The sequence below is a fragment of the Eupeodes corollae genome, chromosome 1, assembly GCF_945859685.1.
Source record: "Eupeodes corollae chromosome 1, idEupCoro1.1, whole genome shotgun sequence".
In the NCBI taxonomy this organism is placed as follows: Eukaryota; Metazoa; Arthropoda; class Insecta; order Diptera; family Syrphidae; genus Eupeodes; species Eupeodes corollae.
This window is the reverse complement of record NC_079147.1, coordinates 228,541,480-228,829,837: the sequence shown is the minus strand read 5'-3', so window position 1 is coordinate 228,829,837 and position 288,358 is coordinate 228,541,480. Positions and strand designations below refer to the sequence as shown.

General features: G+C 34.1%; 3 protein-coding genes across 4 annotated transcripts; all 3 read left to right on the top strand.

Moving 5' to 3' along the window:
* The first annotated feature begins 88,227 nt into the window (after positions 1 to 88,227).
* On the top strand, positions 88,228 to 190,873 carry LOC129942259 (homeobox protein cut). 2 transcript variants are annotated; one of them, XM_056051117.1, is made up of 7 exons: positions 88,228 to 89,765; positions 132,537 to 133,376; positions 169,394 to 169,719; positions 169,807 to 169,976; positions 170,501 to 171,799; positions 185,060 to 185,492; positions 185,551 to 190,873. In XM_056051117.1, exons 1-7 carry the CDS (start codon positions 89,646 to 89,648, stop codon positions 188,249 to 188,251), a joined length of 5,889 nt encoding a protein of 1,962 aa, XP_055907092.1. In that variant the 5' UTR covers positions 88,228 to 89,645; the 3' UTR covers positions 188,252 to 190,873. The 2 variants fall into 2 exon arrangements, with proteins under 2 accessions (XP_055907092.1, XP_055907093.1); XM_056051118.1 differs by having other exon boundaries at positions 88,243 to 89,765; positions 171,074 to 171,799.
* Positions 190,874 to 191,623: 750 nt separating this feature from the next.
* LOC129949074 (uncharacterized) lies at positions 191,624 to 261,916 on the top strand. Its single transcript, XM_056060305.1, has 6 exons — positions 191,624 to 191,999; positions 192,053 to 192,318; positions 209,926 to 210,151; positions 223,543 to 223,797; positions 257,733 to 261,580; positions 261,650 to 261,916. Exons 1-6 carry the CDS (start codon positions 191,624 to 191,626, stop codon positions 261,914 to 261,916), a joined length of 5,238 nt encoding a protein of 1,745 aa, XP_055916280.1.
* Positions 261,917 to 273,906: 11,990 nt separating this feature from the next.
* On the top strand, positions 273,907 to 278,169 carry LOC129949066 (uncharacterized). The gene is made up of 2 exons (XM_056060292.1): positions 273,907 to 276,807; positions 277,471 to 278,169. The coding sequence occupies exons 1-2, from the start codon at positions 273,907 to 273,909 to the stop codon at positions 278,167 to 278,169; spliced, it is 3,600 nt and encodes a 1,199-aa protein (XP_055916267.1).
* Positions 278,170 to 288,358: the final 10,189 nt, after the last annotated feature.

Sequence of the window (288,358 nt, the reverse complement as noted above, 5' to 3'; positions counted from 1 at the left end):
CTCTGTACTTAACTGCATCGAATAACGATACTTTCTTGTGAATTGGAACTTCAAGACAATTAACTTATCCGGGCTTATCAGTATGTATTTAAATATTATAGTTTTTTAAAGAGATTAGAAAAAAAATTAAATAATTATCACAATACATAAAAGTCTAACGGCCATATATTTGCGTCTTACGGAAAAACTAGTTTTAAAGTGTTCTCGAGATGTATGTTTATTACGAGTTTGATTTAGTTGTCAATGTTTTATTAAAATAAATAGAATTTTACTGATTTTTACAAAATTTAAATTTGTGAAAAACCAAAAGCTTGAAACCCTGTTAAAACTAATTTTGCTGTAAAACTGGAAAGTCTTCAAAGAAATTCCGAAAATAAGAAAATTCAAATCTTACTTCTTACACCGATTTTCAACGTTTTTTTGACATAAGAGATATCGATTCGTGGTTGTAAATTTTTTTTATAATTGATTGTAAGACTAAATAAAAATATAATTGCCTTTTTTAAGCTTACTCGACTAAGTTTAACAATACGGAAACAGACATATCTGAGAGTCGTAATATTTATTTGTTGTTTTCCAAAAAGTTGAAATGAAAATTGATAACGTATACTCAGTACTTGAATTTGGTGACACCAATGACATAAATAACTATTGTCCTATACATATATCAATTTTGATAGTGATGTCTAATATTCTTCAAAGTTTGTAAACGAACAGACCACATAATACAAAAATGAATTCGAAATACAATATGGATTTGCAAAAAATTGGGCATTCGCACCAATTCGACATAAACTGATTTTCTATGTCCTTATCGACGAAGAAAAAGATCTTGGTAATACCGTTGGTTTGGTTTGTATCGATCTTTCTAAACCATTTGACACGGTTCATAATACAACACTTCTAAGAATACTCGCATCTAGAACATCAATCGAGTGGATTTAATCGTTTCTGAGACAATGAAAACAAGTAATTAAATTAGATAAAATATAGAGTACGCATCGTGATATACAATTTGGAGAAACGTAAGGCAGTGTACTTGGTCCAACATTATTTTGCTCATACGTAAACGATGTAAGAAGTCTAAAAGGATTCTCAGAACTCCAAATACGACAGTTTTGCTGAGTCAGAAGTGTGCTTCATCGCTGAAGAAAATTGTATTCGAAAAATCGCCGTCCACTTGTTCAAGCACCTTTTCGACGTACCTAAAACTATCTCAGTGGTCATCTGGTTGTTGTTAAGCGAGCTGGAGTTTATCTGGAAGTAGATGTAGGTCCAAATGCAAAATACAGCATAATGTGCCGTAAGACAGTCCTAATTCCTGAAAACGACGAGGAACCGTAACATTCGGGTCTTCTGCAACACTTTCACTTATAGCAGTGATATTTTCGAGCGAAACGATGCTGCACAGGCCTTACAATTTCTGTAACCAATCTTAAAATTTCTTCACAATTTTGCCAATTGCTTGCGTAGTTGGAAGAATATATAAACAATAATCTCATCTTAAAGCACGATATAAGGCTTCGGCAGAGTCACCATTTTTGTGGTAGGCTTTAACAATTTGTATGCGTTGTGCGATAGTTAAGCGGTCCATTTTCGTACATTTCAGACTTTCAACCGAAAAAAAAATTGGTTTAACAGCTTAGTTTGACAGATGTCGAATTCCAGCCCTTAGCTTTTGAAACCTCAAAATGGATAACCCAATACTTTGAAAAACTTGATTTGCTTAACCACTCTCGAAGCAAAATTTTCACTGGCCTCTTAATTTCTATGGTTTCATGGAGACAAAAAGCAAACATAGAGGTCCAACTCGGTTAGGTTAAGCGTGATTCAAGTAGAATGTATAAAAATGTTTATTATTAGATATTAAGATTAGCTGGAAAATGCTACCTTAGTTGTTTTAAATTTTTGAGAAAGAGTATTATTTTAGTTGATTCCCACTGTATTCTATATTTTTCAGAATACTTATACGAACATGAATCCACGCCCGACATTTCTGCCGAAATTACAAATGAAAACGTCATTTCACCTTTTCCTAACTTATAGCTGGATAAAACCAAGTTAATGTTGCTAAGTATCCTTTTGACATCAAATTGTTCCTTTTGTATTTGAAAATGATCATTTATCATTAAGATCAGTGAGTTAACCTTTTCATATAAGATGGTATCAAAAGAAAGATGGTTTTGAGCTGAATTATAACCAAAGTCAGCACGATTTAAGCTTCCTACGTTTCCTAGATGTTTTCTAACTTCTATTTCTAAATTCTTAAAACTACAATTTATAACACACCATACCCAATACATATTCTTCTTAGTCAATCTATTGAACGTGTTTATATGTATCTATAAAGGTACTAGGAGCCTTTTTTTTTTAAATAATCTTCATGTTGATTCGAGCGTATCTCCCAACTTACTCACCCAGCCGCAATAAAAAAGAAAACCAAATTGAACACTAACCTCTATATCTTCACATTATATATAAATATCGCTTTAAGATCTTTCGTTCAGCTCAAACTACTTTGGAGTCTTATACAGGTACGATTTGGAGCACCCGCGTATTTATTTAATTTTATATTTAATTCAACGCCCCCACTGTCTAATTAACTCAGGTGCCGAGTGCTAAAGCCACAGCCACAGCCGCAGTCACAGCCACAGCTAGAGCTTCCCCCTGAATTTTCCTTGCAAGACGTTATGATGACAATAGGGAAATAAGTCAGCGGGCACATTGGGCCCTTAGCATTCAGGCGTTAAGAACGTGCATGATGTGTATAGCATAAGAATATACGTCTAAAGATCTTATACATAGGTACTATTTGAATTTATAGCGAATATCTATTGTTTCTTGGTCGACGCCTAGATGATGTTTTTCTTCACACATTCAACGCGCGACTTGAACTACTGATTTTAAATTCAAGATAGATACTCGCTCCTACAAAACCCAAAGGCAGGTATTCTATAAATACAAGACAAGACGTTTCACTTCGTTGACTTTTCGCACATATATAACTACTTAACTTATAGTCTTTATATACCTCCTCCAGAAGTTCAATGTTTTGTAGGTATTGCCCTGATTGGCGTTGATCATTTTGTGTCTATTTTGTCTTTTTTTTAATTCAGCTTCTGGAACTTTGTATGATAGATAGATAGAGATATATTCCTTGTAGCTCCATGTAAGCATGACCTCTAAACCAAATTTTGGTTACCATGAACCCAAAAAAGCTTATGTCACACACAATTGCTAGAAGAAGAGATATATAATTGCTATGCGTCTTTATAATTCTTTTAAAGCTAAAACCTTACCATGACCGAGATGGTCTTTGATTTTCTTTATCGAAATAAGATCGAGGTAATTTTACTCTAGTTTAATATACGTATCTATGTATATGTAAAACGATAGATAATAACATTTTTAATATTCAAAAACAACAAAGCCGATAACTTTTTTCAAATCTATTTTTTTACTTTTTTGTTTCAGTGAACGGTTTTTGAGTAAATTATCTGTAAAATAGCTTTAAAAAGTAGATATTTATTTTAATCGAATGATTTTCTTTCTGTCTTTAATTTAACGAAGTAAGGAACTATAGAAACGCCCAAATGTATGAAACAGAAATTGTTGAATGAGCATGATCAGCTTAAAACTGTTCATTAGAGGATAACCAAGAAGCTTATAAACAGAAAACCGCGAAGAATCAAATTTGACTTCTGCTAACTGTCCTAAGCCCATATTATTGATGATCTTCAACCAAATTTGCGAGTAACAATTTAATACCTCGTCATTGACAATATTCCATGACAGCTTGAAAACAAGTTCAAAAAGGATCACAAAATATTTTAATACTCAAACGACGACTCGACGTTTTATCCGATTTAGTAGCCCGAGGCTTCTATAAGATATGAATTCTTTAACGCCCTGCAAGATTACCAGATGTACATATGCACAGTTTTTTTTCTAATGTTTTTAACTGTTTTGAAATTAAAAAGTGTTGAAATTAATCAAAAATTTACAATTTAAATGTATTTGGCGAGTTCGACTTTGAAATATTAACTTCCCATAGGAAGTTATTGTATTCGGTCAGATTTATCGAATTGAAAGTTTTGACATCCACAGCTCAAGAACTAGTAGAGATATCGACTTCAAATACATTTTGTTATACAGATTATAATGCAGAAAGATGCAGCAACGACTCTCAAAAAAATTAAGTGGTTTTTTTTACTACAGCAAATATGGTCACAAATCTGGATATTTTTTAGGAATGAGAAATTTTATTCCAATTAGGCTGAAATCTATCAAACCCAAAGAGAGCTCATGGTTTGATTAGAGCTTTAAAGTGGTTATTAGGTCCAGAGATGTAAGTTTCCGCTATTATAAGGACTGAGGAAAACCGGACAAAAAGTTCATATCAAAATTTTGCATGATCAGAAATTAAGGCAAAAAATGCTACAATGTCCCAAAGGTAGTAAACATTTCTGGTCATTTGTCAAAAAACGTATGAAACACCACATCATCCTCGGTTTCAACGCTCGACCACGATGGCACTCCCTATGTAAGCTCGATTGATTAAGCCAATTTGCTTTCAACAAAGTTTGCTGTTAATTCGATGCTACCGGAAAGTGTCATGAGTCCTTCCTTCTGTTCTTTTGAGCGTAAACAATTTTATGGGACGAATCTTCTTTCGCATTCATGCAATTGCAAAAGTACTAAAAGACCGTGACATACACAAATCCACTGGTCTGGATAGTATCTCCCCAATTGCTCTGAAGAAGTGTTCTCAAACGCTGGCAAAATCACTGTGTAAGCTTTTCCATCCTCCTCTACCTTTACTTTCGTCCAATAGGACTCACGTCCTTTCTTTCCAAGATCACGGAAACGCTGATTAATTATCAGCTCAAGAAATACCTTGAAGAACAGAAACTTCTTAATGACCGGCAGTATGGCTTGCGTAGCAATAGGTCCACTGGTGATCTCATGGTTTATCTCATCGAGCAGTGTAACAAGTCTTTATATCGTTTTAGAAAAAGTAAGATTATTTCACTTGGTATTTAAAAAGCATTTTGGTATTGATGAATATCTTCTTCGTTGGATTAGAAATTAGCTTTCTAACCGTTCAATACAAGTTGTATCAGATGTTTCAAGTCTGACATTCATAAAATAAATGCTGGTGTCCCTAAGTGCTCTGTGTCTCCGAGTCTCTTCCTTTTATTCATTAATGATCTTATGTCTGCCACTTCTAATCTATCAAACTGTTAGCCGACGACAGTACCCTCAGCTTCTCATACTCGTTTCTAGATTCACATCCTTGTACTTCGGATTTGGAACTTAAAGGGCAGCGTAGCTAAGCTCATTAAATTCTGATCTTGACAGCATTGTCCAATGGGGAGTTAGAAACCGTGTAGAATTTAATGCTTTGAATATTCAATACTGTCTCTTGTCGTTAAAGCGTAACACCCCCCCGATGCCGCTATCTATGAGTGGGACTTGCTTCCAGGAAACTAATCACCTGTCAGTACTCGGCATGTGTATCACATGTGTATGGAAACATTTACATCGCTAGAACACCGCCGCAATGTTTTATGCTTTTCGTTGTTTTATCGACATTTTTACAAACAATGTTCTGTCGAATAAGCCAGTTGAATTCAACCCCTTAAACTATTCAGCCGTAATACTCGCAGTTTCAGGAATGCTCATCAGTTTACCCTTGAGCTCCATTTCGGCCGTAATGTCAAGTATATAGATTCTTTCTTAAATCGCACATCGAGAATGTAAAATGCTTTGGCCAACTCTGTTTTTCCCTCTCATTTTGATGATCAGAACGTTAAGACGAATATGTCACCGGTATCTCTTGTTAAATCTTTCCCTTTTTTCCTAATGCTCGCAAAATCTCCAAAATAATTTTGTCCAACGAAGGGTAACGTTTTTGACGTCTGGTACAATTTTGAGAAATATCGAATTGACAGTTTAAAAAAAAAAAACATTACTAAAAGTTGGTACAAATTGATTTTCGACTCAAATATCTTTACAAAACTTTGACATATTGGCTTTAAACTTATTTTACCTTTTAAAAAATATTGTTGCCAACATTTACAAAAAATGAAAACCTATAAGAAACTTATTACAAAAAGTGGGTAGCAATAGATTTTCGACTCAAATTTCTATTCAAAAATTTGATATTATGGCTTTAAACTTATTTTTTCTTATAAGAAATATGAAGTATGGTTTTCAAGATTGAATAAAATTCTGAGAAAAATCGTACTGACAGTTTTTTACAAAAAAATTAAAAATTTAAATTGGTAAAAATTGGTTTTCGCCTAAAAATCTCATTAGCAAAAATGGATTTTGAAATTAAACTATTTGCATATGATGCAAAATATTGTTGATATTTTAAAAATTTTTAAGAATATACGAAAACCTACAAACTTTTAGCAAGTCAAATCGATAGACGGGATGGGAAGTTATCAGTGTGGGTCGCATCCCAAGGCTTTTTTTCGGTTTTTGAACAATTTTTAATAAAATTTCGAGTTATAAGTTTCTGTTAAAAAAAATTTTGACATTTTTAAAAATCTTCAAACTTAAAATCAGTTTTAAAGTAGTATCTTGCCATAAAACTAGTTTTTCAGAAACTAAACAATATGGCTCTTAACGAATAACTAATAGTAAATTTGCCTGGATTAACCACTTCCAGCTACATTTTTGAACACATTCAATTTCTAAAAGCGTTTTTAACACAAGTAAATTAAGTTAGTAGTATCCCTGGCGTGATGGTTAGTGCGTTGGTCTGTCCCAAACGACTTGGAAGTTAGGACACTAAATGAGTCGTGAATAAAAAATGTCAATCTGTTGATTAAGGAGAACTACAGCTTATCAATAATTAACTAGTACTGGGACCGCAAGATCCGGTCAGTTGATTCCAGTGCCTTGGTATGTTCCCTAAAATCAAGACATTACAAAAAAAAACGATAATGACCTTCCGTGTCTGAAACTCCAAAGAACTGAAAAGAACAGAGACGTACTCAGGGCAACGTAAATACTAGTAGATCCAGAAGAAACCATCTTTCACGATAACTTTTACATAATTGAAGATCCGAAGGAAAAAGTGGAGCTGCTGTACAAGTTGAATGTTAGCATTCGCCCCAAGCACGACCTGAAAAACAGAGCCCTACTTAATCACTTTTACTTTCGAAATGAAATGACACAATGGCGATCTGAGAACCGCGGGGTCTTGAGATTCAGTGGCGGTTTCTGGAAAATGCCATTATCGCCGAGCAAACGCGACCAAGTCCCTTGTTAGTGACAAAGGTTGAGCTTCAGCTCATCTTCAATTCAATACAAAATAAAAAGTCAGAAGGTGTCGATGGTATATCCAACCTTGCACTAAGACATTTACCGATGGAGGCAATCGACATTTACACCACACTTTTCAATAATAAACTGAATAATGCATATTATCCAGTGCATTGGAAGACCGCTGTGGTTCATCCTCTCCCGAAAAAGGGAAAGGACAACTCCAACTCGCCAAATCTTCGGTCGATAAGTCTTCTTCCGAGCATCAGCAAAGTTTTCGAAAAAATCATTCATAGGGCTCTGACTTAGTGGGCTGCGGACAACGGAATAATTCCGGATAAACAGTTCGGGTTCAAGGCGGGTCATGACACAATTCATGCTGCGTCTAAACTCGTTTCTGATATCTAATGGAATAAATCAAAACAACAATGCACAGGTGCTGTTCTGGTCAATTTGGAAAAGGGCTTTGACACCATATGGTTAGGGGGTCGTTACGTTGTTGTATGTACTTTATGATATGCTTAACAGTAGAAAGTTTGTTGTCAAAAGTGGCAATGTAACTTCTACCACAATATTCCTAATTAAAAATGGTCTTAAACAGGGAGCGGTGAATTCGCCGATTTTCTTCAGCATTTACACCAGCGATCTGAAAGGTAGTCTTACAAAGGCAATCGCGTACGTACGATCTAATTGCGTACAGTAAGGCCTGAAAGGTTGAAGTTATTAGAATTATCTTGCAGCGTGATTTCTACAAGATTCAGCGATATTGCGACGACTGGAAACTGAAAATAAATGTCCAGAATTTGGAGACAATTGTGTTCCGGACTCCGTTGACAAGGGCAACGAGGGATAGGTGCAAAAATTGGCGCAATATGGTCATCGTTGACCTTCACTGGCACTAATTAGTGAGCAAAAGTGTAGTGACGTATTTCGGTATCTGGTAAGATCAGTATTTATATTTCGACAGACTTATAAATGCTGCTCTTACCAGGGCTAGAGAAGCCTTAGCTCTGACAAAACGGCTGTTTTACAGCTGTCGGCTTGAACCCCGAGTGAAGGTAATTTGCTACATTGCCCGCATACAACCGAAGATCGTTTATGGTTGTCCTGTGTGGTTCAACGTTGACCCTCCCAGATGAAGAAGTTTCGGGTGTTCGAGCGGCAGTATTTACGACGCTGTACCGGCTTATATCAAACAGCCAAAACTTCTTACGTGCATTACTATTCCAAAGAGGTCCTATAAACGGGGCTCACATCAACAGAATTGACAATTTCCTGATAAAACTCGTTCGAGGTCACCAACAAATTAATTTTTGAGTCGTTCTATCCGAAAGACGAGTATTTGATAGTGCACGCTTGTGAGGATTCATTCCACATAAGCGGAGCAGAGCTCCGCTAAGTTCAGTAGGACTGTGTCCGAACGGGACCGAACTGATAAAGTGAAGGAGGAGAACCAGTTTTGGTGGCTTCAATCAGCACTTGATAGCGGGTAGTCGGGAATGGGTACTTAGCCTTGGCCGGCTTACATACTTGTTTTATAGTTTTAGTTTTATGATTTTTTTTCTAGCTTTAAGACAGTTTTACGAAATAATATATAAAAATGAATTTATAAACAAAAAAAAGTTTGTTGTGCCACAGATCTTGGGTTCGATCCCTGCCTATGCCATTTTAATCTTTTTTTCACGTGTACTGCCGGGAATTGACGAATCCTCCAAGAGTAATTCTTGTCATGAAAAGTGCTTTCTCAAATCATTCGTTCGGATTCGGCTTAAAATTATATAGGTCCCCTCCATCCCTGCCAACATTACTCGCACACAGGTATGGTTGAGAGTTGTAAGTCAATAGGCCTTAGTTCTCAATCGAGTTTTGTGCCGCCTTATTTATTTTATTTTTATTTAAGTTATTTAAGAGTCGAAACGAATATAATCGTCACATTTTGAGAATCTTATTTGACTATTCTCGAAAGGTAACTCATCTTCTATTGTTTAAAATTTTAAAATCTGCAATTTTCCTCATACTAATTTACGAGTAAGATCATACTATCGAGAAATTGTTAGTAGCGCATAAGCATTTCTCCACTCCACACTACATTTGTTCATAGACTATTGACTTTTACATTATACACCAGGAACTTGACAATAATTCTAGTACCTACATTATTAACTTCCCCAGACCTCGTGAGATTAATTCGAGCCGATAGTCTTCCATTCCATATCAATACTCACGTTGTTGGCTTGATAATGATTATGATCCAACAGGCTACCGCACCACCTATACGTAGAATTTATGAATTCCGTGTTTTCTTTTCTCGAAGAAGAACCTACTTTATTAATACCTAGTCCTACCTACCTATCAATTGATAGCATGTGAAGATATAAGGCCCAGTCTTGGGCTCACCGTCACCACTTACCAAAGACAAAACCAAAACCAACAGGTAAAACAACAAGAACAAAATAAAAATAAAAACAACAACAAAAACAAAAACAAAAACAACGAAGACACCGAAACATTGTTTGCCAAAAGCAATAGAATTCTTTTCTGACTCGGTAATTATTAATAATTCCTTAATGAAGTCACGGCTCGATAAGCCCAAACAACCAATTGTCTTTTTGCATTTCGGATTTTGTACCAAGCTGAAGCCCAAGACCAAGACCAAGACCAACTATACCATATACCTGGTGTGGTGTGTGTTTTGACTGGCTTGTGGGAGTGAGCTGCAGATGTGTCTACAGTCGTCTACACGCTCTCAACTATAAAGAAAAATAGTGAAGATTGAAGACTGAGGAAGATTATGTGAAGAACCGAAAACGACTTAGAGTTCGAACCCGAATGCCGAATCCGCCGAAGAAGTGTAATGAATGCGTGTGAATGGTTAGGTGAGCTCTTCTCCTCCTGTTTTATGCTTCATATAGAAAAGATACGATTATGACAATAAAATTTATGATGATGATGGCTGAGTGGATTGGTTCGTTGGTTTGGCAATAAAATCTATAGCAGCCGCCCTATTCTTCTATAAATAATCCATGCCGGAGGTATCCATGTGACAATGGAAGGGAGGGAATATCAGGGGCAGAGTTCTCTATACTCTCGGACTCTATACTCTATACTCGTATGTACATTTAGATACTTAAACCTTCATAAAAACTGGTCAAAATGTTTGCAGCCTGACTGAATGCCTGATGGTTGGTTGGTTGCGTGTGAGACAGGTGATATCGGCGCGGTGTAGTGGCGGCGGCAGCGGTAGCGGTGGACGTTGTGTTCTTTTCATACATGTGTTTTTTGTGTGTTACTTTTGTATTACTTGCGAGCGCAGCGCAGGGAAAATTCAATTCATTAATATTTATAAGTTAATATAATAGTTAATAATACCAATAATAACGATCGTAAAAAGGTACTTAGAGGACCGTTGGGCTTTTTCGATGGAATTTCTACTACCGCTTATTGCTATAGTCGGAGTTGGATGCCAGGGCCAGCGAAAATAAAGGCGTTGATGTTCAATTGGAATTATTCGATGCGTGGAATTAATGAAACTATTCTTCAAAAAATTCATGAAGGACAAAAGCTGTAAATTCTTCGTTAGAGCACACGCGATAAAGGCACCTGTATAAATTATAAGAAATTTGTAGATATCCTTTATTGTATTTATGAATATACGAACGCCTATAAATAAATACATACTTTCATATATCTTTCTAAAATATTGAGGTCTTTTTTCAAATACATTATAATGCTATGAAATTATTATGCATATATTAATTAATCATATATCTTGCGTATGTATGCATAAAAATTACCTTTTGAATATAATCTACACATGTTTAAAAAAGGATAATTTATGGAGGTATTAAATGCATTTTAGGGCATTAGATTGTAATTGCAGTAAGATTGATTTTTATTTTAATTTTTACTCATAGTAACGTAGCCAAGAGCGGATCCAGACTTTTAATCAGGGACACTAGTTTTTACTTACCGCCTAAAAGTGTTCCTTAACCATTTACACATTTCAAAGGCTCAAGTAACAATTTTAAATATAAAATTATCTTAGAGCACTGTTGTCAAGGTATATAGGCGAACGAAGTTTTGGACGACTCCCTACAAATAAAAGCATTGCAAGATTTCAACAGTTTGCTAACATGCTATGTTTAAGAGCGTAAACAAAATAGTTTAGAGGGTTTTTGGTTCACTTCACGCAAAAATGTAAGAAATTGTTTTGAAACGTAGTTTTTTTTTCAAAAATAATATATACTTTCCTTGTTTCCATTTCTATTTATGCGAAGAACGCTAACAAAATTCAAAAACTAAGAAGATAAGAGAGGTAGTTTTTTTCAAACTCAATTTTCGGGAGTCTATTATTTTATTACCATCACTATCAGTCTTCTTACTCGTAGTCTACGAGTCGTAGACGCTAGAGGATATTTTGATCTTAAAGGAGTCAGAAAAACTTAAAAAATTGTAGAGAGAAAAATGTTTCGTTCTTGAATTTAAGGATACAGGTGCTCTTAATTACATTATTTCACTTAAAATTAAATAAAACCAAATTTAGGTAAACAAATAAGTTGGGAAGAAACTTTTATGTGGCACTCACAAATTGCACGTTTCAGAATCTCTTTTCACTTCAAATCTCAAGAGATTCAAAGTCTTTATATGAATACATATGAAACGCTCATTATGTTTTTCAATTAGCCATTAGTTTAACTAAAGTGTCAATTTTGCTGTTTTTGGGACATTAATATTCTTGAAATTTTGAAATTCTTGTTCTTGAGCAATTAAAGCAAATTCACTTCAAAAAGTAGATTTATTTAAAAAATTAAGATCTTAAAAGTTATTGCTTTCTAGAACTTGCTAATGTTTTACAAAAAGCTTGTTTAAAAATGTATCTGCAAAATAAGTTGTTCTCAAAATGTATATGCCATTTTATTTCTCAAAAAAAACATTGATTCAATTAATTTTTTTTGGAAAATTAAGAGATGTTTTTTTTACCAACAATATTTTTCATATACAGAAATATTTCAGATAGTTTTGTTAAATAGATTTTTAGTCGAAAACAAATTTCTACCAATTTTAGTAGCATTTCTTAAATTTTTACAAGTTGGATTGAAATTATTTTGAGAGATATCAAGAACCGAACATCAATTTTTACCAAAATTGCGTACTATTTTTTGTAGATTTTAGTTTTTATGAAAAAACGGACTGTTGGATTTTTATAAAAAAAAACAAATGAATATCAAAAAAAATATTTTCTCCGAAATAAAAAAAGTTTGAAAACAATGGCGCAAAATTTTAGACGATTTAGTACGATGTTAAATCATTTTTAGTATGATACTAGGTTAAAAAAAGGATTTTGATAATTTTAAACGAGTTTAGTATCGTACTATCTTCTTAACATTTTACTAAAGTTAAAATCACCAAATGGCTACTTTATCTTTTTAGTATCGTATTAAATCTATGTCATACAGATTTTTCTTGTCATTTTTCTCAAATGTGACAGTGTTTTAAAATTGATAAATTGTGAAATAAAATTTATTTATACATATCATAAAAAGTAAATTAATTTAAAATGTTTTCAGAAGAAGAAGATTTTGAAATGTTTAAGGATTCAGTGTTGTGTAGGAAAGTTAAAAGTTTTAAAACTCGAGCAAATCCTCTTGAAGAGCTGGACGATGGTGAATTTTACTCCAGGTATAGATTTGATAAAACAACTGTTTGGTTCTTGGTTGAAAATCTTGACATCCAAGACCCTATTACAAACCGTGGGCCTATTTCTCCAGATTTGCAAGTTCTAGTTACGTTACACTTTTTTGGAAGAAATGTCCATCAATCTGATGTTGGTAAATAAACTTTTCTATTACTAGTCAACAAACGTGTAAACATGCACAACTTTTCGAATACTTTAGGAGCATTACATGGAATGGTGCAGTCCACAGTGGGAAAAATAATTAAAAACATCGCAAAAAGAATTGCTTCACTACTTCCACACTTTATACAGTTCCCATCTTCCCCTGCGGAGTTGAATGACATCAAATCCGGATTTTACAATATCGCCAGGTTCCCAAAAGTCATAGGTGCAATCGATTGCACTCATGTGCAAATCAAGCGACCAGTTAGGATTGTGGGACCTATTATGGCATTCCTAACTAAAAAAAATCGATAGTCAAACAATCATTTGGTCCATGTACAAAACACTATTAATTTCTTAAAGGTTATTATTCATTAAATGTCCAAATTGTAACGTATCATAAATGCAGAATTATAGATATCGTTGCAAGATCTCGTGGGTCTCTTCATGACTCCAACATTTGGAACAATTGTCGCCTTAAATCCCGAGAGAATTCACGGACAAATTGTTTCTTCACAAAGCCAGCATTGTTTTGAAGTTCGGATTTAATTTGTTGTGTAAGCCTCAAAGGCACAGTTAATGCCAATCGCAACATCTTGTTATTTTATTTCAATCTTTTATAAATTGCAAGTTAATTCCGAAAAACGAAAAAATATAAATAAATAAATAAACCACGGCGAGCTATGAAAACAAAATGAAAAAATAAAATAAAAATTCAATGTTGTCACTTTGACATTTGCAAAAATATTAAGGTATGTTTGTTTTGTTTGCTCCACAATCTGTCATTATTTAGATGTGTTCATGTTTTTTTTTTTAATAAAATGGTTTTAGCATGATACTAGTTAGCAAAACAATAAAAAGTGTTTAAAATTAGTGAAAAGTTAGTAGATTACTATTTATATAGTAAATTGTTAACTAGTATCGTGCTAAGGCCTTAATAATAGGTTGTTTAAAATTTTGCGCCAATATTTTTAATTTTTGAAAATCAGTTTGAGTCGAAAGTAAATTTTTTTACCAAGATTTAGTATTTTTTTAGTTTTTCCTCAAAGTTTTACTTAATGTTGACAACAATATTTTTAAAAGATGAAAGCAGTAAAAAGCCAATATCTCAAAGTTGTGAAAAATATATGAGTGGAAAATCAATTTTTTCCAACTTTAATTAATTTTTTTGTTTAGGTTTTTATTTTTTGTAAGAAAACTCTCTGTTCGGTCTTACTCAAAATTTGTCCGAATGCTCAAAGCAATATTTCTTATAAGAAAATCAATTTTTACCAACTTTTGTTAAATTTTCTTTTAAGTTTTTATTTTTTTATAAGAAAAACTGTCAATTCAATTTTTATAATGAGACACTAATGAGAAACTAATTGAAGCCATAATCTTAAGTTTTTGAAATAATATTTAAGCCGAAATTCAATTTTTACCAGTTTTGAATAATGTTTTTTTTAGGTTTTTATTTTTTGTAAACAAAAACTGTCAATTAGATTTTTCTCAAAAGTTTACCGGATGTTAAAAACGTTTTCGTTGCACTAAATTGCCTTGGAAATGAAATCGTTTTTTTGGTCATAGAATTTTCAAAGTGACAATTTTTTTTTCCAGTTTTTCTAATTTATAAAAAAACCTATAATTTTATTTTTTTCCAAAAATATATTGGTTTGGTATCACGTTACAATATATAATATAAAATTGTATTCAAGTCTTTACCGTCATTGGTTCGTGAGATATTTAGGGCTAGCCAAAATGTTCACCTTTTTTTTAAACTGCTATAGCCGGCCAAAAACCACATACGTAAAATTTTCTTGAGAGCCCTTTCTGCATCTTTCTGCATTATTATCTGTATGATATCTCCTCTGGTTCTTGAGCTATGGACAACGAAAAAAACGTCTCGATGGTACGGACGCACGCGCAGACATCTTTCAAAAAATCTTTATTTCAACTCTAGGGACTTTGAAACGTCGAGAAATGGCAAAATTTTCAATTTGACAAATCGAACCCATTACAATTACTTTCTATGGAAAGTTAAAAATAGAAAGTTTTAAAAAATGTATCCTTTAATTTATGAAAAAATTCGAATTTTCGATTTTGTATTAATAAACTTGTTTGCTGCTATTTTTCGTATTAAAAAAATTGGAAAAAATCCTTAAAACCTTAATTTGCAATTTGAACTCAAGGCTTTGAGATGTAGGGGCCAAGACAGGCAGACGAAATCGGAGGACCCGCATTTTTCTACTTTTCTACCATCGCAATGTCATTGTCATTGATTAAAAGCTCGAGTTCGAAATTTTGTAAGAATTAAAAATTTTTTAGTCGTAATTAAAGGCGAGTTTTAGTTATTTAAAGGCAACTTAGTATCAATTAACCGATGTCTTATTCAAGGTTTCTTTTTAAAAACCTTAAAACTTGCTCTTTTTCTTAGAAGCAAATTTTATGAAAACAATGCAAAGAGTTACTAAAGTTTTTCCAAATTCTTTAAATTGCGATAAATAAAAATGTTAGTTATTTTTGACAGCAAACCACTTTTTGGAAAATGTCGTTTAATTACTAACAAATCTTTAGATGAAATCTTTAATTCTACAACTTAACTGTATAAGCTTTATGGCACATTTGAACCCCACCCCCTCGATCGTTCACTTTTTAAAAGCCAGTGCTGAATTTCCGATTCAGATTATGTTCTTGGTCTAGTCTTCAGTTTAAAGAAGTACTTTAAGCAAACAATGTTTGAGGAAGAAAAATTCAAATTTTGTTTTCATTAATAAAAAATAAATTAAAAACATTATAATACAGTGCCGTTAATTAAGAGTTCCTCAATACCAGATTCCTTAAATCATGGAAGGAATTCATGCGACACATGATGCAAATTATTAGAAATAGGTGAAGTTAGATGATAAGACTTATTGAAGTGTAAATCACCAAATCGTCTTTTATGCTGCTTTCCAAAACAGTCAAAGTCTGGGAGCATTTAGGATCCTGAAATACAGGTTCCGGACTAGAGCAGATCATACAATTACTCTCCGGTTTAAACTGTTCTGAAGAGAAGGAGGAAGGCTTTTAGGATACAAGGTTCAGTGCTGCTTATGATAGCGCACCATTAGGAGATATTTTTGTGGTGATAGGCACAACAAGTGTCATGGAAAAGCATAGTATTTTCAACCAAATTGACTATCCGCTATCTGTCTACGATTTAGATCCAACCTTCAGGGCGACCGTAATGTTTTTTGCAGATACACTTAAAGATACTGCTTTCAGGCAACAACATGGGTACCACTTTTCACAAGGCTTGAAATCAATAAAAAAAAATGTGCTATGTTCAGCGCTCGGTCTAGTGCAAGTGCAAAGAAGAAATAGTGCTTTGATTTTCCTTCCAAAGAACCTAAGACCTACCCCACTAGGGAGAAACGAGCTAGAGTCTAGGTATCGCATGAAGATTAGGGAAGTTCGTCGTAACGTGTAGCGTGATAAATGTAATTACCCCAACGTAGTGGCCACCAAAGCAAACGAAGGTGTGAAGGGAACCGTCCCAAGAACTATTAAAAAACTCACCGTTTTCTAGAGCTCTTCACAACACCTTCTAAAAGACACAAACTAATCCGTTATTAGAGAGCAACAAAGTGGTGCACATACGAGCAGACCCAACAACTTCGAACGAGCTACTGCACCCACTTATTAAATTAGCTTGGGAAGCAGAGAACTTTCCTAAAAAAGGAGATCTCAAGATCTTAAGCAAAAACTAGTTGTTCCTGCAGTAGTCAAAAAAATAGGAACAATATTACTGGTGGGAATAAAGGACCACCTACGCTGAAAAAGTTGGAATGCGAACTGGATTTTCCTGTGTACTATTTCACCTGTTTCAAAAAGCAACACCTGTAGCATTCGACAACAAAGAAGGTATAGAGTAAAGCAGAAATCGTGGGGCTAAGGATCAACTTGGGAGGAAAACTAAAAAGATGAAACCTTAAAACTTCTTCATCTATCCAAGGTAATATTTCTGATGTTAGAAGATTTCTAATAAATAAATAAATTGGGTGGCGCAACAGTCCGTTGAGAACTTGGGCCTAGTGACTTACAATTCTCAACCATTCCTGTGTGCGAGTACTGTTGTCAATGGTGGAGGGGACCTACAGTTTAAAGCCGAATCCGAACGGTAAATTTGAGAAAGCACTTTTTGTGACAAGAATTACATTCGGACAATTTTGTCAATTCCTTGCAAGAGTCAGTGCCCGTGAAAAAACTTAAGATGACATAGGCATCTTGGGATTATGGTGTCTAATTGTGAGGAACTGGACACAGTAGGACAGACAGTCGTAATTGGCCTGGGGACCTAAGTAAGTATGTTGCAATATGTATACGAACCTACACAACTTGAATCAAGCCTATTAATAGTAGAATACAAACTCTTACACTTTGATTTAATGTGAAAATAATATTTTGAGTTTGTTACCAAATTGAACAGAAAATTATTCCGAAAAAAACTTGAGTTTCGTCATTGTCAAATCAAATATTTAAGTACCTACTTTGGGTCTTGTTTTAGCTTACGCAACCCATTATACATTTGTCCAAAGCTATCTTTAGCAATTATTGTCCATAAACACATTCATTTCTTTGAGTTTTTAATTGAAAAAAATGTCACAGATACCTGTATTAAAGTCAAATTCATCCGAGCATGAAGACGAAAACGCACTGCACGCTTAAGACGAAGACCTAAAAGTAAAGTGATTATGAATTCAACGACCTGCTTGCCTTTGATTTAAAAGTTTTTATTTTGCTTCAGTGCCTATGTATGTATGTATGTACATATCTTAAAATACATATACATTATGTACCTGTATGTATGTATAAATAAAACATTTTTTTTATTTTGGGTTGAATGTCTTGAAAATTAATATTAAATGACACACGAAGACGAAGGGTGTCAGAGATTTTCTATTGTGCTATCAACTTATTTACTATTTGACATAACCAATACTATTTTTGTCATTAAATTCAAATTGCTTATAATGATGATGACGATAAGACCCTCTGGCTTCATTGTCTTCCTCTTGACGAATTATTTTTGATTAAGAATGTTGTCAAGCTATACTCTCGTGTGGAAGAGTTTGTTTTGTAATTCCATTTCCTGTGTTACTATTGCAACACATTTTTTGGGAAATTGAAAATAAAAAGGCGAAAGATTTAACTTTCCAAATAAGCAGCTATAACCCTGCCGAAAAATTAATTGTACATAAAATATATACTCTGCAGCTTTATGTACATACCTCTTTTTAGGTACTGTTAAAGTAGTGTAGAAGTAACTTTTGTCTACCTAATTAAAAACGATTGTTTTATGACCTCTTCCGGCCATCTTGTGAGCCACCAGCCACCGCAGAAGAAAAAGTGTTGATGCCTACAGTGCCAAAGTATACCTACCTGCATATTTATACCTTAATAGTGTTTTATTCGGTGAATTTAATTGCTGAATGATTTTCACTTTTCTCCAAACTTCCGTGTGGGAACTTTATGCTGTTCTATTTTGTGTCGTTTGTATATATGTATGTGAAGACGTATTGCAGTTGCCTTGCCGTACTTAAATCTTTAGTGAGCCAGAGCGGCACTAAGGTACATGCATGACTTCTAATCAATCCATCAATCAATCACAGTCATTCGCTCACTCAGTGAAACGATCAAATCAATCAACGGTGCTTTATGTCACGAAACATAGAAAAATAATCCACCAGTTCTTTAGGGTGGGGAGGGGGACTCTTCCTCCTGTTTGCCACCATCTCGTCGTCGCAGTGAAATAGTTTGCCATCGGTTGCAAGAGAAATGGAAAAAAGATTTTCCTTTTGAATTTGTTTCATGTTTTTTCTTTTTATTTAATTTGTATTTTTTCCTCGACAGGAAAAGGTAATTTTCTTATTCTTCGACTGTCAAAAACGTCTTGATAGGGAGAGACACGAAATGGCATTGTGTTGCGTGTCTCAATTTGACTATTTATGTTGTAGTTGTTTTCTATTGTTGATTTGAAATACAAAAAATCGTATTGGAAATTTTTGTTTGATAAACTCAATATTAGGTATCAGTCTGCGTATTTCCATCGTAGGAATACATAACGTGTTGAAATGATAAGTGATGACTCAATTTGATTTTTCTTTTTTAACAGAAAACTTTTTTGAATTTAAATGTTAGAGCTGAACATTTCAAAATAGCCCTGTTAGAAGAATTATCAAAATAGGCTTATTTTCTATCGACTCTAATAAATTCAATGTTGAACTTGTTTATTCTTTTGAAACACAAGTATTTTCGAGACTGAATACAATAAATAAATGCTCTTAGATGGACCAAAAGAAGTCTAGTTAAAGAGGAAAAATTTTAATTTTTGAAATATTTGAATTTTATTTAATTTTTTTATAATTTTCCTATTTGTAGCGTTTTATTAGATTTTTTTTCGAAAATATAACTTTTGAGGAATAAAATATTTGAAACTAGCTGACTCGGCGAACTCTGTTTCGTTGGGATCATCGGGATCTTCACCTTTGAATTTTCATTTCATTATCCTCACGTAAATTACATTGTTCATCAGTTTTCTAATGACCAAACGCGTATCGTTGCACATTTTTGGTTGGTTTAGGTTTTGAACCATAATTCCGAGATCCTTTAGGTAAATTGTGCGGTGGTAATCCAGGCCCATCCAAGGAGTTTAAAAATTTAATTGGATTGTTGGTGACTTCATCTTTATTTATGACGCAATCAACAGATTTGAAAGAATGCATTGTTCCAATGATCTTATTTTGAATTATATAGTGCTCGCTTACTAAACCATTCATTATTTTTGTAGTTAGAAATAATATTGATAAGTTCGTCTTTTGATGAAGCAAATTTACAGAAATTATTTGGAAATGATATCAATCCGCTCAATTCATCGACAGGTACTTGACCATTACCGAGAGTCAGCAATTGCTCAGAGAAATATTCAGCAGATGTATCATTAAGCAATGTAACTCTCATGTTTGTTGTAAATTGCAGTTTCTTCACATAGAGTCATAGATTTGATGATTTGAGGCAAGCGTTTTTTTCTACGGCAGCCGTAGATCTTAGAATTACTGGCAGTGTTTGGCGGAAATCGCCAGATAGTAAAAGCATTGCTCCTCTAAAACATCTGGAGTCATTGCGTAAATCTTTTAATGTTCAGTTAAGTGCTTCTAATGAACGTTTCATTTGTTTCACCACAAAGCAATGAATACAATGGCTCAGGTGGTGGAGTCAACAATGGCTATATGACTTTACCACTAAGGCAGCTCTTGTGATCGAGAAGCACGGCGCTCGGATAAAATTACTTAGCTGTTCGAGATACGCGTTTTGTTATTCTAAGCCTGATGCGTTTTTGGTTTACCACCTTTTATAGTTCAATTCACTTTTCTGTCATTTGCGTTTTGTTATTCAAAGTCTGATTCTCTTTTGTTATACCAAGTTTTATAGTCAAGTCACACGGGTACGCTATCGAACGGAATAAAATGTATCCTATGTCCGTCTCCTGGCTCTAAGCTACCTACCTACCCACCAATTTTCAGCCATATCGGTACAGCCTTGAATTATAAATAGTGTTACAAACACGACTTTAAGATGTTTATAAGCATCTTTTTAAATGTTTATATTTATAAGCCTAAAGTTAGAAAAGTTTGTGCTGATGTGAAACAGGCTGCTGAAGAAATTATTTTAACTATATCTAACTTGAGAAAAACAGAAATTAGATGATAAGCTACTCTTTGCATTTTTAAACCAACTAAAAAACAAAAAAAATCAGTAAGATCAAAAATAATTCACTAAGTACGAGTAGGTTTCTGAAAAACCCTGACGACAGATGCTTCAACCAAATACTCTTTATGGAAAGCAGCCAGACCCTAGACACAAAAGCCGCCAAAAAATCACAAAGTGGTTAATAGATCAGAAACAGGAAAAAAAGCTGATCGTTTTACTGAACATCTCGCGAATGATCTTAAACCATTCCTAGCAAACACTGCTACAGATTCCTTACAGTTTGTTGTAGGTAACAAGAAAAGAGGAATGAGAAATTCTTTTCATCACTTTCATAAAAGTAGGAAGCATTTGTCAACATTAGTTATCCAAAAAAAAAACACCAAGGTACGATCTTTGCACTGTTCAAGTTTAAAAAAAAAATTCCCTCAATAGCTGAACTAGAAGCAACATTATCAGTTGAAATTTTGAAATATAAATTTCAGGATAGACCAAGTTCATCGAATTAAGGATGTGGTGGAAAAGGCACTTGAAGAAAGGCAAGTACGACAAGGCTTGGCACTTAAAACTTGAGAATAAGCCCCATAGGGACCTTTCCAGGCAGTACTACAAAATACTGAAATCTTGAGTTACGATTCAACTCTTTGCATTACGGGGACGGCCAAAACTACTCGGAACATAAGAAAATAGAATCCGCTATAATGGACACCCATGCTGATGGTACTACAATATTGGCGCCAGATATAGCCGTTGCAAAGTCTTCACAAAACTTACAAAATGCATTCGAAACAAAATCGACATATATACATTTTACAAATAAGAACATAAATAATGTTAAAACTTCTATAAACAGGGCAGAAGTACCTTACTCCAATACTGCCAAATCCCTTAAAATGACCTTGGATGCAAAGCTTATTTGGAAAGAACACATTGAAAAGAAAAGAGTACAGTAGAATGTACTAGTTAAATATACGAGGAGGTTATAAAAAGAACATTGAATATAAGATCCTTTCTGTGGTTCGTCAACAACCTGATACCCTCGTAAGTCCTTATCAGTATGGCGTCAGACCAGGAAATACCACATTGACCAAATATTCACATTACAGCAGATCTTGGAGAAAGCGCAGGAACTTCAAATCGATAAAGAGATGGTCGGTATCGACGGCGTATGACAGCATTTATAGGGAAGTGCTTTACAGAGCAATGTATAGTTTTGGCATCCCTGTCAAATTCATCCACTTAAGCAGAATGACGATGGAGAATTCACGCTGCTCTATCAAGGTGGGAAAAGATCTCATTTGATGCCAAACTAGGCGATTCACTGTCATGCGACTTTTTCAACATCGTTCAGGAAAGAATTGTCCACACTATCAACACTAGAGGCACAATCTTTCAAAATTCTATCCAATTAGTCGGATACGTAGATGATATTGACATAAATGGAAGATATTAGAAGAGGGTTTTGAGTATTTAGAGGGTTTAGTGGTCAATGAGGGCAAGACTAAGTATATGCTATCATCAAAAATGGACATTGAACAACGACGTCTTGGACAAAACGTCACCATAGAAAGCTATAACTAAGAAGTAGTCGAGGACTTTGTCTAGCTAGGCAGTAGGCACAGCTAAAAATTCAGACAACGACACCAGCGCTTAAATAAAACGAAGTCCTCTCTGGAGTATCTAAAATCAATATCCATAAGACACTCATCATCCCGGTTCTCATTTATGGCGCAGAGGCCTTGACCCTTTCAAAAAAAGATGGAAGCGTCTTTAAATGCTTCAAGATAAAAATTTTTCGGGAGATGTTTGGTCCCTTCTGCATAAATGGAGAATGGAGGAGAAGAAAAAACGACGATGCCTGGGTCATGTAGAGCGAATTTGCATCAACGCTCTAGACCATAAGGCCTCCGGTTCCAGTAATGAGGGGCGATGCTGTAAAGGAAGACCGCGACTCAGGTGGCGTACCTCAACAAACTTGGCGCGCGAAACAGCGAGCTAGGGACCGAGCCGGCTGAAAATGCATGTTGGTTGAGGTCCAGGTCCAACCCGGACAGTAGTGCCACCTTAAGTAAGTAAGTAAGGTTAAGAAGAACCAAGCTTCATGGTCTAAAAGCTAAAGGGTGTCCCAAAATTAACGCAAGATTTGAATTTGCCGCCATTTGTGCAGAGAAGTGTTGGCAACCCTGAAAAAAATAGCAATTTGACAGCTAACAGTATAGGGTTATTAAAAATGGAGCGTTACACGATAGAACAACGTGTCTTCATTATTAAAGAATCAGCCCTATCATGAATTCCATCGTAATCGGAAATTTTTACAAATCCCGAAAAACTGTATCATGAAATCCGTTCGTAATGCAAAAGTGTATGAGAATTTCCACTACGAACGGATTTCATGACAGATTTTCGGGATTCGTAAAAATTTGCGATTACGATGGAATTCATGATAGGGCTGAATATTTCAAAATAGTGAAAGCTTGGCGGCTGCAGTTCGAAAATTTCATACAAAATATGGTCGGAATAGTGTTTTAACTTCGTCAACTGTGAAGAGATTAATTGAAAAATTCATGGAGACTGGATTTCCGCATTTGGGGTTCGGAGAACCCACATGTGATTGTCAAAAAACAAATGCATCCACAACGTGTGACTGTATGGTGTGGATTTTGGGCTGGAGGCATAATTGGGCCATATGTTTTTGAAAATGAAGCTGGTCAAGCAGTGACTGTTACTGGTGCTCGATATCGCGACATGATTACACAGTTCTTTCTGCCAAAATTGGATGATATTGATGTATCCAATATGTGGTTTCAGCAAGACGGTGCCACATGTCATACAGCCCGTGAAACAATTCAATTACTGCATGAGACATTTCCAGGTCGTGTACTCTCTCGTTTTCGTGATCAAAATTGGCCTCCTAGATCGTGTGATTTAACACCATTAGACTTTTTTTTATGGGGTTATTTGAAATCACAAGTCTATGTCAACAAGCCCACAACCACCCGTGCATTAAAGGAGAAGATTTAACGCTGCATCAACGAAATTCAGCCACATTTATGCAGAATGGTCATGGAAGATTTCAACAAAAGAGTGCGCATGTGAATGCAAAGCCGTAGAGGCCCTTTGTCCGATGTGTTATTCCATACATAACCCTATCCTATGTACTTTACGAGTCAATAAAAATATAACTATCAAAAAACAAAAAACGGCGTTTTCTATTTAATTCAAATCTTGCGTTAATTTTGGGACACCCTTATAAAGTATTGCAACTATAAACTTTCCCAAAAGTGAATTCAAAATTAAGAAATACAAATCTTTTCTTGACCTTTCATAGATTGGCCCTAATTAACCTTCTATATAATTGTTGTTTTAGAGTAAATGCCGGTCAGACTTTTAAAATGAGGATTAAGTAGTTATTTCAAAATATTTCAATACAAATGAATTCAGACTATAAATTGAGATAAAAACATTGGCGAACAATTTTAAACAATTAAGTAAAATGTAAAAGACATTTTTATAAATTAAAAAGCCTAAAAAGATGAATTGCCCAATTTTATATGAATTTAACATATTCACTTTCTCTTAACATTTTGCTAAAGTTAAGAGGAACATCAGCTTTAACTTTAATATAAAGAAAAACAATGTTTTAAGTCCCGATGGAGAAGTTTATTCTAGGTATAGGTTTGACAAGTTATTAGTTTGGGTCTTGGTTGAAAACCTGAACACCTAGAAGACCGATTTATAGTACCCGTGGCCTGATGGATAATGCGTTGGACCCTATGTACAATTAATCTTATATGACTATTGGATAAAATAGTACAGTCCACAGTTCTGCAAATCAAATCAATAGACTTGACATATTTTTACGAAGTATCTCAGTTTAGATATGTTCGGGTGGCTATTTTTATATAAAAGTCAATTACCTATTTCCTAGTTGGCAAAACCCAAAAAAAGATTAATAATTTTGAAGTCACTGGTAAATTGCGAAATTTTCAGAAAATTACTACTAAGTAAAATAAATAGTAAGCCCATAACAACAGTTTTTTATCAAAGCATTAACCATTTCCATATTTGTTTACTTTTTTTTGATCATTATTTTAACCAATCGAACCAATCTTCGTTGCTAGAAAGTTGGAAATTATACATAGTTCGGAGACCGCTGTTCTTTTACTGTTCATCTCTTCTTTATGCTACTACAATTTTAAATATTCATTGCAACAATAAAAATAAAGTCAAAACACCGAAAGTTTAAATCTTTTATTTTGTATTTTAACCTAAACCAAAAGAACTCAAAACGAACAACAAACATTTTCGAATCACTTCAGCTAAGTATACGTATGCAGATTTATGTAGGTATATTTATATATGTATGCTATTAATTTTCCTTATTTAAAGTTTCAATCTACAAACCTTTGTTCGTTTTGCTGCTAAATTTTTCAGACTATACTAGCACCAATATAATATAAACAATACCATCAAATGATAACTTACATAATATTTGAAAAGGACCGCCGCGCCGTTGAAACTTCTCTGCCTTACTAACTACCGCATAACTAATAAATTCCATTGGCATGAATGTATGATCTTCCAGTCATAAATTGAAAAACATATGTACGTAGGTAGGAATGAGTATAAATCTTTTCTCTTAGAGCAAATACCTACCAAAAGAAAAGCCATTTTCCAAGTATCTTTAGGTACAAAAGTACACTTTCAAACTAAGTTTATTAAGTTTACATTGTCTTATCACGCGAATCTGTGGTGGATTCTTCGATTGCCTTCGTTTCTTGCTATTTTCCAATTTTCAGGTATTTATCAGGAAAAGTCAGAACGAAGTTTTTCTTCTGTTTCTGGATTTTCTCACAAACTTAGTCAGCAAACCAGCACTAGCAGCACCCAGTTAACCATCATGCGGCAATAATACAGTAAAGGGTCTTCATATCTTTGTATATCTAGATACCTTTTCCCTAACGCTGGCTCTGGTTGGAATACCTGTATGTTCATAGAATCAGAGGAAGAGTTGATGTTTGGAGTTGAAGCTATAGCTGGAGCAGCAGTGCAGTTTGTTAGCTCCTTTTCTACCTCGCAATTATCGTTTATTATTAATTATTGTCGACTTTTTGTGAATTTTTAATGAAGCTGGTAGTGAATCATTGTTGCACGTGTGTATCTGTATGTATATATTGTATAAGTATGTTGTTTTGTTGATATTGGTATATGGGAAAACTGAAGGTTAGATAATTATTATATACGGCCGAGCCACTCAACCGTACAGACACTGGGACCGGGATATGCTAAGAGGACTCTTTTGGAGGAGACATAGATACCTTTAGTTTTGCTATGCTATAATTCAGTTGAGTCTTGATTTTGTTTTAGCGATGAAAAAATTCGATGGCCAAAGGCGTAACGAAGGGGGGGTTTGGTGTGGAGTTTGTATTACTAATGTAATTCTAAATTTAATAGTCAGTTTGGAGAATTATTTGTCTAACTTCGACGACCCAGTCGTTGTATTTTCGGCTTTTTCAAAAACACTAATCACAAAATATTCAAGACTGCATAAAGAAGATATTTTAATTAAAAAAAAATCTAAAATTACACTAAAGAAACGTAAGAGCAAGTAGTTAAACAATTGCATATTCCGCACCAATTAAAAACAAAAAGATTAACATAAGGATCATTGAATTCCTTAGCCCAGCGATTTATAAACCAAGAACAGAACTTGCTTTATTAACATTATAATTAATGTGATGTGTAAGTTATAAGTTGGAAGAGAAATGAACACCTAAATCTTCGAATGTGGAGACACGACTGGCATTTTAAAGGGTTGAGGGCAAGGCTATTTTTCCAACACCAATATGTAAAACTATCAATGTAGGCTTGTTAAAGGATACGATCAAGAGTGGACCTTATTTTCTTAAAAGTATTCATGTCATCAGCAAAATTAAAAACTTCACTTTAGCGTAGACATGACAATGAGTTGTTAATAGACAGGATAAATAAAAAAGGGCCAAGATGGCTTCCCTGGGGAACACCACAATTTTTAAATTTCATAAGATCTGTTTTCACGGTATGATTTCATCCAACGTAAGAAAAATGGTAGAAAACTAAGAGCTTTAAGTTTAAATAAAATAATTTGGTGGCTAAGTTGGTCAAAAGCTTTAGAAACTTCAGTTTATACACAGTCAACTTCATAACCTTTTTCTAAAGCTTTTGAACATAATATTTCTGAGAATGTGAGGAAATTTGTAATAGTTGATCTTTTTTTCACAAAACCATGTTGCTGTTCTCAAATGAGATTTTTACTAAAAAATGCGACACTTTCACAAACAACTTGTTCAAACAATTTAGGAATGCAAGAAATGGGCTGTAGTGTGTTATATCCTACCTTTCTTGAAAATTGGTGTTAGGAATGACTTCTTCCATATAATGGAAAATTTGCCTGTTTGAAGAGCAAGTTTGAATACGAACGTAGGGGGTTCAACTAAAGCTTTACTTTTACTACTTTCGGGACTGGCTGAGCAGTCACCTCACCATTCAACACGGATAAAATATCAATGACCGTACTCGGTAGCACAAGGATGTGACTACAGCTAGTTTGCAAAAAAGTGTGAAGATTATGAAAATATACTTCATCAACTCTTCAGGGCTATTAATAAATGATTACGGAAATTTGTTGTGAAAGCGTTACAGATATCAACAGTTTTATCTAATGAAAGGGTCTTGTAAGTGAAGTTAAATGGAGACCCATCTGATTTTTCTTTAAGTTTAGAAGCTTCAAAGATTTTGTAGGAATCTTTTTCAAAGAGGTGCCCATATCAGTTACATAACTAGCATGAACAAAAATTAGAAAGAAACTTTAATTCGCTAAAGAGTTCAACGGTAGACATGTGCATTCAAGAGGACACAAGCGTCCACAAGTTTTTCTCAAAACCCACCTCTGTCTATCAACTCCAACTCTCACCTCCTCATGGTGAACATCGGGTGCCTAGTACCTCAAGTGGAAAGTTGTTGGGGGCAAAAAAACGAGAGAGGGGGAGAGGTGTTCCCACTACTGCACCTCTCCTTATCCAGAACGAATTCTTGAGATGGAATAAACGGTGGCGTCTAAAGTTTCAGTAAGGTTGAACTACTTAGTGAACACCTTATAGGGCTTCTTCGACATATTCGGAGCCCAGGACTGTAAGGAGCGGTTTATCCGGTTCCCCGTCCTTGGTGTTTTACTAAGGAGCCCTCCAGGTTGGGGGTTGTGACGTTGGGGTGACTTCCTGGCCACGTAAGAGCCTCATAGTTGCGGAGCACCAACAAGCCTCGGATACGGACGGATTCACTGTTGACAACCCACGCAAACGAAATAAGGACAACGAACTTCGGATCTGAACGTGGAATATTAGGTCCCTTAACAGACCACGTGCCGCTGAAGAATTAGCGGAGACCCGGGACTGCTATAAAGCAGACACCACCGCCATCTAGGAAATACGATGGGATAAGCCGGGAAAAAAGATGATAAAACTCTGCGATATTTACTATGGTGACTGCTACCACGAAAACCAACAACGCTTATTTGGATGCGGTTTCGTCATTGGAGCCAGACTTAGGCAAAAATTCTTGAGCTATAGTTGCATCAATGAGCGCCTCATGACCATACGTCTCAAGGCTAAATTCAGCAACATTAGCCTAATATCCGCACAAGGTGATGCGCTGTCATGTGATTTTTTTAACATCGTGCTTGAAAGAATAGAGCCCAAACGTCATCGCTACAGGCACTATCTTTCAAAAGTCTGTCCAATTACTGGCATATGCTGATGACATTGACACAATCGGAAGAATTCAGCATGGTGTCAATGGGGCTTTTGTGAGTATTGAGGCAGAGGCGGCAAAAATGGGTTTAACGGTTAATGAGGGTAAAACATAGTACATGCTGTCGTCAAGAAAGAACATACAACACCGACTTCTTGGTCAAAACGTCACCATCGACAGACCTAACTTTGAGTTAGTCAAGTACTTCGTCTACCTGTTAACGCAGAAAACAACACCAGCGCTGAGCTGAGTTCAAACGCAGAATAACTCTTGCTAACCGCTGTTTCTTTGGAGAGGTAAAGTCCTCTCTCGAGGGACCAAAGTATTGCTATATAAGACCCTTATCATCCCCGTTCTGCTATACAGTGCAGAAGCATTGACTATGACAAAAGCGGATGAAAGCACCTTGGTTCGAGAGAAAAGTTCTTCGTGTGAATTACGGTTCCGTATGCATCGAAGGAGAGTGGATGAGAAGATGGAACGACGAGCTGTACGGGCTGTACAGCGACGAAGACTTAGCCAGAAGGGTAAACGTCCAACGACTAAGATGGCTCACTTAGAGCGCATGGAAACCAATGCTCCGGCCCGGAAAGTCCAGAAAGAAAAGAGGAAGACCACTGGTCAGGTGTCGCGCACAAGTGGAAAGTGACCTCACGCAACTTGGACGTAATGCTAATGTATTTGCAATTCCAGAAATAGTTAAATCTTCAGACAACAATGAGGAATTTTGTCTTCTGAAATCAAAATTCATATTTAAAGAATTACAGTGCAACTACTTTAATTTAATTATATCGATGGAAAGATATCTTCACCTTCTATTTAGAAGTAAAGGATTTTACTCCACAACAAATATTTCAGAGGCTAACGTTAGAAGAGACTTTTGCTTATAACGAAAACTTTTCCTTTGGTGAAAAATTATCAAATTTAAATATTATCAATTACAAGCTTCTATAGCAGTTTGCCCTTGACAGAGCTCTTCTTAAAAAATAGTCAAGAAAAGTAATTTTTGTTTTCAAAAAGATTCAACTAGAATTGCTTTTTACCATAGGGAGCATTTGCCAAAAGTTTGAACAATTAAGTGTGCTAAAATTAAAAATGACGTTGAAGTCTTCGAAAAGGGCATTTTAAAGCCTTCAACACCTACTCACGGTACAAAAAAAAAACACAGCTATCAAAACAAAACAATTTAAAAAGCCTTTTTCTATGATTTGCGACTCAACGCATAATGTATTGACATGTGCACCCAACTAAAACGCTTAATTGAATGTGAATTTCTTTGCTTCCGTCGTCGTTTCTAGTACACATACAGTTTCCCTATATTTGATCACTTAACCATTTAGGTGTGAAATTTCACACCAAACTCAATTCCAATTGTAAAATATTGGCCGGAAATTGAACACAATATAAAACAATAACATTCAGAATGAAATAAAAACATCAACATTGCTGTTGCGCGGGATGCTTTGTGGTGTTCCGTCTTGTTAATGGTGTCACTGAACATTCTCTTCCACACATGTTCGGTTTGGCCAAATCAATAGACGGTCGGCGGTGACGATCGTTGGACCGATGAATTCAATTGAATATCAGAAAATACAAAAAAGGGAGACAATGTGGACCCCCGTTTCGGAACTGAGTCGGAACAGATAATACAGACCACTACTTTACAACCACCAATACCAAATGAAAATGGAAATTCGACGGGCGACTGAGCACCTGCGCACGCACCGCTTCACTGCTGAATTGAATGGCTCATTTCATTGCACTTTTTATACTGATGAATTGAACCGAACTGAACCTAAGAGTTCTGTGTGAGGACTTCTTTAAAGTAGAATTGAATTTGAAAACACCAAAATAAAGCATGTTTTATTTCAATTACACTCGACCCCCATAAATATCGAAAGATGACTGTTTGGTGTCCCTTTAATTTATGCCAATTAAATTACTGTTTCTTACCGATCATACCAATGTTCATCAAATTTAGTTCGTTACGAAATTTGTGTTTCGGAGTTCGACTTAAGGGAATCCTTCGATCCCTTCGTTTGGCATTATCAGTGCATACAATCAGATTCATGCGGCAACCAAGCGTAACGCTGCTTTAGCGTCCTCAACGTCAGCGTCAGCGTCAGTTACCCCTATACGACTATAAGTTTGCTTTGCTGTAATGCGGTGGAATTCTAATTGACCAGCAGAGGAGAGATAGAAAAACTCCAATTAACTCAGAAAATGACTCGTCCTCTAAGTGCTGCTGGTCTGGTCTGGTCGTGGTCTGGCCTGGTCAGGTTTTGGTGGCTGGTGGCTGGTGGATGGTTGATGGTGGATGGCGGTATGTAGTGTCAAATGAAGCGTGGCAATCAACAACAACCTACTCGTGGTGCTCAAAACATAAACAACGGAAACCGAGCCGCAGGCGCAGGTTCAACAGGTGAGACTTAAACTTCTTAATTACATGGCAGCTAGAACCCCAGCCAAGTTGACTTTCAATTATTGTTTGAGTGAATGATGATGATGTGTATTGTGGATAGAGAAAAAGGTCACAAATCGATAACTTGTTCAAAATATGTATATAATGATGTAGGTAAAGGTAATTTTTCCTCTTATCTAGTTCAGCGTGTTGGAAATCCACCTGCTCGGGAAATGCATCTTTCGTGCCCTAACCGAATTTCTTTAATATAAACTAAACACATTTCTTGGGTAAGAATGTGTTGCTCAAATTATTGATTTTCGCGCCAAGTCACATTATTATATAGAGAGAGAAAAACGGGAGTCTTACATCTGCTAAACGACGCGACGTACCTACATTTGAACATATATATATTTTTGTCAAATTTTCTTTTAAATTGTTTGCACTCATTTTACTTGCCCCAAATTAGGAAAAAAATACAATGAAATTTAATTTAAAAGGATCACAAATGTCACCGAAAGTTTTCATCATTTTGCTTCAATCAAACAGAGTCGCAACCCTGTACTAATATCAAAGCTATGTACAGAGAAACACAACATATGTATGAACATGGTTTACTATACAGTGGTGGTCAAAGAATAAGCAACGTTGCGAATTAAGAACAAAAGAACCTTTTGATTTAACTTAAATAAATAAATAAATTGGGTGGCGCAACAGTCCGTTGAGAACTAGTGACTGACAACTCTCAACCATTCTTGTGTGCAAGTACTTTTGTCAGGGATGGAGGGGACCTATAATTTTAAGCTTAATCTGAACCGCAAATTTGAGAAAGCACTTTTCATGACAAGAATTACTCTTGGAGAATTTGTCAATTCCTCGCAAGAGGCAGTACCCGTGAAAAAAGCTTTAGATGGCATGGACAGGGATTGAACCCAAGACCTCTGGCATGACAATCCAAGGCACTAATCATCATGTTACGGGTACATATTAAAATAAAAATTATACTTTATTAAAATTATTCGTTACAATATCAGAGGGGCAGTGGTTAAACTTAATTGAATACTTTCAACCAAGGCGCGAAATGTTGATTGAGAGTTTCCGATGGATTCAACTCCATAATCTGCAGACGACTTCTGTAAATTTTACCATCTGGCCAAATTAGTTGAATTGAGATTTATAACTCCTTAGCATCTAATTTTCGGGTTCTTTTCAAAAATGTGTGTTTTTTGAGGACCTTGAATTCGACGCCTAACAGTCCTAGCTAATACTTCTCTGCTCAGTTAGAGCCTATTTTAGGTAAATTGGCATAATGATTTCAGGTTTTGGTTCCGTAAGTCTGCTAGTTCTTTTTAACTTTCTCTTGAACCACACCAAATAACATCATTTTCGAACATTTATGATATTCATGAACTCGTTTTAATTTTGAGAGCACTGCACTAGGAAATATTGTAGTTCTGAGGTGCAAAACACCTGACGGCCGTTTAAAACTAATGGTACTTTCTAAACAAAGTAACGCTTAGAAAAAATTATAAAAATGATTAAATAGATTTCAAATTGTTGTTCCTAAGTTTTTAGCCACCACTGTACATGTATACATTTTAAGCTGGGGAGTGATTTGGTAAAATATATATTTTTATTACTTTTTTTTTCCTCATTTTTTATTAAATTTTATCTGACCTCGAAATCTCTTATTAGAAATATATTTTAATGGATTTTTTGGAGTTTAAGTTTGTGTGTTGAGTTTGGCATTTAAAATTTACGTCTTTTGACCGTGGTTGTTTTTTTTTTTAAATGTTTCATAGGTATATAATGTTGTTAATTACAAACAGTAAGGAAGGAAGGTGTATGTCTGTTTCACTTTGGGTATTAAAGTACAATTTTTAGATCTTCCAAGTTAGACAAAAAAAAAACGTATTTTGTTTATTATTTTAAGATAATGTAACTTAAGATTATCTGAACTTATTGAGTATTCGTTTAAAATTAAACTTTTGGACTGATTTAAGTAAAGTTTAATCATGTTTTCACAATTATAGCCCCTAGCAAAAATTTAGGATAATTGTATTCTGTTTTCAGATAGTTGAATATCCTCCGCATCGGAATTCTTTCAACTGACCTCAGGAAATTGTTAAGGCTAGTGAGATAGTGCTTTGAAAAATGGAAAAGTGAGATTCAGCCAAGCTTTTGACATAATTGCTTCGTTCAGTAAGGGTATGGAATTTAAAAAAACTTTGTAAAAGATATAGTTCTGAGTATGTACCTTCAGTGGGCTTTTCTGCTGATGAAGCATTAGCTAGTTTGTCGAAACATCAATATGATGTTATTCGGCAAAAAGTCAACGCAAAATGCATAGATCTTTTTCCCTGATAAAGCTAAGAAAGTCTGTTAACCAGCTGAGTTAACAATCACTAAGGTATATGCAAAAAGTTCACTGCAGTCATTAGCAAATCATACTATTGAGAGGCTTTGCTTGGCTCAACAAGAGGTTTAACTTGGAATAGACGAATTGAAAACTGGCGAAAATCGTATTAATATTTTGATAAAGTGGGGGTGCGATGGGTCTCAGGAAAAGCAGCATAAACAGACATTTGGATGAAAGCTTATTTAGTGTTTCAATAGCGCCTATTCAAATGATTTTTAGTTCTTCAAAAGGAAGAAGTTCTGGCAAAATCCAGCTCCAGCAAGCAATAAGAGATTTGTCTCCAATTCTTATCCGAAATGGCAAAGAAAATTTTCTTGTCGACTCTACGTTTATGCTTACAATGATAGATGGTAAAAGAGGAGAGAGGAACGCCGACTTCTCAAAAGGATAAAGAGAGGGCATGTGAAGACGTTGAGAGGTTTAAAAGCAGGAATAAAGTTCGAAAGTTTTATGAACAGGTGAAACGAAATTCACAGGTACATAAACCTAGAACTGAAGGCTGCAAAGAACGAAAGTGAAAACATCATAGTGGAACCGCAGTCACTGCTGAGGAGATGGAAGGACCACTTCTGCAGACTGTATAACGGCGATAAGAACTGAATTCCGCTGTTAGGCAGGATGATCCATTCAACATAAATGACGAAAGCCAACAATCCCGTCCTCCCGACTTAGACGAAGTAAGGATTGCCATATCCAAGCTGAAGTCTAATAAAGCCGCTGGAGCGAATGGCTTGAATGCCGAGCTCTTTAAAGCAGCTGGAGACAAGTTGGTTAGGAGCATGCACCAACTTATCTGTAAGATATGGTGGGAAGAAAGCATGACCGATAAATGGAACCTCACTATTGTTTGCCCGATCCTGAAAAATGGAGACCCTCTAAACTGCACCAACTGTAGAGAATCAGTCTACTTAACATCGCCTATAAAATCTTCTCTGCCGTAATATGTGAACGTCTAAAGCCCATCGTCAACAACCTGATAGGTCATTATCAGTGTGGTTTTAGACCAGGACAGTAAACAGTTGATCAAATATTCACATTACGGCAGATCCTGGAAAAAACCCAAGAACACCAAATCGATACCCACCATCTTATCATCGACTTCAAGGCCGCATATGACAGCATCTACAGGGACGAGCTGTAAAGAGTCATGTCTAGTTTTGGCATTCCTGCCAAACTCGTCCGGTTGTGCAGGGTGACCATGGAGAATTCACGCTGCGCTGTGATTTTTTTAACATCTTTCAAAGGTCTGTCCAATTACTGGCAAATACTGCTGACATTGACATAATCGGAAGAACTCAGCGTGATGTCAATGGGGCTTTTGTGAGTATTGAGGCAGAGGCGGCAAAAATGGGTTGAACGGTTAATGAGGGCAAAACAAAGTACATGCTGTCGTCAAGAAAGGACATACAACACCGACGTCTAGGTCAAAACGTCATCAACGATAGACGTAACTTTGAGGTAGTGAAGGACTTCGCCTACCTAGGCTCCGCTGTAAACGCAGAAAACAACACCAGCGCTGAGATCAAACGCAGAATAACTCTTGCTAACCGCTGTTTCTTTGGTCTAAGAAACTAATCAAGTAGCAAAGCCCTCTGTTGAGGGACCAAAGTGTCGCTATTTAAGACCATCATCATCCCCGTCCTGCACTACAGTGCGGAACCATGGACTATGACAAAAACGGATGAAAGCACCTTGGGTCGTTTCGAGAGAAAAGTCGTTCGTGTGAACTACGGTCCCATATGCATAGGAGGGGAGTGGAGGAGAAGATGGAACGACGAGCTGTACGAGCTGTACAGCGACGTAGACTTAGCCAAAAGGGTAAAAGTCCAACGTCTAAGATGGCTGGGTCACGTAGAGCGCATTGAAACCTATGCTCCGGCCCGGAAAGTCTTCGAATCCACACCAACAGGACAGCGCAGTAGAGGAAGACCGCGGATTAGGTGGCGCGCAAAAGTGGCAGGTTACCTCACCCAACTTGGAGCGCGAAACTGGAGACATCTAACTAGGGACCGAGCTGGATAGAGAAGTTTGTTGGGTGAGGCCCTTGTTCACACAGGACTATAGCGCCACCTTAAGTAAGTAAGTAAGATATTAAAAAAAACTTTCGTCGATCAAAGATCTCTGACCTTTGGAATGCATCCGCTACATTCATGGATCCGTTTTATGGAGGCCTGGCAAGCTCGAGGACCGGAAAATAAAGCCAAAGTGGCTGAATTAAAAAAAAGGATAAAGGAAAAGAGTTTTAGAAGTGAGATGGCGTTGCTTGTAGACATGCCAACGAAACAAGCAGGTAATACGAATGATGGTAATACTGCTAGACGGTTCTTCGAATAGCTGAAAAGAGTTCACATTATTTTGGAAGCTTTGGGAAGTAGTTTTCCAATAAGCGAAGATGGTTTTGAAGGTTTCATTATTGCAACAAGAACCTTATACATATTTAAATGAACACCCTTTGTATATTTTCGTAATGCCAATTAGCGTCCACAAAATTCTTTTTCATGGAAAAGATATAGTAAGGTTTTGCATTCTTGCATATAGAACAGCTGTCAGAAGAGGCTCAAGAAGACAGAAATAAGGACACGAGGAAATTAAAAGAGCTATTTACTAGAAAAACGTCGAGAGTAGATACAAATACAGATCTTTTCAATCGTCTTTTAATTTCATCTGATCAATTTATTGCAAGCTTACTTCGCAATCCTGTTCCAGTTCAAGGTATAATAACAAAAGAAGTTCTTTCACTATTAACTGTTGATGCTCTTGAGAAGAAAGAACCTTTTCACGACAGATATGAAAGTGAATGACAAAGTCTAGAAGTGTATTTATGTATTATTATTAATATAATAAAGTAAAAACACTTATTATGCAATTTTTATTGGAGGCTCTACTGTAACAATAGATGAATTTCATTTTTTGCAACTTCTGATTCCCATTTTGGGCTAGGGTCGAATTTTTGAAATAACTACGGACTTTTTATTGAGCCACGCACACGGTTTCGATATTCTTCACATCACTAACTTGTTCTTTAAGCTAAAATTTTCTCACCAGTTTTACTGTAGAGGACTTGCACCACAACGACCCAAAAGTAGACTCATCAACAATTAAAAAAATTTTCATTTGAGTTGTAAACTTTTTTAAAACTGTCAAGAATTTCTGACAACGGTAATGATGGTGAATCAATGGCAGCCAAATTTTGGGATCGTTGTCTTTGCATTATATCAACAACGTTCTCGTAAGAATACTTCAACGAAGGGTCTTTTACATAAAACATATGTAGTTATGAAAATTATCATTTTGTTCCAAACTAGATTATGCTGAATAACCATAAAATATTAACAAATTAAATAAATATACAAATGTTACACCAAACACAAATTTATTTAAATTAAATTCAAACGAAAAAAAGAGCACAAGTTGCTTAAAACACAAATGAGTTTATTTCAAACATGACCGATTCTAAATTGAAATAAAACATTGTACATTCAAATTCAAATCAATTTGCCTCACGGTTCTTGGCGACATCAACATCTTCGTTTAGATTCTCATTTCTTATCAATTTAATGTACAAAAACAAGAGCTTCTGAGCGTGTAATTTAGTTTGTACTGTCGCAAAGTTAAATATTTTTCAATTAGTAAGAGGTATTTTGGTTAAGTCTTTATTGGATTATTTACCGCAAAAATGAATTGCAATATGGATTTTGTTTAATTGATTTTAGTGCAATTTACTCTAGGAGTGAAATTTACTGTACACGGTCTATGATAATGGTAAAAAATAATACATTTTTGCAACTTAGAAAGTATCTTAAAAACAACCTAACCAATATTTTCCAACCCAAAACAAAATACTTAAATTGCAGTGTTTTCAGATATCTTTCTTTAAACGATGCAATTAGGGGCCAAATATAGCTATCATTGGTTTTCATCATCGAAACCAATCATTGGATTCAATAATGCTAAAAGTATTAACTATATTATTATGAACCGTTTATTTAGTTTGAGCTACAAGATTTTTATTTCAATTGGGCTATTATTTAGGATACTTTCCCGGCTTCTATTTCACGCTGCAAATATTTTTCAATTTTCCGAGGATTGTTCTTATAAAGAAAAACAGGTTATCAATTTTGCGGTTTCAAAAGTAAACTGAAGCCAGATGACCATTCACGATGTTCTTAGATACGTCTCTAATGGACACTGATGTAGGGGCAGGCTTCTATTCTGAAGCTCTCAAGTTAACCGCATCGCTTAGACTTCCAAACTACAGTATCGTCATCCAAGCGGAGGTCCTGGCAGTGACAACAGCTGCTAAAAAGGTATCAATGATGGCGATACCACGAGCTGATACCACCTTTTACATTGATAGCCAAGCGGCAATAAAAGCGATTACTGCAACTGAGGTAAAATCAAAGCTTGTTTCATGCTGCCGCGAAGAGTTTAAGATTCTTGGCACACAGCACAACATTAGACTCTGCTAGGTCCAAGGCCACAGCAATATACTAGGCAACGAGAAAGCCGATGAACTAGCAAGATTAGGGTCAATGCTTGACGTAAGCCAAGCTCAGCTAGTTAGCGCCCCTACCTGTTATTTAAAACAGGAAATCTCAAAAAACACCTGCTGCACTACAAAAAAGATCTGGCCCTGTTTTAAAAAATTAAGAACGGAAAGAATTATGCAACTACACAAGGGATCACTTCCTTCTCTTGTGAGCATAATCACCAGACATAATCTGTTAGGTTATCATATGATAAAGATGAGAATCAGTTCAGATGATCTATGCAGAGGATGCGATGACGAGAAGGTGCATGAAGACACTCCGCACTTTCTGTGTCACTGTCCCGCACTCTCCCATTAATGGAAGAAAGTGCTTGGCACCTATTTCTTCGGGGATTTAGAATAACTCTCAAGTTAGCCAGGTACGAACATTCTGAACATCGTCAAAGCCTCTAAATGGCTTGACTAACTGAAACCTAAGTTTTTCTTATTAGCTTGAGTAGCAATACTCACGGGTATCACAATGGATCTGTATTGATCTTAGTGTGACACCAAAGACATCAACTTTCAGCCCCTCAACCTAACCTAACCTAGGTACGTGGGATAGGTGCTTGAACAACAGGCGGTGGACGGCGATTTCCAACAAAATTTTCTTTAGCGACGAAGCACATTTCTCACTCGGTGGGAATGTTGGGGTTCTGAGAATCCTCAAGACATTGAAGAGAGGCCATCCACATCCACAAACAGTCACTGTTTTGTGCGCTCTTATCCGGAGGTATGATTGCAACTTACTTCTTCGAAATCGACGAAGGAACGACTGTCACCGTCAATTCGGAGCGCTATGTACTAATGAAACCGACTTTTTTAACTGCTATTGAAGAATATGACTTGGAGAATATTTGGTTTCTTCAAGACGATACCACATGCCAAACAACTCGAGCCAATTTTGTTTTATTGCAAGAGACATTTTCTGGCGCGTAATTTCTGGTCGTGGTGATATTAACTGGCCACCAATATCATGCGATTTGGCACCGCAGGACTTTTTTTGTGGGGCTACTCGAAAGACCGTGTTTATGCAGATAAACTTTTAACTCTTTGGCATTTAAAAACCAACATTTGTCAAGTTATCGCTGAGATACCGCTCAATATGTGTCGAAAAGTGGTCGAAAACTGCCTCAAAAGAATCAATGCTTGCAACGGTAGTCATTTAAATTAATGATGTAATGTTTCACACATAATGTCAACGTTCAAACTTTACAATAAAAAAGAAATATCATGAAAAAAAATATGTTTCATGTGTTTTATTGACGTTTACTTTTGAAACCTCTACATTTTAACAAAATTACATATTATGGAGGAAATAGTTGCAAATCAATTTGTAGCGCAAACAAATCCCTTATGTCGGGCCTCTAAAGGCTCTTAAGATTAACATGAACTACAATGTGTACTTTCAACTTTATTATTATTTTCGAATGAAAGAAAGACGTGTCTTATTATTCATTCAAAAATAGTTATTAATTAATAAAACATTAAGAACATTTTGAACTTAAAATAAAAAAAGAATAAGTTTATAAAATTATTGAAATCCCTCCTTAAGCCTAGAATCATACAAAAACACTAGACTATACATTAGTTTATTTTATTTTTTAATGTTTTAATATCAACCGAACGTACTTAATCGAATAAAATTTTGAGCCTTTGTATTTATTTCTAGTAAAAGAGTCAGAGTCAGAGTCAAAGCAATCCAAGGCCCAATTAAAAGTTGTGTGTGCATTGGACAGAGTAATGCTACCACAATGTAAGTTTATGTTGTGATACTATAACCACTTCCATGGAAGGCTGGAACCCTCAAAATAAATACACATACACCGCTCCACCACCTCGCTGATAGGAATAGCCATAAAATTAAGAAGGCAAAACAAAAAACAGACAGATTGTAAATTTAATGTGAATTCTGCGTACGTGATCACCCATTCTGGTGTAATATTTAACTTTGAGTCGAGATCAAAAGATGCTGATCGGTGTGTGGAACAGCAACAGATACATAAGAAGCACCACAATCACATGTGAAGCCACCATTTTTAATGAAACGCCAAATGCACAAAGTAGACCACTATTCTCGGGCGGACATAACTTTCCTTGTCATATTTTTATTATTATTTGTTTTGTCTTCATTTTCACCGACCGACATTAAGATTTACACTATCAAGATATAAAGACGAACGCGCGATGATAGACCAAAGATTTGTATGATAGGTAACCTGAGTTTGGAATTTAAAGCTTATATATTGTGAATATTAAAAGCCGACGAAAACATGAAACGCATCAAAATTGTTGGGATATACTATAGTACGATGTTTAAACTACCCTGGTTTTTAGGAATAGCAATGTTAACTACTTTTTTTACATACGATCCTTAAAATATTGAGTAAATAAATTACATTTATTTGCATTAAAGAGATTATTCTTAAACAGTAATTTTTAAAATTAAATGTTTCAAAATCTTACAAAATTTTCTTCATCATGATTTTTATAGCACAAAAGGAGAGAAGAGATGAAAATATTAAATAGTGTAGAAAATGTTCAAAATAGGAAAATATTAAATATAAGACTGTTTTGGTTTTGAAGACCCCACTCAATTTAAAAAACAAATTATGTGCTGCCTTGTAAGATGGTTGGATGTGTTTTTCTTAAAACTAATCTTCCTGCTTTTTGTTCGATTTAATTTTTGTTTATGTTTAATATTTTATAGCCAGCGAATATGTATACCTACCTACTCATCAATTATTTCAAAAATGCTTGATTGAAGAATTAAAAATACGAAAAGGGAGTTACAATAATTTTCTAAATTAACTTTCGAAGAATCAAGTTGACATTACATGTTTTTAATACCGAAACAAATTATGCAACACAACGTTCATTCGAATGCAATACCACATCAAAATTTAATTAATTCAAGTACTTATACGTTATATAGGTAGGTTAGGTACCTAATGAAGAATTTGATCATCGTAATCGCAATACCTTATTAATATAAATGAAATTCAAAGCGAAAATTCGTCACGAAATTATAAAGTTCATCAGCACAAACATATTCCTGATGATTTTCATTAGTTCAACACCATACCTTATATAATATATCCATTATATCCATGTCCTTCCTTGTCTCATGGGATATTACAAGTTAAACCCATCAAATATATAAAAATTACTTAAGGTCTCTCTGTCAAGCATAACAAATTAATATTCAAATCGATAACAAACAAACATACGAATATATGGGTATACCTTTGCTATAAAAACCCAAATGACCACAAAATAAAATTTTCAATTAACATATATGTAATGTACATGTGTATATATGTATAAACAACCTTACCTAAACCTATCAAGGTGTACATGTAGATATATACTCGGATAATGGATCATAACTATTCGCCGTATATTACCTAAGTGGGCACCGAAATGAAAACAACAAAACATTAAAAAGTCACGTTAAAGTCATTTAATTTGGACTTTTCGTTATTCATCGGCAGGATAATTTTTGACGAGTCCACGACGACGAAAGGGTGGTGTAAGTGTGATTGCTCCGTGTGTATCCGACCGATATAACTAGTGGTGGTGTTGGTGGTGCTACCTGTTAACTAAGTAATTATTTACATGTATAAAAATTATTTTACTGGCCTACAACGTCACACTTAAACTTCATTTAGAATACGAATAAGGAAATAGAATAATTTCGTAATTGGAAAGGAGCTTTTGAGATTTGGGCTTATACATATACATATTTATGGACTTACGTATATGCCAAATATTTTTATTATCGTAAATAAATGTTGGAGATTTAAGGGCTTTTAATTTTGAAATAGGCATTCCAAATTTCAATTAAATCTAAAAGTAATATAAAATCATAAATTTCACCGCTGAAATACCATAATGTATGGTTTTGGTTACAAGTCTCGCATCACATAATTGCGTGTAACGAAATGCAGCCGTTTTGCTAATTTTTCAGAGCTAATCGAAGTTCATAGCTCTGATGTACTGATTTTTTAAAAATTGTATTAGAAATTCTCTTCGATGAGAATCAACAAGAACGAATGTCAATATTTTTTGAATATTTTAATTGGATTTCAGAACAAAGCTGTCGGACTAGGGAAAAATCCTACTTTGCATCTAAGAAACATACAATCTTTTTTGGAAGTTAACCTTTTAAACAGCCCTTAGCTTAGATCTGTTTAAAGGTTGGCAGAGTCGCAAAGAGTATATTGCTGATGGTAAGTTAAAGTTGGAACTTGGTATTTGGAAGCTGCGCTAATTGTAGTGTCGTGATGGTTCGAGCATAGGACTTATCTTAAGAGAGTTTATATGAGTCCTATAGTTTTGTGTTAAGTCATGATTAATTAGGCTAGTTTCATGAATTTTTGTCTATCTTTAAGATGGTTTTAATAATAAAAATTAAATTTTTTATTTATTTATTCATTAATTGTGGGATGAGAAATGTAAACATTTCTGTTATGCTTATTGGTTAAGGTTGTTGGTGCCTCTATCAATTGGCTGAATTTAAACTTAATTTCTTACGTATCAAAAAAGCTTACGCAATACCGTTTCTGCGTTTAACACATGTAAAATCTCAAGGCAGACGAAACAACTTTTGTAGTCGCTGGCTTTGGGTAAGTAATGAAAAAAAAAATTAGGTGGCGCAACAGTCTGTAGAGAACCAGGGCATAGTGACTTACTCTCAACTATTCCTGTGTGCGAGTAATTACAGGGATGGAGAGGACCTACAATTTTCGAGTTGAAATAATCTACTGAGTAAATCCAACAAGTATCCAATTTAATAACCTGTTAGTATCGTACAGAATATAGACTTTTGGTTGGCTCATACAAGTCAACATTTCTAACACAACAGTTCGCCAAATTTACATAACCATTACTCGAAAACGTTTGTATATACATACCTAAGAGCTAATAACAAACTATAACCACTATCATGGTCATCGTTGACCACGACGACCGACCGCCACTTGATTTGCATGTGATGTAAGTGAAAATCGAAACTATTTACTAACCCACCCTCTATAGGTATAATGACGGTAGAGGCAGACCATATGAAAGTCATGGCCCAATGCTGCCACTCCGTTCAATCCACCAAGGATCTTTTAAAATATTCTCGAGTACATGCTAACAAAAAGCAACCGCAGCAATATACAATTCCATCGGGTATAATTTCCCGTTTGAAAAAAAATACAATATCGACTTCTTGTACACCAAACACCAGCTCTCCAGCGGCCGCCGGTCTTCAGGTGCCCAACAACGACGACTACGACGACGGGTAGTTAATGTTGGCTATAGGTAATATGTATTGTACATAGGGTATAGACTCAATTGTCGTGGTGGTATTGGTGTTCAAGGTGCGCACAATATTATTGAAATTAATTTGAATATTAGGTATTCCACCACAAAGTCACTCATCGACTTCGTCTGCCTATAACTACATTATGCTGCGGGTCGTTATCATTTTAGGATTTTTTATCGACTCCAAGGATCTCCCACTCGTATAGGTGTATATTTGAGGGCAGATATATAACTTGGCAGGACAGCACAGGAACACAGCCATGACATATGTCCTAATGTCCCAATGGCCTTTCTTTAATATAAAACGAATTCAAATGAAAAGCGGTTAACCAAAGCTAGCTGGTCAAACAACTAACCAACCCCCTGATTGACCTCCATTTGTATCCTACCATGGAGATGATTGTTTTGTGGCCATGTAAACGAGTCAATGAAAGAAAGAAAAAAAGAACTTTAATCGAAAAGTAAGGAGTACAAAACAAAAATATAAAAATCACAAGGGGTCGCTTTTACTTTATACCTACATACTCGTCTCGTATACTCTCTGCTCTCCACTGGACAGTGACGATGAATGGACTTTGGTTCGAAGGGTGAAACAATGACGATGACTATATATGAGGGGTTGGTATTTAAAGAACATTTATCAATGCCTCCCTATAGGTTAACAGCGGTTACACATAAAAAAAGCTCGATTTAACCTTTTGCCACCTCTACCTCGATATCTCATTCCTTCAATCCTTGTTAAGCATGTGTGAGGCGAAAAAACGACAAACGAAAAACAAGAAGGAGTCATCAGGTTCAAAACCAGAAACAAAGACCATATTTTTTATATTATTACGTAGAATCAACCTCCCCCATGAGACTTTGGGAGTGAGGAATGAGAATGTGAATTGTACTTATATTTGTTGCATGTGTGTGTGATCGATGATTATTGCGGTTGACCTCCTTTCAGTTGCTTCATTTACTTTGGGGCCACCAAAAATAATACTTTTCCTTACTGGTTGAATATTTTGTACAATGGAAGGACCACAAGAAACGCGCTGTCTCATTGCAGTGGCGATACGATGCCGTTGGCAGTAACCACTGGACGTTTAGTAAGAATAGCTAATTGACATCTACGTTGAGTTCTATAGTTGATGAATTAAGGTCTCTTCCCCAACCAAAATATGCTATTGTCTTCTTCTGGTTTCTTTTGCAATCTTTTGCACTTCGCAAAAGGTATTGATTGCTAAATTTAGTCATTTGGCATTTGAATGTTTCGTAATTTCAAATGTATGTATTCCTTTACTGATATGCAAAGGATAATGCCTAATTTTTGAACTTTGAGATGGTACCAAATAAAAGCTTTGAGAACAAATCTATGCCAATAATTTTCAAAATAGGTTAGTACACCAAAAATCAAATTAATATAATTGCGTAGTTTTTACTTGTCAAAAGTTGACATCTTTAAAAATGCCTTAATTTTGGACCAATTAAGTACACACTGCATTAGTGGCGTTTTTTTGGGATTCCGTATATTGTACAGTGACAAAATGCCAAAAAACGATCCGCTGTAGTCCATTTTGTGAATTGAAGCTGAATAAAATAAGAACTAAAGATAAGGGGGTTTGTTCGTACATAATGGCCTAAGTTTGTGTAGATCTTCGCGTACAACAGATGGCGCTATATTTTTCGACACTTAGTCTCTGCAAAATAACAAACAAATATTATTTTCATTTAGTCTTACAGTTGGTTGCTTATCTTAATCTTATCCAGATGCAGTTAAGGTTTTATTCTAAAAGGTTGCCGTACTTAAATTGATACGAAATCGCCCCAGAATTTTCTAGTCCTATACAATAATTGCAAACATGCATTTCCAAAAAATATTATAGCAAAAAAATGCATTTGACAATTTTTTAAATTAGGTTTCTAATTAGAGAGTTTTCTTTCGATACACATTTTTTGCAAACTTTTGTTGTCTCTTGATGCACGGCTTGGGATGAGAAATGTTTTGAAGAATTAACATTTTTTTAACATGCATTATAACACAATTACCCCATACGGGCGATCCATATAACAGTATTGCTTGAAAAACGACTTTATAAATAATAAGTTTATTATGTTTGCTAAGTAACGACCTTCGGTTAATAAGCGGATATAGCATTTTTATACCAACATTTATTTTATTTGCTGTCATTTTTTTGTGTTCTTTGAAGGTCAACTTCTTATCTAAGTACATACCTAAATACTTGACAATCCGGGTAAAAAACAACCCTTTCTTTTTCTAGTGAAAAAGATGGCTTGACTTTTCTCAGTATTAATTTTAATTTTCCAGTTTTATAATACTCGAAAATAACTTCTAAGTCAGTTTAAATGTTGTTTATTATATTGTCAGGGTCTTCATCAAATGAAAATATCGCAATATCAACACTGGAAAACCGTAGACAAAAATATTGAACAAAGTAGGAGATAACACTGATCCTTGAGGAACGCCAGCAGGAATATTTTTCGAGACTGAGTTTTTTCCATTAAGTGAAACTATACATTTTCTATCACTTAAGAAACTTTGAATAAGTTTAATTAATAAGTTTGTGTATGAGTGCATTGTGGCAAGCAATGTCAAAAGCTTTTTCAACATCTTTCTTTTCTTTTATGTGTCTAAAGATTCTTAAAACCTGATGTGAGGAGTTATGCTCTTTCCGGAAACCAAATTGCCGTATTGGTATTTATTAAAAATCTTACTAAAACTACTCAGTAGGCTTATTGGCCTAGAACTTAGTGGATCATTTCGGTTTTCGGGTTTCCCAGATTTTAATATTGGAACTACTTTTGCCATCTTAAATTTTAGAGGAAAATATTTACTTTTGAAACAGACATTTTTAAAAGAATTTGAATAAACAAAAGTATTAACAAATTGAAAAGAGATTCTGTAGAAATGTCAGGGCTAATGAGTTTTGAAATTACTTCATAGTGTTTTGTTTGTTAGCAACCACTAAAAGAACTTCTATCTAGCCTTAATTAGGTTTCAAGCGTCCTTAAGTGATTTCCGTATAGTCAAATCTTTGCCGGCAGCATAATTTTAAAAATATAAAATAAATTAGGTGGCATAGCAGTCTTTAGAGATCTAAGTGTTCTAGTGACTTAAGACTCTCAACCATTTTTGTGTGCGTGTAATGTTGCGTTAAGATGACACTGGCAAGGATTGAACCTTATGGTATGATAGCTCTACTCACTAATTATAAAGCCACAGGTACTTCAAAAAAAGCTTTTGATTTTCTTTTCTCCATTATCATTTGATGAGTTTTTGGCCTCAAAGAAAATGGTAATATTTTAATTCATCCACTTAAATATAAACTTCCTTAACATTAAACATAAGTTCTCCCCGAACTAATAAATCCCTTACTCTTAGCATCTTTTCAGCAATCAAACTATTATTAAATGACTATATTTGAAAAAAAAATTCAATGTAATACTGCTATACGGCTTAGACATAGCTGCCAAAAAATAAACTCCAAAAATCAGAGGAAACATTCATAATTTACCAAGTTATTATAATTTATTTCCTTTGTACTACTGTCTGTCTAATTCTCCGTAAGCCCATTAAATATTTTTAATTATTGAATGTTCGAAATTAATATTGCATATATGCGTTGTTTCTAAAAAGACTCTAAACTTAGAATTGTGTCTTTAGAAAATCGCTATTATGTAGGTACTTAGTTCAAACAAGGAGAGCTATATAATATACTAAATCCAGTAGCAATCAAATTTTAACTACTTTTAATTATTTCGGAATAAACCTTTTAAAAAACGTAGAAAATCATTGAAACCACACACATATTCTGGTAAATTATGAACATTCTTTTGTTGTATACCTGTTTTACCGGTCATTAAATAATTTTAATTACACGACAACTTTGATTTAAGAAGAAAAAAAAACAAAGAAACCAAAAAACTAAAAAACGAAAAGAGAACACATAAAAACTTTGAGAAAATTTACAAATAAAAAAAAAACATTTTGCTGCCAAAAATTGCTAAAATAAGTCGTACGTCGAAGTTGCACATAACTACTGGTTATTAATTTTCAAAGCACCTTTTGAACTGTGTCGGTAAAACTGAAACTGATGACAGGTTTACCTACTTTTATTGTCCAAGGATTTTCGAATTTTATTTAAGAAAAACTATTAACATGTATATTGTACATACGTTTGTCTTATGATGTCTCCAATTTTGTTTGTCCAAGGATGTCCTTTGAGACTCATTGCTTTCGAACTATTCGTTCATTACATAATAAAGTGTACTTAACTTTCGATTGCCAAGTTCTAATATGAATTGAAAACGTGGTCTGATAATTATCAGTTCATCTTTGAAATTTTAGGTTCAAAAATATATAAACTAAAGTATTTATTTACTTTCTATAATTCCCGTAGAACTCGGTGTGAATTAATTATTGACTTTTGAGGACTTATAGATCTCGGTTAAGTAAATGAAAGTTTTAAAGAATATTTCACTACTTTCATAGCACCCCGTACGATTTTCTGGCATATGTACATTTCTGGCATTCTATTAATTAAAAATATTAAGTGTTTGCCGGTTTTGAATTATTGTTAAACAATTGTGTCATTGATTTCAGTTTATCAAATAAATTATCGATTTAAATTAATTTTGACATTTCTTTTTCTTGAAACCAATATTGTTGAAATCTTTTTTCTATTGTATTTTCTAGGGTTAGGTACCCTGACCCCAAAGTAAAAATTCTCAACACGAAATCCCCAAAACAAAATCCCCAAAACCAAAATCCTCAAATTCAGAATCTACAAAATCAAAATACTTAAGTACAGATCCACCATCTTTTGAGTATACATAATTTCTTATACCCTTATTAGGAGAAGTGAATCGAACGTTTTACTGAAAGTGAACGTTTTTGAAATAACTCATTTCATAAATACAATTTTAATATTAACTTCAAAAGCCAACTTTTTTGGAAACAGAGATGTTAACCCATTTAAGTGTCGAAATTCTTAATTTTGCTCGCTTTATGTCGAACGTTCAATTTGCTTCTCGTAATAAGGGTATTAGCTATACTCGATGTATGGTGAATCCGTGCTTGAGGACTTGTGATGAAGAGTGATGAATAGGATTAGGAAAAAGAACGAAGCCGATCGAAAATTTCCGATGTAGGTATTTATATATTTAGAAATTAAAGAAAAAAAAGATTGTATACAAAAATATTTCGTATAATTTAAAATTAGTTTTTTAAAAAGAGTCAATCACTGCTCAAATATTTGATTGAAAAGTAAAATTGAAATTGTTTTTAAGAAAATGAGCCACATAACTAGTACCAAGCCCTATACTCAAATGATGAAAACAAACAGTCATTAACGGCATTTGAACATTTAATATTTGGTGATTACGTTTGTGGATTATGTGCATGGGGCTTTAGATCCTGAGTATTCTGTTTTTGGAGATTTTCTTCTTGGGGATAAGGAATTTGTGGATTTTTTAAAGTGTGGAGATTATGTATTTGGAAATTTTAAACTTTTACCGAAAACTTTCGTAGTGGAAAATATCTTAAATTTTTTTTTTATTACGAACAGCATGATACAGTTTTTTGGGAGTCGTAAAAGTTTCTATTTACGATGGAATCCGTAATAGACCTGAATATCTCCGGTTAGAATATCAATAGACCTTAAGGTTGGCCAAATTGACTAAGGGTCTTTGGATCTTATGTCTTCTTTTGAATGTATATAGACTCGAAATCATCGTGGCAAGTGTAAAATGATTGCGTCCTTAGGTGAAAAGACATTAGGTGTGGGGAGAATAACACGGATTTTACTCCGTATTATAATAATGTTCATTGCAACTTGTACACTTACCGTTTTTATAACGCAAAATTTAGATTTGAGAAAATGAAAATGATGGCGGTTTAAGATGTGACGATATTTCTAGGCTTATTGTCCATGGATGTTCTTTTATGAACTTTAAGGCTGTTCAGAAAACCTATACAAACTTGTTTAATCTGAAAGTTGTTACCAGCTGGACTTGTCCGAATCCATTTCTGTATTTGGAACATTAAAAAATCTGGTGTTTTCAAATTAAATTCAAATATTATTATGTGATCATTAAATCATTTAAGGAATTAAAAACAGTGTTTGGTCACATTCTTATATCCGAGACCCCAAATTTTAGGGTCTTATAAATCGAAGTTTTATCTCAGGCTGAGATCTGAATCAAAATTCTAACGTTTGAGAACTAAATGAAGAAATGAATTAGAACTTAATCGAGTTCAAATTCTTCAATAAACCAGGTTTAAGAGACTAAAAGTTTGTCAAGAAATTGGCCGTCACTGAATTATAACTAAATATGTCACTGAAAATGTGTTGTCAAGCCATAGAGGTTTGCAAAAGTAAACGTAATTAAAACAAATAATTTATATCTGTATTCATGATATTTCTTTTTTGTTATAAAGTTTGAACTATGACATTATGTAACACTACATCATTTAAATAACACCTATGCGAATTATTGTTAGCATCGATTCTATTGAGCCAGTTTTTGATCAGTTTTTGACATATTTTGAGCGGTATCTCAGCCATAAATTGACGAAAGTTGGTTTTTAAGTTCTTTAAAGTTAAAGGTTTATCTGCATAGATACGGTCTTTCCCACGAAAAAATTCCAGTCCGGTGTCAAATCGGATAATCTTGGTGGCCAGTTGACCGCCATGACGAGAAATTACGCGGCCAGGAAATGTCTCTTGCAATAAAGCCATATTTGCTCGAGTTGTGTAGCACGTGGAACTGTCTTGTTGAAACCACATATTCTCCAAGTCGAATTATTAAATAGCAGGAACAAAAAAATCGGTTATCGTATGACTTTAACGCTCTGAATTGACGGTGACAATCGTTCCATTGTCGTTTCCGAAGAAGTAAGGTCCAATCACACGTCCGGAACATAGAACGCACCAAACAGTGACTTTTTGTGGATGTAATAACATCTCTTCAATTACTTTAGGATTCTCAGAACCCCACATGCGACGATTTTGTTTATTAACACACCCACCGAGCCAGAAATGTGCTTCGTCACTGAAGAAAATTTTGTTCGAAAAATCATTGTTCAAGCACCCATTTGACGTACCCTTACGAGCGTTGTGAATGGTCAGCTGGCTTCTGTTGTTGCAGCGTATGGTTGCCGTTGAAGTTTCACATCCGAAGGACAAGGATGTGAATCTAGAAACGAATATGAAAAGTTGAGAGTACTGTCGTTAGCAAAAAATTTTAATGGATAATAAGTGACAAGTAAGGAAGAGAGTTGGATACAAAACGGATCCCTGGGGTATACCAGCATTTATTTTATGAATTTTAGACTTAAAACCATCTAATACAACTTCTATTGAACGGTTAGAAAGGTAATTTCTAATCCAACGAAGAAGAAATTCATCAATACTAAAAGCACGCATTTTTAATAAGAAAGCTTGGTGCCAAACTCTATCAAATGCCTTTGAAGTATCAGGTGCAATAATCCTACTTCCTCCTAAACGACGTAAAGATTTGTTCTACTGTTCGGTGAGATAAAATATGAGATCACCAGTGGACCTATTGCTACGAAAGCCATACTGCCGGTCATTAAGAAGCTTCCGTCCTTCAAGGAAGTTCTTAAGCTGATAATTAATCAGCGTTTCCATGACCTGGGAAAGAAGCGACGTGAGTGCTATTGGACGATAGTAAGAGGGGAAGGAGAATTCGCCGTTTTTAGGGATAGGCTGTACAAATGCTGTTTTCCTTCTCCTCGGAGAAAGACCTGTAGAGTAAGAAAGATGGACAAACTTCCGCAGTGGTTTTGCAAGCGTTGAAAAACACCTCTTCAGAACAATAGGGGAATACTATCCGGGCCAGCGGATTTGTGTATGTCAAGGTCTTTCAGTACTCTTGCAACTGTACGAGTGCGAAAGAAGATTTGTCCCATAAAACCGTTCACGTTCTCAAGAGCGGGAGGGTTCATGACACTCTTAGGTAGCATCGAATTAACATCAAACTGTGCTGCAAGCAAATTGGTTTGTCAATCGAGCTTACATAGGGAGTGTCATTGTAGGCGAGCGTTGGAACCGAGGATGACGTGGTGTTTCATACGTTCGTACTACCTTTAGAACATTGTAGTATTTTTTTCCTAAATTTCTGGCCATGCAAAAATTGTGTTCGTCGAATATGAGCGTTACAGGTCTTTCTAGGTTGTTTGAACTTATTCCGGTTCTCCTCAGTGGGGTTGGCTTTATAAATCCGGAAGCCTACAACCCCTTTCGGATCAAACCATGAGTTCTCTTTAGGTTTGATAAATTGTACCCTTTTCGGGATAAAATGATTAATTCCACAAAGAATTAAGTCCATATCTGCAGTTCTCAGAGTTGCACACAGTTGCAAGATTGATATCCCTTTTCTCTGTTCATTGCATACTTTCTTACAATAAAATAAACTCGTTTTTAATATCAAATTGAAAGCTCTTCTAGCAAAACCCTGTACTGTACATGTGATTCAAAATACTTTAATTTCAATTTAATATTTAATAAGGTAACTATTAAAGCTACAAAAATGAGAAGCTAGCATTTCAAAACTAGTTGAAACCCTTACAAATTGCCGGCCAAACTCGTAAATGTAAGATTCTATATTCGCCAATTTAAGCTATATTCAGACTTATTTAAGCTAAAAATTCAATCGCTTGTTATCGCGACCTACAATTTTTTAGAATGAACATCAAATTTTCATTTATTTAGTTATAATTTCTAAAAAGTTTTTATCCTGCAACAAAGGTAAAACTTTTCATAACTCATATTTCATTTAATTTTAAATACGTACTAATAATTTTATTGGTTGAGGGTTTCCCTTTAATAATCAAGTAAAAAGACAACAAATGATTACTACGTGCTATTTCTCTTCATTCAACAAGCTATTGTCAAAATTTAACCATGATAGAATAATTAACCAATCTTTTAGGGCAACTGACATCTTATAATGCTTGAAACCAATACTTGCCTTAAAATAAATAATTTAAACAAGTGAATATGGTATGAATTATACTCATGTCAATATGAAACAGCTTTATTTCCAGTTTGTTATCATTAATCAGACTTATTTTTGATACAAAATGAGTTTTTATTTTCTTCAAAAAATGAATAGCGCACATGAGAGTGCGAGAGTCTGAGTAGGTCTAAAGGTATAGATACCTATAAACCTCAGTGAAATCATTTGATCATTTATTTTTTATCTTTGGCATCCTGTGGGAAAATCGAAAGTAAATCTTAATACCTGAAACCATCAAATGCACTGTATTTATATGCAAAACAGGCAAATTAGCATAATTCCCATAGGTAAAGGTCCATTGAGTGGTAATAGATTGAAAGAATTCAATCAAGGTGCAGAAGATCCTATACATATTTCACAATAGAAAGAATATCAATATCAAACAAGAGAGAGAGAATATAGAAAAGAAAAAAAAGTAAATAAGTCCTGATAACTGTGGGTAATAGTATCGGAAACTCGTTGTTCAACTATCCTCGCCCCTTTTTATAAATGTCGAGTTAGTATTTTGCATAATAAAAAGGAAGGACCTTATACAATATAATCGCGGATCGTGATCCGATCAATGACATATGGGATTCGATGATTTTGAATAATTTTAATTTCGATTTTATTCATTTTATGCCTACTTTCAATTTTTAAATGTCTATAAATCTTATGCTACGAGTAAATTCAAAACAGATGCATCGGTTCTTGGGTACCTATTCCAAAATCATGGGTATAAAATCAAAGAGTTCAGACTCATCCAACCGTAGATTAGGTAGGGAAGTATTGAAATTAATTGAAAGCTTGCAAACCTCTTCAAGCATTTGCACTTTCTTGATCACCATCGAATAGTTATTACAGTGTGCGGCCTACTGAGCAAACGCAATAATCAGGTGCATAGGAGTACATATACACTTCCCACATTAACCACACCGCCGATGCCGCTACCGCTGCGCTCCCATGGCGGAAAACTTAAAACTTATATGGCTAAAGTTGAGCCAATCTCTGTATCTCATAGATCGACCAAACTTATCAGCAAAAGAAAATCTTTGGAATTGCATAGTATTCCAAACGAAAAAAAAAAAAACAAAAATCATACAAATTTCTCTGACTTGAAGTTAGAGTTGGGAGTTCTCTTGAATTACCGCTTTTAGAGCTGCTGGCTGATGGGGCTGTGTACGCTTATTGTTTTCCGCTGAGCGAGTGAAATCAAATGAAACTACGCAATAATGAATAATGGAGTGGTTAGTAAGTCTTAGTATCCAATCCATCCAACTGGTGGATAGGAAGAAATCAAACTCAAGAATGAGATCGTGGGAATATTTGTGAGTAGTTGATTCACCTTCTGAAGATTTAATGACATATAACTAGTATAAGGTAAAGTAGAAGACAAGAAATCACTTTATAGCCTAAGCTAACGGCTGCTATAGCTAGCTTTTTTTAGGTAGAGAAATACACTGTTAAAAATACACAATAGCCAGAGTGGAAATGGGAAACGAAACGATATTTTGAACTTATTTGAATTTGAAGCCAGTTTTCATTTCTAATGTTTGGAAGACAGAAAACAAACACAATTTGTATCTACTCCTGTATAATATTATTATTTATTTATTTACACTTAATACAAGCTATTAACAAACAAGGACTTAAAGTAAGACTTAAGCTTGGCCACGAAGGCCCACACATTAGTTTCTTAGGAAGGAAGGACTGATAGGGAAATCAAACAAGGTATGAACGATTTAATAGCTAAGGGCAGAGATTTTGTGAAAGGTTCAAAAAGGCCACAATTTGTATGGTGATGAGGATTAGTTGGTAACTTGGATTAGTATAAATAGGAATCTTTTATAGAAGAATTGGTGAGTCTATTATACCTGGTTTAGAAAGAGAATATCAGCGACTTTGGGGCGTTTTTAGAAGGTTTACAGATTAATAAGCTATCTTCATAAGGTGGTAACAATAGATTATCACCCTAAGGAAGACCCGGAGTTCAAATTGAAGAATTGTGTTGTACAGATTCGATTCTTTGAAGGTAAAAGTTCTGATGGGAAGACTTGACTAGCGTATTTATGTAGAGATCTAACAAAGGTGGTGTGTATGGATTTAATGACATAGGGTTTCGAGAATTTTTTGGCCCAATGTTTGACGAAGCCAAGGGATGAGTTGTTAATAATATAATTAAAATGGACTTGAAAACATAGTGTCGCAAATAACTCTAAGGTCACGAATAGAACGGACGGATTTAATGGTAACATGGTGCAGACTGTAAGTTCGGTAGGGAATATTTGAATTCTTGCGGGTGATTGTTATGAATTGACATTTAGTTGCATTGACTTTTAAGAAAATTTGGTCACACCAAGTCAAAAATGAGTCATGATCATTTTGGAGTAAGACCGAATCAAATGCAGCAGAAATAACCTTTGTTATTTTTATGTCATCAGCGTTAATATAGAGACAATTGAATTTTCAATGACATTAATAACGTCGTTGATAGTTAAAACAAATAACAAAGGACCAAGGTGGATCCCTTGTGGGACTCCTGAGTTTGCATAAATGGGATCGGAGATTGTGAACCTGAAAACAACTCTGGTACGATCGGAGCCATGCAATAAAAAAGGAAAGGAAGTCAAGGGCTTTAAAAGCTTGAGATAAATAACTTGGCGACAGATTTTATCAAGGTTTGTAGTGATAACGTCCACTTGATTCCCTTTCTCTAATTTTTTTAGTTTAAAAACCAATGTTAAGCCCGTAGTAAATATAATGGTAAAACAAATTTAAACAATTGAGTAAAGTTTTGAAGCCATTTCTGTGGTAACTAAGTTAAGAAACCAATTTGTTAACATTAAATGGCTAAGCATCTTTTTATACTAAAAAACTTAAATCATAAAATGAATATTTTAACTTCTTGTAAAGGTTTTTTTCGACTAATGTTTTTTTTTCAATCAATTTTTGACATTGGTAAGATACAAACTAGCCCACTACTAAAAATTGAACCATTTTTAAAGATTAAAGAACTTTTGAGTCGTCAAAAAGTACCTTCTATGTACACAATAATTAACCTGGTGAAAACATTTGAATATGAGGAAAAGTGAGTTAAGTGAAGTATCGAAACTAAGTGTGTCGTTTAAGAAAGACTGAAAATAATTCTGCTGTAGCCCATATTTGTTGACGAAAGCACACTTTTCTTATTTCCCTGTTGAACTTTAGAATTAGGCATTCCAGAAATTGTATTGCACTATATTTCACAAAAGGATTTGGGCTTTTAAAGTTCAGTTAAAATAAGAGCTCGTCGATAACCTGTAATGTCGTACCTTCGCTGATTGAATCTGAAATGTCGAAAAAAGTTGTGAGTAATTTTAACTTTAGAGGCTTCATTAACAAGCGAAATTGTCGCTTTTGGGTCTCGTAAAATCAAAAAATTACTGAACAGCTTTTCCCTCCTCATATAACCGTTTGGTTTGGTTTTTACTTGAATTGAGGAGAAAAATGAAACTAGTGAAACTATAAAAGTGAATGGATTAGGTTATCGAGCAATTGATTGAAGATGGAATTTGTGAAGTTATCGAATTCGAATAAATACAGTCGCAAATGTGCGCATTGGAAAGTTATATGATGCTGCAACTGAAACCAAGACAGCTGATATAATTTTGCATTGTTAATGGCAAAAAAAAATAACTTTGATACCAAAATGAAATTTTTTCTGAAAAACACAAAAAACAATGACTTCTAAGTCATACTCTACTTTTGTTTAGTTATTTAATAAACTCTCACTGTCTAGACTCATTTTTTTTTTAATTTGGGAATTGTAAAATGTTAAAACCTTAACAATAAGTTTCTTAAAATTTCGTGCCAATAACACTTAAAACTATAATTTAACCAAACATATTTTTAACAGTGTCCCTATAGCAGTCTCTATATTCATTTCACTGCTATTTACCATGGATATTCATCTGTTTCTATGAGAGAATAACTTTATCACGCATGCAACTCCAATATGCGATTTATGTATACAATAGGTTGAAATTTAAAAGGGGAGCAAGCCAAAAAACCACCGGTTGATCTAATACTATTGTTCGCAATGTCGTAAGTGCTGTCTCTTTGGGCGCTTGGAACTTTTTTTCAAAAAACCACAACTTCACACAACTTGGGATTAGATATATGTATATCTACCTATGTTAAGTTTTATAGTTCTGGTCTATTAACGAAGTTGAAGAGAGTCAATCAAAGTAGTATATAGTATCTAACGATGCCGGATTGTATCTTATTGTTATTCTTATATTAGAGATATAATTTGGTCAGATAGTTTGTGATGCTTTGTTTATTTTTATTTTTATTTTCCAGCCTAATATTTAGTGGGGAATTGATTTTAGGTCACAAGTGGGAACTTTTCATTGTTTGAAAATTGCTTGAATTTAAGTTATGATAGGCTAAGTATGGGTTTCCCGTGAGTAAAAAAGTTGAGGGTGTATTTGTATTGTATTAGATTAGATAATGACAACAACAACGATTCAAAAGCGTGGGATTCATGCACACACAAAAAAAAGACACTAAACATTAAAATTAAAAAACCATTCGTGATGGCTTAACGTTATGTATAATTAAAAACAATCGACCCCAAGTCAAAAAATATGGTCTTGCAAGTCTGTTCCGTTTGAACGAATAAGTATTTATTTTCCTTAAACTTGGTAAATAATCACTTAACTTTTTCTTGTCATTCCCCTTAATTTTATTTGAATCTTTATTATAGACCAAATATATACAGATACTTGTCTCACTCGATTTGTAAAAAAAGAAACACATCTTATGTTTTTTTTGTAAATATTAAAATTTGACTTAATGCTTTAAACATTACAATGATAAATTAATTATTTTCTCGGAATGTGTATCTATCCCAGCTTAGATTGAGTTCCCATACCATTTGAATTCTCATTGATTTCAAAAAACATTTTGTTAAACCAGGTGAACAACATATATGTATTAAGATTTCATCAATCATATTACCAATTCCTCATACTTTCCATCCAACCAAAAGAGTTTCACTTGTTTTCTACACGAATTCGCGTTCTCTTATTCAAGGATCACCATCTACCTAATGTCACAAAAACACTCGAATATTTATAATAAAACGCAACTATCATTAATAAAACCCTTTTTTGGGATATTACAAAAACCATTAAGGATTACTCTCACAATCTATCCTTTTGAATTGAAACCCTCTAATGTCAAATCTGTCCAAAAACAACATAGCTATACAAAAAACAAAAAAATATAAGGAAACACATTCCAAGACACACATTATAGATACACATTTCATATTACGTATATACAGACAAACATAAATACATCCTTCTTATCGCAAGAACAAAAATAATTCCTCGTTCCATTTGCTTAGGGATCATTACGTCAAAAAATTCCATATCCGAATTGAAAACTGTCAACCTCAATCGTATTATACCTACCTACTGAAACATTTATTAAAATGTCCTTTTTTGGCACACACATCAGGACACACCGACGACCTTCTGATATGGAATTAATGCAAATTAATGATACGCATGTTTACAAAAATACAAAAACAACAAGTACCTTACTACAAGCCAAACACCATACATACTCGTATATCCTTTTGAAAACATCCCAGACAAATAGTGCAGTACTGATAATAGCGAATACAATATTAGCAAATCAAAAGAAAATATATCCCTTTCTCTTGATGCTATTACGGGACTGCAAAATACGTGAATACAATAACATGCCTAACGTGCATTGTACATGTATACAGGACTCGAGCACGGCAGCACCCCTGCATAAATATTTTGCAATAGTTGCACGCAAATCCCAATTGCCTGAAATTGATATCCTTTTGTATTTTCCTGCATTTGAGTGTTTGCTGAAGTAGTTTTGTGGGTATATAATCCTCGTTTTGGGCTTGCAACTGTTGAATGCGAATACTGAAATCTGTTTGTATACTTTTTCTGTGCTCTTTAATGCTTCCTTTTATAACTTCCTACGGTGTTGATAAGTGAAGTCCTCCCTTGCAGTTTTATACTGAGTAATGGCTATACGGAGTTACGAATAATTTTTGCCACTTACCGAGAATGGATAAGTGCACAGTCTTTTTGATACTTGATATTTAATTGGGTAAAGTACTAGGTATGTAAGATTTTTGCTTCATACTTTATATCTTGTATTGAAAAATATTGTAACAAGGACACACATTTAACGGGTCAAGGACCAACAACGTACAATCGATCAATAACTAGTAAAAAAAAAGATTTTAGAATAAATAAATATTGAAATGTTCTTTAGCAACAGGTTCATCGGATTTGAATGCCCTGTTTTAACCGTCCAGCTCAAGCAACTCGCCAAGGGGTAAAATTTTGTGAAATGCAATCCAGACTAATTCTAACTGAATAAATTGGTCAACTTTAAAAAGGATATGTTAAGAAAATATCAGGAGTTATTTTATTTAATTTGGTTTCATATTTTTCATATTGTAAATTGTAGCTGTAAGAAAGGGATTCGTTCGTCGATTATGGGGTAACTAGAAATATTACAGCGTATGTCTATATCCTTATAATTAGACAACTTAGCGGCGTCAGATTACAAAAAAAATAATTAATTTGTATTAAGTGTTACAATTGATCATGAAAAAGATTACAACGACACGCAGAGAACTGAAAAATCGATTTTATGCTAAGCAACGTTGAAAATATTGAAAACGAAAGTTTTATGGCACACATTTTTTTTATTTAATATTGACCCAAAAGCATATAAGTTTTGCGAACACTGACTGAGAAGTGCATATACTCCTAAATTCAAGGGGAGAAGTCCAATTTTCGGACACATTTTGATATACTTTGGGCTGTATGTCTGAAAAAAGAGACCCTTTAAACTGCAACTATAGAGGCAACACTTAACATCGCTTACAATATCTTTTCTGTCGTAATATGTGAACGTCTAAAGCCTATCGTCAACAACCTGATACGTCCTTATCAGTGTGGTTTTAGACCAGGAAAGTCCGTTCACATTACGGCAGATCGTGGAAAAAATCCTAGAACATCAAATGGTTAGGTTAGGTTAAAGTGGCTCCGGATTCAGAATACACAGACTTAGGCCAAAAGAAAAGGCAAATTGTGATACCACATGAATCTAGAGAATTAATTCTTACTAGTCGAACCATTTTGAGCTTTTTATAAAGCGAAGAAGATATTTGATATCACTGGGATTATCAAAAGAGTAGTCTAGCAGATGAAGTTTGCTTCTTAGTGAAAGAGCAGGGCAAGTGCAGAGAAGGTGAGAGATTGTTTCCTCTGCTTCCTCGTCCATAAAGCTCTAGCAGAAGTCATTTGAGGCTACACCAAGTCGTATTGCGTGTCTGCCTATAAGACAGTGTCATGTAAGGACACCTATTAGAGAGCAAATATGAAGTCTGCTTTGAGATAACAAGTCTTTAGAGCGCTTTAGGTCCAGTGAAGGCCATATGAGTTTTGTGGCTGCGCATGTTGGTAAATTGTGCCACCTAGTGTTTGTTATCGCAAAAGCTGTTTCTTTTAGCATAAGTTTACATGTAGCTATCGGTATACCTATCTTCTCCCTTTTAGGTGAAATAGGTATGACGGTTCCACATTTAGCGAGTTCATCGGCTCTACAATTTCCTGTGATGTCTCTGTGGCCCGGCACTCAAAAGAGGTGAATGTTAAATTGCTGCGCCATTTCCGTAAGAGACGACCGACAATCGAGGGCCGTTTGAGAATCGGGTGAGACACCGTCAAGAGATTTAATAGCGGCCTGATTTTTAGAGAAGATGCGGATATCAGAAGTTAATATCACATTTTCTCTTAGCCAGGAGTGAACCTCTTTGATCGCTGAAATTTCCGCTTGGAAGACGCTACAATCATTAGGGAGACGGAATGAGATGCTTAGATTAAGCTTTTCTGAGTACACACCACTACCAACTCTCCACAACTACCCAATTTGTCTTCCATCTGTATAAAAATTGATGCATTTGTCATCCAGGATTTTTTTGTCTTCCCATTCATCTCTGGATAGAGTGGATACCTGGAAGTTTTTTCCAAATTTGGGGTTTTGGAATAGTGTAGTCTGTGTACTTTGGTATAGAACCAAAGAGGTTCAAAATGATGGAGTGCCCCACATTGTTGTTGGTTCATTGAGATTAGGCATTGAGTCTTATAGCTTTAACTCGCTGCCACTTGATATGGAAGAGTGACGTCTAACGCTGCTGAGGGTGTGGTTCTTAATGACCTGCTTATGCAGAGACATGCAGTGTGTTGGACTCTGCTCCAAATTGACATTCAGCATTTTTTTATCGATTTTAAGGAAGCATCTACAGGGACAAGCTGTAAAGAGCCATGTCTAATTTTGGCATTACTGTTAAACTCGTCCGTTTTGTGCAGTATGACCATGGAAAATTCGCGCTTCTTCGTAAAGGTTGAAAATAACTTAACAGAACCTTTCGATGTCTTTAGAAAAGGTGATACGCTGTCATGCGATTTTTTAACTCGTGTTTGAAAGAAAAGTGCAGAGCTCACACGACAACACTAGAGGCACTTTCTTTCAAAAGTCTGTTCAATTACTATGCTGATGGCATTGACGTAATCGGAAAAAACTTATTGTGACGTAAATGGGGCTTTTGTGAGCATTGATGCAGAGGCGGTAAAAATGGGTGTTAACGATTAATGAGGGCATAACAAAGTATGCTGTCGTCAAGAAAGGACTCACAACACCGACGTTTTTGTTAAACTCTCACCATGACGTAACTTTGTGATAGTTAAGGTCTTCGACTGTAGTAACAAGAAATAGTTTAGTGGTTTAAAATAGCATAATATGGGAGACCAAGCTATAGGCCCCCGAAGCGAGAAAATGCGCTCACCTAAAGTTTCCTTTGATAAATTGATGTTATGCGGCGTTTTCGTGAAGCAATCCGAAAAAAACGCTCATAGATTTATGAAAAATCAATTCATAGCTTTTGCACCACGATAACGCACCTGCTCACTCGTCGTTGCTTGTTCGTAATTTTTTTGGCCAAAAACAATACCGTAGTTATGCCCCAACCCAACAAACCCTAGCAGTTTGTTTTTGAGATCGCATGGTCAATGTGATTTGAAACATTTATTTTAGAATCGAAGATTACGCCTAGATCCTTATGGCTATCAAGTCTTGGTAAAATGTCGATTTCAAGTTTATAATTATAATATAATGGACTGTGATTTCTAGAAAATGTCATAACGCTAAATTTCTTGTTGTTAAAATACAGTATTTTCAAACCGTCAGCAAATAGAAGACATTTAGAAAAAGTAAGATGTAAGATGTAAGTCGATAATATAAATGATAAAAAGAAGTGGTCCAAGGTGACTACCTTGAGGAACACCCGAAAATTTATAATTTCTTTAGATAAGGCATTATTAATTTTTACTACCTACTAAATAGCTCTTTATCCACATAAGGAGCTGAGAGTGAAATCCACATATTTCTAGTTTTTTTTAAGAGAACACTATGTTGAACGCGGTCGAAAGACTTTGAAAAATCAGTATAAATAGTGTCAACTTGAGAACGCTTTTCCATCTGTGATAGACAAAAATTTGAAAAATATTGATATAATCGAATAAATAAATATTTTTTGAAAAAACGAAAATTACGAGTACTTTTTGAACACACCACTCCTTACCCGAATTTAAACATTTATGAGCGTGGTTATCTTAAAAGATTTAGTAAAAGTTAAAACCATGTTCATATGTTAATAACAATGTTGGCATCTTACTAACTCTTAACATTTTACTGAACTAAAAATCACAATAGTTTTACTTTAAGTAAATAGTTTGCTTAATTAATATGAGTTCATAGATTCTGAAATTTCCAATAAATATAAATCCGAATTCGTTCTCCAGATTTAGGTTAGTTTACTTTGTCTTTTTTCCGAACTCTATCAGTTAACAAAGGATAACAAGTTTGGAATAAAAAGTACATAGGTAAATTGAAATTTGCTCAGTAGACATTTTCCAAGCCCTTCACAGAATGTTTACAATTTTGCACCAACTTCGCTTCTTCACAAAAATGAAAACAAAATTAGGATTATATCTTCTAAAATTTAAAAATAAAGAAGCAAATTTGGTCAAGACACCATCATAATCGAATAATATTTCAAGAATATGAAACGGCTTCGTTGTATAAATGTTTCTAAAGCTCTCATGTTAGAATAAGAGCAAATCATTTTAATCAAATTTCAAGTTCCATTGAAATTTGACATGTTTAACAAGTGATCATATGTACTCAAATATATTCGCTCGGTAATTAGATGTCTATTCAACTATTATTAGGTACATTATCGATTCAGATGAAACCAACATCCGAAAAAGAAACTCGAATAGCATCAGTTTCTGAGAACTCGAAAATTCATCGTCAATTCAATACTCTTGTTGCCTCCTCCCACGTTGTGCATATCGTTTCAATTGATGGCTACATATACATACTCGTAGTATCTAGGTACCAAATATATATACAAATAATAAATTATTACAAAACGACATTGCACGCTGAGAAAACACAGTGTACGAAACGAATATGTACATTTAATACCCTAGCTTGAAGATCTCATTTCGAGAGCGACCCTCTTTTCTTATAAGCCATGCGAAAACTAATTCCGAATGCCGAATGCAAATACAGGCAAAAACAAAAAAAAAGTCTCCACAAATATTTAGATTATGACGAGTATCTATTGCAATAATTAAAGTATCTATAAGTGGATATGTGCTACTGCTGTTTGGCAATACTCCTCCTCATATATGTATAGCAATTATATCTACTCGTACCTATGAATCTAACAAAACGGACCATTTTTCTTCTTGTTTGCATTTATAGAATTGTAATAAAAATAATCATAAATGCTTTGGATAGATTTTGTTTCATAGTTGTTGCATCGCCTTATAGCACATAGCAAATAGCACCCGATACTCAACTGCTTCCATTTAGATACGAATATATCTATAACGAACACTGCCTGAATCTGAATGTGCGATATGATTTGTTAAGCCTCTAGATTGGGGGTTTTGAGTGAAAAGAGTATAGTCAAAGTCTATAGTTTAGCTCCAAGGAACGACCGCATGATCTGACCGGGATTAGTTTACACCTCGGAAAAGCGAGCACCAAGCAAATATCTTATATATCTACGTACATATAGTTAAGTCGAAGGTAGTTTCTCTGTTATATTGTTGGTTTGTTCGACCGTTCTATACTCTATTATTGAATTCTGATGAATGCATACAAAAGATTTACAAAAGTATCTACATCAATATTTGTATGGTTTCCATCTAAACCTAGCTTACAACAGCACCCAGAACAACAAGAGGGGTATAGGTAGGTGGTACATCACCGTGTCTTATGCATTGCTTCGTGCCAAAGACAGATATGTTACCATTTAGTATCTATAGAGCTTTATAGCTGATGCTCCAATGCTGCTGAAGTATGAAGTTTGACTGCAGAAGTGGAGACCAGCAGCTCAATTTCATTCCCATTTTGTACATTATTATTGTTGTGTGCACCATTTGTGCATCAGGGACGACTTAACGTTTTACTTATTGTTGGTTATGAACACAACACTGCGTATATAACAAGCAATATAATATTTATACCTCTATAAAAGGTATTCCTATCCTATACTTAAATTCACAATAACAACAACAAATAACAGGAAATGGGCGCCCTTTTGCCCAGTGAGCCTATAGTGAGACCATAGTGAGCCCACGGCCCACCACAACGATATACCAACCTATTCAATTCATAGTTAGTTTCAGTATCTTTAAGGTATTAAGTAGGCTTTGTATCCGTATCTATAGATCAGCATCGGTTTCAGTTTTTTTTTTTTGGATTTTAGATTCTTATCAGAGTAACGAGTTGTTGGTTTAATATTTGTTGAAATTGTTAAAGTTTAAATTGCGATAGCAAAGGTAAGTTATCTATCTCTATTCAAATGCACATTTATGGTGTTGGACGTGAGGCTTCTGATGCTGATTTAGAGGCGCCATGTGTTTCGCCCAACAACAAAATAAAAAATTTAAATAAAAATCAAATTTAAATTTAAACAGTCCAAAGATTTCCTGTGATTTATTGACATTGCATCTGGTTCTGGAAGTGATCACAAACCTACAAAATTGTTAGGTTATATGATTTAAGTGCATATTGATGGCAATTAACGAGGCATCCTTGTTGAATAAGGATAAAGTGGTTGATCAACTCAATCGCCTTCATCATCAAACGAGATACAAACTCGTATGTCGTATATCTACCTACAAACAAAAAGTGCGCATATGGAAATAATCGCGGTCCCCTTTTTTTTAGTATTGTACTTAATCATCATCATCACCTATTCAAGGACAATAAATCGGTTACATTGAAGCACATGGTAATAGCTGCGCGGCACTCAATGCGAATCCTGTTGGAAAAAAGGACGAGCATGAATGCAATTCATATAGATCCTATAGCAATACCGTCCGTCTTGATATGCAAATTTTTTACTCAATCTGAATCGACTGATTGCGTTTAGAGATATCGCTCACCATTATAAAAATGAAATAATATTCGAAAATGAAAAATCCTTTTCAGCTGTTTGATGCATAGGTAAGGTACATAGGTATAAATTTGAGTGTAGGGAGGAATATGGAACCGCCAGTTGTTTTATTAGTATTTTTTTATTTTGTAGGACGCCTTGTCTTGCAGATGTTCTTAAAGACATCAAGCACCTTTGGCCTGAAGAATTTATCCTTTTTTTTCTTCATTTATTCGTCTTGAAGGATTGCTCAAGATTCAATATAGGTTCACATATGCAAATTTATGGAAAATAATCACAGTTCATGTTTCTTCAATCCTTTATGGAAGGTATAGCAATAATAATTGTTGTTGTTATCAAGAAATGTGCAATAAACAAGAAACATTGCAAAGGTTTCGATCGCACATATACCTACCTGTGCGATGTGGTATAAGAAAGGGTATGGGTACATATTTTAATCATCAATTTGATTGTTTTGTTTTCATATGCAAATCAATTGCTCATACATGCGTTCGTGTACCTATAATAGAACCGAGAATAATAGATTTACGTGAACTTCAATTCAAATAACAGTGGTCTTTTTGTTGATTTCAATAAAGGAAATTAATTTCGAAGATAAGAAAAAAAAAAACTACTCTTGCATTAATTACCTATAGGACCTAGGTTTACAGCCATCAGAGAGAATGACAAATAAGATAAAGTTAAAGAAGGACAAGGCTTTCTATAAAAAGGTTGCAGGATCAATGATTTATTGGGCTGAGAAAAAAGTTTGAGAAATGTTATAAGGTAGGTGAGACTTTTAGACTTTTTTATGTTTCAAGAGTAAAGGAGTATACATATAAGCAATAAGGAGGTTTATATACTGAAAGACATTTCACAGGTATACTTTTAGTTTTGTATCCTTTTCCCAGAAGTTCCTTATAAAGTATTTGGTTCTAAAAGTCATTCTTACTCGAAACTGATTCAATTTATTCTCGTCAAGATTTTGAAATTAAAAATAATAAATCGAAAACTATTGAATATTCTGTCTTGGAAATAAGAAGTTATAAATACAGGTACTGGGTCACCTACAGTTGTTTTCTTTAGTTTAGTTTAGTTTATTTCATCAATCAGATAACAATCTTATAGACTAGATACTAATACAAAATATAATATAATTTACAATTAATTACAAGTCAATGATAAAAAAAAGATTAAGTTTGAAAATATTTTAGGAGGTTACAGTTTAAATATTTAAAATATATTTTTTAAATGATTCTCTCGAAACATCAACATTAAAATCAATCCTATTGCAATTTAATTCACTTCTCTTCTGCAACGCGTAATGGGTTTATTCCTGCCATAATTTGTACGTGTAGTTCTAGAGAGTGCATTTGCACAATTAACTAGTCTTCGTAGACAAGGGCATTTGATATGAAATTTTACGATGTCCCTTGTAAGCATTACTGAAAAATAAGAGATTGCATAACAAATAATAAACATCGAGTATGATAAGAAGGCCTTACAATCCTCCAGTTTAGCTTATAAAATGCACACCTTGTAAAATGTTTTTGAACTTTTTAATTTTGTCTCTTGAATTATTGTAATAAGGGTTCCAAATAATGTTACAGTATTCAAGAACTGATCTTATATAAATCTGAGAATTCCTTGGTGTTTCTTTTTAAAAAAACAGGCATTTCATTTTCTGTGTTTATGATATAATCAAAGTGCGGTAAGAAGGACAGTTTTATATCTAAGATTACTCCTAGCTCCTTCTTTCTTGTTACAAGTTCTAAATTTGCATGATTGATAGCATAATCAAACACTATGGGATTAGAATTTCGGAAACACGACAAGACTTGACATTTAGAAGCATTTAACAGTAGGTGATTTGGCTTGGCAAGAAATCTTACGGTAAAGTTTGAGATCATCCGCGAAAAGAAGGCAGTTTGAATTATGAAAAATATCGGGTATATCATTTACTAACAACAGGAAATAATAATGGAACCCAATGGCTTCCTTGTGGAACACCAGATGGGACCGATATATATTTTGAGAGCGAGCTATCAACTTTTACTATTTGAATTCTACCAGCTAAATATGATTCGAGCCACTTTAGTAAGGAAGAGTGAATACCTAGAGAAGTTAGTTTGTTTATTAAGATTTGATGATTAACTCTGTCAAATTCCTTTGAAAAAGTCTGTAAGAATAACATCTGTTTGCAATCCTTTTTCCATATTTGTAATAATGTCATTGCATATTAATGCCATGTTTGTTGCGGTTGATTTTCCTGCTACAAACCCATCTTGAGAAACCGAAATATGGTTCTGAAATAGCACAATTAACCTGTTAAATTCCATATAGTTATAGTACAATACAGTGAGAAACCCCTAAGAAAACAATCCGCAGTGGTCCCCTTTTTATAGTTATAACAAAATTGTTTAAAATTTTGCCAAAATAAAATCACAGTAGTACCCGTGGCATGATAGTTAGTGCGATGGACTGTTTGACATTAGTTTTTTTAATTTTCTTATGAATACAAAAATAAATAAAATTGAATTGAAGTTAAAATAGATCTTAGGGCCGAAAGGCATTAGTAGTTAGTGTTATAGTTTCACTTAGAGTGTCCGTATGGGACCATTAAGTTAGTTGTAAGTTATGATAATTAGGCTAGTTTTATGAATTTTTGCCTAGCTTTAAGATAGGTTGGATGGACTGCCATGCGAGAGGTCTTGGTTTCGATCCCTGCCTATTCCACCTAAAGTTTTTTTTTTCACTGGTACTGACTCTTGCGAGGTATCGACAAATTCTCCAAGAGTAGTTCTTGTTCAAGAATTTTCAAATTTGCCGTTCGGATTCGGCTTAGAACTGTAGGTCCTTTCCATCCCTGACAACAGTACTCGCACACAGGAATGGTTGAGAGTTGTCAGTCACCAGGCCCTAATTCTCAACGGACTGTAGCGCCACCAAATTTATTTATTTATTTAAAACCATTACAAACTTTAAATAAGTAAAGTGGCAATTTTAAAGAGGATATGTTAAGAAAACATCAAAAATAATTTATTAAATTCCCATAGGAAATTATTGTAATCGGTCCGATTTGTCGAATTATAAATGTTGACATTTCTCGACGTTTCAACGTTCCTTGAGTCGAAATAAAAGATTTTTAGAGAGATGTGTGTGCATGCGTATGTACGACCGTCCATAGCTCAAGAACCAGTAGAGATATCGACTTCAAATAAATTTCGTTATACAGATAATAGTGCAGAAAGATGCAGAAAGGACTCTTAAAAAAATTTAATTGGTGGTTTTTTGAACATAGCAACTTAGAAAAAAGGTAAACATTTTGGTTAACCCAAAATATCTCACGAACTGATATTGCTAGACTTTAATTTAATTATAAATTATACGTATTGTAACGTAATACTAAATAAGTATATTTAGTATTGATTTTTGAAAAAAAAAATCAATTAACGGTTTTTTTTGAAAATCAAAAAAAAAACTGAATAAAAATATTTGAATATTCGAATATTTTACGAACGAAAAATAATTTTAAAATAATTTCTTGCAACGAAACGAAGAATACGAAAGTTATTTCTTGCAACGAAAGAAAATGTTTTTGACATATTGTAAAATTTTGCGAACAATCGAATTTCCAGTTTTTTTTTATAAAAACATAAAACAAAACATTACTAAAAGTTGGTAAAAATTGATTTTCGATTCAAATATCTTTTCAAAAATTTGAAATTATCATTTCACACTAATTTTCTCTTATAAAAGATATTGTTTACAACATTCGGTACAATTTTGAGAAAAATCGAATTGACAGTTTTTTTATAAGAAATAAAAAATACTAAAAGTTGATTCAAAACCTAAAAAAAAACAATACTAAAACTTAGTTAAAATTTACTTTCGGCTCAAATATCTTTTCAACAATTAAAAATATTGGCTTCAAACTAATTTTATCTCACAGAAAATATAAGAAATTAAAATCTACAAAAAACAGTACGCAACATTGTGTGAAATTGATGTTCGGTTCTTGATATCACGTGAGCAATAGAAGATATTGACTTCAAATTACTTTCATTCATCCAATTTGTATTTGTTGTTTAAGAAATGCTACTGAAATTAGTAAAAATAGGATTTGGACTAAAAATCTAGTTAACAAAAATAGACTTTAAAATCAAACTATTTCATAATAATGCAAAAAATTGTTGGTAATGTTAACATTTTTTTAAAAATAATTCAACTGACAACTTTTTTTAACAAAAAACGAAAACCTACAAACCTACTTTTAAGCAAGAGAAACGACAAGCTAGGCAGCCTCTGTTTTTATTTAGTTTCACATTAAATTGTAAAAAAGATCGATTTTATGCTAATCAAAGTTGTAAACTAGGAAAATAAGAAGATAAGGATTCTCTCATCCTTATATATTTTTAAAAACATGAAAAGGTACTTTTTAAGGTTTTACTCTGAAAGGTAGTCATACTACAGCTGATACGGAGTCGCTCCAAAATTTGGTAGGAATATACAAATATTGAAAACATGCTAAAAATATTAAATAAAATTTAAGTCGTCAGCTCATGGAACAAACACACAAGTAATTAAATTTGCAAAAATAAAAAATGCGTTAGAAAGGAATTCTGTTGAAATATCAGTGTTCATCATGAGTCTTAAAATGACGCCATAAGTGGACACTATACTCTACGAACAAATCAATCGAGCTTGAAGGAGTAATCAAACGTACTAACGAAGTCCAAAATAGAAAAATTCTAAAATTTATTTCAATACTCAAATAAAAGTCAAATCTCTATCTGCGGATGTTGTATTCGATATTCATAAGAATTTCGACTTTTTCACGAATATGGGTTTTCCAAAAAAAAACACTCCTATACCATATTACTTTGACACTTACAAATGTTTCCCGCTTGAAGTCTTGACAGAAAGTTGTTATTATAAACCAACATTCCTATGTCGTACAAAATGAGTTAGTTTACAGTTGAACGACGTTGAAAAATACTGAAAACCTTTTGGTTTTTGCGTGAGTTCTTTTTATTAAAAAGAAGTTTGGACTGTCTATGCATACAGTTCTTGAAACTAGTAGACAACTTTCAAATATTTCTGATTGTTCGCTAGCAATGTCTAATTCTTAGTTGGGTCTTAAAGAAGCTACAATTGGACAACAATTGTCGTCGAAGTATTATCTTCTCTAACAAGACTCATTGATCCTTAACTCCTTTGATTTCCTGTAGCCAATTTTTATCAACCCAAAAAAGATGTCATTAGACATTCTTACAAATGCAAATTTTTGTATAAAATGAAACCAAATCCATAAATGTACCTCTATATCAGCTTTACCTTCTCATCTTTTCGAAATGTCGAAGGAGATGCGACGACGACGCAATTCCTTGCACAGCATTAAAAATTAACACCTTTATATATGCATACCCAATATTTTAGGTATACAACCCTTTATTTCACAGATCATATTTCATACATTACTTGTACTTCCAACAAAAGAAAGAAGACCAATGTACAAAGCAAAGGACATCCGGTTCTTCGTTCTTCATTCGATCAATTTAAATAAATATTTTTCGTGTCAATGAATGCAGATCCTGGCATTACTGATGGGGTTCAATTCAGAGTTACTTTACTGAATTATTACGATTATTCGCCCGCCCATTAGAAAAACTTCTATACCATTCGTATCCTGTTTCTTTGTATATATTTTATTCTGTTTCCAGTGTATTTGGTTGTGTTTCTTTATCTGAATATTATCATCATCATAGTTCTTGTTGGACGCGGCGCGATAATAAATACGTATAGATACTTTACTGATTTTATAAAGGAGGTTACAACGGGTCCATTTTCAGGAAATCAACCCCTTCGATTGGATTCAAACAAGAATGTTTGTGACAAATTCAAATCCGATGAATGCAATAGTAGCTAGATACTTTTTTATGCAAATGAACCTAACTTTTCTGTGATAGGATATTTTGTATAGTTTCGTCGCACTTTCCTGAATCAAGGTGTTATTGTTTGAATATATGATTGCATTGTCCGGTTTTGTTTCTTAAAAGAAATAACCTTTAGATACATTTTGTGGTGCCAATTTTCCAGACCGAATGTGATAAGTTATCTATTTTTTAAATACATTTTTGCAAAGATGTGCAGAATATAACTCAGACACTTGGTCATATTTGTTTTTATAGTCTGAAATAATTGATGAGTTTCTGGATGCGCCTATATCCCAAAGTGAGGTAAAAATAGTTATTGAAAAGGCAAACAAAGATAAAGCATCAGAGGAAGATAGAATACTGTATGAATATTTTAAAAATATTACACCAGATTTATTACGGCTTCTACTCAACAAGTAGCTCGAATCTAAGCAAATTTTCGAGCAGCCTTCGATTCAATTCCCCGGGAAGCACTTTTTTACAAGCGTTATAAAATATGGAATCTCAACTAAACTTATGTTTGTCATTAGAGTTTGGGATGGAAATTCTTTTTCAGATGAGTTTGGTGCGTCAATGGTCGTTAAGCAAGGATACGTTTTAAGTAGGTACTCTTCTCTTTATCTAATACATAAATGACATAACTGATTCGGTGAATTGATGTAAGAGGAAAGAATATTCTAGGACTGATGTCCTGATAAATGCTAATGATAAATAGGCTTCAACTTTATTGCAAAACACGGAATCTGGAAGTAAATCTCTCTAAATCAAAAATTATGATATTCAGAAACGGTGGTGGGAGATATTCCAGGAGGGAGAAGTGGATGTTTGACGAGGAACCGATAGACATTTACAATCCAAAGTAAAGCGTGCTATGTGTTCTGTGTGAAGAAGTTGTATTCTAAGAAATCGCGTTTCGCCGATAGCTAAACACAAAGTATTTCGAGCTACCGCAATTTCAATACTGTTTTATGGAGTTCAAGTATGGGGGTATCGATTGTTTGTTCCTCCTCCTCCGTTTATTTTTTATTAAAAGTACTTTTAAGTTGCCAAGTACGACGCCCAACTATATGCTAAATCTTGAAATAGGAATAAGACCCTTCTTTTTAAACACACTTAAATTACATTTCAACTACGTGTCAAGAGTTTTGACGATGGGTGACAAAAGAATTCCGCCAATAATACTCACACAAGCTATCAATTCTGAAGTTTTGTGTGTTAAAGAAGAGTGGAAGAAACCGAAAATTGAATGCTCAACTACTTTTTCAATATCAGCAGGCGAAAGTATCGGGGTGCTTAAGTTGAATTTTGATGACTTGCTGGAAAAAGTCGGCAAACATGATGTACGATAGGAGTGAAGCTGAAGCATCTATTTATAGATGTTACTAAAGTAAAGTTAACTATTTCTTGAACTACAACATCTACTTGTTGACCAAAACTAGTACACAAAAAATCAGCTTGTTATTTAAAGTAAGAGCTGAACTCATCAATTTGAACTACATTCCTCACCGTCTAGAATTGCCAATATTCTGCGATTTTTGCAATTTAATTTCCGAAAGCCCTATTTTGGGATAGATATACTCGGTTTAGAAGAAACGATCAACATCTTGAATGGAGAACTAGGATGGGACCTTCTGTAAGAATACTCATTGAACGCTCTTCGCTATAGAACCAGAATAGTTGAGGAAATTTTTTAAGGTTTTAAAGTTTGGAAATTATAAAGATTATTTTATTGAATTGTATCTAATTAGCTTTTTTTCGTATGTATAAAAATAAATATAAAAAAACTGTCAGTCTGGTAGATGGCCTTCCGCCAAAATATTTAAAGACTTGTGTAGTCTTACAATTGAGAATATAGTGTTTTGTTCTTGTACCTTTTGAAGTCAATAAAACTAAAAACAAACTAACTAACTATCCAACTTGTTCATTGAATAAGACATTTTTCTTAAAAGTTAGAAGAATTCTTTGAAATTTCCTATTTTCAAAAAGTGATATTCAAAATTATCGTCCAATTTGTAAAATATCAGCCATCCCAAAACTATTTAAAAAGTTGATTTATAAGAAACTTATACTTTTATTAAAAGAAGTGATCTCTTCAATGAAACATGGTTTAGTAAGTGGTAGATCTAATGACACAAACCTTAATTTATTTCTAATTTTGTGGTTACAACAATGGAGAAAGGTTACCTGTGCGATGTCATCTATATACTGATTTTGCCAAAGCATTCGATTGAGTTGTTCATCATTAGTTTTCACTCTAATCTATTGAAATGGTTTGAGTCGTTCGTATTAGCAATATGCTTTCTGATGCTATTATGGTTACAACCGGTGTCCCTCAAGGATGTCATCTGGGCCCTTTGTTGTTTTTTCTATTTGCCAACAATATTCGAAATGTTCTTATTCATTCACAATATGTTGTTTGCTGACGATTTGAAAATGTATTGCATTGTAGAAAATGTATCAGACTGTTTAAAGTTGCAAACAGACTTATTCAATTTTTATGAATGGTGTGTAAACAATAAGATATTTTTAAATGTCAGAGTCTAACATTCTGTCGTCGTTCATCAACAAAGCCGATGAGAATCACCACTTTAATTGTTCTCAAATCAAACATAAACATTAACTTGGTCAAAATTATAAATAATTGTCGTTCATCACCTTTATGTTTTGAATATTCGACTCTTGATAAAATCAAAGAAAAGAAGGATCTAGGTGTAATATTTGACAATAAGTTCAGTTTTATTTTAGTCACATAGACTATCTTCTAATTCTATATGTTAGGATTTATCAGAAGAAATTCGAAGGAATTTAAGGATTCCTTCACTCTTAAGAGTGAGTGTGTTTCTCATACGTGAGTTTTATTTTGGAATATGGTTGTATAGTATGGAATCCTTTTTATTTCATTCACTCAAATAAACTAAAAAGAAGTCAAAACTGCTTTTTTTTTAGATACCTACATGTTTTATCTATTACGTTGGAATAATCCTCGACCTTCATAATATGATGCCTGATATTTGCTTCTTGAAATTCAACAGAAATATTTTGAGGTAATGTTTATTAGAGACATTATACATTCTAAATTGTTTGTCAATTTTTGCTAAGTAAGGTTTGTTTTAATTGTCCGGGTTATATTTTAAAAGTGTTTGATACCTTCCGTGTTCCTCAACACAGAGTAAATTATGACTTGAATTAGCCAATTTCCCGTTGTTAAAGACAGCCAAATTCAGTGTGTAAAAATAAAAATTAAGATTTTGTCCAATATTGTAGTAGAGATATTTTTAAGTCACATTTAATGTTTTTTCGAGCTATGGAGTTTAATAAATTTTAATTAGTAGTCTATAAGAGCTGTGTACTCTCTACTTGATGTAATATATATGTAAATAAATGCATTTTGTTTAATAATAAAACAATTATTTTTTAAAAGAACTTTGATGGAAGTGTTTTAATAATAAAATATTTCATTGAGAACTAGGAGCTAGTGACTTACAACTCTCAACCATTCCTGTGTGCGTGTACTGTTGTCAGATGGAGGGGACCTACAGTTTTAAGCCGATTCCGAACGGCAAATTTGAGAAAGCACTTTTGACAAGAATTACTCTTGGAAAATTTGTCAATTCCTCGTAAGACGCAGTACCCGTGAAAAGAAAAAAAAACCAGCGTGACCTTGTTAAACATTAAAACGTATCCATTCGATTTCACGTTAGTTGATTTCGGGAGAGGTTTTTAATATTAAAATAACTACGTTATCTGAATAGTGAATGAATCTAATCTTTCATGTTTTAAAGAACATTCGCAATCAATGTTTTTATTACTTATTTATTTAATTAAGTCCATATGCATAAAAATGTCGTACAAAGAACGCTTAAAATAACACAGTCGATATGAAAATTCAATAAGTGTACCGCAGTTTTTCCACTACAAAAATATTTAGAAAACTATCCTTAGCGTGGTGCTTTACTTTGTGCACTGTACATGCATATCGTTGAACATAGTTTTGAATTTGTTAATATTAAAATGGGAGGGAAGAAGAGAATAAGCTAACACATTCGTATTGTGTGGCTTAAGAAAGAATCTTTGTAATTAAATTTATAATTCGAAGGTAGATTTGTGAGGTAAACTGATTATAAATTGTTTTTTGAGCTTGAACAATGTTTATTAAAATAGCATTAAGATAATGCGTGACAAAAAAAACATTACGGTCATGACTTTGAGATGCAGGAATTTGTTTTTTTTTTCTGAAATATTGTAGCCTTTAACTATACATAGTAACATTCATCAAGTTCCAAGTATGACTACACTTTTCTCGAATCTTCATAATTAATGTTTTAGTCGAAATATGATTGTTGTCTTTTGCAAAATATTAAAAATATTTCAAAAATAAGGTGTTATGCCAAAATTAATAACAAACCGTTTTTGTATAATAAAAAAAATAATCATTGAGAATGCAAAGTTGTAAGTGACTATTTAAAACTATTGCTGAAATCAATCCGAAAAAATGTTTTATTGGATATTTCACTGTGATTTCTAGAAATGCAAATTATACGAAGAAATTGATTGTTTTTAAGATCAAAATTTTTACTTTAAGTTTAAATTGTACTTTTCTACTTTTCCTATGGAAACTAATTTTATTAGATCGACTAATTTGTGTTTCAGCTTTCTATCAGGAAATGTATTATTCGACTGGATTTCAATGGGAAAAATGTATTCAATACCCGTGTTTTGTTGGAAAATCTATCAACAGTATTGTAGGATTTTACACGAATAACAAAAACAATATCCGCAGTATTAATACTACCGATAAAAGTTACGGATGGGTTCTTGACATTTATACGAGTCTCGAATGGATCTTATGTGATTTCGTTCTATCACAGCCATCAAATCTCGATGGCTGTGTTAATTGAATAGTTGTGCATTTGGAATCATGTGTTTTCCGTTGGGGAAAAAATCAATCTGTCATTATTTAGTTTTGTTAATGAAAATGGACTAACTGGGCTCATTTTGCAAGAGAAAACAATAGAAAAGATAATTAAGTTTTGCTATGTTTCCACTAAAGGTTTTATATCAGTTTAGTTTCAATAAAGAAAGAAGATTTAAAAATGATTAAGTTTGACAGCACTTTCTAAAATGCAAATGGTGTTTCGATGTTTCTATTGAAGTACAAGTGAGTCAGTTTGATTCGTGTTAAACAATGAAGAAGTGAATAGTTCAGCACCATATAAGAATATTCTAATTGCTCCAATTTGATTAAAACAAAAGTATATTTTTTGTACACAAACATGCAAATAAACAGGCCATATTGCGTTATATGTGAAACTCACTCCTCAATACAGGTTGTTCTTTACAAATTTTGACTCGACTCTGATCACCGACCGGAATCGAGTCGAATCAAACTCATTTCAAATCGATTCAAGTGTATAAAGAATTAAGGTGAGCTTCAAGCGTCCTTCAACACTGCATGTTATTGTAGTAGTCTACGAACAAACCCCTTACCTTCTTAAAGCAATTGTTAAATGGCCTTTTTTTTATAGAATCTCAATTTCCAGATATTTTCTTAACATTTTTTGTTGAAAATTGTCCATTTTACTATTTTTAGTTAGTTTGTTTTTTGTTGAAGTTAATTTTAACTTTTGATTTTCACAAAACTTTCTTTTATTTGTGTTTTTTTTTTTTTTATTATTATTCTTCTTTTTTCACTTGTACCAATTTTTAAATCCAAAAATCTGGCTACTGCCGATGAGTTTTCTTGGGAATTTTCTTCTATACTAATAATAGAAATTTCCAATGATCTATAAATAACCTGTCAAGAAAAGATTCCAATGATTGGTTTCAATGATGATAACCAACTAAAGCCTTAAATGTGTCCTAATTAGACATATAAAGGTAGGTATCTATTGCATTCATTAAAATATGGTATAAGTTAGTGTTTTGACAGTTAGATATAGGTATATAAACTTTGGTGTTGAATTTAAGTTTTAAAAATGTCAAAAATTAAAATACCCAAATATTAATTTTGTCTGGAAATGTTTTGAAAATTACATATTTACAATTAAGAGAAAACACTAACGCCAATATTATAGAGTTTCTTCAAAATTAAATTTTTATAGTTTGAAAATGGTTTCGAGCTTAACGTTTTTCAGAGAAGTTTGATTAATAGTAAATTAAATTCTTGTTTCGCCAATTTATATTTCTAAGATTTTTAGAAATGTTCTTAGACGGATTGACGACAGAGCAAGAAAATAAAATATAAAGACAATTGCACTATTCTTTCTCACCTAGTAATCAAATTAGTTTTGCATTTGTTTTCTTCCCTTTTGAACTGTGCGATAGAAAATTCTTGAGAATTTGAATCAACTCTCAGATTTCTGACAACAAAATTGAGAAGTTTGTGTTTTTTGATTTTTAAACATACAGACATTTCTGGAGATCTTTAAATTTAAAATGGCCAATTATTCAACACTACTTTTTTCGATTAACATCTTAGCCTAATATTTTCAAAAACTTCCAACTAAAAACTTCTTTAAATGTAGGTTAAATGTAGTTTAAGGAAACTGAACTTACTTTTTGGTACAAATCAGATGTAAATCTTAGATCCTGAAAACTTCTTCTCAACAAAAAGTGACCAATTTTAATATTCTTAACACGAATTCAAGGTTCTTCAAACAATGATGCATTTTATAAGTTTGATTATAAGTTTGATTTTGAAGTATTGGTGTTTTTTTCAAAATTGATTCAATTTAAAACTTTTACACTTACATACACTAAGCAAATCAACTTTTAAGATTTTGTTTTTTGTGGAAAAGTTTAATAATAGTTAAAATTTGAAGCCGAATTTAAATGAAGCTAAAACTTCCAGAAAAACATGCATTGTCAAAAATATGTCATGGATGATCAAAATATGTGTCCTATATTTCCAATATTTGGCTTTGGTTAACATTCAGCCCTATCATGAATTCCATCGTAATCGGAAATTTTTACGAATCCCGAAAAACTGTATCATGAAATCCGTTCGTAGTGGAAAATCTCATACATTTTTTATTACGAACGGATTTCTTGATACAGTTTTTCGGGATTCGTAAAAATTTCCGATTACGATGGAATTCATGATAGAGCTGATTAGAAATTCGCTGTTGTCATTTTTAGCGACTGAGTTGAACACCAAATTTGTTGCTTTAATTTTAAAGTCCCCCGCTATGCTTTTGGTCACATACCAATTTTTTAATTAATTTATAATTTTTCTCGTCATCTCAATTATATTTATTAAAATTGCTTCTTTTTGATCAAATAAGTTCAATAGTTTAGCAGGATCACATAAAAAAATGTTTTTTTCTTTTAACTAAGGTTAAAACATAACTTTAAACCTTAATAGACTACAAATGGGTTTATAAGCATTTTTAAATAGCAAATATCAAATCAAAACAAATAGGTGGTCTAGAAGGGGGAGGGAGGGGAGGCCAATGTCAAGAACTCTCTTCCTTAATGATTTAGACACTAACATTAATTTTGAGTTGTAAGTTTCAATTTATTCATCTGACCTTTATTCGAGTTACCTTAAAAACATTCGTCCTCAACTTCTACTTCTTTCTTAAGTAGCTTCCTATTTACATGGGCATTAAAATCAAACTTCCTTCGATTTTACGTGAAGATATTTTAACACATCCTCCGTATTTGTTCCTAGTTTTCTTAAACTCATTTGGTAGTTGTATTATGACTTCTCGCAGTCATATCTACCCTTGAACAATCTGATAAGGTATTTATTAAAGTTATCTATGAGTAACTTAAAAACTGTGTTGACAATGACAAATCTACAACCCGGTAAGTAGGTACCTAAGCTTTCAATAAAATGAATCAGCAGGATAGTTACCTAACGAGCTATATACTATCCCTAAATATCTATCTGCATCAATTCTTAAAGACACCAAAAGTACCTACCCAACTTAAAAAATACCTGGAGGTTCATATATAATGTTGTTAGTAAGTACCTAAGTAGGTACCTTCCTCTAGGTACCTTACCAACCTAAAAATTAAAATAAAGAAACATCAACAATCGAGATATTTAGTACAAAAATAACTCAAAACAAATAATCTTGAGTTCAAAAACTAGTGGCAATTGCGCTGAGACTGTGAGTTGCGAGTGCCACCGACTGATGATAGCAGCAGCCAGCAAAACTACCAGGATAACGGCAGCAGCGGCGGCGGCAGTGGGCTGCCTGCCACGGCCACCTGCAAGCTGCGAGCTGCGAAAGCAGAAACAAGAACCGGCTTCTGAAAAGAACATAGGCAAGGCACTATAGGCAACTTAAACCTTATAAACACCCCAAAAACCCACACTCAAAACGACTCAACCCTAAAACCAAAATCCAACGATGTATGCGTGTGTGAGCGAAGCAATCAAAGGGGCGTGGTATACAAAAAATTGACAAACACACAATAGAGCCGGACCTAAATTGGAGAAACGAGAAATGAATCGGAAAAGAGAATTCGAAAAATTGCTAAAACCATCATCTCATCTTATAAATCCAACTCCAACACACAAATCCCTGATATAGCGAAGCGATACAGAAACACAAGTTGAGTGGTAAGTGGTAACGTAACGGTGCGGTGTATGAAAGCGCCTTGTTATTATATTTGGGTTTACAATTCACAAATAGCCCATCATTGATTCTCTTTTACCTCACAAACTCTCTCTCTCTCTCTCTCTGTCGATGAGTTTTGGTTCTCATTTTCGGATTCGATTTCGAAATTCATGATGAATTTCATTATGACTCGATAAATTGTTAGATTTCTCCTTATGGTGAGTTTGAAGTTAATTCTTATTTTTCTTTTTTTTACTTACCACACTAAATATTTATCGTTATCGTGCCTTTCAACTTTGAACATTATTTTAAATTCAATTTTGATACTGAATGTTGGTGAGAAATCGTTAGGCGGTTATAATAGGTTTTATGGGCTGGATTAGTAGGGATAGGGAACGATTCAGGGATCGACTTTAATACGGATCAGTCAGTGGATTTTTCCTTGTTATCGATTTCGATTAATTCATATAGGTATTATCTTAACCAAGATATTAATTGATTTTAATTATTGCAAGTTTTTTAGAAAGGTTCTTTATTTTCCAATAAGATACCTAACTATATTTTTACCTAACTAGTGGAAGCATTTTTTGCATTAAGGTAATATTAAATGATATTCAATTGATGTCATCTTAAAAAGTTATCAAAAACTCCAATTCTAGACATTTTATCAAAATAGCTAGAAAATAAAGATAGTATGAAAGTAAAGGTACTTCCAAAAACAATCTTAAGTAAAATGTTGCCACTTCTTATATAAATAATAAGATTTGTTGTAAGAACGATATTTCAACGTCAAGCAACGAGATTTCTTTCTTTAACGCTATTTTATTTCAGCGGCCTCATAAGCAAACCTCGTTACTCAAACATTCCAAATTTCACCTAAAAACGAGGGTTTCGCATTAAAATATATTTTTGGATTAATTTAAAACTCTTGGACTTACGAATTGAGTTAAGTATTTATGTTTATTGAATGCTAAACTTTATAAAGAGGTAAAATGACAATGAAGAACATTTTTTTAGAAAGTGGATTGGATTTCAAATATCGCTATTAGTGTGGAGTTACGAAGTTTTATTTTGAGGGCGATGAGTCTTCTCTTATAAAGCAACTTTTTCGACTTTTAAACTATACCTACCTATGTAATTAAAATACTACATTTTTGACGTCTTTTATTTTGGTATAGGTATACCCCTACATTTCTCTTTACTTATAAAATACTTTCAACATAAACTATATTGAATTAAATATTTGATGTTTCTTAGTTTTCGCAAAATGTTTGTTAAAATATTGAAGTTTTCAATTAAATTTGTTTCAAATAAAAACAAATTTCAAAGTCCATTAAAAACAATTTGGAAAACGTCTCCTTTTTAACGATTTTAGACTTGGACATAAGAAAATTAGTTTTTAGTTGGATTAACTTAAAAGTTATTAAAATGAGGACTTTTTACATGAGTTTTTGAAAAAAGAAACTTGACGAAAAAATAAGAAGAGAAAGATAGGGCAAGAAAACCTAAAAATAGAGGTGCCAACAATGCAAGGCCAGGTGGAAAACGAGCTTAAAGAAAAATATGGCGAGGCGATCTTATTTAATGAAAATAGTTAGTTCAGTAGCAATATACTCGTATGTAGACAATTATGGTCAATAGTGGCAAAGTTCTAATGCCCTTTAAAAACATGTTAGTACTTATTTAAATTAAATTAGGTGGAGCAACGTTGAAAACTTGGGCCTGGTGACTTAGGTACAACTCTCAACCACTCCTCTGTGCGAGTTATGTTGTCAGGAATGGAAAGGACCTACAGTTTTAAGCCGAATCCGAACGGCTAATTTGAGAAAGCACTTTTCATGGCAGGAATTACTCTTGGAGAATTTGTCAATTCCTCGCAAGGGGCAGTACCCTTGAAAAAACCTAAGATGGCACGGCAGGGATCGACCCCAAGACCTCTGCCATGACAGTCCAACGCACTAACCATCACGCCACGGGTAATACAAGTTAGTTCTTTTTAATTTCTATTAAAATATTTTTCTTTAAATTAAACAACAAACTTACGGTTTTAACATTTTTAACCAAACACTTTCAATCATGTGTAACCAATTTAGCAAGCCCATAAACAAAAGCTGCCTTACCAGTTTTGTAAATGAGATAAGACACTTTTGATCAAGAATATGCATATAAATTACTAGTACCTCTCTATACTCATTTCATAAAACCGTAAGTGCGTGTGCATTTGGTCCTTATTGTTGGACAAAATACACATCATCCTGGAACGCTTACCTTATATCTAAGCACTGGATTAATTATTTTGATTTTTTTTAACTAAGAAGTTTTTGCTATGCATTTCTTAAAAATTGAAATAAAGGCAAAAATTAGGGCAGAACCATAAAACAAACATACTGAAAGCATAATCATAGTTGAAGGGCTTTAAAAGTTTATCTAATAAAATGCTCATTATAGAAACTAAAAACTGTGTAGGACTTTTACACAACTTATATTTTTTATTTGTCAATTAGAAGATTGCTATGCGGAATAACTAAAAACATATGTATGTTGGTTACAATTAATTAGACCATTTGAATCGATCTTTTTAAATCCCATTTTTTTTTCAAAAATCAAATAAAAATATATTCGAAAATGTTATTATCCTGAATTTTAAATTATAAAAACTAAGCTTTTACATTTTATTGCCTTGAAACGAGAATTTCACTGATGATTAAAAAACTTATGTTATTTATTTATTTATTTTATTTTGGTAGTATGATGATTAGTGCGTCATGCCAGAAGTCTTGGGTTCGATCCCTGCCTATACCATCTAAAGTTTTTTCACGAGTACTGCCTCTCGCGAGGAATTGACAAATTATCCAAGAGTAATTCTTGTCATGAAAAGTGCTTTCTTAAATTAGGCGTTCGGATTCGGCTCAAAACTCTAGGTCCCCTCCATCCCTGACAACAGTAAGGTCAGCATTAAAAATTGAGTCCAAAAAGTATATTTCAAAACTATGAAACTACCAAATTTAAGGTATTCTCAAAACTTCATATGGGATTATACAAAAACTTATAACTAATGAGAATTTCCAGGCACTAAGTAAGACATTATAATAATTTAAATTGTTTCTAGAAGAGAAAGGTTTGTACTTTGCGAAATAGTCGTACAATTTATTGTTAAGATATATTGGGGTTTAAACTTATAGCTTTCAAAACCCCGTTTTTGGTGTTTTTTTAAATAAATTTAAAAACTTAATTTTACTCACCAGTAAAATTCTGCATGTTTGAGCAGCTGGCAAACAGATGATCTTACTCATACCCTTATTTCTATTGTCAACTATCAATTGATAAATATCAAAGATTTAAGTGAAACACGTTAATAATAATGATAATAATATTAATAAAAATAAATAAATAAATAAGGTGGCGCAACAGTCCATGCAGAACCAGGTCCTTGTGACTTACAACTCTCAACCATTCCTGTGTTCGAGTAAAGTTGTCAGAGAGTTGAAAAGATTAATAACAATAGTAACACAAATAATTATATAAACAATAACAACAAGAGGATGAATTTGACCTACACTGCTAACTTCCAATCCGTGTCCGTCTGTCCATTTGTCTACACTTTAACAAAAAATTATTAACAATATTTTGTGTAAGATATAAAAATTTTAAATCTTATCCTTTTTATCTTTTTTTCTTCTTATAATCAAAAATGGAGTGGCGCAACAGTCCGTTGTGAACCAGGTCCTAGTGACTTACAACTCTCAACTATTCCTGTGTGCGAGTACTGTTGTCAGGAATGGAAGGGACCTACAATTTAAGGCCGAATCCGAACTACTAGTTTGAGAAAGCACTTTTTCTTCTTATAATACTTGTGTCAAAAACCATTTCTTGTCAGCTTTTTGTTGTTTTGTTAGGTTTTCGTGTTTGGTAAAAAAATAATAAAATAAACTAAATAATTAACTAAAAACTTGCAACAATATCTTGCACATAATAAAATAAGTCTTAGTCCAATATTTGCTTTTGTTTCCGACAGTTTTTAGTCGAAAACCAAGATTTATCAGCATTTTTTAAAAGGATTTGTCAAAGAACATTATTTTACGTTAACAACAAAACTTAGCATGGAATGAAATAATTTTGAAGTGAACAGAAATATTCAAGTCGAACATAAATTTTTTAACAATTTCTCGTAGGTTTATTTTAGATTCTTATTTGTTATAAAAAAGACTGACTGTTGGATTGATCTAAAAATATGTTAGTAACAATACTTTTTTAGAAAATCATTTTGAAGTTAACATCTTATATTGTTATTCGAATCGAAAATCAATTTTTACCAAATGTGTGTGTTATGTTTTTGTAGATTTTTATTCTTTGTAAAAAAAACTGTAATTTTTCTTGTTCTATAAAATTATCAAGGTAAGAAATGTTTTGTACAGTTTTTTTTTTTTTTAAATTATAAAAGTAAACGTTAAAGTAATGTTATTCAAAATTATACTAATTCACAAAAAAATGTACTACAAAATTTATTTGAAGTCACTGGCGTTATTGGTTCGTGAGATATTTCGGGTCAAATAACATTTTGACTTTTTATTAACTTGCTGTAGTTAAAAACGTACAAAAAAATGTTAAGTTACTGTTAAGTTAAGTTATTTTAAGTTATAGCTTGTATTAAGCTGAATAAATAAATATAATAAACCACACTCATTATTGTTGAAGCCTTTTCTGTATCTTTTGATGTTATTACAATCTGTGAAACTACATTTTAATTGAAGTCAATATTTTTGCTTTTTCTTAAAGTTTGAACGACGAAAAATGGTATCCCGAGTGTAAGGAAGTAGTTAAAAACCCTTAGGAAGTTATTGTAATGGGTCCAATTTGTCAAATTGAAAATTTTGAAATTTCTCCACGTTTCAAGGTCCTTAGAGTAGAAATAAAAGATTTTTAGAAAGATGTCTGTGCGTGCGTGTGTACGTACGTTCGTATGTCCGTACGTTCGCGACGTTTTTTTCGTCGTCCATAGCTCAAGAACCAGAAGATATATCGATTTCAAATACATTTTGTTACATAGATAATAAGGCAGAAAGATGCAGAAAGGGCTCTCAAGAAAATTGCGTGGGTGGTTTTTTTTACCATAGAAGTTTGAAAAAAAGGTGAAAATTTTGGTTAACCCTAAATATCTTACGAACCAAAAACGCTAGAGACTTGAATTAAATTTAAAAATCTAAAAAAAAACATTACTCAAAGTTGGTAAAAATTGAATATCGATTCAAATATCTTTTCAAAACCTTAAAACTTAGGCTTCAAACTTTTTTTATCTTATAAGAAATATTGTTTTCAACATTCAGTAAAATTTTGAAAAAAATCGAATTGACAGTTTTATTACAAAAAATTAAAAACCGACAAAATATTAACAAAAGTTGGTAAAAAATGATTTTCGACTTAAATATCTTTTCAAAACTTTGAGATAATAGCTACTTACTAATTTTTACTTATAACAAATATTGTTTTCAACATTAGGATAAGTTTTGAAAAAAATTGAATTGACAGTTTTTTTTACAAAAAATAAAAAAACCTTAAAAAAATGTATAAAAGTTGGTAAAAATTGATTTTCGACTTAAATATCTTTTCAAAAATTGTAGATATTGGCTTTAAACCACTTTTGTCTTTCAAAAAATATTGTTGTTAACATTGAGTAAAATTTAAAAAAAAAAAAACGAACTGACAGTTTTTGTACAAACAATTAAAAACCTAAAAAAGATTTAACAGAAGTTTGTAAAAATTGATTTTCAACTCAAATATCTTTTCAAAAAATTGAAATATTGGCTTCAAACTAATTTTATCTTATCTCTAAAAAAAACCAATACTAAAACTTGGTAAAAATTTACTTTCGACTCAAATATCTTTTCAAAAATAAAAAATATTAGCTTCAAACTTATTTTATTTCACAAAAAATATTGTTTTCGATATTCAGTAATTTTTATATAAAAATCCAACAGTCCGTTTTTTCATAAAAAATAAAATCTACAAAAAATAGTACGCAAATTTGGTAAAAATTGATACGAGTACATATAGACAAAATTTTAAGCAAGACAAATCGACAGACGGGATGGGAAGTTATCAGTGTGGGTCGCATCCCCAGCCTCTTTTTAATATTTATTCTTAAACCCAAAAACAGTTGTATACCTAACTAGAAAGGTGTTTGATATAAGAAACGGGACAAGATATGAAAAAAGACCGGAATTAAAGATTACTGTTTCAAAAACTGATATCTATTAACATACTGACAGGTGTTTAATATCTATTTATCTAATAAGCATAAGCCCAAAACCAAACCTTAGATTATTTTCTATACTTTGAGTACAACCTACCTACTTCTTTTAATACGGCTTTGACATAAGAACAAACTTACGTTCCTTCAAAATTCAAAATACCTATTTTCGCCCCTGTATGAAAAAATCAGCTGGCGCCTACGTCAACCCCTCATTTTTAATAAATAGTTAGGTTTACTCACCTTCCTGTTCCTAGCCACAAATTAATAGATAGCTAGTAAGTTTAACCATATGAAGGTACCTACCTACTTTATGAAAATAAATGTTTTTTAAAAAACAGCAATAATTAATCGAATAAAGCTTAAAGAGATCATCCAAGATTCACCAACTTCGAACTTCAATTCATTTACATATGAAATAAATACCCACCTATTTAGTTCCTTAAAAAACCGTACTATTGATAAAAGAGAAACATAATATTATATTTCGAGAAAGAGAGAAAAAGCAAAAATAATCATTCCGTACTTGGGATATATTTTCCCCTTTGGACAGTCAGCCCCCAACGCCCAACAAAACCAACCCCACCGCACCAAACCGTACAGCACTGCACACATATGCCGATACTCATCACATCACTTATATCGTCTTCGTTACTTTTTCGAATATAAAATCGAAATCCAGAAAAGAAATCTCAAACAAAACAAAACAAAATACAAATAAAAAAAAAAAAAAAAACAAAAATACACGGGGGAGGATTTATCCTTATCAACCACGCGCGAGTACATGTGTTGGTCTTCGACTTCGACTTCTACTTCGACGACGTCGTCGTCGTCGTTGTCGTGAATTCTTATGATGATGATGATTATGAGGATAGTAGACAGGAAAGCGGCGGAAAAAACGAAGTTATTAAAAATATCGCCAGCGCCACACACATAGACATTCATTTTTTCCATCGCATCTATGTTTCTATTGTCACGAGACATTCCCTATTTAATAGAAGGGGGTGGTAAAGGACTAAATGAGACAAAAAATATGACCAAATTGTGTTAACGAGGGAGACCGACCCTAAATGCTAAATGTGCTTAGGCAATAAGATGATGACAATTTTTCTTTTTCTTTTAACTTTACTGCAGATATCTACCTACCTTACCGACTGTCTATAGATACTAATGAACTTGACTATAAATACATATATTTTTATATTAGATAAAAAAAATATGGATTAAAAACAACTATTGACACATCAGTAACTGTCATTTTCAACCATTTGTCATATCACTCTCGATCAGATCGCCCATTGTCGACCACTCACGCCAACTGTCAATTTTCAATGCAATGACATTTCGCTCTACTCCTTCCTATACCATTTCACACCATTACAAGAAACAGTAAGCACCCTCTATCGACCATCGCATCGGTACAATATCCCAACCATTGAAAGGGAGGGGCCGGCCGACCGACCGAGCGTGAGCGACGGCAAAAACACAACCAGTAATAGGAAACCGATTAGTAACTATTCGATTGGAGCAATATCGAAGTGTATTTATTTTTCTTCTTTTTCGTTGTTGCTACTTTTCTTACAGCACAGTCATGTTGAGTTTGAGTCTCGTGTGTGTGGTAAAAATGTGCTGCTTCTCTGCAGCGGCTCAGCGCCGTCGTCGTCATTCAAATACGAAGATTCGATTACCTGCCACCACCTATGCACATGGTGTTAGTGACAACCAAAGTATACGATTGGACACACAATTGTTCACTCACACCCACCCACTTTTTTATTATATTTTTACTCTCTATTGTGTATGGAAATGTGTAAAGAAAAATCGTAGGTACCTATTTTTTAACATTTCTTCGAATATTTGATTCTCTCTTTCTTTCTGTATCCACTTGATTTGATTTGAATTTTTTGTTTACTTTTTATTTTGTTCTTCTTTTTTTTTCTTTTTATTTTTACTCGACTCGAGTAGGTACTTTACGATTATCATCATCTTCTTCCTTTTTTTCCGTTTGACGATTAAAAAAAACTGGAACTGGGAGACAACACAAGAATCTCTACAGCACAGAGCAAAACTAACAAAGAAAGGATTATTTTCACCACTCTATTCACCACGGTCGGTAATAATGATACGGATACCGTTCCACGATGGCAATAGCGATGGCGATGGTGATGGCGAACAGGCAAAGACGAGGAGCATAAAGAAAGCAAACAGAAAAAAGTTGCATCCTACCTAAAAAGCTGAACACCAAAAAAGATACGCCACAACAAAAATAAAATACTCAAAACTCAACTATCTTTTGTGGTATTGTAAGAAGAACAGCAAAACAAGGAAACAAATTATGTGTGGTGAATAAAAAAGAAAAACACCACAAACAAAATTCGAATCGAACGTTCATCGAAATCATGTGAATGAATTCAAATCCAACACAGGTCCCATTCCGAATCCGATTCCGATTTCCATACCCATACCTATACCCTTTCCCTGTGCCTTTGACTGTTCCCATGTTTCTTTTATTTGTGTTTTGATAATAATAAAAAACCCATACAATCAAACCAAAGAGGTGGAGAATGAGGGAGAGACAGAGAAAGAGCATGAGAAAAGAGAAGATACAAATGTATCTCGAACTGTTCAAACTCAATTTTTCGAATCGAGCAAGATACCATACAGCAGATACGTATTTCTGTTTTCTGAATCCGAATCTGAACTTCTGAAGTCTGAACGAACAAAACGAACGACAACGAAAACGAGCAGGAGGGTTGTGTGTGTTTTGTATATGTTGAGTTTTTCAGTCATCAGCTGAATTCATGACAGGCAACGTCTTATTAGATTAAGGTTGCGCTGTTCGATAATACAGTAATAATATTTTTGGTAAAAATAATTTAATAACAATCAAAAGTTCGAGAGTTAATAGGTATCTATCAATTAAATTAAGATACCTCTCATAATAACAACCACAACAATAAAACGCTTTTTTGTTTGTTTATTCTTTCGATTGTGAATTTTTCTGAATATTGAAATAAAAGTTAATAAATAAAACTTCCGTGCTCCGCGAAACTCTTTATTGTCAACATACTCTTATATACACAAACATATGTATACATATATACACGGAAGTATATATTGTTGTTGTCTATATGGTATTTGTTAAAAAAAAAAGTATCTAGATACAATTTGTGTATCGTTATTTCCTCCATTGTAAACTACAAGTGAGCGAACCCGGTGCGGTGTGTTAAACCTACCTACCTACTACCTATCAATCAAATGATATCGTCATTCAATTGTGAAAAGTCAACGACGACGACGACAACCACGACACGACATCAGCCATTGTTTATTTGAAAAAATTATCACAATCAATCGGAAGTAAAATTGTTTAAAAAAAAAAAGTTTATCAGTGTAAAACTTAAGCAATAAAATTTTTTAATTTTTTTCGACAATTTTTTTCAATTTAAAAAATTACTAAATTTTGTTTGATGAATATGGCGGTAATTTTAAAAATTAAATACAAACAATTGGTGAAACAAAATAATTTAAAAATAATATGCCTCTAACAGTGATCTGACCTATAACTTGCACCAAATTACTCGAAGTTATACCCACCTTTATTTAAATGGAAAAGTGGAAGAGATATTTAATTTAAATATCTCCTAATTTAGTTAAAAATCCGATTTTGGTTTTGTGAATTGAAAAAACCCTACGCCATACAAAATACAAAAAAAAAATAAATAAAAAATTGTGAATAAATGTGAAAGAAAAAAAAAGAATTCAAGAAAAAAGAACGTCCTTTAAAACAAGACCCAAAAATTTATAAAATTCTTTTAAAAATAATTACAACAGTTTTAAGTGACAAAAAAAAACAAACAGAATTTAATTAAAATTAACTCTTTTTTTGTGAAAACAATCTTTGAAGAAAAAACAACATTACAAAAAACACAAAAAACTGGAAACGGAAATTGAATCACATAGCAAAAGGGAGGCAGACGAGGATCGTTTTGCCTCCACTTTTCAAAAATTCACCCGAATGCAGCCAACATTGCCACAAACAGCCGGGACAGCCGATATGGATTTGACGGCTGTTCAATCAATGGATTGGTTATTTAAAAAGGAACGAATCTATTTATTAGCACAATTTTGGCAACAGGTAAGTTTAAGCTTTCTATATATTTTAAGCATCAGTGTTTTTTTTATAGTATAGGTTCTATAAAGTTTTATAAATTCGAACTTATTTATACCTACGCCGAAAAAAATGTTGCATTTTACCGTCGCGTCATTGAAATAGAAAATATTCGTAGAGTTGTTTTTGATTTCTACATGATTGTGAAGTTTTTAAATTGTTGCTTCTAAGCTCAAATGTGATTAGTAACTTTTAACCTACAAATGTCGGAACTTCTCAGGAAGAAGATGTTTGAATTAATTGATTGGTTGGTTTATAAACCTGGATAAAAACTCAACTTTAAGCAAAAAAATAAAAATAATCAATTTCATTATAAGCACAAAGTCATATTTTATCGATAGGTAAAGTTTTTATTTATTTCCATAAATAGCAACTTATACGGAATTAGATACAATATCTTCCTATCCATTTGAATCAATTTTAATCGATCAGACTGAATTATGTTTTTTATATTTTTCTAAACAAAGTTCTCTTATTGTAAATTATTTTTCTGATGTTTTACCAACAAAATTCTTATAAGATTGTGATCAGAAAAAAACCTATCTAACTTTTTGCTTGTGATGGATATCGTGTTATTAATAAATAATCAAATACTCATTAGTTGACTTACCTGAGAATAAGTTTGTTTTTGTTGAAGTTTTATTTGTTTGAATCAATAAGGTGAGATATTTCCTGAAAATTTGTAGAAAACTTCGTTCGAATCCTTTAGGCTTTTGAAAAGTATCAGTTCACCTGAAAAAGAAATAAAAAATTTGATTATCTATTATTTCCAATTTTATTCTTAAAATTAAAATAGAACAGTTGGTGGATCATAATTAATTTAATACATAGGAGTGAGTTTTAAAATGTTTTCAATACATAAATAGGTAAATAAGTACCGAAATACGAAATTTTGTTAAATATTTAGATAGCTTTGAAATATCCAATGTTGTTACGTTTGAAATTAAATAGCTATCAAGGTATTTTTAAAAAAACCTTGTTTTCACTTAAAAAGGTTACTTAGAACTCAAAAAAGTATTTACATAACTTGTAACGATATTGGAAAATTGTTCTGTAAAATATGTTTAACTAAGAAATAACTCCCTAAACCATATAAATAGAGAGTTCTAACAAGAGCTTTTATTTCGACATTAAAACGAGTAATTTTTGGGAATAAATGAATTGATGATTATTTAATCGGAAAAAGTGTTAAATGTCACAACGCGGCGACCCAGAAGTATTTTAAATACAAAGTTGCAAATGGCCTTAACAATCTTTGTAGTAAATTTAAAGACTTTAATGCCCATGTTCTGCATTTCACTTACTGTGAATACATTTTGCGAAAGTGAATTTGGCTGTTCCACAATTCGTTATCGTGAATTGGATTTTCGAACATGTAAATGGATGCTCTGTATTTCGGTTTGTTTAATTTTTTGAACACATTCAAATCACATTTTTTATTTCTGTGAATTGCTCTTTGATAGCTTCCTTCTGCTAGAAGTCGGTGGGTTGCAGCAAGTTTTTGAAGTGAAGGAATCTATTTCCCTTAGAACATATAAAAAATCGTCTTTGTTTAATCTAAAATTATAATGAAAGCTGCAAAAAGGAAATCAATCAATTTACTTTGTTTATCAGAAGAATTCTACATAATTTTTGCACACTTACATTGTTTCAGGTAACTGTTTTTTTTCCCTTGAAATCTGCTTCCTTTTTCACTTAAAATTGCAAAAAATATTGCTTCCATCTTCAAAACAGCAAACATTTTACTTCAGAAAAAAAATGAAAATGGATGATCCTTCAGATCTGACAGTTCTAAGCAATTTCGAAATCGATCGATTGAAGAACGTGCAATTTCATTTCACGTGAAATTGAAAACTGATTTCAATTCACTTTCGATCGAAATTCGGAACATGGGCGTAAATAAGTTTTTGAAGTGTGAATGGTCCCATTTTTAGAAATTGTTTTACTTATGTCAAAAAATGACAGGTTTGAAAAGTGATAGCAGCCCAATAGCAGCGGGCAATTTGAAATAATTACTGGAAATAAATTGGAAAACCTTTTCCTGTAAATTTGTAACTTAGTTTAATTTCAGCTGATTTCAAAACATCATTCAATTTTCTAGGTACCTGTTTATAGTTAAAGTTAAGAAAGTTTTTAGGGCTAAAAATTAACCTTTTTTGTAAGAATAATAGTTGTGTATAGTAAAATTCCAATTTTTAACAGCTCTTTTCAATTAGATGATTTAGGTTTATTTTTTGTGTTTTACCGTCGGTATTTAGGTAAAGATAGGAGTCTACTGCTAATCTCGAAGTATGTTATTGTAAAGGTTTAAATTAATTCAATTATTGACAAATAGTTGTAGTATTCAAAAGTATCTCCTATATTTCTCCAGATTTGGGTTTTACGTTTCTAACTTGTGTGTAGTGTAACTATTTGATTCAAAAGTAGAACAAAATATTGGACACACGGGGAAAGTTAGTATAAGTTATTAATTTTACCAATGTCGATATTTTGAACATTTCAATCTTGTTGGGACTATTAACTTAATAAGTTTAATATCTTTCAACGTTAGATAAGTGTCGGAATATTGGACTTTTTCTTACTTTCCAAAAGGGGAAACCTAGTATAAGTAATTAATTTTACCAAATGTCGAAACTTTGGGCATTTATCAAACTTGTTGGGACTATTTACTTAGTATAATATTTATCAACGTTAGATAATTGTCGGAATATTGGACTTTTTCTCACTTTCCAAAAGGTATTCCTGGAAACCTAGTATAAGTTATACATTTTACCAATGTCGATACTTTGGGCATTTAAAACTTGTTGGGGCTATTCACTTGCTTAGTTTAATATCTTTCAACGTCAAATAAGTGTCGGAATATTGGACTTTTTCTAACTTTCGAAATCCACTTAGGGATTTATTAAAAAATGAATGTTGAAGCAATTTCCCAGTCTCCTCTACTTATTTGTAAACCCTCTTTGGACTTTTAACTTAAATTGCATTCATCAGAAATATAGCTAGCTTATAACTTCAGATTCAACTGAAAATTGATAATAACAAAATAAAATAAAAAAAAAAAACTGTAAACGACTTAATACCATTTAATCATTCAATATTGTCATTAGACTAACAAACATGTTTGAAATAAGGCTCAACAAATACCTATATGAAAAAAAAACAAGACAGAACCTAACGATAATAGCCTTGCGTGAAAATTATACATAATAATTACTATATACCTTACATATGTATATACAAACTTACATAGATGTCACACTAGATATGTATCTGTTTGCAGATAGATTGTTTACCTACCTACTTTCAGTTATTTCAAATTAAATGGACATTGCTTATAACTCTATAGTCTATAGATATATAGAATATGGATTGAACATACAAGCCCATAACTGCAAATAAACAAAAACTGCCCTTACCAAATGAAAACACAGGTGCGGTGGTCATAAAGACCTATTTAAGCATACATATATACCTAGATATTAATTCGCATGTGTTAATCGACCTCTTCTTTATGTCTGAAAAGTGACATATGTACGAATATATTGCAAAATTATAACTTAAAAAAAACAACAACAAAATAAAACAGAACATTAACATTAAAAAAAAAAAAAACGAAAAAATATATCAAATATTCAAACTGACCGTTAATTGAAAGCGGAACTGAAAATGCAATTATTACCTAATATTTCTTTTCATAACATAATGCTTAGTTCATCAAAAAAAATTATTAAAAGAATTAAGTAGGTAGGTATCTTGGCTTGCAATTTGACACAATAAACAGCGACCATATTTACCTATAGTTTGTTGAAAGACGTTTAAGTAAACAAAAACAAAACGTTTGCATAAATACTCGGAATTATTTGGTGCTCTATTTCGTTTCCAAGTTCCTTATTTTTGATTTTGATATTGTTTTAATTTACCTATTTTTTTTGTTGGTTTATAGCTTTGCACTTGGCCTGATTAATTGTGAAATTTAAATGATACCAAATGTTTTTTTATTTCTCGGTCAAATAGGTAGTATAAGACGACGAACAGCGGACAGTAGGTAGAAGGTATAGAGGCTCTGGTCAGGTCTGTGATGAAAACATGATAACCAACAAAAAAAAAAATGTAAAAAAAATAAGCACCGGAAATTCAACCGAATTAAATTACATGTAATCAATTCAACCGAGAGTGAAAACGTCTTAATATGCCTAATTGCTCCTAATATCTATAGTAACCAAAACCATAGAAGTATAGGAAAAAAAAAGAAGAAAAGACTTAAAGTACCTACCAACAATACCTTGTATGTTACCTCCCATAACAAACTCAAGAAACAAACGTTAAACTCGCCGAGCTCCTCAGCTCTGACTGATGTATGAAGAACGCAGTGTAATTTGTGTGAGCGCGCAGCTCAATATATCAGTCGATATCTTATGAGTTTTTAATTTTAGGTTTTTGACTTGTAGACTTGTAAACACATCACGAGAAAATATCTCATAAATCCTTGTATACCTATCTTATACCTTAACTATATACAAATAGGTATATCTGTTTCTGTATCTGTTTCTGTTTCTGGTGATCATCAGTGATCAGTGATCATGATCAGAGTCCCGAAATGCAGACATATGTAATGTAAGTCCTTTTCGCTTTCGACTTGTACCTATGGTTATCAGTCAGTTCGAGACGAAGAGATCACTCATTCGGTTTGAGCCACCACCCATTTTGCAGAAATATTTGTTGTTGTTGTTGTTGTTTTTGTTTGCTGATGGTGGTCCGATTCGCTAGTGTGTCGATACGTCAGTCAGTAACAACAGCAGCAGCAGCAATGGCATCAGGATTCCTTATAGGAATAATGGGAGCTCTACATTCAGCCTCAAGGCATCACAGACGCACAAATTCTTATAATGCGAGGAAAATTAAAAAGGAATCATCATTACTAACAATATATTATACAATACATACATATATACTATAGATATCGGTATATATGTAGGTATAGGTAAAACTATGTGTTGGAAGTTTTACTTTCGTGCGATGCGAATGCACTTAGCGGCTATCAAAGAAAATTTGTTGTTTTTTGTTGTTTGCAAGTTATAAATAATTGCACTCATTGAAACATAAATCTTTGAACAACATTTTGGTACAACGGTACTAAACGAATTGAAACATGTGGTAAACAGTAGTCAAAACATTGAACAACACACAAATTATAATCAGACTCAGACCACATCACATCACGAAAAAAATTAATTATTTAATTTTCAATTTTTAAAATATCTTTGTTTGTATCTACGAGTATGTAAGTATCTACAATTGTATATTTTCGTAAAGCGATATACTATAGATATGTGCTTAAAATGATGACTATTATGTCGAATTAAAACAAATAATATCTATCTTTACTTACCCAACGCCACAGCTACAGCCGCAGTCACAGTCACAGTCGCAGTCAGGCGGGCGTTTCATTTCTTGCAGATAGGTATTTTTTTTTCATCTTTGGTTTGGCTCAAGAGATACTCGATATTTTTCGAATTGAAATGTTAAGATACTAATTATGCGATTGTAATCATTTGTCATTATTAAGATTATGAATACATACATATATGTACCTACACACACGAGTATATATATTGCATGTCTATATTGGCAAAATAGATATATAGCGTGTGTAGGTGGGTTGAATTTTAACGAATTTCGTTTGTAGCTTGTCGGACTCGCGTCTAGACTGAAGTGGATTAGATGAGAGTTTTAAATAAATTTACAAAACTATTTCGAGTTAATTTCCATTTGAAAAATGTTTCTGTAATTTATACTACTCAAACAAAATTAACGAGTATTTATTTACAAACGTAAAGCATAGTATAGTTATGTATGTATGTAGGATGCTAGACAGCATAGATACATTTATAATATGGAAATAGATACATCTACTGTATATACTTACTTAATATATAAAATTGAAACCGATTTATTATTATTTTTATTTGTGGTTTTGTTTAACGATTTTATTTGTTTTATAGTTATAGGAGGAAATTTGTAGCGCCACTTTTCACATGTCTTTTTTTACATATATTCATTTATATATTTTTATGTGGTACATAATAGATATTGTTTTTTTTTTTGTAATCAAATTGATGTGAACGATTGTTCATTTTGGATATTAAGGAATATACATAAGCTTTACCCTTTGAACTCCATATCATCCCTTAATTTTCCATCAAATCCAAATGCATATGAAACATAATAGAATCCTATCTATATATGTATCTATCTATCTATCTATACGTATCTAACAAACGGTTAAGCGAATTAAAGCTGTTTGTTATTTCCATTTCCATTTGTAGGTATATTTCGATTTTGTCAAATTTCAAAATGGGAATAATTCTGCTAGTATTCCCATGACAGATAGTTCAAAAGTCTATATGCCTTGAAAGGGGACATCAAAATTTAAGGGAGATTTTTTTTTTTAGTTTTTACTGAAAACCGGTTTTTTTTTTTTTTAAATTGATTAACACTATAACAGTAGTGATGCTTAACGAGTACATGCGGACGAGCAAGGATCATGGTTAAAAATAAAAACTTGTCCTTTTAGAAAATTATACCTTATTTTTTTTTTTGGATAAGTAGAAAGGGTTTCATATTTTACATATAAATATCAAACGAAAGTAGCAATTAATATCTTTCAGGTTCGGAATCAAATGTAGGTTTACAAAAAAAAAGAACCCTTGCAATAAAATTGAATAATAAACAGTTTTTTTTTCTTAATTTATTTAAAAAAAGAGAGTGATTCAAAATTTATCGGTAGAAAAAATTATAAAAAAATACCAACTGTATGAATTGAAATATTTAATTGTATTTAATGGAAAACGGAATAATCATAGGAATCCATATTTTTTTTTACAAATAAATATGTTTCTAACCCGGACGGAATAAATATGTAAGCATTATTTTCAAAAATGTCAGGTATACTGTGAGACTGGAGTAGCGAAAAAAGGGATCAGGTAATTTTTAACTGATCATAAATTGTATGATTATTCACAACAGTCTGATACTACATTTGATACTAGGATTTTATGTTTATTTTAAAATTGAAAACAAAATATAAACCTATTTAAACCAAGTTGCATTCATTTGTTTATCTTTAAATTAAACATTTTCCTCCTTTCACTCTCTTAAAGAAGATGTTAACTCAAAATATCCTGTGACTTGTAAGAAAACCGCGGAGGTTAAGAGAAGAAGCTTATTGGACCTGTTATAACTACCATTGGTCTTGATCATTGAAACCAATTATAGAATATTTTTTGACAGCGACCATTGAATATTTCTAACATACAAAATTTAACTTTTTTTCTAACTAAGATTCTGAAAGTTCCTATAAAACGAAACACAGTAAAATATCCATCTAAAAATTCTTCTCTATTGATTTCAATGATAGCTATAATTTGGGCCCTAAGGTACAACAAATCACATAATTTTAACGACGGAAAAAAGGGAATCAGAAGTTTTATCAAAAATTGTATTTAACATTTTAAACGATTTTGAAACATATTTAGGTTTTATTGGTCCTCATCATTGAAACCAATAATTGGATTAATTTTGACAGCGATCATTGAATAATTCCATCATACATAAAGTACCTTTTTTAACTAACTACAATTTTTTGAATTATTTACAATTTAAAGTTTACATTTCTAATAGAGCAAACACAGTCAAATATCCATTCAAATATTCTTCTAGATTGATTTCAATGATAGCTATAAGTGGGCTCTAAGGTATAACAAATCAAATAATTATAAAAATTAAAACGACGAAAAAAGGGAGTCCGAAATTTTATGAAAAGTTATATGCAAAATTTTAAACGATTTTAAAACATATTTAGGCTCTATTGATCTTTTTCAATGAAACCATTGGAATAATTTTGACAGCGATCATTGAATATTTCCATCATACAAAATCGAAGTTTTTTGTTCTAACCAACATTTTTGAAGTTCTTTAATTTGTATTTCTTATAAAAAGAAACACAGTAAAATATAAATTTAAATATTCTTCAATATTGTTTTCAATGATAGTTATAATTTGGGCTCTAAGGTAGGTAGGTACAGCAATTCACATAATTTTAACGACGGAAAAAAGAAAATCAGAAGTTTTATTAAAAATTGTATTTAACATTACAAACGATTTTGAAACATATTTAGGTTTTATTAGTCTTCATCATTGAAACCAATCATTGGATTAATTTTGACAACGATCATTGAATTTCTATACAAAATCGAAGGTTTTTGTTCTAACTAACATTTTTGAAGTTTTTCAATTTGCATTTCTTATAAAAAGAAACACAGTAAAATATAGATTTAAATATTCTTCTAGATTGATTTCAATGATAGCTATAAGCGTGCTCTAAGGCACAACAAATCACATAGTTTTAAAATAAAAACGACGAAAAAGGGAGTAAGAAATTTGATCAAAAATTGTGTTCAACATTTTAAACGATTATAAAACATATTAAGTTTTAAGCAAGTCAGCAAGATGAGATGAATTTTATTAGTTTTCATCATTGAAACCAATCATTGGATTCATTTTGACAGCTATCATTGAATTTTTCTATCAAACAAAATTTAACTTTTTTTTTCTAACCGACAAAAAAAGAGAATCAGAAATAAAATGTTAACCGATTTTGCAACATATTAAGGATTAAGTAAGTTAACAAGATGAAGTTAGCTTTATTGGTCTTCATCATTGAAACCAATCATTGGAATAATTTGACAGCGATCATAGAATATCTCTATCATACAAAATTCACGGAAAAAAGGGATCAGAAGTTTTATCAAAAATTGTGTTTACAATTTTAAACGATTTTGAAACATATTTAGGATTTATTATGATTAACAAGATTAAATGATAAGTTTTCCAATTTCGAATGATTTTAGTATTTCAAAATTCATAACATTTCACATGACAAATAAGTTTCAGATATTTCAAAGTTCCTTTGTTTTAGGTTTGTTTGGTCTGTGTTATTTTATGAACTATCACTATTAAGAAGGAGATTCAAATGCATCATTCTCTATAAGGAATCAATTTAAATAATGTAGTGATCAAAAGATTGAAATTTCATAAGCCAGCAAATAGCTAAATACTAAAATAAAATCCCAAGTCCTTAACAATACGTTTTTGAAACATTCTTTTCAACCTAATAGCTGCTTCAAAAGACGTCTGCCGACTTATTAAATCTAATAATCATGTCGTTATAGGTATAATTGAAACTCCACTTAATTCATCAAACACATAACAAAGAATTTTAAAAACCACTTTTCATCCTAACTTAAATTGGGTAAACATGTCAAAATTTAACAAAAACAAAAAAAAGTTGTGGATATATAGAAACATTTTTAAACAAAATTAAAAACCAAAAGGATGTCACTTAAAAACAACAAAAAATCCATCATCATAATGCGTAGCCTTTTTTATTTATGGAAAATGTCAAAGTACTTAGTGTGACATCTATTTTTGTCACTTTTACAACGCACCGAATTCACAAAATTTCGTCTCGTTCCATTGCAACGCAGACACAAACAAAATAAAACTATAAATTCTGCCATATGCCGAAAAAGATACAAAACTGAAAACCAGAAAGAGCTCAACAAAATTGACTGGTGCGTCGTCAAGTTGAAGATATTTATGTCTTGCAATGCAACGCAACGTTCGTCGGCGGCAGCAGCGGCCGGGCGCGGCGCATCGGTGGAGGTGGGGCGGTGGAAGCGGACGGGAGCAGCAACAGGAGATAGAGCTATAGACGTTACACCGCGTATATTGATGGCTCCAACGCATAAATATACTATTTTCTTTTTCAGGGAGTGATAGATTTTAGACTACATCATTATTTTTCCCACAGAAGTTATTCTAGAAACAAATCAAAATGATATTCGAATGTGATATGAAAATGGGAGGTAGGATAGAGTTTTTAAAGTTTCAATTGAATTTCAACAAAATTATATGATGTGTTATCTAGATCGCATTACCAAGTACCATCAGTAGCAGTTTTTCCTATAAAAACAAAACATCATTGATCGCACTTGAAGTCAAGTGGAATATCAGAAGAAAAAAAAAACAGAAAAATGATCTTCTCACATTGATTAAATACTTTATTGTTTGTACGATCATCAACTATCAAAAATTATATACTTACGCACATATGTATATGTTTGGATAGATAGAAAGATACATTTATAGCTAATAATGTGCCAAAAGATTCAATTATAATAGAATTGAATTTTATATTTCTTATTCGATTTGAAAAGACATACTCGTTACTTGTACGCCTGATGTCTGTCCAAAGTGGAGACTCGAACAACACGTATTTTTATTTTTAATGGGAATTTTGTTGTTTTTCCGATCGAAAGACAAGCGAATACTAATACAAAAATATACATAATAAATATTCCGATAAAAAGACAAAACAAAAACAAAATTAAAACTAAAAAAAAAAAAAAAACATTCGAAAACCGGAGCCGTTCAATTTTTCGGTTTTTATGATCTGTCGTTTCGATTTATTTAGATATCTGACGGCTTCTGAATTTTAATGATGTGGGGATCTACTTTGTGTTTTTTCGACACATGTATTTTTGACGACAGTCATGGTTATATATTTTATTTTATTAGAATTTGATGTGAACTAGATTGTTTGAATTTAAAATTCCATTTCATAATCCAGAAGAAAAACGAAATTCTGATGATTGGTTTGTGGGACTGGGTGTGTTTGTTTGTACAATATTTCTCGAAGGGTTTCATAAATAAGAAATCAATGGAAAAGATATCATTTAAGAAAATGAATGATGTCACTTCTTTTCGGCTCAAAGTAATCACTTTTACTTTCATTTTTAAGAAATTGTTTTTGGTAGTTCGAGCCGGAATAAATATATGCCAAAAATGATTGACGTGATTGAGAAGAAAAGGTTCTTTTTCTTATTTTCAAAAAACGAATCGTTACTTTTTCCGTTTAGATATATTTAGATAAAATCCATTAGACAGACTCATAGACGTCGTCGTCCGCGGTCGATGTCGTTATAGCGGAGCCGGAGCGCCACCATACATCTACATACATGCATCATGAGCGGGATGCAAATGTATCTTTTTCATATAAAACTTTTAAGATTCGTACTTGCCGTATATTATGTATGAATGTTTTTGTTTTGTTTGTACCTTACTTCTATTTTTAGGGTTAATTTTGACGGCAAGTTTAAATTTAAATCGCAGAGTTACCATTGCGCGCCGTCGCTCGTTGCTCGTCGTTGTCGTTGATGCATGCCGCCTGCTGTGGCACCACGTGCTCACCGCTTTTTGCCATTTGACTTGAGAATTTACCGTGTGCCACAAATCACTCTCACACTCTCCCTTCATTTGGCTTTGGCTTCTATACACATAGGTACCTTCATATATATCGTTCCAGCATTAAAAAATTATATTGACAAAAAGAAAAGATCACAGGAGAGAAGGAATGTGTTTTTGTATATCCAAATCCATAGAAGATATACATTATTATAAAGGCGTCAAAGACGTTTCTTAATCTATTCTAAAACATAAAATCAAATCAAAATTTCCTATAATTCTTTTCGGTTGCTCAGTCATAAAATCAAATGGGTTTCCGTTGGGCTTCAACATCGAAACATCGAGACATCGACATCGACATCGACATAGACACAACAAAACATAACATCGACGGACTCAGATCGAAAACTCAAAAATAGAAAATTGTGACAAAGATTGAATTTGATTTCTTAAAAAAAAAAAAAAACAAACACATTTTCATGGCTATAAAGATGTTTTGGTTTTTTAAGAACGTCGTCGTCGATGATTTTTCGTTTTTTAAAGGGGAGCTACTGTGTCACATTTTATAGATACGAGTATTTCCCAAACGAATTATTATTACCTATTTTATCTGTATACAGAAGAAAACAATAATAATTTATTTAATAATCATTTATTCAAAGGAAAAAGATGTACGAGTTTGACAACAGACAAAAACGCACCCTTGATGATGCTAGGTCCATAGAATCTATAGATACTCTGTTGGGATTTCAATTTTGAGAGAAAATCTAGCTCCCCTTTTTGATATTTTGAATTGTTTATAGATATGGATAATAATTAAGCAATGTAGATGTTACTATTCGATTTGAAAAGCATCATCGATTAAATATCATATACGGATAAGTTTAATTTCAAATAAACCCAAAAACATTGCATAAAGTATCTATCGGAGTATCTCTTTATAAACGCTCACTCCTTACATAAAGATGTAATTGGTAAACACTGATAACCGATTTCCCAGCTATTATCACGTTTGGGGGAATACTCTACATGTATGAGACGTGTGCACGAAGTAAACATTATACATCACAAGAGGGTGTTCTTATTATATGTCCTGTTAAGAGTTTATTTTATCTTTACTATAAAGGTTATTCCAGATATTATATACCCTTGAAAAAGGTAAAAGCTCGATTGAAGGATATTAAGCAGTTATTACTTAAATAATTTTCATAGTTTGTTTCGCATATAGCAATACACACGATTGTGATCTTAATTGTGAAACTTTACGAATAACCTCTTTAGGAATATCGTTTCTTAAGAGGTTGTGTGTAATTTATAGATTTTTAACTATCTAACTTCCTTCCAAACCATAATATACGAGTAAAGTGGCGAGTTGCAATATATACCTCATATAAATACATATTTGTTGATGATGTCGATGATAATAATGGTGATGATGAAGGTAACATCAACAACAGGGATGACATCTAATATAGGTAACTACCAATCATCTTAGTTTCAAAAATCTTCAATAATTGGTAATAAAGTCTTGAATAACACGTCTCAATAATGAAAAACTTGTTGTTTTACTATGTTTTCCTTGAAATAATGTTGCCAATACATTTTGCAGATGTGATTGTTATATAACTTCTTTCAAATCAGCTTTAACAAGACGTGTGTATTAAGAGATTTAGGGCTCAATTTTGTAAAATCTTGATGATTGTTTAGAAAGTTACTGCCCAATCAGGAAATTTGTTTTCAATGATTGACATTTTCAATGAAACCTGTTAAAAAATTTCAATAATTCGTTTCAATGATAGCTATAACTTTTAGTTTATATCATTGGTTTTCATTATTAAAAATTTTGTTTCAAGATTTAAAAGCGATTAAGAGACATTTCCAGTTTTTCTTTCAATCATCAACTCTTACCTTGAATGATTGATTCCAATCAGGAAATTTGTTTTCAATGAAAGTTATAAAAATTTCAGTTATTGGTTTCAATGATAGCTTTAACTGGCATCTAATAGAAATCTGTCATTGTAACTGGTTTGCCATATTTTAAGTGTGCAACTTTTTTATTTGTTTTTATTTCTTACTTAGAAGGATCTTTGAACAAAATTTTTGATTGAAATTCAGTCGACATTTCTTTTCTTAAGAAAGATATTTCAATAATTGGTTTCAATGATAGCTAATCTGTCATTGCAATTTGCGGTATTTTAGGTATGCAAAGTTATTATTAGTTATCAAAGGATTGAAATTTTTAAATAGCTAGTTAATTGGTTAAAATTTAGTAAAATGCTTAGCTCCAGCCCTGACAAAAAGTTTTATAAAACTTTGGGCAAATATGTCTTTTAATGAAGTGGTTAACTTCAGTTTATATGAAATTCATGACCTATTATACAATTTTAGGACGGAGAATAAAGCATTTGAATTTGCCTAAAGCGAACTTTGGAGCGTTAACTCTTTACATTACCCCAATCTAAGTTTCCCTCGTCCTATCTATATTTCAAAACTTTTTCTTTCACACAAAATTATGGCTTTAATTTAGTTATTCAATTGTATTTTCACTTCAAGCTTGAATATTCTTATGAGTAAAATTTCACTAAACTTAATAACCCAAAGTTTAAAAGAAACAGTTGAAGGTAAACCCATCATCTGAATTACTTAAAGTCAACATAACATCTTATATAATTTTCAAAATGCTTTCAGATACATTGAACTTATCATAGAAAGATATATCTTTGCCAATATCCTTAAACCTATATCCCTTACCTTCAATGCATATTTTGAATGTATATATAGACATATATTAAGACTATATAACCCCACAACAAACAATCCTTAAATTTGTTTAAAGAATACAAATAAAAGTCTGTAAAACCATTGTCCTTGATGGTTTTTGATTGTATACTAAATCCCATAAACAACAAAGAGATTTTGCCAAGCAGACAATCTAAAATGTTTATTTAAAGGCGTTTAAGAAATTTTACTACTATAAAACATCCCTTTATACCCCGCGTCGTTGTCGTCGTCGTCGGTTGTATCCCCTGTTCCTCCTATAATGCCCGCCACAAAAACCACCTTGAATGGAAGGCGTCTGCTGCGCTTCAAGAGTGAACCCTTCTTATATTTTCTCCAGTTTTCCTCTTGGATATGATGATGGTTGTTTTTTTTTTTTTTTTTTTGTATCTTTTCATTCTAATTTCAGCGTCGTCGACGACGTATATTTGTAGTCTTCGTCGTCGTACTATCCATTTCCTTCGGATTTTGAAGGTGCTGCTTTAAATAGTAGGTATAACTATAGGTATAGTGGTATAGAAGTATTATACCGACATTGGGAAAACCTAGTGAACTCCATCCTTTTGGTGGTTTTTGGGGCCTTGGTATTAGGACACATTGTATTTATACTCCACCTATATGTATAACGTATACCTATACTATTTTCTGTACCTTCTTTCATGGGTGTATATAGTAGAGACCTATTAAAAGAACCTTTTCTAAGCCAGCTTAAGCCAATGCTTCTACGTCACTATACCGACTGAAACTGCCGTCACCGTCACCATCTCAGCTGTTATGTCCTCTTCTTGGGTTACTTTTCGACCAACCGAACGTTTTGTTTTGTCGTCCTAGTCATCCTAGTCGTCATCGTCGTCGTCTTTTGAGAAAATCATAATACCAACTATACCAAAACCTATACCTACCTACTGTTGCTCTCTTTTTCTCTCTCCGTTAAATAATTTATATATTTGTGTGTTTAAAACATCTCCCTAAGACAGAAGATGCTGTTTTTACTTTAAATTTAGCTAAATTAGACTTGTAGGTTGAATAAGATGGAGATATTAAACCGACTCGTCGTCGCGTCGGTCGTCCTTGAAAATTGTTATAGATACAAGTAGGTATACATTTATATATGTATACCGGATGTGATGTCATGGATTTTTAATTTCCTCTTTTAACCCATTCCTTATACCCTTAAGATATCTTTGGTTTATATTTTAGTTTTGCCGCCTTAAAGTTATAGTCTCTTAATTTAAGGTGGTACAAATAACAACCCCCCCTCATTCCATTGACTTTTTAAAGAATATACGCAGCAAGCTATTTACAGTTCTTACTCTAACAAACAAGTGGGCGCATAAAATGGAAGCAAGACAACATTGGTATTGGGGTACCCAGCCCTGGGACGAACTTAAACGAGGACGTTCGTAGTCGTAGTCGTCGTCGACGTCGACGTTCGACGACAAACGAAAAGGAACAAGGAGCGTACGTATAGAGCGTGGAGCGAAGAGAAGAAAGAGTGTGCTCCGGCTCTGTTAAATCTGAATCACGAGACGACACAACGCACTTTCACTTAACAGCAGCATAATAGTATCCTGCAAATATTACATACACAAAAACTGTTTTTGTATATCTCTATCTATAGATAGTAGATACATGTTTTGTTTTATATACAAATATATCTATATATAATATATATAAGCACATACATACATATATTTGCATTATTATTTGTCTGTTAGTTTGTAGCATAATTACGCACGTTGTGTGCACAGTGAATGTCCTTGAAAGTTTTTGGCACAGTTTAATTCACATATACTATATCTATCTATCTACCTTTTTGTTATATATATAGATAGATATTTCTACTGGTACATAGATAGATAGTTATAGTGGTAGGTACCATCCGCACCACAGAACCAGCCAGCCAGCCAGTTTAATACCTAAGCACATGATGGCAGAGCATTAACATAGTTGAATGACACTTTCTTATACGTTTCCTGTTCCTGCCGAGTGCGATGGGGGTTTTTGGCTAGGACTCAATTTAAATTCTACAAAATCGGAGTGTTTTTGTAGAGATATATATGAAAGTGTTTTTGTATCTTTTGATTATGGATACTTCTGGTATAGTTCCAGTGTTCCATCAACATCAAAAGTGCGATGCAAATGAACAAACTTTAGATACACATGTTTATTAATTACATTAACGCCTTAACACTAATAAACGATGTATCTATACACTTTGCTGTTGATGTTGATGTTGATGCTGACTGAGTTTCCAATTTCCATCAGTATCAAACTCGCAGCAACTCGGATACGCATATTCAATTAAATTAACTTCCTGTCAATTAAATGATCACCAATAATCAAATTCAATTTGAATGTGAATGTGAATGTGAATGTAAAGTGCCTGTATATCTAAATACTCTGCTGCTGATGCTGCTTGCTGATGAGGACTTCGAGTTGGGATTGGGATATGAATACGATGAGATAACCATCGTTTCGTCGCATCACATTGAATCATCGCAATCATCACAGCTCACAGCTGCTGGCTCTTAATCTGGGTTCAATGTGTATCTGAATATCTCTCTTTGTGCGTAGATATTTTGTGTGTGGGAGAGTGTCTCCAGCTCAGCCTCAGCCACAGTCTGGATCAGTTCAGTCTTCAGTAACTTACTACAACTCTACTATACTATAATATTCGATGACACGAGAAGATATTTTTATGATAAACTTCCAAACCAAAACGGAAATACAAATTTGGAAAACAACAACAAAAAAACATAATAAAAAATATTAAAACACGACTCGAAATATGTGAGGCTGTTTTTAGGGCATTTTTTCCTTTAAAAAAAAAAACATCCCTTCCCTCTTGATCTCTCTTTCATTTTCGTCTCGTCGATCTAAAAAATCAAGCCTCATCTCATTTGCATTGAAAAGGGAATGTTTTTTGTCACCCATAAAGATCGGACGGAGCTGAGTTTTTTTTTATTTTCAAACTTCGGATCTCACGCAATATAATGTCTTCAATATTCAATGTCTTTGTATTTTTATTTTTAATGCCGTTTCCTTTCGAACTTTATGCGAAGGCGCTTTCAATTTTCGTTATTCTCGCTATAGCTCGATCGACAAAAGAAAAGAAAAGTGGGAGTTCTGGAACATCTCGGTTTTTTTTTTCATAGAATCCGTAGTTACTATAAACCAACATCCTTTTGGATTTGTGTGATGATGATGACGAAGATGATGATGATGATGATGATGAGATGGAATAAGAAGAAGAAGAAGAATAAAATTAAAAGGCACTGCATAAATAATAAAATAAAAAAAAAATCTATATTGCACCGCGCATCCATGCAGCATATGTAAAGACGAGGGCGAAAACTCATAAATCAAAATTAAGGCGCATTAACATGCGCGCTTCATTCTTGATGCTTGGCACTGTTAAGTTCTTTTTTTTTTGTGGATCTTATTTTTCTTCCTTTTTATTAAGAGCGTATTAATATGATTTGTGGTGTAAATGAGGAAGAGACTAGGGTTACCGATCTAAGTATTTAAACACGAACAGACAATTAAGGAGGTGTTATAGGGTTTAGCTAATTATTTGTGACTTTCCGATAAGAGGTTTCATTTTTAATATTAAAAAGTAAGAATTTTTAAACAGAGAAATCAATGGATGTTTATTTCACTGTAAAGATTAAGTTATACCATTAACAATGATATTATCAGCCAAATAAAATACCACTTTTTTATGGCCCTATTTTGCTTGTCAATTGTGAAATTTGAATAGTTCTTTAAAATAAAACCTCTTATTGGAAAACCCTCAAATCTAATCAAATAAATATTCATTGAAGAAAAAGATCAACTGAAACTATAAAAAAGAACGTCTTATCGCCTAAAAACTCAAATCAGAAATAAGACAAACGGCCTTTGTGAAATTTGAAGAGTTCCTTAAAATAAAACCTCTTATTGGAAAACCCTCAAATATATTCAAATAAATATTCATTGAAGAGAAAGATCAACTGAAACTATCAAAAAGAACGTCTTACCGCCTAAAAACTTAAAGCGGAAACAAGAAAAACGACCTTAAGTCCCATTTGTCACCTACTGCAAGTTAGGCAATTTCATAGATAGTGTCAAACCTTCGTATCTAAATATACAGAAATATGTTTTTAATCCAAACCAGGGTAGGTTAGAAGTACCGTCGGTGAATTGGGAAATCCAAATCGTAATAATTTTGAGGGGTGGGGGGGGGGGGGGGTTAATTTACCACCATATAATGTCAATTACCTATATATATAAATTTTTAAATTGATTATTATAACTTCAATCATCGTCCTTATCCTATATTGAGGGTGGAGTTCTTTTGGTACCTACTTTAAAGAAGGTATACCTCCATAGTTATAGTGAAGATATTTTTTTTTTCAACCAATACACATAAAGTCTTGCATGGATACTAAGGTACCTATATATATATCTAGATAGAAATATATTTGCCAATGCCAGAAAGTAAATATAGGTAGGAATATCTATAGATACGTATTCCTATATCCAAAGCAAGTTTTATACATTTCCATCAATTCTGCATTTCGTCGCTCAGTCGTCCGGCTATGGCTCCAGCTTTGGCTCTGGTTCTAGCTCCAAATATATATATAGGAAAAGCAAAAGCAGCTTTCAACTGTGCAGCAGCATAGTTCACCTCCTGTTCTCGTTGGTTTTTCTTTTTGTAATTTTTGTTTCTTTTTTTTTTGTTGGAATTTTATTTTGCAATGAAACTTATACAATTCAACCCTTAATCAAAAATTGATGCAACAAACTTTTATATATATAGGAAATACTGCATAGTAGGTACCTACCCACTCTTTTAGCTATAGTAACACTTTCCCCATGAGAGACGGGACGAGCAAGCATCATCATCGGGAGACCTTTTTACATTTTGTTACATGCTGCTGCTGATGTTATAGGGTACCTACCCACCTACCTAACTATATTTTCTCATCGAGCACCATTTTCAAACACCTCTCGTTCCCCCTATACGTCTCCCATAAGTCCCAACTAACATATAAAATCTCCATCATCACTCCATTCCTTCTTTTCGTGATGTTTCAAAACTCCTTATACCCTATACCGCCTACCATCTACCATCTACCATCTTCCGCCTATACCCCGTTGCCCGTTCTCGTTTAAAATCTTTCGCGTGCAACTATATCTACTTTCAATAATAAATTTTCCATTTTCTCTCTCATTTTCTTTCACATTTCTGTTTGCTGCTTCTGCATCTCTTATCCTTGCTTGCAGTAGTATCCTTGTATGCTCATCTATAAGGATACCTAGAAATATACTGATGCATATAGTGTTGGAGCAAGTGGATCGAAATCGAAGAAGCGCGAACTATCTATATCTAGGGTAGGTAGGTAGGTATCCTATTGTAAGAGCTGCAAAGATATAGAATAAGAGTTTTCACAAAAATGAAAGAAAAAAAAAAAAAAACGAAAAGAAAATTGTCAAGGACCCACCCACTTGAAAGTCATCGAATTCAAGATTTTTCACTTTTCTTCTTATTATTTTTTCTCTGCTTCTTTATCATTGATGTACCTACCTACCTAACAACATATATGATGATGATATATGGTTATAAGTTCTAGAACCTATTTGCAATAAAATAAGAAATAAATAACGAACATTACGGCATGTGTATTGGATGGATTTGATGCTCCTGATAAGGGTAAATAAATATCAATCCATATATGGTGGAGGTATACCCATAAGAACCTACCCAATACCCCATACCTTTTACACCTATATACCTAAAGTATCTATACAGATATGGTATTTATTTTTTTTTTGTTGGAATATAGGCACCTATAAATATATAAGTATCTATGATTCTATAGATACATATGAATGGTTTTATTTTCATTTCGTGATTCCTTTTATAGGTTTTTCGCACACAGATTTTTCTCTAGAGAGTATAGGTAGGTACCTACTTTTTCTTATATGTACATATGTTCATTCTCGGTTCTCTCTCAAAAACAGAATCAAAATCAAAATAAGAACAGAAAGTGCTTAAGCTAACTTGATTGGATGCCATCAACATTAATTGTTTCTGTAAATCAATATTGTCAAGTGCCACCAATAAAAATATACAATTTTACACCTCCCTAGCTTTTTGTGCGGAGGGATTAACACCTCCACAAAAGTATACCCAATAAAGTACATAGGAACTTTTGATACTCTTTTATATACTTATACTATACCATACCCTACTATAAGGACATGCTTGTCGTTTGCCATTCCTCCAGAAAATAAATAAATAAGTGCACAGAAATTAAATAAAACAGACAGTATTCAGTTGGGTTCAGTGTTGTGCTTGCTCTTGGAATCGGTATGTGCGCACTGACACATTATCAATATATCTTCACATACAACCTCTATAGATACCGAACCCAAATGGACCAATTGGTGATATTGTGTGCACAGCAAAGGAAAGCAAAGCACAGTACAGAACAGTACAGAACAGAACAGAGGAGCCCAAAGGCAGAGCTCCCCAGCATAGTTCCTGCCACTGCCACTATAGTCGTGTCTCACAGCAATACACACGCTTTAATGTTTGTTATTTATGTACTGTGGCGCAGTCCTGAGACTGAGACTTAAACTCAAACTGACTCTGAGACTGAGACCTCCACAGCCCAACAGCCCCACGACATCCCTATACATCAACCCCCAAAATCCATATCCCTATCCCGATGTTATAAAGAAGGAATCACAAAAAAAAAGTAAGAAAAAGAATATAAAAATCCTTAAAAACTTATGGAAGCACACACCTACATCAAGCAGAAAACACAAGAAAAATGAGAAGCTATATCGGGGAAAGCACCAGCAGCACCAGCACCAGCACCACCAGCAGCAGCAGCAGAAAAATAAAAGAAGAAGAAAAAATCAAGAGCCCCATGGATGATGGAGTCTGGAATACACACTTGCATACTTCAGTCAGGTCACTGCCTGTCTAGAGGCGCCGCGCACATTCAAATTCAAGGATATAGAAGCCTTGTGTTGTAAGAAAATAAAAAAAAATAAGAAAAATACAAGAAAGCCCCAACGAGCACCAGGCCAGGCCAAGCCAGCACCCAATCCTCCTCTACCAAACATATTGCCATCTCATTCTAAAATAAAGATATTTTTTAATGGAGCCGCTGTCCATTCAATTTTTATTCCTAAACAACAAACAAAATAGGCACCTATAGATATTTATATACAATTTAAAAAAGAAAATAATCAACAATTCCAATTAAAACCGATTCGCGCGAAAATTTCCTAAATATCCACTAAAGAGAAAAAATCTCAAAAAAAAGAAAGAAAAAATCTCTTTATTAAGAGAGGAAGAAAGAGAGAGAATATCACTGGTTTTTGGTGAATTACTCAATTGAATTGGTGTGGTGAATTTTTTGTTATGTCTCCCCATTAAATTTTATTGCTTCTTTTTTCCTATATGCTATTCATTTGATGTCACTAACACCATTACAACAGGAATGATAATATGAAAATCAAAATGAGTGTGTTTGTGTTGGTATTGATGGTGTGTAGTGTATAGCCAATTTTTTGTTTGTTTTGCCAGTGAGACAGTGAGAGTGAGTCCAATGAATTGAACGAGTGTGTGAAACGAAAGCCGTTCGATCACCACAGCAAACCCCGAATCCGAAATGCGAAAGATGGAATATAGATAGATTTTTCACAAACCTGATTGGATGGCTATTGACTAGGAATGTGGTACACAGTAGGAGGGGATGAGTTCTTTTTTTTTTCTTCGGTTTTTCTTCTTTTTTTTTTTTCTTATTTCATCTCTTGCTCTTCCGCCGATGTTTCTTTTTGTCTTCTTCTGATTTGTGTAAAAGGGACCATTGTCGTTAAAGATGATGTCGTCGATGTCACCTATCGTCTTCTAGAGATGCCGTCGGATTATCGAGATTCGAGAGTTCTGACTTGAATCTGGAAAACCTTCATTTTAAATTTTATTCATAATGAAAATATAGCGTGACCGGATGTCAATTACAGGAAGGGGTCGTGTAGTAATTCCCTTAAATTGATTTCTTTGATTGGAATAGGAGCAAATAAAAAAAAACGTTAAGTAGGTAGGTACCGTTACATATCATCTACCACCCATTTATAGGGATGTCAATAGCAAATAAAAGAAGAAACTGTCAATAGCTATATTTAACTTGAATTCTTTAACAATTGAATCAGGGCGGGGCACAGAATAGAATCGCAATCGAACAGAATCGAAATTTCCCCATATTCGCTCCGAGCATAGGTATTCGATAAATATTTTGTTCTTTTTTTCAAAAGCTTTGTTGCAGGAGCACAGAGTCACAGCGACAGCAACAGAACAGAAGTGAATCAGTAGCAGTAGCAGAGTAGAGTAGCAGTCAATGAAATAAGTATATATGAAGAATGAAGGTATCGATGTATCTTAAGAGCATATGTGGGGAACCGAAGGCGAAGCAAAGCCGAAACCGATAGTAAAAATTCTCTTTTATTCGGTGTCAGAAAAACTCTCTTTAAACTTTATAGAAAAGTTCGTTCTTACTTTCCTTTTGCTTCATGCAAAATGCAATGTGCCATACCATACCAGGCTATAGGAACGACAGTGCCACATCTAGGTATAAGGATAAGAAACAAAAATGTGTCCTTCATTTGATTGTGGCACAGCACATAGTTTGAAGCATATAAAAAAAAAGAGCCAGAGAGAAAGAGAGCACCTCCACGCCACGCTTCATGCTCCACGCTCCACCTGATTTTGTATTCCTTTTGGATTCGAACGATATTAGATTGTGTTAGGAAGATTGTGAACGGGTGGGGGTTGACTTCCCTCTTGGGGATATTTCAAGCGCGCTTAGTTGTATGGATGGATTCCCAATCAAAATCGATGGGGGTGCTAGGAAAAAAGCAAAAGAAAACAACAAAAAAAAAATAAAATCTAGGGAAAAGTGAAAAAGAAAAGAAAAAAAAAATCATACTAAGCTTTCAGATACATAAGCGGGTCGAAGCAGTAGAGTAAGGGGGATGGCGCTTATGTACGTCAATTTTATATTTTTATTTTTTCCCTGGATTTGAGTGAGGGGTGATTATATTTATTTTGTTTTTTTTTTCTTCTGTTGGTTTTTATTTTATTTTATTTAAGAGACAGGGTGGGTGATATTTTGTGGGAGCTCTTACAGCACCACCCCATTAGTGTGCGAAAAGTCGATATTCGATTGGACGAGACGAATTTTCAGGACCTTTTATGTGTATAGGTAGATAAATATAACGGTAGGTAGTAAGTATGTGAAGAAAATGAAAAAGTAGGTACCAAATCAATATATTGTTATAAAAATAGATATTTTATCCATCTATAGATAGGTTGTAAATTATATACATATATGGTTATCTATATACCTAAAGGAAGGTAAATAAATACTGTCAGGAAAAAAAAAAATGGAAAAAAGGAATATTATGAGTATAGGTATTTACTCCATCAATTGGTATTGGAAACGCCTTTATTGCGCGCGCGATGAAGCGCATCCCCTATACATCTATACAATGGACCAATATCGATATTGCTTTTTTACTTTGGTTATATCTAGCTATAGCCATACATACATATCTTTATCTACTTACTAACAAATAATAAGTAGGTAGGTACCTATACCTACCTACCTTCATCTATATTTGTAAATAAAATTGGAAGGGGCTAGATATAGGTATTTTGGAAATATAGAAAGGCGTTTCGTTTATTGCGTATAGATAGATATAGACATATATGTATGAATGTAGGTATATGTACATAAAAGAGTAGGTACATACTCTCAAGAAGGAAGGTATATGTAGGTACCTACTTACATATTTATTGGTAAAGGAATATGAAGGTAAATTCGCTTCAGACAGTTCTCATTTTAACTGTATGCGATCTTTGGTTTGATAAATCAAAAGAAATGTCGCTTAATAAAAATAAATTAAAATGGCGTTTTTGATGTCTAGCAAAAGCTTCTTTCTTATCTATGGTTTTTTTATAGCTAAGTATCTACCATCACCTCACTCATAACATTTTTAATAAACATAACTATAGATAGGGATAGAAAATAATCTTTTGATGATAAACTTGAATGTAGATACGTAGGTACCTACTTTAAGTTTTCTAGAAATTTTTCAATAGATATTTAAGTTGACTTAAGATATAAGTTACAATTTCTTTATAGGTATAGATATGCCTTTAAGATACATTGACGAGATACCTAGAAGGTATTATAAATATTTTACACCTAACCTAATTGTTGATAAGATTTAAAACTTATCTAGGTAAGTACTTAAATAAATTATGGAATCTTAATTATCTGGGTTGAAAATATTTATATGGCTGCTTACAAAATTTACATCCATATTCATAGTTATAACTCCCTAATAAAGTATCTTCATGTATCGATTAGTTTAAGAAATAGGAGATAGGTTCCTGGGAAAATGTGAAAGTCTTAGTTTTCTTTTTAATAATTTTGTTTAAGATTTTTCCAATACAGACTTTTCGATTTCGATTATCAGTCTTTTTGGGCAGATATCACTCTTGAAGCTGTCATTTTTTGACATTTAACAAGCGAAAACTACGCTATTCCTATAAAAATGGGCTAAGAATTTTGTTTAAAGGGGGGAGATTTTTCCAATATAGAGTTTCATTTTGAATATCAATCTTTTTCGGCAGCTACCAATTTTGAGGATGCAATTTTTTGACATTCATGAAGCGAAGACTACGCTTTTGCTATAAAAATGGAATAATACACAATTCAAAAGGAAGAATTGCAAATTGCTAGAATTCGAATAAAGTTCAAAGTTTTTTTTAAGAAAAATTTGAGAAGCGTGTCATTTCTCGACCACTACTAAAATCTTATAATCTAACACCTTTGAATATTTTTCTTTGATAAAATTCGTTAGGTTACAGAGGAAATATCTTTTCATTTCAAGGATATTGTGCTGCAACTGCAACCTTCCCCATGACTGCCATTTAGCTGATAACATTCTCTTTTGTGAATTTCAAAACATTAACAATAAACTTAACATCTATTGAGTTGTTCCCCGTGACTGCCATTTAGCTGATAACGTTTTCTAAAGTAAATGGCAAATCTTCATCTTTACAATGAGCTAAACATCTATTGATTTCTGTAAAAAAGAATACACTCCTTTTTCAATATCAAAATAAAACCTCTTATTGGAAAACCCTATTTTGAATATCAACAATCCAAGACAAAGTATTATCTACGTATTCATAATCAAATCACTCCATCTTCATGAATCTATTTCAACGGTCTATATTTGCTGAAGAAATCTATAGAAACAGGGCACCACCACATCAACAAGCAGTGGAGGTACAACTGATCCTCAAAAAGTGGGTGAATACAAAAATTTGGCGATGGTTATCGATCCTTTATACAAACGCTCGTTTATAGGTTCGCATTCATTAAAATAAATTATAAGAGTTAGGATAAGTATAGGTAGGTACCTATTCATGCAGCAAAACAACCTCCACTGAAATATATGGCCTTGATTGATTTTCGTCTCGTCTTGTAGTCGTTTGCGCCAATTCACTATACCTACCTTTTCTAAAATTATCCCATTCATGATGTTCGACAATTTTTTATTAAATGAATCAAAAGGACTTCTCTCTTTTGGATTTCAATGACAATGGGTATAGCAATGCTATACACATTTATAAGTTGTCGCGCTATACTCAAGTACCTACTATACCAAACATACAATAAGAAACTTGAACAACAGTGATGCCCGCCCTCGCACTTTATGCAAATCTCAATAACTTCTTTTCAATTACATTCGATGATCGCGTCACTATAGAATAGTATAACCTATATGAGCCTGACTGAAGATCAGAGCTCGAATCTCGAGTATATTCAAAAAAAAAAGAAGAGAGTATAAAAGACATTGAAGCCTTTATATGTTTTGATTCTTCTTTCTTTTTTTTTTAAAGGTCTTTTGCAAATTTTTTGATTTCCGGTGTATTATTTTTTTGATAAACCTTTTTGTGTTGATATAGAAATTGTCGATCTAATTTCTTTTGTTATGAAAGAACCTAAATTGGATTTAAAATACTTAGATATAGTCATGCTTTAAAAGGTTATAGGAAATACAAATTAAGACCCTCATTTATACCGATACTGGTTCTTTTTTAAGTGAGTTGATGACTGATGCAGAAATGTATCTTTAAGTTTTTGCTATCTTCTAATAAAAAATATACACTTTTTCTACTATCGCGAAAATATTGTACGAAGTTCAGTGACACGGTAAAAGTAGAGTTTCCCGCCGGTAATACAGATATCTTAACAAAACCCAAAATACCGTCCAAAAAATTGCTTCGAATTTTGGACAATTATTAATGAATCGGTCTGCCTTTATTTAAACTTAAATGGTTTTTATTTTCCATCATTTAGGGGTCAGCTACAGCTTTCAGTGGTTTTCATTATTGAAGACTCTGTTTAAGATTTGAAAGCGCTTACAAATTTTGTATATTAAGTGTCGAAATGAAGGTGATCTAAAAATAGTCATAAATTACTTGACCCCGAACTTTGCTTTTGATTCATTTTTAATTTTTCAATGAAAAGTTGACATCAAACATTTGCAATTATCCAGTTTGGGTCACCCTGGCGTATGTGTAACAAAATATTTTTAATTTATTTGTTCCCTACGCTAAGCTCAGTCCAATGTCCCCTGGACTTCTTCCGTATTCTTAAAGTATACAATTTTGACTTATATTTGTATAACCCCAATATAGCATTGTAAACATACATACATATACATAACATATGTAAGCAGCATCTAAGTATACAAATTGCCTCCCTTGAAAGATTACACAATATTACGATTTCGTTTTTTTTACAAACAGCTCATCACACTTTAGGGGAAAGTCCGCGTCCGTCGTCGTCGTCGATTAAAAATACACGCATAGTAGACACAATTCGTGGAGAATGCGGTTGGTTGAAGAGTTGTGTCCCCCTTTGCATGTTTTCCAAATGACCTTGAAATAAGGGAGTTCGTTTCAGTTTCCTTTAATTCAAAACCTGCAGCGTTTTTGTTGGTCTATATTTAAAATTCACCAATACGCACATTTGTAGGTATATTTTTTGGGGTTGGTGTGGCTATTCACAGGATGCACTGAATACAGTGCGATTTTTAGCAGATGATTTGTCATATTTTGTCAAAAAAAAGGACAAACATCCAAACAAACACCCAACATCACACTAACTTGAACTGAAACTGAAACTGAAACAGCACATCAGATGAGTAATGGAATACGTGCAAATAACCACCTGTCATGAACAGGATAATTGGCGGTTGTGTATGTGGGGGCGAATGTATATGGGGTGAGCAAGTTAACCTTTGCAGCTGAATGTGAAGCAACGCACCACAAGAGTGCGCGATGTGCATGCCGAAGTGATGGGTTGGTATAGAATTGGGACTAACGTCCAACTCACCGTTTGCCGTTGTTCGTTCATCGCACAGCAGAGGGGGGCTAGAGAGCGAGAGAAAGAGTGTGTGTAAGGGTTGTTTGCACTTATTTTGTTTGTTTGCCTATATGCCAGCGGATGGACATGGACAAATGGTGGCAAGTGTATCACTGTGCGCGCCGCGTCGAGGATATCAATTGCAGCCCATTAGGGGGTGCTGTTGCTGTTGCTATTTCTGTTGCTGTGTCGTCCGTCGTCGTTGTTTCGGGAAGCAGTGTGGAATTGGAATTCGAATTAGAGATTTTCACGCGAACGGCGCGGCGGCGAATAGGGATGAAATTGTGTGTGCGTTGTTTTTTTTGTCGTATACCAATTATTCTGGTGCATAATCCTTTGCTTTCCAAGGTCACTTCTGATAAAAACTCTCATTGTATCACCTCATTTCATCGCGCTTTCAACAACACTGTGATGGTTTTTGGGGGATTCCTTGAATATACATATATACAAAAAATGTAGATACATATTTATCATAATTTGGACTGAAAACTCATCCAACAACAATAAGGGTACACTTATGTAGATATGTTGTATATCTTGTGTTGTAAGGAAATGTTTGTAAATATGAATGTAAGTACTGTAAATTTTGACGCTTGAAGAAGTACCGTCACTTTTGTCTTTAAGAGAGCACCCAAGAGTCTTGTATACCTACAATCCTACATATATGAAGATTGGAAACGCGAAAGAGAGAGAGAAAGTGTGTGATTTTCAGGTTGTGCAATGTGATTGAAAAAGTGCTTTTTGACATGCACACAGCACACCTGCCGGGTTTTTCTTTCCACTTTTGCATCAGACATCCTATATATACGAGGTAAGGTGCAGGTAAAGGTACAGGTACAGGTACTGGCACAGGCACAGGTATACTTAGATATAGCTTAAGTTTGATGCTGATGCTCCTTAGAAGCATCACCAAGTAATGTGTGAGTCCTTTCTACTTTGACGACGCAAGTCACTCTTGTAAAAAGGGTGCAATATATTTATATATAGAAGAAAAAGAAGAACAAGCAGAAGCATCACAACCCAAAAGAATCAGCCCATCAGCTTATAGCAGCTCAGCAGCCCAGCCCAGCCCTAGTATCGCAGCCAACAGCCAACATAAGCAGAGATGCAGTGGAATAAGAAATAATAATTGTCATTATGCTGATGACATCCGTCTTGTTAGATGTACTGAAAAATATGTATGCACGTATAGCTACTCTTGTGTTGTGTGCTCTAAAGTTCTGACAATGAGGCTTTTCTAAAGCATCAGAAGCAGTTTTGTTGTTTTTTTTTCTTGTTTTTGTTTTTTTACAAAAACCTACTACCTACAAGATAGAAAATCTGTGAGTGATATATAAGATACAATGGGATCAGAGAGCTGGAAAAAAGGAAGGAATTCAAGATGGCAATGACTTCTGGCGATGGTGTGACAACTTCTCATCTTCTTGAGGAACAGCAAAAACAAAAAATAAAAAAAAACCTCACGCATATACATATGTACCCACCTACTCCTACTTGTACTAGGTTCTACTAGAGACTTCACTAAATCTTAGAGTATGTCTCAACCTAAAACTGTGATTAATAACAGCACCTACATCCTCAATATGCATCATCATCATCTATACATTTTAACCCATTCTTATAATTTTGACACAAATCCGTTGAATATTTAATTCTGAATTTAGTATCTATCCCCATATAGTCTTAGTAAGTAGACATATAAAAACATGCTAAAAGGTTGAGATGAGAAAATGTTCATCTAGGTATATCTTATGACCTGTGATGGTTTAATTTTTCTGAGGTTTTTTATTTGTTTTTGTTTTTATTTCATGTTTCACACAAACTTTTAAACTGATAATTGAGTAATGATTGATGAAGACTTCACAGATACCTGAAAGGAGGTGTTCCAAATGCAATGAATCTTCCAAGTTTAAGTTGATATATTCAAAACAATGACTGATTTGTCTTCCGTGTTTTTATTTTGGGGGGGGGGAGAGGTGGGAAGTAGTTGAGATGTTAGTAAAATATTCAGTTCAGATAAATAACATAACTATTTGGATACATAAAAGTGATCTATCTTCTAATAAAAATAAAGATACTTCATCTACTTTTAAATCTATAGCAAGAGATCTTCCTGCCATCTTTTCAGATGTTATGTTTTAACACCTATATGAACTTTTTTATTTGAGGCTTTTCCAATAATCCACAATCGATTCTAGTCTGAATTAAAGATCATATTTAAAATAAAGATACTTCAAAATCTATATCATGGGATTTTCCAATAAGAAGTATTAGAAGAACACCAATATTTCTTGAAAATCCCAGGATATTTGTTTCATTGTAAAAATCAAAGCGTCATATCCTTTTGCCGATTTGTAGGGATGTAATATCCTTGATAACTTCACAAAACCAAAGCGAAACAAACTCCTTAAAGAGGTATTCTGTTAAAATGAAGGTAATATTCAAAAACTATTTCGCTGACATCATATCTCAGCTAAACATAAAACTGGAACACCATAAAATTGCAACAAATACAATACTTCTGAAAGAAAGAATTTAAAAGTCGTAGATATTATGAATAGAAGATACATTTTACTCCATGTAATATAGCTTACTATAGATAGAATTGATAAATGAAGAATAATAAAGAATTTATTAAAACAAAGCTAATTGGAATATGGTAAACTTTCAAAACTTATCCTTATTAGGTAAATATCGAAAAATCAACACATTCATTTTGCTCGTTCGTAAATGTTTATTCGCTTCAATCCGTTCGTTCCATCATAGGTAAGTCGCTTAATATATCCTTTGTGCGGATGTAGGTTCTATAAATATATCTATATAGATATGTTTTATCCATCAGCCTACATTATCTATATCTATCTAGAAGATACACCTACAATGGTATAGATACTCGCATTCAAATACAAAAAAAAGCACCATTTCACATCATATACGTTATAAAGGTACGAGTATAGGATATTATCGCATGAAAAAGATAAGCTTTTTTCTCATTGGCATTGTCTCGCTATTCCTGCCGATGTTATCTCCTTTAATGCATATTTAATTAGGACTAATTAACCCAGAGGATTACGAGCATCATACATACACATATCTCATCTATAATATCTTTCAGGTATAGGTAAAGGTAGAGGTAGAGGTATACCTGGGTATGGTATCGTATCGGTAGTTCTTTGCTTATCGATACGTGCAGATACATGCGAGATGTTATATATGCTTAACAATTTTATCCTTTTGAAATCCGTTTTGAAATATTTAAACAAATAACATTGGTTTTTTCTTAAACAAAAAAAAACAACCTTTTATTCTATACCCCCAAGCAGCAAGCAGTCTGGATGGGGGTGGTGGGGGGTTGGTTAACACATACATGTAGGTATCCATGGACATTGACTATAGTATTTGGGTTCACTTTTATAATGCTCTTTTTTAAACCCAATCCCTTATGAAACTTTACCTATGAGCATTTGAGTTTATAAATGTTGTAGGTATACCTTCTTCCTAATTTCCTCCTTTCGCTCTGGCTCTGGCTTTGAATCGTCAAAATTTTCTAAATAAATAATCATTCAGAATTAATGAATGAGCTTCGAGGTAAAGGGGTTTGGGTTGGCATAAGTACCTATAAATACATACAAATGTAAAGTACATTTCTATGTATGTACATACGTACCCATCATACAGTCAATGGTCATGTTTTTTGATATTTTTTTTAGATTCTCTCTGCCAAAAATGAATAAAACAAAAATAAATAATAAAGGCAGAAGAAGAATAACGTGGACAACAGGACATGGACAGGGGTATTACTCTTTCTAAAAATATAAAATATAAAAAGGGATGAAATTATTCGACAGATCCCATTCCAAGTTTTTTATTTTTCTGGTTCCATCATCATCATATACGAGTCCTCTAAGGCTGAGCCAAAAATGTACCCTTTTTGTGGTTGACAAAAGTTTCAAATGTGCGATGTATGGATATATGGATGGTGGATATGTGGATATGTGAAATAATAATAATAATAACTTTGGGTCCAAAAATGGACAAAATATATGTGTGATGGGTACATAATACATCGCAATCACATCAAAAATTAACAATTCAGGATTTTTGGAATTCTGGGGTATGTATCTACAGATACCTATACTTAAAGTATATGTATGTACATTATGTGTATAGTGTACCTACTTAAGTATAAACGTGGGTATAGGCATGGTTTTAGATACATAGATATAAAATATATCTTCATTTGTGTATAGATATGATATACAAAAAAGGAAACCATGTTGTGAAAAGGCATTTCCGATTGTCCATTTAATAAATGTTTGTGATGCGTAATGTTAGAATTCATAAATGTAGATAATTATATAATTCATGCGATTTTAGTCACTTATAGGGGTGAGTCAAAAGTATCTATAAATTTCGACTATAAGCGAGTGATTCAAGGGTTTTGGATTGAGGAATTTATACATCTAAGGCGCTCCTTATATTGACTATATACCTCATTCTGTGATAATCATCCATAAGTATATAAAATACGGTCTTATCTTAAAAATAAAGAAAGACATAAGAATCCTTCGTCTTATAGATACTTATACTCGTATGTTAGATACAGAAATACCCATGTAAGATTTTCTTAGAGCTTTCCTTTACAGATGACGCGCGTCCTTCCGATGTCGATGTTTGCTTTTGATAACTAATTAGCAATTCACGTATGCAAGTATGTGTACAAAATACCTCCACCCCCTCCCCCTCCCTGCAAACAACCTCCGTTTGATATTTGAGAGTTGTTCGCGCGCGGGGATCCTTTTTTGTGACTTCCTAGCAATACCCATCCAGAAAGGGTATTTTCAACGTTTTCTTGTCACCGTCTGTTCTTGGTCGTCGTTGTTGTTGTAGCACGCGTGTATCCCTTATTGTCATCATTTTTATTTTCCTTTTTTTTTTTGCACGACTGCTTGATTGGAGGACTCTTTTGTATCTGTACGTATAAGCAATTAATACAGAATGTCGTGATTCTTTCTTCAGCACCCTTTTTAGAATGGCTTGTGTTTATATACAAATAAGAAGAAAAAAAACACATACATATACATTGACTGAAAGTCAAACACATACCCAAGAGAGTATTCAAACAAAATAAATAAGCAAACAAATAAATGAACGAACAAACGATTAAAAATCTTTTCTCTATCTCTTTCAGTCTTTTTTATTTCATTTTTATTCCTAATTATTTATTTAAATATTACACACATGTGTGTATTTTAGTACAAAGTTACACACCATCAACAAAAAACTCAAATATAGCACCCGTTCTTCCGTCATCATCAGAGAAAAATCATCAAAACCAACCCCCTGACTATACCACCCTGTAACACCCTATAGAACAAAAATCATCATTTGTATATCAATTCGACCATTATTTCTTCTTTTCCTGCTGCTTCTTCTTCTTCTTCGTGTTATGCTACCACCGTAACCGTACCCATACCCTTAGTCATACTCGTACCCGTTCCTGTACCGTACATCTTCTTTTATCCCGTGTCCCGTCCCGTTCCAATATACCCATTCCATAGATATATGTACTATCAACAGCAGAATCAAAAGTAGTATAGTATAACAGCAGGATGCTTTGCTTTGGGTTTTATATTGTTGAGAGGATAAAAAGTATCAGTCTTATTTTTGCTTTAGATACACCACACACATTTGTATGTATGGACTTGTGTACGGGTTATGTGTGTTTGTATGCAAATTTATGACTGTGTTATTTTTCAGTTAAAAATATACATTAGCTATCTGTCATGGAGGAATTGAAAATTACAGACCAAAAGGGGTGAGTTTGAGTTTGAGTTTTGTGTATGATGACTATGATGGCAAGCTCAAAACACAACACAACCCATGTATGACAGGATTCGATTTTTAATGGATGAGCTGAGGCGAAAACGAAGAAGAAGAACTTTAAAATTATATTTTTGCTTAATTTATATTTTGTATATATTTATATGCTTTTTATTTGGAACACACATAACACTACCCCCCCCCCCCTCCCTCACATATTTGTATTTTAAGAAAGATACAAACATTATAAACTTATATCTAATGAACAGAAGTTTCTATGTAGGCGAGAAAAGGCGTTTTGTCAAGGGTTGGAGTTTTAATTTTGTATATTTCGAAAATTCTTTTGATGTGTTATCGACTCAATAAAGAAAACAAAAGAGAGAGAGAGAGAGAAATAGTGAGATGTCAGGATATAAGTTTGAGAGGTTTTTAAAAGTACAATAAGCTTTTTACTGAACCTTATTTACTACAACCTTAAGAAGATACTTATAGCAAATTAGAGTATAATCAATCAATAACTCTTTCAAAAATATATGCGTTTCCCTATTTTGATGACTTTAGTTCACCCGGCTTCAATGCCCTTTTGCCCATTCTTCCTCAACAATCAAGTGAGCTTCTATTGCACTATATATCTACTGCTTTGGTCCGGTGGTGATGGTGCAAAGAAATTAAATCAAAGAAGCACTTAAATTGTCAAAAAACATGATATTTTTCATCACCGACATGGTGTCCCACAAGGTTCTGTTCTATCGCCTACACTTTGTTTTTCGTCACCCAAGTTTTTTTCTGTACATAATTATATTCGTTTCATTTTTGTTTGTATCAAACACATTTGTATCAAAACATGAACTCTTAATCTTACATGAACACAGTTTACAGAGCATATAGATGTATATATATAAAAGAAAAACAAGACTCTAAAGCAAAAAGACTTCAACCCAAAATCACAATTAAATGATCGACAGTCACTGGTGTGTTGCATTAATGTGTTGTATTTTCCTGCTGAATGTCTGAAATAGTGAAAGTAAACAAAAACTAAATATTTATCTATCCGTCCGTGCATTGCAATATACGCGCCCCATTACAATAAAGTTTCTTCGGCCAAAGCATTTGTCATCGGCAGCAGCGTCACAAGTTATCTCCAACCCCAAACAACCCCCCACCCCTCCTTCTCCTCTCTCATTCAAAAACAACTCGTCTATATCTGCAAGAATGTGTATCTCGACAGCAGATATATACACACAAATGTATAGGTAGGTATACATTAATGAATAGGTTGTCGCCGTTACCGTCACCTCGCCACCACTCTGCGCCGCACTGCCAGCCTCCATAGCTATATGCATCGTATCGCCATCTCCACCGTGCAAATCTATCTTTGAGATAGACAAACAATAGATACATACTTTTAAATTAATTTTAATATAATTTTAGAATGCTTGCATTGGTTGCTTCGAATTTATAATCAAAACCGCCGTTTTCGCTCTCAGTCAGCATCAGAAAATTCAGCATCTTCTTTAGACACGGTTCGATCTATTTTAAATGAACATTAATTAATCTTATATTATTGCCATAAATCCGTTTATACCATCAGGCCCCAGATCAGGAGATCTGGTCATCTCTATATAAAAACACTATAAGCTGCTCCGCTTTTGTGAATCTGTATCCTGCCCTTTGCCTGCAGCCTCTCTATCTCTCTGTGGGCTGTCTCTGGCTCTGAAGCTGTCGCCAACAAGCCAAAGACAATTATTTGGGAATTTCTGATTAATTGGCATTGTACGGTGTGTTGGTATTGTTTTACAAAGGATTTGACAGTTTTACATTGGCAAATGGTTGAGGAAATTTCAAAAGTGTGTCCCAGATATAGAGCAAAGCAAAGATTCGACGAACAATGCCACACGGGGCACTAACAACACTCAACTCTCATATAGTCTCGATCTTGATAAAATTTATAGGATACGCCATAATGCTTAAACTTGTATGTCAATCGCTATAAATATTGGGGTGGGGTTAGGTGTTGCGTTGCGGTGCGGTTCGGCGTGTTTTTATTTTTTATTTTTTGGTTTTTGATTTGAAGTTATATATATACAAATAGGTATAGTCTTGCATCTATAAAGCACACCATCCCAATAAATAGGTACATCTGCTGTAATACATCATTCCACTTGGATCAGACTGGCCACCCTTTTCACTTGTCAAATCGTGACATGCCAAATTGATGTGACATCCTTTTACATTCGATTCCTAATAATTGTTTAGCTTCTCTTGAGAGGAAAGAGAAAGAGACATCTTTTGGGGACAATTAACTTATAAATACGTTACAATATATCGAAGGAATGTGCTCCTTCATTTATATTGTAAATGTTCAAGTATAATATACGTTGGTACATCAGATATTTAAGAAAAAGCAATCTCAAGACGTTATACTTAAAGAGAGGAAGAGCAACAGGATTCGAATTTTCGAAGGGGTGAAAGAAATCAGGCAGATATTAATGAGATGGTTTTCTGGTTACTTTTTGAGTGATGGGCTTAGGCGAGAGTCCACCTTTATTTTGATACTTCTTTAAGAGTTCTATATAAGTAGATACTATGAAGGTATTTTGAAGACATTGAAAATCACAGCAAAAGCGAGGTGATGTTTTGTGTAGATATTTGATATAAAAACATTATCTAATAAGACGGGATTCTAATTAATTAAATTAATTTGTTTTTGGTTTTAGTTCAAAAAAGGGAAACTTAGATTTAATGTATTTGAAAATGAACGTTAACTCGAATCGAAGTTTTTCTGAAATTGATTGTGATTCCGGAATGAACATAGGTATGGCAGCAAGGTATTGGGAAGAAAGCAAATTCATTTTAGGGGGTGTTTTAAAATAAAGTATTGACTATTTAAGGATTGTGGATATATAAATTGGATTTCTGCCCTTCTGATGTGTCAATTATTCAAAAATGTGTTTACATACATAAATACGTTTGTAAGAAGATTCGAAAGAAGAGAGTTCAAAGTGATTGGTGATTCATTTGGCAAGTTTATATATTTCTAAGATTTCTAAGAATTTTCTTAGACAGATTCTCATCTATCAATCAAATAAGCTTTGGATTTCTTTTCTTCCTTTTTTGAAATGTGCTGACAAAAATCTGAATTCTGACAGCAAAAGTCAGAAAATTTGTTTATATTTCTGAGAATACGGAAATAATGCGTCGAAATGTCTCTTGGCTCACACTTTTTTACAATTATTTTAACTTGCTATGTCCTAATGAAAAAGCTAATGGAATTCCTTCCCTTAAACAATTCAACCGTCATCAGTAACCCTTGAGCCCAATTTCAGTCTAACTGTCAAGTTCAGAGATTCGTTTTTAGCCGTACTACACGAATGTGGAATGTTTTGTCACACTCTGTCTTTTCTTGGCCGTACTGCGTGAATGTGGAATATTTTGTCACACTCTGTCTTTCCGTGTCATTGTATATTTAGAACTTCAAAATCAATAACTAATTTCAAAACCTCTCTTAATCTAAACAAACAATCCCAACTTCGGTCTTCCTATCAAGTTCAGAGATTCGTATTTAGCCGTACTACACGAATGTGGAATGTTTTGTCACACTCTGTCTTTCCGTATGATTTCATATTGAGCGCTTCAAAATCAATAAATAATTTCAAAACCTCTCTTAATCTGAACAAACAACCCCAACTTCGGTCTAACTGTCAAGTACAGAGATTCGTTTTTAACCGTACTGCGTGAATGTGGAATATTTTTTCACACTCTGTCTTTCCGTGTCATTGTAAATTTAGAACTTTAAAATCAATGAATAATTTCAAAACCTCTCTTTATCTAAACACACAGCCCCAACTTCGGTCTAACTGTCAATTTCAGAGATTCGTTTTAAGCCGTACTACGCGAATGTGGAATATTTTGTAACACTATGCCTTTTATTGTATACTGAGAACTAACCACCCCAACTTCGGTCTAACTTTCAAGTTCAGAGATTCGTATTTAGCCGTACTACGAGAATGTGGAATATTTTGTCACACTCTGTTTTTCCGTGTCATTGTATATTTAGAACTTCAAAAACAATAACTAATTTCAAAACCTATCTTAATCTGAAAAAACAACCCCACTTCGGTCTAACTGTTAAGTTCAGAGATTAGTTTTTAACCGTACTGCGTGAATGTGGAACATTTTTTCTTTCGGTTTCATTAAGAACTTCAAAGTCAATAATTAAATATTTCAAAACTTTTCTTTGCTATCAACAAACACATTTTGAAATCTATAAAATCAAAAACTCACTTTATTTGAAAGCCAGTGCAAATTGTTTGAAATCAGTTTGTCACATAATCATTCATAAGGACATGACATCACGTCCTTTTTGTGTTATAGGTAGGTAGGTTCTATCGATCCGAAAACCATACCAGTAATATCGATCAGTAATTAAAAAATAGTCCTCTAGGCTGTTTTCTCAAAGGATTTAATTCCCCTACACCACATATCACAACAAAACCAACATGCACGAGTATAAAATTATATATATCGCTAAGAACATATTCAAAACCTTAAAACAATCCATACGAAGCAAAAGCAAGGGTCTAGAGAATTAAACAGCAATAAAATATAAAACAAAACCCTTTAGAACTATAAAAGATTGCGCGGGAGGGTATTTTCGGTATTGAAATAAAAAAATTCTATAAACAAAAACCAAAACGGACATAGGAGAAACAAGCTCCGCTCGGCTCAGAATACAGTAATTCAAAGGGCATTCAATAAAAAGAACGTATAGGTTAGATAGATATAGGTTTAGGTTATTTATACATATTTTGAAAATAAAAAAAGAAATGTCATGAAAATTATAAAGAATACATAAAACAAACACTTATAAATGTAAAGGTATATGTATATATCTATACTTAGTACACACGGGGCCTTTGCATAACCGCACAACAAGGATATGACAGAATGACAGAGTGACATTTCAACATTGATTTTGCTGGCTTCTATATATTTTTGCATTTAAAAAAAATAAAAAAAAAGTTGTATTGCTTTGAACAATCAACCATTGAGCATTTCTTCTCTCGACAAAAATAGCCGCAAGGATTTTATTATTTCATCCGTTTTGATTCTTCGCTATATCGTACCACACCGCACCATATACCGCCCCATCACTCCACTTCGATTATTGTGTATTTTACTTTTATTTATTTTTTCTAATTAATTTTTTCTCTTTCCAATTGCGAATCATTTTTGTGTGATGATGTTGTGTCGTGTTTATCAATTGAGATTTATCACTACTACCATGACACCGTTATTAATTAAATTTTACAATATGATTTACAATATGATAATATTTTTGTAATCCCTGTTGTTTTTTTTTCTTTCGATTTCAACAAAAATTGAAGAAAATTTACAAAACAAAACAAAAAACACCTTGCAAGAAAGAAAGTTCCTTTGTACTTTTTGAAAGCAAACCAGCGTCAGCTCCAACTCCAACTCCACTGCGCGAATATTGCAACCACCTTGATTTCCTTTATAATAAAACCCCTGAGGTTTAACGCCTACCCTTAAACAAAAAACCCAATTCAAAAATGAAAATACTCGTACAGTTATAAAAATGAAGGTACTGTGTATAGAAAACTCATTCAATTCGCATCCCATCAGCCGCCCGTTAATTATCTCCGTTTGTTTGGTCTTCTTCCTTTTTTTGTTTTGGGTGGATGGTGAAATTGCTTCCATCTTCTTAATTAAGGAAAAATATTTAACTCTGAATCGAGTGAATGATAGAACCAATAAAGATTAATAGCATCCTTTTTAAATTGTACCATTTTTTCAAAAACAAAAAAAAGAAAATGAAAGAAAACACATATTCATTTCAATTTTCATTTAAGGGCAACATCTATCTGGTAGATGCTCCTATTTCCAATAAAACTAGAACATCAAATGCCAATGCCACTGCCATTGCCACCCTTTTACTTTAACTTCCAAAAAAGTATAGGTATCAGCCAGTCAACAAAAGAGGACCAAAAGAATATTATTTCATAATCCATCCACACCAAGAGTTCAAAAGTCATATCTACGAAAAAAGATAACAAAAATCTAGAAAAAGGAACGAAACACTTCGAGGATTGAAAACGATATGAACTTTATTTGGGTATAGGTATAGTATAGATAGGTTTAGTATAAGCATAAAGTTCTCTCTTCAAATTCAAAGACTACTTTACCCAAGCCCCGAACTTGGTTTGTTGCTTATACTGATGCTTGGTGATGGGCTCACTCGAGGAAGCCAATAATGATAACGATACTTTTGCACACTCGCCCCTTCAATATTCGAATTGGCCAATCTCAAAGCTGATACCGAAGGGACGAGTAAATACTCTAAAATCTAAAAAAAAAAATATAAAAATATTGGAGCACAAGGATCATCCTTGAGGGGTTATGCATAGTATAGGTAAGTATATACTGGCCCTGGCCCTGATGCAAATGTTTACCCTTTTCGTTCTGTTCTCAGGACACGACGAATTTACTTGCTTGCTGCTTTCTGGCTTTATACTTGGCTAAAACTGAAAATGAATAATAAAACAAGAAAAAAAAAAGAAATTTTGTTTTAAACAAAAATCTTGTGTTGGGAAATTTGAGTTTGCACATCCAAAAGCAAATCACCAAATGGGATCCTTTTTAGTCAAAAAGTGTATTAAAAATGTCTGACTTTTTGAATATCTACATGTATTTACGAATACGAGTAGAGTAGATAGGTATTTAAAATATAAATGAATTCTATAAAAAGATCCAGATGTACACATTACATATATCTATACGAGTATATGTATGGTATGGTATACGCTTAAGGTCGGTGTGGTCCTTTATGCTTAAACTGAAGCCCGCATTTTAGTTAATTAACCCTTTTACATTTTCGTTAATTGATATTTCTATTGATGGAAAGACGAAAAATATTTCCTTTAAAGTAAAAAAAAATAAAGGAAACAACAACCAAAAAAAAAGTATCTCTTAAACCACAGTTTTTGCGGGCTTCATTCATCTCTACCCACCCACCGACCATCTCCACCTCTTACATCACGGCGACGACGAAGACGAAGAAGGGTGGTGGCGCATCCTCCCGCATTTTCTCGTCGAAAAATCAATTGGAAGGGTTCCATTTCCAACCATCAGAATCAGACATCAAAAATGTTTCTATCCTCATCCCCTACCCAACCATTCCTAACAAGTTTTTCTCATTCTCTATTTTAACCGCTTTAAGCTTAAAAATCATTAAAATCGTGAGGAGCCGGTGGGCGCGGTTGTCAGATGTAATCTGTAATTAAACATTATCGACTTTGGGAATGACAACAAAAGTTATACAAGTTTTGCCCGCCTTTCGGCTACCCAACCGGAGCAACTTGTCATCGCGCGCTTCCTCTCTGTTTTCTCATGCAGCAATATTGTATACGAATCTATACCAAACCTAAAGAAAAAGGGTTATATTTGATGCGGGGGGATGGTATAGAGGAGGGGTGTTTTTGAAATTTTCAATTCGCCAAAAGTTTTTCGATTGCGATAAATCTACTTCTAATAGCTATCTGCCTAAGGGGGTAGTAGCTGTAGCTGTAGCTTTAGCTTTAGCACAGTCGTTGTGTCGTCGTCGCTCGTCGTTGTCGCTCATTGATGCGATATGAGAAAAGAAAGGGTTGCTCTGATGTTGCCACAGTTGTATGTATAGGAACGAGTAGATTTATGCGGGCCTCATAACTTGTCTCTTGCGTATCGATTTTCATCTACAGTACCTATACCTACCTATATAGACTTTGTTAAGCTTATAATTTTTTCTTAACTTGTTTTGTTTTTAGTCTTTCTTATAGCCAAAACTGTTTTCTTTTTTGGTAAATATTTAATTTTGTTCGTCCATTGATACCCGTCATCGCAACACGAGTTTGTCGGAGGAGATTCAATCCCCGTGAGAAGTCATACACTTGTTCTTTACTTCGCATTTATAGCTATCTGTCTGATATCTATGAAGTATCTACGTCTACGTCTACATCTACGTCGTCGTCGTCGCGTACATTTTGAAAGGAATCGACTTAAAATAAAAAAAGAAAAGAATCCAAGGTTACGAAAAGAGGATCATAATTCCTATCCCAATTGATGAAAATTTTGGTAAGGGGACAGAGAAGAGATTGGCATTAAAAATGGAGATATACGGTGCAGTCTTCGTAAAAACCAGACATAAAGGTATTTGAAATCCAAAGTAGCCACAACAATCGGATACACAAAGAGAGATAAATTTGCCGAAAAGTAATTCCCTTATAAGCCCAATTTCTCGTTCGATTCTTGAGTTTTGCCCTTAGATCTTTTTGTCTAACAATCTAGGTCTACGTATAGCTTGGTTTGTTGTCCTGTTCTTCCTTCCGGTCCTTCTTATAGTATATAATGACTTATGATGTTGGTGTTTGTCCTTCGATTCGTCTGACTAATTTGCCAAACTTATTTTGGGACTCTACCCCCAATTGGCTTATCGATAAATCCACTACTTGCTGCAAGAGTAGATATAGATACATTTTATAGCCAGTCGGAACTATATGCATAGTCTTATAGATATAACAAAGTGTAACGTATTAATTTGGGTAAATTTAGCCCGTAATGACTTTAAAAGTAAAATTAATGAGGGTGTGCCGGACGGAGAAGGTTTTATTTGGTAGCCTGTAAAAAAAAGGGTTGTCTTTTTTTTCATTATTTATATTTACATGTACTTTTCCTGCTTTTCCTCTATTCTATACCTATATGATGTTCTACTCTTCAAACCAACAAACAAGGAAAACTTTTTCGAACTATTAAAATTCGAGCGGTAAATTTACTCGAATTTCTTCCTGATGGGTCTGGGCGACTATACCATACCCCATACATACTGACACTGGTTAAAAGCCCTTTGCCTCCGTCCAAATTCAAATTGAACGGAAATACATTTATGCAGAATTTTTGTCTGTTCCTATAAAATAAAATCATGATGAGAGAGAGAAGAAAAGAGGAAACAAAACATACCAACATTTTGGTTGTTTTTTGGGAATATAATGCATGACTTTTGTTGCCACCATTTAACTCATACCATAACTTTATGCATCTATAGATACAATGGAGTGATGTGAGTTGCCACTTATACCTTCCAAAAAATATTATTTCAAATGGGGGTCTAATTGGGCTATAAGTTCCAGCCGATATTATCAGCAGACATTAAAATGGGAATACTTTGGCAAAATTCAAAAATATTTTTTAAAGGATTTTACATATATATTTTGTTTTGCTGTACATATTTTAACATTTGATTTAATGGTTTGTCGTTGTTTTTTTTCAGAGAGCTACATTGGCTGAAAAAGAAGTAAATACTTTAAAAGAACAATTATCCACAACTTCGACTGCAACAACAACAACAACAACATCTACGTCATCAACGACAGCAACAACAACATCAACAATCTATTCGTCACCACCATCCCCGTCATCGGTGAGCAGCACAATCCCAATACCAAATATCAAATTGTCATCACCAACGATAAACCACAATAACAACAACAGCTTCAACAATAATAACAAATTAAACAGCGTTGTTATATCACAGCATTTACACCAGAACGGAAATTTGCTGGCAGCTACACCATCACCATCTCCGCCATTATCTGAGAACGGTAGTACACTAAACGGATGCCTTAATTCGGCAAAGTTACTATTCAATCATCATAACCGAATAATGGACACAACATCAACAGCTTCGAATGTAGCTACTGATCTGTCAGCGGCATTGGCAGTAGCAGCAGCTGCAGCAGCAGCAGCCAATAATCCAGCTCCCACCAGTTTAGGTGCAACACAAACAACAACAACATCAACAACAAAAACAACAACAACAGACGCTAGCAAACTTATAACAGCGATGACAGCTGAAATGAATCTCCACCAAGACTCTAGCGAATCAGCAACACTAGCAAGTAATCAAATGTCAAATCGATCGCATAGCCCGCTTCTGTCCGCGCTAGAGTCAACCACTGGTATCGAGGCAACAAGAAACAATAATAATAATAGCATTAGTAACAATAATAATAATAACAATAATAATAATAATAATACAAATAATAGTAATAACAGTAGTAGTTGTAATAATAACAATTTTGCTGATGAATTGGCTGCCAAAGAAAAAGAGGTAAGTCAAACAATTTTGATATTTGCTTAAGTTTCTTTAATTTTACGCCTTTATTTAAACTCAACACCCTCGTGTAAATAATACAAGAAAAAAAACCCTAATTATGAACCCAAAAAACACTTCAAATTGATTCTTTCTTGAGTCTATTTATTCAAAAATGCGTAAAACATCATCCTTCGATTTACCCTTTTTATAGGTTTGGGGGAGAAACGCTCTTTCAAAACATCAACAAAAACATTTAAATCTCTTCTGAGTTGGGAAACAAGTATAAAAGTTCAAAATATGACATTTCAATAGTCTGATGATGGTCCCGGCTAGCTTTTATATCCTTTTATTTTTCCTTAAGAAAAAAAAGCACAAACAAACAAGACCGAAAAAAAAGAGTGTAAACAATAAAGTATGAAGCAAGGCGCAAAAATTAAGATGTCAATACTGAAAATGATACTGGTATTCCTTTTTATTTTCAAAAAAAAACATTGAGGGTGGCGGTTTGTTGTTTTCGAGATGAGAAACAGCATCTTTAAATCGACCAAATAGAACAAACAAATGATTTGAAAAAAAAACAAGAAGAAAGAAAAGGGAGTGGATAATTTACAGCGAAAGAAAGATATCAAGGAAAAAAGTGGTTTCGAAAATAAACGAATGATTTTTGAATTTTTCTTTTCAAGAAGAAGAAGACGAAAATGGAAAGGAAACAACACTTTCAAGTCGTTTGATTCGTAAGTGTTGCATTTTCGATATTGTATAAGGGTTAAGGGAATATTTCAATTAACTTTCAAGGAATAAGGTTTGATTTCTTTTTTAATAATTCCTTGGAGAGTTTTTTGGGAGTCAGACATGGGATGTTGCTTCTGAAACATAGGGTTCTAGCAAGGGTCAGGTTAGGTCGCCATCTGGTGTCTTGACAACAGAAAGAGTTATTAGGTTAGGTAGGTTTTTGATTTAATTTAGTTACTGAATAGAAATAAACCAACTTTTTCGCATGCAAAACCGTTTTTGAAAAGTTATCACTCACGCTTAATGTTCAACGGCTGCATTTGGTATGAGTTTAAAGGGTTGCACACAAATACTTCAATAATTTTTATTCACGAAAATATCGATAAAGACAATCTAGCAAAAATAACTGATAACGTGCTGTTCTTGAATTGAGCAACTTTTCTAAAGAAGAAAGTTTTTGGACAATTAACAAGTTTTTAAAATTTATAGCAGTTTCGAAGTTCAGACATAATGTTGTAATCTTCTAAGAAATGCAAGCTTTAGGAAGTCATTTATTGATATCAATTTTTTGTAAAAGCTTTCTGGTTATAAAAGGCTGAAGGTAGTTTTTTGGGAGTCAGAGATGGGAGTTGTTTCGGAAACACAGGGTGCTAGCAAGAGTCAGGTTAGGTCGCCAACTGGTGTTGTGATAACAGAAAGAGTTATTAGATTTTAACATTTATACCTGTTCTGGAATAGTTAGCATTCATTTGTTTTAATTTAGTTATTTCCTAGGCATAAACGAAAAAAATGTCTTGATATCAACCCTTTTCTGCAAAATTATCACTCACGCTAAAAGCTTGCTGTTAGTCAAAGAAACTATTTATTATCACTTATAACTTTATCTGTAAGTTTAAGGGTTGCACAAAAATACTTCATTCATTTTTGTTTCCGAAAATATCGATAAAGCAAATTTAGCAGAAATGACTGATAACGTGCTGTTTTTGAATCTATAACCACTTCTTTAAAGAATTTGAACAATTAACAATGTTTTGTTTTAATTTATTGCAATTTCGAAGAGCTATTAACTTTTATTGAATTAAAAACAAGACAAACCATCGATTATCAAAAAATTCAGACTTAATGTTGTAATCTTCTAATAAAGGAGAAAGACTTACTTAAAACTGTTGGTTCTACAGCTTTAAGTAAGCAATTTACGCAATTTATCGATATTAAATTTTTTGTAAAAACTTTCTGGTTCTAAGGGGCCAATTTAGCTTTCATTGGTTTTCTTCGTTGAAATCAATTATTGGAATTTTCTCAGCACGTCGTTTATCGCATTTATTAAACAATTCTGTCATTGAACAAAAATTTCCTCCACCGAAAAATGTTTACTGACAGAATCTATCATTGGAATTGTATGAAATTGAAACGCAAATCTGTGGAACGATCAGTTTCACTTTTGAACATAAAAGCTGTTTAGAAAAATGAATTTCCTTCAGGAAAATGAATTTCTTTCAGGAAAATAGAAAAATACTTTTTCAGAAAAAAATAAATGCACAATTACACTTTTTTTCTCAGCAAAAATTTGTGTGATTTCCGATTGATCAGTATATAATTTTCATTTAAAATCAAAGAGAAACACCGTCAAAAATCGATTCAAACATTTTTCCGGATCGATTTCAATGATAGCTTTAACTGGCCCCGAAAAGGCTGAAGGTAGTTTAACGATTAGAAAGATTTTACAGATTTAACTAAAAATATAATTCCACATAAAATTCAAAGTCATCAAACTTATGTCTCCCTTCAAAAAATCACTTACTTATCCTTTTTTTATGTGTGTATGTATTTAGGATGCAAGTTTATGAATATATGACCTTCTGATTTGTAAAATGTCAAAAATGCCATTGATCTTGAGACAGAAAATGCTTAAAAATAAACAAGTAAACGAAAACAAACTGTCATATCTACCTACCTACTATATTTCAAGTGCAGCACTCTTCATCCTTAATTATAATATGCTTATGTGTATATCTTTTTTTTCGTGGCGTCCAGGCAATACCGCCACATTGCATATCACTCCCCGCGACTATATAGAACATCTGGATAAAGGGGGGTAGGGAGAGATACTATATAGATAGCTACGACAAAACTTGCATGCAACTCATCTCAATATCGCATCATCAAGAGTCGAACGAACGACTTTTTTGGCCCTCGTTTAGTATTAAAACATTAATCCGAAAAACATGCACGCTCATTTATAACTTATGCCAAATACACAACTTAACATAGGTATATATGTGATCTTGCTTCTCCTTTTCTGATGCATCCCTCAGGATCTTCAAACTGCGGCGTTGGGTTGTGTTGTGTTGCGACTCTGTGTTTTTAACATGGCTTATTGATGTATGTATAAATATGAAGTATCTGCAGAGCACATGTGTTCCATATCTTATCCCTGGGATCTACGAACAATTTGTAGATCATCGTGCGCGGCACCAAATGATGATGATGATGATGATCGTCATCTTCCAGCCAAACAGCCAGCCAGCTTAGTCAAAGAAGCCAAGCAAGCCAATTATGCTATAGATAGTGTGTTGATCAGAGCGCTCCGCAACCGCAAGGTTCTGATGCCAATGCCAACCCCATGCCATCAACTTCAACAGTCTTCCTCGTCGTCAGCGTCAGCGTCCGCGTCGTCGGTCGTAGTCTTCATCTTCGTCGTCATACAGCCGGTTTTGACTAATGTCAGCAATAAAACAATTTTCCTTTAGCCCCTACAGTTCGAAGTTCATTCATTCCAAGAAATAATCGGCATGTATTTCAAATATTTTTGATATGCTGCTGCAACGTTCTCTTCTCTGCTGCTGCGAAAAAATGAACAAAAACTATGCCAAATGAAATCAACGCATTGTCCCTAATTAAAATTGAAAATGTTCCCTTTTTTCTTCCCCAAAACACATAAAATGTAGAGGAGTAAAGTGTTGCACTAGGAATTCCATTTAGTTTTTTTGGGATCTCATCATCTCCTTCGGCTGCCGCGCCACGCTTGCTCGGATTTCTCGTGCAATGGCGATGATGTGCAAGCGTATAGCTTGAAATCTGCAGACTTCTATACCCTACACTACGAGGTATCGTTCCGATCCATTGCAAACGAGACTAATATTTTCTTCATGCCAGAAAAGAGATGCTTTGCAAAATTTAATATAATATATATTTATTCAAATATAAAATTATATCATATATTCAAAACTCAACCCAACCCAACACATAATGTACATATTTTCACAATAACCCTGTTGGCCGGCAACGACGCGACGCAACGACACTACGACGCGCGGCAACAACAACCAAACTTCTCCCCTTCCTTTTAACCCAATACAAGTATTTTCGTATTCATGACATTTATGTACCAAATGTACATAACTATAGATATAAATAAAATTATTGATAAAAATTATAACATTGTTCGAATCGAGTGATTAAAAAACATCAGAATACAGTGCAGCGCAAAACTGACATCCGGTTTAATTTGAATGGTTTTCCGGTTTTCCATACTCATTTTTACAATCGGCCAAGTATTTTTATATTTGCGTATATATGTGAATGTTTTATGAATAGGTTCATTCTGATGATGGTTTTATCATTCCGTTCCATTTGTTAATAATTATTACTTATTCGTTTCTCTTTTGTTTATTAACAACAAAAAAAATGTGTGGTTATAGGAAAATATGGTAACTCGATAACAATGTACACAGAATTCTGAAATTGTGCGATACCTAAAAATTATTGTTAGTTTTTTTTTTTATTATTCTTGTTCCATAATTATGATATTTTTGTTTGTTGTATTATTTTTTAATCGAATTTTTAGTATTTTGGTATTTTGCGGTTTGGTTTTTGAATTTCTTATCGCCATAAGTGATTTTCAAAAGGAATTTTCTTCGACGGTACGAACCTAAAGATTTGTGAACATATTGGAGTTTTGCCATAACGGATGCATATGTATGTTAAAATCGATGCGATAAGAATGCCTCTTTTTCGTTTTAATTTGTTCTTATCAATTAAAAAAAAAAGAAAAAAATTAAATAACACATATGGAAAATATGTAAATGTGTTCTTTGTGTCACCATTGATAAATATGAAGTTTTGGGTTGTGATTTAAAATGAAAACATGTGTACTCGTAGTTACATTTTTCAATAGAAATCAATGGATGTTTATTTTATCGTAAAGATGGTTTTAAATGGGAAAAGATAGCGACCAAATAGCAGTAGCCACGGGGAAAAGATTGTGCACCATCATAATCCTTTTCATAATATTTTCCATGACCAATTTGCACATTTGTAATTTCCACATCTTTAGGGTCTTAAATCGATAGTGGGTAATTATGGGTCCCAAAAACGGTTATACGATGAGGGTGGAGAGCATTTTACGAGTATAAAATGGACTTCCTTACTAAAGAAGCACATTTGTATTTCCATGTCTTTAAGGTCTAAAATCGATAGTGGAGCATTACGGTTTAGCCTTTGTCTTTCACGGGTCCCAAAAACAGTGACATATTGAGGGTGGAACGCCTTTTCCGAGTTTAAAATGGAATTCATCACTGAAGATGCACATTTGCATTTCCATGTCTTTAAGGTCTTAAATCGATAGTAAAAATTATGGTTTAGCCCTTGTCTTTCACGGGTCCCAAAAACAGTGACACGTTAAGGGTGGAGAGCCTTTAAGTTGGACTTCATTACTTAAGAAGATCTGAAGTTACTGGCGATTGACTGGCTTAAATTCTTGTGTAAACAGAACTCTCAAAGTTTTGAAGATCTAAGGTATTATGCAACATGCGATGTAATGTCTTTTGTTGAATGAAAGATTCCAAAGATTGATGAGAAATCGACAAACCTGTGTTTTCGTCAACACTGTTTCTATTGTTCACTTAATCTCAATTGTCTCAATAACTCAACTTTTTTACCAATTTTTAAGTATTTCCAAGCAAGACGGCCCAAAAGTGCTCTAGATTTCCGAACAGTGCGTGTATTGAAAATTTTGACATTTCTCGACGTTTCAAAGTCCTTAAAATCGGAATAAAAGATTTTTAGAGAGATTTCTCGACGTGTGCGTGTATGTTTCGTACGTCCGTACGTTGGGAAAGTTTTTTTTCGTCGTCCATAGCTCAAGAACCAGTAGAGATATCGACTTCAAATAAATTTTGTTATATAGACAATAATGAAGAAAGATGCAGAAAAAACTTCAAAGCAAGACAAATTGACAAACGGGATTGGAAGTTTTCAGCCTCTTTTTCAATGATGTAATCGTTTTCAATGAACACCTAATTGTTGATTTCATATTTCGGAACATAATCGTTTCATGTTCTTTGTATTTCAATCTGTCAGTTTTCGTTTCAAGGATCAAATCTTATCTCAAAAACTTGATTCTAATCAGGAAATTCTTGTTTCCAATCGGGATTTTTTGTTTCAATGATAGAAATTTTCAATGATAGCTATAACCGATCTGTCAGAAAAAATGCAATTGAAAACCATTGATAACTTTGTTCCAATCAGGTAATTCTTGATTCCAATCAAAACATTCTTCTTTTCAATGATAGAAATTTTCAATGATAGCTATAACCGACGACCTATCAGAAAAATTCAAATTGAAAACCAATAATAGCTTTAACTGGGACCTGAAGTTATGTGAGACTTAAATCGTCACAAATGTTAAACAAATGTTTTTCATGAGAACGCCCTTGAGTTTGTTTTACAGAAACGTCCTTAAAAGTGACTCAAAAACGGTTTATCAAAACAAACATTTTATATAATTTTAAGTATCTATTATTTTGCTATTACTCAGTTTCGTTATGTACGAAAAGCAATTGTTTGTATCTAGATTAAATATTTGCTCAATTTTATGGTTAAATAAGATAACTATAATCAACTTCTGAATGCAATTATTTCCAATGGTATAATTCTGTATAATCTAGAAAAGTCATACCTAGCAACGTTCGTAATACAATTAATTTTGTTGAAGAACTTCAAACAAAATCTAAATATTTTACGAGAAAAATTCAATACAAAACTTCCCTGAATTTTTCAATTTTGTCTATCAACCCATGCAACTTCTAAAATGTCTATAGGCTCATGTATATCTTTCAAAATATGAAGACATTGTTGAAATCATGTTCCTTGCGATTATTTCTAAAAATATCCATCTTATAGAAGCTATGGTGAAAAATTCAATTAACGTTAAAAAGCGATAAGTTTGGTGATTTTATTAGGCTTGCTAAAAATGTGTAGCCGCCGGCCGCGCCATACCCGGGTAGCGCGGGTAGCAGGTAGAGCGCCTCAATGGCTGGCCATAATATTATTTTGGTAAGCTCTGTGAAACGGACTATAGTTCGATATGGCTGAGGAATCACCGTGTGTCTAGATTGTTGGTGTTGTGAATTTATCTCGCTGAATTGCAGACGCCCGTATCGAAATCGAATAAGACTCTGATGTGTAAAAATGTACATATGTGCTGAACGCGTTATTTGTCCTGATGTTGTTAATGATGCTGCATGCATTTATGATGATGATGCTGCTGCTTCTTTTATATTACTTTGAGAGTACTGTTGTTTTGTTTTAATTTTGTGATTAATTGATTTGTATGTACTTAATGTGTTTTCTACTAAATGATTTTATATTTCATCTTTTCGAATGTTTTTTTCGAAAATTTGTGTGTTTTTTTGAAGTGCTTCAAGGATAATTACAGTACCGCCACCCTTCGATTTTTGTGTCATTCACCCCCCCGGACTCAGACTTAGACCCATCGTATATACGCTACAGGTTATTATTTTAAGTGGTTCGTTGATGTTCATGAAACTCATATACCACAGCCGCCGTTTGAAATAGGTATAGGTTTGTACATCTCTGATGGGCCCATTGAAGTGTGTTCAAATAATTTGAGGACAAATAACATCCTGATGATGATGATGATGGTAAAAAAAGAGCTCTATACCAAAATAACTTGTCTATCAGCAAATACTCGCTAAAAAAATGCAAAACAAAAATATACTTTCCAATCTATTATCATAATCATCCTCTTAGGGGCTGATGATGGTTAACAACGGAAACGTGGTAAGAAGTCGGGCCGAGGGACGGAAGGGGGTGTTTCTCACAAAATATTGTCATTTTTGTTATTTGTATACTATATGTATGTAACTGCGCTTCCACCCCTGATTGCAAATGATGATGTTGATGATGCTGATGGGTAAGATGATGATGATTACACAATGCATTATAGGTTGGCGTGGGTGCATATTTTCCTTTCTATCTTCTTTCCTCTCTTCTTTCCCTTTATATCCCATATCTCAGCAGTACTTGGTCCTATGTGCCGCATATGCGGAGTTGGGGAGTACTATATACATTTTTTGCTTAGCTCTTTTATAAAAACCATAATAAGAAAATGGCTTTTAATGGATTTTGATGCATTTTTACCATACACGTCTCATTATGATTTTTCCATCAGCAGCGACGAAGATGATGATGGGTTACTTACACGCGTGAAAGGACGCATCCAACAATCTTTGTTGGTATATCGGTGTTGAAGGATCAAAGTAAAAAGACGTTTTTTTTTCTAAAATATAGCTATAGGCATCAGGAAGATGGGAATTCCTACACTGCAAGTCAAAAGCTTGAAGTCACTTTTAAATATTGGAAGAATAAAAAAACCTTACAATTATTTCTCCCTCTCCTTGCCTTAAGCTTAAGAGATTTGTTATTGCTGAAATTAAAGGTATTTTCCATCATGGATGCAAGCAATGAACTTTTCTACCTTTCTTGTATGATAAATCATGATTTAATCCTTGTCTGGTATCATAAAACAATAAACAAACGATGATTCCATTCCTCCAGACTTGAATGTATATATTCTTGGCATGAATTTCTATGACTCGAATTTCTTCTTTTGGCTGAATCGATTTGAAGGCTTATACTTAATGGTTTATTAGAGTTTTCTCATTCTAAAACTCGTCATTATATTTTTTCATCTCAGCAACATAATAAGCAATCATCCACATAAAAGATATCTCATTCTTAGTCTGACACTCCGAACATGCTCCATCCATCGTTGCAGCGCATCCCTTTCAAACAATTTTATGCATAGACTCATCTATAAGTAGGACTTGAAAAGTGGATACCATACACATCCATATCTAAGTACCTGTGTTTACATAAGTATATGTTAATTTTCTTTTTTCATGAAAGAATATACAAGCTTTTCCCTCAAACCAAAAATGTTGTACTAGCAGCGAATCTTTTAAAATGTCAATTTAGTCACAACTTCAGTAACCTTTTAAACATCTTTGTTCTTATGGGACAAGGAACTTAACGTTGGATATGTAGGAATCAAGATATCACTTAGACTAAGTAGTTTTTCCTTCTACATCCAAAAGTAGTTGCTTTTCTTTTTCAACTTAAATCTATTGAAAATCATACGTGATCGGAAGCAATCAGTATTTAAAAACCATAATTATTATTGTTTTTCTATTTCCATGCTCGGTTCCCTATATCTCCAAACATGCGTTATTTGTATCTCTCCATAACACAAACCACGAGAAATAAAATTCATTTGAACTCGTGACTCACCCCAAAGCTAGTAGGTTATATCTGAGTTTGAAAATAGAAAACTACCGACCGACATTGATGAAGAGTAACATCAAATATAATCGAACTAAAATTTCTATGAACCGTGTTAAAAATTATTTAAAATTATCATCGCACGCTATTTTTCGATTTTTCGTTCGATTCGTTCAGATGTATGTTTCAAAAAAAAAAAAAATAATAAAAAGTCAAAAAGGAAAACAAAACAAAAACTAAATTATACACATGTTTATGACGGTCGTGGTTGATGCGCGTCTTTAAGGTTTGAATGGCGGGCGGGTGCTATCGTTGGCGCTGGCGTTTCTTTGTTTTGTGTTTTTTTTTTTTCAATTTTTTTTTCCAAATAGGGTTCGATTCTCATCATTCATTTTGAAATGCCTCGATCTGTTAAAACTGGCAACTTTTGCGTATGCATCCATCAATTCGAAAATACATATCTATATATAAAAATGTCTTAAATAATAATCTATTCAAGGCCTATATTAGCATGTTGAGTGGATTGATCTTTAAAGCATACAAAATTAATTTGGTTAGAATTCGACAGTTGATCGACAACTAAATAGGTTTTCTAAATTTTACTCAATTTACTTCAATACATTTACAGGGTGAACCAAAAGAAAAATCATTTAAGATCTTGTCTATTTTTTAAGACAGCCTTTTGTTAGGGGATTACCATTTTACTACCCTTTAAAAATTGTCTACGCTTCATTCAGAGAAAACCTTTTATTAAAAACCTTGCATCTGAACACGTCTAAATACATTTACAGGGTGAACCAAAAGAGAAATCACTTTAAATCTTGTCTATTTTTAAAGACGGTTAAATAATTTTAACAGCCTTTTGTTAAGGTCTTATCCTTTTACTACCTTTAAGCAATTAAATGTTTAGAAGTAGAGTAAGAGACAATCTTTTTTCAAGAAATTTGCATCTGAACACGTCTAAGTACATTAACAGGGTGAATCAAAGAAAAATCATTTTAAATCTTGTCGATTTTTTAAGACTGTTGAATATTTTAAACAGCGCTTTGTTAGGGGCTTATCATTTAGCTACCCTTAAGCAATTTTATTGTTTAAAAGAAGAGTTAGAGAAACTTTTTTTTAAGAACTGCATCTGAACACGTCTAAATAAATTTATAGGGTGACCCAAAAGAAAAACTATTTAAGATCTTGTCTATTTTTTAAGGTTGTTGATAAATTTTAACAGCGTTTTGTTAGGGTTTTATCTTTTTACTACCTTTTAGCAGTTTCCTTTGTTTAAGAGTAGAGTTAGAGAAACCTTTTTTAAGAACTGCATCTGAACACGTCTAAATAAATTTATAGGGTGAACCAAAAGAAAAACCATTTAAGATCTTGTCTATTTTTTAAGACTGTTGAAAAATGTAAACAGCCTTTTGTTAAGGTCTTATCTTTTTACTACCTTTTAGCAATTTCCTTTGTTTAAAAGTAGAGTAAGAGATAACTTTTTTTAAGATCTTTGCATCTGAACACGTCTAAGTACATTTACAGAGTGAATCAAAGAAAAATCATTTTAAATCTTGTCGATTTTTTAAGACTGTTGAATATTTTAAACAGCGCTTTGTTAGGGGCTTATCTTTTAGCTACCCTTAAGCAATTTTATTGTTTAAAAGAAGAATTAGAGAAACTTTTTTTAAGAACTGCATCTGAACACGTCTAAATAAATTTATAGGGTGAACCAAAAGTAAAACCATTTAAGATCTTGTCTATTTTTTAAGACTGTTGAAAAGTTTTAATAGAATTTTGTTAGGGTCTTATCTTTTTACTACCTTTTAGCAATTTTCTTTGTTTAAAAGTAGAGTTAGAGAAAACCTTTTATTAAAAACCTTGGATATGAAAACGTCTAAATATTTTTACAGGGTGAATCAAAAGAAAAATCATTCAAATCCTGTCTATTTTTGAAGACTGTTGAATAATGTAAACAGCCTTTAGGGGCTTATTATTTTACTACCCTTCAGCAAATTTCCTTGTTTAAAAGTAGAGTTAGAGAAAATCTTCTTTTTTAAAACCTTGTATCTGAACACGTCTAAACAGTGACAGTTCGTGTTAATGAAAATACAAAGCAAACAAACCTAATTCTGGGGTCTGTTCTCCGATCAATCTGATTTGTCAGAAACTCAGAAGTCATACGAACATTAAACAAATTTTTTTAATTAATTTAATTTAACATTAGTAAAATCAAACGAAATAGTAAAATTTTTAAACTGTTGAATAACCTACTAAAATGATTTTAAAAAATCTACTAAATAGTTTTAAATAATGCGAAAAGGCTTTTAGTTATTATCTTTAAGTAAGATTTTTGGGGACTGGTTAAAGGTAGATTTTTATTAAAGCGGCTTAATCCTCATTGTTGAATGAATTTATTTTATGTCATACATTTTCTTTTGACAGATAGTTAAATTATTTTCTCTTAATTCTAACATAACATTTGAACCACCCTGTTTATGATGCTTTCTATAATTTTTAATTGATAAATTTGAAATCTTTCAATACTCATATAAGGCAGATATGCGTTTATTTTAATCTCATTAATTAATACGCCGTCAAAGTTGGTTATTTTAATTATTGCTTCACCATCTAAAGTATACGTCGGTCATTCATGTGATCATTTTTGGATTAGCTTTTTTTTTGGGTTCGAGTGACAGCATCTATTTTATATACCTACCTAAAATTGATATGGTCAAATCTATCTATCAATTTTTTTAATACACACAACATTTTTTTTTCTTCTTCTTTAAAATGTTAAATTTCACCCAAATCGATTTATATGCGTGGATTTTTCTTTGATTGTAAATAAAGAACAACACAATTTTTTTGATTTTTTTATTCTGGTTCATAAGTTTTGTGTTTTATAATGCGATAGAATAATGATTGAACTTTCGATGATGAACAAAAAAAAAAATTGATAGAGATTAGAAACAAATTTATTGATAAACCAACAGATGGAATTTTAGTATTCGATTAGAGTTTGTTTCGAAAAGTGTTTTTATTTATTTTTTTATGTTGTTAAGTGACATCTTCACAACTATAAAATAATTTGAAATATGGAATTTAAAAAACGAACAAATTTGGTAAGATACAAATTACCTATAGATTTAATGTTAAATTTTATTATAATCGCCACACCGCTATATACAGAATTACAGAGTCATAAGAACAACAGCGTCATAAGAACACACCTTTTTGTTGGTGTCACTAAGAGCAATCGAATTAAATAATTTCATTCAAATCAAATTACCCAATCATTTGCTACATTTATTTCTCTTCTTTTGTCGTTGAAGCTCCCGCATCTTTCTTCTTTTATAATATATAAATACAAGTATACTAAATGCTAAAGATGGAGAAACTTTTTAAACTTAATTATTTTACATTGTTGTCGTCCTGGTACATCTCCAACCCCCTCCCCCCTCTGCCCCTTCCATTCGACTTCTGCACCCTTAACAAATAGCTACTTTCATAGCTGGCATTGTCACAGTCGCTTTGGTTTGCTTTGTACCGTATCGTATCGTAACGTAACCCCTTCAGTTTAAGGCACAAAATATATGTATGTGTGTAGCATTTATTTTAACTATGGATTTTGAAAGGATTAAATTGAAAGTTTGAGAAGACAAGTGCTACTCCTTTTTTATTTTATTTTATTTTATAACAATCACCCCCTCGTTTATCATTAAAGTGAAAGACAAACAATTGATTTATACCAATCGATAATTAAAATGTATAGAAATGTTAATATAATAATGAAGGGGAGCCATTTACATGTATTGTATGTAACCATTACATTTCCCATCATAATAAACTCAACGAAGAGAATATTGTCATCATTCCAATGCACTTATTTAAAGTTTATTGTAACGATGATCACTTGTTGTTTGTTTTTTTTTATTATTTTGTTGATGATGATTTTGTATTTTGCTTATAAATGACACACATGTATTGTATTCTCGTCGAATCATTTGTTTAAAAAAAATGTGGAAGAATAATAATAATAAAATGTTTCCCATGATTCTATTTTATGTATGTTTGGCTCTGCGTGATGCGTGCAGAGCAATTTATGCGGGAGGCTCGCAATGTTTGCTTCGTCATACTATTAGAGCGACAGATAGATAGACAGACAGACAGATAGACAGACAGACATACAGCCAGGCATATTTGAAAGGGTCACAGTCCTCATAGTTGGGTTAGTGTAATCATTCAACCATTACCATGCACTCATCATCAAACAATCTATTCATTAGACAAAATAATAATTTTATAATCATAATGATGACGATGAGTATGACAATGTTACTACTTTTTTTTCACCCCCTTCTTTTGCAAATAATTTGTCGAATCCTTCAATTATAACTTACAGTACAATCTCGTTATTGTTATTATTGTTGTTGATGTTGATGTTGATGTGAGTCTTGTACCACTCTTTAATCGGGATGACTTTCTACAATCTGCTTTTATAAACCTTTATTTATATGTATAACTTTTGGAAGGACTTTATATCTTCATGTCTAACTCCTCCATTCATATAAAAGCCAACCGAAAGATTCTGCTTAATTCATTTACAGTCCATTACAAAAAATCATTAATTTCATTTTAATGCATTTGTTTGCTTATTTTTTTTTTCTTCGTCTTCTTTTTCTTTTTCAATAAAATGAGCTTTCCATTAAGTTTTTTTTTTTGCTGTATAAGTGCTGAAGATACAAATTTAAATTATTTGTCTTGTCAAGCTTGGTAATTGCATTTATTTAGTAGTTGGCATATTCAAATAATTGAAAGAGTGAATTTCATAGTTTTTCATTAATTTTTTCTTTTTAATTACTAATTGATTATATAATATACATTTGTACGTGGAAGGATTTGTGATGATTAAACATAACATGTAAAAGCAAAAATGAAAACAAATTTATTAAAAATTCATTAAAATTAGGAAAAATGCTTATGCGCCCATGTGAACCATATATTTTGTTCGTCCTTTTAATGCTTAGATTGTTAGCAACTTATGTTATTTCTAGACTGAAGTTGTTCATTGATTTATTGTCTTTACAACCAAGTAAGTGAATAAAGAATTAGTTTTGAATTTCAGTCCTAATTAAAAAATTTAAAAAAAGTGCGTATACGCCTAAGTGGATCCCCAATTTTTATGTCGCATTTAATGCTTAATTTGTTAGCAACATTTGTTACTTCTAGACTGACTTCATTAATTTATTGTCTTTGCACTCAACTAAGTGAATTGGTTTTGAATTTCAGTCCCTATCCAAAAATTGTAATGAACGCAGAAAAAAGAAGACAAAATTCATAATAATTCAATAAAAACTTAAAAAAGTGCGTATACGCCCAAGTGAACGATATATTTTGTTCCTATTTAATGCTTAAGTTGTTATGATGAACGCATGATTAACGCGGAACGATTTCAGAAAAAAGAAAACTAAATTCTTAGTAATTCAATAAAAACTTTAAAAAAAGTGAGTATACGCCTAAGTGAACCATAGATTTTGTTCGTCCCATTTAATGCTTAGTTTGTTAGCAACTTATGTTACTTCTAGACTGAAGTTGTTCATTGATTTATTGTCTTTACACCCAAGTAAGTGAATATAGAATTAGTTTTGAATTTCAGTCCTAATTAAAAAAAATTAAAAAAAGGTGCGTATACGCCTAAGTGAACCCTAGATTTTTTTGTTGCATCTAATGCTTAATTTGTTAGCAACTTATGTTACTTCCAGACTGAAGTTATTAATTGATTTATTGTCTTTACACTCAATTAAGTGAATTGGTTTTGAATTTCAGTCCTTATCCAAAAATTGTAATTAACGCAGAAAAAACTTTAAAAAAAGTATAAGCCCAAATGAGTGACAGATTTTGTTCGTCCTATTTAATGCTTAACTTGTTAGCAACCTATGATGAAGGCAGAACAATTTCAGAAAAAAGAAAACTAAATTCTTAGTAATTCAATAAAAACTTTTCCTTAAAAATTGCGTATACGCCTAAGTGGACCCTAGTTTTTTCTAGATTGAAGTTGTTTATTAATTCATTGTCTTTTCACTCAACTAAGTGAATTGGTTTTGAATTGCCGTCCTTATCCAAAAATTGTAATAAACGCAGAAAAAAGAAGACAAAATTCATAATAATTCAATAAAAACTTTTAAAAAAGTGCGTATACGCCCAAGTGAACGATAGATTTTGTTCGACCTATTTAATGCTTGACTTTTTACAAACCTATGATGAACGCATGAAGAACGCAGAACCATTTCAAAAAATAAGAAGACAAAATTCTTAACTATTCGATACAAATTATTAAAAGTGAGTATACGCCTAAGTGGACCCTAGATTTTTTTTTGTGCCATTTAATACTTAATTTTTTAGCAACTTATGTTACTTCTAGATTGAAGTGGTTCATTGATTTATTGTCTTTGCACTCAACTAAGTGAATTGGTTTTGAATTTCAGTCCTTATTCAAAAATTTTCCTGAACGCAGAATGATTCAAGACAAAATTCTTAATAATTCAATAAAATCTTTTATAAAAGTGAGTATACGCCTGAGTGTGCCTCTGTTATTTTGTCGTTTTTGATACAATAATTTCTGGATCGAATATTGGACATTTCGGTTTTGACTTCTGACACTAGAGGATTCTTGACACAAAAACACAAAATTTTGATGTAAATGCTTCATTTAACTTTGAAAAAACTAAGTTCTAATATTCAGATTAGCGAACTTTGACTGTATTGTAGGGTTATGTTAGTCTCTCAAGAATTCATACATTCAAACAAAATATTCAGATATGAAATGTAAAAAATCAACAAATTTACCCAAAATAAGGAAGCAATCAATTTAAAAAAGTCAAACTCTCGAATGGAATCACAATCTTTCAGAGCGATTTATGTACATCATACCCCCCCCCCCCCCCCTCTCCTTACCATGACTTTTATATTTCTATTCATGATGGTTGCCACGACATCGACGACGACGCGGACGACAATAAAAAAATAATACTAATAATAATAATAACAATAATAATACAAACTAGTATAATATAGTCGATTATCGAAGTAGATGCGATGTTCTGTCCCGCTGCTGCTGCTGCTGCTGATGTGGGCTTAGGAATATAGTGAAGCGTAGGTAGTGAATTGATTCGCAACAAAACCAACAAACATACAACAACAAAAAGATAATATTCAACTGATTTGAATTGAAATTGAAAGGAAATGGATTGTCGGCCATATAGGATTTATTTATTTTTTTTTTTTCAATTTTGTTGAATTGAATAATTGGGCTTTTGATTTGCGCGCTCTGATGAGAGCATGATGACAAAAAGAAGTAATGTACAGTTAATCAGACTTGAAGCTACATAAAATATTATATCTGGTACATTACAATTCAATTAATCGTAATTGATTTGATTGAGTAAGGGCATCAGGCGGGTGGACGACTAAACTAAACTGACGAACAGACGGACAACTAAACGAAAAACAGAACGACAACGACAACGATAAAGATAAAGATGAGATGAGATTAATAGACAAGCAATCATAAATCACTAATTCAACGTTATTACAAGTTGAAGACACTATTTGAGTACAGATTTTTCACGCCTCTAATATAGGTACCTACCCCACTATATAACCCCACTATACTTGTATAGAAAAAGATATATAAATCTTGAAAATATTTTAGATTTCACCATAACTCTCAAAATTGTCTACCGGAAAACTTGAATTTTCCAACCTTCTTGCTTCAATTTATCGTAAATTTCCGTTCAGCCTTGTAATTGAGTTCCCATTTTATGTGTGCGATGTGATGTTCAACTAGATTAAGAATCTCTGATGGTTAAATGGTGTATGGCTCTGGTGATGATTGAATGCTTACAATTCAAGCTTGCTTGTTCATTTCGTATATCGTGTCTTATAGTATACAACACACATCTATGTATATGTTTATACGAAGAAGAACTTCATGAGTGAAATGATTCCTTGGCATTTCGGCTAATTGGCTTATAAATTAGAAGGGAATCGATTGATAAATCAATCCACCTATCCACATCATTTCAGAAGATGAAATTAAACTTGAATATTCCTCTATATAATTGTATCTCGTATATTATAAGAAACTTATTTGGCGGCTGAGTAATAATTCAATTAAATATATGCTCCGAAATACATCGTCGTCGGTCGTAGACTTCTTAAGGGGTACCTTGAAGATATGATATGAATTCGATTTAAATTTTCTCATTGAAATGCATTCATGTGAATTGAATTTGCATAAGATTAATGTTGTGCCAATTATTTTTCAATATATTTCTTAATTTTAATGTCGTCTTCCTCATCTACGTCGTCGTTGTAACACTCGAAATAGTTGTCATAAATTGATACCCGCATATAAAACATTGGAATTATGTACGAGTACATGGATTAGATGATCTGTACTTCTTTTATTTTTCTGCTGTCGCCTCCATCAATGAGGAAAACATGAGAGATGACCACTTCAAAAGTTATTGTTTTTTAAGTAAATGTACCGGAAACAATGACTTGATGAATTCTAAAGAGGGCCGAACGAAATGATCATGTTTTTAATCTATTAAATTAGTATAAATGCGGGTCCTTATGTTTTGAGCAAACACAAAAATTGTTTTTTGATCACACCCACAATTAAAAATAGGTAAAAAAAAGATATATATTCTTTTGTTAGATAATAATTAAAAAACAAGCAAACAAAATATATATTCTCAGAAAAAAAAAATAAATATCTATATAAGAATATATTTCAAAAGAATTAAACAATAAATTCTAGCAACTGGCAATACCTGTGTTGAGATACATTTATTTAATATGTTTATCTTAAAATTATATAAATTTAGGTTATGACTATAAATCAATGAAATTGTGTCTCGTCGCTTCTCCATATTGTCGCCTACTCGCCTCTACCTATCATCATTTTTTTTGTTCGTTTTAAATAAAAATAAAATTTATTATATTCATCATATTTACAATGTGACATGTTATTTTTATTTTCGAAATTCATCTCTTTCTTCTTATAAAAGAGGTCCGTAAAGCTGGAAACACCACAATCGAATTTCGAAATTCTAATGATGGGGTGATTTAGGGCTCTTTTTGGGCTAATTTAGTGCTCTAATCCCGACTTGGTTCAAAAATCCCTTCCCCCTCAAACTTGTGGTGTTCCCAGCTTGACGTCAAGCTGGAAACACCACACCTTTAGGCTCATAATTTCAAAAAACTGATGATGAGGGAATTTAGGGCTATTTTTGGGCTCCTAAGTTAGCGAAACTCCAAATTAGTATCTCCACCCCTTACCCCCTAAAATGACTCGCAAAGTTGAAGTTTTTGGAGACTTTCTAAACCAAACAAAATTTTAAAAAACTAATGATGGGGTCGTTAAGTGCTATTTTTGGGCTCCTTAGTTCGCGGAAATCCAAATTGTTTTTTTAAGCCTATATCCCCAAACTTAAGTCTCAAAGCTTAAACTTTTGGAGACTTTCTTAACCAAACACAATTTTAAAAATCTAATGATTGGGTAATGTAGGGCTCTTTTTGTGCTAATTTAGTGCTCTTATCCCGAGTTGGTTCAAAAATCCCTTCGCCCTTAAAATTAATTTCAAAAGTTCAAACATTTTTCTATTGCATTAGCCTGACGAAATTTGAACAATTTTTAAATTTGAAACTCAAAATAAAATTTCTGTGGAGAAATTCTGTACCCGACGTTTTGAAAAACAAAATACAAAATAATACCATTCCATTAAAAAAAATACCAGTTTCGTGTTTTTATTCCCACTACTTTGTGTTTATAGGGAAAAAATCAATTTGTGATGACGTGATGACGTCACTCCCAGCAAACTCAACTTCACAGGCTTAACTCATTTATATTTACTCTTATTTTATTTGGAGATTTGTATATCAACCAATTATATTTAAACAAAGCCTTTCAACCAATCAGATCAAGAATTTCTTTTTTGAAATCAAAGTAACCTTCATCGGAATTCAAAATTTAACTAATCAATTTTGAATTTACGCATATATATATTGAGATATGCGTAAATCTTATGCGTATTGAGATATAAGTAAAAAAAAAAATTCATATCACAATATGCGTAAATTCAAAATTGATTAGTTAAATTTTGAATTCCGATGAAGGTTACTTTGATTTCAAAAAAGAAATTCTTGATCTGATTGGTTGAAAGGCTTTGTTTAAATATAATTGGTTGATATACAAATCTCCAAATAAAATAAGAGTAAATATAAATGAGTTAAGCCTGTGAAGTTGAGTTTGCTGGGAGTGACGTCATCACGTCATCACAAATTGATTTTTTCCCTATAAACACAAAGTAGTGGGAATAAAAACACGAAACTGGTATTTTTTTTAATGGAATGGTATTATTTTGTATTTTGTTTTTCAAAACGTCGGGTACAGAATTTCTCCACAGAAATTTTATTTTGAGTTTCAAATTTAAAAATTGTTCAAATTTCGTCAGGCTAATGCAATAGAAAAATGTTTGAACTTTTGAAATTAATTTTAAGGGCGAAGGGATTTTTGAACCAACTCGGGATAAGAGCACTAAATTAGCACAAAAAGAGCCCTACATTACCCAATCATTAGATTTTTAAAATTGTGTTTGGTTAAGAAAGTCTCCAAAAGTTTAAGCTTTGAGACTTAAGTTTGGGGATATAGGCTTAAAAAAACAATTTGGATTTCCGCGAACTAAGGAGCCCAAAAATAGCACTTAACGACCCCATCATTAGTTTTTTAAAATTTTGTTTGGTTTAGAAAGTCTCCAAAAACTTCAACTTTGCGAGTCATTTTAGGGGGTAAGGGGTGGAGATACTAATTTGGAGTTTCGCTAACTTAGGAGCCCAAAAATAGCCCTAAATTCCCTCATCATCAGTTTTTTGAAATTATGAGCCTAAAGGTGTGGTGTTTCCAGCTTGACGTCAAGCTGGGAACACCACAAGTTTGAGGGGGAAGGGATTTTTGAACCAAGTCGGGATTAGAGCACTAAATTAGCCCAAAAAGAGCCCTAAATCACCCCATCATTAGAATTTCGAAATTCGATTGTGGTGTTTCCAGCTTTACGGACCTTTATAAAAGGTGTATCTAGACAAGACATAGATACTCAGTATCTATATATCTGTTTGTAGGTTTAAAGGTAAATCAAGAACTTTATCAAACATTTCTCAATTTAATTGTTGTTTTATTTTTTAATTCTTTTTTAACAAAATTTACGGACAGACAAACATAGATATAGATGAACAAACACCAATTGTCACATGAAACTACTTAAGTAAAAAAAAATCAGATTTAGTTAAGTTTGTATTTTTGTATGTGACGCTAATGGGCACAAAATGTACGCAAATAACCAATTAATTTATGACGATAAAATGACAGTAAGGATGAGCTATAATCTATATAATGGAAAAGATACCTTTATGAATTTATTAGTATTTAAGTTTATTGTATTGAAATACACATGTATCTATATAGCTATAAATATAATTTTTGTTTTTTTTTATAAATCTGATCTGTTTTCAAATTCACATTTTGAGCATGTGACATGACAGAAAGAAGATAAAGCGAAGATTGGTAATCAAATTTATCATGAAATACAGTTTCACAACAATCAACATCATCATCATCATCAGTGATAAATTATGATATAAATGCCTGACAAAATTTTGTATATAATCCTATTGAATTTATATATGTTTATTTATTTTTATTCTTTTTCTGGAGTGCTTTAAAACTGATGTGGAATCAGTTAACAACAGCTTAAAAATATCATAGAAATTATTTCAAAACACCTTAATATTTGCTTAGATACCTACCTACCTGACTTTGAGATAAAGTATCTAAGTTTTCAATTTTTATTAACCATAGTTATGATTCATCAAAAGTATTGAAAATGAACAAGTTACCAGAAAATGGTAAATTCAATACAATGTTTTTTCAATAAGCGATTTCTTTTTGAGATTAAAATAAAGGAGTAAGTTTTAAGAGAAATCAGTTCATGTAAAGAGGGATTTATTAATGAAATTCATCCTTTAGGTGGTGAATCGAGTTAAGAGCTCTTTATGAATCGAGCAATTTAAAGAAAAGCCTCCATTGGTAGAAAATTGTTCTCACCTCTGAGAGAAGTAACTCAGACAGGAAACTTTTCTTGCAAAAATGTCCGTCTACAAAAAGTGATGGAAATATTAACAGAAGCAGGCTTTTCGCCTTCATTCTTTTCAACACAAAAAGGTACCTGTGAACTGTTGGAAAATAAAAAGTACAGGGATAGATTTTTAATAATTTATTGCTTAAATTTCACAATTTTTTGAAATATAATAATAACTATTCCATAGGACGAATATTCTTTCACACTCGTACAGTTGCTAGAGCACTAAAAGATCTTGACATTGACAAATCCGCTGGACCGGATAGTATCCCCGATATTCTTCTATAGAGGTGTTCTTCAACGCTGGCAAAACCACTGCGTAAGATTTTCCATCTGTCCTATTCTACTGGTCTCTTTCCGAGTGGATGGAAAACTGCATTTGCCCAACCTGTCCCTTAAAACCTTCTAACTATCGACCAATTGCGCTTACGTCCCTTCTTTCTAAGGTTATGGAAAAGCTGATCAATTTTTAGCTTAAGCAATATCTTAAAGAACGGAAGCTTCTTAATGACCGGCAGTATGGATTTCGTTGCAATAGGTCCACTGGTAATCTCATAGTTAATCTCACCGAACAGTGGAACAAATCCTTACATAGTTTTGGAGAAAGTAAGCACGTAATATTTCAAAGGCATTCGATAGAGTTTGACATCAAGCTCTCTTATCGAAAATGTGTGCTCTTGGTATCGACGAATCTCTTCTTTGTTGTGTTAGAAATTACTTTTCGGACCATTCAATTTAAGTAGTATTGGACGGGTTCAAATCTGATATCCACGAAATAAACGCTGGTGTTCCCCAGGGCTCCGTTTTGTCTCCGACTCTCTTTCTTATATTTATAAATAAATTTTTAGATTCTCATCCTTGTTTTTCGGATGTGGAACACCAACTGATCTTGACAGCATGTAGAATTTAATGCTTCGAAGACTCAATGCTGTCTACTGTCTCAAAAGCGTAATCCTCCTCCAATCCCACTATCCATGGGTGGTACTTGCATCGAGGAGATTGAACAACTATCAGTCATAGGTATGTGCATCACAAACCACTTCCTGTGGAGTGATCACATCTTTGACATCGCCAAAAATGCTGCTAAGTGTTTAGGTTTTCTCCGACGATGCAAGAAGTTTTTTACTCGACTATAACTCTCACATTTGGGCTGGAGCCAAAATAACGTCCTTGAGTCTTCTGTATAGAATTGAAAAAAGAGAGCTCTAAAAATAATAGCAGATCGTTCTCAGACATTTGCTTCTCTTGAAAACTGCCGTAAGGTCTCATGTCTGTTATCGTTATTTTTATAAACAATGCTCTAGCAAAATAGCCAGTTGCATTCCTTTCCTTAAACAATTGAACCGTAATACCTGTATTGCTAGAAATGTCCATCAATTTACCCTTGAGCCCAATTTCGGACGTACTGTTAAGTACAGAGATTCTTTCTTTTGCCGCACTACACGAATGTGGAATGACTCAATATTTCCCACTCATTACAATGTGCAGACATTCAAAACCAATGTGCATCGGTTTTTCCTTTCGAATAGTATCTTCCTTTCCTAATTACCCGCACTGTGTTTAATTATTATAAGGGTATTCATAACCCCTTTAGTAAGCCCACAATATAAATAACTATGATAATGAGAAATAATGACAAGGAGATAATAGAAACAAAATTAGAATGTTAGCCTTTTTGTAGCGAGAAAGTATCTAAACAGTTAAAGTATTTCAAATGTTTTTTAGTAATTTTTAGTGGTAACATCGAATTTACCATTTTGGCACATGTCTTCCCGGGTATGGAGTACCATTCACTTTAAATTTTCGACCACAATTCGTCTTTATTTTTGGATCTACAATCTCCGATCCTTCGCTTTAGGATACCCCATAAGGAATTGGGTTTAGATCGGGGACTGTGATAGCCATTACAAACAGTGACACGTTCGCCTCGTTATTTCGTTGATAATGGAGATACTTTTCAATAATTACTCTTGGAGTTTCGAACAACCAATTCTTTTTCATCTTCAAGGTACCAAACAATGAACATACAACGTTTTTGAAGATCGAAAGCGTACATTTAAGAAGATTATTGTATATTGAAGGAACACCTTGTATAAAGCCAAGAGGTTACGTTCATTTCATTTCCAAGACCTATAAGATGTTCCTTCAGCTTGATCCGCTAATGTATATTTATTTTTTAAATATCCAAAACTTTGAAATCAGTTAACATACTTCCCTTCAATCAGACTTCATTTATATCCGTCATTAACAGTATCTACAAACAAATAAAAAAAAGTATCTATCTTAAAAAATTTCGTAAATATACGAGTTTATTGATGATAGACGAGACTCACTGGAAACATTAGAACCACTGAAGCTACACAGGTATTCACTCATCTTGCAAATTTATATTTATGTCCTTTTTTGGCCATTAACAACATCATCACGAGAAAGCAGGAAAAGAGGTATAGGTAGCAGTTAGGTACACATCAGAATATCGTACCAGAATGTTCATACTCCTATATTTCTATATGGAGTCATCATCATTAGGATTATTGAAAAATCATGTATTTTTGTTTGTTTGTACTATTATCCTTCTTCTTCTTCCTGCTTCCTATTCTTTTATTTTGTATACTGCCCCGACAGCTCATCATCATCATCATCATCATCATACAGCCATCGCCATCGCCATTGCCATCATCATCGTCGTCGTAGTCGTAGTCGTAGTCGTAGTCGTAGTCGTTGTTGTCCTCTCATCGTTCTCATCAATTCGTTGAAGATAAAGCATTTCCCCATCGCATTCGTTGATATTTCAAGGATTTATTTGCTTTTTCTTAAACCGCACTCAGTAGATATCCTGTGCGATTCAACTTTATATATTTTTGTTTTATATTCTTTCAACTTGAATATCTTCAAATGATATAAAAAGACAAAAATGAAATATATAAAAGCCACTTTAAATAGAGATTTTTATTTCCATTTTGTGTGATTTTTTTTTGTTTGTTTGAAAAAATCGCCTTCACTTCACACAGGATTCCAGTTTTCGTCGTCGCGAAAGGTTTTTTTTTATATGTTTTATACCCGAATATGGTTTGAACAAGGATAATGGTCAGAGTCTCCGGATCTCTCAATATATCATCAGACGAAACAAATAATAATGTAAAACTGCTTTTTTGTTGTTGTTGTTGTCAGAATTGTGATAAGGATGCTGATGCTAGCTCTTTCTCAAAAAGCATCATATTATTGGGATGAAGGTAGACAACAACTCATATAAATGTGTAGATAGATAAAAACAAAAATATCCTTTTTCCTTAAATGAAAAAGTGTAACAGTTCAGAAAATTTTATAACGGTCGGATAATTCAAGCCAAGAGAAAAGATGGGCTTATAAAAAAAGTACGAGTACGAGTATGTAGAATATGTACATCATCCCGTTTTTGATCTACCCCTATCTATAGGGGTTTGTTTTGTGGATATGGATAATAATATATTACGTATGTACATACACACGGAAGGAATCTCCCATTCGTTTAAATGTGAATATCTAGATTGTTGTTTTTTTTTTCTTTTGGGTTTTCGTTGCCTCAAAATGAATGTGACTTAAAATATTTTGAAAAATTTCACTAGATATTGCCGCCTCGTCGTACTCTGGAAATCATAAATTTATATTCGATTCCGGTATAAGAGCAAACCTCTAGCTCAAAACAAGTGGATTACAATCCTTTTTGCCCCTTTGTCGTATGTAGCTTTTGTTTTTGTCTACTCGTAGTGGGAAGAGGTATACTGTGTCCAGCCCAATAAGCCCGACAAAAAAATAAATTTGATGTCATATTCTGTTGGTTATTATAAGTCCCACATAATAGCCTACCTTTGATGAGTAGAATATATGGTTTTTCCTTTGCGGGTCAAACCCGTGTCCGACCGACATCACCTCCAGCAAATATGGTTCACAATATAAGATCTTTTAGATTTTTTGTGTCTCGAAAACATCAGAGTCAAAATAATTACTGTCTAGACAATGATTTTGAAATTAAAACACCGCATTCTCATTCATATCGGTTATTGAATTGATTAAAATCCTGACAAATACATAGTTATCATCTCGAAGGACGAAGATCCTGCTCATGCCAAATGTAATAGATTTAAACTTAATTACTAAAGTCTTCTTTAATAAACCCAAATTGATAGCAGATTATGATAATTGGATTTTTTCTTCTTCACAATTTTACTTCCTTATATAGATTAGAAGCGAGCCATTTCCGATGGGGAGTGATTTCTTATGCGGCGCGACTAATTAATTGGTAGCAAGTATAGCAAGTAGCAGGAACAGCCGGAACTACAATTTGATTTCTATGATGATGATGAGGGACTTCAAGTCCCTTTTTTAGCTTCGGTTTAATAGAGGACATCAAATTAATTTGTCATTATTACGGATATTCTTTTGCGTGTTTTCAATTTCACTAGCGATGAAATAATTCCTTAAAAAAAAACACTCAATTTCCCCCCTTCCAAAATAAGATTCAGTTCAAGTCTATTAAATTTAAGACTCTAAAGCTGATGAGATAAGATCTCAATCGATTTCTTATTTGAAGCTCTCAAAACAGACTTATGACACATTTAAAAATAAATTCCAAACAGTAAAATTTTAAGAAACCATTTCATTATAAAATGCAAATCAAGAGGAATCTTATTTGAAAAGTTTTGATTAATTTAGGTTCTATAAGATGGATTTTGTCTCATTCTTTTACAAATAGGTATACAAATTGAATACATACAAGAAAATCCTTTCAAAATCAACTTAGTTTTGATTTCCAATTCATAGTTACAAAGAAACAAGAAACCAACAAGTGACAGCAAAAGAAAGGAGTCTTTAATCAAAGTCCGACCAATCCCATACCCATAATACGTCAACACCATCATTTATAGGAAGACGCATATCAGACTCCTGGCAATCAGAAAAGTTTCTCTTCTTCTTCTTCTTTTTTTCTAACCATCAGGAGACCAATAACCTTTTTTTTTTTGCATCAGAAACCATTCAGATACAGTTTCCATCATCCCGTAGGATAAAGCTGAAAAACAGGAGAAATTATTCAATGAAAAATTATTATAGAGACCAAGCATCATCTTCATCCCTTGCTGAAAAATCATTGATGCATAAATACAACAACATAGTTTTATAGAAGGAAACTTATGAAATTTATAAATATTTTTGATCTGTGACGATACTCGTTGTATTATATGAGGGTTTGCCATTTTGAATTAAGACGGAAAAAAAAACAAAAAACATCAGGAAAGAGTTGAGGAATCGAAAACTTTTACTTAAACTATTTAGTATTTTGAAAATCTCTGGTGATGTCTTCCTAGAGTTGTGATGATGCTTCTGCCTTTCTGATGGTCTGTGCCACAAGACCTACCCCCCTTCCGAACTCCAAAATGAAGTTCTCCTTTCTCCTTCACTTTATTTTATGTTTTGTTTTATTTTTGAGGAATGTGTATATTATTGTTCAACAAATATTATTGTATTGTGCAGCTCTTCTCTTTCACGACATGAATAAATTGATGGTCCTGTGCTTCAGGGTAAAAGCTTCTTTCATTGTTTACTCAAGCAAGCAAGCAGCAGCGCATACCTACTTCTATATACGTACGAGCCTTTCTCCTGTCGTCGTCGACGTCGTTCGTCGTTCGTCGACGTCGTCGAGAGGAAGCGCATAGAGAAGAAGACATATACTAGGTATAGGTACATATAATAATGCAATTGAAGTTCAAACAAAACAACAGAGATATACGCCAAGCATCCTGAACTGACACAAGCTGCACAACCAGACTTTAAGGCAAGGCACTGGAATTAAGTGTGGTGACATATGCAAGTGCATGCAGGAAGAGAATTGATTTTTTCTTTTTTTTTTCGTCTTCAATTTTGTACGTTTATTTTATTTCAAGATTCCAACAATTGAGGCGAAAAACAATCGTATAGCAAATAAAATAATAAGTACTTGAATAAAAACAGAAACAACGATATTAAACAATGTTCCAAAGAAGATATGTACATACATACATGTATGTGATTGCACTCAAGGGATGAAGGACGAGAATACAGAGCATTGCATCGCACGAAACAAAGTCACTGTTTGCATTCAGAGATTTTCAATCCGAATTTCCGATGTAATCCCAGATATACCTATAGCTTACGTACCTATAGAAGAAGATCCTTGAAAAATTTAAGCTAAAAGGAAACAAAATCCACCTTTTTTCCTAAAAAAAAATTGCAATAAACTTAAGGAAAGTAAAAATTGCATAATAATGCTGAAATATTTAAAACCTTATATAACTTCTCAAAAATGAGTTTTGTGGAAGATAGTCTTACAAACTGATTAATTGATGGTCTCGTTCCGAAAGGATGGAAAACTGCATTTGCCAAGCTTATTCCCAAAAAAGGCGAATCTTCCTCACCTTCTAATTACCGACCGATTGCACTTACGTCCCTTCTTTCCAAGGTCATGGAAACGCTGATTAATTATCAGCCCAAGAAATATTTTGAAGATCGAAAGCTTCTTAATGACCGCCAGTACGGCTTTCGAAGCAATAGGTCTACTGGTAATTTCACGGCTCATCTCACCGAACATTGGGGCAAATCATTACAATTTTTAAACTTATAAGATATCTATTATCTTACTGTGCAAGCGTTATAAATAAATAAACTGAAACTGAAACTAAAACTTTGGAGAAAGTAAGATTATTGCACTTGATACTTCAAAAGCATTTGATAGGGTTTAGCATCAGGCTCTGTTATCGAAAATGCGTGCTTTCGGTTTTCATGAATCCTTGCTTCATTAGATTAGTAATTACCTTTCAAATCGTTCAGTACACGTTCTATTGGATGGATCCAAGTCGAAAACCATAAAATAAATGCTGGTGTGCCTCAGGGCTCTGTTCTATCTCCAACACTTTTTCTCATTTGTATCAATGTTCTCCTATCTGCAACTTCTAATCCAATACATTGTTTTCATATTCATTTTCAGACTCACATCCCTCTTCTTCGGATGTGGATTTGCAACGACAAAAAATGACAAACTCATTAAATTCTGACCAAAACAAGATTGTTTAATGGGGATTGAAAAACCGCGTGGAATTTAATGCTTCGAAAACCAAATGCTGCCTTGTATCGTTAAAGCCATTATCGATGGATAGCACTTGCATCAATGATACTGAACATCTCGATATTTTCGTTATGTGTGTCAGCAACCACCTCTTGTGAAACGACCACATACGCGATGTCGTCAAAAATGCCACAAGGTGTTTGGGTTTTCTTAGGCGATGCAAGAAATATGTCGCCCCTTTTGATCTGGCTGTTATCTACACGACGTCCAAAGCTCGAGTATAACTCACATCTCTGAGCTGGTGCTCCTGCAACTTATTTAAGCCTCTAGAATAGTATTGAAAGTAGAGCATTTAAATTGATAGATGATATCATCAGTAGTACCCGTGGCATGATTGTTAGTGCTTTGAACTGTCATGCGAGAGGTCTTGGGTTCGAACCCTGCCTATGCCATCTAAAGCTTTTTTCACGGGTACTTGCGAGGAATTGACAAATTCTCCAAGAGTAATTCTTGTAATGAAAAGTGCTTTCTCAAATTTGCTGTTCGGATTCGGCTTAAAACTGTAGGTCCTTTCCATCCCTGACAACAGTACTCGCACAGATGAATGGTTGGGAGTTGTAAGTCCTAGTTCTGAATCGACTGTTGCGCCACTCAATTTATTTATTTAATATCATCATCAGTTCATTTCCTTTGCTTTAACATCGTCGTAAGATTTCTTGTCTGGCCCTTTTTTAAACGGTTTATGCTCTTGTAAAATAGCCAGGTGCATTTCTCCCCTTAAACAATTCAACCGTAATACTCGCTCGGAATGCTCATCTATATACCCTCGAGTCCAACTTCGGCCGCATTGTCAAATACAGAGATTTGTTCTTTAGCCGTACTACGCGAATGTGGAATGCCTTACCACACTCTGTTTTTTCTAGTCATTGCAATATTCAGGAATTCAAAACCAATGTTCATCGACATCTCCTTTCAAACCCTCTCTCCTTTTTCTAGTACTCACACTGTGTCTGCATAATAAGGGTAGTAATATCCCCTTGAGTGTGTTCTTATTATAAAAACATTCATCACTGCAAGGACAACACATCCTTGAACGTAGAAATATACTTCAAGTTCTAGAAGAAGTTTCTCTCGATGCTCAAATGTCATAAATAGATGATTTATCAATGTTACATCGCTGGAAAATAAATACATTTAGTGGAGCTACAGCTCTTAATACACAAGGTCTAGTGACTTACAGTCAAAACACTCAACCATTTCTGTATGTTAATAGTGACTCTGATGAAGGGACCTTAAAAGTTTGCATTCCAAGTCCCAACCTTTTTTTTCCTTAATCTTGAAAGATTTGTTAATTCCCCAAAAGAGGAAGTATCAGTGCATTTTATATGCTAAGTGAATGGATTGAACTGAGACTTCTGGACTTGTTTTACAACAGTTTACTTGCACACTGACCTCTAAGTTAAGGATTCTACCAGTGTCCTACTATCTCCTTGAAAAAAGGAATTAAGTTAAAAGGACGAAATGTCTGCTTTAATACTGTCAGTAATTTCCGAAAGTTCTTTGAATATGCACAGTACCTCTCCATTTCTTTCCCTATAAAGTTCAGACTATCGAAGGACTAATATCTTCTGTAATTTGGGTAGAATGAGATTGACATCATATCTAAGGATCTTTATGATTTATAAATCGCCAACAAAGAACAACAAAACAAATAAATACATGTGCTGCACCATCAAGTGGAAAAAATTCACCCTGTTCAAAGGCAACTAAGGCATATTTCCAACAAAAAAAGGGCGAATTCATTGATTTATTTGGAAATAACTGATAAAATTCATATTTACATATAAATTCTCCTCATCCCCCTCCTCCTCTTTTGCATATAAGAGGATAAAGAAGTAGGTATAGCTGAATAGGCAAAAACCATTTGAAAAATACGAAAGGATTGTAAATTATTGCGAAAATTATTGTATATATATTTGTTTTTTTTTGTTTTGTTTTTATGAAAAAGAACCCAAAGGCCCAATAAGACTCATTGATGGGTAGTTTGGTAGGTAGGTAAGGTGGGTATACCCCTCTGACTCTGTCTGAGTATATATGAGTGTTTCTACCATCAAACACACTCGTTTTGTAATTAACAAAATTGCCAAGCAGTAATACCCATAGAACTACATATACAGCTATAATAAAACCAAAAACCAATACAATATAAAAATCAACCCCAAAATATAAAAATATTTCTTTGAATAATACCAAAAACACCATCATCATCATAGTCGTCGTCGTCGACGACGTCGTCATCATCATCATCATCATAATAATAATCATCATCATCATCCTTTGCCAAAGGAGTGTATAGACTCCTTTTATATTGTATCTGAACGGAACGTTCACCCGGGCCAACAATCAAACGACCGAAAGGGGTCTTCTACTGTTACTCCCGCTGGTTTCTGCCGGAATCTTCTCTCGTTTCTCTATACACAACACTCACACACAATAAGTAGTAATCAGCTAAAGGCGCATTGAAACAAATATCCTTTTTGGTTGCCCGCTACCGACCGTCTCCCAATCCGCGACTCTATCAACTCTTCTCGTTGGTTGGCCTATACCACCTTTATACCTATACTCATCATCCAAATGGCAAAGTAAAAGGAATTAAAACTCATTCTAGCGAATATTTTCAAAAGTATATACCTTCCTCTTTTTGAGGCTGGAATATAATATGCGGGGATGGAAGAAGACGCAATGTCATTGATTTTTGATTCCATATCTGTGTATTAGCAGAAGGACATAGGTTTAATCTAATATCCTTTCCTCACACCGCAATCAATTTCCTTTTTTATGCCACAGCCGAATATAATATATAGAAACCCTTCCAAAAGGTATATTTTTTGTGTGCTGTTAATTTTATTCCTTTTACTTTTCTGACCGTTATCATAAAAAAAGGATATCCTTTTTGTTTAATTTAACAACATTTACTTTCAGATTCATCCTGCTTAATTTATATAAAAATCCATAACATAACATACAAAATAAAAAAGGGAAACAATAGAAGACTACTTAATACAAGCACAAGGTCAGTCATTCATTTGACCATCAAATGGGTGTATGATGTCATCTTCTAAGAGTTAGAGTAGTATGTGTACATTTTCAATTTCTCTCTAAAGGACATGAATGAGAGGTTTATAATTAAAAAGGAAAATAGAAAACACAAAGCATTATAAGAAAAAGAACACTATCAAAACTATACATACATTTACTCCCTAAGCTGTCCCCCAAGCCATCTTATCGGATTTCTATCCTTTTTCTCACACTCAAGCCTTCACTAAACTCGCATATTCTATACTACGTACGTCCTGCCACCTTTTAGCTCCTTTCCATTCTTTGATTATATTACGTCCCAGGCCATGCCAATGCCAATTCCATACTCCATATTCTAACGCCAACGCTTACGTTAAAGCTAAAGCCACTGTCGACTTCGAGTTCGAGTTAGAGGAAAGACAATGATTTATAGCAACAAACGAAACGAAACAAAACGAGCTTGTTTCTGAAGAGAAATATATACAAACAATGGAAATCAATGAATTACCTCTTTACTCAAATCCGTGTATTTGCTCAATATTTCAAAATTGTGCGCTACATTTCTACAATTTGCATGCGAAGGGTTGATTTTGATTTGGGGGTTGTAAATGTGTGTCTTCGATTATAATATGACAACCATCCACCTTACACCACCCAACAACAATACTCTACTCTTTTTTGCCCTTATAGTATTTACCTCTACCCACTTTAACCAACCAAACCCCCTTTCAACCCCCCCCCCCCCTCATTCCACCACCACCCCCAACTGTGCAAATGAAAATGAAAGGATTCGTTGTATAGAAGACATATAGAATCACACAAAACTCGCAGAGTATTTTTGTGTTTATCTGTTCTGAAAACAGTTGAAGACGGAGGAAAAATGTATGACTGAAGTGCTGAAGGGTATATGGTGGCGCGGCAAGAGTGTATGCGGAGAAGATGGTTGATAAAGAAATATAAAGGGAAAATCTGCCATCGTTTTTGAAATTTTGATTCGATTCATTAATTAATACGAGAGGTAGATCTGTTGGAGTTGGAGTTATTGTAGAAGGGTATATAAAAACAGGTAAAGGGGGAGGGGTAAGGGGGGGTATCGTCGACATTGAGTTTGAGAAGATTAGATTGGAATTCTGTTTCATTGGTAAAAATAATATAAAGGGATAGGCAATTCTTGTTCAATATTAAAGTGATAAATCAAAACGAAAATGTCTGGAATTGAATAAAATCATTGAAGGCTCCAGCATATACACAAAGGACTTTCGCGTCGAGTGAAAAGAGAAAACACAGAATTATTTATTTCTCGGGAGTTAAATATATATAATTGACATAAGATATAACATGAAATACTTTAATTTATTAAACTTAAGGAGGAAGAATTTGATGTTATCCCTAGTTTTTAATTTCACTTAAAAAAAAAGGTTGAAATTATTAGTCTGATTTTAACTTAGTTTAAGTTTTCAAAACTTCATTATTTATATGAAATTTCTCAAGATACTTTTTTTTGAAGCATTTATGAGGTTTAAAAAAAGACTGGAAGTAGTGTGAATGGAGTTGTCCAACAATTAAACAAAACACAAAGAAAAATATGAGGTTTTCCAATAAAAAGTTTCATTTTCAAGAGCTCGTTTTTTCTACATCAGCCAGTTTTGAAGTTGCCATCTTTTGACTCTTGACAAGTAAAAACTAGACATCAATAAAAATAACGCATTTAAATTGTTAAAATGAACTACATGGAAGGTGTTGTCCAACATTTAGATGGCCCTTTTCGGTCAGTTTGTAATAATGTGAGGTTTTCCAATAAGAGGTTTCATTTACAAGAGCCCGCTATTTGTACATATGTCAATTTTGAAGCTGCCATTTTTTGACACTTGACAAGTAAAAACTAGGCATCCATAAAAATAACGCACTGAAATTGTTAAAATGAACTACATGGATGGTGTTGTCCAACATTAAGATGGCCCTTTTCGGTCAGTTTGTAATAATGCGAGGTTTTCCAATAAGAGCTTTCATTTTCAAGAGCCCGCTTTTTGTATATCTGTCAGTTTTGAACCTGCTATCTTTTGACACTTGACAAGTAAAAATTGGGCATCAATAAGAATAACGCATTGAAATTGTTATAATTAACTACAGAACATTTTACATTCACATTAAGCAGTTTGCAATTTGGAGGAAAAGTTTCCTCACCGTGTTAATTCTGGAAAAGGGTTCTTTTGAAACATAAGGTCTATGAGAATGCTCAACAAGCATTTCAAGACTTTAAAGATGGTATTCGTTATCGAGAACATAAAGCCGCAAATATGTGAAGTTTAGATATGTCAAACTTCATGGAATTAATATTGTAACTGTGGCACTTAAAAATACTCGTTTTTTAAATACCAACATGAAACCTCTTATTAGAAATTGATATTCCTCCCTTTTTCATTGTTTTTTAACTGAAATTCCGAGAGAAAACCGAAAAAAAAGAGATCCTTCTTGTTTTTTTTAGGTTAAGCAGCTACGACAACGATACGGTAACGATCTTTCCTAAATGGCCTTATACCTACCTCATACCTCATTATTCTTCTCTTCTTCTTCTTCTTCTTCTTCTCCTTCGAAATTGTGTGGTTTTGAAATGTATGTATTATTATTTGCTCATAGATGAAATAATAACAAGCTAAGACGACATTATATTACCCAACGTTGTTGCTCAATATACAAAAACATCAAAATAACGCAACATATTTTTTTCTTCGTTTTAATAAAATTACGCACCCCCGTGGTGTAGTTAAGTACTTGTAGGATTGCTGCCTACTATTTATTATAACCAACCCCAACATACCTACGTACATACTTTTACTGAATTTTCCAACAAAGGACATAGATAAACCTCAGTTATAGATATTGTTTAAGGGAAAATATGATAATTGGAAGATTCGAAATTCGACAGGGATTGTTTTCTATATACATACATACAATCATACGGATACGAGTACCTACATCCATACATACATACATATGTATATGATGAAGTTAAGGTACAAGATGGTATAAAAATATCGTCGTCCTCCCTCAAGATAAAGTCAAGACAAACTTTTGGCAGTGTTTGGTAGTGATTAAGTCCACATAACCGGAGGGGGCGGTTATGATGTTGATGCGGCTAATGTGTGTGTGTGTGTTTTCCTTTATTGACATTGCCTTTGTCAAGTTGACTTCGAACTTCCATAAGTTGGCATATAGTCAGATCGCGTTTGTTGCTTAATCGCTATATATGGAGGCTTTGCTATGACACACATATACAATATATGTATACATGCAAGGTAATACAGACAGGATGTTTCAAAAACCAGCGAACAGCTAAAATTATAATCATATTCCCCCGTTGAGAATATTTATTTTTCTTATAGTGTCTTCTCTTCAATACCATCTCCATCCAACTTCCACCCGTTTTCGTTTGAGTTTGTTCTTTTCTTTTTCTATTTAACCTTCTTGATCTAAACGAGTATAATAAAATCCGAACTGTGTGGCAACCCTTTTTTGTTTTGTGTTTTCTTTTTCTTTGACGTCGATTGTCGGTTGTCGTCGAAGACAAATTCTGAAAATTTATTCAATTAATTAAAGTCGATAGAAATTCTGCACACTGTGTGAAGGGGATGATTGTGTCTCCTACCACAATACCCGGTAGAGACTAGAGAGACATCCTTACGTGACACAAGCTGATGTAGAAGTATCTATGTTCATTTTCATACTTATACGTAGGCACTACACACATGTTGGAGGAATCGAGTTAAACAAAAACACGAAAGCTTTATATTCTTTGTAGATACAAAACATACAATATATCTATTCTGAACACTGCGACGCTGTTCGTCGCTAATGAAATAATGATGAATCCTTTTCGCCAGAAGGGTATACTACATATATCCTCAAATACAAATGATAGGAGGACAGAGAGATGTGGGATGGGATGTGGAGGTTTTTGGGGAATGGTTGGGGGTTGATTCATTTGTTAAGTATCTAAACAACCAACGTTCGGTACCTATTCCCACATCAAATTTTTCATACATCATTGTGATTGGAAATTATTGCCATATGTCGTTGGGACATTGAGTTATGCACACGCACGATCATAAACATATTTGTAAGCATGCAAATACTTACGTAGACGTGCTATATACAAAAATATACCCCCCCCCCCAACTCTAAGACACATTATTTTTATCGTTGTTTTGATGGGTTTGGTTTCAATAAATAAATTATCAAATATCGTGTATAGTTTTCCAAACTATCGATGGCAACACACATTCAATGTATGATTGCCCAATAAAACTGATTAGCATGACAAGCCTTAATATGCCCAATAATAATAAAACTGATTGATTTAATTTTGTGTTTCTTTTTAGATTAAAGCACTTATCGCTGAGGTTACCCGACTGCAAGCCCTCCACGAAGAACACATTGTACAAATACAAAGACTTGAAAATAATTTAGAAACGAAAAGTCAACATATTCAGAGACTTGAAACTCGTCTGCAAACCGAAACCGAAACACAACCATTAAAAAGCTCCGAAGTTTCTATTGCTGCAAACGTAAACGCTATCAGCGAATCATGCCCGGCAGAAATTCGAGATCAGACAGAACCTATCACTTCTATCGTTCCCTCAGAACCATCCACAATGCCAGTTATGACAGTTGAAGGCATTCAAATTAAAAAGGAAAAGGAAAACCAGTGAGTAATATAATCGCTTTCAATCATTAACACCAAATATTTACTTATAAAATTTCAAAATCATGTTTCTTTCTTTTTCGTGTATAGATTATCATCATCATCTACGGCAGGTGACATCACACATCATGAAGTGACAGCTGTAGCTGGGGCTGGCGCTGGTACCGGGGCTGTTGTCAATGACCCCAAACAGTTCCAAGAACTTTTAATCGAGAAAACTAAGACACTCTCGGCTGCAAATGAAGTACTCAAAGCCGAAGGTAAGCAACTCAAACCCTATACTACTTTTATACCGCTTTATCCAAAAACCCCTTCAGTCTTCAGCTTTAAGACTTCACCCATCACAAACACAAAATCAAATCAGGAATTTACTTTTATTTTATGACATTTGCGATATTCTTGTGTTCATGGCGCGGCATTTATAAAAGTGGCGCCTGCATTTATTGCCACCAGTCTCATATAAATCAGAGCGAAGCGAGTTATCGATGGTTGTATAATAAACTACTCATTAGCGGTACAATATTGTAACAATACTCGTATAACAGAACAGAAAGTGCCGCGCTATGCTTTGTTGGTTGATTTTTGTATTCTTTGTTTTTATTTGCAAAATTTCAAAAAAAAATTCTTTAGTCATTTGGACTTTTATAAACACATCGATGCTGAATATTTGTTTTCGAAAACCATACCTACACTAAAAACTATGCTTTCATTTATCATTTCCAAACTGACCCTTTGAAAATGTCAATGTCTACAAAACCAAAAAAAAAACATTTGCGTTTCACAGGAATTTCCAGTGATACAACTTTAGCAGCATCAGATGTAGACACAATCAAGTCTTCTGATGATATCGAAGCTGCAGCATGCGAGGTCTCTAACAATGAGTCAGATGCAAACCTCCAGCATCAGCAGGATTTGCAGTCTCCATGCGATTCAGCGACTCCATCAGACCAGACTCCGTCGTCAAATACAAATTTCCCAAATGTCGATCAGTTCGGTTCGCTGCTTGGCGGTGAGTTGGTTAATTCATATTGGCGTCGTGGCTTCGACCACTTGTCATTAGCTCCGCCACCACCTTCGATGCCCTCGCAACAGACATCTTCAGCAACAAATGCCGCCGCCTCGGCTGGAATTGCGATAGCAGCACATCCACACCCACATCCACACCCACCGCCATCAGCAGCAACACACACAACCTCCAAAACGCCAACATCGATTTTTCAAAATTTCCCATCAATTTTATCGTGCCGATCGCCTCCACCACTCCCATTGTCGGTCACTGGACCATCAACCACAACTCTTTTGAGTCAACTAGTCAATTCAACCTTCTCATCGAATTCAACTCCTTCTCTTCGAATAGATTCCAATTCAACTACGTCGTCGTCGGTGACCACAACCACTGGCGCTCATCTCCAACAAGCTCCATTGCACCACCACCAGCATCTACACCATCAGCTTCCTGTTCTACAGCATCATCAGCAACATCACCAGGACTTCGAGAAGGCCAACAGCCATCATGATTCCTCATCAACAGCTAGCACTCCCAATCTGCAAGACCAGCGTTCCAATGATGGACACATGAGTGGTTCAAAATCCGCCAAAGCCCAAGAGGATAATAATAACTCACTAAGCTCCATGGCACATCTTCCACCTGCTTTCATGCCCAGTTTGCAATTCCAATTCCAAGATCGCGGTCCATTCCGCTTTGCCGAAGACATCCAGCTACCACCTGGTGCCTCTATGGCTGGCCGATTGGGCGAATCCCTCATTCCCAAAGGGGACCCCATGGAAGCCAAGCTCCAGGAAATGCTCCGCTACAACATGGACAAGTACGCCAATCAAAGTTTAGACACGCTCCACATATCACGTCGCGTTCGAGAACTCCTCTCGGTGCACAACATTGGACAAAGACTCTTCGCTAAGTACATCCTCGGACTGTCACAGGGCACAGTGTCCGAATTGCTATCCAAGCCAAAGCCCTGGGATAAACTGACTGAAAAAGGCCGTGACAGTTACCGAAAAATGCACGCCTGGGGATGCGATGATAACGCTGTGATGTTGCTCAAATCTCTTATACCAAAAAAAGGTAAGTCCAACTCATATATTTCCTACAAAATTATATTTATTTTTCTACCTGTATTATAATTTCAAAATATTATATTTACCGCTAAAAACACACACAAAGCAACAATCTCAATAAAAGTAACTTTTGCATTAATCTCTCATGCTAAATCAGAGAGAACGTATATACGGACGAGTTTACCCGGTGCGGTGGTATACCCCTGTACCCCATGACGTAGCGAAATTATTGCAATTAATTTATAGTGGTTTCTCATGAAGGAGGGTTGCGACTTGTGAATATAAGCAAGGGCAAGCCAATGTATATACACAAGTCCCTTCTAGTTCTAGCAATAGGTCTCTAAAAGTTTCAAGGCACCAACTCTTTCTCCAACTTTGATTCCGACTGCGATTCTGACAGTTATCAACGACAACTCTAACGACAAAAGGTTCACAATAAAGTGCCCCAAGAGTAAGAGTTCAAGACATATTGCCATTGTGTGGTGCGGTGAGGATAGGCAAATATTTATAGATTTTCGTTTTGGTTTCGCATAAAATTAATTGGCGCCCAAATAAATTTAAATTCCTTCCTCAAATACCCTGGCAATCGACCAAAAATCGAGGGTCAACAAATTACTTATAGAGGGCAATCGAAGACATGCCGAGTACATTTGTTTTGGCATAACTTAGAAACGGACTTTTATTTTATTTTTTAACCAAAATCGAATGTATAAGACATCACGCTATACCAACTGATTGAGATCTTGTATGTCTGCTAATTCACCCTCTCTGCTCTTCTCTTCACCTCCGAAGCTGTTACCCTATACTGGATAAATATTTAACATGGAACAAATTGTTTCGATGGAAAAGGAAAAACTGAAAAACTGCATTGCCGAGGAGGCTTATACTTATTACAGTTTTTTGGGGTAACAACAACAGCAACTTTTCTCTGTTAGTAATTAAAAATTCGTTCAAAAAATGCAAATAAAAAATACAAAACCTGCCAATTTATAGTTCAGACACACAATAACGGTTCTTCGTTCTGTCATTAGTTTATTTTCTGTTTTTTTTTTGTTTCATTTGTTTTTTTGAGTTTTTGTATTCCATTTTATTTTGAAACATGCAGCTATTTTGGGTAATACAGTGCACCCCTTCGTGTTGCGAACTAACTTTGCAGATGGATTTAGATCTACAAAACGAAAAAGAGCCATTTATATGACGATATATGACAAACAAAGGAAACTTGCAGCGACTTTAATTAAATCAATTAAAATTCACCACAAAAGTAAAAATTAACACACAATTATTTATCCATCACTTATAGGAGTATATGAGGCGCTGTTTCTAGTTTTCTGTCAGCCGTTTTCGAGATTTTTAAGATAGGTTGGTGAATTTCAGAACTAATTTATAGAAGAAACGCGTCCATTTGTTCGATTCAAAAAACCATCAGAAATTAAATAAGAATAATTGAACACAAATTAAAAGACTTGGGTGTGTTTTTGTTTGTTTTTTGTTTTTAATGTCAGCATGGACCACTGCCAACGATGAAATCTCCCCGCTACCGTCTGTTGGTCAGTTTTGACGCGTCTGTCTATTGGGAAAACGCGATGTGTCGTACGCAATTTAATTTTTACTGCAAAATACACACTGTTCTTATGTATACAGCTTTATTGTTGTCACAAGTAATTGCTTCAAAAACACAGTCTCGTTCAATGCTCAAAAACACTTCCACTTCTGAGCGGTTTGTAATTTTTTTTTTAAATATACTGGGTTATCCATTTTGCGGTTTCAAAAGTAAACGTAAATAAAACGCATATAAAATATGTTTTAACGTTAATATTATGTGTGAAACACTTACTTACTTAAGGTGGCGCTACAGTCCGGGGCGGACCTGGGCCTCAACCAACATGCGTCTCCAGCCAGCTCGGTCCCTAGCTAGCTGTCTCCAGTTTCGCACTTTAGGTCTTCAACCACCTGAGTCGCGGTCTTCCTCTACTGAGCCGGCCCTCGGGATTGGATTCGAAGACCTTCCGGGCTGGAGCGTTCATGTCCATTCGCTCTACATGACCTAGCCATCTAGCCTTTAGACTTTAATTCTGTTAACTAGGTCAGTGTCGTTATATCTTCTCCTCCATTCTCCATCTAAGCGTACGGGACCAAAAATCACATGAAGAATTTTTCTCTCGAAACATCCTAAGATGCTCTCATCTTAAATGAGAACCAGGATGATGAGTGTCTTATAGATGGTGATTTTAGATGCTCGAGAGAAGACTTTACTTCTCAAATGCCTTCTAAGTCCAAAGAAGCAGCGATTTGCAAGAGTTATTCTTCGTTTGATTTCATCGCTGGTGTCGTTGTCTGAGTTAATAGCGGTGCCTAGGTAGACAAAGTCCTGAACTACCTCGAAGTTATAACTGTCCATGGTGATGTTTTGTCCAGGACGTCGTTGTTCAATGTCCTTCTTTGATGACAGCATATACTTGGTCTTGCCCTCATTGGCCACTAAACCCGTCTTCTTCGCTTCCGTCACAATGCTCAAAAACGCTCCACTGACATAAGGCTTTGATCTTTCAATTATGTCAATATCATCTGCGTATCCGAGTAATTGGATGGACCTTTGGAAGATTGTGCCTCTAGTGTTGACGGTTGAGTTTTGAACAATTCTTTCCAGAACGACAGTGCATCGCCTTGTCTAAAACCTTTTTTGACACCAAATGCATCGGTGCGATATTTTCCAACCTTGATAGAGCAGCGTGCATTATCCATCGTCATTCTGCACAAACGGATAACTTTGACAGGGATGCCAAAACTAGACATTGCTCTGTGGAGCTCTTCCCTATGGATGCTGTCATACGCGGTTTTAAAATCGATAAAGAGATGAGTGAAACACAACCTCATTTAAGTGACCAAAACACGATTCTTTTGAAGTAATTTTCGACCAATTTTTGACACATATCGGGTGATATCCAAGCCATAACTTGACAAATGTTGGTTTTTAAGTGCTCAAAAGTTAAAGGTTTATTTGCATAAACAAGGTATTTCACGTAGCCCCACAAAGAAAAGTTCACACAGCCACAGCGAGAAGATCCGTGGCCATTAAAGGTCTCTTGCAATGAAGCCATATTCGCTCGACTTGTGTGGCATGTGTCACGGTCTTGTTGAAACCACATATTCTCTAAGTTGTATTCTTCAATAGCAGATAAAAAAAATCGTTTATCATATGACCAAACGCCGCGAATTTAAGGTGATAGTCGTTCCAATGTCGTTTTCGAAGAAGTAAGGTCCAATCACACCTCCCGACCAAAGATCGCACCAAACAATAACTTTTTGTGGATGTAATGGACTCTCTTCAATTACTTGAAGATTCTCAGAACCCCAAAAACGACAGTTTTGTTTATTAACATACTCACGATACCGAGTGAGAAATGTGCTTCATCGCTGAAGAAGATTTTGTTCCAAAAATCGCCGTCCACCGCCTGTTGTTCAAGAACTCATTCGACGTATCTCCGACGTTGTGAATGTTCAGCTGGCTTCAGTTGTTGTGTGATCTGGACTTTATATGGATGAAGGTTTCGATCCACATGCAAAATACGCCACAATGTGTCGTAAGACAGTCCGAATTCCTGAGAACGACGAGGAATCCACACATTCGGATCTTCGGCAAAGTCAGTGGTACGAGCAAAACGATGAGGCAATGGCCTTACAATTTCTGTAACCAATCCAGTCTCTTCAAAATTTCTTCACAATTTCGCCAATTGCTGGAGTAGTTGGACGATTTTGTAAACCATATCCTCCTAAAGCACGATATGTGCAGCTGTGGCAGAATCACTATTTTTGCAATAGGGTTTGAACAATTTGTATGCGTTGTGTGATATTTAAGCTATCCAATTTCATAAATGTCAGACCTTAAACTGAAAACATAAAATTGGTTTACACAAATTTATATGACAGATGTCGAATTCCGGCCCCCAACTTTTGAAACCGCGAAATGGATAACTTGTCATTTTTTATAGTTTCTTTCTGTTCTGTATTTGAAAATGAGATTTTTTGTTATTATTTCGAGACTGTGCTTCAACCTGTTTTCGAATTTCACATTAATTCATTAATAGTAAACACTACAGTCAAACTTCCCTATAACGAACTTCTACATAACGAAGATCTCTCTATTACAAATTGGTTTTGAGTACACATCTTTTTGGTTACTTTTTTTGTGTGTTTTGATCTCTTTATAACGAATTTCCATAAAGCGAATTTTTCTCTACAACGAACAAATTCAAAATCCAAAACTCATACGTTTTTGTTTCCACATAAAGAACTTTTTCAAATAATTTTCTGATAAAAACAACAGCATGCAGAAAAAAAAACCTTTTAAGGGGATTTTCCCAAGATTTTAAAAGTAAGCATTCTATGTTCAGGCTTCAGATATTATTGAAATATGTCTCGAAGTAGCATTTCTCTTGAGAAAAAGTTGTTGATAATTAATAAAGTTTAAGAACGATTGAATAAAAAAATTGACGTGTTTTGAACCTTTCTGGATTTGAAGAGTAACGTACCGACTAATTTATTTGAATCTCTCAAATTTTTAGGCGATTTTGTTGAAAAAAAGAAAATAAAATCACTGACTTCTTTAAAAAAAAGTAAAAACTAAAAAATGTCTGTGTAACGAATTTTCTATATAACGAAATAATTTTCTGGTCCCGTGCAAATTCGCTATAGAGAAGTTTGACTGTATTTAATATTGAAATTAATTCATAAGAAAGTGATAAATTTTCTATTATTTTTAAAATCACACAAAATTTAATTGCTTTAAAATATCTTTGGCGCCTTAATTAAAATTTGGTTTCTTTTTTTATTATAAATTCAATCAGAATTTTATTTGTTTTTATTTTTTTCGAAATTAAGAAAAAATATCTACACCTACACTTAAAATTTATTGATTTTTAAAAATAGATGCATGTCACCATAGTCATCGCATCGCATCGCCAAGCTCAGTTAGCAGAAAGCTATAAATCTTTTAGATTCAAGTGAATTTATTATACACTTTAGTAAGCACATAAAAAAAATATAAAACACAAACCACAATATTTAAAAACTAAAAAAAAAAAAAAACTTACTTCACAACAAAATTCCTCAAAGGATTCCCATTAAACACAACTTTTTGTTCAAGAGAAACATTTTGAAAAAACAAAACAAAATAATTTCAAAAACAAAACAAAACAAAACAGAACAATATAAAAGGTAATAATTTGTTTTGCCTATTTAAAAATTGATTTTTGTGTACAGTATGAACTCATGTAAAAAATACACCCAAGTGCAGAAAGTTACTTCCATTGATTGTTTTACTAGAAAACACACAAAAATAACAATTTACATTTCAAAATAACAAAAAAAAAAGAAATAAGTTTCAACAATAAAAATAAAAAAAATAAAAAAGGAGCAGCAGTAAGTTGAGGTTTACTTCATCCATATAGTATATTTTTTGAGCCCTTTCGTGTACATACAATTAAAAAGTTTCTTTAACTTTTTTTTTTGTTTTTTGCACTTTATATAATGTATAGGTAGGTATATATGTAGGTAGTTCTTCTTCTGTACCTATACTATACACGGTTGGTGTAATTAATTTAATTTATAATTTTTCATCACAGAAAAAGAGCTATGTTAAAGAAGAACGAGAACGAGAAAGGAATTATTTGAGGGAAGGGGTTAGCTTTTAAAAAACATTAGCACCAACAGGCACATGTGTCAAATTTGATTTAAGCAATTATCCCCAAAAAAGAAAACCAAAACGAAAAAGAAAAAGGCGCCCAAAAGGAGACACAAATGCAGTCGTCCATTCGTCCATTCGACGAGTAGTAAGGGTTTAAGGTCAAGCCTTTCATTATGAAGCAATTAAACACCCTTTGGGTATGGTCTTTTGGGGGTAGTTATGGTGTGGGGGGAGGGGGGTTTGTAGGATAAAGCAAATTATTAGTTTTGTACATAGGACCATCCAGCTTTGACTTCTCAACTTCGGTGTGCACTTGGATTGGCTTGGCTTTAAGGCAAAACAAAGGTACCTATTATAGTACATTAGTTTGAAGAAAAAAACAAAAATGGTCCATTATGTCCATGTCCATAGCTCTAGAAATAATAATTGTCCAAGAGAAATGGTTAGGCCTTGATTAAAAGACTCTCTTTAGGATTTGGTACATTTTTGTTGGTCTTCAGATCAATATATGTAGTACAGAAAATACACTGCAATGCCTTCTTGTGGAACCATTTTAGTGCATTTCTAATTTCTATAGCTTTTAACATTTTACGAAAGCTTAAATCACAAAATGATGACCATACGTTTTAGAAGTTTGTTAAAGCCTAACAACTTCGGGATTTTTGACATTTCAAGCTCTGGGAATCAGTTTGAAATGTCAAAAATTTAGGTTTGTTTGATTTGTTGTCTTTTGGACGTGTTTAGGTTTTAATAAAAGGAAAAAAGGTGTTTTTCTATCTGGAAAATGGAATAAAAGTTTTGAGTTTTAGAATACCATCTTAATTAGGTACGACCTTTTTAGAAAACTTCTAAAACGATTGAATTTTTGTTGGCTTTTATTATTCTCATGTCAATTTTTAAGTCAAATAATGTCTGTGATGGACGCTTCAAGTCCTTTGTAATTTAAGAGGTTCTTTTAATGAAAAACTTAACAGAGCGTTGATTAAGCTCAAAAGATACAGAGCTTTTTCAGATCACACAAAATTATTAGACAGGCTCTGACAATAGTCTTTGACAACAGCGACATACCTTTCAATTGCAAATTTCTATACATTTTCTTTAGGCGTGTTTTTTTGGCATCGCTATCGGCAGCCGAATTCGATTTCCCAAAAAAACGTATCCGCAGTTGCCCATCCGCAGCTGTTTTATTTTATTTTTAAGTTGGTAGACTTGTCTAGCTGTAGTACCCATGGCATGATGGTTAGTGCGTTGGACTGTTAAGCCAGAGATGGGTTCGATCCCTGCTTCCTCAAATAAGCCATTCGGATTCGGCTTAAAACTGTAGGTCCCCTAAATCTCTGACAACGGTACTCGCACACAAGAATGGTTGGGATTTGTAAGTCACTAGGCCCTAGTTCTCAACTGACTCTTGGCCCACCCAATTTTTTTTTTCTTAGACTTGTCTAGCTGTCAGACCTCCGTCTCCTCCTTTGTAGAGTTTTTTTTTTTCTTGATGCTTCATATTTCAAGAAAAAATGTTATTATGTACCTGATTAAATGCTATTTTACATTTTTTTTTCTGATTTTCCATTTCTACGTCCATCTGCATTTGTTCAAAGTTTTATTTGTTAATTGGTTTTGCTTTCGGATAAGATTTTTAGATATTGGGGTATGTTCGTAGACTGAGTCAGTTGTCGTTCATGAAATTGAGATCCTTATTAAAATTATTTTTTAAAACAGAAATTCAGATTTTTTTTTATCTCGAATCAATTTTTTAGAACCTCAAGTCTCAAATATATCAAGAAATCTAAGATTTGTCTACTTTTTCCTAACTTCACGACCTCTTTTAGCTGTCAGATTCACAAATTTGACTCGACTAAAAAGGTATGACAACAACGAGCAAAATGAAAACGACGTTACAGAAGAAAAATATTAAACACAGCTATGTGTGACTCGTTCCTTGATTTGTGCGTTCCAATATTAATTCAAAATAAATTTAAGTAAATAAAAGAACGCACTTCGTTGCACTCTGCGAACGAAGTCCTCGAAACTCTTTGAGTTATCCGATTATCCAAGTTACCAACCTAAGAAATTCAATTTTTATCCGATCGAATATCGATACTCGAAAAAATGTCAATGTTTTATCCGCAGCCAGATTTAAGTTTAAGTTTTATCCGCAGCTGTGTGTTGTATTTGGAATACACGGAAACCCCTACTGCGGATACGGATAGCTGTGCCAAAAAAACACGCCTATTGTTAGATGGTTATCAGATGATTAAAGGAACTGTCAAATGTCTTAAACAAAGAAATTTGACATCTTCAAACGTATTTTAAGTTTCACTAATCGTGGGAAATTTGAGAGAATATATGTACTGACAATTCTGACTATTTAAAGCTGATTTTGGTAACTGTTTTCAATGAAAGTTCATGAGCTCAAAAGCTAGAAAAGTTTATGACTAAGACTACATTTAGTACCTGTGGCGTGATGGTCAGTAAATGGACTGGCAAGCCAGAGGTCTTGGGTTCAATTCTTGTCTTTGCCATCTAGTTTCTTTTTCACAGGTATTGACTCTTGCGAAGAATTGACAAATTCTCCAAGAGTAATTCCTATCATGAAAAGTGTTTTCTCAAATCCGTTCGAAATCGACATAAAAACTGTGAGTCTCCTCCATCCCTGGCACAAAAATGTTTGAAAGTTGTAAGTCACTAGGCCCTATAGTTCTCAAGGGACTGTTGCGGCTCTTTTCTAATAAGTCACTAGGTAAGTCACTAGGCCCTAGTTCTCAATAAACTGTTGCGCCTCTTTTCTTAAAGCTTTGTAATTGCACTCCTGTGTTTTTGAAATTAATTTAATTTGTTCTTCAATCGAAAACATTTGTTACAAGGAATCAAAAGCTATTCAATAAAATATGTACAATGATATTGGTCAACCGTTCGTAATTTTGCTTTTTATAATAAGTTTAAACTCGAAGAGGGTAAGCAGCATAAGTCATGGCGTAAAACATAATTTCCTCACTCCACATTTTCCTCCGTTCACTTAACTTATATACGTAACTACCTCATGGAAGCTTCACCCGGACAACAAAAAATATTTTAAATTAAAATCAACCCTTTATATTAGAAGCAAGTCGATAACAATTAGATATACCTAAGGAAGTACAAGCTTCACAACTCCGTACATACCCTCTTCTTTCATATTTGAAAAATACTCTAATCCTTCTCTGTAGGTAAAGATAATTAAAATGCCTATCAAAAATCATAAATTGATATTTCTGAAGTGTGGATAAATCAGAGTTGTAGTCTTATAAGAAGTATAGAAGTTGTCAAAAAACACACAAACTCATATCTTATGGTATTCTTTGAACATGCATAGATATAGGCAAAGACAGAGGCGCGTATAACCTACGCGTCACCGCCAAACAACCACCCATTTCAAGCTATTATTGTTATTAGCAAAAGTGTCAATTTTCTCGATTTATGCTAGAAGAGATCACAAACGATGCGTGCAAAATTCCAAACCAGAATAAAGCCGCATTCATAGTCTTCGAGATATGTACAAGTATCTGTATAACATTTATGTGTATGCGTGGAATTTATGGCAACTGTTTGTCTTATTACATATACAAGTCAAACAACGACATTTAGATGGTTGAGCTTGAGGTACAGGGTACAGCTATGCAATATTGTAATGATATAAAACAAGAAATAGGGTAAACCAGGGCAAATGAGTAACCATTCCATACATGGTTACTCATTTCTCCTGTTAAAAGATTGTAATAATTTAGTTATTCATTGAGTAGTTACAAATTGGTAGCACTGGCAGATGACACCTGTCAAACTCAGTTGTCATTTTAAGAGTCAAAATAGAAGTTGAATGTCTGCCGATGACGATAATAGACAGGTTTGGAAGTTTGGTGGTGGAGGTGGCCATTTGAATGAAGTCTAAAAACTTATAAAGAGAAAAAATGGGTGTTTTTTTTAAGGTTTACTTTTATACCCATAAAATAGATGACCCTGTATTAAAAAAAAGCTTTATAGGTAGACCTTAACTTAAATGAAGATTTCATAAAACAATCTCATGTAGGTATGCCATTATATCCCTACTTCCCCTACACCAATTCCAACTCCAACTTTAACTCCAATCCCACAGCACCTTATACTTCTCTTCTTCTTCTTCTTCTTCTTCTATTAGCCAAAGATCCAACAATAACGAACATCATTTATATTATGTCTCAGCACACACGATTAAATGATAGGTTCTTCACAATTTCAAGAATGCAAATGTTCCTATACTCGTACCAACCTTCTTCGGTTTTATGAATCAAAATTATTCGATTTCAAAATTCATATATTCAATCTTTGTGAAGTCTGAATGAGTTGGAAGAAGTAGGAGTTCTGATGATGATGATTGAGATGGAGTTGAGTACTTAGAAGATCTTTTTTTCTTCAATGGTTGAATGCAAAACCTTAAACCCTAAGGCAAATGCAATTTTCCAATTAAACACGTATAAAATGGGAGGAACTTTGTGTGTTCTTGTTTTTGGAGTACTTATAATATACTTTTTTGTTTTTGTATAGAAAGTATAATTTGCATCAGTGGAGTATTTAATTGCAAGGACTTTTTGATATTGAATTCATTCATATGCATGCATACCTACAGTTTATTATTCACATGTTAAGGACTTAATTACAAAATAATTAGTGGGATAAGGTATACCTAATGTTTGAACAAAAAAAATTACTTAAAATTGTGTGTTCTTTGGAGCATTGTTATCGCTTTAAGTTTTTCTAATTGAAAAACCAGACTTATATATTTCTTTTGAACACAATCAGGTGACAAAGCAAAAGATACAACTATGTACACATTGTACATTGCTTTTATCATTAATTTCTCATCCAGAGAGGTTGATGGAAAGGTATGGAGAAGAAAAAAAAATGTAACTAATAACACTGTCATTAAAACCATCACAATGATTAATTTCTTTTCATTAAGGCTCGCACACAAAACCCAGACCAAGACCTTACCAGAGCCAATGCTATAGTCACCCCAGTCTCTGAAATATATCGAAAAAACACAATGCGACATATTCTATAATCGTGTCGGCTAAAGGACTACGATGGCTACGACGACGACGTAGACGACGAAATGACAGACATCGCTAGTAACACAAAAAATTGTCTTTCAATAATCCTCGCAGCTCACAAAAGGACTTCCGTCATAAAAACGATGATTGAAAATAATAAAATCTCCTTTTTAATCCTGCGGTGATGGTGATGGTGATGGTCCACATCTACTTCCAGCACATATGACTATAAGGGTCAGATTCAGCTTCAGATCCACCTTAGCCTTATCTCTTGCTTGTACTGGCTATAACCTACGATACGAGTACAATGTCACGACAAACACCCATCGTTCTGTTTTCCATCTCCATCTCATTCTCATTTCTATAGCGGAAAACCTTCTCCAAAGGATCTAAAGTGGCTTGATATCAAGTGGTCCTTTTGCTATAATAATACATACACATACATACCTACGAGATAGGTACGAGAATTTTCCACTACGACGACGACACGATATCAACTGCGAAACTTCGATGGCACAATTCGCAAAAGGATATCCTGTACGGATATATCGAGCTGAACCCAAGCCCTTATACTCTTGCTTAACATCCTCTTCTGTTTCCCCTGGCAACAATGATGAGAATTGAAACAAGTGACCAACCGATTGTGAAGCTACGATAAAAACCAATGTCCTAGGTTACTCTATACATCGTCGCCATCGCCTCATCATCGCCTCCGTCGTCGTCGTCGTAGTAGCTCGTAGAAAACTTGTACTTGATACTCTTGCCGATTAGCGCAGGACGATGACAACTTCGCAATACGTCACAAAACCCGGTTCAGCTTAGAGTTCGAGTTGGTTTCAATATCCTCACTCCTCCAAATTGAACGTGTCTTTATTCTCAGTTCAAGATTGAAGCAAGTATTTGTGTCCTTGTAGGATATAGGTACTTGTGTATGGTGGTGAAAAATTGCATTTTTGTTTTTCTATAAACCGCAAGGATCAATTGGATTCGAATTTGGATTACAATCGGCAGTTGTGTTTTTTTTTGTTGTTGTGTACTTTTTGCCCTTTGCTTCCGTTTCCTGACGTATAGTATACAGAAGAGAATCGCTTTATATCGTTAATCCTCTTGCAATCCTTCGATATTCATTCAACCGTGCATCATGGAGCAATAGCAAGAGCAAGAGCTCATTCACCAAGCATCATTGCCATTGATGATGTGATGTGTTGTGTTGTATTGTGATGTGAAGAGGAGCATCAGCATCAGCAACAACTTGATGACAATGACGATGATGATGATGATGAAAGAGTGTTTAGTCCTTTGGGAATCGATTATCCATGCAATTGTAAAGCTATTTGCAGGAATTGTTGTTTGTTTTTGTTGTTGTTTGGCATTGTTTCAAACTCTATCGATGCCGTTCCGTTTATTTGAGTGGGTTTTTCTAAAGGTACACCAACCATATTCATCATCTCCCACAGGATATACCTTTGACATACAGGGAGGAAAAAGTTCAACCACTTGTGCGATTGCATACCTTTATTTCGATTTTTTGTTTTTTAATTTCAAATCCTCGATATAGAATACGAAGGTATACGTATATATAGAACTTTGCGCTTTTCTATCAATGAACGAGGCAGCTTCCGGTTCCCTTAAAAATCCTGCATTCCAAGGATCAAACACAAAATTCGTTTGGATGGAGTGGAGTATGTGTTTTCAGCCTATAGTGGGTATCAATCAATTAAGTTATATATCCGGCGGGAGTGGCGGACGGAGCGAGGTGGGATGTCGGGTGAGGGAGCACGGCATCGTGTCTTTGGCAAAAAAATTCAAATTAATAAAAACCCACTCAGATATGAATGTAAAAATGCGTGCCAATGCAAGCAGAAAATTCAAATCGAATCAGCGCTGAATTTATCCCTTTGATGTATTAATTTTTTTGTCCTTCCCAAAAATGCAAAGAAAAATCGTCATAAATACATAAAGGATTTCGGTGGATATAGCGGATGCCGTGTGGGCAATTATTATTTAAATTTAATTCGTCATTCATGTCTACCTCTGCCTCTTTATATTTCTGTAGTCTATACGTATTTTTATATACGACTTACTTTTTAGGTGCAATTAGCGAAGCACTTGGCTCCTTTTAATTGGTTTTGTTTCGATATGCGGTCAATCATTTTTACAATATCCTGCGGCAATTTGAAAATAAGACGATTCGACTGTGAATGTGACTGCCACGAATGATTTTTCTAGATTTTTATTGCAGTCTTATAATTTACTCTCCGAAGGTCATATTACCCGAGAGCAATAGTCATTCAATAAATCCAATATCCTAACGAAAAGATCAGGCAAGACAGGGATCGTAAACACTCGCAGGGACCGTAAAAAGTCATCTTACTAACCTTGTGTTCGGGTATCAGGTGCCGAAGCGGATGTTGTTTTTTGTGTTTTTTTGAAGATATGACTTATTTTGTAGAAAACGAAGTCTTGATTTGATATTTATAACACCAATTTTATTTTTTGATTTTGTTAATTCTTTCAGATTCGGGCATTCCGCAATATGGACGAAATGATGACTCGATGTCGGATGATCGTATTGCACACATTTTGAATGAAGCTTCCAGCCTCTTGAAGACCCCTCAGGTACCAGGTTCACAGTTGCAGCAACAAATGAAACATGAATCCCAGCGTCTTCATCAGCACCAATCATCATCTCTTGATGATGAACAGAGTCAAGACGAATCGAAGTCACCGCATGCATCTTGTACGTCGCCTTTCTATAAAGACTCCCCAGTGCAACAACAGCAACAGCAGCAACAAACACAACAACAACAGCAGCAACAGCATCAGCAACGCCAAGAAGCTCAGCGTCGAAGTGTTAAGCCCGATGAAATGTCACAAGACAAGATGGCGAGAATATATCAAGAGGAACTACAAAAGATCATGACACGCACTCCACGTGACTCTTTTCCAAGGTAGGTGTTTGGTTTTTTTTTTTTAATTTTGACCAGACATGCTAGAATTAATATGAAGTTTTCTCTTCCCACACTTTTTTAGCGCTGCTGGTGGTCTCCCGCCTACAAATAGCGCAATGCCACCCGACGATATCCGAATGGCTTTGGAAGCCTATCACCGTGAAATGGCCAAGTTGCAGCAGAACAGCAGTGGAAATATACCCAACTTTCCGAATTTTTCCAGCTTGATGGCGCTGCAACAACAAGTGTTGAATGGCGCTCAGGATCTATCCGTCCCAAAGGAAAACGAAATCAAAGTTAATGGCCAGCGACATTCGATGGAAAGCTGCGATTCCTCCTCCAATCAAACCAAAGAAACATCCGAAGAAGCCGCGCATCGTCACTCAAGTGCATTTAGCTTAGTTCGTCTTAAGCCAGATTCTGTGCCTGCACAAAATTCAAATTCCAATACAAATACCAATTCAGCTGCACCCAGCCCGCTAAGCAATTCCATACTTCCACCGGCTATGACAACAAGTGAGGACTTTTCCGCCGCTGCCAGTCCACTGCAAAGAATGGCCTCAATTACAAACTCACTAATTACACAGCCTCCAGTTACACCTCACCATACGCAGCCACAAAGACCCACCAAAGCGGTGTTACCACCAATCACTCAACAGCAGTTTGACATGTTCAACAACTTAAACACCGAAGATATTGTCCGTCGTGTGAAGGAAGCTCTTTCACAGTACTCAATCAGTCAAAGACTATTTGGAGAATCTGTTCTGGGACTATCTCAAGGATCAGTTTCGGATCTTCTTGCGCGGCCAAAGCCTTGGCATATGCTTACACAAAAAGGCCGTGAACCTTTTATTCGGATGAAAATGTTCTTGGAAGATGAAAACGCAGTGCACAAATTAGTAGCCAGCCAATATAAGATAGCTCCCGAGAAGTTAATGCGGACTGGCAGTTACAGCGGCAGCCCACAAATCCCACAAGGTCTGGCGAACAAAATGAACAGCATTCCCATGCAGAAAATGATGAACGATCTTAAAATGGAGCCTCAAGCACAACATCTAATGCAGCAAATGCAAGCAGCTTCTGCAATGGCGGCAGCCGCTGCTGCAGGACACATGCAAAACGCCCAACATCAGGGAATGTTGCTAACTACCCCAGGGCTCCCACCACAACATGCAATAAGCCTGCAACAAGCCGCCGCTAACGCTGCTGCTGCCAACGAAAAGAAGCCAATGATGATGCCAATTCACTCACCGCACCAAGCCAATGCCATGCGAAGCAACATGCACCAACACATGTCACCGACAGTCTACGAGATGGCAGCCCTCACTCAAGACCTGGATACACAGGTTATAACAACAAAGATAAAGGAAGCTCTCCTTGCCAATAATATTGGTCAGAAGATTTTCGGCGAAGCAGTTTTGGGGTTGTCACAAGGATCAGTTTCTGAGCTCCTCTCGAAACCAAAACCATGGCATATGTTGAGCATCAAAGGTCGCGAACCTTTCATTCGAATGCAACTGTGGCTTTCGGACGCAAACAATGTGGAACGCCTTCAGGTACTTAAGAACGAAAGGCGAGAAGCTAGCAAACGCCGACGATCCACAGGTCCAAATCAACAAGACAACAGCTCCGACACAAGCAGCAATGATACTGCTGACTTCTACACCAGCAGTCCTGGTCCTGGGTCAGTTGGTTCAGTTGGAGCACCACCAAACAAAAAACAACGTGTTCTCTTTTCTGAGGAACAAAAGGAAGCACTACGCCTGGCTTTTGCTCTGGATCCGTATCCAAATGTGGGAACCATTGAATTTCTGGCGAACGAATTGGGTTTAGCAACGCGAACCATTACCAACTGGTTCCATAATCACCGAATGCGCCTCAAGCAGCAAGTGCCGCACGGCCAGCCGTCAGAACCCGTTCCAAGTCGAGAAAATACCAACGCAACACCTTTCGATCCAGTCCAATTTCGTATTCTCCTTAATCAAAGACTGATGGAATTACAAAAGGAACGTATGGGTCTCAGTGGTGCCCCCATACCTTACCCACCGTATTTTGCCGCCAATCCAAACTTGGCGGCACTAATAAGTCGTGGTTTGCTTCCCGGCGGAACAGAACCCGATTTGCAAGCTCTAAATAACGCCTTCAAAGAACAAATGAGTGGTCTTGATCTTTCTCTTAAAAGGGAACGAGACGGAGACTACGACGACGATGGTGAAGACGAATCCCATCTATCGGATAATGAGTCCATAAATGAGAGTGACGAAAAGTCAGAGATGAGCGAAACACCCAGATCTTCACTTTATGGCTCCATGGGTCAATCTCGGACATCACGACGGAAGCCTGCTGCCCCTCAATGGGTCAATCCCGATTGGCAGGGCGATGGTAAAACTGGGTTAATACCTCCACCTCCACCCGGAGGTACCACCGACAAAGAAGTCATCATAAATGGTGTTTGCGTTATGCAACAACAAGCTTCTGATTATAGCCGAAAATCCGGCAATGGCGACGATGATGAAGAATGCGCTTCCGATGCCAACGATGATGAACCAACGACTCATCATCGTAATCAACCTTCGGACTGCGAAGACGCCCCTTCTGACATCGACCAAAGGTTCATGGAACCTGAAGTTCGAATTAAACAAGAAGAAGACTGTGACAGCAATGATAGCCATCAAGATAACTTGGACCTAAGGAAACAACAACACCAACTCCAACATCGGGACGAAGAAGACGACACCCCAGGCGCATGGAATTATTAATAAAAAAATGCAACTGCAACCCCCCAAAACTTGTGCAATCAATAAAAAAGGGATAATATAAGAAATAACTAAAAAAAAATTAATTTAAACAATACAATGAAAAAATAAAAAAAAAATATATTATAATAGTAAAGTTAATTTAATTTAATTAAAAAAATAATGTGATTAAGTTTTATGTTAAACATAAGTTTAAAAATTTTAGTTTTTCGCACTGTTAGAAATGAGAAATGATGTAAATAGATATAAAAGTAATTTTGTGTATCTTCGTCTCAGATTTAAGATTTATAAGACTGTCCGCATAAGTTTTAATCTTAATCATGTAAATAATAATATTATTAATCTTTTGATTTTTTAGTTTATTTGTTTTGTAAATAAAATAGAATGTATTTCTTTTTTTTTTGTATTTGTATTTAACTTCTTTTGATCTCATCAAAATAAAATTAAAAAATCGTATAATTGAACCAAATGAAAATATAACTTAAATTCGTAAATATAATAAACAAAATAATTAATAAAAAGGTAGCAAACAACAACAAAAATCAATTAATGTTTTAGAAATAAAAAAAATATATAATTCAAGATAATAATGCCTTTAAGTACGATATTTTATTTAAACATTTTTCAACTGGAAGTTGAAAAACAAATTGCATCCCGCATATCGTAACATAAATTAATATATATTATACTTTAATGTTATAAATATTAGTTGTTTAATTCAGTAAATACTGTACATATAAATATATATATATACATATAAGAAAGACAACAAGAAAAGAAAATTGGAAACAAAGGAGATACTTTAGAAGTTATATTTAAAAGTTTTTATTTTATGCGTTATTTTTAATAATTTTTTTTATGAAAATATTTTTTAAGTTTATCTTTCAAGTTAATTAGTATTATTATTGATTTTAATTAATTAAAAAAAAAAAACATTATATATTTAGTTTTTATTTCATGAAAATAAACACACCGATAAATAATCAATAAAAATTGAGTTTTCTTTTGTTTATATTTATTTTTCTCTTTTAGTTTGTTTTGAATTTTTTTGAAATTTCAGTTTTTATTGGTCTGAACTTGCGGAATATACATAAAATGAAAATAACATAGTTACACAAAAAGGAACCGTTATCCTTGCATTATTAAATTTTAATCTATTGAAGCAAACTAAATAAATAAAAATTTAGATGTAGATACGATTTATAAAAATGTAAGTATGTTGCTAATAATAAATTTCCAACAAATTATGAACAGTAAACGATAAAATAAAGCTGAACAATTTTTATTTAGAAACTTCGTCCAAAAAAAAGCAAACAAAAAAAATATATATTATTATAATTTTAAGCTAAGATTTATAAAAATGCTGTGGCATAAAATGAAATATTGATGAATATTAATTATTTTGTTCATAAAGAAAGGTGCTAAATTAATTAACAACAATTTTAGCACACATCAAACAGGATGTTGGTTTTGTTTTCATAGTTTTGTTGTTCATAATTTTAAATAATTAAGTCTCAATTAAATAAATAAAATATAGCAGAAAAAAGAAAATATTTCAAAATAACAATAATACGTAAATTCAATGATAAGTCAAATGTATGCAAAATCAAAATTTTATCCAAAGATATTTGTAAATAAATGATTATAAAATTAAGTAGAAGAAACTTCAATATTTCCTTCCATTTCTTAAACCTCAATATAAGTAAATAATATAAAACAAAACAAAAACGAAAAAAAATAACTCTTTTTATACTTCCAGATATTATTATAATTATTATTATATATAATTATACACATCTAAATATTTATCACGTTTCAGAATTTTGTTTAAATTTTTGTTAGAGTACTTGACACAGACGTTAGTTAATATTTTTAATCAAGTACACTTATTTTAGTTAAAATAAAAACGACATTAATTAAGTTACACAAATAAAACCGTGATATATATTCATACAACAAAATGTAAATATACAGAAATAATAAATTAATAAATTTAAAAAAAAGAAAATTACAAATTTAAGTAAATAGTAAACACTCTATCCATATCAAGAAGAAGAATAAGAAAAATAAGAAGAAGAAAGTAGAATAATTTTTTTAAATTAGAAGTTTGTTGGAACAAATAAATTTTTATTTTCCATTCAAGTGAAAAGCCACCAAATAAAAACAACAACAACAACAAGAACAACAGAAGAAAAATAAAATTAATTCAAAAATCAGTTCAAAAAACAAAACAAAAAAAAAAATAGCAAAAAATGTAGCAAATAGATAAATATTAGAAAAAAACAGATGTTTAAAAAAAATAAAACAAAAAATAGGTGAACCAAAAAAAATAACAATTTAAAAAAACAAAAAAAAAAAAAACTTGATTTTAAAATTTGATAAAAATGATCTATTGATTAAGATTAAAAATAGAAGCCATTAAAAGACAATTGACAAAAACATATTGCAACCGAAAATATTAAAGTATGAGTATATCTAAAAATAAGCGAAAAACAAATAATCATTATTATTATTATTATAATTATAATTATTGAATTATTAAATATTCTTCTTTAAGAATTTCTTATTATTATATAAAAAAAATTAATTAAACAAAAAATAAATAATAACTGTATTGAAATACAACTTGACTGTTTTATTTTTTCTGTTTCATTAAATGGAAGAAGTTCATGAAAGCTACAAAGATCTGGGAAGACGGGTAGGGTAAACTGGGGCACATTTGACTTTGTGATTTTCGGTGTGAACACATCCTTTAAGAAGAAAAGTTGGGATAGTGAACGAAGCCTCAATTAATATAAAGAAACGTTATGAACTTCGGCAGTTTTGCTTCAACTCGTCATCGAGTAACACGTGGTTTTGTGATTTCGGGATTTTTGATGTAATTTTTGACTACAGGTTTGTAAGATATTTGTGAACAAAATAAAAAAAGTTTTTGTTATTGTGAATTAATATTATGATAGCATTGTTGTTCCTAAATTATTAATATTTTAAAGCCAATTTTGTTAAATCAAAACATTAATATAAACTTTACAAATGTTATGAAAAATCTTTGGGGCACCTTTGACTTTTGCAAAGGGGGCACATTTGACTAATAGTAGGGGTACATTTGACATTTGTTAAATGTGCCCCAACATGATTTGATATGCTAATATTTGTGTTTTATTTTGTTTTCATGTTTATTTTGAAGAAATGGTGAGAAACTACAAAAGAAAGACAAATAGGATTGCAATCGACGAAGAAAAGGTGAAGAGGGCTATTGCAGACATACGGAAAAAACTTGAAACGCAAACATCAGCTGTGAAAAATATGGGATAAATAGAACCACATTGAATAACAATTTATGATGTCGCAAAACAGACCAACCTTCCATTTCAAATGGCTTTCTCTTCAAGAAATATATTAAATGGCTTTCAAGGAACTGGAATAAATCCCTACAACTCCCAGATTTTCGGAGATGATGAATTTTTAGTTGACACTTTGCCAGGTGAAATAAACTTAGTCGAATCCGTTCCGGCCACTCAAAGCAACACTAATACGCCCTTAAACATAGCTACTAATGCCAAATCTCCAATTCCATCTCTAACACCTGAGGCTGTAAGACCTATAGCACGATTTAGCACGCCAAATAGAACTGCTAGGAGTGGTTGTTCACGAATTCTTACCAACTCCACCGAAAAGCTAAGAGTTCAAGAAAATAAAGAAAAGAAAAATGCAAAAACCACTAAACGAACGCTTAAGCTTTTAGACAAAGGTGAGAAAAAGCCGACAAAAAAATCATTAAAAAAGCCCGACAACTTGAATTAGACTCGTCGGATGAGAGCGATAAAAGCGTTTCCTATGCCGAATCTGATAAATCTAACGGTTTCATTTCTGACCAAGATAATTTCAAAATGGAAAGAACAGAGCTTTTTGACTATAAGCTTACAGATCATGAGAAATTGGAAGTCGGACATTATGTTCTTGTGAAATTCGGTGAAAATTCTAAGAAGCCATTTTACTATGCGGGGGAAATTGCAGAAGTCCACAGTGACTCTACTTACACTGTCAACTATCTAAGAAAAGCATCATTGGTAGGTTGGCTTTTTACTAAACCAGCCGTTGAAGATATTTCTTTGACTTTAAGGAGTGAAATCAAATTCAAACTGCCACAACCCACAAATCCAGCCTCAACTTCTCGTTGTCGTCAAAAATATTTATTTGACGTTGACTTCGGCAATCTCTATATTAAATAAGATATTTATAAATGTTACTATGAATAATTCTTAACGACCTTATGGACTGATAGTTTTTAAAATGAAGTTTTATAACCTGTTATTTTTTTTTAAAGAAAGTGAATTTATTTATTTATGTTTTTTATATTGTTAAAATAAATCGTTAAAACAATTTTTGACTTTTCTTTCCATTCAAACACCCGCTAATCCTTTTTATGCATACGATCATGAGATAAAACTGCAATTGTCAAATGTTCCCCGCGTAAAGTCAAAGGTTCCCCATGCCCGGGGCACTTTTGACAAAATGACTTTTTTTTAAACAAATTTTTAAAAAATGATGCATTTGTTATAACAGTAAAATGTATCTGTGAGTCTTATCTAGAATAGTAAATGCATCTTATAAATAAAAAAGTATTGGAATTCATATATAATCTTCGGAAATCTAATCTTCGGAGACTTTTAAAAATTAAGTGTCAAATGTGCCCCAGTTTCCCTTATAAGTTGATAGTCATGGATGTTTTGGTAAGATTAATAAAATGCTTTAATACTCGTAGTTAGCTCTTGCTTATAGAGTTACATTACTTTAACTATAAATGGAGCAAAGGTGATTACGAATCTCAAATCCCGTAAATCTCGTTTCACACTATACACGTTTTTGAACGTACGGCAAAAAACCGGACGGCATAAACCGGATCAATGGCAAAACACGATGTATGCTGGGTTCCTGTGCTTAGTATACTTTTTCACAGGCTTAGTTCGAACTCTGCCACACAAATAAAATCGTATAATGTGAAAACATGCATTTCGTCACGTACGCCACTAAGCTTGTCGCGCCGTCCGGCTGCCGTATACTGTAGTGGAATTAGACGGTTGCTACACGGCGCGGCGCCGGCATTTTGCCGTGACCGTATATTATGAAAACGTATATGCCCTTATTTGCGCCTCTAAAAAAATGTCGCCGTCCAGTTTTTTGCCGAATGGTCAAAACCGTGTAGTGTGAAACAAGCCTAAGCCTCGTAGTGTTGTAGATAGCTATGGACCTACAAGCATACTTAGCAATTCTAGCAATTTTTTTAAGAAAATTATGCTTTAAAAAAATTTTTAAGTTATTGACAAGAAAAATATTATTCCACCAGAGCAGTTTTGTTTCCGCAGAGGGACTAATAAGTCCCATTAAAAAATAAGAAGACCGGAAATCAACTGGGCTTGTGTTACCTACTTGATGTGGAAAAAGCATTTGACTCTATGTGGCATAATGCATTGATTTACAAATTATCCAATAGCGGTTTTCCGGATTACTTGATCAAAATAATTCAAAGTTTCTCAACCTTAATACAATTAAAAGTTGGGTTAAATGGATTTAGTTCCTTTTTTAAAGGACGTTCAATCGGAGTTCTTCAACAATTATTATCTTTCTCCATCTTTAAAAGTAGTAGCCAGAGGTCTTCATTCCTCGTGCTCTCCCGAGGAAGTAGTAGAAGATCGTGTACAAAAAGGCTTTCAAGCCCTTGATGCAGTCAATCTATTTAAGAATGAGACAATTAAAAACTCCTCTGGAGATTCGATGACAAGTAAGAGGTTACTGCCTTTATTCATGCTTACTTTTAACTGCAAACAAAGTCTCGAGGAGATTTATAAAGTAAGATCAATCTTGGGCATAGCTGTTAAAATTGAACCACTCTGAAAATCTAAGGTTGTTCCGTAGTGTAAACGTTGCCAAGCTTTTGGTCATACCCTAAAAGGAAAACATGCAACTAAAAATTGTCCTATGAGCAAAGATCAGAAAGCAAAATGTGTGAACTGCAAGGATAATCACCCGGCAAGCTATAGAGCTGCCCAGTTGCCAAAAAATTCCAAGAGTTCAGAAGCAAAAATGCATATGCTAGAGACAAACCCAGAAACACAGTAAATACCGATTTAACTGCTGAAAACAATATTAAGAAGGAACCGCCTAAAAAGGCCGTTCAAAGTAAAAGCGATGAAAAGAAAGCCTATTCTCAGATTGTTAAAAATGTGCGGAAGAATGAAGAGACTTCCATAAAAGAAATGCTACAAATTATTCTTAAAAGAATTGATAAACAGGATTTGAATATCCAACTGCTAAGCGAAAAAGTTGCTCTTAAAAAACAATGATGGACAGAACACTTAAAATCGTTACATGGAATGCAAACGGTCTTATACAACATTCATCCGAATTAAAAATCTTTTTAGATCTAGAACATATCGATACTTGCCTGGTGTCCGAAACTCATTTCTCCAATGGGCAAAGTCGAGATAATGTAATAGAAAACTATTCATGTTTCCACGCTCCACATCCAGCTGACAAGGCATGAGGTGGATCGGTGATTCTTATAAAAGAAAGCTTAAAACATTACGAAGTAGCAACTTTACTAGTGAAAATATGCAAGTAACAACTATTAGTATTGGTACAAAAAGAAAGAGTTTAAGATAGCAGCGATATACTGCCCACGCTCCCTGACAGAAGATGACTATACAGATCTATTTAATTTTCTTGGGCATAACTTTCTTGTTGGTGGAGACTTCAATGCGAAACACACCCATTGGGGTTCAAGACTTATATCAACAAAAGGCAAAAGACTTTTCCAAGCAGGTCGCAAATACAATTGCGAATTCTATTCCTCCAGGTCGCCAACTTACTGGCCTTCCGATACTAACAAAATACCAGACGTTATTGACTTTTTCGTAGTTAAAGGAATCAAACCAAATCACATTAGTGTCGAAGGCAATTATGACCTGTCATCAGATCATACTCCAGTGATTCTATCACTAAGTGAATCGGAAGTACTAGAAAGAAGTAATCCAAAGCTTGTAAATAAGAAAACAAACTGGAATGATTTTAGAGAAAGGCTTTTAAGTTTTATAAATTTAAGATCTCCCATGGATACAATCGAGCAAATTGACCATGAAGTGGAACAATTTATTGCTGATGTGCATCAGGACGCTAAAGAAAGTACTCCAACATTTTCTAATAGAAGACAAAATGAAATAAAATATCTTTTAAAGATAAGAGAGTTGATAATAGAGAAAAGAGGAGCTCGAAGAAAATGGCAAAACACTAGATTTTCAGATGATAAAACAACGTTTAACAGTACAAGCAACAATCTTAAAAAAAAAAAAAACAAATTTACAAATTCAAAAATGATTCACTCAGTACATTCCTAAGGAATTTAACGACTGATGCTTTAACCGATTTTTCGCTATGGAAAGCAGCCAAGCGCCTGGAAAGACCGCAGTTACGAAACTCGCCCTTGAAAATGGATCGGTAACCCGAAAGAAAAAGCTAACTTTTTCGCTGAACATCTTGCGAATGTTTTTAAGCCATACTCATCAAACGCGGCTGAAAATAACTTACAGATGGTATAAGATAGATGAAAGTAAAATACCAATTGTAAGACTTAAAGAAATAAAAAGTATGTGTTAACATCAACTACCAAATAAAAAACCACCAGGTTACGATCTAATTACTGCTCAGGTTATGAACGAAATGCCATTGAAAGCCTTTATAAAACTCCAATATATAATAAATGCATGCCTTAAGCACCGGTATGTCCCGCACTATTGGAAAATTGCTGAAGTAATTGTAATACCAAAGCAAGGTAAGCCACCTACAGAAGTGACGGCTTACAGACCAATATCGCTTATACGAATTATGGCAAAAGTTTTTGAAAAACTGCTTCTGAAGAGCTTCAGTTTGGCTTTAGAAATAAACATTCCACATAGACCAAGTTCATAGAATATCGGATGTAATAGAAAAAGCATTAGAAGAAAAACAAGTATGTTCAGCTATTTTCTTAGATGTTGATCAAGCTTTTGATAAGGTTTGGCATGAGAGACTTGAGTACAAACTGCAAAGGGATCTTCCCAGACAGTACTCTGAAATATTAAAATCGTACATCTCAGACCGATTGTTTAGAGTAAGGTACGATCAAGAATACTCGGAATTGAAGTAAATAAAAGCCGGTGTATCACAAGGAAGTGTCCTAGGTCCTACCCTGTTTTTACTATACACAAGGGATATTCCAGTTGGTATTCACACTATAATGGCTACTTTTGCCGATGATACCGCAATTTTGATACCCGATAAATGTGTCCCTAAGGAAGCAGTAAAACTATAAAATGACGTCGACATAGTGAGAGCTTGAACCGAAAAATAGCGTTTCAAACTCAATGAAACAAAATCTTCACATATAAACTTTACAAATAAAAAGATAAACAATATTCCAATAACCATTAAAAATCAAGCTGTACCTTACGACACCAATACGGCCAAATACCTTGAAATGACTTTGGATGCAAAGAAGAACTAAACTTGAAATATGGAAAAATGTACTGGTTACTTGGTAACAACTCCGATTTATTAATCCAAATCAAGTACTAAAGCCTGTTTGGACCTATGGAATCCAATTATGGGGCTGTACAAAGAAAACAAATACCGAAATCATCCAAAAATTCCAAAAAAAAGTCCTTCGTAGAATAGTTAATGCACTTTGGTACATAAGAAATACCGATCTTCATCGTGACTTACTAATAGAAATGGTTACAGAAGTTGTTAAAAAATACGCTATATCGCACAACCAGAGTATGCAAAGTCATACTAATTCTGAAATGGAGTCCGTCTTGAATATAAGAAACCATGTTCGGAGATTAAGAAGAACCAAACCTCAAGAGCTTATGGTCTAAAAAAACATGGGAAGGTATTAAAAGTTTAAACTTCCCCTAAAGTGATTGTACAAAGTTAAGAAAGAAAAATCGGAAGTCGATCCTTCAAGATTGGTCCTGATGAAGAGGTGGTTTTAGTAGTTTAGAGTCCCACACTACTTGGTGTCGAATATTGCCAAGTGTCTTTTGAAGATTTCCTCCTGTCAAAAAAAAAAAACTCTTCTCTATTTACATCTCCGATTTTCCGAGGCTTCAAAATTGAATACGCTTTTTCTATTTTCAATGACATACAAAATGCTCGAATACTATAAACACTAGAAAAGTCAGGCTATCTTTTTCACAAGAAGAAGAAAGATTGCTTATTACCTAGCTCAATTCTGAAGTTTAATAACTGTGATATTCCTTGGGTTAGTTCCGTCAAGTATCAGGTTTTTCAATAACAACGCAACCAAAGTTTTTAAATAAAATAAAAACGGTTCCGGATATCAATGAAATTCTTTATTCCTGTGAAAGTACGTTCGAAACCATTATGTATAGAACTTGATTTCATTTGCATGGCCACGCTTGCAGAAGTCCAGACGCTGAACCCAATATTCGGCGCTTTTCAAGTTCGATATTCGTACGAAGTTCGTCAATCGTCGTTGGCTTGTTGGCGTAGACCGAGGCGGCCAAGCGACTGAACCATTTCTTGAGATAACACGTTCCTTAAACTTGGTTTCCAATAAATTGATTGTAACATTTGCTGTGTTGCTTGTGGCGACGACGTCCTGTCGGAATCACATGAGCTCCAAATCCATATCATCCAATTGGGGCCAAAAATATTCGGTTATCATTGAACGGCAGCGATCCTCATTCACAGTAACGTGCTGGTCTTATAATCATCACGGAAGAAGTACGGCCCAATGACGTCGCTGGCCCATAAACCACACCAAACCGTAATTTTTTGAGATGCAATGATGACTCATGGAGTACGTGTGGACCAAGCCATTTAGCCAGAAATGAGCCTCAACGCTGAAGATGATTTTTCGATGAAAATCCGAATAATTTTCAAGTTGTTGCTCAGTCCAATTCACAAACATATGATGCTTCGGGTGGTCAAGCGGCTTCAGTTCTTGAGTCAATATAATCTTATTACCATGTAGGCCAAGATATTTTCGCAAAATTCGCCACAACGACGTCACAGAGATGCCCAACGCTGAAGAACGATGTGAGAGACACATTTGGGCTTTCTGGCAACTGAAGCCTCACTGCCAGCTATATTCTCGACACTACGGGCACTTATCATATCTCTGTACACTGAACAGTAACAACTTATCTAAAATGTAATTTTGTATAGAAAAATAAGTATTTTCTGACACAGCTGAAGATAAGATCTTAATCTTATACTTTTCAGCAGAATTATTATATGAAAATATAACAATCTTGTTAGAAAATATAGAAAAAAGAATTTATTTAACACCAAAAAGACTTCCTTGATTTGAATTTATTTAATATTTAAAATTCATGTGCATTTGACAAGTCTAAAACGAGCTTCGATAAAATGTAACATTTCTGTGACAGTTTGATGTCACTTTTCTGAAACATAATAATTGAACTCAGGAAATTACTAAGATTTCTGTTTTGATTTTGCAAGAATATCACATTTTTGTAAATCAAAACCTAAACAATACAATTTACCCTATGATTTAACATGTAAGAAAATACACATGAATGTAATCTGAGCTAAGGGTTATGTCTCTACTTAGATAGTCAGGACACATACCTAAATGTTGGGACACGAATTTCTTTTCACACTACCTTACCATTGGAAAGGCGTTTATTTTGTGACAATTTTATAGATATCAAATATTACAACCATTTACCATTTTGTCCCCTCAATTTTTTACAACATACAAATTTTGAACAAATCCACCTTTTGCTTTGGATAGGAAATCCACCATAATGTATTTACGCAGTAATGGTGAATTATTCTACAATGGCATACTCTAAGAAATTAAAACAAAGCCATGGCAACACCCCTACTGCTGTTAAGAAAATACAATTCTAAAAAAGAGGATGGGATGCGACCCACACTAATAACTTCCCATCCCGTCTGTCGATTTGTCTTGCTTAAAAGTTTGTCTATATGTACTAGTATCAATTTTACCAAATTTGCTTACTATTTTTTATAGATTTTATTTTTTATGAAAAAAACGGACTGTTGGATTTTTATATACAAATTACTGAATATCAAAAACAATATTTTTTGTAAAATAAAATAAGTTTGAAGCCAATATTTTTAATTTTTGAAAAGCTATTTGAGTCGAAAGTAAATTTTTACCAAGATTTAGTATTGTTTTTTTTAGAGTTTTATTTTTTGTAAAAAAAACGTCAATTCGATTTTCTTCAAAATTCTATCGAATGTTGAAAACAATATTTTCTATAAGATAACATTTGTTTGAAGCCAATATTTTATAGTTTTGAAAAGATATTTGATTCGAAAATCAATTTTTACCAACTTTTGTAATTTTTTTTTAGGTATTTAATTTTTGGTACAAAAACTATCAATTCGATTTTTTTTCAACATTTTACTAAATGTTAACAACAATATTTTTTGAAAGATAAAAGTAGTTAAAAGCCAATATCTACAATTTTTGAAAAGATATTTAAGTCGAAAATCAATTTTTACAAACTTTTATACATTTTTTTTAAGGTTTTTATCTTTTGTAAAAAAACTGTCAATTAGATTTTTCTCAACATCTTTCCGAATGCTTAAAGCAATATTTCTTATAAGATAAAATAATTTGAAGTCTAACTTTCAAGCTTTTGAAAAGATATTTGAATCCATATTCAATTTTTACCAACTTTTGTTAATTTATGTTCGGTTTTTAATTTTTTATAAAAAAAACTGTCAATTCGATTTTGTTCAAAATTTTACTGAATGTTGACAACAATATTTTTTGAAAGATAAAAGTAAATTTTAGCCAATATTTCAAAGTTTTGAAAAGATATTTGAGTCGAAAATCAATTTTTACCAGCTTTTATTAATTTTTTTTTAGGTTTTTATTTTTTGTAAAAAAACTGTCAATTCGATTTTTCTCAAAATTTGACTGAATGTTAAAAACAATATTTCTTATAAGATAAAATAAGCTTGAAGCCTAAATTTCAAGTTTTTGAAAAGATATTTGAATCGATATTTAATTTTTACGAACTTTGAGTAATGTTTTTTTTAGATTTTTATTTTTTATAAAAAAAACTGTCAATTCGATTTTCTTAAAATTTTATCAGATTTCAAAAACATTATTCTCCGTTGCTCAAAATTGTTTTGGAGATGAAATCATATGTTAGTCGTTAAATTTAGGAGGTGACAAATTTTTTTATTTCAGTTTTTTTGATTTAGAAAAAAAACCGTTGGATAGATTTTTTTCAAAAAATATATTTTTTTGAGATCACGTTACGGTTTATTATTTAAAATTTAATTCAAGTCTCTAAATTCGTAAGATATTTAGGGTTAACCAAAATTTTCACCTTTTTTTTAAACTGCTATGGTAAAAAAACCACCCACGCAATTTTCTTGAGAGCCCTTTCTGCATCTTTCTGCCTTATTATCTGTATAACAAAATTTATTTGAAGTCGGTATCTCTTCTGGTTCTTGAGCTATGGACGACGAAAAAAACGTCGCGAACGTACGGACGTACGAACGTACGTACACACGCACGCACAGACATCTTTCTAAAAATCTTTTATTTCGACTCTAGGGACCTTGAAACGTCGAGAAATGTCAAAATTTTCAATTTGACAAATCGGACCCATTACAATAACTTCCTATGGGAAGTTAATAAAAGTAACGGGTTATTCATTATGCGGTTTTCAAAAGTATTGGGCTGGAATTTGCTATCTGTCAAACTAAGCTGTTACACCAATTTTTCGTTTTCAGATGAAAGTCTAACATTTACGATCATCGCTTGACTATCGAACAACGCATACATATTGTTAAAACCTACTACAAAAGTGGTGATTCTGCCACAGCCACACATCGGGCTTAAAGAGGATATAATGGTGGTTTACAAAACTACGCAAGAAATTGGTAAAATTATAAAGAAATTTGAAGAGACTGGATTAGTTACAAATATTGTAAGGTCGCTGCTGTAAGTGAAAGTGTTGCCGAAGTCCCCAATGTGTCGTTTCCTTGTCGTTCTTAGGAATAAGAACTGTCTCACGAAACATTATGGCGTATTCTCCATTTGGATCTACACCTTCATCTATATAAAGTCCAGATCACACAATAACTTAAGCCAGCTGAACATTCACAACTTCGTATAGATACGTCGAATGGGTATTTGAACAACAGGCGGCAGACTAAGATTTTTCGAACAAAATTTTCTTCAGCGACGAAGTACATTTTTCACTCAGTGGGTACGTTAATCAATAAAATTGGGGCTCTGTCTATCAATTCCTACTCTCACCTCCACGTGGTGAACATCGGGCGCCTAGTACCTCAACTGGAGATTGGGTTCCAAACCCAGTGGAAAGTTGTTGGGGGCAGTAAACGAGAGACGGGGGGAGAGGTGTTTCCACTAAGGCACCTCTCTTTATCCAGACGGCAGCGGAGGAATTCTCGAGATGGAATCAACGGTGGCGTCTACAGTTCCAGTAAGGTTGAACTACTTAGTGAACACCTTATAGGGCTTCTCCGTCATATTCGGAGCCCAGGCCTATAAGGAGCGGCTCCCCATCCTTGGAGCTATACTTAGGATCTGACCCTCCAGGTTGGGGTTGTGCCGTCGGGGTGAAAGCCACGTAAAAGCTTTTATAGTTGCGAAGCACCAACAAGCCTCGGATACTGACGGATTTACTGTTGACAACCCACACAAACGAGTTAAGGACAATGAACTTCGAACATGCACGTGGAAAGTTAACAGACCACGTGCAGCCAAAGAATTAGATGAGGCCCTAGACTGCTATGAGGCAGACATCACCGCTATCCAGGAAATACGATGGGATGGGCCGGGCAAAAAGAGGATGAAAAACTGCGGTATTTACTTTGTGACTGCTACCGAGAAAAATAACAGCGCTTATTCGGATGCGGCTTCGTCATTGGAGCCAGGCTTAGGCAAGAAGTCAGGGCCTCATGACCATACGCATCAAAGCTAAATTCGGCAACATTAGCGCTGCATAAAAGGACGAGAGCTGCTCATTAGCTATATGAGCAGAAGAGGCGAGAGGAACGCCGAGTTCTCAGAAGGAAAAATATGTTGAGAGGTTTAAAAGCAGGAATGAAGTTTGAAAGTTTTATGAACAGGTGAAACGAAATTCACAGGTACATAAACCTAGAACCGAAGGCTACAAAGACGAAAGTGGAAACGGCATATTGGAACCGCAGTCAATGCTGAGGATATGCAAGGACCACTTCTGCAGACTGTATAACGGCGACGATGAACTGAATTCCGCCATTCAACATAGACGCCGAAAGCCATTAATCCCGTCCTCCCGACTTAGACGAAGTAAAGATTGCCATATCGAAGCTGAAGCCTAATAAAGCCGCTGGAGCGGATGGCTTGAATGCCGAGCTCTTTAAAGCCGCTGGAGATACGTTGTTTAGGAGCCTACACCAACTTATCTGTAAGATTTGGTCAAAAGAAAGCACGCCCGATGAATTTAACCTCAGTATTGTTTGCCCGATCGTGAAAAAAAGAGATCCTCTAAACTGCACCAACTATAGAGGAATCAGTCTACTTAACATCGCCTATAAAATTTTCTCTGCCGTAATATATTGTGGTTTTAGACGAGGAAAGTCCACAGTTTATCATTCACATTACGGCAGATCGTGGAAAAAACACAAGAACACCAAAACGACACCCACCATCTTTTCATCGATTTCAAGGCTGCATATGACAGCATCTACAGGGACGAGCTGTATAGAGCCATGTCTAGTTTTGGCATCCCTGCCAAACTCGTCGCTTTGTGCAGGGTGACCATGGAGAATTCACGCGGCTCCATAAAGGTTGGAAACAACTTAACAGAACCTTTCGATGTCAAAAACGGCTTTAGACAAGGTGATGCTCTCTCATGCGATTTTCTTACCATCGTACTTAAAAGAATAGTGCAGAGCTCACACGTCAACACTAGAGGCACTATCTTTCAATAGTCTTTCCAATTACTAGCATATGCTGATGACATCAACATAATCGGAATGTTTAGGGTGATGTCAATGGGAATTTTGTGAGCATTAAGGCAAAGGCGGAAAAATGGGTTTAACGATTAATGAGAGCAAAACAAAGTACATGTTGTCGTCAAGAAAGGACTTACAACACCAACGTTTCTGTTAAACTCTCACCATGACGTAATTTTGAGGTAGTTAAGGACTTCGTCTCTACCTAGGCTCCGCTATGAACGCAGAAAACAACACCAGCGCTGAGATCAAAGGAAGAATAACTCTTGCTAACCGCTGTTTCTTTGGACTAAGAAACTAATCAAGTAGCAAAGCCCTCTGTCGAGTGTCGCTATATAAGACCATCATCATCCCCGTCCAGCAGTACGGTGCGGAACCATGGACTATGACAAAAACGGATGAAAGCACCTTGGGTCGTTTCGAGAGAAAAGTTCTTCATGTGATCTACGGTCCCGTATGCATCAAACAAGAGTTTAGAAGAAGATGGAACAACGAGCTGTATGGGCTGTACGGCGACGTAGACTTAGCCAGAAGGGTAAAAGTAAAACGACTAAGATGGCTGGGTCACGTAGAGCGCATGGAAATCAATGCTTCGGCCCGAAAAGTCTTCGAATCCACACTCACAGCGCAGTAAAGGAAGACCGCGGATCCGGTGGCACGCATTAGTGGAAGGTGACCTCACCCAACTTGGAGCGCGAAACTGGAGACATCTAGCTAGGGACCGAGCTAGATGGAGAACTTTGTTGGGTGATGCCCTAGTTCATACAGGACTCTAGCTCGACCTTAAGTAAGTAAGTAATCCTCAAATTTTTGGACCACATAATTGTCCGAGATGAAGAAGAACGAAACAAAAATCTATTTAAATACAAGCTTTTTATTTGCATTTGTTTAAAATCCACAATCTGTCCAGGTTCAAATGGGTATAACTTTTAATTTGAGCTTAGGTGTGGTAAATGCATACCTTTGTAAAATGTAAGGCCACATTAAGTCAAAAAACCAATATCAAGTCAATATCATCAAATTTCAGAGAAATAAAAATGCTCACAAAAATTTTATTGTCCCAAAATTTGGTTACTTTAAAATGCCAAAAACCTTAAAAACAAAATTTATTTGTGAACAGATTGCGTGAAAAACCAACTTAAAATATATGTTTTTCAAAATTTCATTAAAACAGTCGTTAGTATATAAAATAGTTAGGATTCGGGTTAAACAAGTTACCAAAAAAAAAAAATGACTCGGCCTTTCGCCATAATTAATTTGGACTATCTATTACGGGAGCCCCTGGACACACCTTACCTGCAAACATACATATGCTTACAATTTTTTTTTCAAAAAAGGACGATGGTTTTTTACAAACCAAATATACTCGAATGTGTCCTAACTGATTTATTAACTCCTCAGAAAAATAGCTTTAAAAGTAAGTTATAAAGCCGTTCACGAAATTTTTAGTCGAAGCTTATATCTGATCTGATCTGATCAAAGGACTGCTAAATACAATTTCTGATTTAAAAATTGGATGAATCAAATTTCATATACCAAGTTTCATGTACCTATGCATCTGGAATTAGTTTGAAACCCTTAATCGATGACTATGATTATGAAAATAAAGTATTAAAACCAAAGCATAGGTTCGAATGTTGAATGAATGGACAAGGCTTTAAGGCTTCCTTTTCTCTCGATGTGGAACATAATACATCTATTGATTTTCTGAATACTCTCTAGACAACGTCAAGCCTCTAGAAAAGGTATTATAATCATATTGTGAGAATACTTAGGAAAGCTGGTAAAATGGTTGATTCTTACAGGGATCTCGATTAAACCTTTTGCAATAATGATAGTCAAAGGGAAAATCTCATTTCTGCCAACTCTTAACTGGAAGGCCGCCAACATACTAAGTAAGGGATATTTTTTTCGTTTCGAAACTGCGCAATGGCATATAAATAATGGTAGCTTACTGGTGCTGAATGTGAACTAAGGCTCAAAAACTTGCCTACATTTTTGTCTACATGCAAGCACGGCAAAATTTTAGATGATAAGTGTAAGAGGCTTCATCTATTACGATATGAAATATCACTGTACTTAATAATTACTTTGCTCAGAATAATCAAATTAAAGCTTATTTATTTTCACTGTTTCCATGTAATCAAAATAATATTTTTCATTAGTAATAAAGAAGTTTTGTTCAAGTTAATACGTTTTGTTTCTTATTTTCATCAAGAAAAGCCCTACATAAGCATCCACCAACAGAAGCAAATGTACGCAATTCTAGCTTCTATTACAATTCCCTTTTTGTAACACAAAATGTCTCATAAAACTTTTTTCCAGAAAAAATAAAATTGCTTCTATCAGGCGTTAATAAATCCTTAGACAAGCACATGAACCAAGAGATGAACATGACCTCTTCCTGAACTACAAATTTCTTACTTTCTCTCAGTAGGCAACGAAACTCATCAGAAAAGGACTTCCCCCACACATAGCTTCTATATTGAATTGATATGTACAATTTTGTAACTGCGTCACCCGACTTGTGCATCTTCATGCTGGGATAACAAGATACCATCAAAAACCAGCCTCAAGTAAATTTCTGTATTTCATTTCAACCTCGATAAGGGTTGACTGTTCAGAGTTCAGTGTACTTCTTTACAAATGTGTTGCCACTTCCCACTAAAAAATTATATCCAGGCCCTTCCTGTAGTTAGCTGTTATCCTGTTACGATTTGATAATCATTTGCATAAATATTAATATTCCTCCGTATTTTCAGTTGCAAGCCGACCGACGACACGGTCCTTAGGGTATCCTTATGCTTTCCTTCTAATTTTTCACAACGAGGTTTTTGAAGCAAAATAAAATACGTAAAGGGATAGTTCTTTAATTAATTTGAAAGAATTGGGACATTGCATTGGTTGTAATCTGTGTTGAGAAAAGGGACCTTCTCGTAGCAGGGCATGTTTTTTTCACTTAGGAAGCAATTTCATTTGCTTGCGGCATCTTTGTTATTTCACAAAGGTCGATCAGGGAGGAGGATAAGGTTTTTTAAAAATGGTGAAAATGATTAAATGTGGTTACCAGTGTTTCCATAGAACTTGTTATCAATTAAATAAAAACTATGTCCTTCTTAAAATGAATGAATTTTTGAAAAATAATACGAAGAAAACAAAACAAATCGGAGATTGTAAGAACTTTGTTTTTCTTAAATACAGTTACTTATTTAAACGCTTTTTACTTATTTTTAAGAAAATATTTGTATTTAGTTGAAGGAATTCATAATGTGAATTTTTTTTTGATTTTAAGAAGAAAAATCATTGAAAGAATCCTCGATTTTTTTGCTTTTCTAAGCACGCACAAAGTAGATATAGGATTAATATCCGAAACTTGGCTTAATTTTGATGATAGACTATCATAAAATACTGATTATTTTTGTTATAGATTAGATATGACGAGATCTGTGCAAGGTGATAGTCAAATTGATACATAAAAAGCTGTCACTAGAAAAATTTGGTAGTCGTTTTTCTACAAATATGTCGTTTCTGAATAGAGCTACCAAACGCTTACAAAAAAACGAATGGAAATTTTTGTCAGTTACCCTTTTTAGGTACAAAAACACATTCTTTGGACCGACGAAACTTATACGTAATTCGAAAAAACACAAGAAAAGTAAGAATTTTATTTAGATATTTTATTTTAAAAATTCACCATAGCAACAATGAATTGTGACGATTATATTCTGAAATTGTTCAATCGAATCGAATTGAATTGGATCAGCTTACATAGACGGAAAAGTCGGTGACAGTCAATTTGACTATCAAAAATTTGATAGTGACCTATCACTTTAGCCGATTCCACCCCTGATAAAAATTGGAAAGTCCTTTTTATACTCAAGAAAATGTATAGTGTCTGTGAACAGTTTTATATCTGATATGTTTACTTGTGTGGCAGGTTAGGTTAGGCTAGGTTAAATTGGCTGTCCTTGATGGAATCGGAAACACTTAGGCCAGTTTAATGACCCATTGTGATACCATATGAATCTTAAGTCTTTCTCCTAAGCTCAATGGAACCAGTTTAAGTCCCTGATTATGCTCATTCTGTTTAGATCGTTAAAGAAGAAATCTCCTAGATAATTTTTGCATTTTTGAACTAGAGCAGAGCATTGACAGTGAAGGTGAAGAACTGTTTCAACCTATTCCTCGTCCATACAGCTTCTGCAAAAGTAATTTGAGAATACGCCTAGCCGCGTGGCGTGCTTTCCTATTAGGCAGTGTCCGGTTATGACACCTAGCGATTGGTATGCCACTGTACCGTTCCTTGCGAGTTCATCTGCATTATGGACTGTTATAGAGACAGAGTCCAGAGATTTGATAGCGGCCTGACTATCTGAGAAAATGCGGACATCACGTTTTCCTTACGCCGGGACAAGACTTCTTTTATCGCCAAAAGTTTCGCTTGGTACAGACCTCCACCAACCCCTTTTTTTTGTTTTTGAACTATCTGTATAAAAATGGACTGACTCGTCTTCCATGAATGCCCTATCCTCCCAGAAAGATCTGGAAAGTATATAAATCTGGAAGTTTCTGTCGAATTGCAGTTGGGGGTGGTGTAGTGTGTGTGCTTTGGAACTCATTCTTAATACCTTAGAATTACGAAGTGGACAATGTTGTAGTTAGTCCACTGCGACGAAGTTTTGAGGCGAATAGCAGAGCTTGCAGCTATTTGTTTGCTAAATATGTCAAGAGGTGTAAGGTAGAGCAACGTGTCCAGTGCCGCAGACGTGGTCGTGCGAAGCGATCTGCTTATACATAGGCAAGCTGAACGTTGGACTTTATTTAGCTTATCCTTGTTTATACCTTTCTCTAAAGCAGTCCACCATACTGCCACACCGTACGTTAAAATCGGTCTGATTACCGATGGGTATAGCCAATGCATGATTCTGGGTTATAAACCCCATTTAAAACCAATAGCTTTTTTGCAAGAAAAGAGAGCTACAGTAGCTTTATTGACTCTTTCCTGTATGTTGCGTTCCCAATTTAGTTTTTTGTCTAAGACAAGACCCAGGTATTTAGCCTCGTCCGAGAATTTTAATTGGATTCCTTTAATATAGGGAGGGTTGAAAAATGGAATTTTGTACCTCCAAAAAAAAATAAGACTAAAGGGTTTTATGTTGGTTAACACCCAGTCAGCACCGATCAGTTCAAGAAATTAGTCTGTCTAAGGCATTTTGTAAGAGTTCTTTTAAAGTGATAAGATAAGGGGAGACCTTACTAGAATAGTTGCCCAGTTTTGAGTTAATTATTCTGCTAGTAAGCATTAAATGAATTAACTCCCGAAGCGAACTCTCTATTTTTAGATATGTTAGGCACCTTCGATGTCAAGGAAAGCAACCATAGTGAACTCTTTATGATGGAGGGAATATTCGACGGTGCGTACTAAGGTATGTAACGCAGTTTCCACTGATTAGCCTTTATAGTAGACATGTTGAGACGTAGACAGAAGTCTTGTATCAATACTTTCCCTTAAATGGATATCAATCAATCTTTCCAAGGTCTTAAGAGGAAATGATGATAGACTTATAGGTCTTGGATCTTTAGGATTGACTTGCGAGCATTTACCTGCTTTGAGTATAAAAACAACTTTTACTTCTCTCCATGCTGAGGGAATATGGACCAGGTAAAGACAGCTGGTAAAAATTGCCTCAAGGATTGGTGCAATTATATCAGAAGCCTTTTGTAATTGGGCTGGTATTATTTCATCTGGTCCTGCAGCTTTAAATGGTTTGAAGCTTTTGAGAGCCCATTGTAGCTTGTCCCTAGTGATCAGACCTTGTGGATATGTAGTATTTGAACTTTAACGCATATAACTGTTGCAAGTTTCGGTAAGAGAACTACCAGGAGAGTGAGTCTCCAATAGTAAGTTCAGCGATTCATCACTTGAATTTTTCCAGGAGCCGTCTGCATATTTCAAGCAGCTTGGCATGGCTGGAGTAGTTGAAAGAATTTATCGTACCGTGGAGGCTTCAGAAGATTCTTCTATCGTGCCACAGATGGATCGCCAGGAAGATCGCTTAGATTTGCTAAGAGCCTTCTTTTAAATTCTTAGTAAGCTCTTACAAAGAATCCCCAGTGAGAAGCTAGTCTTGCGACTTTGCCTTCGTTGAAGAGTGTGGAAGGTGTTCGTCAGGGTTCTGTTTTTCTGCCCAATTCCCTACACTGTTTCTACTCATCACTCCTAAACTGTGAGACAGCAATTTTCGCTATATATTTTCCACAGATTCAATTGCTTCCATTATTGGAAATAATCTGCATTTTCCACTGAATATAACTCAAAACTATTTTGGTGATTGGAAAATAAAGATTAATACTTCTAAGACTCAGGCCATCTTTTTTACTAGAAAAGAAAATCCTGTTTCTTTCCAAGCTCAATGAACTCTATTAACAATATAGGCATCGAGTGGAAATCTTCTGCAAAATACTTAGGAGTAACACTAGATACAATACTGACATTTGGCTTACATGTTCAGGAAATAGTAAAACAGCTCTCAATCTCTGTAAATGTTGCATTACAGGTAAGAAAGAAATTTGATATCTTGGCTACAATCAAAACTATTATTATAACAATTACATATTTTTAAACCTGGTTACAGATTGGATTGATGAATCAAATCCGAATTGAATTGACTATGGTGGCACTCAATCGAAAGATCGAATTTAAATGGAATCGAAATGACAAACTGACTCATGGATTCCTTATCTCGTTAATTCAGGCTTACAAATTGGATCTAGAAATCGTATTTCGATCCGTTTCAAGTATACACGAAGCTAAATCCTGTTTCAATTTCAATTCAATTCTCCTTGTAAACATAGTAAATGGTAACTCTTACTTATAACATTGGAATTATTAAAGTGATAACAGGCGCACAGAGAAACCAGTTACCCTTGGTGTTTATAGTATCTGCCTACAACAGTTTTTAAGTTTGTATACCTTTTCAAGAGAAAAAATCTTTTGGGGGTATGTACAGAACATAATGTGAAAGTACCAACCTCACAATTTAGATAATGGTAGGTGGTTCCAAAAAGTAATTAAATTATGGGCCAACACAATATGCTTCCCATATTTTTGCTTAATTCATTTCGGAAAATGGAAATAATGCAGGTGTGCTGGTCGGGTAATTTGTTTATTGGATTTTATTTTTAATACCATTTTATGTATTACTCCAAAATACAAAGACTAAAAATAAACTACATACGAGTACACTTGATTTATTTAAAAAAAAAACACAAACTATAGAAATCAAGTTTTTTTTATTAAATGTTATCGTTTTGACTTAGTTTCGATTTTTTCAAAAGTTTAATTTTGTTTTTTTGAAAATAGTTCTTTTTCGAATTCTATGTTCAAAACTTCAAAAGCTATGGTCAATTAAAAAGACAAAATGAGCACTTCTTGTCTTTCCAAAAACTAGTTATTTATATTTTTTCAAATTCTTAAAAGTGTTCTTGAAGTTGTAAAACGTATATTCGAAAAGATATTTCACTCAGCAATATTTTGAAAAAATTGCAAAATTCTCAAAACTTTTAATTTATTTTTCAAAATTTGATAGAAGTTTAATACAGCAGTAAAACTATTCTGTTCGCCCAACCACTCCATACGATTTCGATTTCGAAAAAATCCTCGTTTTTGAAAATGAACTGATTTTCGTAAACATTATTTAGCTACTCTAGAAGATGTTCAAAAGTTCATAGTATGCCCAAATTTTGTCAAAAAGTGTGCGGAATTATGAATTAATAAAAAAAAACATATTTTCTTAGCAATTTCTAAAGTTTTCTAAAATTCTAATCCTTTTAAATAACAAATAGAATAATATTAACTTCCAAAAACACACATTACAAAAATTATAACTTGTACAACAAATTACTCAAATCAAACTGTTTCAAAAGTTCATGCAGAAATATCAAAATAACACTTAACAGTGGAACATTCTGTTAACCTTATTTTGGCCCTGTTTTCCGGAATTTATATTTCCAGAACTTGTGTCAGGTTGTTCTGGTAATAATGTTTGTAGAGAGAAATTAAACAGCGAAATAATTATCATTATTTAAATGGCATTGTTTCCTTACGGTGCGGCGCAAGTCTTCATCTGTGTCTCAAATTTTGTAAGTTGTTATTGGCACGAAAACACCACCTTAAACGAGCATAGAGCCCACCCACAAACTTCAGATTCATGATAGACTTTAAAAATAATCGCACCCCCCTTGAGGACTTTCAAGGGTGCGGTACGGTGCGATGCGTTGTTGAATGGTGGTATTATCATCAGTTCTAAAAACTGCCTTCAACATCTTTGCTGCCGCCGCGCCACCACTTCAAAAGTTCTGAGCAGTTACACCATTCGTGTATTATAATCCAACCATCGCATCCCCAGGAAGCTAGTAAAGAAGCCTCACAGAGAACTGTGAAAAACCAAAAGTGGCAGCGGGCAGTTACATTACAACCGAGGACCAACACTGGCTAAATGACAAACAATTGGGAATGGACGTACAAAAACTGGGTGTTTTGTCGATGGAGCCAACGGCCAAGGTCGGTACCACCACGCCCTAGATACGCCTCAAATTCATCATTTAAACCAGGCGAACATAATCCGTAGAAAGCGTTGTGCGAGGATTAAATTTCGTTCAGCCACCAAATGGAAGTGTGAGCGAGTGTGTGTGCGCATCAGCGGATGAGGAGGCTTTCCGTGCGACTATCACACCTCTTATTTGCTTTGTGCTACTCTGCTCTGCTCACTGCTCAGCTGTGAGGCATTATGGCAATGATAGCAACCAAACCAACCACCACCCCACTCTTGGAGTAAAACACGCTTGTTGGCTGGCACCGACATCGACACCGGTTTAAGAAGGCTGCCTGGATGGATGATGGTGCTGTGCTGGCTCTGGCTTTGGCTTTAGCTCTGGCTCTGGCAGTGGTGTCTTTTGATGCGGATGTCTTATTATGGTTGTTTGATTTGGTTTGGGGGAATGAAAATAGGAACAAACTACAGACCTACATACATTTGCTTTTCAATTGAATTATATAAGAGCAAGAGGTTATAGGGTAGATAAAGGATGGAAGGAGTTGTGTTGGGAACAAATTTAAGTAGGTAGGTATTTAATTAATTGCTTATGGGCTTATTTGCTATTTCTTAGCGTAAGTGGGCGGATGATAGGCTATTCGGGGCGGCCTTTTGTATGAGGTGTTATTTGTGCGATGTGGGTGGTTAATAGGCCAAAAATCATTAACATTATTTCCATTTTGAAAACATCGATGAATTTGAAATAAAGTATTACCTTGAATCTTCCAAATAAAAAAAGGACTAAATTGTCTTCAATTTGAATATCGCTGTACAATTTTTCTGTCAAACCAGGGTTTTCAAATATGTCTTTTTAATGTAATGGAAAAAAACGTGTTTTTTAAGGCTATGGTAAAACACAACATAGTATTGAACAACATGATGATTTTGCAAATCAGCGGGTTTTCCTACAGGGACTTGACAACTTTGACTAAGCATCAAACTGTCAATGTTCAGTGTCAGTGACGACAACTTTAAGAACGTTTGTTTTGTTAATGAAGAAGTTAATTTTTGGCGTAATGGTTTCTACGTCCACATGTTCGATCGTGGCGCTATTATTATTTTTTTTTAGTCGACTATAACGATCGTCACGTTACATAGTACTCACAGAATAGCCAGTTTTGTCGCGACATGATTATTTCTGGCCCAATGTGAAAGACAAGGACTTTTGGTCTTATCAGGTTGATGCCACAAGCCGGCTAGCACACCTTTTGCAATCGATTTATTGAGGAGTAAGTTTCATAAGCTTGTTATCTCTAGAAATGAGCAAGTTCATTGGACGCTTTGTTCTTGCGATTTACTACTTCTAGACTATTTTCTTTGAGGCTCCATTGAGTCATTAAGCCAACAAGCAGACGACGTTGAAAGAACTTAGAGCTCCAATTTAACTGACGAAAAGTGCGGTCGAGTCATCGAAAATTGGGCCTAACTAATCGACTACTGAAAATGAGCCAGAGGTGGCCATATGAACCAGTAATACATTTTTTGATTGTAAATACTTGAAACCCATAATAAAGTTTAAGTTGTAGAGTCCTTATTGAAAACCGTTTTTAAACCTCTATCTTTTTGATATACTTTCATCTTATGTGGCTATGTCAGTTTTCGGAAATTTAACTCTATATATCAAGTTTGAATAATCTCGAATGTTATAATTAAACGGTTCTGAGAAATACTGATTTCGAACCTGAAAAATACTCATTTTTAACATAACGCGTTTATCAATTTATTTCAAAAACTTGTAATAGCCGAGTGTCTGATGGTTTTGCAAAAAAAAATATACATTTTTCTAAACCGTTCTGCTTTTCTTTCTGTTAAAAACCATTATGGCTGAAACACAAACACGCTTCAGCTTTGGCTTCATCTGCGTTACGATGGGCCTACTTCGAGGTTGCTATGAATGACATTTCCAATATAAAATTTCTAAAATGGCACTTCTGTCATTAGCAGATGTTATTTCGTGCAGTAACAAAATATAAGTTTTGAAATCGAAAAAAATTTAATTTATCGCGGAAGTAGCTTACACAGCCTATAATGACCAATTGGAATCCTTCCAAAAGCTAATGTAATTTGTTTGGTGACTTTTTTTTACAGCTGTTGAGCTTCCGTATGGAGTAACCTTACGTTCTTTTCCTTACAATTGTCAAACGTCAGATCAAAGCTTCATTGTGATAGCATGCATTGAATTCATTTGGCTGAACTCGAAAACGTCAGGCGAAGCCTGAATACATGAAATATGTAAACTGAATATTTAAAATAAAGATTCGGAAAATAATTTGGAAATTTATTTATAACATTGGACTTCACGAACAAAGCCTCAATGTCTGAACTATTTGGCTCAGTTGCGTATGCCAGAACTTTGTATATCGAAAATTACACTTTTTCAAGTTCTTAGAAGTATTCCATTCTCTTTTAATAAAGTATTTTCTGATTCAAACAAAAACTCGAAAATTAGTTTGTCGATTCTTCTTCGGCCTTCGGAACCAGATATTCTTCAATATTTGTCCTACAAACTGGTTCAATGGGCCAGTAAATGTAAGTCTATTGGCTAAATAAACATTGATCCTGTTTATAAATGAGATTGCGTTGATAGATATGAACCTCTTATTTTTGTAATTATATATTTTGAATATGAAAACAAATTTTGTGTTTTACTGCCTTAAACTTTGTGATTAAAAATACTGGCGCAAAATTTTAAATAACCTACTGTTAAGGGTTTAGCAATTTGCTAGTTAACAATTTGATAAATATTTATCAATTTACAAATGAAATTTAAATGTTTAACCTTTCTTTTCGTTTTACTAACTAGTAAATTGGTGATTTGATTTTATTAAAAAAGCATACAAACACGTCTCAATGGTGAGAGTTCGTGAAAATAAACAAAGCAAATAAACTTAAACGGACCTTTTACTTTGAAGTCCCTACTTTCGAATGCACAATATCATCCACTTCTTTTATAAGAATAATTGAGAAAATTCCTAAAAGTCAAAGAAGCCATTCCGTGATTTTAACTTTAGTAAATTGTTAAGAGAAAGTAAGATCTTAAAATCTTTAAAAATTAGGTAAATCATCTTTTAAGCTTGGTAAATTGCTAAACTTGCTAAAAATGGCTTAAAAATCTTCTTTTAAGATTTTAAAAATTGAGGAAATCTACTTTCTAAAGTGAATTTGCTTTGGATGCCCTAGAACAGAGATTTAAACGCGAATTTCAAGAATATAAATGACCCAAAAATAGAAAAAGTGACAATTTCCTTAAACTTATGGCTGACTGAAAAACATAATTAACATAATAAATATTTAATATCAATTAATTTCATATAAAAGCTTTGAATCCCTCAAGAACAGGAGTGAAAAAAAAGATTCTGCAAAATGTAATGAGTCCGGAAAAAATACGTGAGAAAACTTTCTAAAACAGTGTACTAAAATAATCTTATAAATTAAATTGTCACTTAAGCTCTTGAAATATGTAAACTTACTGTTAAGATACACATCATTTTATTTAAACTTCTTAAGAAAACAGTTACATACTTACTAACTTAAAGTGGCGCTACAGTCCTGTGTAAACTAGGGCCTCACCCAACAAACTTCTCCATATAGCTCGGTCCCCAGCTAGATGTCTCCAGTTTCGCGCTCCAAGTTGTGTGAGGTCACTTTCCACTTTCTCTACTGCGCTGTTTTGTGGGTGTGTATTCGAAGACTTTCCGGGCCGGAGCATTGATTTCCAAACGCTCTACGTGACCCAGCCATCTTAGTCGTGTAACTTTTACCCTTCTTGCTAAGTCTACGTCGCCGCCGTACAGGCCGTACAGCTCGTCGTTCCATCTTCTTCTCTACTCCTGGTCGATGCATACGGGACCGTAGATCACACCAAGAACTTTTCTCTCGAAACGACCCGAGGTGCTTTCATCCGCTTTTGTCATAGTCAATGCTTCTGCATGCTTTCTTCCGACCATATCGTACAGTTAATTGGTGCATGCTCCTTCCCAACTTATCTCCAGCTGCTTTAAAGAGCTCGGCATTCAAGCCATCCGCTCCAGCGGCTTAATTAGACTTCAGCTTAGACATGGCAATCTTTACCCCGACTGAGTAGGGAGGACGGGATAGTTGGCTTTTGTCTTTTTATTTATTTATTTAATTCGTTAAAATCTAACGTTAACAATATTTAAAAAAATTCTTATAATCTAATAATATCTAATATCATAATTTATATTTATTATACAATATTGTTGAAAAACATAAGTTTAAATTGTTTACATTTTATATTATCATTTACAGATTCTAAACAAAAATTAAATTCGTTATAAATTGTTATTAACTGATTGAGAGGGCTACATACACCATAGTTTGATCTGCTAAATATTTGAATAATAGGTTGCTGTCGCCTTAAACTTGCACGACTGAAACTGAAATTTAATTTACTTAGAACTGATGGTAATGATATCGAACCATTAATAATCCCAACAATAAAACAAAATTGTAAATACTTTCTGTGGTTAGTCAAAGAAGGGAGGCTGATCAAAGCTAGTCTTTGAGAATAAGGAGGAAATAGATTTTCCCTTGCCCATGGAAGAGACCGAAGACAGAAACGCAGAAACCTTTTTTGGATCGCTTCAATTCTTGAAACATGTATTGAGTAATAAGGTGACCATACCACACAGCCGTATTCTAAAATTGGTCTAACAAACGAAATAAATAGAAGTTTAAGAACATAAGGATCCCGAAAATCACGACCGAATCTTTTAATGAATCCAGGAACCCTATTGGCTTTTTTAATTATATAACTTAAATGATCATTAAATGATAATTTGGGATCTAGAATAATACCTAAGTCAGAAAACATAGAAACTTTACATAACGGACAAGAATCAAATATATAATCGTACAAAAACGGAATTTTTTTACGTGTAAAACTCATAGTTTTACATTTGTCAACATTTAAAACAAGTCGGTTTTTATTGCACCATTCCCTAAATATTGTTAAGTCTTCTTGTAATAATAAACAGTCAGAGGAGGATTTTATACTTTTGAAAAGCTTAATGTCATCAGCATAAATAAGGACAGACGAGTTTTTTAAGTTTGAAACCAAGTCGTTAATAAATAAAACAAATAAAATAGGACCTAGGTGGCTGCCCTGAGGGACGCCAGAATTGACAACAAATTGAATTGAACTTTCATTACGAAACAAAACAGAATAACGACGATTTTTTAAGTATGAAGAAATCCAATTTATAAAATTGTTGTTAAATCCTAGATGGTATAATTTTAGAATTAGTGTATTGTGACATAACTTGTCAAAGGCTTTACTAAAGTCAGTAAATACGCAATCAACTTGCCCGCGTTTTTCAAATACATCTAGACAAAAGGACACGAAGTTAAATAAATTAGTTACAGTGGATCTCTTTTTGACAAAGCCATGCTGGCTATCACAAATAAGAGAACTACAATGAAAAGAAAGAACATTACTCACAATTGACTCAAACAGTTTAGGTATCACAGATAGTTTCGCAATGGGCCTATAGTTCATTATTTCATTCTTTGGGCCTTTTTTGTGTATGGGAATAATAAATGAACTTTTCCAGATAACAGGAAAAATTGAACTTTTTAAGGATGCATTGAAGAGAACACATAACGGATATGACAAATAAGAAGCACATTTTTTTAATATATAAGATGGAACACCATCGGGGCCTGGAGTAAAGCACTCATCGAGTTTTAAAATATGTTGAGCAACTGTGTCTTCACTTATTTCAAAATTAATTGCGTTTAAATGAGTAAAGCTGTCAGAAGAAGAAGAAAAAGAAGAGGAATTATTAAAGTCTGATTCTTCAAATGCTACTTTGAATTGATTAGCAAACATGTTTGCAATAATCTTTGGATCATGACTAGTTGACGAATTATTTGACATCGAATTCGGATAGCCACATGTTTTCCTTTTATTATTAACGAAATTCCAGAAACTATCTGGATTAGATTTAATACCATGTTCTATTTTACAAATGTAATCGTCATATAGAATGTTAGAATAATCAGAAAAGAGTTGTTTTAGAATTAAGAAAGTTCTGTAATCATCGTCAGTTCTAGTTATGTTATATTTTACTCAAGCTTTGTTCCTTTTATTTTTTAAGTTTTTAATACGCGTATCAAACCATGGTGGTGCATTTGAAGTAAAACGTGATCTTTTTAAAGGAATAGTTTCGTAAAAGCAGTTAAAAAGAGTTCTATAAAAATTATTACACATATCCTCAATATTACAATTACAAAATAATTGATTCCAATTTACAGTTATTAACATATCAAAAAGATCTACAAAATTACATTTAGAAAAGTCAAATCCAAGTTTGTCGTTATTATTGTTATTGTAAGGAGAAGACATGTTTAAACCTAGTGAAATATCTAATGCAGGATGATGTCGATCTTCGTCTATTAGTTTTACAGTAGCAGGTAAAACAGCAATTTCGTTGTTAATTGTATCGACGAAAAACACTAAGTCAAGAATTTTTCCAAAACGATTTTTCATTCCATTGAATTGACTTAAACCACACGATGACATACCATCTATACATGTTAGTTCATTAAGGCTGGACGCATTTATTGGAACATGGAAGTTGTCGTCATCAATTTTTGTCCAGTTAAGGTTTGGTAGATTAAAGTCACCTACGATCAAAATTTCATCTTCGGGTTCCATAAGTACATAAATATTTTCTATGCAGTCATTAATCTTTTCATAAGCCTCATTGTTTGAACTTGGAGGAATATACGCAGAGATAATAAATAAATGGCCAGATTTCAACTTGATTTTGATACATAGAGCTTCGACACCTGTGGCTCGAAAGTCATCTATCAGGTAACACGTAAGTGAGGTCTTGATCGCAAAAAGAATTCCTCCTCCGACAACATTAGAGTCTTCTTCATCATGTCGATCACGTCTGAAAATTTGATAAGATGCATCAAAAAGCTCCGAGTCAAGAATAGAAAAGTTCAGCCAAGTTTCTGTTAGTATAATGACATCGTGGGGAAGGTTGTTTACATTTTTATAGACCATATAAGTTTTTGTTCGAAGTCCATTTACATTTTGGTAGTAGACTAATATTTGTTTAAGCTGCTCAGATGTTGATTCAACTTTGTCCGAATTTGACGAAAAGGGTTCTGGGGTATTCCTTGACTATTCTGTTTATGAAAAAATTCGTGTATTATTACACCAATTGGCCAGAACGAAGGCGAGTTTAGTACATGGAAAACTGAATCCGGAACACGTATTTTAAAAGACGTATATTTAGTGTAGTTTCTGTGAATAAATTTTTCAACATTAAAGAACAATGATCCCACTTTTCTTTAAGATAATTTTTGATATCAAGGGCATTAGTTGACGGTGATAGTTTAGAAAGAAACAACACTTTTTGCCCCTCTACAACCTTAAGCCCGGATATAATTGGCGATACGATTTCGTTGTTGTTGTTGATGTTGTTGTTGTTGTTGTTGTTGTTGATGTTATTGTTGTTGTTGTTGTAGTTGTTGTTGTTGTTGTTGTCAACTATCTTGATTGGATCATACTGCCTGTCAGCGGAATTCAGTTCGTCGTCGCCGTTATACAGTTTGCAGAAGTGGTCCTTTCATATCCTCATTGACTGCGGTTCTACTATGATGTTTCCACTTTCATCTTTGCAGCCTTCAGTTCTAGGTTAATGTACTTGTGAATTTCATTTCACCTGTTCATAAAACATCTTCTTCTTCTTCTTCGACTGCACGCTTTTCATGCTCTTACTTCTGATAAGTCGGTGTTCCTTTCGCCTCTTCTGTCCATAGAGCTCATGACCAGCTCTCGTCCTTTTATGCAGCACCGCTTTGCGTGCCTCTTGTTTGGCTGCATTTGCCTGCCGATATTCCTCATCAAACGAAGGGTTTCTTGTTGGTAGTTGCTTGAAATCCAGCACGTCAGAGGCGGGCTCTCTGATTTCATCTTGGCAATGTTGCCACTGGTTTTCGATACAATGTGTTGGCGGCAGAGAACTTCGAGAGAGGTTACTTTTAACTCGGTCGGGAAAGGATTTGGTGATCTTTGGCGATTGTAGCCGTTCGACGTTGTACCTTTTACCAGCACCTCCGTGTTTTGCCTTGGGTCTGGACACCCGAAGTGCTACCTTGGCTACAACGACGTAGTGTTCCGAGTCGATGCTAGCTCCTCGGAAAGTTCGTACATCCATGATGCTAGAAGCGTGTCTGGCGTCGATCGCAATATGGTCAATCTGGTTGACGGTAGATTGATCTGGAGAACTCCAAGTTCCTTAACACTTAAGAACATTTTTAAGCGGTGCTCAAAAACTCATCTTTATGTTATGTTATCTTCATGTTATGTTAGTATGTGACCCCCCCCCCTTCATTAAAAACCTGGATCCGCCATTGGTTAAGCTAAGGAAATAGTTTATTGAACTGGAAAATAATTGTTAAGCCAACAAACTTGTTTGTTGAGCCAGTAAAATAATTTGATGAAGCGGAAAAATTGAACTTTAATAACTTTTTTATTACTCCAACAAACGCGTTTATCAATGTCAAAAAAAAATTATTGTCCCAACAAATGGTTTATTTGCACAAATTACGGATTTATTATCTTACTAAGAAAATGTAATTACGATTAAAAAGTTTATTGACGTTCAAGAAATGTTTTACTGAGCCAATAAACGCGTTTATCAATTTCAAAGATGACTTAAATAAAGAAATTGGAATAAATTTTAAAAGTTTATTGATTTTTAAATTTAAATAATCCATAAAAGGCGATTAATTATTTTAGAAAACCAGTCGTAGACTAGCTTTCAAAGCGAGAACATCGATTAAGAGACGTCTTCATTCGTTGATTCGTGTTTCAATTGACAATTCAGTTGTCTCCCTTTTTCAAGTTATTATTTTCTTAATTTTTTCTCTTCTTTTTCAATTTTGCTTGTGTGAAAACATAACCCTATTTTGGTTTAAAATAAAGCATGGGCCCGGAGACGGGTTCTAAAAAGAAACCCCCAGGTTACTACGATGGTTTGTATGATAACTCGTCGCTAGAACCTAGGGCAAAAAAAAACAAAAATTGTGTTGATGAATTCCCAGCATTGCCGCAACAGCAAAACACAAAAAATCCTCGATTTATTGTTATTTCTGCTAAAGACCCACAAAAAACTCCGCTTTCAACTGTAAGTATTTTTATACTAAGAAAATCTATTGATTCTATCAGTACTTATTATGAAAATATTTCCTTCTTGAGAGATGGTAGTATTCTTATTTTGGTCAAAAATCAGCAAATCGCAGACAGATTTCTGAAAATAAAAAATCTCGCAAATCAAATCCCAGTTATCGTTTCTCTACACAAACAACTTAACTCTTCCAAAGGCATTGTGTATGCCCCTTGGCTTATTACTGTCAGTGAAGCTAAGATTGTAGCAGAAATGAAAGATCAGGCAGTAAGCGAAGTATATAAGTTCTCAAAAAAAATTGATACAAATAAATACCAACATACAGGCTTAATGCTCTTCACATTTGATTTATACTAAGCCCCTCAAACCGTAGAGATCGGTTGGTATAAAGCAAAGGTAAAAGAGTACATTCCCTCTCCCATGAGATGCCGCAATTGCCAATTACTGGGCCACACGACTAAACGCTGTTCAAAAGATCAAAAAATTTGTGAACACTGCAATTCTCCATTTCACGAACCATCCATATGCTCACGGATTATGTGCGCTAATTGCTTAGATAAGCACTCCGCCTCTTCAAAAACTTGCCCTAAATACCTCCAAAACAAAAACATCTTAATCATCAAAACACAAAAAAAATGTAGTATGGCTGAAGCCAAGCGTGCTTACAACCAACAAAACCCCGAACTTGTTAAGTCTATTAACATTGCTTATGCAGAAAGAGTTAAACAATTAGTCAACGCTCCTCAATCTGCCCCCGCAAGTTCACCTCAAAACTCTACCGATAAAACAAATAACTCTCTATCTATTCCTCCTACTCTACAAAATCCACTCGAAAGTACATCTCTTACTTTAAAACAAAAGTCTATCCCTAATCAAATACCAAATAACTCATCTCTTTCTCCTCCTCACACCTCTCATATTGATTCTCTGAAAACTACGACATCCTTCTCTGATAAGCTACCTCTCGCAGAACAAATTGCTCTTAAATCGAATTCTCTTCATTACTCTCCCATATCCCTTTCCAACTCCTCTATTAATAATGATCAACCAACTCTTCCAAATCTCAATTATTTACAAAAGCACAATCATCAAAATCTAATCTCTAGTTCTCCAAACTCAAACCAACTCACGCAATTAAACACATTAAAACAAACTAAATCAACTCCAATATCTATAGATCAATCAGTCGATATGACTGCTCACCAAACAGAACACAATGAACAAATATAATGAAAAACCTTCAACCTCCAAAATTCAGCCGGTGCTCTCACCTGGGGAGGGGGAAGCGAGCCCATCCGCTCTAGGTTGGGATTACTCTCTCCTCCGCAGTCGAAAGCATCGGCCAGCTCACCATACCACCTTCAACAAAATACCCAATCTCACAAATAACACATCACTACTCAAATTCATGCAATGGAACATCCAAGGATTTATTAACAACTACGACGAATTGAACCTTCTGATAAAAGAATTCAATTCAGATGTTATCTGTTTACAAGAGACGCATTGCGCCTATAATACAGTTCCCTTTATACCTAAACCATATATTGCTTATTTTAATAATTTCCCTCACATCAACACTTGCAAACAGGGAGTTGGTATCCTTATTAAAAATAATATCCCCCACAGACTACTACAAATCAACTCGAATATACTTTTAACAGCAGTCGAAATTTTGTCAAGTATCAAACTAACAATTATCTGTATTTACATTCACCCTGATCAAAATTTCGCTTACAGAGATTTAGTTAACATTATAAAACAAGTTAACACTCCTTTCATATTGATGGGGGATGTTAATTCGTGGAGCCAACTTTGGGGATCTCCAAAAACCACTAAACGTGGGGCAATTTTTGAAGATTTTATTATAAAATCAAATCTGTCTTTATTAAATGACGGATCTCCTACACATTTTTCAACACACAACACACTAACTCATATTGATATTACTTCCTGCACCTCTGATTAAATAACGAAAACATCTTGGTATGCACTTAAAGAATTATATAGCAGTGACCACTTTCCAATCCTAGCATTTATTGAACTTAGCTCACAGCATAATCTTCAGGTACATAGTCCAAGATATATCATCCAACGTGCTAACTGGAACAAGTTCAAATAAACAGCTTCCAAAACATTCCACCTGAACCTAACTTCACTTGTGTCAACAAAGAAGCTGCAAAAATTCTCAAAACCATTCGTAATGCTGCCAACAATTCTATTCCTCAAACTTCACCTACAGATCTTAAAAAAAGATCTGTTCCTTGGTGGAATAAAGAATTAGCTATGCTTAGAGCCGAAAAAGTCAGAACCTGGCGGTCTTTTAAAAAAAGTCCCAACCAAGTCAACTTACTAGCATATAAGAAAGCTAATGCTAGGTTTAGAAAACTTATGAGAACGAGTAAAACAAAATCCTTTGAAGAGTTCACTAGTAGGATTAACCCCAACTCCCCAATAAATCAAGTATGGCAAAACATTCGTACATTAACAGGGAGTTCTAAAACCACCTTCTCTAGTTCAATAAAAACGCACAATAGCTTTGCCACAACCCCTGAACAACAATCAAACGCTTTTGCTGAGACATGGTCTCGTAATGCTAACAACTCAAATTTCTCATCAGAATTTAATACCAACAAAAATGAGTATCTCACATCACCTGTTCTACCCACTCAAAACGCTGCAGCAAAACGAATTGAAGTCAAAATCAGTTCTCTTGAATTGGAAAGTTGCTTGAGTGTAGTCAAAGGTAAGACCCCTGGTCGGGATAGAGTACCATATCCTATGCTCAAAAACCTTCCAAAATTCACTAAACTTAGACTCCTTAACCTTTACAATAAAATATTTGACAGTGGTGTCATATCACAAAGCTGGAAAACAGCTACAACCATCCCTATTTTAAAACCAAAGAAAGATATCGACATTATTGATAGCTATCGGCCAATATCTTTACTGCCTTGTATTTCTAAGGTACTTGAAAAAATTGTTGCCAATCGAATCTTGTGGTTTACTGAATTTAAAAAAGTCTTAAGCAATAAACAAGTTGCGTTTAAGCCCAAAAGAGGTTGTACTGACGCCCTTCTTCATCTTGATTATGTAATTTCAAACGCTCTATCTGCTCGAAATCATGTGTCCGTTTTGGCCCTTGATTTTGAAAAAGCCTTCGACCGAATCGGTATTCACCTCGTTTTGCAAAAATTAAGACAATGGGGCATCGGCCCAAATATTTTCAATTACATAAAATCATTTTTAACTAACAGAAAATTTTCGGTAAAAGTTAGTAATTGTTTTTCTAAAACATTTCCACTTGACAACGGTATCCCTCAAGGATCACCATTATCAGTAATTTTATTTTCCATTGCTTTTGATGAAATAAATTCTATTATCTCTAAATACAAAGATCTAGATCATTGTGTCTATGCAGATGATGCATACATCCTTTGTAAACACAATGCTCAAGAACTCACCAAAAACTTATTTTTAAACTTATTAAAAGATATCAATGAATGGTCAACGCTCTCTGGCTCTAAATTATCTCTAAGCAAATGTAAAATACTTCATATTTGTAGAAAAAAAAATTGTTTTAATTTTAATCTTGAAATTAATAATATTCAAATTGTAAATGTAAACAGTCTATGTATTTTAGGTTTAGTCTTTAATTGTAAATATAATTGGAAAGACCACTGTACTTATTTAAAAAAATCACTAGCAGCTAGACTCAATATAATAAAATATCTTTCATCAAACAAAAGCAATGTACACATAAACTCCCTATGTCAAATAACTAAAATGTTAGTATTGAGTAAGATTGATTACGCTCTCTCTATCTACGGATCCGCCCCAAAAACAACACGTAACATTTTCAAACCTTCCTATCATCAAGCTGCAAAAAGAAGTATCAACGCCTTTCCAACCAGCCCAATCAGAAACATTCTTGCTGAAGCTGGGCTTCCAACAATTGAAGAACGCCATTCTAGTGCTATCGCCAGGCTTTTACCCAAATTAACTTTTTTAACGGGATCTGTTATAGATAAAGATATCAAACTGGCTGCATCACATAAAAGACCCAGACGAATCCGTTCTACTATCCACACCATACTGGAAACGGGGAAACAAATGGAAATACCCTATCGATGTAACCAAAAATATACACCATCTCACCCACCGAGTCTTCTTAACACAGAATCAATCCTCCTCACCCTCTCGGAATTCAAAAAACAAAGTACCAACGACGTGTTATATAAAAAAATGTTTACCCAAATTTCCTTCAATCTTTCCAAATCTGGATGGAAAATGTTGTTTACAGACGGATCAAAAAACCAATACAACACCACATTTGCAGTCATATCAAAAGATGGCAACATATCTGTTCAAGGCATCCTGCCCAATATAACTTCTATTTTTACAGCAGAAGCTATAGCAATATTAGAAGCGATAAAAAAATATTCTAATGCATCAGGCAAATGGGCAATATGCTCTGATAGTCTTTCTGTCCTACAAGCTATTTTGAATCCTTCAAACAGCTCTATGATCATCTCTAAAATCCGAGACATACTAATTACAAAAACCAATAAACTAAAGTTAATATGGACTCCTGGACACGTTGGTATACTAGGCAACGAATTAGCCGACAAAGCAGCTAACAACGCACGAATGGCTCCGGTTCATACGTTCGACATGTACTCAGAGAGTGATCTAATAAAACTTATCCGTTCCAAAATTTGCGAAAACAACCAAAAGGAGTGGAACGCATACAAACACCATTACTCTAAGATCAACCCAAGCAAATCACATCCAAAATACCCGACAAATATACCTAAGTCAAAAATCTCCAACTTTGTTCGACTTCGGCTGGGCCATACCGCAATAACTCACGAGTATCTGCTCAAAAAGGACCCTCCCCCAACTTGTGTCTGCCAAAACATCATCACAATTGATCACCTTCTCAGCTCCTGCCTTCTCTCCTCTAATGTTATAAAAAACAAAATCAACCTTAAGACAAATATCTTAGAAATATTAAATAAACCAAACTATGATAATATCCAAATGATTAATTTTATTTTAACACTACTTAAACTTAAATTATAATACTTTCAATACAAAGAGCCGATAGTCTAGCTGCTAGTGCTCTTAAATGTACTATTTGTAATATATTTTAATATGTTACTGATAAAAATAAATAAATAAATATTTTAGAAAACCAATACTTTTTACTTTTTTGAGCACAATGATCTTTAGGATATTCACAACTTTGTATTAATATTCAATTTTCCACTTTTAATTTGCCAGAATTCTATTTAAATTCTTTAGTTTAGTTAACTTAATTATTCACTCTTTCTAACAGTTTTGGAATTGATTGAAACCCAAGTAAGTGAAGATTCCGATCCTGCTGAATTTTTATTCATGAGTATAGCTTGGTGCCATTATTCTTTTCACACCATGGTCTCGCCATAAATGTATATTAGGAATGATGATGCATTTCATGTTTTACTACAATACGGTCATTGTACCAACTCCCTTTTTAAAACTTTCTGTGAATAAACATATCATTCACTATTGTTCTCTTTATCGGAGCCCAAACTTGGGCAGAGTTTCGACTTCTCAGGAATTTGATGCTCTGTCTGCCTTTATCCAAAGAATCGTCTTCTCTGTATCCTGATACTGAAATCGTTATAACGGGCGATTTCAATGCTCACAATTCTTCGTGGCTTCTTTCAATTTTTCTGAGTTCAACCATCTTACTCAGCTTGTCAATAAGCCTACTCGAATATCGGACGTTAACGGCTGAGCAAAAAAAAAAACTTCATTTGTTTCTCACTTCTGATGCTGGATAAGTACACAATCAGTGTATTGACGCCTCTAGGCACATCAGACCACAGAGTCATATTCGCTTATTTCTCGTGTCAAATAAATCTAGTTAAAGAAAGAGCTCCAAAGAAAACCGTTGGCAGTAGGAGAAAGCCAACTGGAACTCCAGTGCAGATATAATTACTAGTATAACTCATCTGGGAATGAAAACTTTCATCCCGAATAGGGTTACAAATATTAAACCCAAGGTTAAATCATGGTTGGATTCCAGACAGGATGGCCTGCAACGCCCAAATTCGAAGGACCAAATTTTTGCGTGATCAAAATTTACGGTAAAAAGTATTGCAATGTCCCAAAGCTAGTAAGAATTTTTGGCCATTCTTAAAAAACGTGAGGAATTCTTCCTCTTCTCCAGTTCCTGCGCTTTTTGTCAATGAAACTCCTTATTTTTGCTCTTTTGATAAAGTTAACTTGTTTGCAAGGCAGTTTTAGAAAACTTCATATTACCAGTGTTATGGGTCCTTCTTTAACGCTTAGATGATTCAATGGGTCCAATCTTTCTTCGAACTCAAACTGTGGCGAGAGTTCTCAAAGATATCAACATTCATAAATAAGCTGGTCCGGATGGTATGTCCGCTGTTATTTCTAAGAAGTGTTTTTCCTTGCTATCTATCCTATTCTTCTGGGCTCGTTCCGAGTAGTTGGAAAACTGCATTTGTTCAGCCAATCCCAAAAAAAGGCGATTCTTCTTCTCCCACAAATTACCGACCGATAGCACTAACGTCCCTTCTTTCTAAGGTTCTAGAAACGCTGATTTATTATCAGCTTAAAAAATATTTTGAAGAACGGAAGTTTCTTAACGACCGGCGAAACGGCTTTCGTAGCAATAGGTCCACTGGTGATCTCATGGTTTATCTCACCGAAAAGTAGAACAGATCATTACATCGTTTTGGAGAAAGTAAGATTATTGCACTTGAGATTTGGTATTGACATATCTCTTCTTAGTATAATTAGAAGTTTTCTTTTGAGCTGTTCAAAACAAGTTGTTTTATAAGGATTGAAGTCTAAAACCTATAAAATAAATTCTGGTGTGCCTCAGGGCTCTGTTTTTTCTCCAACCCTCTTCCTCATTTTTATAAATGATCTCCTGTCTGCTACTTCTAATCCAATACATTGTTTCGCTGACGATAGCACTCTTAGCTTTTCATATTAGTTTAGAGACTCACATCCATCCTCTTCGGATTTGGAACTGCAAAGGCAAACTATGATAAGCTTATTAAATTCCGACCTATACACCATTGTACAATGGGAAATAAAAAAACGTGTGGAGTTTAATGCTTCGAAAACCCAATGCTGTCTTGTATCCTTAAAGCGAGATATACCCTTTTTGCCAATATCCATGAGTGGCACTTTCATCAACGATACTGAAAATCTCGACATCCTCGGAATATGCATCAGCAACCACCTTTTGTGGAGCGATCACTTACGCGATGTTGCCAAAAATGCCGCAAGATGTCTAGGTTTTTTGAGAAGATGAGTCTTCCCGTCTGATCTGGCTACAATCTACAAAACCTTTATATGCGAAACTTAAATAAAACTCTTATCTCTGGACTGGTGCTCCAGCAACTTATTTAAACCTCTTGGACAGTCTTCAAAGAGGAGCTTTTAAAATGATTGAACGTCACTCAAACATCGTCGTAAAGTTTCTTGTCGCAACCTTTTTTACCGTTATTATAACGGACTATGCTTTAGTGAAATAGCCAGTTGCATTCCTCCTTTTAAACAATTTAACCGTAATACCCCCGCTTGTAGGAGTGCCCATTAATTTACTTGAGCCCAACTTCGTCCGTACTATGAAGTACAGAGATTCATTTTTTAGCCGTACTACGCGAATGTAGAATGCCTTGTCACGGTCTAACTTTCCCTATAATTGCAATGTTCAGGAATTCAAAATCAATGTACATCGACACTTTCTATCCAACCCTTCCCTCTTTTCCTAATGCTCATTCTGTGTCTTTGGTATATTAAAGGTACACAAAAGCCTTTTAGTATTCGCTAATTATAAAAAAAATATATAAGAGTGTTAACACCTTTAAATGCGTACGTAGTTACAAAAGTCTCAATCGTTTTGTTAGGATATAGGATATCTTTTGTGTCCGTGCTAAAAGAACTGTTTGCCTAGTAACAAGCATACACTTATTGAAGATGACTGACGACGACAAGTTTGTCGATTACCAACCAACAGCGATTGTTGTTTGATATGGGAGATGAACTTATAACTTTGTTAACATATGTTTTTGAAAATGTTGATACTCAGTAAAGATAGAAAACGGTATTTAGGTATTTTTGCTATCATTGCATTCAGGTGATAATTCTAGTTTTCATAGAAAGTTATAATTGATAAATTTGAACCTCAATTTTGAAATATTTGAATCAGAGTTTGTCAACGCTAATTAAAGCTTATAAGGCCTTAATTTTGCACTAAAATAAGAATGAATTTCGCAACATGATGACACAAGAAGAGTTAAGGGAAGGTAGCTTGCAAACGCTCAAAAGTATGTCACTAAAACGAAACAAAGTTTGATAACCCATACCAAACAACCCAGCCTTTTATTTTGTGACGAAACATTCAAACCTATACCCAAATTAACCACAAAAAAATCATAAAAGTCTACTTGCTTTTTATTCTGTTCACCCAACAGCAACAATCTTTTTACGTGCAAGGACATTGCCATTGTGTTGTGTTGTATTGATTTTACTTCCAGCCCACCAACAAATCGTCAGACTTACGACAAACTTACATAATTGAACAGATAAAATATATACCTCCTTAATAACCCCGTTTCTCTCTTTTTATAAATTATTTTGGAATTTTATGTCAGGCTTGAGGCTGTTACCATGGAAAAGGTAGCGTTTTTATTTTTCGTCACTAACAATGTGAAATATTACTTGCTGCTAATTCAGATCTCCTGATCAATGGCTAGCCAAAGGTAGGAACAAGAAAACGAAAGTGGATTTCTTTCATAACAAACATAACGTAGCCATTGCATATGCCACATGTCAGCTAGCGACAAACAACACTTACGGCCAGTAGTGGAGAGGACCATATTTGTATCTCCAATTCACGTCGTCGTCGTATTCTCCCATATGCGAGTATTTCCTCGTATGTACATTTATGTTGGATTTGGCGTTTTGTATGGAAAAGTTCACACTCCCTCATTTTGAGTTACTCCTTGTGTATACTCCTTCAAGTCTACCAATGGATATGGGTCTTTTTTGGTTGACTGTAGGGTTGAACCATTATGAATAAGGTCATTTTTGTCCTGAACAGCTGAGTCTTGGTTCAAGATTCTTGTCGTCATCTTCATCTTGCGCATGAGCTGGTTTTGACTCTTCGTATTCTTTGGAAGAGGAGCTGAATATTTGTGGTAATCTGGATTTTTCTTATACTTCGCAATACACGACGACAGTGGTTGGTTACTGGGCGTTGGCGTTTTGGTTGGCACAATGATTCTGGGACTGGTGGTGTTTGCAATATTAAAAGGAGAATTGTGCTGTCACGAACGTATCTTCCGTTGAACGTGCTGCTGAGGGGCTGGTGCATTCTTTGCGGCGGTGGTGGAATCGGGAAGTTTGTCAAATTTCACTTTGATTGTACAAAGTATCATGAGGGTATTTCGTATAGCCTGTTCCATATTCTGACACCTTGATATTTTAGTGATTCACATGACGATATTTTATGAGTTTGTGACTTACTTACAAACGCAATATCAATCACACTGAAATCACATGTGACGAGCAAAACTATTGTGGGGTTGTTAACGTGGGATTAATTTTAATTCTTAGTCTCTCGGGGACCCTTTGGGTAGGTATTTCCCCAATCAGGTCAAATCACAAACTTTAATGGAAAAACATTGATAACTTTCTTTTGTCAGATTGCCATTTAGAGAACTTTGAACGGTATAATATCTACTATGATATCAATAAAGTAGGAAGAAGTAGTTTTCATTTTTTTCTGTACTAAGATTTTTAGTACAACATTTGTTTATAAATTTAAGTTAGCCCCAAGTTGAAAAAATTATTCCAAACGAAAAAAAATTCTTGGAATTTGCATTGGTCATTTTTAACTTCCCATATGAAGTTATTGTAATAGGTATGATTTGTCGAATTGACATTTCTCGTCGTTTCAAGGTCCCTAGAAATTTTTAGAGAGATGTCTGTGCGTGCCAGTGTACGTACGTTCGTACGTCCGTTTTTTCGTCATCAATTGCTCACGAATAAGAAGGGATATCATCATAAAAAAATGTATTAAACAGATAATAATACAGAAAAATGCAGAAAGGACTCTCAAAACAATTGAGTGGGTGTTTTTTTTACCATTTTTTTTTTTTTTTTTTTTTTTTGTTTTTTTTTTTTAATATCCGATGGAAATCTTCAAAAGACACTCGGTAAGAATCGGTACCGAGTAGTGTGGGACTCTTACCGCACTAAAACCACCGGTGAATCAGGACCAATCTATGAAAGATCGACAAATGATTTTTATTTCTTAATTTTTAAAATCGCATTGGGGGAAGTTTAAGGTTATAACACTTTCCCGTAGCTTTTAGCCCATCAGCTCATGAGGCTTGGTTCTTCTTAATCTCCGAACATTGTCTCGTACATTTAATACGGTCTCCATTTCAGAGTTAGTATGACTTTGCAGCCGCTTATTGTGTGATACAGCGTGTTTCTTAACCACTTCTGTAACCATTTCAATTTGAAGGTCACGATGTAGATCGCTATTTCTTATATACCAAGGGGCATTTATTATTCCACGAAGGACCTTGCTTTGGAATTTTTGGATGGGTTCAGCATTTGTTTTCTTTGTACAGCCCCATAGTTGGATGCCATATGTCCAAACGGGTTTCAATACTTGCTTATATAACATTAGTTTGTTCTGGATAGAAAGGTCAGAGTTCTTTCCTATTAACCAGTACATTTTTCTGTACTTCAAGTTTAGTTCTTCTCTTTTCTTTTTGATGTGTTCTTTCCATTTAAGCTTTGCATCCAAATTCATTCCAAGGTATTTGGCAGTATTGGAGTAAGGTACTTCTGTACTGTTTATAAAAATTGGAACATTGTTTATGTTTTTGTTTGTAAAGTTTATATGCGTCGATTTTGTTTCGTTTAATTTGATACGCCATTTGTGCGTCCAATCACTAACTTTATCGACTGCATTTTGCAATTTTTGTGTAGCCTTCGTAACGGATTTATCTGGCACCAATATTGCAGTATCATCAGCAAAGGTGGCCATGATAGCGTTGATGTCCACTGGAATATCCCTTGTATATAACAGATACAGGGTTGGTCCTAGGACACTTCCTTGTGGTACACCTGCTTCAATTTTCTTAAGTTCCGAGTAATTTTGGTCGTACCGTACTCTAAAGAGTCGGTTCGTAATATAGGATTTCAGTATTTCGTAGTACTGCCTGGGGAAGTCCCTATGCAGTTTGTACTCAAGTCCCAAGTGCCAAACCTTGTCAAAAGCTTGAGCAACATCTAAGAATACAGACGAGCATACTTGTTTTTCTTCAAGTGCCTTTTCCACAACATCCGTAATTCGATGCACTTGGTCTATCGTGGAATGTTTATTTCTAAATCCAAACTGATGGCTCGGAATTAGTCTTCTTTCTTCAATTATTTTGTTAAGCCTTTTAAGTAGCAGTTTTTCAAAAACTTTTGCCATGATTGGTATAAGCGATATTGGTCTGTAAGATGTAACTTCTGTTGGTGGCTTACCTTGTTTAGGTATAACAATGACTTCCGCAATTTTCCAATGATGTGGCACATATCTTAGTTTAAGGCATGCGTTTATTATAAATTGGAGTTTCTTGAAGGCTATAAGAGGCATTTCTTTCAGAACCTGAGCAGTTATAAGATCGTACCCTGGTGATTTTTTGTTTGACAGCTTATGTTGACACATGCTTCTTACTTCTTTGAGCGTGACAAAAGGTATTTCACATTCGTCGTTTCTGTCAACAAACTGTAAGGGATCTGTAGCTGTGCTTGCTGGGAATGGCTTGAAAACATTCGCGAGATGTTCAGCAAAGAGATCAGCCTTTTGTTTCGGGTTTCCGATCCATTTACCATCTTGAGATTTTATCGGCGGGTTTTGTGTCTGAGGTCTTTTTAGACGCTTAGTTGCTTTCCATAAGGAGTATTCTGTAGAAGCATCCGTCGTCAGACTTTTCAGGAATCTACTTAGTGAATCATTTTTAAACTCACAGATTCTTTTTTTTAATTCGTTGTTAAGACGGTTAAAAACTACCTTATCATCTGGGAATCTCGTGGATTGCCATTTTCTTCTAGCTCTTCTTTTTTCCAATATCAACTCCTTTATTTCGATAAGATATTTTATTTCTTTTTTCTCTCGCATTCGAAATAGTTGGAGTACTTTCTTCTGCAGCCTGCTGCACATCAGCAATAAATTGTTCTACTTCATGATCAATTTGTTCAATTGTTTGCATAGGGGATCTTAGGTTTATAAAATTTTCAAGTTTGTCTCTGAATTCGTTCCAGTTTGTTCTGTTATTCACGAGCTTGGGATTACTTTTTTCTAGCAATTTAAAAAAAATGTGAAAATTTTGGTTAACCCTAAATATCTCAGCAAGACTAGCCTCTCATTGGGACTCCTACAAAGAATCCCTAAGAATCTACAAGAAGGCACTAAGGAAATCCAAGCGATCTTCTTGGCGATCCTTCTGTGGCATGATAGAAGAAACTTCTGAAGCCTCTAGGTTACGGAAAATTTTTTTCAACTAATCCAGCTATGCCAAGCTGCTTGAAAAATACAGACGGCTCCTGGACAAATTCAAGTAATGAATCGCTGAACTTACTATTGGACACTCACTTTCCTGTCAGTTCTCTTACGGAAACTTGCAACAGTTATTTACGTTCAAGTTCAAATACAACATTATGCACAAGGTCTGATCACAAGGGTTAAGCTACAATGGGCTCTCAACAGCTTCAAAGCATTTAAATCTACAGGACCAGATGGAATAATACCAGCCGAGTTACAAAAGACTTCTGATATAATTGCACCAATCCCTGAGGCAATTTTTACCAGCTGTCTTTACCTGGTCCATGTTCCCTCGGCATGGAGAGAAGTTAAAGTTGTTTTTATACTCAAAACAGGTAAATGCTCCCAAGTCAATCCTAAAGATCTACGACCTATAAGTCTATCACCATTCCCCCTAAAGATCTTGGAAAGATTGATTGATATCCATTTAAAGGGCAAGTATTGATACAAGACTTCTGTCTACGTCTCAACATGCCTACTGTAAAGGTAAATCGTTGGAAACAGCGTTACACACTTTAGTACGCACCGTAGAATATTCCCTCCATCATAAGAGTTGGTGCCTTTAACAACGTGGACACATCTGCACTAAAATCTCTAAATGTAGAGAGTTCCCTTCGGGAGTTAATTCATTAAATGCTTACTAGCAGAATAATTAACCCAAAACTGGGCAACTCTTCTGGTAGACGATTCGTTAGTAGAGGGACACCTCAAGGTGGTGTTCTATCCCCTCTCCTCTGGAACCTAGTGGTGAATGAAATCCTAACTAGTCTGGATGCGGAGGGTTTCAGAGAGATAGCCTATGCGGACGTTGCTATAGCAGTTTCAGGAAAGCATCTTAGCGTGGACAGACTAATACTTTGGGTTGATCGGTTTGGACCCATACAAAACCGATCTGGCCTTATTTTCGAGGAAATACAAAATTCCATTTGTCAACCCTCCCTATATTAAAGGAATCCAATTAAAATTCTCAGCCGAGGCTAAATACCTGGGTCTTGTCTTAGACAAAAAAACTAAATTGGAAACACAACGTACAGGAAAGAGTCAAAAAACTACTGTAGTTCTCTTTTCTTGCAAAAAAGCTATTGGTAATAAATGGGGTTTACAACCTAGAATCACGCATTGGCTGTACCCATCGGTAATCAGACCGATTTTAGGGTACGGTGTGGCAGTATGGTGGACTGCTTTAGAGAAAGGTATAAACAGGGATAAGCTAAATAAAGTCCAACGTTCAGCTTGCCTATGTATAAGCGGATCGCTTCGCACGTTCCCATCTGCGGCACTATACACCTTTTTCTACCTATCACCTCTTGACATATTTAGCAAACAAATAGCTGCAAGCTCTGCTATTCGCCTCAAAGCTTCGTCACAGTGGACTAACAACAACATTGTCCACTCCGTAATTCTAAGGTTTTAAGAATCAATTCCAAAGCACACAGACTACACCATCCCCCAACTACAATTCGACAGAAACTTCCAGATTTCTATACCTCCCAGATCTTTTTGGGAGGATAGGACGAGTCAATCCAAAAGAATGGTTGGTGGAGGTGTGTACTCTGAACGACTGAAATTAAGTCTCTCCTTCCGCCTTCCCAATCATTGTAGCGTGTTCCAGGCGGAACTTTTGGCGATAAAGGAAGTCTTGTCCTGGCTCAAAGAAAACGGGCAGGCACCAGGTGGACCAACATCACTACGTGTCAAGTCACAAAAAACATCTCTCCAACACTGGATTTAAAACGTTCAAGGTGCTTGCTCTCTCTAAGCAGATCGCATATAAGCTCGATAATAGGTGTCATAACCGGACACTGTCTAATAGGAAAGCACGCCACGAGACTAGGCGTATTCTCAAATGATTTTTGCAGAATCTGTATGGACGAGGAAGAAACGGTTCTTCATCTTCTCTGCATATGCCCTGCTCTAGCTCTAAAACGCAAGAATTACCTAGTAGAATTCTTCTTTAACGATCTAAACGATCTAAATCATATCGGTAAAATCAGCCTCTCACGTTTCGTAAGGGACTCAAGCTGGTTCCATTGAGCTTAGGAGGAAGCCTCAAGATTCACAGTTAATGACCTTTCAGAGTTTGGTAACTTGTCTGTTTCGATTTAATATAGTTTTTTGAAAAACATCATTTTCTTCGCCATACCACTAAGAATTATTGAATACTTTGAAAAATTAATTTTGCAAATTCAGTCTGTAAAGAATAATGTTGACAGACATTTGTGTATGGCTTAATGTTTCATACTTATTTTAAACATTGTCTTTGTTTTTACCTTTTCAAAAATGCGTCAATTTTACCATAGATAAGTTAAAACCGAAAGTTATATGTTTTTAATCAAATTGATTTTCATTTATTCGAATGAATTCTTACATTTTACTAAAGTTCTTTGCATTCTATTTAGGCATTATAAAAGTATAACTGCACAACGCAAACCTCTCTGAATCTTCAATGCTGCGTTGTACACACTTAATGGTTGAATCGCAAAGACGCTTCAACTTCGGCTTCGTCTACGTTATGGTGGGCGTGCTTCGAGTTTGCTTTGAATGACATTTCTATTATTTAATCCCTCCAAAGAGCAAATATTTTGTTTTTTGACATTATTTTACAGCTGTTGAGCTGTCAGACGAAGTAAATGTTCAGATAATTGAACTAGAGCTTCCGTTTGGAGTCACATTACGTTACATAACGTTCTTTTCCTTGTCAAACGGAACATGAGGTCGAAGCTATATTGTGATAGCACACATTGAATTTCTATGGCTGAACACGTAGACGTCAGGTTAAGCCTAAGCTGAAGCGTGTTTGTGATTCAGCCATTAAGTGTGTACAACGCAGCATTGAACTTAAGGGCTATTGCAGGGGAAGTTTCAAGATCGGATAGTGTCCGCAATTTCCAGATTTTAATGTACCAAAAAAAAGATGCAGGTGTCCGCAGAAGCTGACACGTCGCGATAAGTGCCGTTTAATCAGTGCTTAATCAAATTCGGTGAACTATATGCCGCAAATGTGTGACCAATTTAGGTAAGGAGCTTCAGTTTCATTCGTTCCTGTAAGAGCAATGGAAGAATTGTTCGAGGCAAAATGGTGCCAGCTCCAAATCTAACAGCAGTCCACAAACAAAAAATGTAAGAATTGACCCGTTAAAATATGGACCGGAATTGGAAAATCCTAAGTAACATTCCATTTATTCACACTTAAGTTTCTAATGAATGTATTTTTGTTTATATTATCTTTAGTGACGAAAAGAAGTTTAACCTTAATGAGCCACATGGTTGAAACGGCTATTGGTGCGATATGAGAAAGGAAAAAGAGTTTTTATCCAAGAAAAACTTGAGCTTTCTCTGAACGTGGTTAAGTTAAACTTGCATTAACCTCTACAAGGATGAAAATTTCAGCTCAATTTCAGGTGCCTCAGTATAATTTTTGTCCTTACTTAAGGCGGTTTCCTTGTGTCCAGTATATCTTCCAGCAAGATAATGCCCCCATTCACTTTTGTGGTCAAAGTTTGAAATGGTTCGAGCCCAATAACATACATTTGATAAAGTGGGCCAGATTGTTGTTCTCCAGATTGTTACCTTATTAAAAATCTATGAAGGAATTTTACACGCAAAGTGTATATCAAAGTGTATAACAAGCAATTTGTCAGTGTTGCTGAGCTACGAGACACAATTGTGGAAAAATGGAGCTCTTCAACAGTATGCCAAAAGGAATTTATAGCTTGGTTGAAAATAGGCGCATGTCATTCTTTTAAAAAAAATCATACGATTTTTACCAAATGTGACTTCTTTTTACTTTATCACGCAACGCATTTAAAATTGCATATTGAGCAAAATCTTTTGAATTAATGTAGGCGTAACATTTTTTTTAAGGACTTGATAAAATGTTTAAATCATTTTTATCAATTTGCTAAGCTTAAAAGATGATTATTTATCTTATTTTAAACGATTGTTTCTTCTTACTATCTCTTAAAGTTAAAATGACGACTTATAAGAATGTTCCAGTCAATATTTGGGAGTTACAATTCAAGGTCCGTTTAAACGTGTTTGCTTTGTGTATTTACACGAACTGTCACTATCAAGACATATTGGGATGCCAGTCATAGAAATTAGGAATATTCTCGTTAAAAAAGAAATATAAAGGTTTAAAATGTTGGAGTCGGTTAGTAAATTGCCACTTAGAAAAATGTTAATCCACTAAAATAGGTTCTTTAAGGTTTTGCGATATTTATTTTTAAAAAGGATACAATTTTAGTGGCATGAGCAACAGTTTCAATATTTGTACACTGCAGTTCTGCAGTAATTTTAGTCACCTTCAAGCTTTAACCAACCAATCAATGGATGGAGCGTCAGCGTAGAATTGGAATTTCAATATAAGTTGATAACTAATGTATTTTATTTATTCAGATCAATTAGCAGTTCTCTTGTTTGACCCGAGGGAGCATACAAATCTATCAACGATAAAAGGAAAGGCCACTTATAAACATTACTTAAGACATTTTTCTTCTATTTTCAAGTGGCTGAGTTCTAAGAAGTTTACATCTAGTCCAGTACGACGGGATTTCAATGTTCAAACCTTATTTCTGAATTATAAACCTTGTACATTTGTTTGGATCATTTTAATTCTATTTAAATAAATATTGTAGTAAGGATTTCAAATCACACAACAGTATTCTAAGTTTGATCTAACATAGGAGTTAAATAGAGATTTAAGGACAAAAGGGTCCTTGAAGTCTTTTGAATTATGTTTAATAAAACCTAGTTTTTAATTGGATTTAGCTACAATATATTCGATTTGCTTTCAAAGATTAGTTTTGAATCAAACAATACACCAAGGTGCTTTTTCTTCAAAACTCTACCAAGAACAAAGTTATTAACTTTGTAATCAAAAGGAATTTTCGAAAAATTGTGACAAAAGGAAAAAATTGACATTTATTAACGTTCAAGAATAATTGGTTTGTTGTACACCATTCTGTTAACTTTTAAAGATCATTTTGCAAAACAATACAATCATTAAATGAATTTATGCACCTGAAAAGCTTTAAATCATATTCAAATAAAAGTCTACTAGAATTTATAAAGATATCAGCCAAGTCGTTGATAAATATTAAAAAAAGAAGGGGACCAAGATGGCTTCTTTGCGGGCTACCTGAGGTAACTATAATTGGACTAGAGAGCACTTGTGTCGTGTACACAACCATTTCAACATATTTGAATGACAACCAAATAGTTTCGGCATTTCAATCAAAATAGTATGACTTACTCTATCAAAAGCCTTCGCAAAATCAGTTTAAAAACATCAATTTGAAAGCCTTCTTCGTGTTTATTTAAAACGAAATTGGAAAAGAAAGAAATATTAGTGGTTGTGAATCTTCCTTTAATAAAGCCATGCTGAAAAGGTGAAATATGCTCCTTAAGGAGAAATGTCATCTTTTCACATATAATTTTCCCGAGTTTCGGTATACATACTTGATAATTTTCTAATAGGACGGTATTTAGAAAGAAATTATTTTTTTTCACACTGAAAGAAATTCACCATTCCCAGGGCTTCGTTTTGTCTCCGACTCTCTTCCTTATATTTATAAATGATCTTATGTCTTCTTCTTTCTAATCCATTAAACTTTTTCGCTGACGACAGTACTCTCAGCTTTTCATACTCGTTTCTAGATTCACATCCTTGTCTTTCGGATGTGGAACTTAAACGGCAGCGTATGATAAGCTCATTAAATTCTGATCTTGACAGCAATGGGGAATCAAACGCCTTGTAGAATTTAATGCTTCGAAAACTCAGTGTTGTCTTCTGTCGTTAAAGCGTAACACACCCCCGATGCCACTACTTATGAGTGGCACTTGCATCCAGGAACCTAATCTTGTCCAGGTTCGGTATGTATATCGAAGATCAACTTTTATGGAATGATCATATATTTGATATTGCCAAAAATTCTTATAGGTCCTTAGGATTTCTCCGACGACGGTGCAAGAAATTATTTAGGTACTTTAAGCGCCACGGAATACCCGTCAAATAACTCTCAATGTCCGTATAATTAGCTTTTGTGTAATTTAATTTAAATTTATTACATTATCGTGCTTTTTAAATAATTATAATTACGAACAACATGTTTTGTATTGTATTCTGGAGGTACTTTAAGAAATTGATTAAGATCGGTCTAGTAAAAACTCGTCGAGAGTATCACTTTCCAACGAATTTGGTGCTTTTAATGTTAAAGTTCTCGATAAAGCGGCACCTGCAACAATAGTTACGAGTATTTCGTATGATCAGTCGTGTATAACATGGAAGTGGTCTACGTGATCGGAAAATAGTTGACCATGATCCAGTCTGATTTCTCTATCGTAATACTCCGTTCCATAAATGTTGTGTATGCATCTTCTGCCGCTGTAACTTTTCGATGATAAACATAATCTTTCGTTGTGTCCCGTATAAATTATTATAAAATTTTAAATTCTCCTTCATTGCCACATTGTCACTACCAATTTAATGACATTAGTTGGACTCGTCCATCTACTTTACAAGAATTTTCCTAAAATACTTATGATGCTGTCTTTTGGATCCTGTTCCTGGACTATTTCGTCTACAGTCTTCATTTCTTTTTACACCATGTACCTTTAACGCCTGGTTCCGTTTCAGATTGCAAAGTTTTTTTCAGGTTCTGATTGTCGTTTTTTTTTTTTACGATATGGGATCTTGGCTCGGAGTCATCATCTGTTATCCATAGGGCAGCGTTTCTTCGTTTTCCACCTAGTCTATAGCTTCCTGAGCTTCTTCGACGACATGTTCAGTTGAACTTTTCCTCTTAGGAAAAGGCATTTTATGAGCAAAAGGATTCACAATAATTAAAGATTGTATTTTTATAAAAACACATTATTTGTTTACAACATTTTCGATGACTTGCACTTTTTGTCAGACTTTTGCTTAAGCTGTAAGCTTATAACACCGTCTTGCAATACGGTTGAGACTCAACATAGTATTTTCTTTTAAATCTTTTAAAGTTAACATGCCAAGCAACACATTTATGAATACATTGTTGTGTTCCTAACTCAGATTCCTTTAGTAATGTTTCCTTAAGGCCAAGAAATTCGATATACCTTTCTATAACATATCTTATTCCCAAGTTTAACAAATTGAACAATATCCATTAACCAAGTTCACATGCATAAGATAAACATTTTTTTAAATTTATTTTGCTTTGACGTACAAGAAGCTACTCGTACCTATAGCAAAACCGCATGGCGCATATTTCATATCGCTGCTATATTTATAAATACATCCATACCTAAATTAACAAGCACAAGATCAAATAGGCACCTACAATATAATCTCTTAGTCTTGCCAGAAATGCTGCTCGCTTGGTAGTTTAGTGACTCACATGACGCTACGTTTCAATATAACGGTGGAAAATAGCATTTCTAGACGACTTTAGTGATTAAATTCAATACCAATGTCGCTACGTCTCACCCTAATCTAAATCAAGTGGGTGTTGCCTTCCTTGTAGGTTATGTTGTAATTATTTACACCATATGATTTTTTTCTTACATTTCAAATCAAAGTGAGACGACGAAAACGAAACAACTCGAGTTAGGTTTGGAATGTTAAAAAGTTTCCCCACCAAAGACCAAACGCAAAGAATTGTTGTGGCGTTGTGTCTTGTGTGTGGGGAATGGGGATTGGGCTCTCTGTTCCTCTGTTTCAATCGTCTTTGTTTTGATGAAAATACATCTCGCTTCTCGCTTGGCTACACTACAGAGCTTTAAAGATTTCGAAACATTCTGCCGTCGCCGTCGTTGTCTTTTCTGTATGCCTGGTGTATCCGGGTGGATTTTACGCGCGAAACTTGTGTCTGAAAAAAAAACCCAAAGCCAATGAACATCGCATGGATGCACTGCACTGCACATATACCATTTTTCAACCACCACTGTCATTGTCACTTGGCTCGCATTTGACATTTGTCTGCCATATCTTTTGAACTTTGGTGCACATCGTCCAATGAGGAATCCAAGGAAGTTTATTTAAAAAATTGAAATTTTCAAAATCAACGTTGATAAACGTTGAAAAATCGATTTTATTTTTACACCTCTCGTTCTTAGAAACAAATTTGCAGACACCTTTGCTTGAAAGATTAGAAGTCTGAAAGAATTACCTGCTGGTGTGTGTATCTTTATTGAATCCGTAACGTAAACGTAAACTGTTCAGATATTGCAAGGTAAGTCGCAATAAATTGATGCCTAAAACATAGAATGTATATATTTTTCATTAAAGTCTTTTTAGGGCAATCTTTAAAGTTCCCATAAACTCAAAGTTGTCAATTCTCAGATCCGAGAGATTTACATCGCCAAGAAAGCTTAAAACATGATTTGGAAATCTGGTCGGGTCGTCCAAATACATGTCTTTAATTTTACTGGAAAAGCCTTTAATTTTGACCGAAATGTTGTTCCCATTCACATTTTCGAAGAAATATGGTCCATTGATGCCACTGCTCCACAATCAGCACCAAACTGTCATTCCTTGTGAATGCATTGGCTTTGTGACAGTAACTTGCACGTTTTTTCAGCTGTATAGTCGCCCGCCGTTATGAAAATGTGCTTAGGCTTAAAAGATGATTTTTTCGTCAAAAATAGTTCTCCATTGCAAGCTGTTCTTCTAAGGCTCAAACAGTGAACCAATAATGAAGTGGATTGTCATTCGCCTTAACTGGCTGAACACAATATTAAATAAAGCTGAAGCTTGTGGTAATATCGCAGTTGAAAAGTACGAAAACAACATACAGCACTACAATGCGAAGTTGTAGTTGAAGTTGAAGCGGAGGCTAAAGCTAAAGCTGAAAACCCAAGTTGAGTCAACTTATACTTGCTGCTCGGATTTTTGACATTTGTAGGTATAGTTTGTGTGGATAGATGCGAGATCAAGTTTTAATTTTTGCCGCACTTGACTATTGCGGTCGTCCTTTGTCCCAAAATGTGCGTTTTTAATGACAGCTTCTACTTTAAGCGTTCTTTTTTTAAGATTCAAGCTTCACCCATTGTGTTCAGGCATTCAAATTTGCAGAATTCTAGTCAAATGTTGACACCGATGATAATGATTTCATTTCAAACAAAACTTCTTTTCAAAAATAGTGCTGTTTGGGCTACATAGAATACCTTCTCATTGTTAAAATATTAAGTTGCTCATTTCATTCTGTGGGGATATGATACTGAATTTATGCTTGATTTCCAGCAATAAGCAGCTGTCAATGTCAAAATAATCTATGACGTATGAGAACTTAAACATAGGATTAAATTACCAGAAAACTTGGCTCCAAAAACTAAAATAAAAAGAAATAGTAAAAAGTTAAGAAGCTACGCGTATGATAGAATAACATGCTTCTGAAACATTTGTTCATATACCATGTTATATAGTGACCATTTGTCCTGTATCCCAAATGTACATTCGCACTTCCAGGATAACATTTTTAAGAATACAAATAAGTCTTATCTTAAACATTTTACAGCTCTAACATTAAAGGACCTTGCACATGAGAGCGAACAACGAATGGGCGAAAAAATGTGATTTTACATATTTCAAAAAGTCAATTTCAAACAAAAATATATTTAAATTCTAAGAAATTAATTGGCACTAATGTTAAAATAAGAACAATTTGGTATTAAAGATTTGCACTGAGGTTGCTACGAAATGTCAAACTCTATTCGCGTTCCACATACCATCCACACTGTAACGAATAAATTGTTCGCGCTCAACATAACCTCAAAATTATACCACTCTTGTTTTGTTATTGTGTGAAAGATCATTGCTGAGGAAATTATGGAGAAAAAGGTTATTCAATTCATCGCTATCAGTGAATAGAAATAAAGCCCATGTGAAAGAAAAATATGCGCACATCCACAGTTCGCAGTTCGTAGCACATGTGCAAGATGTTTAAGAGTGTGTTTTTTTTAGAAAACCCATCCGTAGTATAGTAGGTCCCGTTCGGACACAGCCCTACTGAACCGAAGAGCTCTGCTCCGCCTTATGCCATGACGTCCCGATTGTACAGGAGTAGCCTATCCAAGGTTCGTCGTCTGACGTGGTAGATTAGCTGAACTGCCAATCTATCTTGTATCAGACCGCATCTATCTAAAAAGAGGAATACCTCTGGAGTCTGGTTGAATGAAGCCGCTCAAGAGTGCACTTTCAAAACACTGATCAAGCGTCATCTATTGCACTTGACATAGAGTTGGACCATAATCTACGAACGAACTCCCTTCCTTCTCATTTCCTTTAGTTTTAATTTACAAAATGGAAAACATACGTAAATATCCTCTTTAAAAATCTGACAATTGTTCAATTGCAGTGGGTTATCCATTTTGCGGTTTCAAAATTATTGGGCTGGAATTCGACATCTGGTCAAACTAAGTTGTCAAAAAAATTTTTATTTTTCAGTTGAAAGTGTGACATTTACAAAAATGGATCGCCTAACCATCGCACAAGCATACACTGTGTTAAAACCTACTACAAAAATGGTGATTCTGTTGCAGTCACATATCCTGCTTTAAGAGGTGATTATGGTTACATAATCGTCCAACCACGCAAGCAATTGGTAAAATTGTGAAGAAATTTGAAAAGACTAGATTGGATACAGATATTGTTAGGCCTGTACAGTGTACATCAACATTTCGTTCGTACCACGAAAAATATCGCTGCGGTCGAAGACCCCAATGTGTGGATTCCTCCTCGTCTCAGGAATTCGGGCTTTTTTACGTACCCCACATTATGGCGTTTTTTGCATTTCGATCGAAACCTCCATTACATCCAAAAAAATTACTGTCATCCACAAAAAGTTACTGTTTGGTACGCTCTTTGGTCGGGAGGTGTGATTGTACTTGGACCTTACTTCTTCGAAAGCGACGATGCAACGACAGTCACCTTAAATTCGCAGCATTTGGTCATATGATGAACGACTTTTTTTGATCTGCTATTGAAGAATACGACTTGGAGAACAAGTGGTTTCAACAAGACCGTGACAAATGCCACACAACTCGAGCGAATATGGCTTCATTGCAAGAGACCTTTCCTGTCCACGGAATTTTTCGCTGTGGCTGTGTGGACCTTTCTTTGTGGGGATACGCGAAATACCTAGTTTATGCAAATAAACCTTTAACTTTTTAAAACTTAAAAAATAACATTCGTCAAGTTATGGCTTGGATATCACCCGATATGTGTCAAAAAGTGGTCGAAAATTACTTGAAAAGAATCGTGTTTTGGTCATTTAAATGAGGTTGTGTTTTACAAATCTCTTTATTGATTTTAAAGCCGCGTATGACAGCATCCACAGGGAAGAGCTCTACCGAGCAAAGTCTAGTTTTGGCATCCCTGTCAAACTTATCCGTTTGTGCAGAATGACGATGGATAATGCACGCTGCTCTATCAAGGTTGGAAAATATCTCAACGATGCATTTGGTGTCAAAAAAAGTTTTAGACAAGGCGATGCACTGTCGTTCTGGAAAGAATTATTCAAAACTCAACCGTCAACACTAGAGGCACAATCTTCCAAAGGTCCATCCAATTACTCGGATTCGCAGATGATATTGACATAATTGGAAGATCAAAGAGTTACGTCAGTGGAGCGTTTTTGAGCATTGCGATGGAAGCGAAGAAAATGGGTTTAGTGGTCAATGAGGGCAAAACCAAGTATATTCTGTCATCAAAAAAGGACATTGAACAACGACGTATTGGACAAAAGGTCACTTTGGACAGCTATTAACACAGACAACGACACAAGCGATGAAATCAAACGAAGAATAACTTGCAAATCGCTGCTTCTTTGGACTTAGAAGGCAATTGAGAAGTAAAGTCCTCTCTAAAGCATCAAAATCACCATCTATAAGACACTCATCATCCTGGTTCTCATTTATGGCGCTAAGGCCTGGACCCGTTTAAAGATGAGAGCGACTTAGGATGCTTTGAGAGAAACATTTTTCGGGTGATTTTTGGCCCCGTACGCATAGATGGAGAATGGAGGAGAATATATAACGACGAACTGTACGGGTTGTACAGCGACACTGACCTAATTAGCAGAATAAAAGTCCAACGGCTTAGATGGCTAGGTCATGTAGAGCGGACCGCTCCAGCCGGGAAAGTCTTCGAATCCAATACCGAGAGACGGCGCGCGCAGTAGAGGAAGACCACGACTCAGGTGGCACACCCAGGTGGGAGAGGACCTCAACCAACTTGGCGTGCGAAACTGGAGACAGCTAGCTAGGGAGCAACACCTTAAGTAAGTTAGTAAGCAAGTAATAGTTCAGTTTAAAAATCTAGTTTTGTTAATACATTTTTAGACGAAAACACATTTTTACCAATTTTAATAGCATTTCATAAATTTTTACAAATTGGATAAATGAAAATAATTTGAGAGATATCAAGTTCGCGTACTATTTCTTTATGAAAAAAACGGACTGTTGGATTTTTATAAAAAAAAACTGCTGAATAACGAAAACAATATTTTCTGTGAAATAAAAAAAAATTGAAGACAATATTTTTAATTCTCGAAAAGCTATTTGAGTCGAAAGTAAATTTTTACCAGGTTTTAGTATTATTTTTTTTTAAGGTTTTTATTTTTTGTTAAAAAAATGTCAATTCGAATTTTCCCAAAATTTAACAAAATGTTGTAAACAATATTTTTTTAAACGATAAAAGTAGTTTAAAGCCAATATATCATAGTTTTTTAAAGAAAAATATTTGAGTCGAAAATCAATTTTTACCAACTTTTGTTAATGTCAATTCGAAATTTTTTTGAAAATAAAATCATTTTGTGTTCGTAAAATGTTCAAAGCGACAAACATTTTTTTTAATTTTTTTGATTTATAAAAAAAACCGTTTATTGGAATTTTGTACAAAAATATATATTTGTTTCGTATCACGTTACAATATATACCATAAAATTAAATTCAAGTCTCTATTGTTATTGGTTCGCGAGATATTAAGGGTTAACCAATTTTTTTTTTTTTTTTCAAAACACCACCCACTTGATTTTCTCGAGGGCCCTCTTTTGCATCGTTCTGCATTATTATCTGTATAACAAAAAATTGTTTGAAGTCGATACCTCTACTGGTTCTTGAGCTATGGACGATGACGTACGTACACCTGAACGCACAGGCATCTCTCTTAAAATCTCTTATTTCGACTCTAGGGAATTTGAAACGTCGCGAAATGTCTACATTTTCAATTCGACAAATCGGAACGATTACAATAACTTCCTATGAAAAATTAAAAATAAAAACAAATAGTATAAAGTTTAGAAGCTACGCGCATTATAGAATAACATGCTTCTAAAATATTTGTTCATTTATCATGCCATCCCAAACTTACATTCGCACTTTCGGGATAACATCTTTCTTTTGCCATATTGTAAGAATACAAACATACCTAGTCTTAAACATTTTACAGCTCGAGCATTAGGAGTGTGATTTTTTAGAAAAGCCATCCGCAGTACAGCACACATTTATATTATTTTATAATAGATACAACATTCGCAGTAGAATCACTGCACATAATAGGTAAAGTGAAATTCTGCTACCGATTCACTTGTATGCGAGTATCGAAATCAGTATCTGAGTTTTCCATTTTGAAAAATTGGTACCAAAAACACTGTATAAATAAATTAAATTGGGTGGCGCAACAGTGCGTTTGAAAACTAGGGCCTAGTGATTGACAACTCTCAACCATTCCTATGTGCGAGTACTGTTGTCAAGGATGGAAGGGGCCTACAGTTTTAAGCCGAATCCGAACGGCAAATTTGAGAAAGCATTTTTCATGACAAGAATTACTCTTGGAGAATTTGTCAATTCCTCGCAAGAGGCAGTATCTTTGAAAAAACTTTAGGTGGCATAGGCAGGGATCGAACGCAAGACCTCTCGCATGACAGTCCAACGCACTAACCATCATGCCACGGGTACTACACTCTAAATGAAGATATAAATCCTTCGTACGTACACCCCTAAAAAACCCTTTTGTTTTTGTTTACATTGTAGTATTTGTAATGTCAATGAATAGATTTGGATTTCAACAACAAAATTTGGCGCGTTTAAACGCATACATATAAGGAACTAATGAGTTTTGAGGGCAAATGTCACAATTTTGAGGAAAAATGTAACGCATACTTAAATAACTTTATGAAGCTGTTGTTAAGCTTGTAAACAAACTAAAATGTCTACAGAGGACTAATATCTTTATAAGAGTATTTTTGAGTTGACACCAGCTTGAAGCTCAATGGATGTGTTCGTAGTGTAGTGTTCAACATTCAAAACGCTATGACGTCATTTTAAAACTCATTACTAACTCTGATATTTCGACAGAATATCTTTTCAATTTATTTCAACAAATGTTTGCTTATTTACTTCTTCGGTTTTCCACTGCGCTGACTCGAATTGTATTTGATCTTTTTTGTGAATGCATGTTTTATAGTAATAAACAATTTTGTTGCAATTACGTCACAAATGTAGTAGGACTTCCTTTCAGAATAAAACCTTAAAAATATCTTGGCAAATTTTCAAGGAAAATATAAAGAATGAAAAATTAAAATCTTAGATTTAAAAATCTGGCTTTCAACGTTGCTAAGCATAAAATACTGCTGTAAGTTTTTGTATAATAAATTATAAAACTAAATAAAGTTATTATTTTATTTCTTTAAGAATGTTAAACTAATTTATAGGGAAATAGACATATTTGCGAAAATCTAGTGTCAACAAATCAAGCTTCATCTGTTAAACGCGAAGATCTACACACAGTTAGACCGTAATGTACGAACAAACCCCTTTTCTCTCATTTAGCTTCAATTTAAACATAAAAACAAACTTAATATTCTTTACATATCCTCTTTAAAATCACCCATTTTAACGGGTTATCCATCTGTCAAACTAAGTTGTTAAACCAATTTTTTTCTTAAGTTGAAACGCATACAAATTATTAAAACCTACTAAAATATGGTGAATTTGCCACAGCCACAATATATCGTGCTTTAAGTGATGATTATGGTTTACATAATTGTACTACTTCGCAAGCAGTTGGCAAAGTTGTGAACAAATTTGAAGAGACAGATATTGTAAGGCCTGTGCATCATCGTTTCACTCGTACCACTGAAAATGTCGCTGCTGTAAGTGAAAGCTTTGCCGAAGACACCAATGTGTGTATTCCTCATCGTTCTTAGGAATTAGGACTGTCTTATAGCACATTATGGGGTATTTTGCATTTGGATCTACACTTACATAAAGTCTAGATCACACAACAACTGAAGCCAGCTGACCATGCAAGACGTCGTCGCATCGTAGATAAGTCGAAATGGTGCTTGAACAACAGGCGGTGGACTGCGATTTTTCGATCAAAATGGTTTTCAGCAACGAAACAAATTTCTCACTCGGTGTGTATGTTAATAAACAAAATTGTTGTATTTGGACTTCTGAGAATCCTAAAGAAATTGAAGAGAAGACATAACATCCACAAAAAGTCACTGTTTGGTGCCTTCTTTGGTCCGGAGGTCTGACTGGACCTTACTTCTTTGAAAACGACGATAAAACGAATTTCACCGTCAATTTGGAGGGTTATGCTAACCGGTCATATGCTAACCGGCTTTTTTTCCCTGCATCTAGACGGTGCCACATGCCACACTTAATTGCAAGAGATATTTTGTAGCCGCTTAGTTTCCTGTCAACTGGGCACCAAGATCATGCGATTTGACACCCGATGACTTTTTTGTTTGTGGGGCTACGCGAAAGCCCGTTTTTATACAGATAAACCTTTAACACTTGAGTACTTAAAAACCCAACATTCGCCAAGTTATCGCTGATATACCACCCAATATGTGTCGAAAAATGGTCGGACATTTTCTCAAAAGAATTGATGCTTTCAACAATTCGGTTGGTGGTCATTAAAATAATAAAGTATTTCATACATAATGTCAAAGTTTAAACTTTATAATAAAAACGAAATATCATGAATAAATATTTTATGTGTTTTATTTACGTTTACTTTTGAAACTACAAAATGAAACATTTCGTTTCTCGCTGCACTATTTATGGAATCCCAAAGCAAATCACGGCTATTTTGAGAACAAATAATCATTAATATGTTGGTGGTGTATTTTTTACGTCTGATAAATTTATTATAAAAACGCAATTGACAATTCATGTCGAATTTCTTGAGTTAACGTCGAATCCAAAGAAGAAGAAACTATAACGTTTTCAATAACTCAACCGAAAACCAAAAAGATCTAAAACTTCCATTTTGATTGCATACTTTTCGAAGTTCCTCAAATGACAATTTTGTTTATTACTGTTTTGTATTTTCTTTTCCTTAAACTATGGTCACCATAATCATCATACACATTAAATAAAAACTTGAACCCAAGCTGTGTATTGTTTTTGTTTTGCCTTCAAATAAATGGAGGCGAAAGTGAGAACGGTTTGTTAAGCTAATTGAAACCTCATCTGAGCACTCACTCAACTTTCAAAACAGCATTTTTTCTGTTTTCCCATTCATATAAGTCTGAATAAAACTAACGTTTCGTTAAACCTTCTCTGTCATAAAAACCAGCCAGAGAAACAAGAGTCACAATTAAAACAAGTCCCAAAGTCAAACGCTTTTGGACCATCTAGGAACCTGCCCTAGACAATACACCAGACGCTCAGAAAACTAAGCAAGTCACTCAAGCAAACGTACAAACGTTTATTTAAATGACGAAACGCCTCTTGATGTTGTGTGCGAATGTGACTAACACGGTCGCCGTCGCGGTCGCTGTGGCAGCGACGAGCGACGGCGATGACGACGACGACGACGACGAGTGAAGTGACGGTGGGTGCTCGTTTTCAATGTTTGTTTTTTGAACAAAAGTGACAGGTAGCAAGTAGATGAGAATGTAGTACGCCAAGCACAAGGTTGACAAAGAATATGAGTTCTTGTTTCTGCGTCGCATCGTTTACTCATCCCAGTTTGAAGACCTTGTTATACCATGCGCAGCACAAGCCACAAAATCGTTCCCCATTACAATTATGAAAGACTGGAGATCAGCATGGTGTGTAGTGTAGTAGTGGAGGTATACCTATACTTTCGCTGTAAACAATTGATTGCTGATTCTGCTGAGCTCCCAGGCTAGCATCATTGAAGGAAGTTCGTCACGCTTCTTTCAAACAATTTCAAGAGCAACATCAAACAGCGCACAACTAAATAGTTCTCACTCCCGCTTCGCTTCCCACAATCCGGGAACTAATGGTTTTTTTTTTTTTTTTTTAAATATTTTTAGTTCACTGTTAATCGATTTGATGATTATTATTTTTGTTTGTTTTATTGTTTAATATTTTATTATGGCAACAGGAAACATGGTTGTTGTACAATAAATGCTCTACTTTCGCCAGGCGCACATAATTATTAAGGTGTAGCAATGCCCAGCCCAGCCCAGACACCGACACCGTCACAGACCCGAAGTTGTTCGTGTTAATAAAAATGTGGTGCGTTCTCCAGAAACAGCAAGTATAAAAATGTTGGATAGGGAATGGCTTGGCAGAGGCTACACGATAAAGAACATGGAAAGAATATACAAAACAAATTATAAAAAACATTCTGAATGGTCTCCATCTCAACACCGAACCCCGACCGACGCTACGCGACGCACGGCGGCCGTGACGATGATGGTTTATTGTTGCATTGGAAAAAAGCGGTAGGCTAATAACTTCAACATTTTAAACTTGATGACAAAACTAATTATCAATTTGATTTGATTATTTGAACTTTAGTCATAAATATTTAAATAGGTTAAACATTGTTGTTTTTTTGTATTCATCTTAAACAATGGGAGGTATGTACATTGTACATATACCTAAGGTAAATATGTTAAGAATCACACAGGGAAAAGTTGTGACTTGAATTTTAATAACTTCGTAATACATTTGAAACGGTTTAGCTTAAAAAAAAGATAGGAAGACATTTTTTTGATAAATTAATAAATGATACGATAATAAATTTAAAGAGAAGATCATTAATTTGTCAGTCATTTTATTTAAACATTGACACGGGAACATTATTTTAAATATAGAATTTATTCTCATACTGTGTTGGGCAAGGGCGGATCCAGACTTTTCGTCAGATTGGGGGCGGGGGAGGTTGTGACTCCCTACATATAGTTGTGTTCATAAAAATAGCAGTGCTGGTCACATCTACTTAGATTGTCAATTGTTTAAATGACGGAAATTCTTACAAAAAAAAATAACATGTTACTTGCATCTAGCGGTCTTTCGTTTTCATATTCGAGACTTTAAGCTTAAAGTTATACCTACTCTATTTTTCCCGGTGAACACCAATTTATTTATTTATAATTCAAAAGAGGCTGGGATGCGACCCACACTGATAACTTCCACATTGTCGATTGTCTTGCTTAAAAGTTTGTCTATATGTACTCGTTTCAATTTTTACCAAATTATCGTCCTTTTTTTTGTAGATTTTATTTTTTAAAACGGACGGAAACGAAAACAATATTTTCTGTGAAATAAAATAAGTTTGAAGCCAATATTTTTAATTTTTGAAAAGCTTTTTGAAAGTAAATTTTTACCAAGTTTTAGTATTGTTTTTGTAAAAAAAACTGTCAATTCGATTTTTTTTCAAAACTTGTCCTAATGTTGAAAACAATAGTTCTTATAAGTAAAAATTAGTTAGAAGCTATTATCTCCAATTTTTGAAACGATATTTGAGTCGAAAATCAATTTTTACCAACTTTTATTAATTTTTTTTTAGGTTTTAATTTTTTGTAAAAAAACTGTAAATTCAACAATATTTCTTATAAGATAAAATAAGTTTGAAGCCTAAATTTCAAGGTTTTGAAAAGATATTCGATCGATACAATATTCAATTTTTACCAACTTTGAGTAATGTTTTTTTTACATTTTTATTTTTTATAAAAAAACTGTCAATTCGATTTTTCTCAACATTATTCTTCGTTGCACAAAATTGTTTTGGAGATGAAATCATATTTTAGTCGTAAAATTTTTGTTTCAGTTTTTTTGGTTAATAAAAAAAACCGTTAAAATTTTTTCAAAAAATATACTTCTTTGATATCACGTTACAATATAAAATTCTCACCTTTTTTCAAACTGCTATGGTAAAAAAACCTAGGCTCTAGTCCACACAAGACTGTAGCGCCACCTTAAGTAAGTAATGGTAAAAAAACCACCCACGCAATTTTCTTGAGAGCCCTTTCTGCACGTACACGCCTGCAGAGACATCTCTCTAAAAATCTTTTATTTTGACTCTAGGGACCTTGAAACGTCGAGAAATGTCAACATTTTCAATTTGACAAATCGGGCCCATTACAATAACTTCCTCTGGGAAGTTAAAAAAGTTAAAAATTGATTTTATTTTTATTTTTTGGTAAGTAAATATTTTTCTATTTAAAGTATTTGTAACATCTAATATATAAAATTCTTCTGTCACAGTGTTAGTTGCCATACTCCTCCGAAACCGCTAAACCAATTTCCATGCATTTTTGCATATACTTTTAGTATGCCTGAGAATAGGTTTTTATCTATTTCTTATATTCCTAAGTGCTTTTGTTTAATTGCATCAACATCGTACACGGTGCAACGATCTTAACATAGTTTTCAGTGACGCTATGTATATGCATCTTATTTAATAGATACTGAATTGTTGAAAACAATTGTCTTCTAGCAAAATATTCTCTAAAATGTATTTATATGACAAAACAACGTTTGTCGGGTCAGCTAGTACTAGTATATACAAAATTAATAAATATTAGCTCAAGAATAAACAATGGGACGGTGAAGACTTTGCACCGAAGAAATTCGAAAACGGTGTTTGGAGGGAAAAACTTACCAAAATATTCAAGACATCCTAGGCTGCTCAGCAAAAATTGTCAGTAACGCCTTAAAATGGCAAAATAAACCAAAAACGCGAGGCCCAAACAGGATGACTACTGAGAGAACTAAAAGAAAAAAGTTCTGTTAGCAAAACAGAACCCTTCCATAGGCTCTACGAAAATAAGAAAAGGACTTCAACTGTCTGTTAGCGCTGTCACCACAATACGAAGACGTTATATAAGCGCAGTAACTAGCCCGAAGTCCACGCAAGGTACCATTCTTGAGGAAAAGGCATGTGGCCAAGAGAATGGAGTTTGTTAGAACGCATAGAGATTGGGCAAAAGAGCGGTGAAAGCAAAGTCGTCCTTTATGTGAGAAGACTGCAAAATGCAGCATACGATCCACGGTACGCTATTAAAACAGTGAAGCATGGGGGAGAAAAAATTATGATACCGGCTTGCTTTTCATATTACGGGGTCGGGCCTATTAATTCAATCGGGGGTATAAGGGATGCAACTGAGTATGTGGAAATTCTCGAGGAGGTAATGTTACCCTATGCTGAAGAGGAAATGCCGTTGGTTTGGGTATACCAACAAGAATATGACCCAAAGCATATGTCAAAATCATGGTTTGTGCAGAAGAAGTTATTAGTTATGGAGTGGCCCGCTCAATCCCCCGACCTTAACCCCTTCGAAAATTTGTGGAGGGTTGTTAAGAACGCAGTTCAGCACAACCCAACAATTCGAAAGAATTGTGGGAAGCAGTGCGTGATTCGTGGAACGCAATACCAATCGAGATGTATCAGGTTTTAGTGGACTCGATGCCACGTAGAGGCGAATCAGTCATAAAAAAGAAAAACAATGGTTATTTAACAAAGTACGAATTATAAGCTAACATTATTTGTATCCTTTTATATAACTTATTACAGTTTTTCTTACTTCTTAAGTAATAAATCCAGTACTTTGTCATGCACTGCTATTTTTATGAACAGCCATATATTTAAAAAACGGTTTTTACTGTGACAAAGCTAACGGTAAAAAATCTATAGTACTTATTTTCTGTTTTTATGAATAAAATATTTTAGTTTGTTATTAGAAGTTTAATAAAACATTTTATAACGTTGATATTGAAGTCCTTTTTGTTTTATTTGGAGAGCACTGCTATTTTTATGAACATTGTACATATATCTAAAGTAAATTTGTTAAGAATCAGACAGGGAAATATTGTGACTTGAATTTTAATAACTTCATAATAACTTTAAAGCGGTTAGCTTAAAAAAAAAGATAGGAAGACATTTATTTTTTGATAAATTAATACATGATACGATAATAAATTTAAAGAGAAGATCATTAATTCATCAGTCATTTTATTAAAACATTGATACGGGAGCATTATTTTAAATATACAATTTATTCTAATACTGTGTTGGGTGGCGTATTGCAAAATTCAATCAAATTGAGAATTCATCGCGCCCAGAGTAATTTATTTTGATTGAATTGAATCTTTTTCCTTAATTTATAAATAATAACCAGTTGGTCGACAAGGTTTTGATCTTGGCTGTTGCTTCCCAACATATTTTTTGTTATTATATCTTGTTATTTATATCTTAAAATCACTTTTGTTTGATTCGTATCTCAAAATTATATACATTTATTTATTTAATTTATTTAACTCAAAGAATTTAAAAACTTTATCTGCACATTTGACACCAATGATGAAGGCGGGAAAAACATTCGTTGGACTGAGATGCTGAGATGCCTTTTAAGAAATTGAAACACAAGGTTTAACAATCTCAACAACCAGTCAAGCGAATTTTTACCTTGCTCTTCTATATGAGATATTTTGATTTATATAACTAAATTAAAAACAAAACAAAAATCTAAATTTAAAATCACTATTAATTAACGCGTGAAAGAAACAAGCCGAAATCTAATAAACTGTCAAACACGAACCGTCAAATGTGCAGACTAAATATGCAGACTAGATTTGCAGACTATATGTGCAGACTGCAAAGCTAATTATATAATGATCTCTTTTCTTTTCATTAAAATTTAATTGTCATACTTTCATCATTACATGTTTTGTATGTATTAAATTAAATATGTATTTGCTTCACACTGCAAAAAGAAGTTAAGCATGTAATTGTATATGCTAAATTTAATATTATTCCAGTCTGCAAGAAATTTATGAAATGTCAATAACCTTTGAAATACTTATGTAATTATTTATATATCACAGCTGACTTTCATATAACTTTCAATAGCGAGGTGTAAAGTTTTCATACACTTGTAATATTTTCATTCTTCCTTGCAATTTAAAATAAAGAAGTCATTTTTATAACGTATAACTAAAATCCGTATTTTATTAAAACTTAAAATAAAATAAAATTATTTCGCTGGTTATACCTTTGCCGCGAAACATGGTCCTTCGAGCCTTCGAATAATTTAAATGCACCTAAGAACATTTGTTTAAGAAGTTTAAATTTTAAAGTTTAAAGTTTAAAGTTTTAACTGTTGAAGTCAAAATAATTAAGAACTTATAACTTAAAAGTAAATTTAATCAACGTGAGTGGAAGTTTGCAATAAAATTGCCAATAAGATCAAAAAGAACCAGGATAGCATCGATTTATGGTCAGAATCAAAAAAGCATCAGAACGTCAAGGAAGCATCTTTGTTCACCAAAACTACCTCATCAGACCGTAAACCAAGGGACAGTTAAGGAGCACCGTACTAGCTGTATCTTCACCCGAGAACTACTTACTGCTACCTCATCAGAGCGTGAATCAAGGGACAGTAAGGAGCACCGTACTAGCTGTATCTTCATCCGAGAACTGCTTACTGCTATCATTAACAAAACTATTAAGTATATGGCATTAAGGTAAACTGTTTCTCCAATACCATACAATTTACATATTATAACACATATTTAAGAACTTAATATAATTTTCATGTGTTTATATTAAATTTATTTCAAATAAAATTTAAATCAAGAATTTTAAACTTAAATCTAAAATCATATCACAATCAGAATCTTTAATTAAAAAAAAAAAAAAAAAAATATGTCTAAATTAACAAAATTAATAGAAGGACAAAGTTTAACTTTATCTGAATTATCCAGTGGTTACGAAAACTATTTAAAAGAAATCGCGTCGCGAAAATCAAAGGGGTACGTGAACGCGTGTATGAAAGAAGTTGAGGACATTTTTTCACGAGCCAAGAAAGACCACGCGGTTATAGTGAATAGTACGTCTGATACTTCTAAAGAAGCATATTTTGCTGATGAAATTTTTTTAAAAATTAAGTATGTATATTACAAATATATCGGTACCATAAACGATGATAGAGATAAGCTATTGGCAGAAAAAGCAACAATCTCTTTAGATTCAAGTGCCTTGAACTGTACTAATAGCAATTTAAATAACTCAAAATCATATAATTCAGATGTGCGCTTATCACGCATCAAAATAGAGCCTTTTTCGGGTAAATTTGAAGATTGGATAGAATTTTTCAATCTTTTCGATAATTTAATAAATAAAAATGAAGAACTTTCTGATATTCAAAAATTACAATATTTAAAAACATCTTTAACGGGTGATGCTGCTCGTCTGATACAACATCTACCCATAGAAACGAAAAGCTATGACTCTGCTTGGCAGATCATTACTGATAGGTTTCAAAATAAACGAAAACTTGTAAATACGCAAATCAAAAATTTGTTGGAACAAAAAAAACTAAATATCGAATCTGCAGACTCTTTAAAATCGCTTCACGATAAAAGTGTCGAATGTGTACATGCTCTTGCCAACTTAGGAATTGCGGTAGATATGTGGGATGCTATTTTAATTTTTATAGTATTTCAAAAATTACCATACCAAACCCAAAAAGATTGGGAAAACAAGCTAGGTGCAACAAAAAGTTTGCCTGACTGGAAAACCTTTTTAGCATTTATAGAAGGTCGATTTAACTCTCTAGAAAATATTCTAGACATGAATGAAAATCAAAGAAACCTTCCACCAACCAATTTTTTTCGAAAAAACGTTCAATTATCGCACCATACCCAGCCGGGAAATAAAAATACAAATTTCAATTGTCGCATTTGTAAAATGCCTCATAGCACACGTCATTGCAGAAAGTTTTTAAATTTGGATGTTAAAACTCGTACAGATGTCGTGAAAAAACATTCAATTTGCTCTAACTGCTTAGGCTATGATCATCATGCTTCAGTGTGCAGCAGCACAAATCGATGCTACAAGTGCGGACTCAAGCATCATACCTTATTACATATTGAGTCTCAAAATAATTATCAACCAACTAAATCATTAAACACATACCAAGCAAATACATCTCAGTCGAAACAAAATGTACAATCCTCAAATACTGAACCTCAACCACACTGCTCTAATACAGAGCCAATAAACTATAAAACGCATTTAAATCAAATGCAATCACAATCCTTATTGGCTACTGCCCTTGTTAAAGTTTTCAAACCAAATGGAGCTCAACTTATTTTAAGGGCTCTTATAGACCCAGGATCTCAAGCTACCTTCATAACCGAAGATGCAGCTCAGATCTTAAAACTTAAAAAACATAAAACACATGCGATTGTTAAAGGACTAGGAAATACTGAAACTGGTACATCAAAATATGAAGTCAATTTTAAGTTATTCTCAGTACATGATTCTGATTTCTCTGTAGATGTCAGGGCTCTGGTATTCAATAACTTAACCACTACATTGCCCACTCAGAAATTTGATGCATCTAACTTCAATCATGTATCAAACCTGTTACTTGCTGATCCAACTTACAATACACCCCGAAAGGTTGATCTTTTAATAGGTGCCGATGTGTATTCGACAATAATTTTGGATGGCGTAGTCAAGGGAAGTACAGGAACACCTGTAGCCCAGTTGACCGAATTAGGGTGGATCTTAACTGGAAACATTCACACACAAAAAATTCCAATAACTATCCAAAGTCATCATACACAATTGGATGTCCAACTTACTAAGTTTTGGGAAATTGAAGAAAATCTTGATGAGAGAAAATGGACTGAAGATGAGAATATGTGCGAAAAACATTTTAAAGACACATGCAAGAGAAGATTAGATGGTAGATATGAGGTACACCTTCCATTCAAAAACAACAAAAGGCCAGTCTTAGGTAATTCCAAACGAGCTGCATTAGCAAGATTTCTACAAATTGAAAAACGAATGAAAGCAGATAGTAACTTTAAAAAACTTTATGTAGATTGCATGAATGAGTACCTCACCTTAGGTCACATGAAAGAAGTGAAAGTTGAGGATGAACTAGGTCCAAACTATTTTTATTATCTTCCACATCATGCGGTTCTGAAAGAATCAAGTACTACAACCAAACTACGGGTAGTATTTGATGGTTCTTGCAAATCATCAAATGGACTTTCATTAAATGAATGTCTTATGGTAGGCCCACGCCTCCAACTCGATATAATTGATCTGGTGGCAAGATGGAGAAAATTCAAAATTGCTCTTGTTGCAGATATAAGCAAAATGTATCGTCAAATTTGGGTGGCTCAAGAAGACACACCATATCAAATGATCTTATGGAGATCATCCCCAAATGAATCCATAAAATGTTATTGTTTAAATACAGTTACCTTTGGAACTGCTTCTGCTCCCTTCTTAGCTGTACGAACATTACAAAGGTTAGCTGAAGATATTGAACATAATTATCCTCATGTAGCAAAGGCAATCATGGATGGTTTTTTTGTCGATGATCTTATATATGGATCAGATAATGAAGTTGAAGCCATTAGATTGCAAAAGGATATCGTTTCAAATTTACAAGCAGCAGGGTTTCCTCTCAGAAAATGGGCAAGCAACTCACAAAGAGTTATGGAGGGAATTCCTGAAAATTATAGAGAGATTAATCTTCCTCTTGATTTAAAATCAACAGATGCCATAAAAACATTGGGGATTCAATGGCATCCTAGTATGGACTACTTTAGCTTTAAAATAAACTTACCTGAAACTTCAAAATTATCAAAGCGATCAGTTCTAGCCGATATCGCTCGCCTGTTCGATCCATTGGGATTGATTTCTCCTTGCATTGTCAAGGCAAAACTTATACTCCAACAACTTTGGACTAGAAATTTGGCTTGGGATACACCTTTACCACAAGATATAGAAAAGTCTTGGACAGATCTTCGCAGTACCCTGCCAAAAATTTCACAAATACAAATACCACGTTGGATTGATTATGAAATCTCGTCCGAGGTGGAGCTGCATGGCTTTAGCGATGCTTCAGAAAAAGCTTATGCAGCAGTCATCTATATACGTGTCATACAAAATAACATTGAAAAAATACACTTAATAGCATCTAAAACAAGAGTTGCTCCAGTAAAATGCATTTCTTTACCACGCCTTGAACTTTGTGCAGCATTACTCCTGTCTAAACTAATATTCAGAATTATTAAAGCCATGCAATTTGAAAACATTAAAACATATGCATGGACCGACTCTATGATTACTTTAGCATGGATAAAAGGAAGCCCAACCACGCGCACCACCTTCGTTGCTAATCGAATAAGCGAAATTCAAAGTTTAACTAACATCGAATCCTGGTATCATGTAAACACAAAACAGAATCCTGCAGATTTTGGATCGCGAGGATTAACAACTGAAGAGCTCATTAACAATGAGATGTGGTGGGATGGGCCAAAATTTCTAAGAAACTTTAATCCGCAAGATTATTCATCAAAAACTACTTTTGAAACACAACAAGAAACTAAAAAAGAAAGCAAAATCAATACAAAAACATTATACAATAAGAATTTTGCAACACTATTAAACTTTTCTTGTGTTGCAGCTTACTGTGTTACAACAGAAAACGAATTTTTAAGGAGAGTCTCCGATTTAAGAAGATCGATTCGCATCGTTGCAATATGGCAAAGATACATATCTAACTTAAGATCAAAATTAAATTCAAAAATGAAATTAGGATTAGAGAACAATCCACTTAAAATTGAAGAACTAAATGTATCTAGAACAACAATTACCAAATTAGTACAAAACGAACTATTTTATGAAGAAATAAAGGCATTAAATGAATCAAGAGCTATCCCTAAAGGAAGTGGAATTTTGAACTTAAATCCCTTCCTTGATAAAAACGGTATCTTACGTGTAGGTGGTCGACTTCAAAACTCCTATTTACCTTACAGTCAGCGGCATCCAATCATCCTCAAGGATCAACATCACTTTTCAAAACTAATTGCATGCGATGCTCATCAACGTACTCTACATGGTGGACAGCAACTCATGATGGCAGATATTCGAAACTATTATTGGATAACCAACCTTAAACGACTAGTAAAATTTACAATACACAAATGTGTAAGGTGTCATAGACATGATGCTATAATGCAAAACCAACTAATGGGAAGCCTTCCAACTGAACGTGTTATAATTACAAGACCCTTTACAAACACTGGTGTGGACTATGCTGGACCTGTTGAGATTAAAATGTGGAAGGGTAGGTGTAACAAATTCTCAAAAGGGTACATCGCCGTATTCGTATGCCTATCTACAAAGGCCTTACATCTTGAATTGGTCAGTGATTTGACCGCAGCAACCTTCATAGCTGCTTACAGGAGATTTGTAGCCAGGCGCGGAATATGCAACAACTTATTTAGTGATTGCGGAACTAACTTCAAGGGTGCAAGCAATGATCTCAAAAGAGACAGTAAATTCATAACTTCTGAATGGTCATCCACAGTTTCAAAAACTCTGGCCACGCTCTATACCACTTGGCATTTTAATCCTCCACTATCCCCCCATTTTGGTGGACTATGGGAGGCAGGGGTGAAATCCATTAAACATCACCTTAAAAGAACAATTGGCACTGCGAAGTTGACTTTTGAAGAATACTCTACATTACTAACTCAAATTGAGGGGTGCCTTAACTCACGACCTCTTTGTCCAATGACATCTGATCCAAATGATCTTAATGTCTTGACACCAGGACACTTCCTTATTGGAGGTCCACTCAATGTATTGCCTGACAGAAATCATACAGTAAAAAATTTAAATAATCTTGATAAATATAAATATATACAAAAAATTACACAAGATTTTTGGAAGCAGTGGAGCACAAGCTATCTTCACTTGCTTCAACAAAGACCAAAATGGTTACAACAAAAACCAAACATCAATGTTGGAGACATTGTCATAGTAAAGGACGACAATTTGCCACCCTCATTATGGTTACTCGCGCGGGTTATCGAATTACATCCGGGAACTGATGGTCTAACGCGCGTCGCTACCATCAAAACACAAAATTCAACGTTCAAACGGCCGATAACAAAATTATCCCCTTTGCCGGTAACAAATCCGTCGAATCCGAATACATAAAAAGCAATAGAAACTATACCTGAATATGTACATATGTATATATGAAATAAACACTACAGTGGAGCAGGAATTAAAGTCACTTTTAATTCTCAATACAATTCATGAACTTTAAAAAAAAAAAAAAATCAAATTTAATTCTAAAGCCCATATCAATTACCTATTTATAATATAACGTTATAATGCCCATATCAAAACAAACCTGCAATACACTTCTGTTTATATCAATAACGTCGAATAAAATCTTAACCTCAACTCTATGAATATCACTCAAGCCAAACAGATAACTATATTCAATTATAATTATCCTTGTCGTTTTATTGGGTCTAAGAACTAACTAACCTTGTTTCCTTCTTTTCTATAATTTTCATGATAAATCCGATGAATATTGTACTGAGATAAATCCAACAAAAACAAGGAGATTCTGGACGTCCGTCATGCAGAAGTCACCAACAGCATCCAAATACTTTGGGCGGGAGCAAACACTTTGGGCGGGAGCATGTTGCTTCCCAACATATTTTTTGTTATTATATCTTGTTATTTATATCTTAAAATCACTTTTGTTTGATTCGTATCTCAAAATTATATACATTTATTTATTTAATTTATTTAACTCAAAGAATTTAAAAACTTTATCTGCACATTTGACACCAATGATGAAGGCGGGAAAAACATTCGTTGGACTGAGATGCTGAGATGCCTTTTAAGAAATTGAAACACAAGGTTTAACAATCTCAACAACCAGTCAAGCGAATTTTTACCTTGCTCTTCTATATGAGATATTTTGATTTATATAACTAAATTAAAAACAAAACAAAAATCTAAATTTAAAATCACTATTAATTAACGCGTGAAAGAAACAAGCCGAAATCTAATAAACTGTCAAACACGAACCGTCAAATGTGCAGACTAAATATGCAGACTAGATTTGCAGACTATATGTGCAGACTGCAAAGCTAATTATATAATGATCTCTTTTCTTTTCATTAAAATTTAATTGTCATACTTTCATCATTACATGTTTTGTATGTATTAAATTAAATATGTATTTGCTTCACACTGCAAAAAGAAGTTAAGCATGTAATTGTATATGCTAAATTTAATATTATTCCAGTCTGCAAGAAATTTATGAAATGTCAATAACCTTTGAAATACTTATGTAATTATTTATATATCACAGCTGACTTTCATATAACTTTCAATAGCGAGGTGTAAAGTTTTCATACACTTGTAATATTTTCATTCTTCCTTGCAATTTAAAATAAAGAAGTCATTTTTATAACGTATAACTAAAATCCGTATTTTATTAAAACTTAAAATAAAATAAAATTATTTCGCTGGTTATACCTTTGCCGCGAAACATTGGCAATCAAATTGCTTTATTTATAGATTTTGATCGTCTTTATTAAAATACAATTGCAAAATTACCCTATCATCACATAAGGTTTTCGAAACATTACTTTTTAATTTTTTTTTTTTTTAATTTATTAACTTCCCATAGGAAGTTTTTGTAATGGGTCCGATTTGTTGCATTGAAAATTGTGACATATCTCACGAACCAATGACGCTAGAGACTTGAATTAAATTTTATATTATATATTGTATTTTTGGGAAAAAATCTAATGAACGGTTTTTTTGTAAATCAAAAAAACAAAACAAAATGTGAAACCTCGGAAATTTTACGAATTCAAAATGATTTCATCTCCAAAACAATTTTGCTCAACGAAAAATAACGTTTTCAACTTCTGGTAAAATTTTGAGAAAAATCAAATTGACAGTTTTTTATATAGTAGTAAAAATTGATTTACGATACAAATATCTTCTAAAAATGTTGAGATTATGGAATCCTACTTTTTTTAAACTTACAAGAAATATTGTTTGAAACATTCGGAAAAATATAAATTGCTTGAAAATGCTTATAAATTGATAGCGAAATAAAATTTTAACAATTAGATTGCCTTAAGAAATCCAATAATAAATATTGTTAGAGTTTCGCATTCAAAGGATGCGCGATTTAAAGAAATATTTTGAAGTAAATGTAACGAATCATTCACGTGAATCGAAAGATTCGAACGAATCGTATAGCAGAATAGGCCTGAATGTCTAGAGAATTTGATATATTTAACAGATCAATTTCAAAGCTGTTTAGGAGAATCCACACATAAGGGGCTATCTATAGATCATTTGTTAACAAATCCACTCTAAAAAGTTTTTGTAGAAAGAGTCAAAGGGCATGAAATAATTAGTATTTCCAACGAAAAGATTTTTAAGGTAGAAGACGTTTAAAACAATGAAAGCGATATTTGTGAGGCATCAGTATATAGAACGTGATAGAACTAAAATTATTCTTCTTCTTCTGGAGATGTGGAAGGGGGTTTAAAAAATACACTTTTTAATCGATATGGATGGATTTTTCTACAAGATTCTAGTAAGACAAACATAGCCAAGGCAACACAAAGTCTTTATTGTCAATATCGAAGGTTTTAGAGAAGCTTAAGATTGTATGTCGGAAAGTCCATATTTTAAACCTTAGGATTGTTCATTTTTGGTCAGAAAAAGATAGGGTGATTAAAAAACTTCTCTCAGGAATTTTTAAATACTGGTATATGTACTTAACGGAAGCAGTGTAAAAAATATCAGTCGAAATAGTGAGTACCACAGCGTTTAAAGACTGGCTTTAAAGCATGACGGTATTCATTTTGAGTGAAACTACCTTTTCAGATAAACTTATGTTATGAATGGCGAAATAAATGAAACAAAAGTAAATACAAAATTTATATAGTTCTTGTCTTATGCTTGATACAAATCTTGGTACGACTAGAGACATTCTGACGTGATACTAAATTGTCATAACTTCGAAAGAAATCAACTGAAGTTTTTTTATAAATCAAAAAATATTTGTTAACTCCAATATTTTGCGAACAAAATTATCATATTTAGTCTTAAATAATTGTATGCATAGTAGAATAAGGTTTTTGACATCTGGTGATTTAAAAAAAAAAAACAAATTGACAATTTTTTTACAAAAAATAAAACCCTAAAAAAGGATTACTAAAAGTTGGTTTAAATTGATTTTCGTCTTGAATACTTTGGCACTAATTACAAATGTGGTCTTCAAACTAATTTTTTATAATGAAAGTATTGTTTTAAAGAATTAACTAAATTTGTATAAAAACTTTCAGTTTTTTTTTAATAAAAAAAAGGATCTTCAAAAATCATTACGCACAATTTGGAAAATTTTATGTTCGATACGATTATCTCGAGAATAAGTGAAGGTATTGACTTCAAAAATATTTCATTCTATCCAAAATTTTGTTGTTAATGTCATAACAAAAATCCAATCGGTTCTTTTTTAAGATGGATAAAAACTTTAAAAAATATAAAAACATTTAAAAAAAGAACAAAAAGCTTATAAGAAATTGTTTTCGACTCAAGTATTATGAGAACAGGGAAAGGTTTTACTTCAAACTTTCTTACACATATTTATATTAATTATATTTTGTTAAACTTATATAAAATCGGAACAATGGTAATCATGCGCATTGGCACTAACTATCTAGTACGCCAGCAAACAGTCGTTGAAGTCGTATGAAGCGTATGAACAAATATACACGAAATTCAATATTTTATTTATATTGGTTTATGTGCGAGTTCAACAGGTGACTGAGTTAACATCTGTCATCCCACTTAACGTTACATCTTAAAAATTAAATAAACCTCGATAAAATAATAAACAATGTATTTATGAAATCACACAAAAACAACTTAAAATCCATCATTCCTTATCGGTAACACCGGCGGCACGGTTTTAGTCACCTCAAGACCTTTTTTGCCGCTATTTCCTGTTGCCATGTTTATTAAAATCTCAAGTTCGAAATTTTAAAGGAATGCAAAACTTGTCATATAGTTCATATGTGCTAAGTAAAACTTATTCTGTTAAAATTGTTGTTTTTGAGACATTTTGAGCGGTATTCACAATTTTGCGAACTGCTTGGGTAGTTGGACGATTATGTAAACCATAATCTCCTCATAAACACCATATAATCACAATTTTTGTAGTAGGTTTTAACAATTTGTATGCGTTGTGCGATAGTTAAGCGATCCATTTCCCTAAGTCTCAGACTTTCAACTCACAAAAAAAAATTGGTTTGTCAAATTTGTTTGACAAATGTCGAGCTCCAGCCCTATATTTTTGAAAACGAAAAATGGATTACACTTTATACATATATACATGTAAATACAGTGTTGGCCAAAAACATTTGCAACTAAAACTTAAACAAATCATGTTAATTTTTTTTACGGGCAAGTTAATCAGTCTTCTAAGCTAACTTTTGTAAAATGGATGGAGACAAATAATCTTACAAATTAGTCAAATTGAAATATCAGAAAAATATTCTATTTCCAAAATCAGTGATTGCCGATTAATAAAATTTTACAAAGCAATTTTCTAAAGTAGCAGACCAAGAAAAACAACAAAACGACAAGATTCTCCCATAATAAAATCAATCAAAAAGGACATTTTTATATGATCAAGAAAAGTACGAACGTAAGCGCTAAAACAATTCGGAGACAAGCTGTTGGTGGTAGACTTAAATCTTTCAAAGCTGTAAAAAAGCCTTTTATTTCCATCTAAAAAAGCTGGCGAGATGAACACATGAACACAACTGGACCGTTAGAAAATGGAGGAACGTACTCTTTTCGGACGAGTCCAAATAAAATTTATAAGGGTTTCGATAGTTTACGTCGTTTTCGCAGATCAGTCACTAAATCCACGTTATATCAAGGCTACTGTAAAACACGGACGAGGTAACGTAATGGTGTGAGAATGTTTTTCAGGGCATGGAATGGGACCGATTCACCAAAATTATGCTACAATGGATCGTTTTATGTACCGTGACATTTTGCAAAATAGAATGCTACCACACTTGGAGGATCACTAATCTCTGAAATGGATATTTCAACAGGTCAACGACCCAAATCACACGTTCAATACGGTTGAGACATGGTTTCAAGAAAACCGGACTGACGTGTTACAGCACAATTTCCAGATCTCAACCCCATAGAAAATCTAAGGGAAATTATAGATCGACGAATTGTAAAGATTAATTGCAAACGTAAAAACGATCAATTTGATCAAATTAAATTGGCTTGGAAAAGTATCCCAAACAGCATTAGAAGCAATTTCCATGCTTTTGTTTTGAACAGCCTAATATTGGACTAATATTGGACCAAATGTGCCACATTTAATGAACTATTACAAAAACAAACTATATATTTTTTTAAATATACAGTAATTGAACCAATAGCATTCAAATAAAGTTCCAGTTTGGTGTGGAGTTTGGGCTGGAAGCGTTATCGGCCTATATTTCTTCTAAAATGATGATTGCTAGACCATCACCTTCAACAACCATCACTATAGGTCCATGGTCACCAAATTCTTCTGGTTTGCGTTGGATGACAGGGACAATCGAAGACATATGGTTTAAACAGGATGGCGCTACGTGCAGCACAGCTCAAGACAAAATCGATGTTCTGCGCGAGCGATTTGGTGCCATGGATATCTCGCGATGAGGCGACTCGAATTGGCCACCAAGATCGTCTTTGGTCCCGTTTAGTTTTTTTTTGTGGGGCTTTCTTTAGTCGCAGATCTATGTGAATAAGCCGAAAACCACTTGAATTAAATTTTATATTATAATTTGATACTAAACAAATATATTTTTGAAAAAAAATCTAATTAATAGTCTTTTTGTAAATTAAAAAAAAAAAACTGAACAAAAAAAATATTTGTCACCTCGAAAATTGTACTAACAACAAATTATTTCATCTTCAAAACTATTTTGTGCACCGAAAAATAACGTTTTTAACATTTGGTAATTTTTTTTTTTCAAAATCGAATTGACATTTCTTTTTATTAAAAATAAAAACCTAAAAAAAACATTTCTCAAAGTTGGTAAAAATTGATTTTCGACTCAAATATCTTTTCAAAAACTTTAAATTATGGCTCCCAACTAATTGTTTTCAACATTGGGAACAATTTTGAGAAAAATCGAATTTAAAGTTTTTTTTTACAGAAAATAAAAACCTATTGATTTTCAAAAATTCAAAATATTTTCTTCAAACTTATTTTATCTCACAGTAAATATTGTTTTCGACATTCAGTAATTTTTTTATTAAAAATAGTCCGTTTGTTTATAAAAAAATAAAATCTACAAAAAATATTACGCAAAACTGGTAAAAATTGATGTTCGGTTTTCGATATCTCGTGAATAATAAAAGACATTGACGAAATAAAAAAAATTAAGAAATGCTACTTACATAAATTGGTAAAAAACTGTTAACGACTACAAATTTTGTTAACGAAAATAGATTTTGAAATCAAACTATTTCATTATAATAACCAAAATATTGTTGGTAATTTTAAAATTTTTAAGAATAAAATTAAACTGACAACTTTTTTGACAAAACACGAAAACCTACAAACTTTTGAGCAAGACAAATCGACAAATGGAACGGGAAGTTATCAGTGTGCCTCTTTTCTGATAATCGAGAAAATTAAAGTTACTTTTGTTTTGACCAACACTGAATTTCTTCAAATGTATTAAATATGCATGTTTCAAATGATAAAACGGTTTAACGAACCATTTTTTAAATTTCTGAGGTGACATACTTCTAAACTTAAGAAATACAAATATTTATAAATCTAAATTTTTAGGAGGTGAGCTTTTTTTTACGAATCGATACAAATACATACAAAGACAGATCCAAACTGAACTATATCCTTTTTTAAGCCATAAAAGTATATCCAAGCAGGGATGAAAATACAAATGTTGAAAATATTAAAAATAAATCATGTTATGTATAGTTTTAAAGTGTTAAATAATTTATAAGACCATAACTATATGTAATACTATGTTACCACAACCGCAACAATCTCCTAAACAAAAATATAATCATTATACCCACTTAAGGATGACAAAAAGTCCTTAGCCAAAGTTCTAAATGCTTGAGGCCGATCCGAGAGGAAGAATTCGTTTCTGATGTTCAGAGAAATGCTTCTTCTTTCTTTTATTATAATGGCACAGTACAACAACAATACAAACCACTTGACATGGTTATGACAAGTGCTCCTCGAGTTTGCGCTAGCCAAGGCGCTATAATGCAAGGCAAGTCAATTTTGACCATATACACATACATAGAAGATATATCAGTGCTTCATCGCTATACTACTGCATATATATTGAATGAATTAAGGATAGATGAGTTCTTATCGAGTAGTTAATCTCAAAATGGACGGAGGAAACTATTTCATTTTTGCATCATTTTTGCGACTTATGGTGTGACGACGACGACGACTACGACGGGCGGACGTTGCAAATCAATAGGGTGATTTCTTTACATCCGATCCCGCTCTAGTTCAAGGCAAATTTATATATAGGATATGTAATTGTTCGAGGTTGGGTGTATTTTTTTCTTGATATTTTCTTTTCTAGTTCAGAATTAGACTCATTGAAATCCAGAAGGAGGAAAGTGAAAAAACTTGGACTTGATGGTCTTCAGGCTTTGTGGTTGACTTAAAGAAATTACACTCTCAGAAATATGTACCGTTCACATGAATATGATATATAAATGATGGCATACTTATGCTTTATATACTTACGGCTACGCTCAAGACTATCACATATGAGCTGAATTATAAGGGTTATAATTTTGGAGTCAATGGCGACCGTCGGTCGCGACGTCACACTTCGAGGGATGTGTATGGTTTGAATTTGTTTCCGCAGCAGTTGCAGTATTCGAATTCAATCAATGCTGTTTGTCCCTGTTTATTTCCAAACCCTCTTATTTCTAACATTCAGTCACAAGAAAAGAAACTTTTCTAAAATACATATTTAAAGAAATATTGTCCGTGACCTCTAGAAGAGTCACAATCAAGAAAGTCCACATTTCCGTCAACTCAAATCTAATACGTCACCTGTTAAATATATGTAAAATATCATGGCATGATTGAACACCATGTTCAAATGAATTTTGACGGTATATGTGTTGGTCCTTCACAGTCGTGGTTCAGTAAACGGCAATCAGCCAAGACCCATAAGTTCAAGGAAAGCAAGATTGGCCGAGAACATACCCGCGGTTCGTTTAAGTGTACAGCAGAACCCAAGGCAGTCTATTTCTCGCAGTGCACAAGAACTCGGACTTATGCAGACTTTAACTTGGCGAATAATGTGTCCGTAAAAGATTCAACTGAGCCAGAAGCTCAAAATTCGTAATCTAGACAACGCCGTTTGTTCGCTGACTGGGCTTCGATCTTCGAATCGTTTGGAAGAGGACCCAAATTTTGGCCAAAAAATCATCTTTAGTGAACAAGCAAAATTTCCGTAAATGGGACGACAACAACCCACGCGAGGTTCACCAGGTGATAATGCATATTGAAAAATTAAAACGTTTGGTGTGCATTTTGGTTCGTACTTTTTTTTAAACGACATTAGTGATTCGGTCACTGTCAACAGCAAGCGCTACATGATGATGAGAGCCATCGCTCAAATTCAGTCGGATCTATGCGGAAGAGTCATTGAAAATTGGACCACTCGGATCCGTGGCACCTAAAGAAACCGAGATGGGCATTTGAATAGTGTCATAATTCCACACTTAATGGCAAACACGCACCTTTCAAATTAAAGAAAAAAAACAAACACCGCTTGTTTTATTTCAATTTTTTTGTTGAGGGTTTTACTATCCCAAACTTCGGTGACCTTCACGTTTAACAGATTTGTGTTGCTCGGATTAAAGTTCTGGAACCTTCGCTTGATTTCTTCCCACAAATGTTCAATGAGATCGAGGTCCGGTGATTGAAGTGGGGCCTTGAGCATATTTCCGCGACTGTAATACAGTTTTTTTTTAAATAATTAACAGTCCCTTAAGGGGTTATTCATACCCCTAACTAGTCCACGTTTTAGCACAGTGGAAGTTTTAGGGAAATAGGGAAAGATTTAAGAGGAGATACCGGTGCACATTGGTCTTAAATTTTTCCCAAAAGACTTAAATTGGTTTTGGAGGCACATTTCCAAATATTTGAGTTTAAGTCAAGTTTTGAACGAATGAAGGCTTTGTAAACTACAGCTAGGGCAGAAGGGTTGAAAAATGTCTTGAACCGTTGGAGTAATCTGTTGAGAATATGGAAAGACCACTTCTCCAAATTATATAACGGCGATGAAGAACCCAATACCGCTGTAAGGGAGATGCAGCAGGTATTATGTGAACGCTTGAAACCGTTCGTCATCAACCTGATAGGTCCTTATTAGTGTGTCTTCAGACCAGGAAAGTCCACTATTGACCAAATATTTGCACTACGGCAGATCTTGGAAAAAACCCAGGAGCCTAAAATCGATACCCACCACGCATTTGATGTCAAAAAAGGGTTTAGACCAGGCGATGCACTGTCATTCTGACTTCTTTAACACCGTTCTAGAAAGAATCGTGCAAAATTCAACAGTCAATACTAGAGGCACATTCTTCCCAAGGTCCATCTAATTACTCGGATACGCCGATTATATTGAAATAATTGCAAGATCAAAGCGTGATGTCAGTGGAGCGTTTTTGAGCATTGCGACGGAAGCGAAGAAGATGGGTTTAGTTGTCAATGAGGGCAAGACCAAGTACATGCTGTCATCAAAAAAGGTCATTGAACAACGACGTCTTGAACAAAACGTCACCATGGAAATCTATAACTTTGAGGTAGTTAAGGACTTTGTCTACCTAGGCACCGCTATAAACACAGACTACGACACCAGCGCTGAAATCAAACGAAGAATAATTCTTTCAAATCGCTGTTTATTTGGACTTAGAAGGTAATTGAGAAGTAAAGTCCTCTCTCGAGCATCTAAAATCACCATCTATGAGGCACTTATATTCTCGGTTCTCATTTATGGCGCTGAGGCCTGGACTATGTCAAAGAAAGATGAGAGCGTCTTAGGGTGCTTCGAGAGAAAAATTCTTCGGGTGATTTTTGGTCCCCTACGCATAGATGGAGAATGGAGGAGAAGATATAACAACGAACTGTACGTGCTGTACAGCGACACTGACCTAGTTAGCAGAATTAAAGCCCAACATCTGAGATGGCTGGGTCATGTAGAGCGGATGGACATCAAAGATCCAGCCCGGCAGGCCTTCGAATGCAATCCCGAGGGACGGCGCAGTAGAGCAAAACAGCGACTAAGTTGGCGCACGCATGTGGGTATAGCGCCAACTTAAGTAAGTAAGTAAGTTGGAGGAATCTTTTGCACTTAACAGGATTTTTGGCAATATCGTAGGTTAATGTGATCATTCCATAAGTCGTAATCTGTGATATACACATATAAAGTACTAAAAGTTGTTTTGTTTGCTGGATTCAAGTACTACTCTTGGATAGCGGCATCGGAGGTGGATTACGGTTTAACGGCAGGAGACAGTATTGAATTTTTGAAACATTCAATTATACATGGTTCGTAGTTCACCATTGGACGATGCTGTCGAGATCGGAATTTAATTAGCTTATAGTACGCTGCCGTTAAAATTCCACATCCGAAGGACAAGGATGTGAATCTATAATCAGCGAAACAGTTTAATAGATTAGAAGTGGCAGACAAGAGTTCGTTTATTAATATAAGAAAGAGAGTCGGAGACAAAACGGAGCCCTACGGGACACCAGCATTTATTTTATAAGTTTCAGATCTTGTATTGAACGGTTTTAGTTATTATTAGTTAGTTGTGATAATTTCAATTAATTAAATGAAGTCGCATTAATTTTTTAATACCTAGGGCAGGATCGGCTAAGGGCATTTTTGATAAATTAAAGTCGGACGAATTTGATCTGATAGCTAAAGAGTCCATTCAATAAAGACAACGAAAGACAAAAATCCATCTTCCCGACTTAGGCGAAGTAAAGATTGGCTTTTCTAAGCTGAATTCTAACAAAGGCGCTGAAGTAGATGGCTCGAATGCTGAGCTCTTTAAAGAAGCTGAAGTTAATTTGGTTAGCAGCTTGCACCAACTTATCTGTAAGAAATGGTCGGAAGAAAGCATGCCTGATAAAGGAACCTCAGTATTGTTTGCCCGATTCTGAAAAAAGGAGACCCTCTGATATACACCAACTGTATAGAGGCAAATGGCCAACCTAATAGATCCTTATCAGAGTGGTTTTAGACTAGGAAATTATACAGTCGATCAAATATTTACATTAAGGTAGATCCTGAAAAAAAACCACGACATTGACATAATCGGAAGAACTCAGCGTGATGTCAATGGGGCGTTTGTGAGTATTGAGGCAGAGGCGGCAAAAATGGGTTTAACGGAGGGCAAAACCAAATACATGCTGTCATCAAGAAAGGGTCTCGTTCTAAACGTCACCTCCGGCAGTTAAAACTTTGAGGTAGTTAAGGACTTTGTCTTACCAAAGTGTCGCTATTCAAGCTGTACAGGCTGTACAACGGCGTAAGCTTAGCCAGAAGGATAAAAACGACTGAGATGGCTCACGTAGATCGCATGGACACAATGCTACAGCCCAGAAAGTCTTCAAATTCACACCCACAGGACAGCCCAGTACAGAAAGACCGAGGATCAAGAGGCAAGCACAAGTGAAAATGAACCGATCAAAATTAATAAGTTTGTTGGGTGAGGCCTCAGTTGAAACCACCACCACCTTGTTGTATAAAGTAGAACTTAAAGGTATAAACTTTGTATAACACTTTATCTAATACTCATATTTATATACAGACAAACATGCATACTCCCAATCTATCATATCATTGATTTATAGCTATTAAGAATACACTAAGTCAGTCTTATACTTACTGTGGTTCAATAAAGAACTATTTTATATTAAGTTAAAATACTTAAAAGTCTTTTCTTTAAACACACATAACATGGTGTCAGATGTGTGTCACTAAGTCTTAAATCCTAAATAAAATTAAAAGTCAAGTCATAAGTATAAGCCGAATTAAGTTAAATAAAAAACGATGTCAAAGAAGCCAGAAGATTTGGTTTCTGTCTCAGCAACGACACCCGTATCGTCGGTGTCACCGCTTAACCTAAAAAGCACAAATTTGCCAGCCGCATGGAGACACTGGCTCAGTCTATTCAAAATTTATTTACGTGCTTCTAGTCTCGAGGAGCAACCAGATAGCCGAAAAGTAGCATTATTGCTACATTACATGGGTCCTGATTCACTGGATATATTCAATTCTTTCAATGAAGATCTGGACAAAATCACATACGATGTCCTCGTGAAAAAACTGGATGATTATTTCCTTCCAAAGGTGAATATCATAATGGAAAGGTATTCATTTTTTTCCAGGCGACAAGGTCCAGACGAATCCATTGATGAATTTGTCACTTCGCTCAAAAACTTAAGTCTGACATGCGACTTTGAAACCCTACGTGAGGATCTAGTTCGCGACATATTCATTTGTGGCCTTCATAACAAGTTTTCTCACTTAAAAGAAAAGCTTCTCAATGAAGACAAAATAACTTTGGAAAAAGCAGTCCTAACATCCAGAAGCATGGAGCTCAACAAAGAGCACGTCCAACAATTGCAAGCCCAGCAAACAAGCAGTTTCATCGGTGCTTTGCAGAAACATAACAACAACTCGTCATCAGAAGCCCAGAGTCATCGTCATCATCGGCAGTTTTCGAAGCCAGCTCGTCAACAACATAAAACGTCATCGTCGTCATCACCACAGTCTCATATAAAGTCGTCTTCAAATCGTCAAAACTCATTCCGCTATTCACGTCATAACCAGCAACAAACCGGTCGAAAAAATTACCATCAGCAGAGTTCACAGTACACTTCATCGAACGGTAAGAACTCGTGTAAAAATTGTGGACAGGTTCACAAATACACTTGTCCAGCTATGGGTGTAACTTGCTACAGGTGTAGAGGTAAAGATCATTTTTCGAAAATGTGTCCAAGGAATCTTCAAGTCCGCAACATCGAATTTGCGACTGATGTGTCGGATACAGAATCAGTCTTGTCAACATTGTTTATTGGCGTTCTACAACAACAACAGAACGAAAATCAACAACGTCAACGTCATCATAGTCCCCATCATCAGTTCCAGAATCAACAACGTTATCAACATGACGAAGATGAGCCCCAGTGGCATGTGTCTTTGCAGATCAACAACTGCAAAATTTCCTGTCAACTTGACACACGAGCTCAAGGTAATGTCATGTCTGTCAATCAGCTACAAACACTTGGATTATCCCGCAGTATTATTAAATCAAGTAATCAAAATTTATTAACTTTTAGTGGTGAAAAAATTTATTCATTAGGATATTGCATGCTTAATTGTACTTATAAAAATATAGTTTATAAAATTAAATTTATAGTTGTTGAAATTGATTGCAAGTGTCTTATAGGTCTTAAAACGTGTCTAGAAATGAATTTAATTAAGAAAAATGACGAATATAATTTAAACGTGAATGCAATGTGTTCTAAAAATGATGAAAAAGATATTCATAATTTGCCAAATTTTGTAAAAGAATTTAAAGATGTCTTTGAAGGTTTAGGTTGTTTGAAAGAAAAGTGCCATTTTAAAGTTAAATGTGATGTAACTCCGGTAGTCGACAGCCCTCGTAAAATTCCATTCGCGTTAATGTCGGATTTCAAAAAAGAGCTCGAAAGGTTAGAAAATCTTAATGTCATAACAGAAGTTAAGGAGCCTACTACTTGGGTCAACTCTATTGTTTTGGTTAAAAAACCCAATGGGAATTTACGTTTGTGTCTTGATCCGCGTAACTTAAACAAAGCGATTCTTCGCCCACATTTTCAATTTCCGAATGTGGAAGATATTAAAGCTCAATTGAGTGGTTCAAAATATTTTTCCGTTTTAGATGCAAACTCGGGTTTTTGGATGATTCAGTTAGACGAAGAATCTTCAATGTTGTGCACTTTTCATACGCCTTTTGGCCGTCGTCGTTTTTTGCGCCTACCTTTTGGTATAAATGCAGCGCCTGAAATTTTTCATTGTGAAATGGTTAAACAGTTCAGTGATATCCCAAACCTAGAAATTTATATTGATGATTTTTTGATTCATGCTAAGACCAAAGAAGAGCATGACAAAGTATTGAAGTTAGTTTTGCTTAGAGCCAGGGATATAGGTTTAAAGTTTAATCCGTCAAAGTCAAAATTTTTTCAAAGTGAAATAACTTTTATCGGTCATTTATTTAGTCATGATGGTGTTCGTCCCGATCCATCGAAAGTTGAAGCGATATGTGCTATACCCAGGCCAAAGTCCAAGACGGAGTTACAACGCTTCCTGGGTATGGTTAATTATTTAGGTACATTTGTCAAGGGAATGTCTGCCCAAAATGTTAATTTGCGTAATCTTTTAAAGAAAGATGTAGAATGGCATTGGTCCGATGACCATGAAAAAGAATTTAAAAAACTAAAAGAGTTGATTTCCAACACACCAGTCCTTACTTATTTTGATGTCAATAAACCATTGACACTTTCAGTTGACGCATCGCAAAATGCAGTTGGAGCTGTAATTTCTCATGATGGAAATCCTATTGCGTACGCCTCAGCTACACTTACAACGTCTCAACAAAACTATGCTCAAATCGAGAAAGAGCTTTTCGCGATTTTATTCGGATGTACTAAATTTCACGCTTTCGTATTTGGCAAGTCAGTCTTAGTTGAGACAGACCATAAGCCCTTGGTTCCGCTTTTCGATAAGGCATTGTACAAAGTCCCAGCTCGGTTACAGCGATTTATGCTAAGACTCTTAGCATATGATTTAAAAGTTATTTTTAAACCTGGAAAGTACATGTATGTCGCTGATACATTGTCTCGTGCTGCAATGCCAAACGAAACCTTAACGGAATTTGACAAAGACATAAGTCTTCATTGCAATTTAGTCCTTTCTTCTCGTCCTTTATCAATGTCAAAATCAAAATATGAAGAAATACAAAAAGAAACAAAAAACGATAACGTATTGTCAAAAGTCATTGAATATCATTTTGCCGGTTGGCCAAACAACAAATCAAAAATAAATGAATTTTTAATGCCATACTATAATATTCGAAATGAATTTGAAGTCATAGATTCGTTACTATACAAGTCAAATCGTCTGGTGATTCCTTTAAAAATGCGCCATAATATTTTAATGCTTTTGCATGAAGGACACATGGGCATAGAAAGATGTAGGAATTTAGCCAAACAATCAATTTATTGGCCAAATATTGACCAAGATATTTTAAACGTCATAAAAAACTGTGACGTATGTATTCGCTACCGCTCAAAAAATCAAAAAGAACCTATTCAGTTTCATAATGTTGTGTCTATACCATGGTTCAAAATCGGAATGGATTTATTTGAATTCAATAAATGTATGTATTTATTGGTCGTCGATTTTTTTTCAAAATATATCGAAATTGCACAGTTAAATAAAAGTTATTCAAGTAATGTCGTCATAACTCATCTCAAATCCATTTTCGCACGTCATGGAATCCCAACCATTATGTTGAGTGACAATGGACCCCCTTTTAACTCTGATGAGTTCAAACAATTTTCTGAAAAGTGGGGAATTGACCATGTTACCTCAAGTCCATATTTTCCTAGGTCCAATGGATTGGCTGAACGTTCTGTTCAGACCATTAAAAAATTGCTTAAAAAATGTCACGAAACAAATTCAGATCTATATGTAGCTCTTTTGCACTATAGGACAACTCGAAAGGGAAATATTAACTCGCCTTCAGAACTTTTAATGTCTAGGCAATTAAGAACAAAACTACCCGTTTTAAATGAAAATTTAAAGCCTTTCAATGTTGACCTAGATGAGCATAATAAGAAAATTAAACTCCAGCAAAATAAGACCCGTGATTATTATGACAAAAATGCTAAAGCATTGCCAACTTTGACCAATGGTCAAAATATTTATTATAAGAAAACTCCAATTTCAAATTGGGAGCCAGGTATAGTTTTACAGAAATGTCCAGAGCCTCGGTCTTATTTAATTAGTTCAAAAGACGGCTCAGAATATCGTCGTAATAGGGAGCATCTCCTAGAGGGATCCTCAATTGACACTAAAAAAATTAAATCAGAAAATGATGACCATATTCGAAATGGAAAATGTCAGCAAGAATCTTTGCCTGTTGAAGGAAAAGTTAATGAAGATGTACCTCATTCGGGTGATTCGAATAGCCTCACTCCAACGCCTGATTATGTAACTCGTTTCGGAAGAACAGTAGCACCACCGAATCGTTTCGGTTTTGATTAAAATTAATTACCTAATAAATAATGGCATTTTTCCAATCGTAGAATTTTTGAATTACACATTAAAAAAAAAAAAAAAAAAAAAAAAAAAAAAAAAAAAAAAAAATGAATATCCAAATTTGGAATTGTAAAATTTAATATTTAAAATTTTGAATTATAAATACTTTATTCATCTGTTTGAATATTTATTATATCTTTTAAATATGAACTGTAATTAAGACAATATTGAAAAATTGAATATACATATGTATTTATTTTAAATATCTTTTAAATGTATATTATATAAATTTATAACCGAATTTCAAATGTCCTTCAAATATATATCATACATTTATAATTAAATATATTCAATAACCAATAAGAAAAATTAAATAAAATGTAAACTGAAAAAAAAAATATTATATAAAAGGGAGATGTTGTATAAAGTAGAACTTAAAGGTATAAACTTTGTATAACACTTTATCTAATACTCATATTTATATACAGACAAACATGCATACTCCCAATCTATCATATCATTGATTTATAGCTATTAAGAATACACTAAGTCAGTCTTATACTTACTGTGGTTCAATAAAGAACTATTTTATATTAAGTTAAAATACTTAAAAGTCTTTTCTTTAAACACACATAACACACCTTAAGTAAACAAGTCCTTTACTTGAATGTGTATAGAATTTTTATTGAAAAAAAAAAACTTTCTTATTAGAATAAAATCAGCCCGGCCGGCACAAGGCAAAATTTTTTCCAACTTTTTCCAACACATAAACATGAACTGAACACAAACAAACTCTTCTCAATTGAGTGAGAATATTCAAAAATATGTTATAGTCATTTTTAAACAAATTTGACGTAAAGCTTCCAGACACTTACACAAACGATTGCAAAATTATTTCATTCTTTTGAAGCTTATTACTTAAAAAAAAAGCCAATTTTTTCTTTTGTAGATGTTATGGAACTACTTTAAAATTTTACCATAGCAACAATAAATTTAGACAACTAGGAAAGTTTGTTGATAGCCAATATGACTATTAAAAATTTGACAATCACTTATCACCTTTTCCGTGAGTATGTAAGACAGAAGAGGGATATTATACCTTTTTTAGTGAGTGCGTGAAGTTACCCCTTCTTTTTTCGATTTTCCTATTTTGAACAGTTGTTCCAGGTTTTTCACGATTTGTTCCGCATTGTTCCAAAATATTTTTGAAAAATTCCCAAAAATGGAGGCTTTAGACCCGAAAAACTGTTTTTGACCTAGCTCCCCTTTTTTGAAAATCGATTTTTTGATTATTCAAGAGCTTAATGTTGACTAGTGGCAATCATGGGCAAATCAATAAAATATCAAAGCAAGAAACAAGGTTTTTCTATTAAAATTTTTTCAGCTTAAAATCTTAATTTTTTTGAATGAACCTTTGGACCAATTTGATTTGAATGATCTCGGATGGCGGTAGTACCCGTGGCATGATGTTTAGTGCGTTGGACTGTCATGCAAGGGGTCTTGGGTTCAATCCCTGCCTGTGCCACCTTAATTTAAAAAAAATATTTTTCGCGGGTACTTTCTCTTGCAAGGAATTGACAAATCCTTCAAGATTAATTCTTGTCATGAAAAAGTGCTTTCTCAAATTAGCCGTTCGGATTCGGTTTAAAATTGAAGGTCCCTTCCATTCCTGACAACAGTACTCGCACACAGAAAAGGGCGACTAGAATACGGTTAGTAGAATAGTACACTGTTAAGACTTATTTTGATGAAACTTCGGAACAATTTGATCTGAGTAATTATGCATGCAAAAATATTTTTAAATGTGCGTTTTTGGAAGGGGGTTGGGTATGTTTTTTTGAATGTAGGCATAATTATTATTTATTTCATAGAGTAATCTTAAAGACCTTTTGGTCTTTGCTAAAAGAATACAGCTTTGGCTTAAAATTTCAAATTATTTCATGGGGTGCACTTGGGAAGTGAAATATTATTTTTTTCGTTGTTTTGGACGAAATTTGGACACGAACTGTGGGAAGTATGATTTGACTAGAAACATTTTTTGAACTTTTGATTTTTGAAAAAATGGAGCCAAAATAATGTTTACAAAATTAAAAGACATCGATATTTTTGGAAGATCGATCATCAGCGTAAATAATAATATAAGCCAAGTTTTGGATTATGTGCATGTTCCTAACCTTATTAACGTTTTTGTAGGCTTAAAAAAGGGATTCGCATTTTTCATTTTTGAAACAAAAAATAAGGGGGCAATACCTTTTAAAATGTACATTTCACGACTCTTAGTTTTTGGAACAATTGTCAGAACACTTTTTAGAATCTAAAAAAAAATATACAAATTTGAAATTTCGAAAAAAGGGGGCAAGAATTTTTTTTAATTTTGCCCATATCCTTTAAAATGTTGATCATGGTTAGGGTTAGCTTAGGTTATAGTGGCTGTCCAAGATGGAAACGGACACACTTAGGCCAGTTTAATTGCCCATTGTAATACCACATGAATCTTGAGGCTTCCTTCTAAGCTCAATGGAACCAGCTTGAGTCCCTTACGAAACGTGAGAGGCTGATTATACCGATATGATTTAGATCGTTTAGATCGTTAAAGAAGAATTCTCCTAGGTAATTCTTGCGTTTTCGAGCTAGAGCAGGGCATGTGCAGAAAAGATGAAGAACCCTGTCTTCCCCTTCCTCGTCCATACAGCTTCTGCAAAAGTCATTTGAGAATACGCCTAGTCTCGTGGCGTGCTTTCCTATTAGACAGTGTCCGGTTATGACACCTATTATGGAGTTTATATGCGATCTGCTTAGAGAGAGCAAGCACCTTGAACGTTTTAAATCCAGTGTTGGCCAGATGTTTTTTGTGACTTGACACTCCTCACAGGGTCTTTCATTAGCAGCAGCTTACAAGCAGCGATTGGTATGCCAGTACTTGCCAAACGTGGTTGGATGGGCTGTACTGTACCGTTCCTGGCGAGTTCATCTGCCTTACAGTTACTTGGAATGCCTCTATGCCCGGCACCCAGCAAAGGTGAATATTAAACTGTTGCGCCATCTCCATTGGAGATGATCGACAGTTATGGACTGTTATAGAGTTTGTAGAGACAGAGTCCAGAGATTTGATAGCGGCCTGGCTGTGGGAGAAAATACGGATATCAGATGTTGATATCACGTTTTCTTTGAGCCAAGACAAGACTTCGTTAATCGCCAAAAGTTCCGTCTGGACACGTTACAATGATTGGGAAGGCGGAATGAGAGATATAATTTCAGTCGGTCAGAGTACACTCCACCACCAACCCCTTCTTTGGTTTTTAAGCCTACTGTGTAAAAGTGGATTGACTCATCCTCCAAGAATGTCCTATCCTCCCAAAAAGATCTGGTAGGTATAGAAATCTGGAAATTCCTGTCGAATTGTAGTTGGGGGATGGTGTAGTCTGTGTGCTTTGGAATTGATTCTAAGTACCTTAGAATTACGGAGTGGCCAATGTTGTTGTTAGTCCACTGCGACGAAGCATTGAGGCGAATAGCAGAGTCTGCAGCTATTTGTTTACTAAATATGTCAAGAGGTGTAAGGTAGAGCAAGGTGTCCAGTGCCGCAGACGGGGTCGTGCGAAGCGATCCGCTTATTTATATTTAACATATCCCTGTTTATACCTTTCTCTAAAGCAGTCCACCATAGTGCCACACCGTACGTTAAAATCGGTCTGATTACCGATGTGTATAGCCAATGCGTGATTCTGGGTTGTAAACCCCATTTATTACCAATAGATTTTTTGCAGGAAAGAGAGCTACCGTAGCTTTTTTGACTTTTTCCTGTTCGTTGCGTTTCCAATTTAGATTTTTGTCTAAGACAAGACCCTGGTATTTAGCCTCGTTTGGGAATTTGAATTGGATTCCTTCAATATAGGGAAGGTTGACAAATGGAATTTTTTATTTCCTCGAATATAAGACTAGATCGGTTTTGTGTGGGTTAACACCCAGTCTACACCGATCACCCCAAAGTATTAGTCTGTCCACGGCAATTTGTAAGAGTTCTTTTAGGATGTTAAGATGCTTTTCTGAAACTGCTATAGCAACGTCGTCCGCATAGGCTATCACTCTGAAACCCTCCACATCCAGACTAGTTAGGATTTCATTCACCACTAGGTTCCAGAGGAGAGGGGATAGAACACCACCTTGCGGTGTCCCTCTACTAACGAATCGTCTACTAGAATAGTTGCCCAGTTTTGAGATAATTATTCTGCTAGTAAGCATTAAATGAATTAACTTCCGAAGCGAACTCTCTACATTTAGAGATGTCAGTGCAGAAATGATTGCAGATGTGTCCACGTTGTTAAAGGCACCTTCGATGTCAAGGAAAGCAACCATAGTGAACTCTTTATGATGGAGGGAATATTCGATGGTGCGTACTAAAGTATGTAACGCTGTTTCCACCGATTTACCCTTACAGTAGGCATGTTGAGACGAAAACAGAAGTCTTGTATCGATACGTGCCCTTAAAGGGATATCAATCAATCTTTCCAGGGTCTTAAGAAGGAATGATGATAGACTTATAGGTCGTAAATCTTTAGGATTGACTTGGGAGCATTTACCTGCTTTAGGTATAAACACAACTTTAACTTCTCTCTATGCCGAGGGAACATGGACCAGGTAGAGACAGCTGGTAAAAATTGCCTCAAGGATTGGTGCAATTATATCAGAAGCTTTTTTTAATTCTGCTGGTATTATTCCATCTGGTCCTGCAGCTTTAAAGCTGTTGAGAGCCCATTGTAGCTTATGCTTTGTGATCAGACCTTGTGGATATGTTGTATTTGAAATTGAACGTATAAAACTGTTGCAAGTTTCGGGAAGAGAAGTACCAGGAAAGTGAGTGTCCAATAGTAAGTTCAGCGATTCATTACTTGAATTAGTCCAGGATCCGTCTGTATTTTTCAAGCAGCTTGGCATAGCTGGATAAGTTGAAAGAATTTTGCGTAACCTAGAGGCTTCAGAAGTTTCTTCTATCATGCCACAGAAGAATCGCCAAGAAGATCGCTTGGATTTCCTTAGTGCCTTTTTGTAGATTCTTAGGGATTCTTTGTAGGAGTCCCAATGAGAGTAAGGTCTTGTTGATCATAGAAGTCCAAAAATTAAAAAAAATGTTCAGAACAACTATAGAACAAACTGGAACAGTTTTAAAAAAATCGATTTTCGAAGAAAGGGTGCTAGATCAAAAACGATTTTCGGGTCTAAAACCTTTCTTTTTGGATATTTTTCAAAAAAAAAAAACACTTTGGAACAATGCGGAACAAACCGGGAACAACCTGGAACATTTATCAAAAATGGGAAAATCGAAAAAGAGGAGCTAAATTCACGCACTCTATTTTAGTTCTCTATCCTACCGACTCAAAATTGCATAACAAAAAAAAATATTGAAAGTTTTATGACACAATTTTTTATGACGCAATGGCTACTGTGACAAACAAGAAGTCAAATTTTGGAAATGAAGAAAGTATCAGGGATAACTCAGGAGAACGAAGGTAACTTCTATTTAATGGCCGTTTAAATACTGGGTAGCAAATATGTAAATAATGTAGCACTCATAATGTTTCAGGATAGAATAGAAAAATAAAAAACAAAAATCGATTGGAAGGACAGTAAAAATTCTTGAGATGGTTACCTTCAAAATATGTAGAAATATTTCTAAATGTATTTACTCAGGTATTCAGAAATGTAAATAAGATGAGTTCTGAAAGAAAATATCTCATGAAATTGCAACGTGTACCTATCGATTTCTCTTACTGTTCCATAAATAGTGAGATACAATTAAAAGAAAGTTTCTTTTTTCTTAACTCTGAGACCAACGACGGCCTGCTGTGATGAAGTTTGCTGGACAGCTTGCATTCCCTATTATAACTTCCATAGAAGAAGAATCATAAGGAAAATAAAGTTTTATCTTGATGTTGTTGCAAAAACATCCGGACTTATTTTTTTTTCTTCATTGTTGTATTTTTATATTCAACTTATTCAAGAAATTTCCAGCTTCGCATCCAAGAAATATAAATGGATAGATATGTCTCCAATTAGAGGAAAAAAATAAAATAAAAATAAGCTAACACAAATGACGACATGTTGGAAGCCAGTTCATTCCGGATTATTGGGAAAATTGAGCTCAACCAAAAAAAAAAAAAATAAGACAACAAATTCAGGATATCGAATTGAATTTTTTTAGTGGTAGTGACATATGTAACATATACCAATTGGGGCAGTCCTTAAATAAGAATTTCAAATAAAATAAAGGCTCCATCGCATATGAGAAAAAAGAACAAGTGGAAGCTTTACTTATTGAACATAATATTAAGTCTGCAAAAATTACGGAAATTGTTATCAATTACATAAGTGAACTTGATGCAGAACGTTCAGAAGATAATTGTTAAGGTTCGTTTGTTATAAATGTCGCCATAAGTTATGAATGGCCTAATTTAGTCTTACGTGGGTTGTTATTGTATTATAAAAAGGGTTCAGGACACACAGCAGTATTCCAAGATTGGTCTTACACATGAGGTAAAAAACGATTTGAGAGCAAAATATGCTTTACACTAAATTCAGGTTAACAAAGTTAAGTTAAGGGTCAACAATTCATCAAGATCTTTCTACTCCTTAACTCTTTCTACAACTTGATTCTCTATTTTGTAGTCAAAGATAATTTTAGAAAAAGTTGCGACAAGAAGAAAAACATTGACATTTAGTGATATTTATGTAAATACAGGGTTTTCCAACAGGGACGCTTCAAAAGTAGAGCGGCAAAGACAGCAAACGACGCCATGTTTCTTGTTGCTTTTTGACATTTCTCTTCAGTAAAGTTTGCAATTTCGTGATGAAAAGATATACGAGCCAACAACAAGTCGAAGTTATTAAGATTTACTACCGAAATACGGAGTCAGTTGCTTTAAGGTTAAGAGCGCTGCGTCCAATTTATGGTCGTCATAATCGTCCTAGCAGATCAACAATAAAGTGTCTAGTGGACAAATTTGAATCCATAGGCACAGCACAAAATGTTCCCGTGCCAATTAGACAAAGAAGTGCTCATAGTATCGAGAATATTGCTGCCGCTGAGGCTTCAGTTGCAGAAAGATCAAAAGTGTCTCTCACACGGCGTTCTCAAGCGTCGGGCATCTCTGTGACGTCGTTGTGGTGAATTTTGCGAAATGATCTTTGCCTACAAACTAACAAGATTAAATTGACGCAAGAACTGAAGCCGCTTGATTAACAGAAGCGTCGTATGATTTGAATCGGGCTAAGGAACAACTTGAAGATGATTCGGATTTTCATCGAAAAATCAACTTCAGCGATAGGGCTCATTTCTGGTTGAATGGCTTCATCAGTAAACAAAATATGCGGTATTGGTCAGGTAGCAATCGACATGTACTTCATGACTCATCACTGCATTAACAACAAAAAAAACGGTTTGGTGTGGTTTATGGGCCGGCGCGGTGGCGTCATTGGGCCGTACTTTTTCCGTGATGATCAAGACCGTCACGTTACTGTAAATGGCGATAGCTACCGTTCCATGAAAAATGAATATTTTTAGCCCAAATTGGATGATATCGACTTAGAGAACATGTGGTTTTAACAGCCACACAGCGAATGTCACAATTTATTGTAAACCAAGCTTGGAGAACGAGCTAACTCACGAACCGCTTACTGCCTCGGTCTTACGATGAACTTCGAACTATCGAACGTGAAATTGCAGCAGTATCGACCGGTTTATGCTTAAAAACCGTCGAAAACTGGTTTCAGCGTCTGGACATCTTCGTACCCGTGGTGGCCATGCAATAGAAATGGACTTGCATACATAATGACATCAAACGTACTTTCACAGGAACACAGAAATTTAATGATATCCAAAACAGTTTTTCTTTTATTTAAAAAAAAAACTTTTGTAGCGCTGTTATTGTAAACCCGGATACAATTGGTTTTTCGTGCACTACTGGGTTTGTTTCGAGATATCGTCTTGTAAGAGATGACAGTCAAAATTAGATTTTATGCATCGACAAAACTCTAAGCCAACGGCAAAAAGAATGTGATCAGAATTAAGCAAAATATTTGGTAAATCATTTATAAAATTTAGGAAAAGAAGTGGTCCAAGATTGCTACCTTGTGGCACACCAGATAAAACTAAAACTGGTTTTGAGAGAACTTCGTCAATGCAAACAAATTGCACTGGACCCTTAAAATAAGATTTAGAGTATTCCTTAAAAACTTAGGATGAAAACCAAAGTATTTCATTTTCTTAATTAAAATAGAGTGACTTAAACTATTAAATGCCTTATTGAACTAAAGGGTGATTTTGCAGCTCTTATCTTTTTGGCAAGACTGGTTAAAACATCTGAGGCACGTTGGTTGTTTTATTTTGCTGTCAAACATCTTCAGTTTGGTCTATAATTTAATCGCCTTACAAACGAACAACGCTTGCAAATTATTGAATGTTAATATCAAAATGCGTGTTTCGTTAAGAAAGTTCAGAATCGACTCTTTCACCCGAAAATTGTGTACGACGAAGTTTTTTTGTCTCAATGTGTACGTAAATAAGCAGAATTGTCGATTTTGGAGTGAATATTAGCCAGAAGCATTGCAAGAGGTACCAATGCATCCACTAAAAGTCACAGTTTTGTGCGGTTTATGGGCTGGTGGAATCATTGAACCGTACTTCTTTAAAGATGATGCGAATTGTAACCTTACTGTGAATGGTGAGCGCTACCGGGAGATGGTATTCAACTTTTTTTGCAAAATGCAAGAGCTTGACTTGCATGACATGTGATTTTAACAAGAGCAACAATGGACTTATTGAGAGGCTTATTCGGTGAACATTTTATTTCACATTCGGGACCGGTCGATTGGCCGACTATATCGTGCGGTTAAACGCCCTTGAAGCATTTTTTGCGGGGCTATGTTAAAGCTCAAGTCTATACAGACAAGCCCTCTTTAATTGACGCATCGGAAGACAACATTGAAGCATTTATTCGTGAGATACTAAGCGGATGGACCATTTGAGGCGCAGTCAAGGTCAATATTTGCATGAAATAGTCTTCAATCATTAGATTATTTGGACCGCACTTTTGATTCAAAAAAAGATTTCATCCAATTTTCTGAATTTAATGTGTTTTTTTGAACTTTCCTATAGCTTTTAAAAAATCACCCTTTATAGTTATTTTATAAGAAATATTATTTTTAATGGTATTCTAAATTTTTCGAATTTGGTTCGAAAATATTGAAAGAAAAAAGAAGTGCGTGCATAATTATAATGTAAAGAAATTAATATATGTAATTGAACTGCACCCCTTCCCCCTCTAAGGAAGAGATATGTACCGCGATGAAAGCACTGAAGAGCAGAAAAGCGGTAGAGCTAGACGATATTTCCACAGAACTGTTGAAAGCAGAGCCAAGTTTCTCGAGAAAATTTCTATAACCGCTTGCTGATAGAAGCAATATGAATTTCTGAAGCTAGTGGAAAAAGTCAAGCTCCCAAAGAAAAAGGAGGCCTTTTGAAGTGCAAAAACTGTAGCGGCATTTGAGTTCAAAATAGTAGAAAAAATTATCTTAGAACGCGTAAGAGAGCACCTCGAAGCATCATTTGACGCTGAATAAAAGGGATTCCGCACTGGATCCTCTAACACTGATAATTTCAAAATTTTCCGGATCGTCATCGAGCAATGCTTTATGCAAAGCATTTGATCACCACTTCAGCTGTTGTTAATCGATTTTGAGAAGGTTCTTGACAGCGTGAATAGAAGTGTATCTGGCTTGCTCTGTGCAAGAGGGGTGTGCGGGATAAACTTGTTCCAATGATAAAAGCAACTTTATGAGGGGTACAAATGTCAAGTCTTACACAGAGGTAGGTTGTTAGAAGACTTTAAAGTCCAAAATGGAGCCACACAACGTACTTGAAACATCTAGACTACGCAGATGATGTTTTTGCTTGCAATTTCATAGGATAATGGATCTCCATCAAATGACTAGGGTGTAGAGGGAAGCTGAAATCGTGGATCTGAAAACTAACACGAGAAAAACTATAATTGTTAAGCCTCGAAACCTTTCAGTCATTCTTTCTGATTAACATTGCTCAGCAACTAGAATAAATGGTAGAGAGTTTTCAGCATCTTGGAAGAATTTCTCTACTAAAATCGGAATTGAACAAGATATTGTAAGCCGTATCGGGAAATCTAAG

Coding starts and splice junctions, on each gene's coding strand:
- LOC129949066 (XM_056060292.1), top strand. CDS start 273,907: ATGTCAAAGAAGCCAGAAGATTTGGTTTCTGTCTCAGCAACGACACCC. Junction 276,808..277,470: donor TAAGTCTTCATTGCAATTTA/GTCCTTTCTTCT, acceptor TTTTCTGAAAAG/TGGGGAATTGACCATGTTAC.
- LOC129949074 (XM_056060305.1), top strand. CDS start 191,624: ATGGCTTTCTCTTCAAGAAATATATTAAATGGCTTTCAAGGAACTGGA. Junction 192,000..192,052: donor GCTTAAGCTTTTAGACAAAG/GTGAGAAAAAGC, acceptor AACTTGAATTAG/ACTCGTCGGATGAGAGCGAT. Junction 210,152..223,542: donor CCTTGTAAACATAGTAAATG/GTAACTCTTACT, acceptor GTACATTAACAG/GGAGTTCTAAAACCACCTTC.
- LOC129942259 (XM_056051117.1), top strand. CDS start 89,646: ATGCAGCCAACATTGCCACAAACAGCCGGGACAGCCGATATGGATTTG. Junction 89,766..132,536: donor TAGCACAATTTTGGCAACAG/GTAAGTTTAAGC, acceptor GTTTTTTTTCAG/AGAGCTACATTGGCTGAAAA. Junction 169,720..169,806: donor AAAAAGGAAAAGGAAAACCA/GTGAGTAATATA, acceptor TTTCGTGTATAG/ATTATCATCATCATCTACGG.